At 39.6% G+C, this 270,449-nt stretch overlaps 16 protein-coding genes across 26 annotated transcripts; 10 read left to right on the top strand and 6 right to left on the bottom strand.

Annotated features, from left to right (window-relative positions):
* Positions 1-7,048: 7,048 nt before the first annotated feature.
* Positions 7,049-10,064, top strand: sp5a (Sp5 transcription factor a). The gene is made up of 2 exons (XM_015014143.2): positions 7,049-7,618; positions 8,071-10,064. The coding sequence occupies exons 1-2, from the start codon at positions 7,568-7,570 to the stop codon at positions 9,145-9,147; spliced, it is 1,128 nt and encodes a 375-aa protein (XP_014869629.1). The 5' UTR covers positions 7,049-7,567; the 3' UTR covers positions 9,148-10,064.
* Positions 10,065-20,399: 10,335 nt separating this feature from the next.
* gad1a (glutamate decarboxylase 1a) lies at positions 20,400-35,646 on the top strand. Its single transcript, XM_088000871.1, has 16 exons — positions 20,400-20,855; positions 22,327-22,389; positions 24,366-24,521; positions 25,673-25,915; positions 25,988-26,078; positions 29,495-29,607; positions 29,782-29,897; positions 30,002-30,081; positions 30,153-30,207; positions 30,531-30,647; positions 30,770-30,834; positions 31,764-31,842; positions 31,944-32,093; positions 32,186-32,293; positions 32,465-32,554; positions 33,004-35,646. The coding sequence occupies exons 1-16, from the start codon at positions 20,768-20,770 to the stop codon at positions 33,175-33,177; spliced, it is 1,788 nt and encodes a 595-aa protein (XP_087856997.1). The 5' UTR covers positions 20,400-20,767; the 3' UTR covers positions 33,178-35,646.
* Positions 35,647-41,387: 5,741 nt separating this feature from the next.
* On the top strand, positions 41,388-50,266 carry LOC106932930 (Golgi reassembly-stacking protein 2). 2 transcript variants are annotated; one of them, XM_015011894.2, is made up of 10 exons: positions 41,390-41,753; positions 45,226-45,306; positions 45,403-45,606; positions 45,689-45,775; positions 46,435-46,565; positions 47,526-47,649; positions 47,758-47,890; positions 48,036-48,119; positions 48,453-48,566; positions 49,648-50,266. In XM_015011894.2, exons 1-10 carry the CDS (start codon positions 41,691-41,693, stop codon positions 49,851-49,853), a joined length of 1,227 nt encoding a protein of 408 aa, XP_014867380.1. In that variant the 5' UTR covers positions 41,390-41,690; the 3' UTR covers positions 49,854-50,266. The 2 variants fall into 2 exon arrangements, with proteins under 2 accessions (XP_014867381.1, XP_014867380.1); XM_015011895.2 differs by lacking the exon at positions 48,453-48,566 and having other exon boundaries at positions 41,388-41,753.
* A 662-nt stretch (positions 50,267-50,928) lies between these two features.
* tlk1a (tousled-like kinase 1a) lies at positions 50,929-65,181 on the bottom strand. Of its 2 annotated transcripts, none has more exons than XM_088000877.1 (21): positions 65,053-65,181; positions 59,105-59,226; positions 58,924-58,995; positions 57,316-57,391; positions 57,172-57,215; positions 56,944-57,039; positions 56,762-56,848; positions 56,565-56,657; positions 56,336-56,446; positions 56,119-56,255; positions 55,805-55,993; positions 54,925-54,991; positions 54,500-54,597; positions 54,239-54,320; positions 54,055-54,146; positions 53,862-53,951; positions 53,608-53,777; positions 53,389-53,524; positions 53,122-53,233; positions 52,942-53,049; positions 50,929-51,981 (listed from the first exon to the last, which is right to left on the bottom strand). In XM_088000877.1, exons 2-21 carry the CDS (start codon positions 59,219-59,221, stop codon positions 51,811-51,813), a joined length of 2,148 nt encoding a protein of 715 aa, XP_087857003.1. In that variant the 5' UTR covers positions 59,222-59,226; positions 65,053-65,181; the 3' UTR covers positions 50,929-51,810. The 2 variants fall into 2 exon arrangements, with proteins under 2 accessions (XP_087857003.1, XP_014867379.2); XM_015011893.2 differs by having other exon boundaries at positions 64,779-65,181.
* Positions 65,182-66,773: 1,592 nt separating this feature from the next.
* On the bottom strand, positions 66,774-73,012 carry mettl8 (methyltransferase 8, methylcytidine). Its single transcript, XM_015011902.2, has 11 exons — positions 72,935-73,012; positions 71,401-71,557; positions 71,168-71,259; positions 70,907-71,064; positions 70,715-70,795; positions 70,557-70,606; positions 69,841-69,901; positions 69,099-69,238; positions 68,186-68,292; positions 67,481-67,546; positions 66,774-67,074 (listed from the first exon to the last, which is right to left on the bottom strand). The coding sequence occupies exons 2-11, from the start codon at positions 71,550-71,552 to the stop codon at positions 66,920-66,922; spliced, it is 1,062 nt and encodes a 353-aa protein (XP_014867388.2). The 5' UTR covers positions 71,553-71,557; positions 72,935-73,012; the 3' UTR covers positions 66,774-66,919.
* dcaf17 (ddb1 and cul4 associated factor 17) lies at positions 72,595-78,583 on the top strand. Its single transcript, XM_015011899.2, has 14 exons — positions 72,595-73,139; positions 73,224-73,327; positions 73,820-73,910; positions 74,075-74,211; positions 74,306-74,384; positions 74,642-74,731; positions 74,807-74,914; positions 75,014-75,116; positions 75,550-75,689; positions 76,587-76,696; positions 76,808-76,892; positions 76,982-77,065; positions 77,808-77,963; positions 78,280-78,583. Exons 1-14 carry the CDS (start codon positions 73,011-73,013, stop codon positions 78,385-78,387), a joined length of 1,524 nt encoding a protein of 507 aa, XP_014867385.2. The 5' UTR covers positions 72,595-73,010; the 3' UTR covers positions 78,388-78,583.
* A 322-nt stretch (positions 78,584-78,905) lies between these two features.
* cybrd1 (cytochrome b reductase 1) lies at positions 78,906-82,470 on the top strand. Its single transcript, XM_015011904.2, has 4 exons — positions 78,906-79,763; positions 80,866-81,074; positions 81,271-81,425; positions 81,509-82,470. Exons 1-4 carry the CDS (start codon positions 79,571-79,573, stop codon positions 81,768-81,770), a joined length of 819 nt encoding a protein of 272 aa, XP_014867390.2. The 5' UTR covers positions 78,906-79,570; the 3' UTR covers positions 81,771-82,470.
* Positions 82,471-84,167: 1,697 nt separating this feature from the next.
* On the top strand, positions 84,168-109,058 carry dync1i2a (dynein, cytoplasmic 1, intermediate chain 2a). Of its 2 annotated transcripts, XM_015011890.2 has the most exons (17): positions 84,168-84,280; positions 85,535-85,646; positions 86,019-86,136; positions 87,828-87,915; positions 88,835-88,924; positions 89,211-89,326; positions 97,262-97,354; positions 98,145-98,307; positions 98,390-98,489; positions 100,018-100,143; positions 103,379-103,525; positions 103,615-103,728; positions 104,129-104,262; positions 105,232-105,376; positions 106,410-106,550; positions 106,669-106,794; positions 107,280-109,058. In XM_015011890.2, the coding sequence occupies exons 2-17, from the start codon at positions 85,545-85,547 to the stop codon at positions 107,391-107,393; spliced, it is 1,917 nt and encodes a 638-aa protein (XP_014867376.1). In that variant the 5' UTR covers positions 84,168-84,280; positions 85,535-85,544; the 3' UTR covers positions 107,394-109,058. The 2 variants fall into 2 exon arrangements, with proteins under 2 accessions (XP_014867376.1, XP_014867378.1); XM_015011892.2 differs by lacking the exon at positions 88,835-88,924.
* On the bottom strand, positions 108,996-132,526 carry LOC106911800 (electrogenic aspartate/glutamate antiporter SLC25A12, mitochondrial-like). Of its 2 annotated transcripts, none has more exons than XM_088000904.1 (18): positions 132,279-132,526; positions 131,725-131,778; positions 128,953-129,095; positions 127,522-127,637; positions 126,540-126,679; positions 124,728-124,874; positions 124,511-124,649; positions 123,517-123,610; positions 122,020-122,104; positions 118,539-118,620; positions 116,462-116,620; positions 115,529-115,581; positions 115,253-115,333; positions 112,891-113,031; positions 110,902-111,040; positions 110,491-110,649; positions 110,318-110,408; positions 108,996-109,537 (listed from the first exon to the last, which is right to left on the bottom strand). In XM_088000904.1, the coding sequence occupies exons 1-18, from the start codon at positions 132,288-132,290 to the stop codon at positions 109,351-109,353; spliced, it is 2,022 nt and encodes a 673-aa protein (XP_087857030.1). In that variant the 5' UTR covers positions 132,291-132,526; the 3' UTR covers positions 108,996-109,350. The 2 variants fall into 2 exon arrangements, with proteins under 2 accessions (XP_087857030.1, XP_087857025.1); XM_088000899.1 differs by lacking the exon at positions 132,279-132,526 and adding an exon at positions 131,872-131,901.
* A 3,023-nt stretch (positions 132,527-135,549) lies between these two features.
* hat1 (histone acetyltransferase 1) lies at positions 135,550-152,270 on the top strand. The gene is made up of 11 exons (XM_015013329.2): positions 135,550-135,630; positions 137,481-137,552; positions 137,655-137,730; positions 139,916-140,036; positions 145,764-145,940; positions 146,021-146,142; positions 146,742-146,846; positions 147,195-147,301; positions 149,070-149,221; positions 149,452-149,568; positions 151,713-152,270. Exons 1-11 carry the CDS (start codon positions 135,561-135,563, stop codon positions 151,881-151,883), a joined length of 1,290 nt encoding a protein of 429 aa, XP_014868815.1. The 5' UTR covers positions 135,550-135,560; the 3' UTR covers positions 151,884-152,270.
* Positions 152,271-181,942: 29,672 nt separating this feature from the next.
* Positions 181,943-184,978, top strand: dlx1a (distal-less homeobox 1a). The gene is made up of 3 exons (XM_015013327.2): positions 181,943-182,886; positions 183,184-183,386; positions 183,606-184,978. Exons 1-3 carry the CDS (start codon positions 182,577-182,579, stop codon positions 183,855-183,857), a joined length of 765 nt encoding a protein of 254 aa, XP_014868813.1. The 5' UTR covers positions 181,943-182,576; the 3' UTR covers positions 183,858-184,978.
* Positions 184,979-191,232: 6,254 nt separating this feature from the next.
* Positions 191,233-193,624, bottom strand: dlx2a (distal-less homeobox 2a). The gene is made up of 3 exons (XM_015013326.2): positions 192,941-193,624; positions 192,417-192,601; positions 191,233-192,303 (listed from the first exon to the last, which is right to left on the bottom strand). Exons 1-3 carry the CDS (start codon positions 193,260-193,262, stop codon positions 191,974-191,976), a joined length of 837 nt encoding a protein of 278 aa, XP_014868812.1. The 5' UTR covers positions 193,263-193,624; the 3' UTR covers positions 191,233-191,973.
* Positions 193,625-208,354: 14,730 nt separating this feature from the next.
* On the top strand, positions 208,355-228,585 carry itga6a (integrin, alpha 6a). 2 transcript variants are annotated; one of them, XM_015013335.2, is made up of 26 exons: positions 208,356-208,648; positions 217,463-217,587; positions 217,687-217,766; positions 217,860-218,112; positions 218,218-218,337; positions 218,855-219,062; positions 219,721-219,914; positions 220,770-220,864; positions 221,543-221,670; positions 221,749-221,835; positions 221,918-221,973; positions 222,060-222,229; positions 222,408-222,551; positions 222,935-223,053; positions 223,320-223,470; positions 224,449-224,535; positions 224,624-224,709; positions 225,097-225,171; positions 225,264-225,366; positions 225,450-225,626; positions 225,720-225,815; positions 225,891-225,998; positions 226,108-226,206; positions 226,308-226,430; positions 227,249-227,383; positions 227,823-227,924. In XM_015013335.2, exons 1-25 carry the CDS (start codon positions 208,455-208,457, stop codon positions 227,354-227,356), a joined length of 3,186 nt encoding a protein of 1,061 aa, XP_014868821.2. In that variant the 5' UTR covers positions 208,356-208,454; the 3' UTR covers positions 227,357-227,383; positions 227,823-227,924. The 2 variants fall into 2 exon arrangements, with proteins under 2 accessions (XP_014868820.2, XP_014868821.2); XM_015013334.2 differs by lacking the exon at positions 227,249-227,383 and having other exon boundaries at positions 208,355-208,648; positions 227,823-228,585.
* Positions 228,586-230,047: 1,462 nt separating this feature from the next.
* Positions 230,048-232,617, bottom strand: nup62l (nucleoporin 62 like). Its single transcript, XM_015013323.2, has 2 exons — positions 230,845-232,617; positions 230,048-230,441 (listed from the first exon to the last, which is right to left on the bottom strand). Exons 1-2 carry the CDS (start codon positions 232,336-232,338, stop codon positions 230,283-230,285), a joined length of 1,653 nt encoding a protein of 550 aa, XP_014868809.2. The 5' UTR covers positions 232,339-232,617; the 3' UTR covers positions 230,048-230,282.
* A 381-nt stretch (positions 232,618-232,998) lies between these two features.
* Positions 232,999-237,805, top strand: pdk1 (pyruvate dehydrogenase kinase, isozyme 1). 2 transcript variants are annotated; one of them, XM_015013324.2, is made up of 11 exons: positions 232,999-233,794; positions 234,053-234,194; positions 234,288-234,359; positions 234,443-234,627; positions 235,374-235,469; positions 235,558-235,635; positions 235,724-235,800; positions 235,893-235,991; positions 236,094-236,204; positions 236,448-236,561; positions 236,658-237,805. In XM_015013324.2, exons 1-11 carry the CDS (start codon positions 233,671-233,673, stop codon positions 236,796-236,798), a joined length of 1,239 nt encoding a protein of 412 aa, XP_014868810.2. In that variant the 5' UTR covers positions 232,999-233,670; the 3' UTR covers positions 236,799-237,805. The 2 variants fall into 2 exon arrangements, with proteins under 2 accessions (XP_014868810.2, XP_014868811.2); XM_015013325.2 differs by having other exon boundaries at positions 233,000-233,779.
* A 1,109-nt stretch (positions 237,806-238,914) lies between these two features.
* On the bottom strand, positions 238,915-265,864 carry ppp1r9ala (protein phosphatase 1 regulatory subunit 9A-like A). 5 transcript variants are annotated; one of them, XM_088000932.1, is made up of 19 exons: positions 265,681-265,864; positions 262,103-264,124; positions 251,121-251,253; positions 250,334-250,454; positions 249,932-250,036; positions 249,460-249,586; positions 248,689-248,853; positions 248,527-248,580; positions 247,057-247,286; positions 246,837-246,933; positions 246,623-246,743; positions 246,374-246,525; positions 245,740-246,064; positions 245,609-245,666; positions 245,444-245,518; positions 244,438-244,675; positions 242,241-242,357; positions 240,357-240,545; positions 238,915-240,131 (listed from the first exon to the last, which is right to left on the bottom strand). In XM_088000932.1, exons 2-19 carry the CDS (start codon positions 263,972-263,974, stop codon positions 239,973-239,975), a joined length of 4,338 nt encoding a protein of 1,445 aa, XP_087857058.1. In that variant the 5' UTR covers positions 263,975-264,124; positions 265,681-265,864; the 3' UTR covers positions 238,915-239,972. The 5 variants fall into 5 exon arrangements, with proteins under 5 accessions (XP_087857058.1, XP_087857061.1, XP_087857054.1 ...); XM_088000935.1 differs by having other exon boundaries at positions 244,438-244,639; positions 250,334-250,457; XM_088000928.1 differs by having other exon boundaries at positions 250,334-250,457.
* Positions 265,865-270,449: the final 4,585 nt, after the last annotated feature.

The raw sequence follows: 270,449 nt of genomic DNA on the forward strand, positions 1-270,449 counted from the left end.
TTCTGTTTTCTTTGTTATTCGAAATGTTCCCTCCCAAAAAATAAACCCCAGAGAAACAATTAAAATCAGCAAAGGTCAAAAGAAATTTTTTTTTTATTTTATTTTATTTTTTGTACATTTGGAGCTTTTTTAAAGTTTTCCCGTGCATGGTGCAGGCAGAAAAAGATGAAAGTTGTTTTCCCGTAGTTCGCAAAAGTTGTGGACCTCAGCCGCCTGTGAGGGGCTAAAATCAGCAAATACTTGAAATACCCTTCAAAAGCTTAGAACTGATAATTTTAGTCATTTACATGCCAAATTTACCTAAACATGCATTAATACGCACATTGAAATTAGTCTTAGCTCTATGCCAGAAGTTAACATCTACAGTCTTTCTCCTCACTGTTCTTGGGGGTTCAGCCAATCAGTACCCAGGAAAATAAATGGCACTCCTGGATTGGCTGGTTTACAAAGGCCAACCAATAGTGTGTCAAGTAGCATTCCACCGAGGTATTTCAGTTTCCCAAGCTCCAATTTATTTAGAAATATAAGTCCTACTCAATCCAAACCTGACCTTTATTTGAAGACATAATCCTGGACATTTAATAGCCACAGTGAAACATGGTGGTGGCAGCATTATGCTGTGTGAATATCTTCAATATAAGCTGGGAAATTTGTCAGGCTTCGTAGAAAAAAAAAGATTTTAGTATGTACTTTGTTGAATATGAAAGCATTCCACACTTTTCAAATTTGTGCTTATAATAAATGTTTCGAAGCATTTATCACTTTCCTTTCCGCTTTGCAATCACGTCACTTGGTGTTGGCGTAGCTCATGAAATCTCAATGAAGCACACAGAATCGTGCGGCTGCAACGTGACAAAATGCGGAAAAGTTACATTTGCGAGGTGCTGTATAATAATATAACACAGCGTGAGTGAAAATGTGTTGTTGCTCCTAGCCACTGAGAGAAGTAAAACGTCAGAGGCTTGTTACGTCTGTGACATCTCAGTTTGAAGGTGATGTCTTTTTATTGTAATGTTTCCTGAGAGAGCACTGCAGGCAGGAACTTTGTACATCATCACAGAGGGGGCAGAGATTTCCTCTTTAATGCTGGATTAGCGCAGCCAGGGTGGGCTGAGAGGAGGTAAAATGACCTGTCCCGCCTTTACGTGACCCGGGGCCGGCGCTGCACATTGCCATGGCTTTGCTGTTTGCTCTTATGCAGCGAGATCCTGGGCTTCATAGGTTCAGCAGAGAGGGGCCGGGGCGGCAGAAGAGTAGTATCGTGTTGCAGGGAAAATTAGTGAGACCAAAGTTGGAGTTTCTGTGTGTTGGGGGCTGCGAACAATGGCAGCTTTCTGTCAGACAGCGACTTCAAAGGTCTGCTGAGTGACTGCTCTGAGTTATACTTTGTTGTAGATCACTGAGGAAATTCACAGATGTTTTCTCATACGAGACACCATTATAGCGGCTCAAGTACCCAGTAGCCTCGAGCATCTCTCTCCCTCTTCTCCCCCGTCTCTGTCTCTCCCACACACTCACTCTCACAGCCTCTGAAATCTCTTCCATGAGACAGATGTGGAACCTGTTTTTTTTTTTCTTCCCCCCCCTCCAACTGTCCAGAGAATATGGAAAGTTAGAAAAGGGTTCGTGTTGTGGCGTTGCCCAACAACTCTGTCAAATCTGAAGTCCTGGCTGTCAGTCTGCTCCGACTGTCAAGATCTTCGCACTTCCTCACTGGTCCTTTGTGGAACAGAAGTAGAAGTGTGAGCCATGCAGCTGCAGAATGGGAACAATAGTCACAAGTGGTATGATTTTCACGTGTTGTTTAACAGTAATATTGATGCTGCGCTCTTATCTTCTGTTTCTTTTAGGTTGCCTTGTTCTGGAGCAGAACCAAAACCCAACCCATCTGAAGAATACGCGACTCTTACTGTAAATTTTTATTTATTTCTAGATGTGCTGCTGTTTTTTTATGAGCCAAATAAATATTTTAAAAATCCTGTTGTTTTTAATGATTGTATTTATCATAATGCACTTTATTCCTCTCACACACATTTCAGGATACATTACACTATTAATACCCATCAAACTTTGCTGCATTTTGTCACTTTAACACATCAACTGCAATAGATTTTAGGGGATTTTTAAAAAAAAAAGATAGACAAACACAAAGTGGTACGTCAGTTTAAATTAAAAAAAATATCCATTGATCCATCGTCTACTCCCACTTATCCATGCATTGTCCAGCAGTCACTGGGCGAGAAGCGGGATAGGTCACCAGTTTATTTCAAGCCAACATGGAGACACACAGGATAGACAATACACACACCTGTCACTCTTAGGGCCAATTTAGAGAGAATCATTAACCTATGAGTGTTTATGGACTGGAGGAAGTCGGCATACCCAAAAAGATGAGAAAAAGCCCAGGCTGGGATTTGAATCTAGGACCTTCTTGCTGCAAGGCGAGAGCAGTGGCACAACACCAAAAACCACATGATGGTCAACATCTTTAAGAAATAAATATGGAAGGTTTGTGGTGCTACTCTGGTGGAATTTATTTACCAATTGACTTTTTGAAACCAGTTTGATCGCAGACTACTATATTTAAGGCTGAAAACAAATACATGCCACACTTTTTCAGATTTTTTTATTTGTAAAAAAAAAAAAAGTGTTGAAAACCATGCATTAATTCCTTCCACTACACAATTATTACAATCTTTATGTCCATATTGAAGTCTTGACTGCTCCAATCTGCTTTTAGCGTGCTTGCCTTGAGCCTAAGATTTCCTTCCTGCTGTGTGAAATACGAGGTGGCTCTGACTGATCCACATCTTTCAGTACACAAGCAGACAATCAATAGCTGTGGGACTTCCTTCATGATCATTTCATTAATAAATGTTATATATATAAAAAAAATCATAAAATAATTCATGTTATTTTATGTCCGAGAAATGGAAAATGCTCAAGCCTACAAAATAACAGTCTGGAGTGAGTAAATTCAGTGAATCAAGCATATGGTCATTTCTGACAAAGTCCTGCTCAATCAAATTCATCCCTTACCTGGAGTCCTTTTGAGGTGCATGAAAACCTTGGAGATTATATGAAGAGGTTATCAAACGTCTCCAAGAAAGATATTTATATTTATTAATCCTCATAGCTCACAGAAATCCCCTATGAGTGAAATTTGTCTTGCATGTCTGGACAGCCTGCATGTACAGCTGATTTTTTTTGGAGAAGTGCACCGGAAATCAAGAGCGTTTATGTGCATTTTAATGAATAACAAACAAAAAATGATTTTGTTTTCCAGTGGGCTCCCTCCCTCCGCTTTAACAGTTTGCTGCTTTGACATGAAAGAGCAGATTACTGCATAAGACATTTATCTGACATTTAAACCTCGAAGCAGAAAAACTGACAGCTTGTTGCGGCTCCTACACAAATTTCAGAGAAGATGGGAAAATATGTGATTCTGTTTTCTGAGGCTCTCTCTTATCTTTGTTGAGTCTCAGGACTTGCATACCAGTTTAGCATTGTTGACTGAAAAACAGTAAATGAAGTTGGAATCAATGCAAACCAGTGGGAAAAATATAGTAATCTCCGTTTAGAAGTTGCTGTCAATTTAGACAAGACACTGATGTCCATCCACCACCAGAAGACTCTAGACAATAATTTGCACAGGCCAAAGGAGACCCTCAAGTAAGAAATCTAACACATTGACATTAAAGCTCAAAAAGCTTCTGCAAACTCCGATTTTTGGAAATTATGTGTATTTAGTAAGTAATATGATAATATTAGTATTGTATAATACTTAAGCACAAACATCACATGACATCCTGAAAACACACCATGACAAGCCTGAAGCTTTGGGTTCAAATTGGGCAAATATGGTGTTTGGAGGTTTTCTCAGCTTAAATACACCAGAAATACTTCAATGATTTCCACCACGTTCTGCAGGACTCTGCTGATGCTCCATTCATCTAAATCTAACAAGTTCAAGCAGGGAAGTTTCTAATATGTACAGAAAAGCATCTCTCATGACCACGGACTGTTTTTTGATGAAACTTTTGTTTGTTTGTTTTTTACAGTACCTTTCAGAGACTACCAGGTTGTACATGTTTTAAATGAACAAATGTGTCATTACTTTAAAAATCTGTAGGACTTCACAAAATAAGTTGTTAAAATGTCAACTGAAGAGGAATATTCTGCCTTGTTTGTATTTAGGTTGATGACATCATGAAAGGTACACGAAATTATGGCTTTTTTTGAGTTGTAAACGATCCAACTTATTTAAAATATTAGGAACTCACATTTTTATAGATTACATTTCTGTCCATGTTTAAAATAGAGTAAGTAGAAGAACTTACTCCTACCCCACTTTTGATGGATTTCACCTAAATTTGGAGCAGCAGGGGGTTCAGCTTTTAGTGTCTCAGCCAGAGTTTGACTCCAAAGACCGACACAGTGATGCACGGACAACCTCAAGCGAACAGTGACGATGACTGTGATCATCTTTAAAACTTTTAACTTGTGGAAACCTGTTTTTCTTGCATATTTTAGTAACAAATAATGACAGGGCACCTTTTTTATTGTACAGTAATCCCCTCTTATCTAGTTAGATTTTTGAAATGCATTTAAAATTGATGATAAAGCTTAAAGCATTGTGCATCCTAACTTGGATAAACTTTAAAAAATAATGGTTGACTGTAAAAATCTGATTTATGTTTGATGAGAACTTCTGGTTTATTCTTATTAATTTTCACTTATAAGTCGATTCTTAAAAGGTTTACACTTCTTGATTTTAAGAAATTACCTATTAACTCATATGTGTATTGGGGCTTCCCTCAGCTTGCTCTTTTTTTAAATTTTGAAAGCAAAATGATAGAATAAATATGTGTGGCGCCAAAACAAGGACTTCCTTGTTTGCTGATTTTTATTTATTTTTATTTTTCAACACAAACGAGAAACTGCATCTGCCATAGCTTGATGTAAACAAGGCTGATCTTCTTGTTTTTCACGTCTTCTGCAACTAGCATTGTAGTTTAACAAGGCTCCAGTGCAGCCCAGCAGGACCCCCTCTCCCACCCCTTCTCCCTCATGACTGTGTGTAAAGCCGTGGGAGAGGACTGGGAACATTAATCCCTTCAAAGGAACAGATCTAATTCAAAATCTGCCGCTCCAAACTAGTTGAGAGGACAGTGATTGTTTCTGCAGGGAAGCTAGATAAAGATCAGAGAGCTAACTGCAAACTTCCAATTCTCCACTTCTGCCACAAAAGTTTTGGGGTGTTATCTTATGAAAGCTGCATAGTTGTACAGTCATATTATTTGAAACAAAACAACAGATATGATAAAATAAGCAACAAAAATGCACAAACTTAAGGGATAAAATGCAGTGCATTTACATTTACGTCTATCTAGTGGTTGTTGTGCTCCCCCTTTGAAATGCCGCCCTGGCCAACTGCCTGTTCCATATCAAAACCACCATTGCTTGCACCAAACCTATACAAGTAATTTACTTGGATCCATCATTTAATTTATTTCCTACCCTTATGAATCCCATATGTATACTAGTAAGTATTTGGATATGTGCCCTATATACATTTTGCTCAGGTTATTGAAGCTAAGTGGGCCTCACATCTACTTCCTGTATGGGACCCATTTAGATTGATTTAACACTGTAAACAAAGTATCATCAATACCAATTGAGTACCTTGTGTGGGCCTTAACTGGCTCTCAAATGGGTTAAGATTTTAGAAAACATCTAACACCAATGGGTCCCTTTTGTTTAAACCACAAATGTCCTGCATTAGACCTTTATGAGCAGTTAACGTCGGACCATTATGTAACCCTCGGAAGATTAAATCTTGGGTCCATCATGTAACTCATTTCTATGGACCGGAGCTTCAAGTTGAATTACCAGATGTTAGTTTTTTGTGTAGGTTTTTATTAGTATTGTAAATTGTATTGCTTAATAAACTTTGAGTATGATTCTGATCAAACAATTCATTCACATAAAACAAGTCCTCATCCCACAATGATGTAACACCCCAGAGTCTTGATGTTACAAACTCCTGCTCTATCATGGATTTAATTTGCTCCTTAGCTTGTGTTTCTATTGCTCTATAGCAAACTATGCCGTTTTTGTTCAAGGAAATTCAGCTCTTATCCTCAAGAGTGACAAAGAAATATAATTAAGAGATCTGAGTGAAGCCGTTTTGTTAAACCTGTGAAAGTTACTTTTCGTTAACTTACTTTCTTCCCTGTCATGTTGTAGGTCCCACATGAATTCTCCACAAACCGGACGGATAAGCGCGTCTCACAACGTGCTTCTTGAATGGGCCTCATATGGAAATACTGACTGGGAGGAAATCTGTTCTGGAATAGATCCCAGGTTAGATTGTGTATGGGGTCTGTAAAGGCTGAATTCAGGACAGTTCTGCGTAAAAAGTGGGACTCATGTGGACCTTAGTTGCATTGATCTCATTAGCCTACCAGCTAAGATATAAGATTGCCAAATGGTTTTGCTGATATAAGTTGTAGTTTGCAAACAGATCATTCTCGTAAAGGCCAAATTATAACCTACCTAGCCTAAGTAAAAAAAAAAACTTATGGGGCCCACATATGCTTTATATCTAGGCCCCTATTATGGGCCCCATTTATCAGTGTTGGCTGGGTAGGGATGTTAACTTGAATTACTGTTGTAGGCTCCTATTGTTAGTGCAAATTTCAATGTTTAATTAGGATAGAAAAAAATCCCTCTAAATTAGAATTAGCATGTGATAAAATAGATGACTGAAAAAAATAATAATTCAGAGAGGATATAATTAAGTGTTTAATGCCAAGCTACAGTTCAAAGGCACAACAAAAGGAAATCTGGATTGAAATTAAAAATGTAAAAGAGAGGCAGATTCTTCAGAGATGAGAACTTCATGTTGAGTCACTTGATTTTGGTCTTTTTCCCTCCATCAAACAACGCAGCCAAAACGCTCTTGGAGATCTCCAGAGATAACAATGTCACATTGTCACATAAGGTTCTGCTACAAATCCTTAATTACAAAAAGAGGATCAGATGACTACAGCATCCAATACCGGGGTCTCCAGGCGGCATGGAGGTCTTTGATCAAGAAAATCCAATTATTTGTGTATATACATTTCCCACATAGTGATTACTTCATTAATTGTCCCGCCTTTATCTCCTCCCTTCCCAGCCCCCCTAATAATCAGCTCCTTTATCCAGACCAACAAACACACCATAGGAGCTTTGTGGATTCAAAGGATTTGCTTTCCCCTCTCAAAGAGCCGCCATTCTTTGATGATTGGGCAGCGGCAAACTTCAAAGTAATAAATCTTATTTCTGACTGGCTGGCGGCCCACCAAAGTCCTTATCAAATTCTAAGAAGTGATCCCTCACTCTTCAGATAGACCGAGGATATATCGGCGAGAGGAGGCACTGGAGAGTGAAGACCTGCCCCGACCAGAATCTGTTTTTTTCCCCCCTTCCTTTTCTTCTTTTGCTCTGAATGCCACATATTCATCAAAATTAGCGCGTTTGTTTATTATTAGTTTGCATCGGGAGGAGGAGGACGCGCACCATGGCAGCGGTGGCTGTTCTGCGGAATGAAACACTGCAAGCTTTTCTCCAGGTTTGTGCGCAACTTTCTTTTTCACTTTAAGCTTTTAGGAAACATTTAAAGCGGGCACATTTTACACAGCGTCGATTTCAGTTTTTCTATCAAAATAAGTGCACAGTTTTCTTCTAAATATTAAGCGGAATGAAGGGCACGGTTCCGGACTTCTTAAAGTTGGAAACGATGCATTTGTCTGTGGATGTTTTTTTTGTTTGTTTTTTTTTTGCTTAATCGCATGTGTTGAAAATGTATGAAAGAATGAAATTTCTTGTTTTAATTCATCCAGTGTTCTCTTGCAAAAAAAAAAAGAAAAAGAAAGAAAAAAAGTTTATTATCCTAAATAATTTTTTTATTTATTTTTTCCCCTGTTAGTCCCAGATACATATTTGACAAAAGTTAGGCTTCGGTTTATTTTTGTGATTGTGACCAGTTTTATCCACGAGTTGATTGTCTTTCTTCTCCTCCAGGATCGCACTCCAAACTCCTCTCCAGAGAACTGTAAGCACTCTCCACTGGCGCTCCTGGCCGCTACTTGTAACCGGATCGGACACCACCACGGATCCAACCACCCAGACTTCCTCCAAGTCCCCTACGATCCCACTCTGGGCTCCCCCTCGCGACTATTTCACCCGTGGACTAACGAGGGGAGCCCCCAAAGCAGCCTGGCTGGCAACTCTACTTTCGGACTATCCTCCAAGCCGCAGCTGTCTGCGCACATCCAGAGCTCCTTCAGCACTCACCACGAACTGCCCCTCACCCCTCCGGCGGACCCCTCGTACCCTTATGACTTCTCCCCGGTTAAGATGTTACCTTGCTCCATGCAGTCCCTCCAGTCCACCTGTCCTCCCACCTACGTCCCTGCCGTCAGCTACGCAGCTCCGGCGCCCATCCCGCCCCAGATGCCGGGCTTCGTGACGGGACCGTCCGGCCTGGTCCACCAGCAGCAGAGACAGTTGTCCCCGAACCCGGGGGAGGACATCCCGTGGTGGAGCCTGCAGCAGGGCAACCACGTCGGCCACTCTTCCTCTCTAGGTCCCCACCGCTTCCAGCTGCAGAGAGGCTTGGTGCTGGGGCACACGGACTTTGCGCAATACCAGACGCAAATCGCCGCTCTGCTGCACACCAAGTCGCCCCTCGCGACCGCGCGGAGGTGCAGGCGGTGCAGGTGCCCCAACTGCCAGTCGTCCACCTCCAGCGACGAGCCCGGCAAGAAGAAGCAGCACATCTGCCACATACCGGGCTGCGGGAAGGTGTACGGGAAGACGTCGCACCTCAAGGCGCACCTGAGGTGGCACTCCGGGGAGCGGCCGTTCGTGTGCAACTGGCTGTTCTGCGGCAAGAGTTTCACCAGGTCGGATGAGCTGCAGAGACACCTGAGGACTCACACAGGGGAGAAGCGCTTTGTGTGCCCGGACTGCTGCAAGAGGTTCATGAGGAGCGACCATCTTGCCAAACACGTGAAAACGCACCAGAATAAGAGAAGCAAGTGCCACGAGAAGACGCTTGATCACGTCAAGAGAGAGGACACCAGGAATATGTTGTAACACGGTTCACCTCGCCCCGTTTCGTACCCAGGCGTTGCCATTTCGTACCTGCACACTGTAGCGCTGCTTATCCGCCTTTCCCCCCCCTGACATTACATTTTGTTACTCCCCAAAAATACAACGATAATGAATTAAGAGACTTATAATTTAATTCAAACTCATTTCCTTTTCTGAACAAACTCCAATTCAGTTGACTGCTGTGCTGATTGTGCAGAACAATCAACTCTTATGAAAACTAACCTTTTACGACCCCTGACATCAGTTCCTTCTAAAAAGATGACATATACGAGTAATAAAATTTACTTCCAGGCCAGGAGCGAACAAAGGGGAATTACTTGAAATATCAGCTGTCAGTTGCAGGGAAGAAACGACCAAAAGTACGAAATGGCAAGGCAGCGACCTGACCAGCACTCTGTAAGGCTCAACACACCTGCTAGTTATTTCAAGCAGCAGGCAAACAGTAACATAGTGCAATACAGTCAGTCATTAGGTAAAGTACAAATTAGGCTGCATTATTTTTTTTTTTACAGGATACTTGGACTTTTCAGGTTGATTTCTAACATCCTGACCGTAGTTTCTAAACTTTGCTGGTCTGTGGGACACATTTTTCTCTGTGTGTATAAAGTTTAATGAGTTCATTTGAGAAGTTCAATCACCTTTGGGATATTCACTGTTTATATAACATCAAAGAAAAGACAAGTTTTATGACTTGTGTTTTGATTCATTGTCTTCGGTGGAAGATTTCACTCCCCTGTAAATTCTATTTAATAGCTTTTGTTGAATGAAAGTGTCTGTTTTTTGCTCCATATGGGGGTGTTTTCTTTTTTATTATTATTAAAAAAGCATGCTCTTGAACAGATCTGCTATTGTTGCGATGACCCAAAGTACTGCGTGAGAATAAAAGTTATAAAAATTTCCCCCTCATCTAAGGAGAGTTCATTCAGTTTGCCTCTGATATCTCACTGAGGAGGCAACAAGACATTTTTAAAAATATATTTTACCTGTAGAAGATGAGTTGCAAAAGCTGTCGCCATTGTTGAAAATGTCCCAGTAGAAAAAGATGAATTTGATATATTTCCAATAATCAATTGTATGGGATTAAACTATAAACTCCTAATATTTTCTTCTTGATTTTGGAGTTTAGAGACTGAAGGAAATACAATTTTGATTAGTATTTTTTAAGTCTGTAAATGGTTTTGCTTTAGCAAAAATTGCTGACATTCTTGGTTATTTTTAAAGAAAAAATGAGAATATTTTGCCTAGAAAATGTTTAGAATAAGTAAAATATTTTTCTAAATTTAAAAGCATCAAATTCCAAGCTGATTAAGTCTGTATTTAAAAATATATATATTAAAACTATAGATTTTTATATCGATGTACAGATTTCAGAGGTGAAAATGTGAGCAAATGCTTTTTAATCGTATCTCCATGAGCGTTTCGGATATGCATGAAGTATACTTTATTTTTTTCTAATTCATATATATTTTTCCTGAAGTTCAAGATCCTCAGAATAAATGTTCCTTTTTGCAGATTTTACTTTTTTTTCTTCCTGTATCCTTTAATGTTGTATTAAATGATTAATTTGTTTAGTCTAGAACTGATATTATTTGCTAAGTGTAGACCAAGAATCACTGGATTTTGAAGAGTTGGACAAAGAAGTTACATAGACGATCCTTAAACTACAATTGGTACAATCTTTTTTAGTGTATTTTTTATTTATTAATTTTTAAGCGTACAGCTGTCTGTTTCTCAAAAGAAATTCAAGTGTTTCATCTTGACCTTCTTCACCCTCTTTCTCAGTTTTCTATTGCTAAAGTTCTTCAGTCCGTGATATTGATCAGCACAAATAAGAAGCGATAAACTTCTTTATATCTAACAGATCCAAAGCATCAGTCAGCGATTCATCCATCTGCTCCTGCTATTCAGTAAGTAAAGTCCTTCTGCTGTCATGTCTGTTTCATCTCAGATCAATAAAATTGTCAGGCTGAGAGCTGCCACTCAGGGAAGTTTCAGCTGATAGTTTTTTGGGAGGGATTTTTTTTTTTTTTTTGCCACAACAGCGCCCCCTTTTGTAAGTTGTGGTGGCTCAATGGAGCAAGAAAATAGTTTTGAAAAAAATCCCAGAAGTTTTCTCTAGTGCACATTATTGTAGAGAACTATGTTTTAAATGTTATAGCTATCTCCTGTGTTTTCATGCAAGTCAAGGAAACAGCTAATGCACCTTTGTCGATCAGAAAAATAACTGAAAAAGTTTTTAACAGTAAATTAGTGAAATACAAAGACTGGTCTTATATGCAAACCAATACATGCATACTGGATTTATTTCTCTACTAGACGCTATTTTCACAATTACCGGAGCTGGTTATGACCTTTTCTTGATCAGTAGTGCTTGTTAATTACTGCCTAAAAAATGCTAATTATGTAAATAATCCTTACTAACTAGCTCCTTAAATTAATTTAATTCGTAATTGTTTCATTGTTTGTTTAATTTGCTGCTGATTTACATTTTACATATTATTCTACTGTAGCCTGCAATGTACTGAAACACATACCAGAAAAGCTGTGAGTAATATCAAACGTGTTTTTTTTTTAAATAATCTCCGTAACAATGGCATTTTTTTTCCTCCACAGAAGTACGAGAAAAATGAAAGGAACCAAAACGTCACAGCAGGATGAGATTTTTCTGTACGAGCTATGAAGTCTTTATCCAGATTCTGATCCTATTATAAAACGACGCCTGCGCCATGCAGTGGATGGGGAAGTTGAGTGCAGTTAGATTGTTTCCTCACAAAGGTTTTGGTTTGAGTTCAGTGTTAAAGATAAAGATTTTGGAGGCCGAAGTTCTTAGCTGTTCATGGTGAGGCCACAATATGTTGTGGTTTAATATTATTTTCTAGAATTAAATGAAACAATTAGACGTTTCACATTTTTCTGTCATTGACCTGTTGTCTGAATGTAACTTAAATCTTCGTATTCAGCACATTATCTGTATGAACCAGATCAATTTAAAAAGCCTTTTCGATTTTACTGACACTTCAAACTTGTGAATTGACATTGAAAAAGGGGCAGTTTATACATCAAATTTAGGGGGAAAAATAACTTTTTTGTGCCTTATCTCAAGTCAAATAACTGTTATATCCTAATCACACAAAAATAAAAGATCAAAGCACAGTGCTCTGTTTATTTTATTAATATGGAAGCTTTTCTCATAAGTGAATTGAGGTGTATGCTATGTGTTAGCACAGAGAATGGAAAATTTGCCAAGGCACAAACACTAGAAAGGGTTACGAGGGTGTTTCTAAGGTTTTGGGACTCCACTGAACCACAGGAAGAGCCACTGTTCACAAATGGAGAAAACATGAAACCTGGTGAACCTTCTTAGGAGGAGCGGGTGACAAAAGAATAATATATGTAGACAGACCTGTGAAGACACTGCTGAAGTAATCAATGAGTCTTAGGATAAAAACGTGGATAAGTTTCTTGGTGGTACATTAGTCCTTTAATGCTAGAAATGTTCTTTAGGTGATAGAAGGCTGACTTTGCAATTGTCTTTATGTGTCTCTGAAGGTTCAGGTCCATCACTGCAGCTAGATTTTGGGCCCGATCACTTATTTCTAGCTGTAGTAGATGAAGCTATGAGCTGACTCTTGGGATCTTTTCAGATGTTTCAAATAATCAAACAGAATTTGTTTGATTACTTGAAACTTCTCAGTGTGACAAAGAAAAGCCAAAACATAACAATTCTGTAATAGAGATTGACTGATTGAATTTGATTTATGCAGATTGTTTAGGACATGAAAAGAGAGTTGTAGTATTTGAATCCAGAATAAATGGTGTTACCAGCAGCTTAAGTTGGTGCTGCTTAGGAAGTAATTTATTTCTACAATGACAATGAAAAATAAATTTAAAATTTAAGCTGTAGGCAATATATTTTGTAAGAGTGCTTTCACATAAATAACCTAACCCTAAATTCTAAATTCTCCTTCAGACCACCCATCTTCTCTGTTCAGAATGTAGACATGATAGACAGAGAGCTCATCTACCTGAGCTATCTGCCTAAATATCTGAAAAACTGATCTTAAACGCACTGGAGGTATTAAAAGGACATAACTTATAGAAGTTTTAATGCTGCTTTTCTCACTTCTTGCAGCAGATAGCTGTGCTGCAGTGCTGCTTTCACAGGAACCGCAAATCTAGATTCACTTTCAAAAGTGTTATATTAGGATTATTTCTCTCATCTTCAAAAGTCCACAGCTCCCAACATTGTGTGTGAAGTTCCTGCTAAATTGGTATTTCCATCAGACACCACAACAAATCTCTACATAATCTAAATAAACTGAGAAAAAAAGTTATTAGAATTACTCACACTTCCTCCTTTTTCTCTTTGGTTGAACTGATTTGATCATTCAGTGTAACCAGATTGCCTTCTGATCAGATATTTTGTTGTACTCTGTTGAGTGTTTCCCTTTTTATGTCTAAACCTGATCAGGACAAATTTTTGTCTAATTATTCATATTTAAGTCAGATTTCCTGATAGTCTGATTCGTCAGAGTTGGGTTAGCTGACTACTACCATACGAATTGTGACTGATTGTCTTGGAAGACGAGCTTCTTTGGAGTTTCAGAGGACAGACTTCCAGGAAGGACACTAAAATCTCCTAAATATGACTTAAATCAATTTTATTTTCAAAAGGTGAGAAACTGAAATTAGATTTTATTTCACGTCCAAATTGAGGCATTTTATTGAAACTACGAGTTTCACTTGAAGCAGGCAGCAAGGCAGAATAATTCTCAATGTCACTGCTGTCTGACGTCTCTGAGACGTCTGGGTTTATTTTTCTGGTGTTAAATAATTCCTCTGATTGTTCCCAGTCATTTTTATCTATTTACATTTTTATGGGAAAATTAAAGGATTGCTCTTTTGTCCGTATTAATTGGCTCTCAAGGAAAAGTGGTAATGGGTGTTTAAAGCATGAAAAATGGTTAAATTGGATTCTGATTCGACGTCGTGTATCTGGACGTATAAAAGTGTTGTGATAAAGAAGAAATTTCATGCCACTTCTGATTAAAATGGCGAGCCTTGAAAGGAAATTTGTGCGTAAGGGGTCAGAGAGAGAGAGAGAGCCGGGTCTCACGCTGGGCTTCATGTTTTATACATCAGTGCAGTGATTAAAATGTAATTAAAACATGTCAGTGTCCTTATACCAAGCCTTCCCTGTCTCTCACTCTCTGTCTTCATTGAATATATAAACATGTTTTGATGCAGATAAGCATTTACATTCCTGCTTGCTGTACCAACAACAAGCAAACAGAGCAACTACAGGGATCAGTGAGGATGTTGTTGTTCCAGAAGCAGTCAGGGTTCAAATGGGGTTTTTTTTATGCTTTGTCCTTTGTCTTTATTTTATCGAACAAAGATCATCTTTGTCTTTACGAGCTGGTATCAGTTTTACATGACAGCTGGAACAGTGTCATTTCATCAACACTGATGGGAAATGTTCAGTCTCCTGTTAGAAGCTAAAAACGATAATCAGCCCTAGGTTTTTTTTTTTTTTCATCTGTATATTCACAGATGTCTTCCAAAAAGTTGGACAAGAGTTTTGACTTTCAAACATTTGGTTCAAATTGAAGAGCACTATCATCACATGTCATTAAGATGTAATAAGTTAGCTTGAACTTGTTTGTTAACGCCTCAGGTTCTCCTAATATGAGCTCCCACCTAAGTTATTTAAAGAGATAAATTGTATTGTAGGCCCTTCTGTTCTTGCTGTTATTACCAGTAACCTGTACTTGAATGTTGTTTCAAATGACTGAAGACATGCAAATAGAGCAGCACCATCAATCCAAATGTACAGGCAAGTTTTAGTACAATCCGTAAGCTGTTTTCTTGTTTGAAAATTTTGCAGAAAACCATCTACAAGCAGCTGATTGACGTCTTATTAGCACATAACACTTTGGAGCTCGTTTGGCCGGCTTTAAGTCACATCACAACACAGAATCTGCACTGCTCACTGTTGTATAAACTGCGTGATCCTGATTTTATTGGATGAAACAATTTCATCATCAATACTGCAGATCACAACGTTTCATTGCCTTGTAAAGAGCGTTTTATTGTCTTTCCCTTGGCTGGTCCAGGTCTGACTTGACAGAAAAGACCTTCTGTGTCAGCCTGAGCAATTTTAAGTCATCCTCTGATTCCTTCTCCTGTGAGGTCCCACAAGGTTCAGTTCTTGAGACTCTAGTTTTTCATTGTTTCTGTTTCCCTTTCCCTTTAAGAAGCACAAATGTGCCTTTCATTTTTATGAAAATAAAACTAATAGGTTTATTTTCTTCTCAAACAAGACGTCTCCCGCTTCCAAGGAGTCATTGTTGGAGTCTCTTGAAGAAGTACGAGTATGGATGATTCTTTCTTAATTTTAATGACGGAAAGACAGAGGTTATGTTTTTTAGTCTTTGTGCTGTTTTCAAATCTTGCTGGGCATATCACTTGATACATTTTGAACTTTTTAATAAAGGTAATTTTGACTCAATCTGTGTAAGTTTTAAGCACCTTTATTTGTTTTGGACCTAAAATGTTGCATGGATTATTAAAATAAAGATGGTATGTGAACGAGTATCTGTAGTTTTCATTAAAATTGGCCACTTTCTAGGAATTAATTTAAAGCTGGATAACACTGCAGCTCTTTATTTTGCAGATCAACTGATTTTAGCTTCTTGTTAAGCGAATGTAGCGTCATCATTCCAAAATATGAAATGCTGCAACATTTTTACAGAAAGTTTCTGGGTGACTCCATTAAATAAGGCCGTCTGATAAATAATAAAGTAGATGCTATGTTTGTTTCAGCCAATAAAAACTCAGAAAATCTGTTGGTTTACCACTGTCAGCCCAACTCCTGACTTAAACTGAATAATAAGGGAGAAAATTAAGACAGAAGAAAGTGAAAGTGTTAAACTTGACTACAATAAGTCCTGTCAATTTGACACCACACTAATAAACTAAGTTTTAAGACCCTTTTTAAAAGTCATAAAATCAATAGTCAGTAGTCTCTGAGAGTATTTTAGAGTTTGAGGCCATATTAACTAAAAGCAGCCTCTTACGACCATTTAAGCATCATTTGTAGGGTTACTATTAGTTAACATTAATGCTAATTAATGTTAATCATTAATTAGCATTAATGTTAATTAATCATGTTAATCTGTTAATCATGTCATAAGGAGATGTTGTGAGTAAAAAAAAAAAGAGTACGAAATCTGAAAGATGAAAGTGACTGGAGGAATTTGAGTATCAGAGAAATTTTTCTTTTTAATGTGGTATAAAATAACGTCAAAATAACGAAAAAGATGCAGTGCTTTTAGACCTCAAATAAGGCAAAGAAAACAAGTTAATTTTAATTCAGAAACAACAATACTAATGTTTTAACTCGGGAAGAGTTCAGAAACCAACACTTGATGGAATAACCATGACATTTTCAATGGAGTGGTCTCATAATTTTTTCCAGAGCTGTATGTGTGTGTGTGTGTGTGTGTGTTTGTTCAGTCTTGTATATATATTATATTGTTATATTGTTTATTCGAGCTTTCATTTAAGCATTGATAACCTGTTTGCTACTGATTTATTTATTTTTTTCTCAAAAGCAAAGAACACTGATTTCACAAACGTTCTTTCTGTTTTGTGAGAGTTGAGCTAATAGGTGTGTTTTCACTTTTAGCTTCAGTTCTTTTAAAATTCTGGCTACGGCCCTCAGCATCCTATGATTGCTGCAGATGTTGTCATAGTTTCACCTGATTAAGTAAGATCAAACAGGGCTCCTCGCACGGTGCAGCAGTTCATCCCAAATCCTCCGCTCTGAGCTGCAGGTTTCTCACACGTGCGTCACAGCGCAGCTTCTCCCAGCAGGTGTTTAACTTTTACTTTTTTCAGGGAATTAATCTGCGACTCCTAAATTCTGCTTAAGATCTCATTCATCCGTAGGAGCAATTGTTACATTTTTGTATTTATTTCCACCCTGTCTTATGAAGTGTTAAAGTTAGGCCTAATAACACTAAAACTTTCAGTTGCATCACAGAGGCACAGAGGAGAATGTTAGATTTATTCATTTATTAAACTTTAAGTGGCATCTCTTTTAGTGGTCTTAATTTGAACACAAAGTAATTTCCATCATAAGCAGAATTGTCACAGCAGACTGGCAACCCGCACTTCTTTCATTCTCACCTTCTCCATTTGTGTGGTGCGCCCTCTTGTGGATGTTTTAACAAATCGTCAAGGAAAGAGTGAGTTAATATAGCTTTGGTCTGTATTGGTAGACACTAAGTCTTTGCAGTAGGTTGAATAGTTCAACAATAAATGTGGAGAAATTAAACATTAAGAATGCTGAACATATAAGGCAAAACCAGTTTCAGAGGGTAATTCATCTGAACAAGGTGTTCTCATTCCTGTCCCTTTCACAGAGTGATTTCTCACAGTACGCTCACTCTTATAGTTACCGTGCCTTGCAGACCTATTCATACCACATTAACTTGATGTTTTGTCACATTAAAAACCACTAATGTAATTAAATTGTATCGGGATTTTGTGCCATAAATCAACCCAAAATAGAACATAAATGCAAATTAGTAGAAAAATTATCCATAGTCTACAAATTTCTTTTTAAAAGGTTTAAATGTCCTGTTTAGCAGATGTTTGTCAATATTTTTTACAACCACATTTCACTCCAATCACAATTTTTTCATATTTACAGACTGAAATATCTGAACAGAAAACCTAAACCCACATCAGGTAGCTCTTGCCGCAACAGTCTGGCGAAGGCTCATAGTTCTGCTGAAAGGTAAACCTCAATCTGAAGTTTATTAGAAGCCTTGAACAGGTTTTCTTCCAGAACTGGCCTCTATTTAGCTTCATCCATCAGCCCATCAACTCTGACCAGCTTTCCTGTCCCTGATAAAGAAAAACTGTCACCCGAGCTTTAGATGTCTGCAGTTTACATCGGCCTCCAGCTGCTTCTCTACTTGAAGTGCGCTTTACTGTCTGTTGGTTGAGTGGACGACTGTGCGTTTCTAGGTTTCAGGTTGTGCCAAACTCTTTCCATTTTGAGAGTATGGATTGAACAATACTCTGTGGGACGTCTAAAACTTGGGATAATGTTTCATAACCTAACATTGACTAAATAATGCACAGTGGGACTCTGTTTATTAAAAGGTGTTTTGGTTCTGCTGGTTTTTATTTAGGGTTGGACTACATGCTAGACTAGTCCAACCCAAATCATAGTGATGAAAATCTCAACTGCAGTATAATGCTGCATAAGAAATGTTAAAACATTCAGTCCTTCACACATTCAGTGTTTAACAATGTGTTGAACACCCCCTCGTCTTTTCAAACAGAACAGTATTTCCTTATAAGGAACATAAAAACTAAAAGTTTCGGCAGTAACATCACAGGCAGCTTGAGGCCAAATCAGTCCTGGACAGGATGAGCAGTTCTCAGTAACAGTTCCAGTAAAAGAAAAATGTCGTTTTAGAGAAAAGAAAATGCTGATATTTTATGTAATAAATGTTCATTCATTGTCAGCTGAATTAGCTCTGACACAACAGAGGAACAGGGAACCAGAGCTCCGGACCTCCAGGACCAGACAGTGTTTTCGTGGAGCTGTCCAGTGCTGAAACCTAAACCATCCACTCCGGTTTTTAACCGCAGCCTGCTGCTCAACACGTGAATCGACCTTTTTAAATCGCCTTCCGCTCCATCCATCACCAACAGAGGCAACAAATCTTCGCTAAACTGCGGCTGTGTGATCTTTGCGTGCGGTCGGTTGTGTGTCCACTCGTGTCTCTGCCGTCACGCATGCCTGGCGCGGCGTCCCAGATTAATGCCTCTGTGTATAATTAGATCCGTGAAATGTTTTTTTTTTTTTTTTTAAATGGAGTGGCCCACTTGTGCTCCTGTAGGAATCATCTCTGGGTTCTCGCTGCCACCTTGTGGACAGATTGTGTCCTGCACTTTGGATGTGTCGCAGGTTACATCAACACCTGCCGGTCTGCACATAAAGAAGGACAATAAAATGTGACGAGGGGGAAAATAATAACATGTGTGACTGTGTATAAAAGGATTGTTGCTAAACCATTTTAGCAGCGCTAAAAAAAATTCCTCATCTTATCAGAGTGCTTCTTTTAAATTAAATGGCCCTAATTAAAGCCGTATTTGGGCGCTTTCTCTCTTGTCGCCCCCCGCCCTCTCCCCCTTTAGAACAAAACCAAATCTCCTCCTTTCTCCTCCCTCCTTCTTTTCTCCTATCCAGATCCCTCCTCACGTAGTGTGTTGTTCATAACACCAAGCATCATGTCCGTGACCAGGATCACAACCAGACCTGGATAGAAAACAATAACTACTTCGGGGGAAAGTCGCACTTTTGGGGGCCGAAAGCGGCGCCATTTGGAGCCAAACGCGCAGACAGTCTGCAGACAGCTGCTGCTGCTGCTGCTGCACCGGGGGAGCTGGAGGTGCTGCTGGAGCTCCACGCTGTGACTCACCGGTGCGCAGAGGTTCACACACACACAAGCAGATGCTTTTTCCGTCTTTAAAATAAGAGCAAATCAAAGCTGCATCTTCACCGGTAAGCGGGGTCACCTTGACTGGGATCTATGGGAAGACTGGAGCACAGGTTTTCTCCTCTTCCTCGTGTCGGTGGAGAGGAAGCGCAGCAGGCTCCCATTCAGGATTTATTCTTGTAATAAATTCACACTTTCCCAAAAAGAGAATATATATTTTTTGGGGGGTGGAGGTGGACTGAACCTGTTCACCTGGACGCTCTTCAGCTCGGTAAGTGGATGTGCGCATTTGTCCGTCTAGACATTGTAAACTGAAGAAGCTCATTTATACCTGAGCTGCTCTAACAGGTGTTTTTTTTTTTATAACTGATCACCGCTTCTTTTTCAGACAGCTTGGATTAAATTTGTACGTCTCTTTTTTTATTCTAAACAAATTACTTCTCTCTGAAAGAATGAAAACCCCTCCGGGTTATTTTCTGTTACCTGAAATCACCTTGACCCTGACATTTGTCATTCAGGAGCTAAAACGGATCGTTGATGAAGATGCTGATCGCACTATTAATTTATGAAGATAATAAAATCAAAATAAAGTTTTTATAAGCTTTATTTATTTATTTCTTCCATTGTCTTTTCCTTTTTTGGGGGGGCTTTATATTATTTTAGGATATTAAACATTTGCTGGTTATGATAATCGTAAATCTCCAACTGAGCATTGAGCCAAAAATGATTAGAATTAGTTATTATTAAATTGTAAAATCAAGGCTTCTGATGTGCAGATATTCTATTACATCTTGTAGATTTCAACCTAAACTTATAAGACAGACAGAGTCTTTGTCCAGATTGATTATCTCTTTTTAATTGTTGTTGTTGGAGGGGGGGCGGGGGGGGGTTAAAAATTCCTTTGGGATTTTCACCTACACTTCATCTTCTCCACTCTGATCGCCTCAAGTGATTTTTTTTATTTTTTATTTTTTATTTATTTATTTTTTTAGGGGGAGGGAGGAGGAGAAGAAACGAAAGAAATAAAGAAAGAAAAGTGACCAGGCTTTCTTGACTCTGGCTCAGGGTCTCTGGGAGAGATGGCGGCGTCTGCACCCTCCTCCTCCTCCTCTTCCTCCGGCGCCGGAGCGGATCCCAACTCGACAAATTTACGGCCGCCGGGCTCAGGTAGGTCCATCACAGATAAAATGCTATTTTCACTTGTGCTATTTACTTTGCGCCCATCGCCATTAATCATCGTCCATGGGGGGCTGTGGAGGTGGGAGGGGGGGGGGTTGAGGGAAGGAGGACGGAGGGGAGGGGGGGGGACAACATGCGGACCCCTCTGTTCCTGCTGACAGACAGCAAAACATAACCTACAGTCATTACATGTTTTGTTTTTTTAGAATGAGTTAAAAAAACTTTTTTTAAGAATATATATATATATATATATATATATATATATATATATATATATATATATATATATATATATATATATATATATATATATATATATATATATATATATAATTGTCGCGCTCTTGCATTGACTGCCCGCATGGAAGAAAACAATTGAGAATTGGCCCTGAAGTGCTCGCTAAGTCAGTCACATTAAATGGACTCTAATGGCTCTCATGATCATTGTAGTCGTCATTCTAGTAGGAACAGAGAGCGACCACTCAGCCGCGCCGGCCCGGCTTTTCACTGTCTGTCGCTTGGAGCCTTTCCAAAATAATAATTACATATTGAATAAAGGGAGCAATAAACTTATTTCTTGAATTATTTGATAGATATATATAAAAAAAGAGAATGTAATCTATTGTATGAATTTAAAAAAAGACTGATTTTTGTCTTTTTCCTTTTTCTTTTCTTTTGCTGTCAGCTGATATGTCTGATTAAAAGCGATAATTATACCTTATTAGGCCCGTGATTTCTCTGTTTTCTTTCCGTACTTCTGCAGCCTAAATGGTTTTTATGCTCTGAATCCTGTGGCCATTTGCACATCTGCTCATTTAGGTTGTCTCCTTCCTGATATGCCTCCAGCTTGAGAAAAAAAAATCTCTTCAAGTGCGCTGAGCAGTGGGGGCAATGATCTATCTAATGGTCCAAGGCAAGGGTTAAATTGGGATGCTGGAATTGGAATGATCCCCCCCCTCCCATCCCCCGCCCAAAATACCTCCCCTCTCTCCCATCCCCTTTCCTCTTCTCCCTGAAATCGCATGTTACTGAGAATTTCGCTTTTGCCTCCCCGCCAAGGTGCCCCATCCCCTCTGAGGCTGGAAGCCCTTGATAACGCAGTAATTCTCTATCTGTCACCAAGCAGCCGGCTGATGTCTGCAGAAGTACCGTTCGCCTTTTTTTTAACCAGCATCTTTTCACTCTATTAGACCAGCACGCTACAGCGGACTTAAACGTCTAATTAATGTGGAAGGCCCGTGGATGATGAATGGGTGACGCACGGTTAACCATGCAGAGAAATCCAGATATATATATATATATATATATATATATATATATATATATATATATATATATATATATATATATATATATATATATATATCATGCACGTCTCCATAAACAAAGCAAAACCAAAAACACTCAATATAGAGAATGATGATAATATTACAATAGTCTTTGTTTTTTGTTTTTTTAGGTTATGATGCGTGGTGTGGAGTAGCTCATGGATGTACAAGAAAATTAGGCATGAAGATCTGTGGTAAGTTTATATATGTATATTTATTTCTGAATGTTACACTGTAAATTGTTTGCCGTTGAAATAACAGCAATAAAGTGTGAATTTCACTGCAGCTCTTGTATTTTAAGTTTTGCAGGGCGCCACCAGTGCTGCTGTCAAACGACAGCACAAATCCAATAACAATAACTCTTACTGCTATCTAAAATACAACATAATTTTTTTTCAGTGCTCCAGAAGTTTATGCTAAGTCATGTTATAGCTGTACCTATGCATTAATTACAGGAACATCATTGGAACCGGTAAAAAAAATTATAGAATGATAATCAAAAATTTCCACTCTAGCCTGTTTTATATCAATGTGTAATGCTGCCCATTTTGAAATTACAGTAATCATTATAAATCCACACCATCAAGATAAAAAAAATTATTGTGCTGCTGGTTATGCAATAATTTTACTCTTAAAAACCACTTTCCCTGCAGGAATACGTATGTTCATTATTTTAACCTTCATTATACAACAATTTACTGTTAAAATGACACAAAAAAAGGTTAACAGTGCAAGGAGAGATTGCAATGCAGATGCAAATAATCACCCACCTCTGCATTTTAACATTACTGTTGAGTTAATATTAAACCATTTCAGTACAAAGCCTCAGTTCTGTACAACATGTTTATGGAAATAAACTACTAAATGTGATTGCTTCAAATCATGTTGTGCAGCTCAGTGCATTAATTACAGAAAAAAAATATGTAAAATATAAATATAAATATTAGCTCATGCAATAAAAAACTCCAATCAAATCAATTAAAAACAATGATTGATAAAACTAAAGTAATTCAAGAAACATGTTTCGTCCTTCAATATTACTGAAATTTTACTTCCAGTAAACAATACCTTGCAAATCTACAGCAGTGTGATGTTTGCTGATTATACAGCCCAAACCTGCTGAGAATAGTTTTACTGTGAAAATCTGCAACTTCACAGCTGCATATTGCTTCCATAGTAAGGAGTTGTTGTGAATGTACTAATTTACAGTCAAATCAACAAAACATGTGTTAGAGTGTAAGTAAACGACAAGACTTCAGTTTTTGTGTTTGACAAAATGCTTTAAAAAAAATGCTTTAATATATATATATATATATATATATATATTTTTTTTTTTTTTTCTCTCTCTCTCTCTCTCTCTCTCTCTCTCTCTTAAATTGCCACCTCATTTTCAATCCAACCGGCAGTGGAAAAGCGTCATCAGAGGTTATCATGTCCCCCTCCTCCTGTGCGGGAACAAATGAAAGAGGGAAATTATCTGGGATGGATTTTCCAATTTCCACTTGGAGAGTCTATTTTCAGTCTCACTCCGGCCAACCAAGGACGAGCTGACATCCACCATAATGTTGAATATCACGCATCAGTGCGCAGCGCAGCTTTCTGCTCTGTTCCGCTTTCTGCTGCTTTTCATTACGAGTATTTAATTATTGTAGGTTTAACCGCAACACAACGAAAGAAGCAAAAAGTAAACAATAATATCTTAGGTAAAAATGATGGCGGCCTTTGAAATTTCTCTTGTTATCCCGATAAGGCTCCCGTATCAGCGCGGCCTGCTGAAAGGCGCTCCTGTCGTTTATTCTGCCCACCGCTGTGAAAAATCTCACGCTTTCATGGGGATTTACAGCCTGTACATGACAGCGATTTGTTTTTGCTTGGCTGGAGTTCGGTGCTGATGTCATCGCCGGCTTCACCTTCCAGATCCCCCCGCATCCCCCCCTCTCTCTCTCTCCCCAACCTCAAGCATATAAATAGGGAACGGATGGCTCCCTTTACTCATGAAAAACAGACCGAGACGATACGGTGCATCCCCCGAGGGAACAGAGGAGATTAGATAATTAAAAAAGAAAACACTTACCACTGAGCTTTTTTTTTTTTTTTTTTTTTTTTTTTACAAACATGTTTGGGCAGTGTGGTCATCCTCTGGACCCGTCTCCTTCTTGTAAACGTTTAGGATTTCTGCAGAAGAACAACAGTCTGGAGGAGAGGAGCAGGATTGTGAGCTCCCTGAAGGAGCGCACGGCCCAGAACCTCATGGCCTGCGATAACGCCGGAGGAGACGCGCGTTTCAGGCGGACAGAGACAGACTTCTCCAACCTGTACGCCAGAGGTAGGCTTCGGAGAACGATAGGATTTTGAAATAAATTCAATTTTAAGACTTGTTGCAGTTGGTGGAGAAGTGGATTTGCGATGAAATACCGAAATAATAATAATAATAATAATAATAATAATAATAATAATAATAATAATAATAATAATAAATAAAGCACACGTAATGAAATTTGTGTTAAAGGCAATTCCTCATTGAATTTTGCAAGTGAAGTTGATTCATAGCACAAATTAAACACAGAGTAAATTTGAGCGTCCAGAGTGATGTTGCTGCTGACGACCTAGATTTGATTGAGATCAATTATCGTTAATAATGCTCTCAATTCATAGACCTTTGCTGAGGTATTGAAAATCCTTGGATTGTAACATTGCAATAGCAAAAAACTAAAAAGTGTGGCATGCATTTGAATTTGCATTTTATTATTATTATTATTATTATTATTATTATTATTATTATTATTATTATTATTATTATTATTATTATTATTATACTAATAAATAAATCCAGTTCAGCCTTCAGACTTCACATAATTAGTCAAAAATGTTCTGGAACAATCTGTCGACAGGAAAATATTTAATCATGACAAGACAAATTCAGCCTTTCTACAAAAGTGGCAAGAAACAACATTTGTTGAGAGAAAGTTATAAATCCTGTTTGCTTCGAAACATGAATAGGACACAACAAACGTGGAAGAAGGCGCTCCAATCGCACAAAAGTTGAACGTTTTGTTGCATAACTGAAACTATAGTCATGGCACAAAGTAACAATGAATGTCACTTCGAGAGCACTATCAACGTGGTGGTGGTGGCAGCATCGTGCTGTGGGGACTTTTTTTCTTTGTGAGTGGGGACCGGGAAGATGAGTCGGATGGAAAGATGGATGTAGCCTAATAAAGGTAGTCCTGGAAGAAATCAGGTTGAACAGCAAAAGACTGGGGTGAATGTTCTTAAAGGAGCCACGCATGGTTTAATATAGATTTTCAACTAAAAGACACAAATTCAGCAGAAATGTTGGGATGCAACTGGCTGGAGATCCTTTTACCGGATGGTGTAATGTATATGGCGGAATCTGAATTTGCCTGCATATTGAACTGATTAGGTATTTCCGTATAGATGATGATATTTATTGTGAACCCTTTCCCATTTTTGCAGATCTGTTGCCATCAAAGAACGGAGAGGAGGCGACCTTGCAGTTCCTGCTGGAGGTCATGGAAATCCTCACCAGCTATGTCAGGAAGACCTTTGACAGATCCACCAAGGTCCTGGACTTCCACCATCCTCACCAGCTGCTGGAGGGAATGGAGGGCTTCAACCTGGAGCTCTCCGACCAGCCCGAGTCTCTGGAGCAGATCCTGGTGGACTGCAGGGACACTCTGAAATATGGAGTGAGAACAGGTAGGAAGCCCGAGAACTGCAGCCGGGTCGATAGCTTGCATTAATTCACAGGCGCCGCTTTGTCACCCGCAGGCCACCCCAGGTTCTTTAACCAGCTGTCCACTGGATTAGACATCGTGGGCTTGGCAGGAGAGTGGCTCACCTCCACAGCCAACACTAATATGTGAGTACAGTTGGGATAAATCACACACTGTATTTGTTCCCATTTGCTTTCCCAATGGTCCATGAAGAGGGACCATTGGGAAAGCATTATCAGCTGGAGGAATAGTTGAAGTGACGGACAGTAATTACTGTCTCCCGCTGAAGAAAACCCCAGAACTCCCTAATGGACTGTCAGTCAAGCAAGGAGATAAAAGAACACAAACGAGGACATTAGTGCAGCTACGCCCCTGCACTGTTGTCGATACTGGCCTGTGCTTATAAGTGGTGGGCGCATAATTCAACCCTGCAGGCAAACTAAATTGCATATTGATTAGCGTTCACAGTTTACATGGTGTCTTTGTTTCATGTTATGCCAGTTCCTGTGACATAACAAAATGGAAAGAAACAACCTCGGCTCACTTTGAGCCGCGCGTACAGAGTGTGAGCAGCAGCATCCCCGGGTCTCTGTGGGAAGGTTCTGTCCTGCAATAAATCATTTTCACACTAACTAAGTCCCTTCCTTCGTTTTGTGCGACTGTCAGTCACAGAATCCTTGATTTAGCTATGCCGGCGGTCATAATGGTGGATGCATTTTGCAGCAGTGTACCTCATAAACAGTCGCAGGCCAGTGTATGACTGTGGAGATAACGCCAGCTCAGGGTTCTCAGAGTTCCTACAGCCTGAGATCAATACCATAAACCAGAGATTTATGCCTCTATTGTTCACCCTTTACAACTTTAGCACCCCGATCGCTAAATCAAACTATCAACTACTGTACGGTGTAAAACTGAAACAAAGGACTTGCGGAGGAAGTCAGAATTAAAAGCTTTATATTTTGCCCATAAAATGATAACAATAAAAAAAAGAAACAAAATACTAAAGTAGTTCTGCAGAAATTATTCTCATCCATTGGATCTTTTATTCATTAGGTGACTTTAGACAAAAAGAAGACTATAACGCATGGTTGACACAAAAAGAGACACTTAAGATACAACAATCTATTTTTGTCTTAAACAAAAGATCTTTAGTTAATCAGCTCCTTACTCTTGATTAAAGATTAGTTATAAACCATAAATAATGATAGATTAAGTGTCTTGAGATAGAAAATATGGATTTTCCTTTTTAGTAATTAACATTCTGTAAAACAAGACACCAAATCTTTATCAGTTTATCACAGTAAAGCCATAAATTACACTTTTTTCCCCACTTAAAAAAGGTGAATTGTAGGAGAGTTGTGCAACTAAGAGTACTAAGAATGATTTGCAGAGCTTCCCACAACACAAAGTATTTTACATTGTGAATGGTGTGTTCGCTGTAATATGCTTTCTTTTTCATCAACACATCATGTTTTGCATGTGAGCCAGAAAGTGCAGCTTAATTCTCACCAGAACTTCATGTCATGTTTGCTATATCCACTACATGGTCTGTGAAAAAAGTCTTACGTCTTTCAACAAAGTCTATCCTTCTGGAAATCTCAGAGTTGCGGTTTTGTCAACAGAAGTAAACAAAACTGCTGTGTTTTTACTGGGATTAAGTCAAACATAGATGAACTAATTACATGATTTCTAAACGTAGTTGGTTGCGCTGGATTTTATTTAGGAGTATCAGAGTAAAGTGGGCTAAACACAAATCACACGTCACAGATTTGTATCAGCAGGAAATCTTGAAAACCTCAAAACATTTTCTTTCCTTTATACAACCATGAACTTCTCTATTAGATGACATTTCTACGAGCGATATTTACGGATTGGTTACGATGTGAAAAGATGCAGAAAAGATATTAAATTTTTTAAGGCACTGCACCTCAGTAACCTATTACTGGCATTAAATCAGACTACCGAGTTTATAGTTTTAATGTGACAAGATGTGAATATTTTCAAACATAATGATCATTTTGCAGGATACTCTCTGCTTTTAGACTTGATAAGCTGAGATAAATATTATAAATCTCTTTCAACCTTAAAAACTGCCCCATCTTTTCTCAGTTGTAACATCCCGTCTATCCCGCCTGAGGTTTCCTATGCTCCAATTTATGTTTATTAATTACTCCATCACTTCTAATTATCCCAGATAAATATCGACTGACACTAATAGACTGACAATCACATTCTGCTCTTTCATAAGCAGAGTAACTGTGACCTGTCTGCAGGAATGAGTGTGGCCAAATTAACGCGTGACGTCTGTGACTTGTTTGCTTTTGGTCTGCACATTCACCTCGGCTGAAGATGATGAGCCACACTGCAGACATAATGCAATCTTCCTCAGATTCATTTTTACTTGCTTTGCATGAACGGACGGTACACTTATGTAATTAGAGTGTCACTGGTCTGGAAAAGATGGATTAGTCTGCCAGTACTGTAATTCCAAATTGACTGTGTCGCAGAGAGGCTTCACAATGCGTGGCTCGTTTGAACAAGCCCCATATGCTCTGAGGAGATAAAAGAAATTCATGGAAGTCTTTGGAGAACAAAGCACCACGTTATTGTTATCAGTTCTGCACAATTTTAACCAAATGGTGCATTTTAAAGAGAGAAGCGCAGCAATAAAACGGCTTCTTTTCGTCAGATTTTAAGTGTCTTAGAATACTCAGAATGTAGATACAATTAATTATTGTCATTTGCAACGTTTAGCTGAGTTTATTTAACCTGGATAAAAACAGCTTTTGTTAGTTACATTGTTTGTTATCAAATGAAGTCAATCTATTTGCATTATAACAGCATGTAACAACATAAGCATATATTTTTTGGTTTATTCAACTGTGTTTGGGGGGAGAAATAAGAGGTAAAAATGCTATTAAAAAAAGTGAAATTAGTTTAATAGTTGTTCTACAGTCTGTCTGGAGACAGAAACCTTGGGTTGATGTTAAAGTAAAAGTGTCATGGTTTTGGTTTTCATGGTGCAGTAGCCTTTCTCTGATGGCAGTTGTTTTTATCTTAATTAGTTTTAGCCTAATTATTCCTCTGAATGTGTTATTTTTTTCAGCAAATTACCTTTTTTAGTCTATCAATTAATCGATTACTAAAATATTTGGCAATTCTTTCAATAATCAGTTCATCACAATTAATTTGACCGATCATTTCAGCCCTGAAGCGTTCACGTAGAAGGTGTTAAGAGTCTCTGATGGTTTTCAGAGCAGCAGATCTCAAACAGGTCCTGATAAATGACAGCGACAACTTAAACTTCCCAGATCCCATCGCTATCTCCTGCAGGGCCAGCTCGTTTGCTGTTTTACAGCTGGAGCGCCATTTCAGTTCCAGTTTCCTCAGAAAATGGTCTCAGCCAAGAGCATTTCAGGAGAGGTTCATTCAGGAACTCAGCACTCATCCTGTGACCTCTGGAAGTCAGCTAAAACAGAGCTGTGTGTTATGCAGGAAAACTCTGGGTTGGGTTTTTATATCGCATACATACAAGTCAATGTGATCATTTTGTCTGCTTTAGGTTCACTTATGAGATTGCCCCTGTTTTTGTGCTGATGGAGCAGCTGACGCTCAAGAAGATGAGAGAGATAGTTGGCTGGCCAAACGGAGAGGGAGACGGAATATTTTCTCCAGGTAAAAGGACAACCAAGGAGCTTAAAAAGAACACAAATCTTGATAAGACAAAGCAAAATTCAGTCCAATGTGCTGCTTGTTGTTACAACATTTATCATTGTACCCATGTATACGGCCGTTTTGTCTTGGTTCATATTAAATAGCTGAAAATTTGCGCTCTTTTGGTCTCGATAGGCGGTGCCATCTCCAACATGTACAGCGTGATGATTGCCAGATACAAGTCCTTCCCTGAAGTCAAGACCAAAGGCATGGCAGCTGCACCCCGACTGGTGCTCTTCACTTCTGAGCATGTTAGTTCAACGCTTTTCCCTGGTCATCTCACCAATTTAAGCATGCTAACTTAAGCTTACAATAAGCTGGATCCGTTCATCTGACGGTGTTCTTGTTCCTGCAGAGCCACTATTCCATCAAGAAAGCAAGTGCGGCTCTGGGCTTTGGAACAGAGAACCTTATCCTACTAAAGACAGATGAGAGGTTTGCTTTGTTTAATATCGTTTAGCAAACTTTTATAATATATGGAATACTGATGCTGGTTTTACTTACAGAGGGAGAGTTATTCCTGCTGATCTGGAGGCAAAAATAATGGAGGTCAAGCAAAAGGTAAAAATAGACCTTTGACAACACCTCACCAATCAGCTTTTTCCCCTCCGTCCAGTACTTCCCGTAATCAGAAACACTCATACGAGCTTCAGCTTCGTGTGCCGGAGCAACTTTAATGCGACCACTGCTGCTCTCACTTCACATTTTGACGCTGCAGCCTTAAATTTTCTCTCCAGGAAGTAATTTCTGTAGAAGAAATAAAAGTAGAGTACCAAAAGAGGGATGCATAATCAGAGAATTTTCTTCTCTTCCCATCTCCTTGATGAATAATAACATGGAGCAAAAAAAAACAACCCAGTCCTCCGTTTTCTTCTGCTTTTCAGGGGTACGTTCCAATGTTTGTGAACGCCACTGCCGGCACCACTGTCTACGGAGCCTTTGACCCCATCAATGAGATTGCAGACATCTGTGAGAAGTACAACATATGGCTCCATGTAGATGTAAGGGAATAATACATCATTTCTACCTTTCGACTAGCTAAAGACTACAAGTCTGTCATCCGTTGTACAACTTGTATCAGTGTTTCCAGTGTTATTACAGTGCAGCATGTTGTGCTGTGCAGGGTGCATGGGGAGGAGGCTTGCTGATGTCCAGGAGACACAGACACAAGCTGAATGGAGTAGAAAGGTAAAAAAAAACAAAAAAAACATCCTGTTTAGGGAACGGCATGTTCAGTACAAAAAAACGGATTGTGTTTGTGGTCTTAAAAAAATACTGAACTGCTATAAATCTGTTTTCATTTTTTTGTGTGCCATGAAGGTTGGTGTTTCCAAAACACTTTATATAAGTCTAAACATAAAGAAATAAAGCACAATTTGTTCATTCTTTATAGCATGCCGTTGTTTTGTATGTTCCTTGAGCAATGCAATGGAAAAGGTGCAGTATTTACATTGTGCCACTGTGTGAAAACATTTATTATTGTCTCTTTTTCCATCCTTAGAAATGACCTGACCATCATGGGCATAGGCATTTGATGATTGCCACCTAGTGGTTAAACCACTATAGACTAAATAAATCAGAAAATAGGCAGAGTCCCCCTACAAACTCACAAGCTTTTATAATGCTGAGTTGAGCAAGAGAAGTGATATTATTATCATTTGGGAAACATTTATTTAGATTTTATAGCAGCTAGACCTATGTCCATTCTCTATTGCATCCAAAGTGAGATTCACCTGCCTTTGTTGTTTTGTTTTTCACATTACTACAGTATTAGATATGCTGAAAAGTGATGCTACTTGGTTTTTTTTTTTTTATTTATTTATTTATTCTGCTGATAATTACTTGACCACTCAGGGGCTCTCGCATAGGAATGAAAAATCTGCCTAGTATAGTATATCAAAAAATATTTTAAAAAGTACATAAAGTATTTTTTTTTTTTGGTTGTTTTTAAGTATGATGAATATGCTACTAAACTGAAACTTCATTTGACAAATATACCATCAGTCACTCTAGATGAAATGACATCTTTATATGTTTTCAGTTTGCTGCTTGTCTTTGCAGACTAGGCACACTCGATCCCTCGCAGACATTTGTTTACTGTTTCCATATCTGTGCAGGGCGAACTCAGTCACCTGGAACCCTCACAAGATGATGGGAGTGCCACTGCAGTGCTCCGCCATTCTGGTCAGGGAGAGGGTACGTCTGTGTCATCGGTGAAGACACTGTGATCGGTGAAGTTGAACACAGCACTCTTTCCTCCTGTTTATCCCTCATCCTCATTGTTGTTCCGACTGCAGGGACTTTTACAAGGCTGCAACTCTATGTGCGCGGGCTACCTGTTCCAGCCAGACAAGCAGTACGACGTCACATACGACACGGGGGATAAGGCCATTCAGTGCGGACGCCATGTTGATATCTTTAAGTTCTGGCTCATGTGGAAGGCAAAGGTGAGCAATTATCTGATTCAGCTCACTGTCAGACTCTGTCTGACATGTTAAAGAACTGACTGTAATTTCATTTTCTTTTATCCACAAAAAAGGGAACAGTAGGATTTGAGCAGCATATAGACAAGTGCTTGGATCTGTCGGCGTACCTCTACGACAAAATAAAAAACAGAGAGGGATTTGAGATGGTGTTCAAGTCAGAGGTAAGATCCAAACGGTTTTTATGTGTCTTTTTCCACAAGAGCTTTGTCAACCTGGGACATAATGAGGCAATATTCATAATTTACCCTGGTTTCAGCACTGTTTAGATCATTTTTACTTTGCTGAGACAGTAACAAGCTGCACCCGTTCCAAATGTTGTTTTGTCTTATCAGCCGCAGCACACTAATGTCTGCTTCTGGTACATTCCTCCGAGCCTTCGTGGCATGCCTGATGGGAAAGAGAAGCGCGAGAGACTGCACAAGGTAATGGCTCATTAATCTGCAAATTAAGTCTCTTTTCAAACTTCTCTCCTCACATGTGGCTCATTCATAAAGACACACAGGTAGCAAAGGGGGGAAAACAAACAGGCATAATGGTTTACAGTGCAATGCAAAAGAATTCACAGTCTTGTACCTCTCACCTTTAATCACATTACACTCACAGATTTTAGTACTGTGAAGCAGAAAGAAAAGAATATATGATTTTCAACTGTTTCAGCACAACATGACCAGAAAAACTTGAAATGCATTTGTATTTACTCCCCCTGTGTCAATACTTCCGATCTTTTTGCGGCACATTTCTGCTCTATGACGCTTCAGAACAAAACAACTTGATTCTGCAATATGTACGATGGGGGGCTTGTTTTGGTTTTTAAATTCCTCCAGAAGGCACTGCAGAGCAGATTTCTAACTGCACAATATTTTGCATCAAGGTGGCTCCCAAGATCAAGGCCATGATGATGGAGTCGGGTACCACTATGGTGAGTTACCAACCACAGGGAGACAAAGTCAACTTCTTTCGCATGGTCATCTCCAACCCTGCAGCCACCAGGTCAGACATCGACTTCCTGGTTGAGGAGATCGAGCGACTGGGCCATGAACTGTGAGAGTCTACTGCAGATTGTATTCTCCGACATTAACGAGTGCTGAGCTTTGCTTTATGTTCCCTTTGTCTTTTCAACAGAGTAACATTTTTTTTTGCCTACCAGTATTGTCTGGCAATGCACAATTAACAATAGTGTACCCAGTGTGTTTCTGTCGGTTTTGTCTTTAGCTACGTTGATGTATGTATTGAAAACATTTGCACATCTGACAAAAAAACAAAACAAAGCACAGTGGCATTCTCGTCTATTATGCAAAGTGGGAATAAACCACAATAAGGTGAATAAATTGAAATGGGGTCATTTTCTGTTTACAAAGAAAATGAAATATTGTTAGAAAAAGAGCATTCAGTAACACATTAAATGATTTTAAGACATGAAGTTAAGATAAGAATAAAAAGGAATGAAAATCTTTTGTTGTAATTTTTGGTAAGAAAATCATTGACAAGAAATCCAAGACAAGATTTAAAATCTAAACAGAAAGAAAGGAATCCATTAAAATGAGAGCAAGTACACAAACAATGATGTTATAAAGATTTGGGAGCAATAATCTCACTCGTTTTTTTAGAGCAGCATCAATGGTAAAAGTCTGGTTATAATCGTTTGAGCAGCTAAAAACTTTGCACATCTAGCATTTTCTCTGGATTTATGGGGAATTTTAGGGCAGGAACAACATTTTAATGGATTCATCAACTTGATTTTACATAAGCAAGGAACATTGTAAGTTTTCATAACTGAGGATTCCAATGAAAGTATTATTTGCAGTAGTATTGCTGTAGAGGGGGACAGGCGTTAAAAACAGAATTTCTCTCTGTTCTTGTTGATGTAAAAGTTGGTATTGGCACGGCACAGCTCGCTACTGCAGGCAGATAGAAAAGCAACATTTAACCATTTTGTGCTGATGAAATGCCCCTCAATGTTGGTGTTGTTGAGGATACTGGTCCAATGCTGGAGGTTCATAGCAACCAGCGTTTGTGCGTTTTCATCAGAAACCAGTACTGAGAGCTAAAAATATTACCCTGTTTTTTGCAATTTTAGTCAGGCACAAGCTTCTGTTGTAACTGTAGGGGGCACTGTTTCATACAGAATTATCACATTCAGTCCTGTGAAATTGTTTCCCCCATAAGAGATTATTTTCCTTTTTCTTATTGTTCCATTTTTTCTATATAAAGCATATACTTTGCAGGCCTCAAACGAGGTGTGGAAAGTTTTAGAATATGAATCTTGAAAAAATAATTATTTTTTGTGTTCAAAACAAAACAATTAATTTTTTTTTTCAACTGATGTACGATGAAGTAATAAAATAACCAAAAGCATGCACAAACGCCATGATAAAAGGGCCTCTTTTAATGTCTCATATACCGTATGCTACCAGTTTTTCTAGAATGGAAATGCTGAGAAAAGTTCAATTCATTAGCATTCAGATGTGGATATGTTTAGCAAATGAATTATACTGAGAAATACTGTAAAAGCCTATTAATTCGGAAAGTGCTTACATTAAAAAAAAAAAAAAGCTGCCTCCCTCCCCCTGTGCCTGTAAAGCCTCCACAAAGAATGTCCCTCAATGTGTTATCTGTGTTAAAAATGCAATATTCCAATATATTTTCAGACATAGTAGGTAAAATTATAACAGATCTTCACAACATAGACAAAAGCTTAAACAACAGAAATGTAGAACATGTAACAGTTATGATCTGTGTTGTATTTATCGAGCCAGTTGGGACGGCATAGCAGCTGCTGCAACCGACTGCAGTGACTTTTGTGTAGATTGTGTTTCATCGCCTCTGTGCCAAATATGTCCTGGAATCACAACGAACCATTTCTATATGTAAATCAAACATTCAGTATACTGTGTGACAGATTATTTGATTTATATAGAGAGACTTTTATTGTGAATAGTATCCTTTGTTTGAAAAAACTCTGCTGTGAAACATGTGTTGGTGTGTTTGTGAACCAAAGACAGATTGGGTTGCAGTCATGAATATCGTCACGGAAATGGATTTAACTTTGACGTTAGTGCAAACATGGAACCATGGCAGTGTCGTTGTGATTCACTGACTGAATGTCATCGAGGCTCCCGGCAGTCCGCCCGCTGCTGACAAAAAGCACATTACCGAATCATGTTAACAGAGCAGCTTTAAATTTAGAGACATATGATTGTCTGTACTATATAATGTGAAGTGGAGTATAACTATAATATGCAAAATTATGATGGGTACGTGCTTTCTGTAGGCATAATTTTATGTTTTAAAAAAAAAAAACTCTGCGGTTGTTTGTCATTAAGCATTTTTTGCTTGAACCAAGTAATGTATTTGCTACTGTACTATGACTGAGTGAACACCTGTACATTCCTGATTTTTGTGGGGATGAAACGTCCCTTGTAGTACTTAATGTAGGCACTTTAACATGACTAAATAACTACTGTATTCACAAAACTAATAAAGACATGAGCTGTAGATCATCTGCAGGCACAAATATCTGTGGTTTCTTTGAAAGACTTAAGGATCCGATGGGGGGGGGGGGCATTTAACCAGAAATGGACTGTGACAGTAAGAGCACAGCTGGTCAATGAAGTATGGAAGAATAGGATGAGGATGAAGAATTTCACAAAATGTAAAGTTTTCAAAAAGTGCCATGGAGAACCATTGATTCTGCTTTGTGTATATTTTGGCAGATGACATCACAGCAGGCAAAATAATGGTGCAATTAGTCCATATTATAGAAGATAAGAATTTTTTTTAATATTAGATATTTTTTGGATCCTTCTCAAACTGTGCTCTTTGTTTTTGTGGATATTTGCCTCTTGTAAAATGAGTAAACACATTATTCTGCTCGCATCGCCTTAAATAGTGTCACGATTAGGCAGTACAGCAGACTGCATGCGGTCTGAACTCACCGTTTGAGCTTACCAAGCCATTTGAGCTTCATGCGTCTTCGATCAGGTGCTATCTGGAATGATGGTGATGGTAACTATGTATACGGTGAATGCATGGACTTGGCTAATTATACAGTGAGCTTTTCTTTGAGGAAGATGCAGCTCGGATGGATCAGCAGCCTATCACAGGATGCTCACTTCCAAGGACCAGTTTGTCAGCTAAGGATTTGACCTGTGGATAGAAGCTGGAGCACTCATGCATGCGAGTGGAGAAAATGCAGAAAGATCCCAAAGCCGTGATTTGAATCCAGGACCTTTTAGCTGCGAAATGGAACAGCAAGCAGCTGCAGCTTGCACTGTTCAGTTCACGTCTGCTGTCGTTTGCTGAAATGGCAGGTTTTGCACCATATTATTCAAATATTGTCATTGCAAAATAAAGGCTGTGCATGTTAACCTTAACATGTTGAAAATATTATTTCATCTACAGCATCAAATCTTTGGGTTGCATAAAAGTTTGAGTTCTTTATTTAAACATTTTTGGGTCCGTTTTTTCTCTTTGCTTTCCAGAACCTCCTCTCAGTCCTGTTAGCACCATTAGTCAGATTAATCGCCCTTAAGAGACTTTTTTAAGTGATTGATAATCTTCCATCTGAAATTTCATGAGCCCCCACAGCCATTCTCCTCGATTCTCCCTTTCCTCACATATTTTTTGTCATAAAATGCATTCGACTGTGATCTCTTAACATTTACCCCCCCAAAACTCCCGCAGAGCCTATTTCAAGGATCTGCCTCGCTGTGTTTTATCTCGACACACTCACAAAAAGATCGACTGACTGTTTGAGCGGCTCTCCTCCCTTCCTCCACCGGGCCGTCGCTATTTCTTTGTTTCATGCTTCAGTGCAGCAATCATTACAGGACCCGATGTCAATGGAGGCTTTTGTGAAACTGCAGAAAACGGAGGGGTGGAGGGAGCGACCACTGAAAATCACCTCTGACTTCCTTCTACAGGAGGAGTCATTTCTGCTTTTTGTTTGGTGCTTTTTGAATGATTGTATCCGTGGAGGTTAAATGTTCCTAAAGCATAATAATGCAGCTAATTTGGAGGCAGCTGCAGGAGAATATTATGATTGAATGCAAATGGAAACAGGTTTTATAGCTCCTGCAGTCAGTCACAGTCTGGTGGGTTTTGGAGTAAATCAATGTTCCATATCAGAGTCAATTAACTCATAATATGTGCCATTAAATCTGTATAATGTTTAATCAAATGTTTAAAAAAAAAAAGCCACAATATGGAGTTAAAATGAAAAAGCTTTGAAAAAGGTTTAAACTGTTACTGATGAAAATGCAAATGTGACAATTTAAGAGACAAAAATATGACATTCTTCTGTCACTTTAAACCAAAATGTTTTTTTTTTTTACTTAAATCATCTAAATATAAATACAAAAATAAGAAGAAAAAAAAACAGGCGATGGATGCTTTCAAAACAGATTCTTCAAACTTTGCCCCCTCAACCTGCTGCTGTGTGCAGATTATTTTCCACATGTCCTGTCTCTGGGTTTCAGACTTACCATGTGAAGAAACTGGTTGCCAACATATATATATATATTTTTATTTGATGACTCCCACCTACCCTCTTCTATTGCTGCCCTGTGCAGCTGCCCATATCAAGCCCTCCATTGATAGCAGGGCATCTAGTTGTTGGAGCTATTTCTGGACGGCAGCCTGGCTGACTCAGACTGGAAACTTTCTAAAGTGTCTCTGCTCTCGTCTGGTCTGCACACAGATGATTCAGCCCTAATCAAAATAAGTCCAAGACAACGTTCTTTAGACGAGAATAAATGCTTATTTTTTTTTCCTTTAAAAGACATCAGTCTGGTGGAAACTTTGAGCAAGGTTTTCATGTTGACCATCTTCTCCTCTTCATTCTTATCTTCCCTTCTCTGTCGCTCCGTCTCTCTCTCTGTATCTCATGAATCCATGGATCTTGTCAGTCCTTCCCTGATGTGCTAAATATATCTCCCGCCTTTGGGAATCACTGCCACATTAGTTTCCTGATAGATACTGACGCTCCCATTGTGTGAGGGAAGTCTAATGAAAAGATGATATTGACTGCAGGCTGCCTGCCAGCCCTTCCCCCTCCTTCATCCTCACGCTGCTCACACACACAGCTCAGCAGACTAAATGCTTCTCTTTGAATTAGCTTTAGCCCTACATTATCATTATTGTTAGCTTTGATAGCAGCTTTGCTTGTGAGAGTGCCCTGTGCATGAAGAAGAATCAATCACTCATTAGTTAATTCGTCTTTAGGTACCAACGTAATTTGAGCATTTTTATGGTTAAACCAAACACTAACTGCACTTGACTAAATGCTGATAACCGGATCAATTATAACACCTTAAGGCCTCCATCTGCTGAGCTAATTATAATTGGTTACACTTATCTAAATGGCCTTCTCTTAATGATTATGTGTCCATAGACTGATCAATATTGGTGGAGACTGAATGTTGAGATGTAGATTAATAACTTGTCCATTTCCTTGCAAACCTAATGTGGCATTTCTTTTTTTTTTTTTTTTTTTTTTTTTTAAGGCTTCTAGTAAAACAACTGGGTGTTTTTTATTGGGGGGGGCGGGGGGAGAAAAGGATATGAGCCTCTGGGCAGAAATACTGCAGCTTACTGACTCTGAAAAACCAAGATTATGTTGGCAAGGGATTGTTATACAGGCTTGATAAAGAAAACAAGCTGTTTTCTGCAGGATCAGTAAGTCATTTCTTCTTCCTGTAAAAAAAAAAAAAAAAAAAAAAAAAAACAGAGCAGACTAGGAGGGAAAACATGTGATGTTGTTCAAATTACAATGCCAAAGTTTCCATACTCCTTGAACTTTTCCACTTTATTTTCTGAAGAAAATACTTTGAAGTGTGGTTTAATGTGATGGACCAACACAAAATAAAGCGTAATTACAAAGTGGAAGGAAAATGATACATGGTTTCAAGGTGAACAAATAAAATTGTGAAAAGTGTTTCCAGCAGCTGTGTTCAACCCCCTATTTTATGATCTCTCTAAAAATAAATAAACAATTTAAAAAAATCGAGCACAACCAGCTGCCTTCAGAAGTCAAGTAATTAGTAAATATAGTCCATCTGTGTCTTAACCGGACATTTGGTCTTATATGTTGGTCTTTCATATAAGAACCTAACAAAAAATGGTTAAACTATAAGGCAGCAATGTGAGAAAAAGTGGAAAAGTTTAAGTTTATACATAATGTTTATACATAGTTAGGCTTTTATTTAAATCGGATTTGCATTTTTTTTTTTTCTCTGTCTCCTTGTGGAGCAGAGAGCAAATACATCAGCATTTATATATTAGACAAAAATATCCTGGACCTCTAAAAGATGTACAGCATTGTCTCAGACATTAATGGCTCAGGATGTTTGTAGCTTTGGTTTTGTTTACAGCACAGAAGTCCACCCAGAGGATATTTTTCTTGCAGGCTGGATTTTTGTGGCTGCATTTTTCTTCTTTTTTTTCTTTTTTTTTGCAGCTTTAGTTGTAAAATCTTGAGGGAGTGCAGAATAGTAATTTTAGTGCAGCGACCCAGAGCAGTGGTCTTATTTTTTCAAGGCATCACCAAGCAGCTGCTCAACTCTGGAGTTTATTTATCTACAGCTTGAAAGGGTAAGTGTCTCCATGCAAAACACCACACCACCGCTCTGGAATAACAATAGAACTCCTCTTTGAAACTCTTGTTAAAAAAGGAAACTTAAAAATAATAGGAAATAGTTTAAAATCCAAACATTTCTATTTCAGTTGTAAGAAAACAATAAAAAAAAGTTGCAGTCGCTGAATCACTTCACTTGGGGGATGTTTAATTTATTTGAAAACACACATTGCTGGCAAGTCGGTGATCATTGTTTCTGAACATGAGCCTCAGTTGCTCAGCAGTTTTTGTTCTCATCAGTTAAAATTTAATTCAATTCAAAACGCTTTGTCGACTCCAAAGGGGAAATCAGTTTTGCTGTGTCTCATACAAGTTTATCCAAACTGTTCTAGATCCTGTGACTGCAATCTCCTGAAGAGGTTGCATGTTCAACTCTTTTACCCTCACAGATGTCTGACCTTTACAGATGTCTTCTATGGAAAAACTACTATTCTAGTTTGCTAATTATACCTGAAGCAAAGGGAGCAAATACCTGTTTGTTTGTTTTTGTTTTTTTTTACCTTTTTCTTTGTATGCCCATTTGTTTTTCTGAAATCTAATTTGTAAATAAGATATTTCTTTGACAGGGATACATGTCCAGCAATTGTTTTTATTTTTGTTTGTTTGTTTGGTTTTCTAGTTTATTTTAGTAAGTTATTGAAACACACACATTGACGCCCCTAACTTCTACAGAAACATATGAATTCGTGCAATAAGGAACGGGACACTTATTCAAAGTTGCTGTTCCAAGCAGCCTGCAGTTCATCTGATTTGTGGTAGGGGGCAGCATTGTGTTGATATTACTGCTTCAAGAATCGTTCCGCTAAAATTAAAGACGGGCATCAAAGGACGATTCAAAAGAAGTGGGAATATTTAAAAGTAGGAACATCTTTATATTGGGGAGAATATGTACCTCAAACTGTTTTTTGAAGCAGTCAATGATTGGAAATTTACTTTGAGGAGTTAATTCAGTAGATCTGGGTGTCAAAATTAGAGAAAGTACAAACAGGCTAGTGATTTTAGGGGAAAAAAGGAAAGAAAGAAAAGAAAACACATATGGAAATCTTGACATTGAGCAAATTGAAAAAAGAAATGGACTGAAATAGTGACGTTTAAAAAGCAAAACTATAAATCATATGAATGGTCCAACTTACAGGAAAAAGAATACAATAAATGTAACAAACCACTAATATGCTGCAAGTTGTTTGAGATTCTAACTATTTCAGAACCTTCAGCTTTTAAACAACTGGGAATTTTCAAACTCTTGAACTCGCTGTCAAAATGAAATGCAAAATTTACTTTTATCTGGAAGGTGTACCACTTGGTAAGAGGCTTCTGCTGATAAAATCTGACTGACAAGCAGCTGGAGAAGAAATGGCACTTCAAGCAGTAATATCCCCCAACCTGTTGACTCTGTTGAAATTCACAGTCTTCTTGAGATTGCAGTTATCTCGCACTTTTTCCTTCCGCGTTACTTTCCATTAATATGCATGGATACAACGCTTTGTGAACAATTAGCCTCTTTAGCAATGACCAATCCAGGTGTTACACCTGAAAGGTGTTAATGGCTGTCGTGTCATGGCATTGCCTTTTCTTTTTTTTTCTATCCGCTTTCATTTTTGACTGGGCTTATGTCAGCTGAATGTTCGGGGAGGGGGCGGGGGGTTATGTCAGTACGATCATGAAATTTAATTATGTTCGAACTTGCCTATTGTAATTCACTGAGATACACCTGCGTGTCGTATTTTTGGAGTCGGTGACATCACAGCTCGGGAGATGCTGTCATCACACAGCTGGCAGGGAGGAGGGAGGACTGCAGCACAGGAAGTGCAGCAGCAGGACACCACGAACGACAGGAATCACGACATGACTCTTCCCGACGGAGCTGCCTGTTAAACCAGCGCAAATATCCCACCGCGGCGGTCGGATTCAGGGGGGGGGGAGACATGGGGGGCTCCCAGAGCGTCCAGATCCCCGGTGGAGGATCCGAAGGTTACCACGTCCTTCGGGTAAGAGCAGCTGCAATGGTCGCCTGCCCGGCTAACATTAACGCTCCTCTAGGAAATTAAGACACACGTTCACACTGCGGTGCGCTGGTTTGTATCTAATGGGGGAACATGAGGAGGATTCACATACGGAGATATACGTCCGCCATAGGAAGCGTTTCTTCGTTGCTTCAGATGTGAGTCTAAGTGAAAACAGCTGCACGTCTTTAACGTGGAGCAGATTAGCGAGGCTGACGCGGAGGCGTCCGCTCCGGTTTCACTGGAGGGCGTCAGGAAATGAATGCATCTATGAATTGAAATGAAATGAAATGTTGGACGTGTTTAATGCCTGTTTGTGCCGTTCTCATCTTCGGCTCGCAGCTCTCAGGAGATTATTCTCCTGGATGCCAGAATAACCGGTGTGGCCACTACATGACTAATGGGGAAAGGTGTGTCCTGTCCCCACCTTTAGTCTGAATAGAGGTGATTCCTGGGATAGTTTTATCTGCACATCCAACTCTGGACTGAGGACCAAATATCATTTGGAGATCCTCACTCAGTGCAGAATTAGGTCAAGCTTTACTAAAACCAGCTGAGCTCAAAAACAAGAAAACTATATGGTCAGATAAAAATAATGTAAATGTAAACATGTCAATGACTCAGTTTCTCAATCATTTACCCCCATCAGGACCAGATGGGATCCTTTTTAAGATCTTTTAGCTTACTTCATGTTGTCAGTCTCTCTTCATTCATTTTTTTTTCTTTATGAAAATTACAAACAAAAAAATAGGGCTTTGCATCAAAGCGTATTGTCCCTAATCTGTTATTTTTCTTCTTTAGGAGCAATAAATGTATATTATTTCCAAACCTAAGGAGCGATAAAGGTCAACAGCTGTGATTTCAATATCCAATATTTCAACACCAAAATAATGTATTCTTATACTAAAGCTTCATACGAAGAAAGTTGAAACCAATTACAACCAAATAATGGTGCGACTTCTTTAAAATTAATCTCAACCCTTTCGTGCATGAAACATGATCCTTTGAGTCAGGATTTTTTTTCCAAAGTGTTTTTGATTTTGAGTTTAACGTATTTAAGCAAATCTGAGGTTAAGACATTAGTTAATATAACAAAAGAGAAATGTGTATTCATCAGACCAAAGTTATTATTTTCATATATTTTGGCATTGTTTTTGCAAAATATAACCTTTAAAAATTCAGGCATACTGCTGTGTGGAAAACAGGTCACCAAATGAAAGTCTGTGCATTTCGTTTGTATATTTCGTTAAAAAGTTTACATCTTTAAAATTAATTTTAAAAGTTGTTTTGCAAAATGTAATTTGAAAAAAATCTCAATTTCTGAGAAATAAAATTGGATACCCAGATATATATTCCCATTTATAATGGCTAGAGTCGCACTAGATGTGTCGTATGAGTTGCACACAATAGAAAAACTTTGTTGCTAAATATTTGGAAGGACATTTGCCTCGTTTCCAAAAATCTCGAGGCTCGTGAGGGATTTAAAGAGGCATGAGAAGAATCAGGAGACCTTTGCTTTCTAAGAAAAACCTGCTGGTCAGACTGAAGGTTGCCAGAGAGAACATAGACAAAGACTGGAGCGTTTATAAACGGCATTTAACAACTGGGCGGGTTTTTTTCTTTTTTTTCTTTGTTGTTTTTTTTTTTAAACTTGTAAGGCAGGTGTCTCCATGTAAAATCAACAGTCACTGGCGTAACGTATGACAAAGATGCCCTTTATTTACATTAATTCGTTTTAATATTTTTTAACAAGTTTGACCTGCTGGCTGGCGTTGCAGTGACCTTTCCCCTTCACGTAAAGATCTGCTGTTATAACTGATGAGGAAAATTGAAAAGTGACCCCAAAAAGCCTTAAAACTCTTAGGGTGCGGTTTGTTGACATAGTGCAGATTATCCACAATGGTAATCCCTTGATTGTAGTCAATTTATTCTCAGACATCTCAGTTCTGTAAGATAAAGAGTGGAAAATACTCTTGTTAACGTTAGGGTGATTTAAATCTGCCTCTGTACTTGCTCAGAGGCACGTGTCGCCGTCATTCATCACCACCTTATTTGTTCTTCAGACGAGTTAAACCTGAACCTGCTTCACCATAAAACGCGTTTAACCCAGAGGATTGTGTTTTCCTTCTGAGGTCACTAAGTTAGAGCTTCTCAGACTCAAAGAGGACAAAACTGTATTTGCTTCTTTAAAAAAACGTCTTAGAAAGTCCACATACCCAGGATGCTCAACTGACTTTTAAAAAAAAATACCAAGAAAGTAACTGTTTTCATTTCCTTTTTGCCTTTTTTACCTGAACTTACTAATAGGAACCATTTGGTAGAGAATCCAAAAATTGTGCTCAAGTCTTTACTGTATGTAACAACAGTATTATATAGTAATGTATTACTACCTTAGCCTGAATCCATAATACTTATATAGCAGCATATTTCATAGCAGTTCAAGCAGATCCTTGACATTTTAATATTGCATATAGTAAAATCAGGACGACAATAGGGTGTCTTGCATTGTTTGACTGAAACTTCTTGTCCTTTCTTCATCGATGTTTTTAGGGCCAGCTGAGAAACCAGCTGTCCAACAGTAAAGGCTGTAATAAGGAAGTTAGGCCAAACTATAAGACAAAGATAAATGTACTGTGGAGGCAAAACTCAAAAGCTATTCAGTGACAAGTCTGCAAAAAATGGAAAAACTGGATAATAGTCTTTATTATGCTGTGGCAGGTAAAAAATAATAAGAAACCATTTTCTATGGACATTTGTAGGAAACATTGGACATCATATTCAACAAATCACGACACTTCAAATGGAAGACAAGTTGGAAAATTTCCAAAAGGGCCAGATACTCAATTTCAGAAAATGTATTCATGGCCAAGCTGGACTGTGGGGCATAATTCACTAAATTCATTTTCAGCTTTCAAATTTATGAAAAAATAATGTATGAAACAGAACTAAATTTTTATCTATTTTATTTTTTTTAAATGACCCATCCCAAAGTCTGACCTGGGCCTCTTTAAAATTACATCACAGAAACTTTACATCAAATCCCCGCAGGCGTCGGTGAACTGAGCCAACGAGGCGAAGCGAAGTGAGCCGAGATCCCAGAGGCTGATGTGAAGAATTCAATTCATGCCAAAGATGGTTCTAAATATGGACAGTGTGTTTTTTTTGTTTTTTTTTTTTTCTATAATTGGCTGCCTATATTTATTTAGGTGCATAACAGCCTAGTTTTGCAGTGACTAATGCACATACCCATGCAATGTCAAATATTCTGTTTTCATCTTTCTCCGGTCTCTGTTGGTTTAAATTTTTTATCTTCTCTTTGCTGCTTTGGCACAAAACGTACATATCACACAGGATTTCATGTAGGGTCTGTTTGAAGGACCGGACGTACGTCTTCATTCCTAATTGTTCTGCTTTGGTGCGCTTGTCCTGAACTGAAAACCCCTGTGAACCTTTTCAGGTGCAGGAACATTCCCCAGGTTACCACGCACGACTGGAGCCATTCTTCGATTTTATCATCTCAGTTTGTGACACTAGACTGGTAGGTGTTCATGTGAAGCATCTCAATCCAGGGCTCGGACCGCCATCTTCCTGTTTGAGCGCTGATTTTTAAAGTATTAAAGTATGTTCGCAACAGAACAGGGACAACGACACCCTGAAAGAGCTGCTGAGAGTGAACGTGGAGAGGCCCGTCAAGATGCTGCTGTACAACAGCAGGACGCAAACTGTCCGGGAGACGACCATCACACCCAGCAACACGTGGGGCGGCCAGGGCCTTCTGGGGCTCAGCATTCGCTTCTGCAGCTTTGAAAGGGCCAATCAAAACGTTTGGCACGTCTTGGTGAGTGTGCAGGTCTCGTTGAAGCTCTGTTTGCCATCAGATCCACCGAGTTAATGCTTGCGTGTGTTGTTTCTTTATTGAGGAGGTGGAGCCAAACTCTCCTGCAGGCCTGGCTGATTTGAGGCCCTACGTTGACTACATAATCGGAGCGGACACGGCTATGCGTGAGGTATGCCCTCTGTGCTGATTGGAAGTCTTTTGTGTGGCGGCTTGCAAAACGATTTACTCTTCAACTGCAAACATCAGAATTTTTTTTTTTTTTTTTTTTTTTGGCAATTTCATGTCAGAGTGATGAAGAATTTTGAATTGAAATTAAAATTATACTTCGGTTTCTATGTGTTTTTTAAATAGAAGTACAAATCTGAAAAGTGTGGAGTGCATTTATATTCAGTGGTACTGAGTCGGTACTTTGTGGATTCACTGCAAATGCAGCTGCATCTCATTTTTTGCTCTGTCTCTACCAGCGCTTCATTGTTTGCCCATTCTTTTCTACAAAGAGGAATGTCAGATTGGACGAAGAGTATCTGAGAACAACCGTTTTCAAGTTGCAGGTTGTCATGACTTTGACTAGGCCATTTGAACACATGAATATGCTTTGATCTACAGCATTTCATTGTAGTTCTTGGCTTAATGTTTAGGGTTGACATCCTTCTGAAAGTGAAGCTCTGACAGCTTTTCTGTCAGGATTTGCTCCTGTATCTGCTGAACCAAAGCATCCAAACAACACGACGCTGCCACCGCTTTGTTTACTGTGTGGACTGACACTTTTACTAGGCACTTAAGATCCAATTTGCTGCATATCTATACCTGGCCTGTGTTTTTGTTCAGAGCGAAGACCTGTTCTCTCTCGTCGAAGCGCACGAAGGGAAGGAGCTGAAGCTCTACGTTTACAACACAGACGCAGACAACTGCCGCGAGGTGATCATCACCCCGAACTCCGACTGGGGCGGAGATGGCAGGTATGATGCGCGGAGAAAACGATCCACGTTGCCTTTTGACAATGGAAAATTCAGGTCATACTTTTTGAAAACACATTGGAGAGATTACCTTTGCTGATCATTTTACTGAGACATAAAAAAAAAAAAAAAGAGGCACAAAACCTAAGTGCCTCCGGTACAAATCTGCCTCCTCTCTACTTGAATCTTTATGGGCCAGATGCATGAATGAAACTTCACCTAATTCCAAAAAGCAGGTGCAGGATACATATGGTGCATCCTCTGAAAGTGATTGTGAAATCTGATTTTCTCTCCCATCTTTAGCCAAGAATAGAAAAAGACACTCCCCTGGCTAGTCATTTATCTTCAAGCAGGATTGTCAGCTTGGCATGACTGAAGGAAATACCAGAGTACACGATTGCATACTATTTGTCAACTGGTGCATCAGGCAAGACATACCTTAAATGCTCCCTCTTCTCCTCCAGCAGTAGGAACGGTAGTGATTTTACTGCATTGGAGGAAGATCTGGTCTTCAACTAGCCAGAGTTTTATATATCAGGCTCTTGCACGTCCCTTTGAAACTCGTCATGCAGGCCAGACGTTTGAAAACTCCTCCCACTTTACCGCGTCGTCATTTTGACCCAGTTCACCCGCCGGCTGACTGTCAAGGAATGCTTTCCATGTGCATGAGAAAAGCAGACTTTTCAGAGTAAAGATTGCATTAAAATGAACAAAAAACATAAATTACTTGATTATAAACAAAAGACTAAGGTGCTGACAAGTCAGGTGAATGTGTGACCCCTGACTTATCTGCTGTTCATAGACCCAGACAGCTATTAATGTGTTAAATCATTAAATGTTTTAGTTTTGCTTTCAGAGTTTCACTACGGGTTTGGTTTGGTTCAGCATCTTATTTCTGGAAAAAAAAACAACTTTCCTTTCTTGAGCCGTTCTGCTGTTTTGTCCGCATTTCTGTTTCCGCAGTCTCGGATGCAAGATTGGGTTTGGTTACCTGCACAGGATACCTACGCTTAAGGAGGAAAAGAACTCCCGTTTCCCTTCGCAGAATCATAAGGCGTCTCATATACCCAAAGACGGCTACACGGAGGTAAGGTGATGTGTCCGTGGCAACTCAATCCGGAAAAATTACATATTGCTTCATCTCTGTCGAGATCTTGTTGATGACATTTAGAGATAAAGAAATTCTGGTTACCAGGTCCAACTCTCTGCTGTCATTCCAACCGTTCCAGTTGTCGTCTCGTCTTCTGCTCCAACTGGATTAGAGCAGCCTCTCAGCAGCTTGTCGGTCAGCTCTGAGCCAACGGCTGTCCTCGTTAACACGCCGACAGGTAAAACACTGAATCTGATTTTTTTAATCAGATTCTTTCAAATTTTTACTGGCAAATCCTGGATCTACCAGTCGTATTAAATTGACCTTTCGTCCCTGCCCACCCCCATCGTTGACATGTTTCTACTACCATCCTGCTGTTTCAGGATTTCCCATCATCCCACCGCCCAACCATGTAATTCCCAAACAAACGCTCCCTGTGACTGTAAATGGTGCTGCAACACAACCAGGTTTGTGAGCTTGTTTTTTTTACATCGCAAGTATCCAAATGTTGCACAAAAGAATAAACGGCTAAAGAAAATGAACCAAGGGTTTCGTTAGGTACGTCATATAGTTATCTCGAATACCAGAGCTATTGACGGCGTCACACTACATGTTAAAAGTTCTGCAACAAGTTTAGAAACGAGATCATTGAAACTGCGGTTAGTTTGGATACTTTGCCAATTAACTTAAATTGTGTGTGTTTAGTTGGGGGGGGGGGGGGGGAAGGGGATTGCTGCTGTTTTTATAAACACCTGGACTCCAGTCTGAGTCTAAAGTTGCTTTGATTTCTTGTCGCTCAGGCTTGATTCCCCTTTCTGGAGCTATTCCAGCCTTTCCTAATCTCCCGAACTTAAACGCTGCTTTGCCTGAAGTGGGTCATGTTCTGCCGCCTGGACTTGGGACACAGCATGACGGTATCCTGCGCTTCACCTCTCTGTGCTTAGATTCTTAATAATTGTGAATGCTGTTTGAAGTTTTGTATTTCACAAAAATACAGTGAAAATAGCTGCTTGTATCGCACACATCCTCTTGTTTAAAGATTTTCATTTGCTGAAAATGGTTGATGGCGTGCAATATTTCAAAATTCTTTTAAGCCATCTTGTGTTTGTATGTTTTCAATTTATTGACAGAGAAAGGCCATCCACAGCAACATGCGCATATGTGAAAAATTCCCCCCTAAACTCCATGATAAACTGATCAGAGTCAGGATTTTCTGATAGATGGCAGAATTTACGACTTAAGTCATTCTGGTCCTGAAGCAGCAGTGCCTCACATTATTGCATGTTTGAGTCAGTATGAGGTTGTTTTATTTTTTTCCCCGAGTCAGATGCACACACTTGTTTTCTCAACAGTCCACAGAATATTTTCTGAAGTCTTGGGCAGCATGAGGATGTTTGTTTTTTTTTTTGTTTTTTTTTTGTGGAAATGTGGGACAGGTCTTTGTTTTCTTTTTGGTCAGTAGAGGTTTCTCTCCAACGGATGCCGCGTTTGCTTCGTTTGTGTGAGATTGATTCATGAGTACTGAGTGAGGCCTCCAGAGCTCTAGATGCTGCGTTGCTAGGTGACTTCCTGAATGAATTGCAGATGCACTCTTCCAGTAATTTTGCCTCCGGGCAGGGTTCATTACCATAAACATTTTTCTCCATTTATGGGAAATGGCTGTCACTGTGGTTTCCTGCAATCCCAAAGCTTTAGAATCGGCTTTGTAACCTTTTCCATACTGATCTCCATGTCTTTGAACATAATTTGTTTGTTTCCTTTTGGAGTTGTTTCGCCTACTTCATGTTGTCAGACAGGTTCCATTTGAGTCTTTTATTGATATTACAGGTCTTGCAATTAATCATAGTAAACCCCTGACTTAGCAAGCAGGATGATTACCTTTTTAACTAAGGGTTTGTCTAATAAATACAGTCAGGATTTGAAAGATGCATTTTATGTTTACTCAAAGATAAAATAAATCTTCTAATGCAGCTTTATTTCTGTTGCTCTCTGCAGGTCTTCCTCCTCTCAACCTTCCAGCCGCAGTTTCCAGTGTTACTCCTTCCGACTTCATTTATCCACCCGTTGCTGTTAATTCACACACCACCATCTATCCCTCTTCCACCATCCACATGAACAGTTCACTGACCAAAGCCCCCAACCATTCATCAGTGCCCAACTCCGGAGCAATTAATTTCACTGTAACTGTGGACTCATCTTAGCACGAGGGAACTCATAAAGACGACACCTCGCCCTCAAGTCCTTTCACAGCATAAGCGGTCAGTCGCTGACAAATGGGTCGTTTAAACCATGTTTGCATACGAGCTCCTGGAGGACGCTGAAGATACATGCGAGGAGTTTCAGCTGAATTTAGACATGATTCAAGGCTGGTACTATGCATTTTCACTTGTCCTCAGAAGCCGATCATAAAATGTGGGAAAACTTGAATGCGGTTGTCGGCATCATTTCATTTTAGTGGTTAGATTACTGAAAAGTATCAAGAGGAACATTTAAAAAAAAAAAAAAAAATTAAGACTTTGAACTGCTGAGGATTTTTTTTTCCAGGTTTGTTTGCACTGTTGTAAAACCGTCTTTGAAAAAGAAAAACTCATAGTAAAGTTTGTTATAATCTTGACTCCAGTTATTCTGTTCTGGTTTTACCTGATTCTTTAAGGAAAAACATGCAGTTCTACACTCAACCAGAAGATGGTGGTATAGCCTGGACTACACGTGGTGATTAAGTATTTGAGAAACTTTTTTAAAATCGAAACTTTGAGCGCTCTGTTAATTTCAAGAAGTTAAGATAATGAAAACCCAACATTACGTTTCTCAGACAAATTGTGGTCAGGAAACCTGCCATCAAACTACCAACAACGCTGATCTGACTGTTCAGTCACTGAATCTCTACAAGGTATGAAATCAATTGAAAAGTTACGTGGAAGGAAAATGCAAACCTTCCAGCATCAACTGATGTTAAATTTTGTACTTTGTTAGCCTATATTTTAGCACATTTGTGACATTTGTATTAATCAGTTTAATGGTCTGCACAATATAGGATGCCAAAGTGAGTTTTTATGAGTTGTAAGTCTTGACCAAAAAAAAAACCCTACTGTTTTTCAGCATCTGATTTTCACTGAAGTTAGTTTTGGATCTAACCAATCATCCAGTTAATCCATTGTCAGAGGGCTGAGCCCCTCCTGTGCAATTTAGTTTTGATTATTCTACACTGAAAGGCACCAGTAAATAGACAGGAATTGGGTATCAGATCAATAACATTCACTGAGGGAGGAAAAAAAAAACATTTCCTGGAATTTATTATTCACTCTAAGCAGAACTGTACAACTTGTACCCAAAGTGGAACATACAGCCCTTGAAAAAGTAAGAGCAGCAAAGCAGCAAAATGAAAACACTCCGGGAAACTCATTTTATGTCAGGAAAACTTTTAACTCCTTTAACACATCAATGCTGCAGCTCAAAATTTGAAAATTCACCTATACAGCATATACAGTTTCCAATTTATATGTTAATATTCCTGCATAGGGTTTTACACATTTTTCTACATTTGGTTACTTTGTGCATTTAATGTATGTAAGTATGCTGCTCCAGCCTACATGACACTAGATGCCACTTATATGCTACACATTACATTCCCATGGCTAAGTTACTCAAATTAAAGCCTAACATTTGTGGGGGGGGGAACAAAAAAACAGAACAATTATCCAAATCAATAGTGAAATTTCTTTAATTCTACATAACGATGACTGACTTCTCCTCACAGTAAATTAACTTCTAGCAGCTGAATCATTTGCATCCTGGCAGGACAGTCTTATTAAATCAAATGGCACACAGCCGAATCTCCATTCAGCCACTGAATGCTCCATCCATCTGGAACTTCTCTACAGGGTGTCCAGTCACATTTTCTTCAAAATACATAGTTTCAGTGCTTTTGTTGGACGCCCATCCCAACACACGTTCTGTAAAACACGACTTCTCCATCCTTCCGCTGATAAAAGTCCTGATAAAGGAGAAGAATCCAGGCGCAGGTCGGAGGCGGCCAACAAACATCCCCCCGCTCCGGTCCTGTTCTTTCTGCTGCCCCGGTCACAAGTCCAGGCCTCCCAATGAGCCTCATAGTTGCAACTTCAGTTCTTGCTTGGCCTCTCTTAAAGTTCAAAACTGTCAGTATGAGATGAGACTGGATGAGGCTGAGCCAGCGCTAGCAGCGCTCATCTGTAGATTTCCAGAGGAGCTCGATCTTCGCATTTGAGGGAGCAGGTAGGGGTCGCTTCCCAGCTGGAGAACGTCGACTCGATCCTCCTTCCTGTAGGCCAGGCAGCGTCTTATGAAGGCCTGAAGGGAGGAAAAAGGAAAACCTGTTCATTGTTGTCCAGTCTGGGTTCTTGCAGTTTAGACTGCAAAGTTGATTTGAGCCATTTCTAATAAACACCTCCGGGTTCTGATATATTGTTACGTTGATCAAGTCTTGATGAGAATTTACTCCATTTTCTCACCGGCAGTAGTGAACAATTTAAAATCTATTTCATTGAAGGTTGAGAGAAACAACAAGCTTTAGACAACTTATACTGCTATGAATGAATAAATGCGTTGATAAAAACTTGAATGAGTTTAAAGAACTTTGATGTCTTCCTCTACAAAACTCTATCCTAATATCCCTAGTAAAATTTTTTTTAAAATGCATCACCAAGCACCTTTTCTGGAGTAAATTTTTACCCATGTAATTTATTTCTAATAAATGCAGTAATAAGCCTCAAAACAAGCCAAGCTCCTGGAAATGTGATAATAGATCATGCATTAAATGTTCCCAGACTCTCAAACGTAAAAGGCATGAATAAAAATGGTTCTGATAAGAAGTCTAATAAATTAGAGGAATTTTCATAAAACATAATAAAATTTGTGCTGTTCCCTAAATGTACTTTAATTAGGTTTTTTTGTTTTGTGTGTACTGCTGTATTAAAAGATATCAAATTAAAGGCTTACTATACCTTAACATGCTGAATAATATAGAATTGCCGTAAATCAACATGTGACGGCCTAGAATATGACATCTAAAAACCAGTGTGAGTTCAAATAATTGAAACGAGAAAAGGTCAAATGTTACAACCAAACATAAGATATAATCAAGTTATTTTTATATAATCAGATCTTTCTAGTTTAGAACCGCTACGCTGTACCGAGGCTGCTTAGAGCTGGAAACATATTCATTTTTGAAACTTTCCAATACAGGTGATATATAACAAACGTATAAAGACACACCTTCGTAAAACAATCCAAAACAAGCAAGTCTCCTACCTTAGCTTCATTACTGACGACTGGCTTTACAGGAAACTGGACCTCAGTAGCTTTGAGAATAGTGTTCTCCTGCAGAATGTCCTGCTGCGACTGGTTGTGGCCAAACGGCTGGAAAACAGGGAAAACTTGGTTGAGGCTCAAGTTACCACAAGACAAATATTATCAAAATATCGGTCTCACCTTTCTTCCATACAAACACTGGAAAAAGATGACACCGACTGACCACACATCCACCTTATTGGAGATCTTTGGCGGTTCTTTACCAACCACAAAACATTCAGGAGGAAGGTACCTTTGAACCAGATCAATACGGTTTAAGGTCTTTGGAGGAATATTTAGACACATTGAATACAACTTGATTTAACCAGGAGCATTGGTAAGTTTATTTTTGTAAATCCTTTAAACAGCTCTCTATAAATATGATGCCTTCATGCATGTTTCCCTCACCAGTAGGTTCCTGCCCCCTGCGACGTCAGGTCCATCCCATCAACGCCGTAGTTGTCGTCATCCATTATTTTGGAAAGACCAAAGTCAGTGATTTTTATTTCCCCGCAGGCTGTGCCGTCCACCAGCAAGATGTTACCTGCATGTCAAAGTACAGTGAGGTCAACACTGAACCTGTGGTCAAACGTTAAGAGGCGGTAAGCGCTCAGACGGTGCGTTTACCTGGTTTAAGGTCATAATGGATGATGGGAGGTTTGATCTCGTTTAGATATTTTAGTGCGTTCACGATCTGCATGACGATAGACCGCGCCTCTTTTTCAGACATTAGCTTATGCTGCTTCAAGTAGAAATCCAAGTCGTTGCCCTCGCAGTACTCCATGACGGTACAAAACCTGTTCAATGAATCAATGTCAATGGTTATAGCAGACATCGAACAAGAGACCACGGAAAGAACAAGAATCCAGGCAGATACTGACGTGTCTGTATCCAGTGAGAAGTAGTCGTAAAGTTTTACGATCCTGGGATGGTCCAGCTCCTTGTGTATTCTGTACTCTCGACATGCATGCCTGGCAAAAACGAGGTGGTTTTACATCATTAAACCAAAAAAAAAAAAAAAAGGTCAAGACACAGTAGATTATGAACTACTGGTTTCCCATTAGACCCACATACTTGTGATAGTTCTCCTTTTTCTCTTCTCTCCAGTTCTTATTAAGTTGGTGAATCTTCACAGCAGCATATCGTTGTTCAATCAAGTCAAAAGCCTGAAGGGCACATGTAGTAATGTTATTTAAACAACCCAGCACCAGGTGACCTTTAAGTCTTTAATCTGAGACAGCAACACTTTCAAGCCTACCTTGTAAACTTCACTAAAGCCTCCCCGACCCAAGAGGTGTAGGAGCAGATACCGTTCATTTAGCGTGGGGTGATCTTTAAATCTTAAGGTGGAGAACGGGAGAAAAACATCATTTATTATTTCAGCTCATTCTCCACACAGCTTTTAGTCAAGCAATAACAGACTTTAAAGCAAGTTTAGTGGCTGTTGATGGTATCCGTGTGTGCGCATTACATTCCAATGCCAATGCAGCATCTGTCAAAGGATTATATATAGACTCACTGGGAGCTGTCTTCATTATTTATTCTCTTCAGCTCCCTAATGTGAAGGTTGCGGACTCTCTCCAGGCGCTCCAGCTCAGCCTGGATCTCAGCTTCTTCCTATAAATGATTCAAGCACGTAAACACACAAATGCAAAGAGGCAACTTTAGAGAACCGACAGCGAGGAGAGCAGGAGATCATCACAACCTGCCAAAGTAAAACTGCTGGATTGGTCTTAAACAAGGTGGGAAATCAAAGCATTTAATTAATTTCTAATAGTTGAGTTTTAGGCTTCACACCAAGTAATGACACTAGATTGTTGCACGTTTTAAACAATGACAGAAGCCAATTGCTGCAAAAACCAACCAAAACAAAAAAAAACAAAAAAAAAAGAGTACTGTATTCAATATGCAGTGATTATGAAAAATATGTGATCACAAACAAACCTTCTTCAGATGTCCAAGTCGGAGTTTGAAGATCTCTTCCTGTTCATGGTACTCTGCTAGAGTCAGCCTAATCAGGATGAGAGGCAAAGAGGAGGAGATTACTCACAGTACAGCTGTGAAGGAAAAAGGAAACAAAAAGATGAGAGGAAGGAGAAAAGGAAAGTAGGAAGCATAACAGGAAAATCGTAATAAAATAGCAAGGATGAGAAATTCATTGGAAAAGAATAAATGCTGAAAGTATGAAACCAGAATTAAGTGAATTAACTGCAGATCTATTGATCAGAAGAAAGCAAGAATAAAAAGGAAGTAGATGAAACAGGGAAAGGAAACAAAACGAAAAGAAGGAATTGAGGATAAAAAAAGTGGGAAAATTGGAAAGGATGGAAAAATACAGGAGAAAACTGAAATTAATAATTAAAAAGCAAATGTAAGAAAAGCAGGAAAAATTAGAAAGAAAGCACAAAAGCAAACAAGGAGGTGAATAAGAAAGGAATGAAAGCAGCAAGGATAAAATTAAGGAAAAAGGAAACGAACAAAAAGATAAGAGGAAGCAGAAAGGGAAAGTAGGAAGCATAACAGGAAAATCGTAATAAAATAGCAAGGATGAGAAAAAAAGTGAAAAGGAAAAAACTAAGAAGGAAAAAGTGCAGGAAGTAACAGGTAGAAAGGAAGACATAGAAAATTAAATAATACATTCTGGCATTGTACTTTAACAAACTTATCCAGAAAACACCAATATTACACTCCAGCCTCATCCAGGCTCCAGAGGAAACTCTGACCTTTACATAGTACAGAGCAAAACCCACATTTCTACAACAACATAGACATAAAATCTTCACCCAGGCTACAACTTTTAAAAATAACACATGCAAAGTCTTACAGTTGAGGTAGGCTGGGTTTTAGAAAGGGATCGCTCTCTGCTCCGTTCACTGCCTTGGTTTTGCGTTGCTTTGGCTCCGAGTTTGTGGTTGGTGCTTGGGAGTTGCTGGAGGACGGAGGCTTCCTCTTGGCAAGAAGTTTCCTCTGCCTCTCGATGTCTTCTCTTTGCTGATTTATCCACTCCTGCTGCCTGTTGATGCAAATATGGGATTTGCATTTTTAAAACCCCACAAGTCAAAATGTTCTCCAGCATTAAAAGACATTTGTTTTAGTCGAGCGATTAAGGTGAAACTAGAAGGGAATAAAGGTTTTTACTTGACGAGGTTCTGGAAGGCGTAGCCGTCTGTCCACTGCTCCGTGAAGGAGGCGCCGTGTCTCACGGTGGTGAAATGGCCCAGACGTAGCCTATCCTGCATGCTCTTCTCCCGACAGGCCTGCTTCTCCTGTGTGCTCTGAACAATCATATCAAACAATGATTTGCATTGTATTTCACAAATGATCTCAACCGTAAAAAGAAAGAAGCCTGATGTACCTTTTCTATAAGCAACTTTTTGCTCATAGTGATGCATTTATTCAAGCGTTCCTTATACTTTTCAAGTAATTTTTGCTGCTCGTCTATCTGCCTCCTGAGATCACAGTTTACCTAAGAAGCAGGATCAGGAAATACATCAGCTACATAATATACAAAAAAAAAAAAGGAAGGCTTTATTTAATTTGTTGGGCACTAATGTGATCAGAAACCTGTCCTGTTTGTCTCTTACCCTTAGCAAGTCATCTATTCTACCCTCCTTCTTCTCAAGGTCTAGGTTCTTTGTACTTTCAAGGGCCGCCAACTTCAAAACTGTAAGGTCAGTCTAGAGTAAAACAAACAAAACAGAAATGTTAGTGGAGGATTCTCAAACTAATGCAAGCCACTAAAAATAACATCTTGATGCAAGAGTTCAGCCATCCACCTCACCTGAACAAATTTGACCGATAGTTGCTTTGGATTTGGCATCTGGTCCCCAAAAGACATATTAATAGGAGATGAGCTATTTTGTCTAACCTGAAACAGAAAAAGATTTTTTTTTTTTTAAGACTGACTTCCATTAAATGGAGCAACCAAAGACGATCTGGATCTGAGGATGTGGGATGACTTACAGCAACGCCCTGAGCCGACTGGGAATGTGAGTTCTGGGGTGAGCGGAGCACTGGGGGGAGGCCTCTCACAGGACTGGACCCATTCCCTCCCTGAAACTACGAGGCGATAAAGAGGACTGTTCAAGTTTCACATCTAGAAACTGCAGAGGTCTCTTCTCGTTAACAGAAGATTATAACAAGCCATGAAAGGTAAAGAAATGTACAAGGAATATAAAACTGCAACCTTACATCAAAGTAATCACTTATTTTGGGTCCTCGCACAGCTGATTTTCCTTCAAAGAGAAAAGGAGGAAGTTTTTAGGTTAAAAAGAAATGTTTTTTCAGATATTTTGGACTTATTTAATAAAAGTCCAAAAATAAAAAGAATTAAACCTTGGCTGCTCTCTGACTGGATCTCAGGCTTCCTTTTTCTGCCTCTGGTTGTTTCCGACTGTTTCTTCTCTGGAGTCTGAAATACGACATTCAGGAAAAAAAAAAAAAAAAAAAAAAAAAAAAAAGATTATTACAACACAACTTCCAACCTGTTATCCATCTGGACAGAGCCTTTAGTGAGCATGCAGCTGATCCCAAACTCTTTAATCTGGGTTTGATTTTTCTGTATGTAATCTTATTAGTTCAATATTTCCATAAACCAGGATCACTTCTGTTGAACAAGTCCATAACTGCCAAAGTGAAATCTTCAAACCGTAACAGCTGTTATAAAATATGTTTTATACTGGGTATGTTTAATATGCCCACCAAATATGCAGTAGAACTGCCTCTTTTTACACCAGACCCCAATTAAATGAGGAAAAACAGGACAGTTTTAGCAGAAACCAAAGATTTACTGGAATATTTTTTAGACCACAAGCATAATCCCCAAATATACTCAATAAAAACAGCCTGGAGGTGTTTATTTAACTTTAAAGAGGAAACTAAAAAACTGAAAATTGCATTTGCAGAGCAGAAAAATTGATCCATTTATTGCAAAACATGACACATATTGCAGTATTTTAACATGTGGTCTCAATCACTTCATCATAACCCTGTAATACAAACTGTGACTGACTGCTTCCAAATGCCGGATGAACAAAAAACAAAGTTTACAGCTATCCATCTACACAATCTAAAATAGAAGTGATTTAATCACAAAAGCAGAAGCTATCTGCTTTTGTGATTAAAAGCACAAAAGCAGATAGCTTTTGTGCTTTTAATCACAAAATTAAAAGCACAATTAATTGCTTTTAATTAATTAATTAAAAGCAATTTAATTAATTAATTAATTAATTAATTAATATTTATTTGTTCATGCATCCAAAATACAACCAGTTGACATTTGGGAGGAACACAAACCCTTCAACAAAACACCAACTAAAACCATTGCATGGTGATACACATACAAGCTCAACATTAACACAGACCAGTGTTCAGCTGCCAATGATTAGAAGAGCAGCTTTTTAAAGACATGCAGCATTAAGAACACTTTGTCCATTCATAATTTTTTCGCTATGAAAACTAAGAAATTCTGCATTGTTTATTTTAGCGACGTAGCTGGGGAATTTTCAAAGGTGCCTTGATGTCTCCGAGTCCGGCAGCCTCTGAGGCCTCCAGAGTTTTCTAACTTTTCCTCCTCCAATTGCAAGCTTGCCAACCAAACTGCAGCTTCACAAAACAGCTGCTTTGTTGAGTCGACATCTTTCCTCCAGGATGGCTCAACAAAAGAAGTTCAGTTCGTGTAACAATTGTTTTTTCCTTTTGCAAAGAGGTTGTTTGCCACTGAAACTTATAGGACAGAAAGACTCTATTCAACTGGTCATATATTTCTGAGATATACATGGCCCATACGATTTGACATTTATTGTAACAACTACTGCAGTTCAATTTAGTGTGTGGCTCTAAATGCAGAATCTGATCATTACGTTGGGGATTGTAGTTTAGTCAATCTGACTGTAATGAGTGTAAAAAGGTTCTAAAGTCATACTTGAAATGTTTCTGCCTTACCTCTGACTCCTTGTCACTTAAGGATCCCAAACTTCCAAAGCTATGATTTGAACATTCATTGTTGGTCAGTCCCTGCAGGAAACAGAAAACATTTAGCTTGGAATCAGTTTGAGAGACCCCCCAAAAAGTATTAAAAACAAACCCTTCACCATTTTAACCAACTTAACACACTGAGACTCACTTTGGTTCCTCCACTTGTGCTGCACGTGCTTCCCCCTGTGCTGCCACTGACCCCACCCATAAAACGAGCCTCCAGCAGTTCCTGTCTGCGGGGGTCCAGGCTGTGCAGCTCCTCCATGGTGCCTGGGTGGATAAACACCTGTTATTTAGGATTCTACTTAATTGAAGTTTTTCATTGCTCCATAAAGAGCAGATGGTACAGCATCAGTAGTAAGAACATTAACACAAAGAACTAATTTATATCCATTCTCAAGGGGCACTGACAAAAAATCCACACCAGCGAAAAACAAACTGTATATATTTTTTTTCAAATACAGTTTACTCTTGCCCAGACTTAAACAATCCTATATTGTTAAGAATGCTGCAGGTATCAAATCTGTTTTATAACAGAGCGGAGGCTACAGCCTTTTCTGGGCTACAAAGCGCTGCCATTCTGAGAGTTCAACAGGAATCTTTCGATTGCTAGGCGATGCTGAATGCTGCGCTCCGGTGGGAATGATACAGGAGCTCCTTGGGATTCTGTGTTGCTGCAGACTCAGAGGTGCCGGCACACTAAACCTGTGCTTTAATGAGACAACCATTTTGAAAAGCTACCGGGGCCTTAGCAAAGCACACAGCATTTCAAGAGGTTGAAATGTTCAAGACCCGTTTAAAAGGGGGGGGGGGAATAAAGATGTGTGAAAATAATAAAAGGAATTCAGCGACCAGTCAGGAACTAGCTGGGCAGAAACTCAAATCTTAATTCTGACCAGTGAACATATCAAGTGAAAACTGTTTTAGCTGGACAAAGACTTAAAGCTGTGAGGTGCATAAAATTAACTGTGAGAAAACACAAAAGCTGAACAAAGCTCCTAGAGAGGAAACTGTATTTTCTACTGAGGCGTGTTGGGTTTGTTCTAATGCTGCTATGATTGGAGTCAGTAAATAACTGAGTTTTCCCTGTTATAGTTTGTTAAAAGATGCCGGATCAGGAAACATCGACATAAGAACCTACTTATTCCACACTAGTCAGACTAACCCTTTTAAGCTAATCATGGTTGGACTAACACAACATGCTACACAGGTTAAATTATCAACTCACTAATCATTTTTGCCTTTTTCTGAAATAAAACAAATATCCTGTTTAACTGCTGTACCATCGAACATGGCTGTTCTCTCTGCAACAAGGTGAGATTGTCTCTCCTCTTAATATGAATAATTAATCAATCATGGCCAAAATGCTGCTTAAGCCTCATTTTTTTAGTAACAATAAATTAATTAGGAGTGCACTTATATAGGAACATTTGGGCTGATATTGATACCCAATAATATTTTTGATATTATACATTATAATACCATTTCAAGACCGTGAAACACCTCCCAAACCACTAACATTACTTCTCTGCTTCTGTTAAACGTCTCCCAATCCTGCACTACATCACTGTCATGTCACATGACCAAGCAAATACCACATGGCCAACCTCGTCCCTCTCCTGAAACATAAAAAGCAATCATCGGTTATTGGGTCAGTTTAGCTATCGAATGATACTGATATGTTCAAATTTGACAAACATTAGTCAATACCAATATTTTTGCCAGTGTATCATGCATCCCTAAAATTTGACAATGTAGCAAATTTTGTTTGTGGAAAGAAGTTGTGAACTATTACCCGTCCTGTAAAGGACTAAATGCTGCAATTGGTTTGGTTCTGTTTTATTTGTATGGATATACCTGTTTCACAACATGGAGCTTTTTGCTAACTTTGTAAAACATTTTGTGACTGAAAGTTGCTTTTGAGAAACAATTGTTTCGTTTGTTTGAACTATGAACACTTTATTACCAAGTTAAATTTTCAGTAGAAAACAACTTTAAAATATGAATCAGCTAAAACTGGCAGAGGAAGGTTTGAGATTTACCAGCAAATCTGCTGTAAAATGTCCAGATGGTAAATTATAGCCATTTACCTACAGAACACAGATACTGCAGTGAACCCACTTATAGAAACAACAGTAATCAAAATATGTTTGATGTAAAATGCCAATTAATCTAGTTCATATAAGATACGTTTTCCAAGCTGATATTGTAATATGTCCACACAAAACACCACTTCTGCAACAGATTTATATAATCTGGGACACGATTCATAAAATTTCCCACAATACCTGAAATAAAAACTGGATTCTCTGCATGTAATCCACAAAGGAAGCTTATTTCCGCAAGAAACAAACGACCATGAAAACTGCTTATAATGATAATAGTACAAGATGTAACACATAAAAATGACATGCCACCATTTTTAAATAGAGCACAAAAATACATGAAATGCACTTCCAACTGTTAAATGTATTATTTTCCTTTAAGTTCATCCACAGAACCGCCTATTATAGATTCAATTTCTAACTAATTATTTTGTTCATTAATTTATAAATGAACTCAAACCAGTTTGTTAAGTACAGAAAACTTAACATGTTTTAAGAAGTCAGGACTTAAATTGCTACATTGTTAAGTCATGAATTCTCTTTTGAAGCTACATAAGCATTATTACTCTGTAAATACTGAAGTACTACACTTATTAGGTGATTGAATTAAAGTAATACGAAGCCAAAGAAAGACTAATAGTATTCAGAACTTGCACAACTAAAATAATACCAAAATCTACAAAATAAAAACAGAAAGAAAGACAATTGGGCCTTCATGTAACAACTATAATTTAAATGTACTGAAAGCGAAATTGCAGAAGACTTGAGACCAGGACATATTTGGCATCACTTTTTCTTCTTCAAATGCATCTATAATTCAACATTTTAGGGAGTTTCCTCCGTAAACCTCAAATCTCTTCGCTGGAAATGTTCCTGATGAATGCAATAGAAATTCTACCTCCTGTGCAATAAGAAAAATGTTGGAAACAATTTGGCAGCCGTTCAATTTCCTCCTCCCCTTCCCAAGAACCCAACAAACTATTCTTGTTGCGTTTCTCCACAATAGGTCTTTGACTTCCAATCAAATCTGCAGCAGCACATTTTATTGTCGAAATCATCCATCTAACCACAGGAATACCGTCTGCATTTGCTTCATATTCAAGGAGCCAAAAGTAGAAAACAAATCAAAAAGCTGCCGTCAATTACTTAAGATTATTTTGTAACGAGAGCATACACCTGAATAAAATAAGTGCATCAGTAAATCAGATACCTCATTTCCAGTTCGTTGCTTTCACCTTTAACCTCCACCAGCTTGTCGGGGCAAATATAAATCATGCTGGTAATAAATGACTGGTATGTTCACTGTTGCTAATGATGATCTCCAAAATAAGAACTGCAAAATCCACAGGAAGCAGCTGTTGTAGGCATTCAAGCAACCCTCAAGGGAAGTGCTACTTCTAAAACTCTTCCCTTTGCCGCTTTTCACTGCAATCTTTATGTCTGATTTGGACCCATATCAACGGCAGGTTCCAGTGATTTCAGAAGTCCAGATTGTGCGGACTACATCGCAAATGTCTCACTTAAAACAGGTTGAATATTTTGGAGTTTCAGATTGTTTGATGTGGATTTTCCAATGCACGGTGTGTGTTCTCCATTTGTCAGAAACCGTGGTGATTGTTTCTGCAGCATTTGGACACGTGAGATCTGTGTCATGTGAGATCTGCTAAACAGAGATCAGCCGAGATCGAGACGTCAGCATTTGATGCAAAGTGCTATATTTAAAACACATCTTGACTGCTTCATTTTGCAAAATGACTGTTTCTTCTAACTAATAAAATACTTTAATAACTCATTACAAAAGCAACTGAGAAATGTCTTACTGAACAGCTGCTCTTTCAATCCCCCTAATTAGGTATGTGTCTGTGATCTGCACCACAACATAAATTGAGTTATTACATTTTTTTTCCTTTTAAACTTTCAAAATTGGTCAAGCTGTCTGCACCACTCCTTAATGCTAAACATCTTTTTTAATTAGGTAGAAGAAAATGTGCCAGAATGACCCAAGTTATTGTTATTTTTCTAGGGCATTGGGTGAAGTAGTACTGCCCCTCCTAGACTTGCTGCTCCTGACTTGTCCACTGGCTGAAAGAAGGAAAACAAGTTGCACTCATCTATTTAGAAGCAAACTCCAGGATGGCTATCTGACTCGATAGCCTGACCAATTAACCATGTAATAATATCAGCTCATTGTACTTGTTTAGACTGTGAAGGACAGTGCAGCAAAAAGGGAGAACGCTCAACACAATTAGCACATTATAGTTACTATTAAATTGAGTGAGAGTTCATATTAGATGTTGAGCATTTATCACAATACCAAAAACTTGTAAAAACATAACTGTGAAATAGATGATGTTCTACGTTTCAGTATTTAATTTTTGTGTAAATATTCTTTTACTTTGCGAGTAACGCATACCGGCTCACGTCTACTTATTATGACTGGACACTTTAGATTAACAAATGTGGTTTATTGGGAAAAAAATGTGACAACATCAGACTTGTGTGGCAATCACAACAGGCTTAAGGAGCCCTACAGTACCCCCCAATGTTAGACAGAACATGCATACCAATTTCACACACACATTGTGCTTTTTTATCAAGGATTTCCTTCTGTCTCAAAAACACAAGGCCTCAGTGTATGACTGTTATCTATTTTCAAGCCCCTGCAGGAGCCTGCGGTTGAACCCTTACAGCCCTTGTTGTGGATGTCATTTTAACTCCATGCTGTTCAGCAGACTGACCACCTGTTTATGGACGACTCATTCAGAGTCAGAAATAAAGCCCAGCCATGATAGGAGTGTAGAGTTTACACCTGAGCTAACTCACTGACAACTACAACTTCAGAGCAGGAGAAACACATTTTTAACAATGACAAGTGGCATTGTGATGTAGGCAGCCATCATTGTTGTCAATCACTGTGTGGTATAGTGATAATACAAGGAGCAGAGGAGAAGCCAACAGAGCTCACTCCTCCATCACCGCAATATCTGGTGAAAAATGCTGACCCTAAAGTAGGCACAAGAGCCACATAATAGTGAGTTACAACAGCTTTCATCCCCCTTGGCTGTTTTGCAAACTCAAATAAAGAGATGAGGTCAAACAGGGATACCATGCGTCCAGTATGTTAGCATCCATAGCAAGGGGACATCTTCAAACAGCCCAATTTATCTGAATTACTAGCCGATTCAATGCACTCCTGTCCCGTTAAGTACATCCAATCATTAGATATAACATAATCCAAATTTCTGTATGTAAAGACTACAATCAGGACACAAAGGATTGCACACCTTTACCTTGCTTGTTAGGACTCCATCGATATAACATTAACACTTCCAGAAACTGCTTGGTTGTTCTACTTGCATCAACTGACTCGTTTTCAAGAGTTAGCCTTCCCAGCGACGTGATGTTTTTGTCAAACATGCGTCGATTACAACGTCTAAATGTGTCCTCCACAGAGATTTTTCTGCACCAGGCAGGTTATTTGTCTAAAAGGTTACAACACTGGCCTGGGCACTAAGCTACGGTCCTGTCTTCGGTGCTACAAGCTAGCCCAAACAGCCTCAATGGACTTTGAAGCTGACGCTTCACTGTAAACGTTAGCTAGTGCCGAGCAGCTTTCGCGAACAGAATTTGTTCCGTAGTTTTAGAAGAACTGCTTTAATCCTCTGTCAAAGGACGAAATGGGGAATATGTAGAGACTTTAAAGACGTTTAACGATACCTTCCGAGGCCTTCACCCCTGCCGTGGTATGCTGCTGAAAACACAGTCCGTGTTGGGGACGTGGAGAGCTGGGACCAAAGATGGCGTCCCCTCCAAACTTCCACTACTTTGGATTCTCATCAAGCTACTTTTTTATCTGTAGGTGCCGCAGCGCAGGTCGCTCACACAGACTGGGAAGCTAGCCGTGCGGTGGACCGCATGTTGCTTTTCACACAGGTACACAGACCACCAGGGACAGAAAACGGGAAAATTGGTGTTCTTTTAGGGCACAAACCTCTTAACACCTAAGCAGAGCGTCCGGGCTCCAGTGCCACCTCTCTCCGTCTTCGAGTGGTTGTCTGTGAAACGTCACGCAGCGTGTGCAAAAATTCTTCTCGTGGAGGTGATGCGATCTGTCTGAGCGTGCGTGGCGATGTCCACAATCATGGCTGATAATTACATGTAGAAAATAAACAAACTTTGGACATTGATAAAGAAACCTCACAAGACAAGGTTATTATTAATTATTATTATTATTATTATAAGCCAATTGATACAATTTAAAAATAACGGTCAATATTAAAATGCTGTTGATGTAGAATTATTCTAAATATGTAAGTACAACATATTGAACAGAATGATAAAAAAGACTCCGGATTTATTTTTGTTATATAGTCTAAAGCAAAACTTGTCGTCGAGGGTGTATTGTGAAAGACATAAAAAATATAAAAATAATACAGTAATAATAATTAAAAAAAATAATTAGTGAAATACATTTAAAATGGCAAACAAACAAGAAGCACATTTCAACAAAGTAAAAGAAAACTCAACAGTCCACAGCTTTCAAGTTTCGACTTATAAAATGTGCCTGCTCTTCATTTGTAACAAAAAGAATAAAGCGAGGCCATCAGTTTTATTCTATTAAATGGCATGTGCAGTGCCTTGCAAAAGTATTCACACCCTTTTAACGTTTTCACATTTTGCCATACTGCTGTAATCTTCAATGCATTTTATTATGTATTTGTGCAAATTTTTAAAATGAATCATGAGTTAACTTTTTCTAATAAATGAAAATCTAAAACATATTTCATAAATTTGTGCTTAGCCATGTTTACTTACACACTCTAAAAATAATACTGCAACCAAATACCAACAGGTCAAGGATAAAGTTATGAAGTTTTAAATATTGCTACATTTTAAAGCAATATCACAAACTTTAGACATAATATGGAGCAGTTTTATCGCCAAAACATGAAAAAAGCAGTACACAACTGATTGGGCTGTACAACTAAGCTGACAGAGAAGACATTAAAGGCATTAATCAGAGAAGCAGCCAAGAGGATAGTTAACTCTGGAGGAGATCCACAACTCAGCTAGGAGAATCTGTCAGCAGAACTGTCAATGTGAACTCTATCTGCAGTAAGAGCTGAGACAGCACGGTCAGAACAAAGCATATTCATTAGAATGGCACAAAGTCCAGAACAAGTCCTTAGCAAGATTTGGAAAGTACTATTCCCAAATGCTTTCCAATAAATCTGACAGAACTTGAGCTATTTTGCAAAGAATGGGCAACGGCTTCAGTAGATGTGCAAGCAATAGAGATAAATCCTAAAAGATTTGCAGCTGCGTGTGCAGCAAAAGGTGATTCTACATCCAAAGATTTTAATTTGGAAAATACTTTTCAAACCATGTATTCTTTTCATTCCACTTCACAACTATGCTCAGTTTTCTCTTATACTGTCACAAAAATGCATAATAAAACACACTGGAGATTGTGGTTGTAGTGTGGGCATGAATGCATAACAATGTTATTATTATTAAAGAGTAAAATTTGGCAATGTTAAATAGTAGGCTGACAGTAAAATTAGTCAGTTCTTCCAATCTGATTAGGTTACTTAAACCTAAATTTTCTAACTTCTTTTGTATTGTATATTAGGTGAACAGAAATCCAATGACTCTAACTAAGCTGTCTTACGAGAGTCATGCTATTAATACAGTAAGATGAAAAGACAACAGTATGTTTAATTAGTTTATTTTACTTATTTTGCTGCAGCTGAAATTTTACATTAAAAAATTAAAACATTTTATAACGGAAAAGAGATTTAAATAGTACAAAACCCATATAAAAAACACACAAACACACAGCTGTGCTATTGGGGCTTCTAGGATGGTGATGGTAGAGGTGGTTTCCTGTACTTGCTCTGCATCCACACCCGACGCATTGCGACTTTCTTCCCACGGTTCACTTGTAGTCGTTTGTCTTCAAGATTCTGAATTTCTTCAAGTCCAGCTTTGGAAAATAAATCATGGACCTCTTCTGTAAATGTTGCATAAAGCATAATCAGTGACCAGAGCTTGTTTTTTTTCTTTTCTACAAAAATAATTTCCAAATTCTAGGTTAATAGTCATCCAGAAATAATGTGCAATTATAATTCAGATTTTCTTAAATACATTTTTCAAATTCTCTCTAAACTAGAGAAAAATTTTGATTTTTTTTTGTGTGTGTAAAATAAGTTTTTTTTTGTGTGTGTGATAAATTAAAAATATATAAAGTCAGAAAATATTGGGTTGGGATTTACATTATTCACCAGGGCAAAAAGTACACAACTGTTTGGTTCAGTAAACACCAAGGTGAGCTCAGCGACAAATCCTGGACACTGTCACCATCACTGTACTGTATTATGCATGAAGTCACGCATACATCTTTAGGTCATTACCAATACCTTTAGTAAAAAAGTAAACGCAGGTTCCATCGCCACGTGTGTAGAAATTGTCTGATAAGCATCGACCTAAATATTAGAAAAAATAAAAAAATAATTACAGGAATGCATATGTATTTGGAAAAATATACTTCTAGGGTTCCTACACAGTCTAGAAAATCTGCAAAAGTATAAAAATTAGTTTCAGTATTTTCAAGGTATGGATAAAAATAATAAAATAAATACATTTAAAAACCTATGCTAGCCTAGTGAGGTGTCTATCCTTCTTTCTTACTTCCTCGTATACTTCCTTGTGCGCTTCTTTCCTCTCTCCTATTCTTCTTTACCACCTTGTCCTTTCATCTACTCTCATTTTCTTCCATCTTTAATTCCTTACTTCCTTTTACCCTTACTTCTTTCTGTTGTTTCTCCTTTCCCCCTTGCCTTGTATTTTTCCTCCTTTCCTTCCTCACTGGTGTCTTTCTCATCATTCGTTAATTAATTAATTCATTCATTCACTCACTCACCTTCCTTAAAATTAGCTATTGGAAAATTGGCAATTTCATGGTGAACTTATATATTTTTTTCTTTTTTTAAGAAGAACATTAAATGAGAAATCAGGAAACTAAGTCAGGAAAACCCTGGCATTTTTTAAATGCATAGTGTGTAATAATCCTGGCATTCATATTTGCATAAATATTTTGTTTTATTGTCAATGAGGAGCCTCACCCTTCTTAAACCGTAGCTGTGAAAGATCATATCTCCCATAATCACGGAAGAGGAAAACTCCTCCATGCTTCAAATATGTTGAAAGTTGGTTCACAACTCTCTGCACTCTGTAAAAGGAATAGAAAACAAATAATCAAATACTGTTGATTTGTAAGTGAACAGCAAATGAAAGTGAATGGAAGTGTGATCCATCAAGCAGAAAGCAAGAAGTGGAAACATTGAAATATACTTCTATTCAGAAACATCTGCTGCACAGCTCTTAAATTTTATTTAATTGACCTGACACACAAATTATGTATAAATATTCCTTGAACCTCTTCACATTTTGTCAAATCACAACCATAAAATAGTATTTTATTATGGTAGATTTTATATGACAGAATCACACCAAGTACTCCTGAAGTTGAAGGGAAACAATATGCAGGTTTTTGATTTAACAAATACATCTGATTTGTGTGACTTATACTTTTATCCATCCTGTGTAAGACAGAACTTATACTGTATTTTATTACAACTTTTAGGTGATGGTCTAACACAAAGTTGGCACAATTTTTAAGTGGAATAAAAAAATGCATAGCATGAAAATATTTTCTAACTAGAAGTCTCAAAAGTATTTCTTGCATTTGTAGTCCATAATATGTAGACCGCCTTTTGCTGCAGCTATAACTGAAAGTGTTTTGGGGTATTTTTCTACCAGACTGAAATATTCTATTCTTCTTTGTAAAACAGGTCAAGATCAGTCAAATCGGAGAGAATGAAGCATCTGAGAACATCAATTTTAAAGTCTTCCTACAGATTCTCATTTGTATTTAGGTCTGGACTTTAACTGGACATGAAGGTGAGTTGGAGGGTTGTGAAAGGGGAATGAGCAGTTCGCTGATAAATAACTCTTTATACTTTAATCTTCACCTACCGCTGAGGATGGATGGAGGAGAGCACAAAGACTGCGAGGATGACATCCAGGCTCTGAGGAGGGAAAGGAAAAGAGCCCGCCTCCTCACAAATGTCGTGGACAAAGGCATGACACATAGAATCATCATAGTCCAGATGGTCCTGTTAGAGGGAAATAAACTGGGTCACCTTCACCAAGTTGTCTCTATTCCCATATTAATGTGGCAGTGTGTAAAATAAGTTTTGAACAAATTAATGTTTTCTAAGTTTAAATATGCCTGCAACAACCCAAATAATCTTCAAATACAAATAAATCAATGCAAAGTAATCAACAAATTAAGTTATGAGTAAAAAAAAAAGAAAGTTATTCTTGTGTATGGCTCAGGTGTGATTTGGCTACATTATTCCATGCAAACTGTCTTCAAATCTTGAAGGTTCTGGGGGTGTTTTTCATGCCTTCTTGTCTTCAGTTCTCATCATAGACTTAATATGATACAAAACAGATCATTGACTAGGGATAGGAATACATTGAAATTTGTAGCTCCAATGTGTCAAATAAGTTCACATAATATGAATACTTTTGAAGTCCTGTTTAACAAATTCAGTATAACAGGACTCTTTGAAACATAAGTTAATCTTGGTTGATATAAACATCTCCCTCAAACATTTAATGATGAAGTAGAAATGCATAATTGTCTGTTCATTTAGGATTCAACATTAAGTTATTATTATTACTTCGTTTTTTTTACACTAATAATTATTACCTTAACCAGCTGAATGGCACGAGGGGAGAAGTCACAGCAGTATAAAAAGGAGTGTGTGTTCCTGAGAAACAAAAGAACCAGCTCTGAAAATATCAAATAACCATAAGTGGATATGTACTGCAGCTTTGGATAATTTTGTTCCTTTGAATCAAGACTCCTTCATCACTTCAAAAAAAACATAGACCTTGAAAGTTTCAGGTGTTACCTGCTTAATGTCAAAATAAAACAGGTGGACCATCCAAACATCAAAATTGGCCAAGTAACTACTGATCAGTACAGATATTTTTTTTTTCCTTTTTTATAAAATATTCCAAACTGAAAACTTCCACTTTTTCTGCCAGGAAACTCATCAACAAACAGCTCATTTTTTTGATGCACTTTGTTTCGAGTTTAATTAAAATCAGATAAACCTGATGAACATATGATTTGATTCATGAATCAATGATATCCTTGTAACTTCTTTCAACATTGGACCTAATGCTACTACCTCAGTCATGGAACATGAGGTGAATCTGTTCTCTTTCATGGTCAAAGTTTGATGATTTTAATTGAATTAAAACAAAGTTTTCACAAACAACATTTCGCATGTTAAAAGAAGAAAGAAAACATGAATCCAATCAGTACATCTGCAGATAAAACATTACAGTGATCAAATATCAAACATATAAATCTTTATATGAGTAACTATGTGTAAATCAGTTACATATATGACCTACTTTATGGTATTAACAATGGGAAATACACTGTTACCAACTCCACATCCAACCTGCGAAGAGATAAAGTGAAAGGTCAAGTTAAAGCAGTTAAACAACACTCTATAAAACTAAGGAAAGGGATGTGCATCAACATGAAGAAAGTGAACATTTTTTAAAACCTCCAAAATCCGGAAAGACGCATGCTGTCCAGGAAAAGAAGAGATTTGTCTGATGGTTTCATTTGGTTCTGCTGCAGCTTCCTGGAAATAAAAAGGTATCTGTTTTTGGCGGCGCTGAATGGGATCATTGTGTCAACAGTGTCCAGTTTCCCCATTAGTCCGGGAGCTACTGCTAGCTGGCTCTGCTGCTACCTGATGACTGCGGCACGCATTTGTCCTCTTTTCTTCAGCAGATGAAGGAAGTAATTCTGGAAACTCTAAAAACAGCCACCTGCGATCTTTGAAGAATTTATCCTGATGCGCCTCGTAAAACTGGTCCCAGTACTGGCAAGCGTCTGTGCTAAATTTACCTGAAGAAAGGAAATTGGATTAATGTTTAACTTTTTTTTTTTTCCACATTACGTAAATAGTAATGTGATGAGATAAATTATCATGTGGCAACATGTTCGTTACCTTGCTCTTTTAAAGGAAGTCGTATACTTGAATTTTCTTCTGCCTTCTGCCGAGCAGCTTCTTGGTCCTCCTTTGTCCACTGCACATGGTCCCTAATTGTGAAAACATTAAAAAACTAAAAGAACTGTTGTCTTGACTTAAGTGGAGGATAAACTAGATTTTCCTATTTTAGTGTTTGATTCATAAAGATAAACAAGAGGCTTTAGGAAGGGAAAAAACAGATGATTTCTGACCACATGTTGTGTTTAAAGATGTCATCAGGGTTTGTCAAAATTCGTGAACCCAAAGGAGCCGTAGGTCTTGCCTTAGTGCTCTTTAATCTCACGTAAAACCGGATGAAAGCAGAAGCTTGTGTGAAAACAGGGCAGCTCCATTGTTTATGCATTTACTCTGCAAAAGACCAAGGAGTTCAATTATAACATTTATTCTATAGTTAGAGACTGAAACAACAAAGTAATTGTTAATCTTAACACACACTTTTAAATTAAGGCCAGCATACTTTTTGGGTCCTTGAAATGGTGTGCAAAGAAAAACACCCTAAAATAAATGAATCTTTAACTGAGGCAGCACAGCCTCACACTGAAAAATTCAACCTTTAATCTGAACACATTTATACAGTTAAGAAAAAATAATATAATTCCACCTTAAATAATATTTTTTTTTCACAAAAGCTCAGCTGCCACACATGTAGGCACAATTCCTTTAAAATAAACATCACAGAAGCAATTTTTTTATTCATACTTTACTTTTTAAATAGACTAAGTTTGAGATTTTCAGCTACAAACACTCCAGGTAGGTTTGTGGGGGGAAAATGGATAAGTACGTGTAAAAGCACTTCAAGGCCAGTGTTAAATATGGTGGATCTGTAACAATATATTAATATTTTGCTATTTGTGAAAATGCAATTTTGTACTTGTAAATCTATAATCCATATTTCAGGAATTGTAAATGAATCTCATGGCTTATCCATAATTATTTAAAAACTGTTCAGCTTGCATTGAAAAGGATGACAGATTATAAACTGTATCATGATCATTCTCAAAAGTAAAAAAAAAAAAGAAACACAAATTAATGCATGGATTGTTGAGAACAATTTTTTAAAACTAGCTAGTTTTAAATTTATTTTCTCAACAGGATGAATTGATGTAAACGCCCTAAAGGAAACAAAATACTGGACAAAATATGAAAACAAGGTAACCAAAACAAAAAATCAATATATTACAAAATGAGCAGAATGTGAATGGAAAATAACTTTTGTGGTGATTTGAAAGTGCACAAGAGTGTCTGACTTGTTTGTATTTTTGGCTATATTTTAACACGTTTACTACAGGAAATAAGTGGATCTAATACTACTACATCGACAAACTAAAGCTAACGAACGTTGGCGCTGTGGTTTCAGTCGGAAATGTTTCCTTATTTTGCCCGTAGAAGAAGACGCTTGGGAAACATGCAGCTGAACAGGCTAACGGCCAGCTAACTTCAGCACCAACCGAAAAGCGACATGAATTTCCTCAGATTAAACCGATTACATGTAAATTATACCAAACTTTTTCTAACTTTGGGACAGTTCCCTCTGACTGTGTAGATATACTGTAGATATACAAATCGCTTTTTGCAAAAAATATCCATAATCGAGGTTTTTAGCTAAAATAAAAGCTATTTCTGATGGCTTCCATGCTAACTTACTTACGCTGAGAACTACTGCGATCTGGGAAAGATAAAATGTGGTAAATAGCTCTTCGGGTTGGAGAACATCCCCATCCTTACCTGGTGGTTCTGGATGTCGTGTGCCGTTTGAAAGAACCTTTGGAGGCTTTGGTTTGTTGAGGAGCTCCGCCTGCAGATGGCGCCACCCCGCAGAAAGATGACTTTTAACACTGCTGATCTGCTGAACCAGAGGAGCAGAGGGATCTTGGATACTGGGACTTTACACAGATTCTGCTTGAAAATCCTCAGAAACATCACTCTCCCTGTAACATAAAGCAACACTTTAAAATTGTATCAATTCCTGCTTTCAATACATGTTTTACTATACATAATTGTTGCCTCACTGTAGGAAAACAGGAGCTTCATTAAAGTTTGGAGTAATACTTCAAAAACAGCAATAATGTATGAGAGTGGTAGAATCTACTGTGATAATTACCAGAACTGCTACAGTTGGTGAGTACGGATTATTCACTTCAATTATTTACAGAATAATCTAATTTATTAAGTTCAGTGTTCAGACTTCAGCAATTTGATCACAGCTGTGTCTCAAAAACATGTCAAGGAATCTGAATTTAAAAATGGACAGTCTTTTACAGACAAAGGTATACCATACTTTAGTGCAGTTTTAGCTAGCAAAATTAATTACTGTTGTAAAGTAAAGCATATACCAGTAGTTACTATAGGATAAATGTGTAAATTGGTCACATGTGGAAGTGGCAAGCAGATTATTTCTTTCCATTGTTTGGGGCTATCAGCAACAGAATTGAAATAATTTAAGCTTCAGAGTTCAGACACTCCATTTAGATTTTATCTGTAAGACTTTTTGCCAGAGTCTGTATTTTTATGCTAAGATTTCTCCTCAGAAAGATCAAAGCTCACTTGTCTGCTAGAATATTACTTTACATTATATTGTTCTAGTATGTAACTTAAATCTTCTGATTTTAGTGTCTACGATCAGCCCCAGAATTTATACAAGTTCCCAAAGAAGTCCAAACAGCAGAAGATTGAAGATGCTCTGCTTTGTCAGAGCCCTCTTGTGAGTAAAATTTAGACATATTTGTGTACTTCATTTGTGAAATGTAGCTGATTTTGCAAAGATAAAGTACCTTCTATTACAACAATTTACAAGTCAACTTTAGAATTATATTTAATCAATAAAGTATATCCTAATTTTGTTAAAAAATGTTTTGTTTGTTTCAGGACAAAACTTTATCTTCTCCCTCTGAACATAAACCCTGCCTCTTAGCTCTGACAGCAGATAACTGGCTCTGCCGCATTTCAGCTGAAACGGGGAAAGAGCTGCAGAGAATTTATCTCTCTCCTAAATACAAATACAGGTATATTTAGCACTCAGCTCTTTGTCCTTTGATGGGTTATAGTTAATTTTATTTTATAAACGTGTATTTGAAACCTTTCATTTCTGTTTTGTAGATATCTTGCCTGGAATGTTTCACAAGAAACATTTTACATTAAATCTGTTCAGAACAAAGAAACACCCATGTCGAGACAGGTACAAATCTATTATTTTAAGCTAACTTAAAATATGTTGCACTTTTACACAGACATTGAAAGCCTATATGCCTAATATAATGAGCATTTAAGCATTCTTGAGTTGTTGTTCTGAAATAAATTAATCAATAAATCAAGGAACAATAGTTTTTATGTGGTAAAGGGGTCTACTTTAAGAATTAAACATTTTTGTTTCCTTTTAATAACATATTTAACAAAGATCTATGTAGTTTTTATGTTTGTTTTTTTCTCCCGTAGGCAGGTATGTCGCAGAATGCAGTCATGCACGTGGCCATTTTTCGTGTTTTCCCCTTGCAAATTGTGGGGATTTTGGAGATAAATAAAAAGGTATAGTTCATTTAATCATATAGGTGTACCTGATTTTAGGATTTATGTTATAAAACGGAAATTATTTCATTTCAGGGATTTGGAAGGGGTGTTACAGATGTGGTTTTGTCCCAGGGTGTCCTTGCTGTGTCTTACAGTAACAAGTCAGTGAAGCTGTACAGCCTTGAACACATTGTCCAAAGAGTATGTATGTGTTTAGCTGGAACGATCTCCCTTAACATGCTATCTGTGAAATGTATTTATAGATCACCTTAGATGAAAAATAACTGTCTTTGTTGTTAGTGTCTAACAGAAGAGTTGACACTGGGACAGCAGAGTCCCCTGCTGGGACACAGAACCGTTGGGGACGTTCCATTTGGTATCCCAGTTAACATCCAGATCACTGGTGAGTCACTTTAACCCTCATTTAGTTCTCCATCTATTAAGCCTTTATAGACTTCAGTCCTCATTACCATAGCAAATATTCAGAACATTTTCTTAACTTAAACACCGGTGTTAGCCATATTGTTTTTATTTTTTATGAATAAATACAAGACGTGGATTTTTCTCCAGCCTCCAGCCAAGAAAAAAAATAAAATAAAGAATCCGTCTCTTCTTATAACAAGAACCCTTCTTGTTATAATGAAATGTAAATTAAAAATGTAATATTTAAACATAAATTGTTGGGTGCTGGTGTGGCGCAGAGTAAAGCACATTATCCACTTTCCTGTCTAACCACTTTCAAATAAAGGGCAATAGAACCAATAAAATAAAAAAGCAGGCACACACAAATTGTTACTGGAAATATGTTTTTTTTTCATTTTTATTTTATTTCACAGAACCACCACCACTTCTTTTTGAGGCTTTCTCTCACAATGGTATCCAGATCGGCGGCTTCCCTTGGCACTGCATTTACACTCCACCACACAAGAAACACAGAGGGACTCACTACATCTGTTCACTCAAGGACAGCACTTTGGTAAATTTAGAGAGTTTTCTTTATCATCGCAGGACAACATCTGTTTTTTGGCTGATGAGCTAATGATTTGTTCATCAGTATTTGGGACAAATTATAAACATGGACCTGATTAGTGCTCTTTAAAGTACAAATTTGTAAGCTTTGAATGGTGTATCATTAGACTTTGACTAGACATAATATTTGAAAATCTTGCAATATAAAAATACTGGCTAAGTATTGCAATGGCAACATCAGTTGCAACCCATTCATTCTTATGAATGCTCCCAATACTCTTCTGTTGATGAACTGAACAGAGCTCCGTGAGACGTTTAATACTTCAGAGTATTTTGTGACTTAATTCTGCTTTGAACTTTACAACCTCCTCTCAGACTTGTCTGTTGCTTTCCTTGTTTTTCATGATGATGTTTAATTTCTGATGCTCTCATAGAGCATCTGGATTTATATTGAGGGGAAACACGGACGGATTGGATTTACTAATTAGGTGATGTCTGAAGGCAAATGATTGATCTGAATTTTATTCAGGAATATCAGAATACAGTGGACTGAATGCAAAAGCACAACACACTTTTCAGTTTTTAGACAATTTATGAAACTCTAATTTTTCTTTCATGAAGCATTTGTTCACCACTTTGTGTTGGTTTTTCACATAAAATCCAAACAAATTATATTAATGTTTGTCGCTGTAGTGCGACAAAATGTGACTACGTTCAAGGGGTGTGAATTAGTTTTGCAAGCGACTGATGGTAGCAAAATATTGCTGATAGTGAAAAAAGTCACAGCATGTCACACATTGTCCAATTTAAGTGTGCAAGATGTTGATGCTGTGTTGGTTGAGCTTTGCCCAGCTATGAGGTGGGTTTGCACCATGCCTTTAACTACACATCTTTGTGAAATCAGGCAAAAAATGGAATCCAGAACATGAACTGTTGCTCTCTTGAGAGTGACGTCATCTTCTTCCATCCGGCCGGTTCAGGGAGAGTCATCCACATTGGACCGAACACTATAAAGTGAGTGATCCGGTCAAGGTTAACAATATAAATGGTATTGCAAAACGGCATTATCTCCTCTGTCGCTCACACGTACTGTATGATCATGTATGCCTTTCCTTTCTTTTGAAGTGTGCTGAAAATCATTAGTGAACTAAACAGTCCTGTGCCGTCAGAGGTGCTAGAGGATTACTCTCTGACCACACATCGAAGCAACGTAGGTGTAACATTTAACATCTTTACTGTATATCAGATGTTTTATTAATACTCACGGTCTTGAGCGTTGCTGGTGACGATGTTCTGCAGCTGCGCCCCCGTGTCACCGTCACGTCTTCAGGCCGGGCGGTGAGATCGAGATTTCAACAGCTGGACGATGATCCAACGCAGGAGGTACCACAAGACTGTTCTGAGCCTTGACATAAACAAAATCGCACAGACATAGTACTTGTTATACTCTTGATATAACTGCCCCTGAGAGCCTTAGTTTAATTTATGCGAAAACAAAAAACATACATGTTTTTGCCCTTGGTCTCGTTTAAATCTGCTTGTGCATCTTAATGCTGTTGCCATGAATCTAGAAATATATAACAGACAGCAGGCAGATTTAGCAGGCAGATATTTTACTCTGAATCAATCCCATGTGCACAAAATCTGTTTAGAGAAGAGCGAACATCCTCTGAAAACACTCACAAGTTGATGAAGGATCATCTCTAAATTAAACATAGTCTAGCAGGCTGTCTGAGCCAAAAAGGTTTCCAGTCATACGAGCTTTATTTGTTCCAAAGCATCACATGATAAATCTGTACTTGGATGTGGATTAGACCTGGTCTGTGGTCACAGCTTTACGTCTCGTAAAATGTACTGCAGAATTTTATTTTGAAATATTGAGAATTTAGAGATTCTTCATAACAAAACTGTAAATTAAAACATGATGTTATGGAAAATGTGTTAGGAGGCTCTGTCTATAAAAATGTGTACTGCATGGCTCCTACAACAGAGCTGATACTTACATATTTTTTTTATACGTCATTGGTAACTTTCTGTTCTTGGCTTAAACATATTAACAATATGCATAGTTTATTTGGAGCAGGTGTAAATTTGTTCAACTCAGAGCAGTCTTTTGATATTTCAGACCTTTCGGTTGCTGGAATACGAGGATGAACTCGACCTTCTGGCCATAGCGGTAACTAACGGGGAGGGCGAGGAGGGCAGAGCTCATGTCCAACTGCATGACAACCAAACAGGGCGGTTACAGCGAAAGATTGACCTGGATGAGCCTTGGGATGAGGTTTGTAATATAAAGAAGCTGATTAATTTGACATATTTTGTGTTAATTAATCACCCTCTCTTGTCTGTAGGAAAAGGGTCATATAAAACCTTTAAAAATAAAATACACTCAATATAAATTGTTCTGTGTTTGAATAGTTTTATTACTATTATGTCCATACTTCAACAAAAGAAACTAACTACTTGGTACCACATGGCAGTAGATTGGGGGAAAAAGTGGCTATGAGTGGTACAAAATGAGAACGTAGTTGGTTCCAAAGTAAAGAAATAAACATCAGGTTGTGTGTGAGTTAATGCGTTTCTGTCCTCTGTTTCAGACTTATCCACATGAGCTGTTCTTTGACAGAGACACCATTGTTCACATTGAGCAAAAGGGCAGCCAGTTCTGCTGCCATGTTTATAAACTCAGGACCATCACTAAATGACAAAATTGACCAAATGATATTGTGATTTGTTTTTTCCAATGTTGTAAAGTTGTTGGAAGTAGTAGCAAACTTGTGGATACTTGTATAGTTTATTTTGTCTGAATATCTGTTTTCTTTATTGTAAATTTCTGTAATCACCAACAACCACAAAAATATAACTGCTTTTTGATAATATTAAAATGATATACTTTTCAAAGCTGTTTCTCTCTCTTGCTCTTCTTCATGGACGTACATACACATTTTATTTTGATTTTCAAAGTAAATTTAGAAATGTTCAATTTTAATTCAAACATAAGTGCAAACAATTTCAAACAGTATTTTGCCGACTTTTTAAAAAGTTGATCAAAGTTACAGTTTAATAAACAATCGAGAGGATTCTCTTCACTTGACAGTGATAAAACAAAGTCCTTAGTCACAGGATTCTTTAGATCCACTTCCATTATCATCTATTACATCTATTAGAAGAAACGTGTGAAGTTTAAGTTTCTGCAAAATTTAATCTCCCTTTCAGATGAATAAATATGGAGAGCCATTTAAGCCAAAATTACATCAATAAATAAGCATACGATTATTTGACTTCTTTCTTTAATTAATTTAGCAATAGTTAGATTATTTATATTTATTTAATTAATTAATTTTGGCTGTATTTTTAATTGAATTGAATAAATATATTACTTGCCAGCTGTTACACAGTGCGACACTAGTTGGCGCCAGTACCCATTGCTTTATAATGAACAACTGAAACATTTTTTTTTTAATTAATACTGATGTAACAGTTTTCATAAGATCGAATGACGCTCTGGGCAGACAGCCATCTCTCCCCTCATAATACTAGCCTGTAACGGCTTTTTTTTTTTTTTTTTTTTAAAGTTGTGTCATTCAGACTTGACTCTGTGTCTGTGGTCGGCCTTACAGAGAGAAAAACATTTAACGGCTAAGTGTTCGGCTGAGGTCAGAGGATGACACAGCACAAATAGCTGCTTTTTACGGGTCCTGACTCCTCTGTAAGTACACAAGTTACAAAACGTCGCTCCTCCAAACAGTTGCGTGCCTCCCTGTCACGTGACCGCGTTTCTTGTCGAGCAGCCGCTTGAAATAGTTTTTGGATGCTTGAAAACAGCTGCTGCAGTTCAGACGCGTCCTCCTCACCCTGGCTGCTGATTTTTTTTTTTCTCGCTCACTGATGGCGATGGAGAATTTGAAGCAGTTCCTGTTCGCTCTCTCCGCTGCCGGAGCTGTCGGGTTTGTCGCCATAATATTCGTGCTGAGGTGGGTTCTCCACTTTAAGGAAGGCTTGGACTGGGACGGAGGACTGGCTGAATTCAACTGGCATCCGGTGCTGGTCGTCACAGGCTTCATTTTCCTGCAGGGCACAGGTGAGATGGATGACTACTGTCATTCCAAGAAGTCTGAAAACAGAATGTGGCTGTTTAGGCGCCCAGAGAGGAAGTTAGTGGGAGAAACCATGTTGAACGCGACTGTTTATCCTCCAGAATCTTGGGGGAGGGCGGTGTTGGAAATGAAATGAAAGGTAAAAAATGTCCATGCCAGCTTAACCTTTTCATACTTTGTCATGATTCAGCTCTAAGCTTTATTTTGGAATTTTAACACAAAGTAGACTAATTGTGAAGTGGGAGGAAAATGATACAGTTTTTTCACCAATAGAAGTGTTGCTGAAAATAAAGGAACTCTGCAGTTAGGTCTAGGATAAAGTAGTTGAGAAGTTCAAAGCTGACCTAGTTTAAAAAAAAAACGTCTTAAGATGTGAACATCTCACATAGCACTTTTCAATTCATAGTTGTGTACTTAGCAAATTCAGCCTTTATGAAAAAGTGGCAAGTTTGCTACAATACACAGCAAACATGTGGAAGAAAGTTCAGTGGACAGCTGATCAGTTTGAACTTAAGTTTTGAAGGTCTTTAGATCCAGGGAACTAACACCACATGTTATGCTGAACACACTAACCTCATTGTGAAGTCAGTCTGGTAGTGGCAGCATCATGCTGTGGGCAGGAATGGAATGCTGACTTGAGTTTGTGTGAAAATGGATAAAGTTAAATTTACAAAACTCCTTGAAGAAAATCTCTTCAAAGCTGCAAAGGATTTGACAACAACCTGAAACATACAACTAAGGCTACAATGCAATTGTTTAGGTGAAAGCATATTTATGTGCTGGAATGGCCCAGTTAAAGACCTGTTATTATTTAAGAGTAAATCTGTAGGAATGTGCTTCTTTGTGTTTGTCTATCACATAAAAATCCCAATAAAATATATTGAAGTTTGTGGTTTTAATGATACAAAATGAAAATAAAAAAATCCCTAAATGGGCATTAATAATTTTGTAAGGTAGTGTAGATCAGCAGTAGGAAGCAAGAACGATTTCACATTGTGTAGTAATCTGTATTTTTTCTAAGTCTTAATGACTCAGCAGTTTCTATGTGGTTCAAGCACTGATGGAGCCACTGATCCTCTCTTGCAGCCATAATTGTCTACAGGCTTCCCTGGACCTGGCAGTGCAGCAAACTCATGATGAAGTTCATCCATGCAGGCTTGAACTTGACAGCCTTCATTTTCGCTATTATTGCCATGGTGGCCGTTTTTGACTTTCACAACTCTGCCAAGATCCCCAACATGTACAGTCTGCACAGCTGGCTGGGCCTGATGGCCGTTATACTGTACGGTCTGCAGGTAAATGGACCTATTTTCATTCACAGCCTACTCAACAAAATTGATTACGACACTTTGGTTGTTTTTTTTTCTCAGTGTTTAAGTTGCTTTTTCATGCTTATGTTTTCCACATGAAGACACAAGGATTAAAAGTTGCATGACTGAAGCATCTGATAAGCTTTTTTTATTTTTTCTTCCCTTGTTCTTGAATGGGCAGCTTGTTCTCGGAGTCGGCCTATACCTGATACCAGTTACACCTGTGTCCTGGAGAGCAGCTTGTATGCCCATCCATGTCTACAGCGGTCTTTTTCTTTTTACCAGTATCATAGCAGTTGCTCTCATGGGAATCACAGAAAAACTTATCTTTGGCCTGTAAGTATTTGAGCAATTCAGATGTTTATACGTAAATGTTTGCTACAAATGAGTGTAACATTATTTATTTCTCTAACATACAGGGCCAACCCGAAGTATAAAGACTCTCCCCCAGAGGCAATCTTTGTGAATGTCTTGGGACTCCTCCTGGTGGTTTTTGGGGCCCTTATCCTCTGGATTGCCACTCGAGCGTCTTGGAAACGCCCCAGTGACCAGATTGCGCATTCTCTGCATACCAACAGGGGAGGTGAGGACAACAGCAAAGCTGGTCCGGCAATGTCTGAACTGGAAGATGGAGCCAGTTGTGAGACGGATGGAGATGTCAGGAAGAGGAATAGTAAATAAATCAGAGAGCTAGGCTGACAGTTTGTATCAGGAATAAAACATTCTGTGCAAAAATCTTAAAATAACCTCTAAAGTTTCCCAGAAAATATCTGTTGAATATTTTTACATTTTAGTCTTTCAACTTTCAAACTGCAAAATAATTGTCAAATATCCTTTGACAAATTGTGCATGGTAACAATAAACAAATCTAAGTTGCTATTTGCATTTAGTGAAATGACACTAAAAATCTGATGTGTTGAAAGCCAAGACCAATAAGATAAGGGATGTTTCAAGATTTTTGCACTGTATTTGGCCCTGATGCGTCCCTGGACAACATGCGAGTCCCTGTAAATGTTTGCAACACCACAAAAAGGGACCAACTGGTAACCCCAAGCAGTGACGCAAACTGAAACTATGAAGATGGTTGTATTGTTAAACCAGCATACACTGTTTAGAAAATACAAAAAAAAAAAACTTAAAATACTACTAAACTTTAAATTGTAACTTTTTTGCACACCAAAATATTATTTTAGCTTATATTTCACCAACATTTATCGATGAGCTGTGTGGGAACAGGATGTAGATGCTCACATTGGAATAGATATGCACTGTAGATCATAATCCCACAGTAATTTTTTTTTTTGCTACTATAGATGTTTTGTTTATTACTTATTTGCCAACAACTGAGTTTTTAATAAATTTTGTACTGTTTTTTGCTTAACATGTTTTGCTTTGTATTTATTTTGTCTCTGCTGTGGAATACAGTGGCTAACAAAGTACTCGCTTCATTGGATGTTTTCCTCTTTACAGATGAATCATGGCTTTAAAAATTGATTTTTGACAATTGTGACAAAAAGCACATTTAATTTCAAAGTAAAAACTGATTTCCACAATATTATGACAAATAAAAATGTGTAACACAAAATAAGTGCTAAAATTTTCACCCCCTTTTAAAGCGACTGACCCAATTCACCAGAGGTCCAGCCAACTGGTGCTGCTCGTCTCACAAGGTGTGAAATGGAGACCACCTGATTGTAGTATCACCTGCCAGACAAAATGCTGCACATCACCAAAAGCACACCATCCCTGCTGTAGAGCATGGTGGTGGCAGCAGCAGCATCATGCTGAGGTGACGCTTCTCACCAGCAACTCCTGGAAAGTTTGTAGAGGAAGAAGGTAAAATAAATGCTGCAAAATATGAAGAAATGGAGGACAATTTGTTTCCACCTGCTACAGAACTTCAGAAAACATTTATTTTCCATCAAGACGATGACACCATCGGTGAGCTAAAGCTACACGGAAACGATTTGAAGACAAGGTAAATGTTCTGTAGTGGCCCAGTCAAAGCCCAGGCCTCGATCCAATAGAGAATTTGTGGGAGAACTTGAAAATGGCAGGTCACAGCTGATCCCCAGCAACAGGACAGAGCTGGAACGGTTCTGAGAGGAAGAATGGAGTGAAATTGCAGTGTCCAAATGTGCAAGTCTTAATGGGACCTATCCACACATTCTCCATACTCTGACTTCAGCCAAAGTTGCAACTACTGAATACTGACTTGAAGGAGGTAAATATTTATAAAATCACTTATTTTGCATTAATATTTTTGCACTATTTTGTAGAAATCAGTTATTACTCTGATATTAAAGATTTTTATGTCCAAAAAACCCAACTATGTTGCTCATGATTGATTTGTATAAATATTAAAAGGGTCAGACATCCAAAGAGGCGAATGCTTTTTATAGACATGTATAATAGTGACATGCAAATAGATAGAAAATTAACAATAAGTTAACGTTAGCATCAGCTTCAGTTTTTAGATTTGTGATGATTCCACTGTTGAAAGTTGCCCAAGTCAATAATTTCAATGCACATGTCAAATAAGCACTGTTATGAGCCAGATGTGACATATGTTCTACAAATACTTTTTTCTCTCTAAAACATCAAAGAGGCTAAGATAAACTAAGTAAATATAGTCTTTACTTTTATTGCAAGAGGAGTGCATTAGGAGGTTCATAACCCATTATCGATGTGGAGTTCCTAGCCATAAAATCACTGTAGCAACACGAATGAATGAACCTTTAAAGCATGTGCGCACACATTTTTCACAGCAATTAGGCACACAACCCACTTCAGAACTGCCCTGGATTATCCTTGAGCTGAGAAATTCAATTTAACAGCTTCCAGATGCAACAGAATCTGGTCATTGAGTTTGACTAAATCTAGACTTAAAATCTATCAATGTTGCTGTTATTATGACAGTATTGTTAGAAAAGAAGAAATAAAGATAACGATAATGGTCATTTTTTTCAAAGTTGTCAACAAGTTGGTTTATAATGTTGAACAAATTACTATTCTATTTTTTAATTATTTAGAATACCATACAAAACAATAATTATTAATGTTTTCTTTCTCTGCACCTGTTGTGAATCGCTTGACCGTTTATTTTCCCTTTTGAACCTTCTCGGCACCTGTAGTTGAGCTGGCAGCTCAATTGTTTTGTTTTGGTGGTCAAGTTGGAAGTCTACTTCGAGGTTTGTTATCCACGGTTTATTATTAAGATGATTATAAGATAAATCATTTACCAGTTCACTTTTTTGTAGTGGTGTTGGGATCTGAATTAGCCTTTTAGTCAGCACCGTTTCTACCGGTTGCCTAGCAGCTAAGCTAACTCAGTCGCTTCAGGTTTGCGTTGGTTAAACTGTCACATTTTCCGTTGCATGAACTATATTAATACATACCATAAAAAGTTACATGTAATCTGAAATACGAAAGCTTGCTGATTTTAAAAAAGGACGGCATTATGTAGCTACAAGGCAAATTCTGAAAAACAAGGAAGGCTAATGCTAGCAGCAGAGAGGCCAGCGGCTGAATGTTGGCGTTTATTCATTCGATTTCGACGCTTAATGAATTGGCTTTAAGTTTAAAAGTTGTACAAGTTTTAGATTATATCCTTTAACGTTTATACAGATAAGTGAAATCAGTCAAAAAATGTTTTGAACTAAGAAGTTATGGAAACCTGGTATTAGCTTTAGGGTGGGGCTCATTTAACCTAATCTAACGACAGTGAGTGGACAGTGACCAAAAAGTATCTTGTTGAAAGATGTGTTTAATGCTTTGCTTTTATATATACTTTTTCATACAAATCTTTGAAAACATTTTATTGGCTTAGTATTTACAACATTTCTTTTATCCCACTCACATATTATTTTATGTGGCTATGAAAGCGCTGCCTCTCAAGCGATCAGTGTCCTCTAAAAAAGTTTTGTTGTGCATGAATGGCATCTACTCTTTTCTTCTTCTTGAGTTGCATTAGTAAGATGAGCTTGATTTGCATTATTTTCTGGTCACACTCAAACATATTTGCTTTTTTTGTTTATTATATTTGTAAATAATTTAGTGCAAAGGTGATGGAAAGCATTATTAAGCTAAGGGCTGTACTAAGATTGTTGGGTAGTTGTGTATATTTCTAGACCTAGATGAAGTTTGATTAAAAATATATGCACGGCAATGAATGCAAACTAAAATTTCCATTTTGTTTTGAGAACGCTATCAGAAATATTTAACTGGTTTGGCCGCAGAAGAAACAGAAAACCATTAAGTATAGGTGAGTTTCCAGGAAATTCTTAAGTAGAAGGCTTATCATGAGGGAGAGGCATGGCTTTGAAAGACGATACTAACTGTTTAGGACACCCAGGATGCTTGTCTTGTTGACTTATCCCTCTTGGAAATTTAGCACAAAAAAAAAAAAATATATATATATATATATATTTTTTTTTTTTTCACAGCTGTGACATCATGTCTGACAAAAGTGAGCTGAAAGCAGAACTCGAAAGGAAGAAGCTGCGTTTGGCACAAATCCGGGAGGAGAAAAGAAGGAAGGAGGAGGAGCGAAAGAAGGTATGAATTTTCTGACTTAAGGATTTGCATAGTCCGACATTGGATCTACATAAGTGAAATGGAAAATATATTTGGCCAAGTTCAATGTACACGACATAAATGAAAAGCAATTATGGAAATGTTCAAATCTTCTAAAACGATTCTTCCTCCAGGCTTTCTGCTGTAACTCAGTCTTTTTGCATTTGCCATTTTCTGCGACGGCTGAGTTTCTTGCCTTGTTAGTTTAAATTAGGCAGGTAATCATGGTCTTCCTTCAGAGCAGGGTCTGAACAAGACATGAAGCTCTTTGTGCATCGTTTTTGTCTAGGAGTATCTGAATGTAATGTTGATTCCTGAAATAGTCCTGAATGCTTGATGTTTCTCTGTTCGCAGGCGGACCAACAGCAGAAAGAAGCTTCACAACAGCAGGATGACTCCGACCTGGAGAAAAAAAGGCGAGAAGCCGACGCTCTTCTGCAAAGCATGGGGATAACACCTGATGCTGCACTTGGTATGTTTATATTTATCTGATGCTGCATTACTTCTGTATGCTGACCTGGTCATTAGGGAACTGCATCGATCAAAACTAATTCAGTCACAACTGTTCAGCTGCATAATTTTTACATTCTTTTAGATTTAGCACTGTCAATCAACCTCATGTACTTGCTGCTACATGTGCTGATAGAGGAGAAACAAGTTACTTTTCCAGGAAAACTGTTTATTTGCCATCATTGGTAGCCATGCTTAGTAGCCTGATTATTCACAACAGTCTCTGCTAGCTGCAGCATAGCAGAGAGCAAATGGGGAAAGAGAAGGGGGATGAGCAGCTCCACATAAGATTGTGATTTACAGCGGTAATACCCTCCTTCTGGCTCTGATTTGTTATATCTTGTTACCATTAGATGAAGGCAGATGTTTTTATTCACAGATTGTGTGTCCTACATTATATGAGACAGATACTGTCAAGACATAGTGACAGTTTCAACAAATATGTCAAAATGCACATTTGATCACGTTTCTTCTGTAGTTTGAGTCGCGAAAGTTAAATTTAGGCAACATTGAGACAGATGCACATATTGTTCATTTGCAACATATGTGCTTTTATCTTTGTATTGCCCAAAATTTGCAGAATAAAATTTTACAGTAAGGCATGTTGGTGTATACAAGTTGTAGAGAATTTATAAAGTTTCTAAAAGATAAAGATGGCTGGTGATAGCAGTGAATATCGACTATGTTACCAATGCTAAATAACTGAATATTTCTTTAACTTGGGTTATTGTTTGTACAACCTTAGACCCACTGATTCTTAAAGCAAACTGCATTTTAATATGGTGGTATTTTGTTTTTGTGTAAGTTTATGTCAGCCTTGTTCTCCTAATAGTATGAAGTCTAAGTTATGCAAATGTAGTCAATTTTATGGTTAGGAAATGCACAATTCCTATAGACAGCAACCATCAGAACTGAAGAAAACCTTTACTTAGTATAAAAATGAAATAAAATGGGCTTTCTTTCCAACTGAGTTGTCTCATATTTATGAAAAATAAAGCAAAGGTAAGGGACTTAAACAAATAAAGCGCATAGATTTGAGCAGAATTTCATAGAGGGACACAACAATCAATCAAATTTTTACTGGATTCGTAGTGGGAACTGCATGTGACGTTTCAGAAACCACATAAAGGAACTACTGAAAATACCCTCTTCCTTTGCTTTTACATTTAAAATCCACAGGCTTCAGACGTTTGATCTAGGAGAAAATCCTTATACAAAAAGTATTTCTAAAAGAAAGTGTGTGTGTGTAAAAGTTTCCCACACCTGTGTGCAAAACGTCTAAGCAATGTCTCTATTTAAACAGCAGGTGGCAGAAGAGATCCATTAAAAACTCAATGGAGAAGCCGTTTGGAACATAAATGAGGCAGCGGTGCCATGGTTGTGTTTTTAAAGCAGTTTAAGTTTGCTTAGATGTACGTAGGTTTTTATTGGCTGAATTTTTCTAAAAGTATTAAAATGTTTTCTTTAATTCAGATACAATTTTTGCAAATTGATGCATTATGCTTTGCCTAATTCACTGTTTCCCACACATGAAATGCAGTCTTCCAAGATTTAAGTGGTAAAACATATCCAGCAACACGTTGATGTGTTCCCGCTGTTGAGTTCTGAACCGTTCAGCTTACCGACCGTATTCTGCCTCTGTCTCTAACGTAGCCCCTCCTCTCACGACTCCTGCTCCCAAATCAGCGGAAACTCCTAGTGAAACCGGCAGCCAGGACTCTGATGGAGCCGTGGGACCCAGGTACACAAACACACCGAAGAATCCCTCAGCAAGAGTCCAAACCGCAGCGCAGGAATTTACAAGTGTGGAGAGCCTCCAGGCTTCCCTGTTTCAGAAGATATTTCCTACCTAAAGCAAATTCTAGATATTTATTGCTTCATTGCGTCTCTTATAAAAGATAATTCTCCTTTTTTTTTTTTCTCCTGCTTTGACATGTGATCAGCCTTTTTGCAGATTGCAGATGTGTTATGCTGTAAATATTGCTGTAAATGTGCTGAGATGCATTGTCAGCTTGTGTGTTTTGCTTTTATGTGCCTGTTGCTGCGTTTTACTGTGACATAAAGGTTACAGACGCCAGTAAATCCTGCAGCTTAGCTTAAACTCAGATTAGCTCTGCCATTGCTGCAGTGAGTGATGACAAATTTATGCCAACCGAGGACATGTTTATTTCATTTATGTGCCACTGAATTAGAACTCTCCCAAATTAACAATGAAACAGCGGGCTGCTGTGACGCCTGGGGGACTTCTTAACCCCTAATTAGAGCCCCCTTCCCTGGGCTGAAATTCAAGCTCCCCCAGTGCCCCATCAGGCCCGGTGAGCTGTTCCCACTACGTGTTGACTCATTTCCCTCACCAGCTTGGCCATTTCCTACACACATGGAGGTCATGTTTTCTCCCAGAGGGCTCCCCTCTCCACCGCCACCATTCTGGCTACACAACGCTCAAAGCCTTTGGTGTGACAAAGTTTGGACAGATCCATTGTTCAATTTCTGGGTTTTTTTTTTTTTTGCTGGGAAATTAAATCTGCATTGGTATAAATTGAACAGACTTTCGATCGTTCCAGTCAGCATGTTCTGATGCTAACATTATCTGGTCTCTTCATATGTGCTTGCTTGTCTGTCTGTCACTAATGCTACCTTGTTGCTGTGACACTAATCAGGACTCTGCACTGGGACTCTGACCCGTCCACTCTTCAACTTCACTCTGATTCTGAGCTGGGGTACTGGACACTCTCTTCTCTCCTTTCCTGGTCATTTTCCTTTCTCTCAATCTATAGCATGGTTACTTTAGCTTTCAGGGTCATTGTTAAGTTGATTCAGTCCAGGAGAAACGGTGACGTCATGCATGTTGAAAAGATCGGATTATATAGCGCTAATAAATTGTGAACTAATCAATTTCTTTCATGGTACCGAGAAAGACGAATTATTTTAGATAAGCTAAAGAGTTTCTCTGAGTGAGGTGAGGATTGTTGCAAAATATATTAAGGATGGTTAATGTTATGTGGTGCAGAGTTTGAGTTGTTCTGTGTTTTATAGGCGTGTGACTCCAAAACTGGGAATGGCCAAAGTCACGCAGGTGGACTTCCCACCACGTGAGACGGTGTCCTACACCAAGGAGACTCAGACACCAGCCCCCGTCCAGGCGAAAGAAGGTGATTTATGTTTTGTTTTTGTTTTGTTTTAGATGTTTTCCTTCAAAAAATCAGAAATCTGTGGAGTTTTTTTTTTAATGCAGATTTGCCCTGTCTCTACTGATTTTGTCTCTCTAAACTTAATTCATATATACATATATATATAATTTTTTTTAAGTTGTCCTCAGGTGATCATTAAATATCTTGCTAGCAGCGAGAGCTGCACAATATATCAAATCAGTCGACATCGCAATTTCCGAGTGTGCAATTTAAAAGGACTTCTTGGATGCGACGTCGGCAGGACTGCATGGTCACAGCGAGATATTTAATTGCAACACTATGTTTGAAAATTGCGATGACTATATTAATTACAATTAACCCACATTTGCTGACACTTTTCCTTCTTTACCTGCCACTCAGTGAGCTCTAATGTCTCAGCAGTTAAAGATGCACATCAGCTGTGGGCATTAAGGGTAGTTGGAGTCCATTCAACAGGCCAATGTTATTGCATATAGCGTAATATATAAGCTATTGCCTGCAATGCGTATCAGTACAGTCAGTATATACTGATACAGAGCGTGTAAAAGCCTTACTCAGAACATATATTATCCTACCAAATGTTGCACCCAAACAATCATTTGTGTGTTTGATTTTGGAAAAAGTAATATTAAAATGATTGTTTCATACTCTCTTCAAATATACCAACTATGAGGGTGTAAATGAAATAGTATAGCCTTCCAAATGTAGCTGCAAAGTTGAGCGAAGTGCAAACTGCCTTTTATACCCACACCTGTTATGTAGTTCATGGCGATTCGATTAAGATGCTAAATCTCAGGGGGAGTGGTGCGTTCACGGTGGAAAGGAAAGAAGAGTGAGAGGAATGTGAGTTAAATCTAATATTCAATAATATTAAAGCTATTTTACTTTCTTTTAACTCATGTGACTCTATTAGGAGCAGAGGTGATGTAAGAGAACTCAGATATTGAAAAGCCACATTTTACCATTATGTTGAAAGTAAGAAAATGATTACACAGTTGATGTGAAAATAATGCTACTTTTAGCATCTCAAATGCTAAAAACTGAAATGTTCTTTGCTTTTTAAGCTTTCTGTTATCTGCTGAAAATCTTGCTTTCTCTCTCGCAGCTTGAATTAAACAGACATTTTGTCTTTTAAATAGCTTCCTGGATCCCACTGCTTCTCTGATTTCACAACAACTTCCACACTGAAGGGTGTTGTTGTTACCATGACCTAGCCGCTCTTAGATACAGGTCGAGCTAAAAATCATCATCTAGTTCTGGTCACGAGCTGATTTCTCTGTTCATCTCCACTCATTCACTACGTTCGGACTAACAAGGTTTCAGAATTTTGTTTCTTTAAGATATGTATTATTTCTTGAGGGTGCGCTAACAGGAACATTTGGGGAAAAGAGGGAAATGAATGACGTGTGGCAAAGCTTTACAAAGCCCTGAGATGAAAGTGATGGCAAAATGAGATGTAGGAAACACAAGAAGTCAGAGCAGAGACTCAGTTCAGACGGGCTCGGCTCCTCTGAACCCCACCAGCAGCTCAGCTTTGGTGTAATTAGTGAGCAGGATGAGAAACCAGTGACAGGAAGGAGAAATGCGATTGGAGCGGAAGATATGAAGCGCTGCGTGTTCAGCTGCTTATTGCCTCTGAAGCGTGTTGATATGTATGTAATTGCTGCTCCGAAGCTTTCATGTGGGTGGACAAACTGAATATTTGTGCCGAAATCCACATGTTGAACACATGTTGTATTAAATATTCAATATTCCCAGTTGAGCTGCTTGTTCTTGGATGATTTTTTTTGTTGTTGTTTGTCTTTAAATGGTGAATAACGGGCTTGTCTGACATCCTGATGAGGATTTCGGTTTTGAACCTTCACGTTAAGCTACTGGATGAATTTGTCTTTTAACTCATCTCAGTTTGCACCAGTTAACACTCGTCTTCCGCGTCCATGAAAGCTTGGTTTGGATTTTAAACAGTGTACTGATGTGTAGAAAATTCAGAGAGGACATGCAGAGTGCGTAAGGTCAGATTTCTCTCTTGTTTTGGAAAGGGGATCGTGGGGGTACACTACAAACCAAACTAGTGAAGGATGAAGAGCATCTTTTTTTTTTTTTTTTGCTCCTCATTTCTCCGGCCTCCACTGGATATAGTAAAACTGTGTTAAACAACGACGCTCTCTGCCAGCTGTTCAACACAGAGCCCCCCTTCCCCTCTCTGCCACTATGTAATCATTTCATCAACTCCTTCGCTTCCCCTGTCTTCTCCCTTCACCGAACAGGCACATAACAAAACGCACTCAGTGACATTGTGCATTTTCACACCATCACTTCTGGCGCCCGATGAGACGGCGATGCCTCCCCATCTTGCTCCCGTTTGCCACATTTGTGATGCGTGGGGTGGCGTCTGGCCTGCTTTCTGATTGAGTGATTTATCGTGTTGTGGAAAGGAGGCAGCGGCGCCGCACTCTCAAGGTCAGCAGGCGGTGGCATTAGAGGGAGCGGCTCTCGCGCCCTGGCTGCTGCAGGTTGAGGGTTCCCACTGTGTGTTCCTGACATCCCAGAAAAACGAGTTGAAGATTTGAGATCACCAGCTTATGTTCACGCCTATAAGAGAAAACGACAATGAACAATCAGGGAGAATGCTATCTAATTTTTTTTTTGTTTGTTTGTTTTATTCCTGAAAAGCTTTTGCTGATGCAGCGAAATGGAGTTACTAAGCAACCCTTGAAGTCCTAGTGTTGTCTTTATCTTATTTTTATGTGTAGAAGAAAGTATTTGTAGCCATAATACAAAAAAGTTATACTTTTAGGGACCTAAATTATTCTGATGCTCCATTATTTGATATTACAAACCAGAAGGCATCTGATTGTTTTTATAGTCACCACAGTCATCAAGAATAATTAACAAAATATTTGAATAATCTAAAAAAAAAAAAGACTAAAAACTGTTTTACTTAAATTTGAATATGAAATTTAAATATTAAGCAAAAAAAATATGATTGTAATTATATCAAGCAAAGACATTTCCACAATTAATTTTTTTTTTTTGCAATTTGGTGATGAAGCACCAAGTCTTTGAGATTGGAAGGCCTCCCTTCCATCACCCTCATCTTTAAATCCCTCCACAGACTCAAGTCTGGACTCTGTCCAGGCCATTCCAAAATGTCATTACCTCTGCTCAGAAGAAGTATGCTGGTAAAATTGAACGACCAGTGTTAAACCTGATTCTACCAGTGTTCATAAATAATTTTTGTCCTAATTATATTAAGAAAATAATAAAACCAATACATTATCTCTCTTTATTGTATCCTTTTTTTGTTTTCCTAGACCCGATGTTAAATAATCTGCAGCCGTTTTCAATATAATTTGGGGAAAAAATAGTTTTTACATTTACAATATCATGATTTGGATTAAATTGTCATCTTACTGTTAATAAAGTCATATCAAGTAACATCATGATGAAAAAACATTCAAGTAACCTTTTGTGCTTCTTGTAATATTTATATAAAACACCTTATCGGCATAATGATATTATTTGCTGCTAAGATGTGCTGAAAGTAGCACAAAATATTCACTTGGCTGTTAAAAAAATCAAAATCACATTTTTTGTGGTTCATCATCTCGTCACTGGTCAAGAAAGTCGGTCAGACTGAAAATTGGCGGATCAACAGAGGATAACTGGTGCATCTGTACTTTGTCAGGCTTCAGTTCTTTGGATATTTTCCACAGTGCTATTTGTGAGACATCTGATTAGTTTTACTAGTACGCAGAGGTGGTACAAGACCATATGACTAACTCCTATCATAAAAGTTTATTGAGTTTAAAAAAAAAAACAAGTGTGTGGAAGAATATTTTGCTTTCAGAGCGTTAAAGCTGACATTTAAACTCACAAAACGACACTAAAAAGAGAAAACCATTAGTATTAAACAATGAATTTAAAAGAATCGGCTTATTAAATGTGAGCAATACAAATCCTGACTGCAAAGTTAACTGAATAAACACTTTTCATTGCAGCAATGTAAACGGCACGCTTTCAGTTAGCATTGCACAGCATACCAGCTCATGATTGTCCTTTGTCGTCGTCGCAAATTGCTTTGATGCAATATTTTGTCAGCTAATATATATTCAAACGTCATGCATTCACGCTCTGCATATTGGCTACACTTCGATTGCCCTTGATGCTTACTTCTGATATATTTAGTGTCTGAAACACTGAAACTTGTGAAGAGTTGTGATGGCAAAAAAGGAAAGAGTCAGGTGGGATTTTCAACGTGGGATTCGTTTTCCTGATTTCTATTTTCAATCCGTTGACGTCTCTCCATATGTGTGGAGTTTGCAGTAAAGGAAGTGTCGCCTTAATCTACTAAACTGGTGAACGTGTCAGTGCTGCAGTATTCCCAGACTGCATCAATATGCTCTCTTCAATAAAAGGCTGTAATTATGGAGTAAGATATTGTTGGACGCTGTGGGGAGGGTGGGGGGTGGATTGGTTGGTTCAGCACCGCATTTCAAAAGACTCGTCAGGAACACAAGTACGCCAAGCGGTTCAGTAGATCTCATATTTAATTGAATGTGATTGTTTTAATCACTTTGAATTTAGAGGTAGGTCAAAACTTTTAATCATAAAGTCCTTAAAGGCCTGCTTGCTTCAAGTGCCACTTGGAATTGTGGTCAGCTTTTATGCACTTGATGATTAGTAGCGCTTGAATATCTGTCGTAGAGTGGCTGATCATTTCAAGGAGGAAATTTTATGTTTTCCTTTTTTAAATTTCCTCATTGTATGATTTTTATTAATGTGCGCCCTTTTTGATTTTGATGTGCGAGTCTCCCGGAGGTTTACTTTGTTCCTTCAACCAATACTGGCGTTTGCTATTTGCAAGATTTAGATAATACTCTTATGTTAGAACCACTTTATTTTTAAGATGAACGACGGTAGTACTATTATATGTCTGTAGAATTAGAGTACTGGTTTTCTATGGGTTTGTAAGTGGTGTTTAACAGAGAAATATCAGCTAGTGCCTGGAAACGGAGGATTTTCAGCTTGATCGTTTCAGACCAGTGATATGCTGGCTGGTTGAAAACTCAAAAATCAGATCTTGTTTTTAATCCTTGATCACATGATGCTAAGCTCTACCAAGTTGCGGTAGCAACACAACTCTTCGCTTAACTTTAGATGAAGGTAAAGGTATTGCAGCTATTTAGAAAGAAGCTGTATTTGAACAACATATGGAGACTTATTGTACTGAATTCAGGCTGCAAGAGAAAGCTGGACTTTCATCAGATAACAGACATTCAGTCTGTTATCTGATGAATGATTGGTATTTGAGGAGAAATCTGTCCACAGATTTTCTAGACCGTGACTCTAAATTATTTGTAGAAAATTCACCTATTTGTGGAATTTTTCAGGAAATCATATGCAAAATATTTGGTTGGGGAAAAAAATGCAGTGCTGACTGCTAAAATACCTAGATGCAATGCTACTTGACATATGCTACTGGCTAGCATTTGCAATCCAGGAGGGCCATTTATTTTCCTTAGCTCTGATTTGCTGCACCCCCAACAGCGAAACTAAAGAAGACTGTAGACATTATCTTCTGTGGTAGTGCCAACTATGCGAATTTAGGTGTATTTGGGTTTCATTTAGTAATACAGGAAGTTTAAGGCATTTTTGTGTGGATCTCAAAAATTTGCAGATTTTGGCTATGTGTTGCCGACTGTTGTTTATAACCCCTTGCGCTTTTTTTTTCTTATCTTTCAACAAATGTTATGAAGCCTGGTGGATTTAAAACTGATCTTTGGACATCCTAAAGCAAAGGTTGAGGTTTGGTTTCTCGAGGAATGCACGCAGTCTACTGTTTTAGAATGCTAGCTACAGTAGCTTCACTGAATGTTAACATCAGTTATCGATGTCACATTAGAAATAGTCGTATCTTTCCTACATTTGCCCTGACTTGGCCTCTGCTCCTAATATGAATAAAATCATGACTAAATAAAGACTTCAAGACTGGACTAGAGAAAATCCATTAAGTGCCATTCCTATAGCTGCTGATATTCTAAAATCTGTATCAGCAAATCAAAGCTTTAAAAAAGCCAAAGACGTTTTAAAGTCTATTCAACCTCAAAATTTCGATCTGTGCGTCTCTGACCTTCGAGTTCTTGCGGTGCGACACTGAAGACGAAGCCTGGCTGACTTTCCAGCTGTGTACAACAGTTGTTTAATACTTGTTCGTCCTTTGCCATGTTTACATTAATGTATTGTCTGTCGTCTTGGACTTGCTGTTGCTCTTTCCACCCCTCCACTCCCTGTCCTATCCTGCCCCCCCTCACCCCCCCAGCCTCCATCCCAAAAAAAGCTTTTATTTCTTAAGTGGTACAAAAGCCATAATTGGACTTGCTTTGAAAGAGGTGTCAGTGTATGGGACATTGGTGATCCGGGTGAATTCTGTTAAATGCAACCCACCCACCCTTGCTGCTTCTATCCCCCACCCGCACGCGCGCACAGCCCCCCAGCGGGGTCACCAGGATCACTAGCTTTTCTCCAAATGGCCATTTTGGCTGGCAGGTGCATTATACCCTTTATTTTCAGATTGTCTGTCCGCTCCTAATGCCTGGCAGGTTGATTGCTCCGGCTGCCTCACCAGGGAAAGGGCTGACGAGCGCGGCCGGGACTAGCTGAAAGACAGTGATTACTGTTTTCCTTTAAGCCTGATTGAGGCCCTTGAAAGGAAAGATTTTAACCTTCTCCTGTTGGGAGTAGGGTATGGCTGCACATTGAAATGGCTCGTGTCATCAACCCGATTCTGTAAACTCATCAGCGCTCCCAATAACCTTCGTCCCTCAACCCTCCGTCTGAGGAAAGGGATAAATCACTTTATGGACAAAGTGACGGATGACATTATCATTTAGATTATCTCACTGGGAGAGAAACTCTTGCTTGTGGTGTGGTGATCTTAGATTAACTGCAAACGCTTTTTGGAAACAAAGCAAGAACGTCCGCCTGCCCAGTCCGAATCGCGTCTTTTCTCCTTTCGTTTTACGTTTAATACCATCTCGAGAAGATGTCCTGGGAAGAATCACGTTAGTCTTCTTTGAGGTGAAACCTGTGTGCAGTTTGCCAGCTGGTGTGGCCTGTATTTTGTTGTACACTCTCGGAGCCTGAATAGGAGCTGCAGGACCTCCTGCTAGGACGGTAATTGCGCAGGCTTGCCGTTCAGAGGGAGGCTTGTCTGGAGGCGGCCAGGCGGAAAACCTCTGTGCCATCCCCATGCCACCTCTGAAGTGCACAAGACAATCCCTGCATCACCATCTGCTTTTGCACCATGCCGTCATCTGGTCAAGTCCAAAAGGATGGGCCGAGGCAGCTGCTCCTCACCCTCTGCCCCGTGGCCTAGAAGGGGGCAACCTGCAACTGGGACACAGAGGAAACAGCTACACTGACAGCCAGACTCCCTTTGAATGGATTGTGTCTCATTAACAGTTGGGGAAAGACAGGGGTCCCTATGACAACAAGACACCCGCTGCGCCGTGTCCCTTTAATACAAACTTCCCTGCTATAAAGGAGCAGGTTCCTCTTTGAAAAGCAACATAGTGCTGACAAACCAAACAAATGCAAGGCAGAGATACAAAATCACTCTATAGCTGCGCCCGTAATCGCTGGGTGGAGCTTTTATTGAAAGCGAAAAATAATGAAGGTGTGAAATAAAGCGGCCAAGCTGCATGAAGCATCCGTTTGGAGACGTAATCGTTCCTCTTGATAAAGTTTTCCACTTTATTTTGATTTTTTTAAATGCTATTGTAATATAGAAATCGGACAAAAACGGGTAATCACAAGGATATGACCTTTTAGGATTTGTTTCACACATCAGGAGATAAAGTTTGTAGAGCCTCGTTTAATCTGTGACCTGAGTTTTTATGACTTTTTGATCGACAGAGGAAGAAGAGGAGGAAGAAATTGCTCCAGCTCAACCAGTAGTCGAGGATCAAACTGAGAAACTGGTCCAGAAAGAAGAAGAGGAAGAAGAAGGTAATTCACTACTACTAATCCTAACTGTACTAAAATTTCAATTGGAGTTGTTGGGATTTTTACAGAGCATCACACTGATGCCTCCCAAAGACGTTCATACACCTTTAGATTGACGATTATAAAGTGCTTTTGAATCCAGCGCCCTTTACCTTAAATGAAATCGACTCCCTTTAGAACTGTAATTCTGACCTCAGAGGTTTGGTAGAGAACATTAGAAAACAACCAGCATCTCAAGGCCAGGCAGGCAGAACATTAATTAGAGAAGCAGCAAAGAGGACCTACTGTTAATCTGGATCTGCAGAGATCTACAACTCAGATGAGAATATCTGGCAACAGAGTAACTATTATCCAAGTGTGAAATTGTCATCCTTATAATAACACCATAAAAAGTCCGTTTTGCCTTAAGCCATGTGGTTACCCTGGTCAGATGAGACAAAAATGTTGCTTTTCGACCCATTTGGAGAAAAACACCCAAAAGTGTATGTAGTAATCCATACAGTGACGCATAGTGGTGGCAGCATCACGGTGTGATTCACACAGTGTGATTGAAATCAAAGAGAACTTTGCTAGTAAGTCTTGCAACTGCAACTCATCTGAAACTTTTCAGGAATTTCACTTGTAGAAGCAAAATAAAAGTTGTTATTGTCCTTCCTCTTTGTACTGGTCTGCCACATAGAATCCCAATAAAATCCATTAACCTTTGTGGTTTTGGCTTAACAGAAAAATGGAAAAGTTTTAGTTCTTTATCCTCCACATCTCCCCAACAGTAAGTTTCTGTTTCTTTGTCAAGCCCCGCCGCACGAGCTGACCGAGGAGGAAAAACTCCAGATCCTCCACTCCGAGGAGTTTGCTAAATTCTTCGACCAGAGCACTCGCATCATCGAGCGAGCGCTCTACGAGCACGTGGACATCTTCTTTGACTACAGCGGTCGTGACCTGGAGGACAAGGAAGGGTAAATGGCGCTTAATTCAAAAGCCGTAATTGTTTATTTTGAAGCATTACTTTTCATTGATTGATGTCATTTCCCTCTCCAGGGAAATTCAGGCGGGAGCGAAGCTTTCACTGAACAGGCAGTTCATGGACGAGAGCTGGTCCAAACATCGGGTCGTCACATGTCTGGACTGGTCTCCGCAGGTGATTTTCTCTGACAGTTGCATCATTTTAACACGTCCCTCAAAGCGCCATTAAGCAATTGTTTAATCACTTCTTTTTCTAAAAAAAAAAAAAAAAAAAAAAAGAAAATCAAATTGAAGGAAAAAGTGAATGTAATGGTTTCTAATTGGCTTTTTAAAGGGCTTTGATCTTGTTTTATGGTTACCTTGCTTCAGTTTGACAACATTTCCCTTTCAGCCAAAACTCCCTCTGGAAAACCAAGTTTGGTCCCGTACACATTGTAGCCGGATCCGCTGGCTGTAATGATTTATTTCCTTTGGTGTTTAAGGTCATTTCACTCCTGATTCTGCAATGGTTTTTGACAGTGACTGAGCACCTAACCTCTTTGTTCACTGTATTTCTGGCCCAGAGCAACATTAACACCTGAAAAAACTCAGCAGCATCCTGCAAACATCCACAACGTGTTTGTATATCTAGATGTTGTTTCCTTTTTGATTTTTGATGTAGTTTTATCACCGTTTTGGAACAATTTTTTTTTTTTTAAACTGCTCCTGAAGTAGTCGTGTTTTAATGAAATAATAAAAGGAATAAAGGATATTATTGAGGATCTGAAATGGTTGAGCTGCATGAAACGAGCCACAAATATGTACGGAAAGAGTCACTTTTTCAGCATAGACGTTTTGGCTTTTGAAAATTTTATTTGTTGGGAGAAAGAAATAATATCCATCATTCCACTCATTTTATTTCCATAGCTCAGAGTGATGTCAACTCGCCATCTTGTCTGACAAGCAGGTTTTACAGATTTTATTATTTGGATCTTGAATTCAGGCCAATGCTACGATAGAATATTAGGGCCAGGCTGCAATGTTTTTTCAATAAAATCATGCCTTAAATTTGAATAAAGACATTATATTAGGAGACTTCAGTTGTAGTTTTATGAAATCCCCTTCACAAAAAATAGCAACAAACTAAAATTAGGAATTTTAACATCTTGTGAAGCTATACTTTGCTATCACTTGATCTTTTAACAAGTCAGCATCAAATCATTATCGGGAGTAGTACTTTGAATTGATTGAGCAAACGACTGGGTCTATTTTGGAGAAAAAAGCCACACAACTAAACTGGTCATGTCATAGGTCGATAACTAGAAGCTTTTTTTTTTCTATTTTCATTAAAACAACTTTTTTTTTCTTAATTTTGAGGTGTTCTGGTAAAATAGAATAGACGGTCTGCTAATATTATGACTTTATTCTCATAATTAAACAAAAATTCTTGTAGCCTGGCTCTAATACTCCATCGTACAAATTCACAGAAGAGGAGTTTGAAATAAAAACCACGTTTTGAAAGTGGTGATGTTTTTTTTTTTTTTTTTAGAAGAGAAAGATAGAAAAAATTTTACTAAAATTGTATCTGACATGACAAAAATCAGAGATTTTATTTTTAAGCCATATTGCCCAGGCCAATACTGGCAGCTGTTGCGTTTCCACATACAACTAGATGTGAGGAGTGTGTCTATTTTATCCATTTGTTTTCTTTTTTCTCTCACTAGTATCCTGAGCTCCTGGTCGCCTCCTACAACAACAACGAGGAGGCTCCACACGAACCAGACGGCGTGGCTTTAGTCTGGAACATGAAGTACAAGAAAGCCACGCCAGAATACGTCTTCCACTGTCAGGTACCAAAACCAACATCCCTCACTTTTCCTTCTTGAACTCTCTTCTGTGTGATTTTATTTTTTTTTCTGCCCCACCCCCACAAATATACCTCGCTCCACAAGTGTGGAGCAGCGCCAACCCTTTCGCTCCCCCCTTCCTGCCTCCATTCACATGGTGAGTTCACCATGCTGGCATTCACCTCCACCACATCTTTCCACAAACACATGTTCTGGAGAAGACCCGTGGCGCAAGACCCGAACGGACTCCAAGAGCTGCAGCAGGATTAAGTGTGGGTGGGTTTTGGTGGGGGGTGTGGAGCAGGAGTTGGGGGGGCGCAGGGCTGGTTATCATGTGCATCTAAACAAGGGCTCTGTGTTCAGACAGAGCGAGCTGGGAGAGCAGTTGAGCGCCATGGCTCTGCTCAGCTTTATATTAATGCTGCCCCGAGGCTCCTTCACCAGGACGAGTTGAGTAGAACCACATGTTGCCTTCAGAGCGGATGTCATCGAAGACTCGCTGCTGAGTTGAATAAAACTGAACAGAAGTGTGAATGCAGTTTGCTTTGTGCTTCCAAGTTGGCTCAAAAGCTGATTTTTTTTATTTTTTTATTCTTTCTTTTTCTCTACTTTTTTGTCGCATTATTTCCCTCTCGATGATTACTTGATTAAAAGGTGGTTGTAGCTGAAGCAGTCAGAGTGTTTATAACACCTTCGCTGCAGTAAAAACAAACATCGATTCTATTAGATAGTTAGTTTGTCAACACTGGTGGATATACAAATCTGGTTTCGTTTTTGTTTTCTCGGACAAAAATGGAACTTTCTCATTTTAATATGAAGCATAACTGGAAAAGAACACACTGGGTATTAATAGTCTGGGAGAATATGAGGCAGGTGATGAGTTACCCGTCTCTAATCATGGGGTCAGTAAGATAAACTTGAAGTAAAATGCCGCAGCAATTTAAATTTGACACACAAATTCAAAAATGGAAATTTAAAACATGATTAGCTTTAAATTAGAAAAGAAAAGCAATAATTATTCCTTCTGCTGTTAAAGTAATGTTACTACATTCAAAATTATGATGCCTTTCACGTTCATTTGCTTTTCATACGTAGCAGCAAATATACAGATTCTTTAAATTCAGGGTGGTTTTTAATAATACAGAATATTTCCCCCCCCACTCTTCTCTGTGCTTGATAACTCTAGCTTATTTTTAGCAGCTTAATCAGTTAGGCTATCTGCTCCCGAAACTAGCCTAAAGGCCATCAAATCTGTTCAAAATTTATTTGAATTGCACAGTCATAAACAGCTTTTACTTCACTAAGATAATTTTCAAAGATAAGATAAATAAAAGTAATAACGTTCTGATAAATTGTAACTAATAAAATAAAGTAACAAATTAAAAAATCAAGAGGTCCCAGAATTAAAAGCAGGTTTTAGGCAGGGACTCTGTCTCTTCAGATTGCAGTTCGGATCTGGGAAGGTTCAGCAGTAGTTTGTTTGTGAGCCTTGCAACCCCAGCTGGAGTGTGATGACGTAAAACATGCTGCTTGGCGCTCGACTGCTGTACTTTTAACAGTTTTATCTTGATGGGAGCGTTGGGCGTTGCTCCTTGAGTTTCCACTCAAGTTGAAAAAAATGAAATGGAAAAAGTCACTTAAATAGATATTTTGACAACATGAAGTAGGATAGACCATGTCAAAAAGCAACACTTCATGAAAGAAATTCAAGAACAGATGAGAAATAAAATGATTTCAAAGGATTTGGGAGGTTAGCAAACCATTTGTGAGTCAGTAAAGAGACTGATTATGGACTTGCTGTAACATTAGTTGCCCATTTGGGACCTGAATAAATCTGAACTGAACTGAAAGGTGACGTCCATCAAGGTCAAAACCACCGTGGATCAAAATGAACACAAGCATTTCTTTATGATCCCCAAAACTTTTGGGAAAATATTTTGTGTACAGAGACAAAAAAAAAAAAAAAAACATTTGTGGAAGGTTAAACCAACCATTAAACCAACACAGCATTTCAGAAAAAGAACACGGTGTGATTATCTGCAGCTGCTTTGCTGTTTCAAGACCTGGGCGACTGGCTGGAAACAAAGGAAACATGAACTCTACTTTCTAGCATTGAATGTTTGACCTCTGAGTGACTCGAGAAGCAAAGTTGAGTTCAGACTTGAAATGGATTTGGATGCTGCAAAGGGGGGGGGGGGGTGTCTTCAACCTCCGTCCTCAAGAAGTGCTGTCCTGCGACTTTTAACTGCATCTCTGCTTCGAGATGTAGCCTTAACTGCACACTCAGAAGGTAATTTAGTCATTTAACTCAGGTGTGTTGGACCAGGGGCACAACTAAAAGTTGCAGGACACCGGCCCTTTAAGAACTGGAGGTGTTGACCCCTGCTGTGGAGTGACCTTAAACAAGTTGTTTATGCTCATGTCCACTCCACTGTGGCTGATTTTAAAACAACAGAGGACTCTGTGAGCCACAGTTCCTCCATAGCTACTGCTTGACCAGTTATTGGGATTAGGGAGCAATTACTTTGTAAATATGGCCAAGTTGGTTTGGATGGATTTCTCTCTCCCCTTTAATAAATGCATTTTTGACTTCACTCAGTTTGGTGATCTGAAACATTTTAAAATATTGAGGATAATTGGGCCTGTCACAATAACAATTTTTACCGCAATTGTCAGAGAAGTAACTGCGATAAATGATGATATTGTTGTTTTGAGATCGTTTTAAAGTCATGTATTGGAAATGGCATAATAATGGTGGTTTGTGCAGTCTGGTAGTCGTCTGCAGCACTCGGCCCGTCTTACAGTGATGTTTGAAGAAATAGGAAAAAATAGGTGGCTCATTAGAATTGGTTTAATAAAATACAGTGTGACCAAAATGAGTGAAAAAGAAGCCAGAATATGAAGAACAGCCTAAAGAAATAACACTCGTGAAGTTTCACAGAACGTTTGGCTCCTGGAAGCCAAACGTACACAAACCAGTTCTGTGACGCATCGGTTCGGTTCTCGGAGGCGGTTTCTGGCGACCTTTTCTCAGCTCGAAGCATCAGCTTCAGGAATGTTGCAATACAACACACAAAAAAAATATGAATCACCTCATTTTCTAGTCTGTTTCTCCCACAGTTAACGAAATGCAAACCATGAGTCAAGTTTTCCCTCAAAAGTTCACTTGAAACGTTTCATTTGTTTGACAAGCATCAGAGATCTAACCGTTTGACCTTTTTGTCTTTGGTCTGTGCAGTCGGCCGTGATGTCTGCGGCGTTTGCCAAGTTTCACCCGAACGTCGTGGTTGGAGGGACGTACTCTGGGCAGATCGTTCTGTGGGACAACAGGAGCAATAAGAGGACCCCCGTGCAGAGGACCCCGCTCTCGGCGGCAGCGCACACGGTACTGCGGACGCCCCACGCGGGCGAATGAACTTGATTTACCTTCAGCATGGCAGCAGAAAAATAAATTCACCTTCACTGCGTTCGCAGCACCCGGTGTATTGTGTGAACGTAGTCGGCACGCAGAACGCCCACAACCTGATTAGCATCTCGACGGACGGCAAGATCTGCTCCTGGAGTCTGGATATGCTCTCCCAGCCGCAGGTGAGGGAAAACTCAGAGAAGCGCTGATCCGAGCGAGGCGGCTGTTAAACGGCTTCCTTCACTTCCTCCGCTGCCATTGCTAAAACTACAGGCTACAATTCTGATACAGTGCAGAAAATCGACGTCACCTTCCACAACTTCTCTTTCTGTTCGCCGGAGACTAAAACATGTTACTCCGAGTCTCATTCATGCTGAATGTCACTTCCGATTTATTTCAACATACAGATTCACTCGTTCCTTCACTTTGAAGGAGGTAGTTTTGGACCACTTGTCCTGCCAGGATCCCGATGTCAAAGTACTGGGTTTGCACGATTGAACTGTGCTTTGAGTTTGACAGGTTGCTCTTGGCAACAAACGCGACATGCGTAACGAACGTCGTTCCATGTTTTTCCCTCCACAGGACAGCATGGAGCTCGTCTTCAAGCAGTCCAAAGCCGTCGCCGTCACCTCCATGTCCTTCCCTCTCGGAGACGTCAACAACTTTGTGGTGGGCAGCGAGGATGGCTCCGTCTACATGTCGTGTCGTCACGGAAGGTGCGATCGCAGCCCTTTTTCTTCTTCTTCTTCTTCTTCTTTTTTTTTTTTCTTCCTCAAAACTCCTGCAGGAAGCTGAGGCAACCTGTTAAGCCCACCTAGGACCGGGTGTCAAATAAATAAAGCCCACTCGCTTCCCAGCACAGCCCAAATCCAGCACTTGATCTCCTGCTGTTTGAGGTTTCACTCCTGCCCAGTCATCCTGTTTTTCTTTTCCGCTTGTCAGTTTATGTTTGCAAAGGTCATTCAATATAAACAGGGCACACATGCAGGGGAAACAAATCATTTTTTCCCCTCTCGGCGTGTTTCTGCGCTCCAGACAGTTTGTTTACAGGCCGTTGTCCCAGAGAGAATAAAAACTGCAGTTCATCCCACAATGTTCCCGTCTGTGAGGCCGGGGCCTGCCCTCCCCGAGTGCCGAAATGTGGCTTGAATCAGCGCAGCCGCTCGGCGGCGTGTCAGCCACCTCCGCAGCGCATCCAGAGAGGGCATCGCTGCGAGGTTCTGCGCAGCAGAATCACCTCTGTAATTGGGGGGAATAATTTTCCACCTCATTTACAATGGTGTGATACTCTCATCGCAGTTAATAATGCATAAGCATCACTCATGCTGAGTATTTACCCCTCTACATTAATTATCAGAGCCTCAGTTGGATAACAGCTCTGCAACATGTGGTTGAAGGGACGCGGGCACTTTCTGCCTCCCTGCTGCTAATTACATGATCTAAGTAAATGATTACTGTGAGCGTGTCCAGGAGAGGTCCGTCTGCGCCCGTCGAGTCCCTTCATGCTCAATGAAACGCTTAAATAGTCGCCGCCAGCAGCAGCAGCAGAGCCGACTGTTAACCTTTTTAGGGTTTTGTTGCTCTGAAAGCTTCGGCGTAGCGTGAGCACGCGTATCTAATCCGAGGGTCAGTTCCTCACATCTGTGGCTCGTTATCGCGCTCATTCGGATCTGTGCGCTCCACAGCAAAGCGGGGATCAGCGAGATGTTTGAGGGCCACCACGGCCCCGTCACCGGGATCCACTGCCACACAGCTGCAGGGCCCCTGGACTTCTCCCACCTGTTTGTCACGTCATCCTTCGACTGGACCGTCAAACTGTGGAGCACCAAGGTAAGACTGCTATAAGGGAACGGAGGAGATATGAGGGGGTTTGTTAAACTGCAGTGGTTGTGACTTTTGGTGCAGCTTCTTTCTCTAATTTTGTCAACTTCAATGTGTTTTATTGGGATTTTATTCTGCATATTTGTAGAAAACAAGCCAGTTTCACTTAATCTCCCTTTCACCATGTTAGCAGTGCAACCAGTTCCCTAAACAGGAAATACATTCCACCTGGGTGAATTTTTTATTCTCAATACAATGCCACCTTTTGTGTCAAACTCATTTTCATTTTGAGCCACATCAAGATCATGGATGTCCTTAAAGGGCCGGTTGCACCAGAATGTACTGATGAAACCCATTAAACTGTTAAAAATGTGACTAATAGCTGCCTTTGCATTTAATGAGTACTAACTAAAGTTAAATAATATTGAGCATTTCTTCACATTGATGTAATCAGGCAGAGTACAGAAAAAAATAGATGTAATTTGATCACTAAAATAATACTTGGAGACACAATTTATGTTGGAGTTGAGGGTGCCAAAGGAAAACGTTATGGCGCGCAGGATTTGGACCTTTGGGCATTAAGGTTTTACACATGCGGCGTAGAAGTTCATTCCCACAGTGAAATATGGCGATGACAGTCTAAATAAATATAATCTGTAAAACAATATGTTAAACAACACAGTGTTGTTTTGTCATTTCTAGAAGCTCAGGTTTAATTACCGGTTTAAACAAATGTAATAAAGAGAAAATATAGACAGAAACCGTTTCTTTTTTGTAACTTTTTAAGCCTGCTTGCATTATTTTGAAGTTTTCAAGAAATTATCCAGGCAAAAGAGAGAGAGAGCAGTGTGTGACGTTTAAGTGAATGTTGTGTAATTTCTAACTTTCTGCTTAAGTGTCGTAGTTGTGAGTAAAGCTGTAGTGACAGTCGGATCAAAATAAGATTTATTTTCAAGTTTCTGAGCAGCCGGCATGTGAAAAAAACTCACATTCTGTTTTACTTTCATCAGAATGAGTGCTCCCATGTGTTTCTCCTGTGCAGAATAACAAGCCGCTCTACTCGTTTGAAGACAACTCCGACTACGTGTATGACGTCATGTGGTCTCCCACTCACCCGGCTCTGTTCGCATGCGTGGACGGCATCGGCCACCTGGACCTGTGGAACCTGAACAACGACACCGAGGTCCGGTTCCTTCTCCGACACCTTCCTCTGCTGGCTCCCACATGCAGCAGCAGCAGAGTTGTCTGCAGAGAACCGTTCCTCCTCTGATTGATATTCTGCGCCGCTTTTGTTGTTTCAGGTCCCCACTGCTAGCGTTGTGGTGGAAGGGAGCCCGGCCCTCAACAGGGTCAGATGGGCTCATACCGGGAGAGAGATCGCAGTGGGAGACTCCGATGGACGCATTCTTGTTTATGAGGTTGGAGAGGTGAGCAAACATGACTGTTCATCCAGCGTGAGCTGCGCTCTTGCTTTCCTGCGCTGCATGAAATTAGCTTTTAATATTTTCCAGGTCATGATTGGTATGAAAACTTAAAAAAAAAAAGGGGGGGATGAAAATGATTCCATATCCCATTTGTTTTTGTCCTCATTTTCATCCATTCATCTTCCTTTTTTTTTTTTTTTTTTTTTTTAAGTTTACCTTTCAAAAGAAACCAGAAATAATGACAACTCCGGACATTTCACTCTGGAGAAGTAAGAGATTTGACATGCAAACTGTGTAGCAGCCCCTAGCTTTGTTGCACAAATGAGCGATTAATTATTTAAAATATTCACTTCAGCCTAATGAGACGTATTTAAAGGATCGTTTAATGAACCGCTCTGAGCAGTTCGGGTCTGTGTTATTTAACCATTATCTGCGTAAATGGCCGTCGCCCGCAGCCTGGAGTAACTCTTCTGTGCCCCTCCTTCCAGCAAATTGCGGTTCCGCGAAACGACGAGTGGACGCGCTTCGTCTGCACGCTGGCAGAGATCAACGAGAACAGAGACGACGCGGAGGAGCTGGCCGCTCAGCATCTGGCTGCGTGAGCTCGTCCCTGCGGCTCGCTGCGGCGTTTAAGGGACCAGCTGGGCGCTCGTTACTGTCGGCCCTGTTTTCTGACCACATGACTGTAGGATGAAAGTGTAAACATTTTCTGATTTCCATCACCGGTCTTCCTCAAATAGAGATCCAAGCAGCAGGGTTATCAAACAGCGACACTAACACGAAGCCATTTTAAAAAAAAGAAAAAAATGAAATAAAATGTTTGTCTTCTCTTCAACCAGATGCCTTAATGATTATCTGTAAAATCTTTACCTGTCAGTATGTTGGTGCATGTCTACAAGAGCCTTAACTTTTGTGTTTTGTTTTGTTTTTTCAAGCCAAATAGATGCACCACTGCACAAACTCAGAAATGTCAGTCATGCTGTAGTTGTTCTGTTTCTATTAAAGTTATGAACCAGCCAGGTCTAAAATGACCCAGTGGTGTGATCATCTCAGAGGTTTTCTTTCATTCACCTTGTCATATTAACTACAGGCTTTTAATGATAAACTGAACCACTCAGTTTCAGCATAGAATGATTACTAAACTTGCATGCATACGGGTACATAAACACGCAGAAAACCACTTTTTTTTATGGACACCTGCAAGCTGCTTTCTTATAGATGGATATTTTTATCTACTACTAATTTCAATTAGTTGATTTCTCAGCATGAACATTTTGAATTTGGGTTAGGTTTTCAGAAGTTTGATGTCGGCCCGGTTTATCTGTTCCAAAGCCAGTTCTGATGTGTTTTTGTCCAAGTTTGAGTTTTCTGTTGATTTCAGGTTAATTAAAGAATCTGGACACATGCCTCTTCCCTGTTTATTTTCACCAAGCAGGTTCATCAGTACCACTGTAAGCTCATGATGCCCATATCATGATGTTGCCACTACCATGCAAGGGCTACTCCACTGTTCAGTTTAAAAGCCTCGCCTTGACTCCTCCAAACAGATTTCTTGTCATTGGTGCTTAACAGATTCTTCATTTTCTGCTCTCAACATGGACACATTTTTTTTTCTAGAAGACTTTTGAGGTCCTCTGTGCAGTTCATTGTGTTGATTTTTCTTTGTTGATCAACAAATCACCTACCAGCTTTGTGGTATGTTTAAAATTCCTGGCTTTTTTTTTTTTTTTACATGCTGACCAATTTTCCGTCTTTGAGTTTTGACGACTCCAACTAGAGTGGTTTCACTTCTATCCACGTGTTTTATACTTGCATGCAGAATTTCGGCTCATGTGGATAAAAAAAAAGTGCATTAAATTCAAATTATTTTCAAAATAGGTTAAGGTTGAAACAATATTCCAGATTAACTATAGATCGGTTCAGATAGTTAAAATCATTAAATGTTAAAATGGAAGACGTTTCACGAAGATGTGTGTGTGTGTGAGTTTCTGCCTGTGGCTGCAGCTCAGGTTGTCATTTCTGCTCATTTAGACATGACTAATTTCTACTTTGATGCTGTTTTGTACTAATCCTCCTGGCTGAAGTCATGAATCCTGTATCTGCACAGCCAATTTCGTAGCTGACATGTAAAGTGAAGGGATCCGACTAGATTCTTCGTTTTGAGACAAAACTTTGGGGGGGAGGGGGGGAACAGAGAATGTACGTTTCACAGTAGAAACACTTTGAGTGATTTATTTCAATAAAATACAATAAATACACTTAAATTATTTCCCGCGTCCCTGGTCATAATTTCAAAATAAATATTTTGAAAATATCTGTACATCTTTGTTAAATATAACCCATGCACACCAAAGCTGTCACACACCAAGAAATAAAAGGAGCAGTGATTCTTCGCTGAGCCATAATGTCCCTCTGTTGAGAAGTACAATATGTACAGTAAAGTTGTGCAAGCGATGCAAAGAAAATAAAAGCCACACCCATGCAGCGTTTGAAGAAAGACGGCTTCTCGGATTAACTTGAAATCGGAGGAGCGTGCGGGCCTCCCCGCCGCGGCTTTGTTTAGGACGGCTGAGGTTCAGATTTGGACTCTCCAGAGGACTTGAACTTTGGCAGGTGCAAACCAAACTTCCTCTCCACGCCGGCAAAGGTCGCAGCAGCCAGACGGTAACCGCCCACATGGTCGGCGGTCACAGAGGGAAAATCCTTCACCACGGGTTTGGGAATGGGCTCGGAGCCAGCGGGACGACTGGAGAAAGAGAGATGGGTAGTGAGTGAACGGCTCCATCATTGATGCTTGGTTCAGATCCAGCGAAACTGATCTCTCCCAAGGGAGATTATTCTCTCTCATGCACACGGAAAAGTTGATATCATAATGATAATCTTCATTAAAACACTGCATGTCCAAACCAGACTTTGTCAAACGTGTTTTAAACCGTTGTAATCGGGGAAGAAGTTCAGTTCATGAACAGACTGCTGGTTCCAGCTGTATATTCTCTCATTCCCATCAAGCTTCTCCTCATGTCATGTTACAACCACATTAACCTTAATGAGAGTTTTCATGAGTGAACAGCAGACAGTGTTGTATAAGAGTGATTGAAACTTTCTCTGGGATTGCAATTGCATGCCACCGTTTCCGTTTTCAGAGGAAATGTATGTTGTTTCAGAAATCCTTTAATCTCCCATGGCAACCGTTTGGGGGTGCCCGAGTGTCTGCTCTCACCAAGCACCGCCTTTTCCATACAGTTCCTCTTCAGAGCTGCAGTTTTCAAGCATAGCTTGAAAACAGAGCGCCTCTCCCCAAGACTACCCTGCTCAGCTCCTTCAGACTAACCAGCAACAATTAGCAAATATCTGGTGGAATTGCAACTATGCTAATCAGGCCTCTCAAACCTCCACCAAAATTAGGTAAATCCTGAAGCTGATGGAAAATGTCATAAATATTCCCCCTCTCCGCCCAAGACATTGTTGAGATGTGCATGAAACAGAGCAGGTGTTTGTTCTCATTTTCTACACCCAAAGTACTTACTGTCCCCCAAAGTCAACGTAGAAGAATCTCTGCAGCAGCTCGTAGGTCACCAGGGTCACACCAAACTGCGGCGACGATCTGAAGACACGAGCTAACGGAAGGCAGAAGTGCACCCGAGGTCAGTTTCTCTCGTCTGCAGTCGATAAGGAACGATGGATGCAGGAGTGCCTTACCTCCCGCGCCCTTCCAAAATGCACTGAACCCCTCCTCTCGGAGAATCTTCCTGAAGCAGTCGATGACTCCGTCGTACGTCGTCTGGCCCGCTCGAGCTGCCACCTGCAGCCTGGTTTTGATGACATCGGCAGGGGTCACCAGCGACGCCGCCGGTACGCCTTGTTTGCCACACAAAGACATAATGAAGCAGTTTGGGTATGCACAGGTGGAGTCACACAGAGACCAAAATGGCTACACCTTCACGGTGTGATGGGAAGAAAACTATCACAACATAGTCGGTCTATTGATGGGGGAAACAACAGGAAGGAAACCAACGTGCTTTCTTTTTTATTTTTTTTTTATTCCGAGCAGATAATCTGACGCGTTCATTTATGACACAACACGGCACCGTCCTCCCAGATGTTTGTTACCTGCTATAGCTCCGGCAGTAAGCAGCTGCAGCGGACCCAGCCTTCCGTCTTCGTCCGCCAACGCTTCCTTGGTGTGTGCATAAACCGGGAAGTAGATGGCAGAGAAGGGGATGTCACGCAGGAAGCAAGCCTTGGCTCCCTATCAAGAATTAAAAAAAAAAAAAAAAAAAAAAAAAAGAGAACATTTTATAAACAAATACATCAGCTCAGAGACTGATGAATGAGCAGAGAGGTAAAGCTGGTTCGTCTGCAGGGATTAAAAGGCTGGGGGAGCTGATTTATTCAGCCTGCAAAGGGGCTTTAGTAATGATGATGGGGCTGAAGGGCTCCAGGGAGAGCTGAAGCACCGGGCCTCCGGAGACAGATCCATCACGGACCGCAGTGTGCTCTCTTACCAAGAGGGAGCCAACTCAAAAAAAAAAAAGTCGTAAGCAGTAAGTAAAGCCACACGGATCTGGAGGGGAGCAGGAGTGAAGCGCAATACCTAACCAATTTGTTGGCTGCAGCAACCGTCTGCGTGTTTAACACTATTTTGGAAAATTGAAAACACTCAACAACACAACATCTGATGTTCAGGTTTCTGTTTCTCATCAAAAAACAAACGGCTGCTACTTCAAATGCAGAAGTGTTTCATCTGCAGAAACTTAAAGATGAAAATTATTTGACTGTTTAAGATGTTTTTGTTTCTTTCATTTGATGAACATTGAGAAGTAATGCATTTTCAATCATCATATTCTTAATCTATCTTCAAGTGAGGTTTGAACTTATTTTAATAAATTAAGCATCAAACTTTTCTAGCTGTTGTCAAATACATGAGCTTTTCCCATAGAGGATGAGCAGAACCGACTGAGGCAATCACATCATCATATAATAAATCATATAATAAATGTTGTTTTATTGTGTTACAGACCTACACAAAGTGGGGGCACAATTGTGAAATGGAAAGAAAATAATAGATGGTTTTTAATGTCCTTTTATATATTGAAAAAATATTTAGATGTTTCAGGAAGAGACATGGCCGCCCACCTTCACCAGCCCACTGGGTAAGAAGAACATCAAGAGTGACTCTGGAGGAGCTGCTGAGAGCCACGACTGAGAAGAGAATCAGTCAACATCAAAATGTTGACGCACTCTTATGCTAAGAGTGCGTCAACACTCTGGTGAAACATGGTGGTGGTGGCAGCATTGTGCTCAGGGTCATTCTCATCAGCACGCATGGAAAAATGGAGGGAGCTGAAAACAAGGTCACTCTGGACAACGACTTTAAAGATACAGCTAGAGCTAGCATGTTGATATGTTAGAACAGCCTAGGAAAAGTTCAGACTTAAATGATGGCTAGAATTGAAACTCAATGTTCACAGAAGCTCTGCGTTCAATCTGAACAATGACAAGCTATGGAACAGTCGTCAGGAAAGTCAGCGTTTGTGTGTCGACTCAGGTGGACTGAATGAACGTCTACAAATGTGCATAAACCCTTTTACAGATTTAATCAAGTTCTTTCTATTTCATAGATAAGTCTGACTTGGTGTTGATATGATTTATAAAATCCATTAAAGTTTAGACGGCAGACTGCTTCTGCTATGTCTTGACAAGTTTAGTATTTTTAGTATTTTAGCATGTTAATGTTTTCAGAATGTTTCCCATTTTATATTTTACAATAATAATAATAATAATAGTAATAATAATAATAATATGAGTGACACATAAAAAAAATGGACACACTCATGTCTCCCCTTGATTCCTGGTGTGTTGGCTGGTCATTAGTCTTTTACGGTTCAAGTGGAGAGATAATAATGTTCAACAACATCAAGAACATTAATGAGAATTGTTTGAAGGAAACCAGATATGGCCCCAAAAACTGGGTGAAACATTTAGAAATTTAAGCAAGAACATGTACAGAAACCCTGTTTTAGGCAGTAAAGTAAATAGAAAGCGCATATTGTTGTTCAGGCATTCCTCTGTGCTGTGGATCCTGTGGAGCTGGCCCACCTTGTAGAGGCCGAGGAAGCCGAGGTCCCTGACGACGTTCAGAGCGCTGACCCGGGGGCCCGTGGTGATCTCTCCAGCCACCTGCAGGCGGATCTTCACGATCTCCAGTGGGTTGGTGAAAATCACCTGTGAGGCTCCAGCCTACAGAGTGCAGCACACATACAAATACGAAAAGCTGTTTACACGCGGATATTCCCTGAGTGGATTTTGTCCCTCCAACCCCTGTGGGGTGAACTCTGGGTGAGAACGGAGATGGTGGTGTAAGCATTTTCCCCCTCCTTATGGGAATTTTTAAATCATCTCGGTAAACTTAAGCACAAAAGTTGCTTTATTTTCGCCCTGTTTTCCAAACGGCCTTGACAGGAGGAGGAAAAAGCCGGCATTGATGGAGGAACAACCGGGGTCAGAGCGGAGCAGGAGAAGCCACTGGCTCATGGTTGGGAGGCTGTGACCCTGGCAGCAGCCCTCTGCCCCAGCCGCCTCCCCTCCAGGCGCCTCCTGTGGCAGGGTGAGCGGCCCGGCCCGGCCTCGCCCCGCACACTTCCCCAATTCAACCCCTATTCCCAGGGGAGAGCGCTGAATCACCAGGACAGTCCAGGAAAGCGGTGCCCTGGAGGCATGGCACCCTCTGACTCTGGCACATTTATCACCCTCCCCAAATCTAATCAGGCCCCAGGATGGCTGCCGCTGACATTCAGGGCAGGGGTCTTATCTGTAAACATCCGAGCTAAAAAAAGCTCGTTTTCAAAGCGGAGAGGGGGGGAATATCCGCTGCTCTGAAGATTGATGCACTCATCTCCTGTCTTTCATCTTCTGCAGTGATAATTCAGGGAGTTATCAGATTAAACTGAATTTAAACTTTTATGAGTGTGTGTGTGGTGTGTGTGCGTGTGTGTCTGCGTGTGTATGTGCGACAATTAACAGGAACCCCTCAGAGCCGATTAGAGAAACTCAAACTTCTGGTTCTGAACAGCTGGGACATGGGACATCCTGGTTGTCCTCCGTGAAGACCTGCTCCGGGACCTGCGCCACAGGTTTGGACCCCATTGTCAAACTCAATCACGCTGAGCTAGACCCTGCTTCATCCAGAACCCTCCAGGGCCTCTTCCTCCAATTACACTCTGACAGGGGTCGCAACCTCAAAGACCCCGCTCCTCCGAGTCCAACCTGCAGGCCTTCATTCTTTCAGCCTCTCTCATATCTGCTCTGAGTGAAGGAATTACATCTTTAATCCAACGCTGCTCTCAGAACACGGTACAGAGCTGCTTGTGTAGGATTTGTGGTCTAAGATTCAAAGGAGTCAGAGAACAAAACAGGCTGGTAATTGCAGATGGATGAACACAAAAACTCTAAATAAATAACATTTTATTCAGTCTATTTTCTCACGGTTGCACATCCAAAATGAACAAAGCTCCCGATGATGAGGAAATATTTGGATTGGAAATTGGAAATATTTATATGATCTTTTGCACATTTTAAGGAGTCAAAATGAGGCTTTCAAACTTAACACTACACAAATTGTTAAGCATGCTGGTGGCAGTATCATGATGTGGGACAGCTTGGTATGAATAAGTAGGCCCACCTAAATTATTTTAAATGCTTAAACAAGTATGGTTGTTGCTGCAGGATAACTTTTTCCCCAAAACATCACAAATGTTTTTCTGAATTAATAAATCAGGCAGATATCGTCCTTCTAGAACGGACCAGAGGGCCTTGGAGAGTCTGTGGTTAAATCTGCCTCAGCAGCAGAGAAACCAGCCAGTTTAAATGCACAATATTGCCAGTAATATCTGATTGGATATTCAACCAGAGTCTTGATGATGTCTACAGAAAGTGTGTGAAAGCGACTAAACTTGATGGTAATAAACAAAATACAAGTTAGGCTGTTTAGAAATGTTGAACCTGATGTTTATTCTATATTGATAAGCTAAAAATTTTCAGCTCATTGCCTTCAAATTCATAAGTTTATGAGCGGTGTGTAAAGTATGTATTCTTGTCCAGTTTCCAGTTCAAACATCTTAGTGCACTTGAAATAAGACAAAACTAAATCAAAAGTAACTTTTCAGCAAGTCATGGGAGCTTGGTTTAAGTCAATAACTCTTAAATATTGATTTAAAACGTTTTGGTTCCACAGACAGATTCTTTCACTTACAACACGAGAAAATCGTCTTTTCTATACTTTTTTTTTTAAACACTCTTCGTGGTTCATCATGGTTTCATTGTTTACATGACAAAAGCTCGTCATCTTAACAGGGATGTGCAGACCTGTGGGAGCAACTGTAAAAGGATCTGATGCTACATAAATGAAATAAACTCCGCTCTTTAGTTTTTGGTTCATTTAAGGACATAATTTAACACTTACAGATGCACCAGCAAGAATCTCTGCCAGAAGAGGGATGGTATTATCTTGTGTGGTGAACTTGTCTCTGACGAAATCATTCACCTGGAAAAAACAAAAACAAAAAGGGAAAATATTCAGGAAAAAAAAAAGAGCCAAATGAGAGTCAATCTTTAAAGCAAGACAGTAAATTTTACATGAGCTGCAGCCACATCTCAGATTGCTCAGATTCTTTCATTCAGAGACTCGTTCGTATCAACTTTTTTTTTTTTTCTCCAGCTACGTGGTGGAATGACTTACCGTGAGTTTGATAGCTTTCTCCGGGGCGACGCCGATGAGCTGCGGGAGGAGACCTGCAAAAATATTATTCATAGATAGCATCTGAGACTCAAAGTTTGCCTTGAGATGAGTGCTCATTTTTATCTTGGCTGTATGAATACATCCGCTGACAACCAGAACAATGCGAGCAGCAGGGTTCTTGGGAGCCTAAAACAAACCTGTAAATATTTACAGATAGTCGCTGATACATGTGAGACATGCGAGACACAAAAGATCCCATTGAAACTGGACAAAAGTCCAGAAATGACTGCTCCTGAATATAGGATCCGTTGATCCAGCTATTGGTGGGGAACAGAGAGAGCTGTGTGGCCATGCACAAGATTAAGAGGGGGGGGAGCGTGGGGATCTGGGTGCTACAGTGGCGATAGCCACCATACTGCTTCAGCGCCCGTCCTTCATCAAACCAGATAAACTTCTGAAGGAGCTGCTGAGTGACCGCTGCTGGTATGCGGCCAGAAAACAGCCGAGCGTGTCTGTCTCCCGAGTCGATCGGCCTCTTATCGTGAACAAGAGGGAGAAATAAGACGCTGCAGCGATGGAGGCAGCTGTAGATGGCAGTCTTGACTTCCCTCGTGAGCAGCAGAGCCCCGGGGGTGAAGGGCTTGTATATCAGAAGCCTTCAGCGCTATTATCAGCACTCCAACAGAGGCAGATCAGACGGTACATGAATACCGCTGGTCATTTTCGCTCAGGGAACTCTCCCAGGTACAGAGATAATGAAAACCCCGGGCTGCTGCTGAACACACAGGGCAAAGGATTCTGGGATCAATTAGAAAACCATGCTCCTGACATTAGCTCCCTGATACTTGCCCATCATGCGGGCCGCGTTGCACCATCCACATGCACGTGTTGTTAAAAAAATTAAAAAAAAAGTATATATGGAAATGTAATGACCTCTGTAAAATCCAAAGAAGCCCTCATAGCGCAGCACTTTCTTCGCACAGTCGAAGCTGTTCTTGTACATCAGCTCTCCTACGAAGGAACCCGTGGAGCGCTGGTTCTGCATCCGAGTCTTCACCAGGTCGATGGGGTACACGGCAGTGGCGCCGGTGGCTGCGGAGCAAACAAGTCAGTGCTGATGCCAAAAACAGTAGAGAATTGCATAGGTTAAAAGAGAACTGCAGTATTTAAGGAGATTTATATTTTATCTTTGAACTGCAGGATGATGAATCCATTTTTTTTTGGCTAATTTAATGAAGAAAAGTAGAAAATCTGGACTTTTGAAGGAGTGTAACTTGTCAAGACGAGTTAAAAATCAGACGAAACTTCTCCTTTTTGGGTCATTTGGATTGACCGCTTTTTTTTCTAATTGCTAAATGTCGCAGAAATGAAAGAAAGAACGCCAAAGATTTGCTTATCCAATTATTAAAAATCAGAGGTTTGTATTCATTCCTCCATATTTGGTAGCACTGCCTTTGAACTGTATGATTTGTGTCAAACATTTTGGGTTTCTTTCCATGCCCCCCCCAATAGTTTAATAGAGTTCTGACCCATTCCTCCTGACAGAACTGGTGGAACTGGGTCAGGTTTGTAGGCCGCCTCACTCACACAGTCCTTTTCAGATGAGTCCATAAATTGTCTACAGGACTGAGATCAGGGTTTTGTGATGGCCACTCCAAACACTCACTTTGCAAATCTTACTTTTTCATGTTTCTTTTAGAGAACTGACTTCCTCCCCACAAAATTATTCATACCACGACTAGACTTAGGTTTAAATGTATCTTTTAATTTGAACAATAGGTTTATTTCTGACAGGAAAGAATATTAATATCTTGAAGTGGCCCAAGCAGAGATTTGACATGAATCTTTATCTAGAGTGTAAACATTTGCCGAAATTGTGTTTTTTGAATTCTCAAAGAAAAACAGGATTCAAGTCGAGAGGTGACAGAGCTTCTGAATGCCGTGGTTGTTTCCACTGGTGGGGGGCAACGTAGACTTGAAATGTTATCACAATATATGTTGCATTTATCATGACAATAAAAAAGTCCATAAGAACTCATTTATGTGTTTAGATCGGCTGTTATAAAAACCCCACAAATGCAAATACTAGCCATAAAAATAAACAGTGGAGAAAATGAGTAAAAGCAACAATCCCAGCCATGCTGTCGGTTTCTACCATCAATAATTCAGATTTATCACATACAATAATTGCCCATTATGTATTTATTTGTTTATTTTAATGTTGCTCTTCAGCACTTTGGTCAACCTTGGTCGTCTTTTCAGGGTATTTTATTAATAAAATGTGACGTTAAAGTGTCATCCACACAGAGTTGCAGAGATGCAACCTGCTAAAATACATCCAACAATGCATTTTTGTTATTTTTTAAGTTGTTGTCTCCATCTTCTCACAGCTTGAACAACATGAGCAGCTCAAATGCATCTTTAAGAACCTGAAATGACTGGTTTCTGCAACCTAGAGTGATGCTGAGGTAAGGTGCACTAAATCCCTGCTCTCAGCTGCACATGCTGCATCTTGTCTGACATCGGTTGTTGGTGTACTGATTGTTCTCAACCATTCAAAGAGCCTAAAAAGTGAGAAAAAACTCATTGCAACAAAGAAATTGCAGTTTCACCGTTACATCTCGCGACAGACGTCTCACTCGGGCCCCGTCTTGAATCGGCCACTGCCGAGTGACGACGACGTGGACCCGCACACTCACAGGGTCGGAGCGAGCTCCTGTCTGTGGGCTGGTTATGTCAGTGGTTCCTTGTTTCTGCTCCCTCCAGTGTAATTAGAGAGGGAGATTCCAGGGAGTGCGGTTCCGGAAGATTTGTGTCATTCCAAAGCTCCGTCTCCAAAGACAGCCTGGAGCCACCGGTGGCACGGCAGCACAATGCCGGAGCCTCACATCACAACCCCTCTCCCCTGAAAACACAATGGCCGGCCCCGGGGCCTCAGTTGCGCCAGTCGGGGCGGCTAAGGTTACCCCTCGGGCGGGCCGGGGGCCTCTGCTGTAGACATGTCACTCACCTCCGGCGATTGAGCCCAGGGTAAACCTGTAGGCGGACTCTGCAGCCTGGAGCCAGACGGGCCGAGACGTTTCGTGAGTGTGCTGTATGGGAGGAAAGAGACACCGGCGGTCAAATGGATCTGGAGAAAGATGGAGGCTGGATCACAGCGCTAATCATGAACCGGCGGGCTATCAAGCCACAGTGAAACGGATACATTGTGGAAAGAAAAATGTTATGGAGATGGAATGTGGACATTTCATGTACAGTCTGATTCACCGGCAGTCGGTATTAAATGTCAGAGACAGATTAGCTCCGGGTGACTGCGTGGACCTGTGGCGGAGTTTTCCACATATGTTTTCATCTTGGAGGTTGTGATCCAAACATTTGGTTTTTATTTTAAAAGTATGATTTCTCTCCTATCTCCATCATCTCTGCACTGGTGTTTGAAGTTCTCTGTTTCCGCTGGAGTGCAGGGGAACAGATTAGCCCAACAACCCGTTCCCATGTTCAGATAATAATCTACACAAGACGCAGTTCCTTGCGAGAACTTTCATATTCCTTCAGCCTTTCCACATTTTGTCACTTTCACAAACTGTAATGCGTTTTGTTTTGAGTTTGTGAGTTACAGAGAGACATAATCTGGGACAGAATAGTGAAGATGAAACAGTTCTGGTTCTGCTGCAATTGGTGAGCCCCAAACACACCCACCGACTCATCATTCTAGCAAAAAAACACCACCTACCCCGTCTCTTACCACACATTAAGAACTGAAGAAGCAAAAAAATAGACAGATTGCCTGATTTTATTTTGTGTCATATTCGTCTCAATCTGAGATGGCACTGATGGTGAAAAAGCATTGAAAATCTCCATTCTGTGGAGAAAATAGAAAATAGAAAATAGAAAAAAAAGAAGCTTTCATGAATCTCAAATCGAGTTCTAAGAAAGTGTTTGAACAGCATTTTAAGCGTTGTAGTAGAGATGATAAATGATTAAAAAAGTGAAATAGCCCTTTAATTCAGTAAAGGCTTGAAAGGTTTATATCAGCCACCAACTTTAGCCAGCTTTATAACAATCTTACATTGCTTGGACATTGGAAAACACTAGGGGGCGACAATACTTGGTGACTGGGCATGCTACTATGAAGAAGTCATGGAAAATTAGTTTGGGGTTTAGTTGAAAGATACGTCAAACCTTTTTTTTTTGTAAGAATGGCGCCCACCTGATCATGACGCCCTGGACATAAACTACGCTTCATGACTTTCAAATATAAATAAGAAGGTGTGCTGTGCATTTGTATTCAGCCACCTTTACTCTAATACCCCTAAATAAAACCCAGTGAAACAAGTCGATTTCAGGAGTAACCAAATTACTACATAAAGATCTCTGGTGTGTAATTTAATCTGAGTATAAATCCAGCTGTTCTGTGAATAGTTCACAGGTTTGGCAGGGATCTTTTGAAGAAGCTGAAGCCGGATGAAGACATAAATCGATATAATGTTCTACAGAGATCTGCATCATCCAAACATGCAAAGAGTGTGGCATTACTACATATCCACTAAGATGTTGAATTTGCATCTTGCTGTATATATCTAAGATAGTTGATTGATCAAAGTCTTTCTTTTAAATGACATATAATTAATATAATACATCTCAGCTTGAAATCTGGGTTATTTTCTATCAAAACAAATCACAACTTTCATTTAAACAAGAACATTTACATAAAGACATTTATATGAATGCTCCTGTTAGCTCTTTACAGATGTTGGATGTTTATTTATCACAGTTTAAGCTTCTGAGGAGGTGAAACTCTTTCCCACCATTGCACTTTATACACTTTGGTTAACTGGTCCTCACGCTCCACATGGAGACAACCGGATTGGTATATTTTAATTTGGAAAGAGCAACCACGGCCTCCACACAGGCTTTTATTACATCAGCATTCCTTCTTTACGTGCAGAACTTGGAAAAACTGCATTTTCTTACAAGGCTCCTTCTGCTTGGAACAAACTGCAACAAGCTGTGCAGCTTCACTGAACTGAAGGATTTTTAATGTACTTTAGTGCATGAATGGTTGTCCCTGTGCTTCTTGCTTTATTTCTACAGTCTTATTTTCCTTCGTTATTCTTTTTCAGCTAACCGATATGAGCTGAAATAACTCTAGTGTGTTTTAGTTTGTATGCATGTACAAACAGTGACCATGTACAAACAGGTCGCTCTTGAAAATAAAACCTTGTGTCTCACCAAGATATACCAGTATATAAATAAAGGTGAAATAAAAAAAATAATCAGAGACGTAGCCAAGACAGGAACATAGTAACTCTGGAGGAGCTGCAGAGATCCACAGCTCAGGAGGGACTGGACATCTATTCGTCGTTTGCTCTACAAATTTGGCGTTTGGCAAAGAAAGTCATAAAGTCACTGTGTAGGATTTTCTTGTTATGTAGGGGAGGGAGTAAAAATGTGAATGAAACTGAACTTTTTGGCCTACATGCAATACACCCTGTATTGAATATCACCCTGAATATCATATATCGTGGATATCACCCTGAAGATACCGTCTCCACTGTGTAATACGGTGGTAGTAGCATTATGCTGTGGGTATGCTTCTCTTCACAATGGATAGGGAGGCTGGCCAAAGTTGACACACAAGTCACATTTATTCTCAGCAAAGTACACTAGAGTTTGTGGTTGTAACTTAAAATCATGTGGAAAAACTTCAAGAGGTGTTCATGCTCTTTAAACTACCAGCGTGCGCAGTTTGGGGGTGTGCGAGTAATTTCCCCCAGACAAGACGTTAAGGGAGCAAAGCAGATCGCTCTTTTCCTCTTCCTAGATGCTTCCAGTGAAGGCCGCATGCTAACAAGATCGAGGTCTTGATCAAAGGCTTTAAACAATTAGTCTACTTCCACTGAAGAGCAGGCTTGAGAATCACAGCTACCCCCACAACCCGCCGCCCGCCCGCCTCCCCAGAAGGAGTCAAATTCCAGACCTCTGAGCGCGAGACTCTGGAGCACGAGTGGTCTGAAAGCTCTGACACAGAGCCGTGTTATCCGGTGGAGGCAGGAACTATTTTGTTCTCCCACATCCACCTTGCCTCCCACTCCCCTCCTGCCATTAGCAGACTTCGCTAAAGGCTTCTAAAACTTCTCAAGCCCCACGGTGATAAAAGCCTCTTATTAGCGCCTCAGATGTGTGATTGCAGCTGATGCGTATGTGCAGCCGCACTGAATAAAATAGGAAGAGCCTTTCATGGAGAGCCGCAACGCAACAATCCATTCCTCTTCTGTGACTATAATTGGTGTACTTTTATCTGGGAGTTTAAGAAATGCACTTCACAAGAGAAGAAAAACACGGGCTCTCTGCTAATTCAGAGCCTGAACATGCTGCCTTTCTTCGCTCCCTTTTCTGAGAGGGAAGCGGAGATAGAGAAGAGGAAAAGGCTTTGATGAAAGCCAGTTGGAGGAGGATGCGAGGAGTATTAGAGAAGTCACTCAGGATACCTGTCTCTGAGTCTCAGCTAGGTGGTACGGCATGGCTCCTTCCTCCAGCGGCGCGACTCGCTCGATGTCTGCGTTGTTCAGCCGCCTTAAAGAAGCAAAAGTGGGACTTAGGCCAGGAAAAAATAAAAAATAAAAACTGCTTCTCCACCGAGCTGCAGCAGCCAGTGATGTAAGATTTTCCAGTCGTTTTTTTACTGCCAAATAACTTCAAGTTATTGCATCTTTAATTCAAACTCGCATAGACAACACACAAACAAAGCTGGATAAACGCCCGAGGCGCGGCAGGTAAATGAAAGTGTTTCGCTGCAGAATATCTGAGACAGAAATGTTCCCCACTGGGCTGACGCATCATAAAGTCTGCATCCATGTTTTATGTTTGTCTTGTAAAAATAAGCCAGTGGAGCCACTGTTACTAAGCTAAATGGGCATCAACTTCATCTTTACAGCCAATAAACAAGATCTGTAACATGTTTATTCTATTTAAGCAAGAATTTAAAAAAAAGCAAAAAGTAAATTTGAAGTTGCTCCAGGAAAAAAAACTGAAGTTTTAAGAATCACCATATTTATACAAAAAAAAAACCCAAATACATGTAACAGTTTAACCATTTTTATTTGAAACACAAAAGCATCAATTAATCCTGCTCTTCCTTTTAACAAACTAACACAAAAAATGTAATAAAACGCCTGCTTAATATAGTGTTAGTTTAAGGGATTGTTGTGTAGAAAATAACTTTATGCTGTTCTGCTCTTTATAGACAAGGTCAAAAAAGTGCAAAAACATACAAAGAGCTTTACCTTTTGTCTTCATTCGACTATATCCTCTATGGCTAGCCTAAAGGTTCAGTCAGAAACTTTAAATGTGTTCCAGCTTGCGTTTTCTTCAGCAGTGGAGTCTTGTGTAGTGAGCATACATAGAGGGCGTTTGGATTTAGAGCAATATGCATCTTTTTACAGAAAAATGTATCAGTAATTTTTTTTTAAATAACTCTGGATTCTTTATTTAAGAAGAACCTGGTAGTCTGAGGTCAGATTATGTTCTGTCCACCTCCAGGTTATGTCCCAAACTGCGATCACTGGAACATTTACACATTTAGAAAATAGGTCTGTAACCAATAGCATCATTGGGTTTTGCAGCCGGGAGGTCTTAAGCGAGCTTGTTTCATTTTAATCCACTGTGATGAGCTTTTTGTGTGACACAAAACCATTTCACAGACCATCAGTTACAAATAAAACATAAGATATTAATTCTAGCATAAAGTGAGCAGAATTACTTTCTAAATACGCACGGGTAGTTTCCTTGGTTGCTTGGCTATCAAATATTCAAATTGGTAAATGATACACGGCTGGAAGTCAGCTACTGGACTGTAGCTGCACCTACCCTGATAGAAGCAAACTCTACTCCTTGGGTTGTTCTACTTTTGTAGACAAATTAATTAATAGAAAACATTGGTTTGCTTCGAATCAACACTGTTGCATGCTGGTGATGTAGCATCTTACCCAGAGTGAGAGTGGAGGCCGACGAGCTGGAACAGGATGTCTATCTCCATAGGAGTGATTTGACCAAACTTATTCGCAGCGTGAACAAACTCTTCTGCGGTTCAAAGAAAAGGAAGGAAAAAAGGAAGTCATCAAAAAGCCAAGCTAGAGGCCAAGAGGTGGAAATAATAATAATAATAATTTTAAAAAAAGGTATTTTCTACAGTAGGCTTTAATTACAATAGTATTTGCAAATACTGATCTTTGTGTGTTTAGGTCGTTATCTTGGTTTATGTGTTTGCTGATGAAAAGGCATGCAATGGAAAGTATAAACCTTTAAACTACTTTTCATGTGCTCAAGTTCCTTCTCTGAAAGTACTCGCCGCATGAACATCCACTCTCTAAGCATCGCTCTATTATTTGAGCTTCAAATTTAGTTCTTTGCTGCTGCCTGCTAGGTAACAAAGTGGCCATCGGGTGGTCTTTCTAAAAGGAAACCTAATGGTAGTTGTTGAGGAAAGGAAAAGAGTTAGTTATTCGCTTCTCCTGAAAAAGACCTTTCCGTCAGCTCTACAGATGCAACCTGCAAGCTGGCTGGACATAGAGAATTGCGTGGACATGCCTTGCATGACAGAAAAAATGAAAAGTGAGTGTTTGTCTAAGCCTGGACGAAATGTTGCTACTATTTGCAAATAGTAAATTTGCAAAGTCTTCTCTAAATGGAGGAAAAACTATGGAGAGAGAGAGAGAAGTCTGATGTTTGGGTCTCAATGGACAACACAGTTGGGAGCAGATGTGACTGACAGGATCAGCTACTCATGTAGAGGAGGGGTCATCGGATTACCACATTAAAAACATTCATTTACCTGTGTAATTTAGTGCTACAGTTAATGTTCCCTGTGTGTTCACTCACACCACTCTGTCGAGAAAGTTAAACATAGGATCGAACAGCCAGGTGTCATAGCACACGTCAAATTCAGGAGATTGCCGAATTTCAGGAGGTGATTAGAAGCACCTTTCGTGACGAGGGTTTCTTTGTGCGAGCCGGCGAGGGTGCTGTAAATCTTGCGGATCAGCTCCATGCTGTTGAGGAGGGCGTTGAAGGCAGTGAAGTAGGAGAAGCTCACCATGTGGGAGGTGCTGCCTCCTGCAGCCTGAACAAACAGTCAGCTCAAGTCAGAGTAGCAGGATTTTTATTTTAAATAGCGTCACCCGTGCGTAGTACGACTCACTGAAACCAAGTTTTCTTCTACGAAAGGAGTCAGCATGTGGTGCCTGATGGTGGACATGATGTCGCTGAAGTCCAAGGCAGTGATGGTGCCACTTTTCTTCTTGTCCTTCTGTGCGAACGCCTGGCGAGCGTGCTCCAGCTGCAGCTCCTGCAAAAACAGGTGGATGCAAACGGCAAAAGATGAACCGAATCACTGCTAATATCTAGTGCAATAAACTCCAAAGCGAGTGCTTTTCTCGGGCCAAATTTCCAGAACTGTGAAATCTTTTTGGATAAATTGTAAAGCACGAAACGTTTGCTACGAATTGATGGCAGATTCTTGCTTACTGAGTGAGCATGGATGGATGGATACTTTGCTTTCTCTCTTTCATCTCCACAGATATAGAAGCCGTCAGATGCTAAAGTGTCACATGGGCTATTGTCTCTCTCCAGAGACTTATGAAGTTCAGAACCCTGAGAAGCCTGGTCTGAGAGCTGAACGGCTGCCCAGTGGCTGGCAGATGTGTGTTTGAAGAGACATGATTTAATATGACAACCATGCAATCAGGAGAGGATGCTGGGGAACCTGAACCCTGCTGTCGGAGCTCATTGCCTAGAACCAGAGGAGAGCGGAGCACCGTCACTGAAACACTTGGCTAATTGTTGGATTGGCTCTCAAATTGAGTTCTTCTTCCACTGCTTTTCTTCTGTCTCTTGTTGAAAGCACGTGATGAGTTTTCGTCAGCTGACAAAGCTAATACTCACCAGTGCTGCAGTTTCAGTCAAATGCACATTGTGGCAGCGCTGCAGCTCTGAACAACAGCTACATAGACACACTTGTAATTACTTAGATTTATTGCATCGCTAACTGACTATTCCTGGCCATGACAGGAGACAACAATAATGACATCAGTGTATGACGTCCTGTACACAAGAGGATCATTTGTGCAGTTGTGGGAAACTAGAGTCAGTTATAATAAACCATAGAGAGCTGTGAGGGATCCCGCAGTGAAGCAGAGAAGAAGCCCACCCAGCTTCTTCCTGAGACCACAGCCCTCAATCCCGGACCAGGTTCCTCCGCACATACACCGATGCCGTTTGCCCACCGCAAAACCATCACTCAGATTCAGGTCAAGTCCCACAAAAGAACAAGCTTTGGATTCTTTACAGGCACATTACTCAACGCTGGTAAACCTAAGGAGGTGAGGTCATGTGCAAGGCTGTAGTCATCTATGTCGCTTTTATTCTAAAGCATTATTTTCTGTCTCCATCTTCATCACGTTACTACATTTTCACAGTGTCAAGCAGTGACCTCCATGTCTCATGTAAGCGGGAGTTAAATCAACATTTGACATGTTCTAGAGCTCATCGTTGTGGCATTTAGCAAACAAAAATCGTTTCGGTCATTCTAATTAAACTAAAACAAGAGAAGTTCGATTATTTTCAATTTCAGATAGTAAGAAAAAAAAAGTGCATTGGTCTTTTTACTCAACATCAGGTTTCAACTGCATATTTTCAATATGCAGAGAGAAGACTGGAGATATATAAAATCAGAAAAAATATCACATCGAAGCAATCCTCTGTCATTGCTAACTTGTAATTCCTGATAAGGTGACACTGACTGTGATTTAACAAATTGTGTAGCTCTAACTCAAAGGTATGTTTTAGCAAAACTTCTCAAAATGTCAGATGTTAAAAATTATGAAGGCTTATATTTTGTGGCCATCTTGTGGGTGAGAAACCCAGACATTAGTCTCTGCAGTGACACTGCAGATAAATCCTGGGAGTCCTGATGTATACATGGTTGGTAAAACTCTTGACACGAAATATTTACCTGCAGAAACTGAGTGAACTCTGCGTAGCTGAGATTCTTGTTCCTCTCGTGGCCGAAGTGCAGCCGGATGAACTCGCAGTCCCAGTTGAAGGGGATGTGGTGATGGACTGTCGTCTGGCTGAAGATGTCTCTGACATTCTCTGGAAAAGTGTTAAGAAGTGGTTATAAAACAGCACAGGGTCAAACATCCAGCATCCAGTTGTATTATCACACCATTCAATTGTCTTTATCTCATAAATGCTTTAAATAAATGCCTGAGACTTCCCTAGAAGGCCTTTGGTTGCTGAAGTCAATGTAGTGCTCTAACACCTCTGATCTGGCAGTGGATGTAGTCACAGAGTCGAGTTAGTGAGTAGGTGTAGAGAGCAGAGGCTTAAAACAACCTTCTCACAACTCGGTTGATTCAAAAAATAGAGACACTTTTAGGCTGTATGGTCCTTTCACAAGCCAGTCGAGTCAGCCATGTCAACTTCAGCTGAAACATGCAAACTATGTCCTTACAAAAGGTCAAACAGAAGAGGCAAGAAGGAGTCTTGTGACCTTTGATGACACACTTCTTGTGCCGTATCGTGTAACCCTCACTGCTAGATAAGAATGGCAGGGAAGAAAAGGTAAAGGTAAGATGAAAAGAAACGAGGCAAAAGGGAAAACCAGAAGGTAGGATAGAAGAAAAGAAGTAAGGATAAAAAGAAGGATGCAAGGATGGAAGGAAGCACACCAAAGAAAATAAGGAAGGAAGGAAAAAAAAGAAAAGACAAGGTAGGGCAGGCGAAAACATTTAGAGATGGGATGAATTTCTTATGTTTTTTTTTTTATTCTTTTGAAAAACATATTTCGTTGTTGTGTCGAAACACCGATCGATACTCTCACCTGTCCTGCTCTGAAGCTCTACAAAGCGCTTATTTAACTCTTGGAGAACATAGAAAATTAAGAGCTAAAAAGTGTCTTGCTGTTCTCAGCATGTTTCATACCATGTACGTACCAAAAGAGATGTTTCCTGTGCCAGTCTTGTCAAACAACTGAAAGGCCACTATGAAGAGGGCATCAGGGGCACACAGAACCGATTCAAAGGCCAGAAACTCCTGGAAAGAGATCAGTCTGTTTGGATGAGAAAGAAAAGATGTAATCTCAATGAAAAGAGCAGATTTTTTTCAGTAAAATTACAAATTTGCAGCCATGCCAGCTTGAATAATCAACTAAATAAACCTAATAAGATCAAACAAGCTATTGGCATTAAGGGCATGAAGCCATTAGATAAGCTTAGCATTAAGGTAGTTTTAACACCAGTTAAAACAAAAAACTTCAGGGTAGTTCCAATTAGTGCATTTTAGATTTTGTTGGCATCATTTCTTCCAATTTGATGCATTAAAGTTATATTTATATTAACTTGGACAGTAGGACACATTTAGTCTCACTCACAACACATATCTTTTCTATGTAGAAAAAAATTAACTTGAGGGATTAAAACAGAATAATAAAAGTCAAATATTTAGAGAAATGATCAGCCACTGTCTTTTTTTTACAAGGGGAATATCTTCTGCTGTAAATATGTGAAAACGTTATTATTAAAATCTAAAACAAAGGAAGACACAGATCAAGTGAAAAGCAAATGATTTACTTTGAAACTCAAGGTCACTATCATTTAAATCTGAAATATGAAACCAACTTAATTTAAATATTTAGACCTGTCGAAGGGCGAGAGATAAGACAACAGATGTTTAAATTCGACTTTGAGAGAACACTGAAGACAAAATATACAGAGAATATGAATTTACAATAATCAGTGTTGAAGCAGGAGGCAGCTTCTGCTCAAACTATCGGGTAGATGAAAGGCTCTGAATGCAGAATTAAAAAACAAAAATGAGCTTTGCCTAAGATAAACAAAAATTTAATTGAAAAGAAAAATATGTGGAACAGATCAAGACAGCCGAGATAAAAAAAAAACCTTCTAAATAAAGCATAGTCAGACATGACACAATGGATGCTACAAAGAAACAGGAGATGGGAACTTGGGCCGTGGGATGGATGAAATGACAACTGAAAGCAGAGCAATAGAAAGACAATGGAACAATCAAGTAATGGAGAACAGGCAATGCAGGAAACAGGCAGACAGAACAAACACTGACAAATGGGTAAAATTTTCTTTTTGAATCAAAACAGGAATTTAACTAGAGACTGAAACCAGGAAACACTGATCGGTGCTTCGCAGCTTTAGTTTGAATTTTCACAGATCTCTGCCGATAGCAAGTTTGATAAAGAAAACAATAGTTTTGGAGCACAAAATGAAAACTGAAACACTTCTCAAACGTGTGTGTGGATGAAAAGTGTAGAAGAAAAAAAAAAAAAACATTTAATGTTAATAATAAGGAGCGTGTTTTGAAACATTTCAGTCTAAGACAAGATCTCTACTCACCCGTCCTTGGTGGTGTCGGCCACTCCGGCTATCAGCTCCACAGTTTTGGGGTTGTGTTGCGGCTGCGTGTGCAGACCCAAGTAATTCTGCACAAAGTCTCCGGGGGTCATGTAATGCTCCCCATCCTCCACCACGCTGGCATACTGCAGAGGACACATGTACAGAGCTGTAAACAGCGGTAAGCGTGGATTGACATGTCGTTTTAGACAGAGAAATTGTAAGGTAGAAACTCCATTGTGCGCACAGAAAGATGAGGAGCTCTTCCCTCTCTATAGGGATCCCTTTTCTGTGTCACAATATGGTTTTGTGTTTTACAAGAACAAAGGAATCTCAGTTCATTCCAGCTACAGCGCATTTAAAATCTATACAATGCTGTGCTTTGGGCTATAATGACACGTAGAACCGAACTGTTCACATTCTTTCACATCAGCGTTCTCTCTTAAAGCTACTTGCCAGGCTGCTCTGTAAAAAACCCCATCAAAAAAAATATTTCAAGACATAAGTTTTATAAGTGTTGTTGTTGGATTCTATTTGTTTGTTCACAATTAAAAGCAACACTCCCAAAAACAAGCTTCAAATCCCACATGCCTCTGGTGACATCACAAAAGGTAAAAGGCAACTAATTTAGATTTAAATTGTCTTTGTCTTGTTTTTCCTATTTATTTGCATGTTTTCAGCCACATTCACATTTTGCAGGAGTAATCTGTATTCTACACAGTGGTACCATAATCTTTAAGATCGATTCTACTCTTATACCTCTTGTGATGTCACCAACCCAAATGCACATGGAGCATTGAAGCTGGCTTTTTTTAGCACATTTTTTAAAACTTTATAGTCTGTTAAATCCTGCTCTTCATAACCAAAGGCTATCCAACAGATGTGAGTTTATTTTGTTAGATGTTATTGAAAACAAATGATTAGTCTTTAAATCATTCATATTGCAACAATTTTCAAACAAAAAGACACAATTTTAAAAATACCATTTTATCTAAACATATCATCCTTATAGCACAAATTATTAAATATTAAAAACATAATTTAGGTCCTTCTAAAGCATTTATAGTGATATATAATCTCTGCTTTTCCATAATGTGCTTTAGATGGATGCAACATAAATAAAAGCATCAACCTTTAAGCTTTGAAAATATGCTACTCTGCATGACTGAAGTAAAACCTGATCTTAGTGTCAGGGCTTCAAGATGAACAGTCATTTATAGAGACTGGGTAGGGTTTCATGTTTGGCACCAAGATAGCTCTGGAAGCAGAAGGGGAGCATGAACCGGCAGCAGAAAGGCCATGCTCATGGGCCTGAGCCAAACTCAAAGAGAGAAAGCAAGGGCGTGGGAGGAGACCCCTCCAACCATAAGTGTTTTCACAGCTACAATTCAACGTGCTCTGCTGAATTAACATTTTAGACGGAAAATATTAATTTCAAGCAACCCATTGCTGTGCTTCTCCGTCACAATTGTGTATCTATTCACCCTCGCAGTAGGCCTCAAGTAGTTCTTAATCAAATTATACAGGCAGTCAGAGTGAATAATTAACCCTTCCACCTGAATATGCATTGAAATTAAACAGCGCTGTTACAGCTGAGTGAAGGGATGTTGAGGGCAATACGAGGAGACCGGCATTTCAAACTGAGTCACTTCTTTCAGGGACACGTTTACACTCCAAACAAGACGCTCTCAGAGGGTAAGGAAAGCTAAAGACAAGACGAAGAACAGTGGAAGTTCTTGGCTAAATTCAACCCTGGGAAAGCCCCTTAGCTCTGCACACCAACAACATCTGATGTCATTGAATGGCCTTTGAAATGACTTGTTTTGTAAATCCCAAACAGTGTTTAAAATAATCTTTGTGTCATTTAGAATAACTGAGTTAAAGGTTTGACCAGACAGAGCATTGTAGTTGTTGTACTAGAAGTGAAAAAAATGCAGCCCGTATCCCTCAAAAATCCATAAAATAGCCCTTTAGAAAATGACCCGATGAGAAACTGATAGCAACTCTAGCCTCCTGTCTTTCAGGAACATGTTTTTACTCCAAACATCATGCATAGCTACAGTAAACGAATTTACAGGTTTGTGACAACAGCAGTAGCACTACTTGCTTGACAGGCTCCTCCTTCTGTGCTACAACAAATCTAAGGTGGTACTAATGCCATAAAAAAAGACAGTGAAGTGGGTTTTTGTGTTTTCACAAATAGAATAAATGCTTTACTTTAGAGAATATCTGTTTCAAGTTTGACCAACCCAGATTATTAAGTGCAGCTCTAATTCTTTATATATACAAAATAAGTTAAATAGCCCTTTTCTGAATGACACACTCAAAAACTATAAATCAGATAGCAACTTTAGCCAGCAACCATTTAAAGTTTTTACACTGTGAACAACTCTGAGGGGCACTTTTCGTCCTAACATGGGGAAATGCAAATAAGTGGTAGAAAACTTAGTTATGGTGCCCCCAGGGCTATTTTACCCTGGGAAAAGAGCCACATCGTCCATATCAAAAACTTCCACTAGACAGGAATGTGAGTTTTATTCAAGGCTTTTAAAAGAGGATGAAACAAAATTCTGTAAAAAGCTTAAATTTCAAAATGTACACAGTAATTATAGATTACTGCTGATCCGACGCTAATCAAAACCTTTTATATAACCTTTGATGGAGTTACACCAGGCACTGCAAAAGCAGAACTGACAGATAAAGTAACAAACCATGCATGCAAAGTGTTTTTCTATTCATCTGTGCTTTTTGTGAGACACAAAAATTGTAACCTACCTTCAGAAAAATAGTCTTCAACTCATTAGGGTCAGCTCTTCTTGTGGCTTGCACCTGTAACACACAAGTTTGAAATCTCCATGAAAAAAAAAAAAGTTCTCAGAAGAACATAATGTTGTCTGAAAATCTGAAAATTAAGATTCGCACAGAAATCTCTGTCATCAACAAAACTGGACTTCAGTTTGTCACTTTTCAGCTTTGATTTTTTTTTTTTCTCAACGCAGGCAGCTCAGCAGGATCGATCACAGGACTCGAGCAAAAATAACTAGTTCCAGCGTCTTTTTAACAGCTTTGAAACAAATCTCTCACATGCACAAAAGCAACAGAGCACAGAAATAACAGTTGTCTCTTTGAGGCCAGGGAGATGCGCCTATATGTTAGGAGGCAGAGCAATAATACAATAAAAGGGAGGAGGGGACCCCGCTGCGTTGAAGCTCTAACCCCAACACTTCCGCGCAGATTAGACGTCCTCCGCACCCCAAAGCGCAAAGCCCGCGGCCGCTTTTACCGCATTTTTAAACACATTTCTGATAAAGAAATATTGACGGAGTCACCTTGACGGCCATGCTGGATGTGACGTCAGCTGCAGTGGACTGTACTAGCGCACGCGCTGGGGTTCGGGATGACAGCACGCGGACATGTCAGCAGCAATGTGGATGTCTGGGACCCTGAGCTAAATTTATCCAAGTATTGTCCCCTCTCTCTGCGGCCAGGCCGGTGTTGTGATGGGAGAAACTACTGCAGCTGAGGTGCTGCAGCTTGTTCCTGATCTGCTCTGGTGGGAAGATGACACTCCTGCTGCCTGTAGCCCATAAACACTAGTCAGGATACAAGAAACAAACTAAACAGTCACATGGCTGGATTTAGTAAAGGTGACTGAAGTCCTGTGGAATAAAACCGGTCAAGGGCAAGCATATTCTTCCGTTACACTGTAAAAAAAACCTTTTGAAGATATTAAATGAAAGTAAAGATAATAGATTTTGCTACAGTAATATAATTCAAAGTAAAACACTGATATAACATTCACACTACGCCATATTTCTATTCATTTTAATTTCAATTCAGTAACACTCTTCACTAGAGAGTCAGCCACAAAATATTATTGTTAACCGACCAGGCTGTTCTGAGACTGCTGTGTCCACGCACATGTGTGGAAAGTTTAGTGGAAGGAAAAAAATGTAGAAAAATTTCCTCCCACTCTAAGGGGAGCAAAAGATGCAGCAAATAGATTGAATAATTTGGTTGTGTCATGATCCTTAGGTCTCCGCTTTGTATTTTTATGATTTTGTTCTGCACCGTCTTTGATTGCTTAAATTTTGTAGTCTCAGTTTGTTCCTGTTTTATTTTTGCTCCTGTCTTCCCTTGTGCACTGTGGTGCAGATAGTTCCTGTTTTCCTGACAGCCCTGTGTATGACTTTCATTGTCAATTTTTTGTTTTCTTTTTGTTCTTGTATTATCTAGTTATTTGGTCATTCTTGCACCCAAATTGACATTGTGGACGTCTTACAACGTGAACTAAGGAGAGAAAACCAAGGAGCCCAAAGAATGAACCTCGCTTTCCTGTTCATCCTGTCTGCCTGACATTGTCTTCTATTTGTTCTATAGTAATTTATGATTTGAGGACATTTGCTTGTCTAGATCTACTGTGTTTAATAAAGCCCAAAGTCAACACCATCATCTGCCAGGAAGTACAGCATGCTGCTAACAAGCTTTTTGTTTTTAGCAGGAGTTAGTACCTCATCATACTGCCAAAAGTACCAATACCTTCTTTAATGGCCATGCTTACACTGTGTTGGATTGCCCAGAGAAAGCACTGTGTTGATCTAAACCCCATAGAGAGTGAATGAAATACTATGAGGAGGATGAAAGACATCAGAAAAAGCAATGTACAAAAGCTAAAGACAGCTATAAAAGAAAACTGTGTTTCCTTAACTCAGTGGAGTCAGGCTGTGTAGATCTTGGAGATCATTTTCACCATGCAGATATATAGAGTGGTAATTAGAGTCTTGGACAAAAGCACAAGCTGAATAAAGTACTAAAATGTGATGCCCACAACAATAAATATGTTGAATCAGATTGACTGCAGTAAAAAAAACTTAATGTATTACCTACTAACTCAAATCAAAATTCTAACATGTAAGATAAAAAAGAATATGGTTTAAAGAGATGTAATTGGGACATTATTAGCCATTAATTGGGAGAATTGGGTCTTATAAAAATACTAATTCAACGAGAGCAGTTGTGTTGCTAATCACCACTAACGCCCAAACCCTCTACCCTTAACTTTCATCCATCCATTTTCTTACACCCTTGTCCTGTTAGGGTTACGAGGGATGCGGTTACCATTAACTTTTTGTTAGATTATTATTATTATTATTATTATTATTATTATTATTATTATTATTATTATTATTATTATTATTATTATTATTATAAGCCATAATTCAATTACTTAAACTGGCATTTAAAGGGTTAAAATGTTAAAAATAATTAAAGTTTTGATAGTTTTTTTCGCACAACTGAATAAAAGAAAGTGATGAATGTTTTCTATTTTTGTTATTAAAAATGATATTTAACGATGCTCGAATATTTCCAAAATATTACTTTAGTAGTAGCTTTATTTATATTGCTTTAAATTCTATTTGCCTAAATATTTTAGGCTAAACAGGCTAAATTTGAACTACAGCCCTCAAAACTGTAATTGCTGAATAATATATTGTCAATACAGCTAACTATGGGTCAACTATCATTGTTGAGTTATATAATTCTTCCTAATGTCTCAGCCTGGAGCTCTTTCTTTTGAGTCATGCTTCTCATCAGTTATCCAGGTGCATCTTGTTGTGAGTGATTCCATAATTGTTTCCTCTTCTTGATCAGAGAAGATGCCATTAATTAGAAGAAAACAATTTCATTTAAACTTTGAGGGTTTGTTTTGCGAAGCAGGATTCTTCAGCTGTGTAAGGGAATTGTTCAGATGTTTTTTTTTCCCCTCACAAAATAATACAACTAAGCTTGAATGTTTCAACATGATGACTATTTTATATTTACTGTGTGTAAAGTTTAAAATAATAATAATAATTTCATTTGGCATTCAAGAAAAAAAAGCTAATGAGTGGCTCACTTGTAGAGGGGTCATCCATCTATCTGTCCATATCACTCACAGTCTCCTGATGAGGTGTTTCCAAGTCACAAATGTGTCATGGTGAAATGTTTGTATACCTTTGTTGGGAAAAAAGATCCAATTTATTTTTAGGTTTTAACTATTTCTTTATTTGAAACATCTTTTCACATCAGAGAAATAACGATGACATAACAGAAAACAAAAACAAAACAAAAAACGTCTTTGCATGATTAGAGCAAGTATGAATTAATAGTATAAACTATAATGTATGTATATATGTATGTATGTGTAAAGTCAATAAAAACAAGAACATTCTACATAGCAATATACTGCTTTTAATAAAATAAAAACTTTAAATGAATAAAAGCATTTATATTTAATTTATATGTATAACAGCCAATAATACTAAAATACAGATCAAAATATTGAAATAAAAAAATAGGCGTATTATTTTAAGAAATATATTTTTAAAACAGTCTTTGCGAAAATAAAATAAAACCACCTAGAGTCTGGGGGACAGACAGTCCGTTGTTTTTGTGTAATATATGTATATATATTTTTAAATCAAAGCCGAGTCAATTCCAAAGCTAATTTAACTCTTATCTGGTTGTAAACCAATATGATATTTCTGTACAATATCTCAGTTTTTGACGAATAATTGGTTTGAAATGAAAAGTAAAATAGCTGACTACGTATATCCTGTTTCCACGGAAACATGTTCACCCGGAAGTACTCCATTTTCCGCGGGTCTTTTGGGACAATAACACAGTGTGCAGAAATGGCGGGTAAGGGGCTAAATGCTTACGTTTTATAGTCATTCAACATTCATTTACGTATATTTCGGTCCTCAATAGATGTAAGGACTCCTCTTCGCCTCCTCGAAGCGCATACCTGACCTGTAATGTCTTCAAAACACCGCAAAAAACGAGCTAACGTCACCTAGCAAATGAAGCACAGGGGTGCCTGTAAGCTAACGTTGCTTTCAGACTGTCATGGCATCACATTTTCGGTTTTAGAAACACTTATATTCAAATCTAAGCTGGGTGTAGCTGTATTAATAAATACGGAGTTCTCGCTGTGTTGGAATGATGCTGTTTAGTCGGCTGACAGCTCTCCTGCTGCATCTTCTCTAATGAAAAATAGTACTTTGTAATCTGATTTACAAACTATATTATGGATCCATGGAGTTTCAACCCAGCTTATCTGCGGTTACATGTCTTTGTAGACCTTCTGTAAACACATAAGCTTAGCATTTTATTGACAATCAGGTGTAAAGACGCTTAGAGGACGATATAAATATGATTTAAGGTAGTACTGATTTGAGAAAGCTAGTAAGCTAGTTAGTAATGTTAACATAGAATAATAGTTTTAATTCCCAATGTATTTTTGGGTATAAAGAGCTACTGACAATACATTGCTGTGAAAAAGTATTTGCTCAGTTCGATGACTCTATTTATTATTTATTCTTTTCACACTTTAAGGTTTCAAGTCACTAACAAAATTCTAAGATCAGAAAATAATCAAATTGAATGCAATAAGGGATTTTAAATGAGTCTTCACATTGAAATTCTAGAAAAATATATCTATACTAACCTCAGGGAAAATTTATATTATCAACAAACTTCATTACAAAGGCCTGATTATGTACCTGTAGAATCATTACATCCTTTAAATAGAACCTGTTAGACAAAATGAAGTAGGTTAAAGTATCTGTCAAAGAATCATGTTTCTGTCAAAAAGATTCAATACAAATGTAGAAAGTTTTGGAACGCCATACTCACAGTAAGATATGACTGAATATGGTGTGTTTGATTGATGGTTGTCAGAACCTTGACAACTTGAGCTAACTGATAAAACCATAATTTCTGTTTTTTACTAAAAAAAATCTCAGGGAGAAGGTCGATCTTAAGGTGTGTTTGAGGACAGTATCCAAAAGAGCCTTAAGCACAGAAATAAGGGCACTTCTCAATGTTTAAAAAATGAAATAAAGACTTTAGATTGGTCTAGTTAAAGTTCAGACTTAAATCTGATTGAGATGCTGTGTGATAATCTTAGACAGACCATTTTTGCTTGAATCCTTCCAATGTGGTTAAATTAAAAACAATTCCTCTATGGCAATGCACAAAGTAACTGCATGCGACATTCCAGTGTTACGAGTGGCACAACTTGTTTTTAGGTTCATGGTGTGATTATTTATTCACTTAGGGCCAGATTAGGTTGGATATTTTTTCCCGTTTGTTAATTGCATCATTTGAAAACTTCATATTTTTATTTTCTCAGGTTTCTAAAATCTGTTTGATCTGAAACATTCAAATTTAGACAAAAAGTTGCTTTTCATTTGTTTGTTAATTTGGCCTCATGTGCACATTCAGAAGATAATGATAGTTATTTCTGGATATTTCATTACATGCCTATACATCTTGCTGTATTTATTCATGTGATCTCCAGACATCAATGTTATTTGAACTACAAAATTTGACATATGGAGCTCAGGAACCAGTCAATGTGGGCTTTAATTCAGTAAAAAAATATAAAGCACAACCATATATGCATAAGAAGAAAATTACTGCATTTCTGTCAAAATAAAACGTGGAGCATTTCCTTAGCAACAGTTGTGTTTTATGGACACCCACAGATGTAAATGCGATGGAGAAGAAACTGGCTGAATACAAGTGTGACACAAATGAAGCGACCTGCCTGAAGTTAGGTAGGTGTTTTAATTTTTGATGACATATGCTCATTTATTTATTAAACATTTTTATTTGACTCTCTGAAGCTCTCATACTAATCAGTGATCTGTTGCTGTTAGTGCGATTTCCTGAAGACGTTGAGGATGATGGCACCACATTCCACCCAGAGTACAGCCACCAACTATTTGGAGATGAGTGAGTTTTGTTCCCCCAGTATTATGTACATGAAGTTGAATTAGTAAGCCAAACCTGACACAAGGAAGTATTTACCTCTGCTGCTCTGTCTGCAGTCTCTGTGCATTTCCTTAATTGAAGCTGAGAGTATGAGTCAAAATGATGTTTGTGCAGCTGTGATAAACCCATTCTGTGTCTTTATCAAAAAACAAATATGATATTATTTGCTTAAGGATTTTACACGGAGATCAAACTTATCACTTTCCTGTGTAACGTTTTATAATTTTTCTATTTTTCATTGAGTACTAAAAGGAGCTATCTGGCTTTGAGACGTTTGACCCAATTGGGAACAATCAATACCAGTAGTTGTACCAGCCCTCCCCCAGCACCTCTCCTCTCAGCTCCTCCAGACTAGCGGCACCAGCAATCAGCCAACAGCTGATTTTAACTGCACATCTACTGAGCTTATCATATAAACTAAATCTCAGTGCAATGCTCCAAAGAAAGTTGTTAGAAGCTTAATGGAGAAATGAGTGTCGGAAAGAGCAGGAGCTTCTTAAAGAGACAGAGACACGATTTCAAGGCATTAAATTGCAAAGTCAAATTTCCTTTAATTCATGTTTAATATTTTTATAACAACTCAAGGTAACATAGTTACTTGATTGTACTATAAATGTCTGGAAAATACACAATGCTGCCCCTTTAACAAGACTGGGGGAATAAAAAAAAAGTGCTGCAACTGTTCCTACACGCCTTCGTTTTTTGTTTTTTTTTGTTTGTTTTCTTACTTATGCTCTTTCAGATGTGCATCATATTTATAAGCGCTTGCAGTCCTCATAAACTGTCTTGACTTGGCTCGTGCAAGTGCCTAACAACCCGAGCTCTTGGAGAAAGCTGGAAAGCCTCACACATCCCAGGCCTGGGGACAGCATGTAAACTCCTCACAGAGAGGATCCAGTCAGCCGGCATGTTGGATTTGTGAAACATCTTGCTGGGAGGCGATAGTAACACAGAAATTCCCTCATTAGGACGGTTCTTGCTGCTTTATGACCATACATAACATCCTGTCTTGTATATGATTTTGTTTACATGCTGCATGGCCGCAGATACTCAGAATATGGCTTGAACAAACTTTCTCACAAGCTTCTTTTAATATTTTGTTTGACATCTGCTAGTGATAAAAATGGTACATTGTGATCCTTTTTTAATGTGTTTTTCCACCTACATTTGCACTTTTATTTCAGGTAATTAGAAGCTGGTTTAATAATTAGAGATGATGACATGCACGTTTATGTTTTTTATTAGGATTAAGTAAATTATTTGTAATTGAAACAAAGAGCTTTAGGATAGTTTAAGCCTTTCATTTAGATTAAATTGTGTATTTAAAGAGATTTTAAAGCAGTTTCACGTCTCATTGCACGATATCAGAACAAGTTTTCCATTAAGTGACGATGAACCTAACCAAATGTAGATAGCTTTTCAGTAAGCTCATCATTGTTTTCAGATTTTTTTTATTGTTTTTTTTTTTTTTTTTTACATCTGGGGCTGTAAAGATCACACATTCTGTCAGAACATGTGATTTTCCTTTTTTTCATGTTAGATAAACAAAGAGGAGCCAGATGCAGACACATCAGCACAGATTTACTTCCAGTATTTGTGGGATCTTACAAAACATTGCAGAGTTGCAGGATTCCAATAATTTGCTCCACTAAAGAGATGTTGAACTCGAGCAGCTCTGCGTTGTTGGCGGTGACACCTGTCTCTGGGCACGGACATACAGTAGCGTGCCGCTCTGCTCTAAATTGCGCTTCCAAATTAGTCAAAACTAGGATCGGTTATTTTTGCGCTCGCTGCAATCAACTCAAAAGGAACTCTGTAATTGGGGCATTAATTATTTCAGCAAGCGTTAATTGCTGGTAAACCTTAATCACACAGTTGCATAATGATGAATCTGTTTTGCCAAAATGTATTTGTTTCTTTCATTATCATATCACAATGCAGCACAGTGAAACTGGTGACCCTAGCAAGCATTCACTATATCCAGCCAGGTGTATATTTAATGATGGCGGATGCAAAAAGAATAATCAGATGCTTTAATGAGTCTATCCATGAAGCAGCGAGTTTTATAATACCGTGTTTGTGAGTCTCTTATATAGATGCAAACTCACTTGGACTTGTAATCTAACTGGAGTTGCTCTCTCCACAGTGAGGTCGCTTTTGGGTACAAAGGTCTTCAGATTCAGCTCTTCTACACCGCCGGAAACCTGAGCACACTCTTCAAAGTGAAATACTCATCAAAAGTTACAGACACATTTGATTGTGTCGAGGTAAGAAAATTGTTTTATTGAAATTTGACTCCTTTACATGTGGAGTTTTTCAGAGTTTTATTCTAGGCCCTGTCTTATTTTTGGATATATATAGCTATACTTTGGATAGCAATTTCTGATATTTATTTTGTAACATGTCCAAAACCGTTTGTAATAATTTTGTTATATTTTACCAAATTAAATTGAACAAACCCTGACTTTAGAAAAATGGTGGTAGGGCTTCCTTTAGAGGGTGTTTCCACACTTGGTTAATTTCCTTTGGTTGTAACTTTTTCAGATTTTTCTTTTTTTCACTCAGAGAAAACTCCAAACCTCCTAAAAGTCAATCATTTCAACAACATTCAGTCGGTTTATTGGTCAGACGGGAGCACCGAGAGTAAATCCAGGAAGTAGATTCTATGTTCTGAGACTGCAGAAAACACAGAGAATATATTCATATAGGTGTTGTGTGTGTGTTTCTAGTTACAATTTCAAGCAAAATCATCTGAGAAGTATACTGAATGATTGATAGTTACATTAGGTTGTATGCAAACACTCACTAATATCTTTATATTAGTGAGTTTGTTTACTCTACTGGCATCCCACAATGCAACGGAAACCTGGCTATGGGAAGGTGTTTGGCTCACGCTTGCAGCTTACTTCTGGTATCTGTGTCGAATCGAGGTTGGATTACATCATGTGCGAACCAGTGAAGCAAGACGGTGGAAGCACTGTGCTGTCAGGATAGAGGGAAAGATGAATGCAGTAAAGTACAGACACATTCTGGATGAAAACCTGCTGCAGAACGCTCTTGACCTCAGACAGAGGCAACAGTTCATGTTTCAGGGGGACAGTGACACCAAACACACAGCCAAGATATCTAAGGAGTGGCTTCAGGACAACTCTGTTGTTGGCCTTGAGTGGCTTAACCAGAGGCCAGACTTGAACATCCATGGACAGATGTGAAAATGGATGTGAACCAACATTTCCCATCCAACCTGATGGAGCTGAAGAGATTCTGCAATTAGAAACAGGTGAATCTGCCCAAAAACAGCAGCTGTACCAGGCTGGTGGCAGCATGTTTAAAGAGACTGGAGGCTGTGATGACTGCCACAGGTCTGTTAAGAATACTTGTGTACATCTGGTCTAAAAATATATAATAATAAAAATGTATAAAAACATTTTGTGTAATGGGAATTTGCATGTGAAGTTTTGAGAAATTGATTTAATCCATTTTGGAATAAAACGGCAGTGTAGCAAAATGTTGAAGAAGTGAAGGTCTGTGAATAGAAATATATATAAATAATCTCCAGGGTTGAGCTTTTGGTCAAGAACTTATCCCTGAAGATGCTTGAATAGAATTGATTTATGTTTCTCTGACAGCTGAATTGGTTTTTATGCTAAATTTAATTAAAAGAATCAGGCAGCTTAAATACATAATTTGACTCTAAAGTGAAATTTTGCACCCTGCTCTTTTATTACTTGATAACATTAATCAGGTAAGGAGGAAATACCAGCATTAATCAGTCAAGTAAAACCTGTGGCATCCCACTTCTCCTTACATCTTGTGCTATTTTGAAAGAAATGGCAAAGTTGTAAATGAAACAGAAGACGATCTTTACTCTTTGTCCTTATGGTCTCATCTAGGGCTGCATTATTAAAGGAACATGGGGCATTTTGTGATTAACCCAGCCTTTCCTTACTTCTATCTCTCTTTTCCATCATCATGGTCTCCTTCCCGGAGCGTTAGCATCTCTGTCACCAAGCTGTAGCTCAGGTGTGGACAGTCAATGCCCTCCCAAGGGGATACGTATATCGCTGACAAGCACGGTTTGAATGCATGGCGCCCAAATTGTTTGAGCCTACCAAAAAATAGCACAATTTTATGTAAAGTGCAGCTCCAGCATTAACCAATTAAAGATTCGCGTCATTATTAGACGTGTTGGTGAGCAGAGTTTGGAGCCGTCATGCAAACTGGAAAGCGCTCCGACTTCAGCGCTGACCCCGGCGCGTTGGTTCACCTTGTCAAGGGTTTGAGTGCAGCTGCAGGGAGCGAGGGGAGCTGCACGGTTCAGGCTGCGTCTGAAGAGTGTTTGTCTCTGAGTGTGTGTGGAGACGGTCGGGGTGCGGTGCAGCTGGCGAAAGATGAGGGGGTTGATGCAGCTGCTTGTTACATTGATTCAAAACTCTGACCAGAACTCACCTTCTAACATTTAAAAAAAAAAAAAGACATCCTCACTGCTGGAAATCTTCCAGAAAACTAATTTAAAGCCACGTCATTATGTCGGTCCAAACATCTTTTAAATGTTTGTTTTTAATCCACATTAATGTCTTAAACCGTGACTTCTGATCAGATGAATATAATTATTCAACGCTGCACCGGCCCTCTGAATGGAATTACCAGATAAAATTACAACAATACGACAAATTAGATACTTTGTACTTGCCTTTGTGCTTATTGTTAGAAATAAAAGACATCAACAAACTGCTGCAAAGGAACATTGTTGAGTTACATTCAGGACAAAACGAGGCGCCTATTCTTGGAGGCTGTGCAATTTAGTGTCTAGTAGGTAGGAGAGTGGGCCGGACAAAGCAACTTGTTTGTCCATGGTCTTTTAAGTGTGGTCCTCGTCCCCCCAGAAATGTGGCTGAACAATCACAATAGTTAAGAGGCATTCAGCTGCAGGTGCATTACTTCCAGTTAGATATTAGCTGATGTCTGAAAGGGGGGAGAATTAGCAGAATGTTGCATTAGCCTTTTGTGGCGCATTTTGCTCAGACCTTCTTCATTTCCCGGTTTTCAATGCTGAGCAGCGAGGGTCTCTGTGCTCCAATAATGCCCATCACACATGTAAATGGTGTGAAAGGGCTTCTTAGCAAAGTGTTCTCATGTCAATCCTTGTGGAAATGGATACAATGCAAACATCACAGCTGAACTAACCACACGTTGTACTGAGTAAAAAGTCCGTGGGTAGGGGCCCTTTGTCTCTGGGGCTCTTTGAAAACGCGGGGGCAAATTCGTTTGATTGGGTTCACTTGGCAGGATTAGAGGAGAGGGCTCCATTATGGATGCCCAAAGGTTTGTTAAGCTGAGATCAATTCATGGGGTTTTCTTCCTCAGTGAGAAGCAGAAATGTGTTTATTGTGGCAACTTCATCACATATTCATGGTTTAACATAAGTAGTAAATGTACGGATTTAAGTGGCCTTGTTACCATTGGGGAGTCGGGGGGGTGGGGGGGGGTGCCTCTGCTCAGCTGACAGTTTTAATTGCCTAATGGGTTTCTGTTCAGCCGCTCTAAAAATGTACACTTGCAGATTTATTTTTGCAGCCTTAACTTAATAAAGAGAGAAAACACTTTCTAGTTTCTTCTGCATTTTATTCAGCTTTTTCACGTTTTTCTCATTTTACATGCTTAATCAATAATTATAGATATTTAGCGTGATAGCACAACAAAAAGTTTTCTAAATAAAAACCATGAGAAATGCGTTGTGCGTTTGAGTCAATGCTTTGCAGACCCGCTGCAGGGTGTAATTACTGCTTTAGCATCATGTGCCTACCAGCTTTGCACGTTTAGCTATGTTTACGCACATTCTTTGCAGAATCACTGAACCAGATTGGATACAGAGTTTGTGTAACAGAAAAACAATTTTCGCTGAGTCTAAATCGGATTCAGGCCTGGGCTTTGACTGGGCCGCTCCAACACATGAAAACGCTTTGACCTAAACCAGTTGAGCAAAGAACTGCTTGTACTGCAATAAATGTTAACTACATAAATGTCATTGATTTAGACTCACCATACCAGTAACGCATTTCGTGATAATTACGGTTTAATGCAGCAGAAAGTCTTTTAGGAAGAACCTCTTTACCAGAATTAAGTTGTTCTCACCAACAGCAGATGGAGCTGGATGCAACTTTTTAAGATTAGACTTTGGTCCTAAGATGGAAAAAAGACGTTTTTTGTTGTTGTTGTTGTTGTTGTTGTTTTTCCCCAGTAGCTGGATGTAGTGACCTCTGTGTGGCGGTCTATGTTTGAAATGAATTCAAAGAAGAAAGACATTACCACCATTAAATAGTATTTTATTTAAATGTTAGTATAATAGATATTACTGCATTCACCAACATCGCTGCAGATTGTGTGCTTTACTGATAGCTCTAGAGCCAAAAATAATTGGAAATACATTGTAATATTAAGCTTGTAGGTAAAAATGTGCAGTAAAACATGAGATTTGAGCTTTTTTTTTTAATCTCTGTAATTCATAAAAAAAATACTTGATTATAATATAAATTACTATATTTAGGGGCTGCTTAAAGACACAAAAGAGAAGTAGGAAAGGATGAAAAGCCTGTCACAGGTTGGGGTCTCGTATGAGACACGAGGACCTTCCTCCACATGTTTGCTGTGCTCCTATTAAGGCTTACAGCAGCTTTCTTCTTGTCACTTTTCTACAACCAATGGTTGCAGACAAATTCTCCCACCTGAGCTCTTGATCTTTGCAGCTCCTCCAGAGTCATCCTGGGCCTGTCTGCTTCTCTTATTAATGCTCTCCTGACCAGACCTATCAGTCTGTTTACTACTCAGGTGATGCCTGAAGGTAATTGCTTGTCCTGGATTTTATTTTGGGGTGTCAGAATGAATGGCTCTGAATTTAAATGTGCTTTTCTTTCATTGCCACTGTTTCTTGGTGTTGGTTTGTCACAAATTGGCCGGTAGCAATAACAAATGTTGCTGGATGATAAGGTTGATACATTTATTACAATAAACGATAATATTGTTGTTTTAAGACCATTTTCAAATCACATAATAGTGATAACATTGTATTGTAAGTACAGCCTCTCAAAGATCACCAAACATTTCACTTTGGAACTGGGAGACATTTTAAATATCAAAAATAAATAAACAAATAGTGACTAGTTACATTGACTTGTACTTTGTCCTGTTTACTTTGACTCGAATAATTTTATTATGAATTATTGCTACTGTTATTTGAGTAAAATTTCTTGATACTCTACCGACTGAGTAACTTGAATTAAGAACAAGCTTGTTTTGGACCAAAATTCACCAGACACAGACTCACACCTTTAGGTTTTAATAAAGTTTCTTAAGTTTTGTGTTGAAAGAAATTGATTCAGAACTTTTTTTTTTCTTTTTTTTTTCCTTTCCCTGATTTTGTTATTTAGTAATTATGTCATAAATTGTTCTCATTTTGGTCCTTAAAATACCAAAATTTCCACGTAACTTTATATTTTAAACCATCTGATGGTGGGACGTTCTAAGATTGTCGTAAGGGGAAAATCGGGACAAAACAAAAACTGAGCTTAAAGTCTTCTCTGTCTAAATCTAATGATTACTGAAGGGCAATATAGAATACAGACTTCATAATCTGTAGTCTTTTTGGTTGAATGTAGTTTTGATTTTATGTTGTCTTCAGTTTTTATTCAAGTGCATTTTTTGTTAACGGAGACTTGAGAGTCTTTTTTGTTTTTGGCTGTTTTGTTTATTTTGTTTACCAGTTCCAGTGTTAAGTGTCCTTTTGAAAATAAAGCGTATCTATTTTTGGCAGGATATCGCACCCATAATTATGTCGTTACCATTACATCAGTTTAAAATGGTCTTCAAACAATATTGTTGTTTGTCGCAATGATTTTTGAGACAATTAATCGCCCGTGACAGGCGTAGGTGCTAGTTGCTTTGCTAGGCCCAGTATGTGTTTCTTCACTAAGCTGGGTTTTGGTTGCGGTATCCAGGCCGACGACGTCGAAGGGAAGATCCGGGAGATAATTCCCGCTGGTTTCACCTCCAACACCGACGACTTCATCTCTCTGCTGGAGAAGGAGGCCAACTTCAAGCCGTTCGGCACCATGCTCCACTCATACACAGTCCACAACGAGGAGGCAGAGCAACTCACCTACCAGATTCACAAGGTACAGACGCCTCGCGCTCCCCTCCTTGCCTGTTGAGCCAGTTTTGAAACTTTTTTTTTTTTCTTGATGTTTTGCTCCAGGCTGACATCAGCTGCCCCGGATTCCAGGAGTACCACGAGCGCCTGCAGACCTTCCTCATGTGGTTCATCGAGACCGCCAGTTTCCTCGACATAGACGACGATCGTTGGGACTTCTTTCTTGTGTGAGTGCCCTCCTTAATTGACACCAATTCCCCCCCCTACCCCCATCCCCTGCCTGCCCACCCCCAATGCTTTACCCTAAAGCTTATATTGTGTCATTGAAAAACAAAGCCCCCCTTTGAGGCGCTTGTGACCAATTACCAGGCCAGTTTGATTATATTTCCCCCTGTTGGAGAATTGTTGATCAGCCAAGAGCTTCCTTTGTACCCAAAGCCCTTTTCAGATTTTTCGGGGGCAAAGAGCTGAATTGAATACTGTTGTCTTTTGAAACACTGAACAATGTCTTAACAGTAAAAAGAGCCTCTGCCAGTGTTTTCTTTACCCTGGCACCTATTAGAAGCGACAATGGGCAAAAAGGACTGAAGTGATCTGGAGGAGCTCAAACCCTCCTCCAACCCCTTCTCTTCCTCTAAGTTGCAGCACTCCAATTAAGTGCATAATGTATTCAGGTTGCAGCAGGTGTACCAATCGGGGCTCGAACGCGCCGACGTGAGGTGGGGGGCGGGGGGGAGTGTGGATGTGGGAACAGAGAGGCTAAAACGGACACTGCTCCGGGAGTGTGCCTGTAATTGACCTGTTTGCCTTTGTGTTTTATCTGCAGATTTGAAAAGTACAATAAAGACGGGGAGACTCTCTACGCCACTGTTGGCTACATGACAGTTTATAATTACTACGTATACCCAGACAAAACCCGACCACGTGTAAGGTAATTGCTGGGGCAGCGCGTGCCTTCCCATTCTATTGTATTAAAAAAAGGAGTGGAAAATTATACATTTCTTTATCCTCTTCCCAAAGAGCCCAAATTACTGGCTTCTATAGCCAGCCATTCATCCAGATTTTGTTTCAGAACCAAACCAGGGGGATTTGTATCTGAAAACAACTGTATAGATGAGCTTTTTATGTGATTTGATTTGTTGCATTGACGAATCAGTATAAAAGTCTATTATTTGCTGCTTTCAATCAAGGAATTTCTCTTTCTCAGAAAAACAACAACTTACATCACTCACACATTTCTTCTATTTTTTTTCCTCCTCGTTTCCCTTTAACTGAGCAGCCAAATGCTGATCCTGCCTCCTTTCCAAGGAGAGGGCCATGGCGCTCAGCTCCTGGAGGCCGTGCACAGGTTTTACTGCAGCCTGCCAAAAGTGCAGGACATCACAGGTGAGCATCACTTGTCTTTGAAGACTGGATGGACTCATTTATATTTAAACATTTGTGCTTAAACTATCTTTTTTTTTCTGCTGTATTACTAGTTGGTTAAAAAGGCAAGCTTTGATCCGAAAGCTTTTCCTAGGAGTAACTTAACGCTGAAAGTGTAAATAAACACAAGTTTGATTACAATTGATTTTCACGTTTTTTGGGGGGGGGTTTTGCAGACAGGAGGAAAAATTTCTACATAGTTTATGTGCAAAAACATGAAAAATAATTTGGGAAATGCAAAAAAAAAAAAAAAAAACATATTAAAGCATTTTCAGATAAAAATGACAGGGTTGTGTTGTAGAGAGCCTCTTCATTTGCATCCAGAAGCTTTTGTTGCTGTGAGCGATGCCCCCCCAAAAACCCATCTGAACTTACTGCTGACGTTTCAGACCTTGTGTGTCCAAGTCCAGAACTTGACATCTACTATCCTCCAACTTGTAGATGAATCCCTTCCTGAATCAAATGAATGACTTGTTGCTGGGCTAAAAGATGCCGATGAGCCAATTGATTCAGGCTTGTTGGTGAAGGAAGGGATGTAAAACTTGCAGGATGGTAGATGTGGAGGACTGTTCTTGAGCAGCTCTGTTTTAGGCTGTTATCAGTCTGTTAAAGACTTGCTGGAAAAACACTTAAACTGTGGTGTATTGAGACTTGGGAGGCTCAAAGGTGCAGCTTTGTCCATTCTTTCTTATTACATTTTCATTTTTTTCATATTTATTCAGCAGGTGCTGGCAAGTTTTGGTGATTTTCTCGGTATTTCCATGTGCAACACTGCAATCTCAAAGGACTGCATAGACATGATTTTCAATAGGATACTATTATTAAGGGATCATACTTGTGCATTCTAGCTGCAGTGCACGAACGCTTCTAATTAAAATCTTAAGTAAGTAAAAAAATAATTAACTGTTATAACTCATATCATCCAAGTATCTAAAGAGTCGTTGATGGGCATTCTCTGGGAAGGAAAGATCTCCAGTAGCAGATCTTTCTTAAGATCTGGGGCAAAAAGTTACTATTTTTTTCTGTTTTGTGTTTCTGGATAATGTATCAGATTTAGAGTTCAGCTTCAAAATGCTAAAAAAAAAATTGGAAAAGGTGAATTATTGAAAACTTGATCAATTCAAACCCAATACAAGGTTTACAGTAACAAGGAAATAACTTGCTTCGGTAAGTGGGAACGTAGCTCCACGTGTTAAAGATGGATTCATGCTCTGGAAACCACATGAGTTTTTCTAAACCTGAATATCTTCAGTAGATTTTACATCAGGAGAACATACAGGACTGTCCAGAGTACTGTTATCCTCCTGATGAAGCCCTTTGTCAGGTAGCCTTCATGAAGTGCAGCATCCTGATGAAAGGCCCAGTGATCATCGCTCTGATGAAGACACTCAGTCAAGAAGGATGCCTGCTTCGACATCTGACGACAGCCGGCTGCAGTTTGCCCAAAGCTCTGTTGTTCCATTAAATTCAGATTATATATTTAAGTTTATTTTATCCTTTTATCTTAACTAGAAAAGCCAACAGATGTAGAGCAGGATGATGATAACACCTAATAACCTTCTTGTCAATCTTAGAGTTGTTGGATTTCTACGAGTTATTCCAATTCTTCCAAGTTATCCCAGCTCTTTACTGCACTGTCAAAGTTTCTGCCCACATAGGAGGGGAATGAATCGAAAACCTGACCAGTCACATCGACTCATGTTAATGGTCTGATTCTGTGTCTTTGCAGCTGAAGATCCCTCAGAGAATTATGTGAAGCTGAGAGACTACGTTCTGACCAAGCTCTGCCAGAACCTGCCGTCCTTCGATGCGGACAAGCTGCACCTCGGCTTCTCCGCCGACATGATCAGAGAGGCCCAAGAAAAGTTGAAAATCAACAAGGTGCTGCAAAAAGACTTAACAAAAAATATTAATAAAAAATTAATTGATCATTTTTATAAAAAAAAAAAAAAAATCGCATCAAAACCATGAAATCTGTCTAATTTTATTCAATGTTATCACACCACAGCAGTCTAAAACTGACACATGCGAGTTGAGTCATAATAGGCTGAATTAAAATCTAATAAAACAAAAGACATCATGCCAACCGTTCTGTTTTTTGTTCCCTGCAGAAACATGCAAGGCGAGTTTACGAAATCCTGCGTCTAAGAGCAACAGACATGAGCGACGAGGAGAAAGCCAGAGCGTACCGGTTAGAGGTGAAGAAGAGGCTCTTTGGGCCCTATAGGGTGAGGTTATAATTACGTCGGCATGGAGTCGGCTTTCAGAGCGCCACTCTGAGCGATTTCCATATGTATTCAAATATATGTGAATGTCAGATTGTCTCTGCTGTCAAACATGGATCCAGTGTGTATTCCTCCACCTCTTTTTAGCATAACATTACAGCTGATTGATTGTGAGAAGACGAATGGTGCATTCGCAGCGCTCGCTTGATCGGCTCACAGTCTTGTATTGTCACTATTTATTATGTTACCTTTTTAAAACAGCAGAAAAATTGATCTACAGGCCTGTGAAAATTGATAGATTACCAGTGGCGCATTGTTAGAGCCACAATGGGGCGCACCAGGCGTCTGTGGTTTTGCCGCGGCTCAGGCTTTTTTCTATTCAGGCATGTCATTAGCCGGGATTTGCATTTCTTTGGGAGAAATCATTTCATGATCGTGCATTTGAAGCACTTTGTCGTGGGGGAGGGTGGGGGGGAGGAAAAAAAACCCTGCAACTATTCAGAATTTGGCTCTTTTGAAAGCCAGCGCACTTTTATCTCATGTTTTTGTTGTTGTTTTTTGTGCTCTGGGTGAGTTCCACAGAAAATACAGAAACTCCTCTGAGTCCGTGTTTCAGACTTGACATGGGAAACACTGAGTTGATGTGTGCACCAGAATAACTCCCTACATCCTGTTTGCCTGTGACATTTTCTGTTTGAGCTGCTCAGTGAAACTTTGCATACCATCCATTAGAGAATTTGCTGTCAGCGGGGAAACCGCACGTCTCGGGCAAAAGGCAGAGACTGACACTGAAAAGACCTATGTGGCGAAGCGGGACGGAGGAATTCCTTGGGAGAGTGGCAGCGAGGGATCTGGTGGCCAGATGCAGAGGGATTTTTTTTTTTTTTTTTGCTTCACTCAGGAGATTTTAGCTTGTAGTCAGTTGAATGACAGAGGCCACAGCCCTGCGAATGTAAGAGGGGTTGTTCATTTCTGCTCTGAGCTCCAGTTCCCTGGTGAACGTGTCGGCCAGCATGGGTGAGCAGGTTTCTCCACACGCAGCACATCGTTCAGCTCTCACTGCGTCTGCGTTTTCTCTTGCAACCTGCTGAAACCCTGGGAAATTAACAACACTGTCGCAAATTTTCTTTCATTGTCCCTTAAGTATTCATTTATCTTACCTAATGACTTTGCTGCCTGCTGGTTCAGATGCAGCGTTTGTAGTTGAGGACCAGGGTTTTCCAGGTTGAGATCATTTCAAAAATGACAATAGTTTGGAAAAATATTTATATTTCTAGACTTTGTTTCCTGTAGCATCCATTTATCTGTTCACCTGAGCATCAATCATCAATGAATTTATTCATTTATTAATCTGTCCATCATCCAATAATTTACCCATCCGCCACTCCAACCATCCTTTTGCCTATCTGCCCGTCCATACATGAAACCTGTCGCAATAAGCAATTTATCAAATAATCACAGTATAAATTAAAGTGAACTCAATAATTTCCGTTGTGATTATTAATATTTTTCATGACAATTTTGTTTAGAGACATCATAATTCATTTTATTTATGGTTTCGATTATGTGTGTTTTTTATTTCAGTTGTATTTATTGCTTTTGGTTGTCATGTTTATTTTTCAATATTTGAGTTCTTTGCTAAATGAAAGTTTATCGTTCTGTAGGAACATAAACTTGGTTGTTGTGAGACTTGAAAATGATTTCAAAACAACAATATTAACATTTATCGCAGTAATTACTGGGAAACTATCATCAAATTTATTATCGTGACAGCTCTATTACCCATTCATTCTAATGTAAAAGTATCTGTTACAAATTCTGAATCATTTTCTCATTTGTTTGTATTAACAGTTGTCCAAAAACATACCAAAAATATTGAAAATTTGAGTCTTGAGGGGGAAATAAAATGGTATATTTTGATACTAAAAATCTCTTGGAGAACGCTGGATTCTGCTCCGACTCCTCTGGTCAGTTACCGGTCCCGATCAGGTTCTTGTAGTTATTGGGTCGCCTTTGTGATATTTGTTTTACGGAGGTGCCACATAAATGTTGAGGAGTGTGAAAGCTCTAGATTCCTCACCGCTGGTTTACAGTTTGGCGGTAGAAATGACGAGGCTAATCTGGGACGTTTGTCTCTGCCGGTGCAGAAAAACCAGAGGGAGCTGGCGAAGATGAGGAAGTGCTTACGGCCAGAGGAGCTGGTGTCCCACATGGGCCAGCTGGACACGCAGACGCAGCACGAGGAGCTGGAGAAAAGCTACCAGCTCGCCCTGGAAGACTACAGGAGAGTCATCGAAAGGCTAGCGTCGCAGGCCTGATCCCGCTGGGCCAGAGTCCGGTCTGTACAGAAGCCCTCGTCGCCGCAGCACTCGAGCTGCAGCCGACATGACGCTGGTCGAGTCCTGCCTGATTCCCAGCTGATGTTTCTACACCAGAGGAAGTAATTCATTCAGGTTGAGTGGGGGGGGCTTCCTGTTTCTTCCATGTGTTTGATCACATTGTGCGATATGATATGATGTGTAATATTTTCACATGGAACCACAAGTTCACTATCCTTCGATTTATTCTCCATTGTTTTCTAAACCTCTGCCATCTGCAGTTTCAGGTGTTTTTTGAAGGACTTCATTGTAAAAATTAAATAGTGTTTTGTATGTTGTTCAAATGGGGGTCATTCTTAAGAAAACAAATAAAACGGAGTAACCAAATTTGACTTTTTTTTTTTTACTTCTCATTTACGAGGTTGCCAGTTTATGTTTTTTTTTTCAGATATGATGTTCTGATGCGGAAACATCGTTCTGTTGAACATAATTAATTGGGATTGCATGCAATAAGTTAATTACAGGGAAAACAAATACATGGTCGACACTTAGAAGGTCCGGGGAGTTTGACATTTTTATTCAGCCTCTAACCGGTGATACCCCAAAATGAAACCCAGATATGTTGTGAAGAACTGTTTTTAGAGAACAGCATCGTAAACACCAAGGAACAAAGCAGACAAATAGAGATAGAGTTGAGATGCTTAAAGAATGGTTGGATTATGAATTAATACCCTAAAGTTTGGAGATCACCGAGAGCTCTTAACCCATCTGAAAAAAAGATCAAAACATATTCATGTACAAAGAGCCTAGTCAAAGGCCTTAATCCAACTGAGAATCTTTGGGAAGATTTGAATACTGATGTTTTCCCTCAAAACTGACTGAGATTAAGTTACATATATATACGTGTACATATTTTTCTTTTGATGTGAAAAGTTCGTAGAAAGAAACCCCAAAAGTAAATACAGTTGAAAAGTCTGGCTTCTTTAACGTGAGTAGAGAGATGACTTCAAAATTTTGGACAATAATCAAACGAGTAAAAATTAAAAATAAATTTCAGACATTTTTTTGTAAATGATTTTGCTCTGATATCTTGTTTTTCTTTCTTAAGCAGGAGAAAATTAGCTGTTCCTTCTTTTTTCCTCATTGTTTTTTTTTTTTCCTCTATTCGCAGCTATTTTTAGCTTCTTGTCTAAAATAGCTGAATGTAATTTCTGCAGGATCTGTGGGTTTTCCCTCATCCCCAGTCATCATGCTCTTTTCAGACGAATAATGATGTGAAATTGCGAGGATGGAAATCTCCATCCTGTCGAGGCTGCAGCCGTCGCCGTGAATGATGATGCCAGAATAAAAACGAAGTGTGGGACATACGGATAAATCCCTGTAAAATCGGACATGTAGAAAAGCCTTGTTGTAGAACACAATAGGCTGATTAATTCACTTTCCAGTGTGTTGAGGGATTTTTTTATTTTTTTTTTAGTGGTGTAATTTGTCCGGGAGACCCTCTCAGAGCTAATGTAACTTCTGATTGGTGCTGGTGTTGAGTGTTGAGACTAATGAGCGTTATAGTTTCCAATTGGAAACCCTTTGTGCTGCTGTGTTGCCCCTGCTTGTGCAGATCACTGTGATGAATACCCATCATACTTTATATTACTTTAGCACATTGTCACTAAATGAAGGCTGCGGGTCAATTTTCAATTTTTCTCCCCCTCTCCACTTGAAACAAGACCAAACCTTGGAACCCTTCACATCTCTAATTCAGACTGATTGAATCCACTCATGGTCACCAAGGGCCTCCTCTCACTTTAGTTTTATCTGCTTTTTCTACACTGAGTGAACATTTTGCATCGCGCTGTACATGCTTAGCACACCGACCTGCTAATGGGAAGTGGGATTATCGTTTAGTGGGTGAACAAGTTTAGTTGCTGTGTCATTATTCTCAGGTTTGCTTGTGGGATATGCGAGGCTCTGCTTAGTTCGTAGGGGACGTGAAACCTACTCTGCCTTGCAAAAATATTCATAACTCCTTCAGCTTTTCCATATTTTGTCACGTTTCAGCCACAAACTCAGACGTGAACATGTTTTTTGTTTTTATTATGTGGTCAAATTATATGCATAAAAATGGCCTAGTCAAAGACCAGACATGAATCTGATCAAAAATAATACAACACTTGAGCTCTAATGTCTCAGCCACTAAAAATATACATCAGGTTTTCATTAAAGGCAGTTGGACTCCATCAGACAGGCCACTATATTCAATAAGCAGAACGTGAATTCATGGCGTAATATATAGTTTTTATCACCAGGCATTGCCTCATTGCATACCTCTGCAGGTGGGATATTCCACCTGCATGTCAGCAAAGGACAGGAAGTCGCATCATCTCGTCATATTATGATGAAGATTATTTGATTATTTAGCACTAATGTTCACTGACCCTCTCCAATCAATATTACAGAGTAAAAATGTTAGTCTGTGGATACACTCCACTCTTTTCTGACTTTATTTGATTAAAAATGTTTTACTTTATGATTGGGTGATGGAAATTAAAGGGGTATGAACACTTTTGCATGGCGCTTTTGATAGAGTGACAACTCTACACATGGGAACTTCTAATAAACCAGGCACAGTTTGATCCTGACGTCTGTATTTTCCAACACGATGGATCAGAATAACATGAGTCAGTGTCAAACCTGATCCAATTAAACTGGAAATAAAAACTTCCCTGTGTTCAGGGTGGAGCTGTGGCAGGATTCATCTTCAGTTTCAGTCTCCCTGCGTTTCACGTGCCAGAAAAGGACAGGAAGTCGCATCATTCATCGCTGCCTCTTCCAGATCGTGTTTGTGGATGTTTAATCACTCCAGTAATTGCCCGTCACTCGGACTGAACCAGACAGGAAGGCCGAACGCCACTTCTCCCGTGGAATCACAACAACAGTATCGGGCTCGACTTGAAGATTTGGTTTCGCCTGTTGGCATTTCTGCTTCTGTTCTGTTACTTCGTGGCGCCTCGGCATTTCTGCGGTGAGGCAGATAGTCGGGGGGTTTGGACCGGAGCCCGGCTGCACCGAAGGACCTGCTGAACTTGATACCTGTGTGGAGGAGTTCCTCCGTCCTGGCCTCCAGGTTCCCAGGAGAGAGTCCTCCCTCCCCTTTACCAGCCTCCTCCCACCACCCTCACCGTGTATCCATTTCTTTTGTCCTCCCCAGATACCCCCGGGCTACTGAACCTGCCCATCACAGTCAGCGAACCTGGACGGTTCCTTTTCTTCCCTAAATGAGTCCCCTTTAAGATAATGTTTGATGCGCTGACAGCCGGGACCAAAACAGAGTAAGAGAAACCAGGTTTGACATCTTTTAATTGTGCGTCAGAAAGCGCAGATTGTGCTTTCTTAGGGCTGCATTCAGATCCTGATGCTGATATGGTAATTTGCTCCTGTGAAGGACGCGGCAAAAGTGCTGCTGTCGAGCGTCTGAAGGCAGGAGTCGCAGGAGTCTTATCGGACAGTTCCTCTCACAACAAACGTGACATGACTTGTGAAACTGCAGATTTAGACTCTGGGTGTCTCAGTTGGTCAGGTCTGCAAAGATCTTTAATCTCCTGTAACAAGAGGTCTCCAAGAGCAATTATCCTCCAACTTCTACGTGCATCACTTCTCTAATTCACCTGAAGCAGAGAAATAGCTCGTTACCAGACTTGTGTAACGTGACTGATGTGCTGAAGAGGAAATTCAAGTGTGTTGGAGCAGGGATGCATCTAAAAGTTGCAAGATGGTAGCATCACACATTTCTGCATATTTTCTGATCTTACAGTGTGTTCTGCTTCATTTTTTTACTTATTTTTTTTGCTTTTGTTACTTTCCTCTCAAATTTACTCCAGCACTCGACCAACACTCTGAGAAGTGTCATGCGATTTGCTGCTTATTATTGTAAGGTTTGATCTCAGTTTGCATGCAGATGTTCTGTGAAGATTACTGAAAATTAAAAAGTGAAAACTGTACAAGGTGAACACACCTTACCATTGAGGACACACGGTGGTGGCAGGGTCATGCCACCACCGTGTTGATGGGATGAGTTGATGGGAAGATGGATGTAACTAGCTAAAGGGCAATCCTGGAAGAAAATATGTTAGAGGCTGCAAAATACTTGATACTGGAGGGTTGAAGGATATTTCTATTGGACATCCAGAACCTGAGTGAAGCTGCCACCTTGCCCCCCCCCCCCACCCCATTAAATTTCTTCCAATCAAACGAAATTGGTGTCAAACATTTGTGCTGATTTGTGCAGCAAAAATGTCCATTTTGTTCCATTAATATCTAATAATATTAATAAATGTTTCCAGAGGTCATCAAAGGTCAACCAGCATGCCCGCATTTACAAAATCAAACAAAATGTGGTGTAAATCAAATCCACTGTTCTACGTTTGTGACGGTTTGTTGGACAAAAAATATTTGTTTGAGTCATTACATATTATATTAAGATAATAAAAAAAAGTTGAAATATTTCAGAGGGCATCAGAGATCGATGTGTCTCTGTTCCTCTTTAATCAAATCAAACCAAACGGATATAAACTAAATGTGCTGGTTTAGTTCAGCTAAAATGGTTGGAACACAGTTGATTCACACCACATTTGTTTGATTTTTGTAAACATGCTCCGTCTGGTTGACCTTTGATGACCTCTGGAAACATTTTTTTATACTATCTTTAAAATCATAGATGCGCAAACCAGCACAAATTTTTGACACAATTTCGCCGATCTGAAGAAAGCGGGAGAGCCGACTTAACTCAGGTGTGTCGAGACTTTCCAGTCCGAACGACTTTTGCATGTTTTGCAAAGAAGGGAGAAAATCTTCAGTCAGGTTGACGTGGAAAGTGAGTGGAAACATGTTAAGTTTGCATTTTGCAAGGAGGCAAATTCTGTTTGAAAAAAAAAAAAAAAACATACTCTCATCACCTCTTTCCCAATGACCGCTGGAGATCGGCGCACCAGCCACCTGCCACGCAGACGAGGAGGAATGTTTCTGCTCCAACACTGGTCTGAAAATGAGAGAAAAAGCAGCAGAAGTCAAATGAAAGGCCTTCAGATATTCAGGATAACTATTGATGAAAACCACTTTAAAAGAACAGAGGGACGTCTGGATCCTTGAAAGCGACGCATAAAGAAACCTCTGCAGAGTTTTCTGTACGTGAAAAGTGTGTTTGTTGTGATTGATTTCTGTGCGGTTTTGTTTCCCCAATTGGGGTCATGCTTTTCTTTCAAATCAAGACCGCGTTAAGCCGGATTTCTATTCAGATGACATGAAAATAGATCAGTTGTGCACATAATGCGCCGCATTTTGTTAGTCTGATTGACAGCGAGCATGAGCAGACTTGTTATTTTTGCCACAAGTGATGCATGCTTGCAGAATAATCTTTTCCTTCCTCACAGCTCGTTAAATACGACGAAGCTTATTGAAAAGGCCTAATTTCCTAAACCGTTTTTTTTTTTTTTTTTTTGTGCTCCTCTCCTTCTGTTGTGCCGTTTTAATTGACTTGAACAAATGCAAACGACCCCTAGCTTTTCAAGTCATCGTGCTTCGTGTAATCACTCTGACTGGAACCTGCTGTGGCATTTGGTTTTCATTTGCTCCATGTGCAGCATGAAATATGACATTAACAGCATCCACCAGGAAGTTGGTTTTAAAAAAAAAATCCACAGAGGACTCGTTTTCTTTGTGTGTTTAACTAAAAATTACTTGTGAGTAATTATGAGGTGGAGGAAACATTCACGTGTCAGCCTCTTTGCCCAGCGTGGAGGATTTTTAATTGTATCTGTGGAAAAAGAGCATTAACAGTGGGCTTTATGTTGCGATCTGCACATGAATGGCCTCCCAAATGAGCCAAAATGTGAGGTTTCTCGTGCTGCTGGGCCTCGTCGGATAAAAATCTCTTAAATGAGCCGTGCCGCTGGAGCTGGACGAACACGTTGGGGTTTTCTAATTCAGACTGTCCCATTAGGCTGTAATTGTTGTTATCTGAAGGTCGGGACCAAGCGGTGAGGGAGGGCAGGGGGGGGGGGAGCCAGAAGTCAGACTCAGATGGTATCAGGCCCAGGAGACAGGAAGCCTCTCTGAGTAATCATGTCAGCTCGGAGATCTGGGACGAGATCGAGCCGACTGGACTGAACTCTGCTCGTCTTCTGCGGTGCAAATACTAGCTTTTATTTTAGCTGAGTGTTCTGAGAGAGCGCAGATTTAGAGACTTAAGTAATATACAAAAGGCATCATAAAAATCCCCAATGAAATTTTCGCATTTCGACACGTTGCAGCCACAAATTTTGATGCTTTTTATTGAGCTTTTATGTACTAGAGCAACACAAAGTTTGAGAGTAGCAGTTAAGAATAAGAAAAATATGGTTTTTAAATGTGTTTACAAGTAAAAATCACATTAGCTTGGCATGCGTCAGTATCTGTTCTCCTACCGTTGAAGATGTGGGCGATCACAGTCGCAAGTCTTCCATCTTTGCACGTCTTTGACAGATTTTCTTTACTCAAACTCATTCAAAACATGTATGAACAGTGATTCTAAAGTTATACCACACATTCTCAATTTGACTGAGGTCAGGACTTTGACTAGGCCCTACAAACACATAATAATACATTGCAGTTCAGGCTTTATGCTTAGGGTTGTTGTTTTTTCCAGCACAGAGATAAGAAAGATCCATGTAGGTTTCATCTAACCAGCTCAGAGCGGCTTCTTCCTCATGACCCTTCATGGCCTGGAGGTAATTGCAAACTGGATATTTCTAGCTTTCTTTCTTTCATTCATTTGTTCCGTAAAGGCCTGTTGTGTGGAGTTATAAACTAATGGTTGCTCTGTCGACAGATTCTCCAACCTGAGTGTTTCTCTTTTATCTCTGCAGCTCCTCTATGCTTACCATGGATCTCTGGGCTGCTTCTCTGATTAATGCCAGTTTAGGTGAACAGCCATGTTTCAGCAGGTTTGCAGTTCAGTCATGCGTCTTCTGTTCTCCGATGTCAGATTGCTCCCTGAGCAAGTATGCAAATATTTCAGCACGCTAAAAATAAGACGAAAGTTACTTAAAGTAACTTTTCATCAAGATATAAAACCTTGTTTTAAGCCAATGACTCCTAAACATCGATGAAAAAAGGACTAGTTCCACTGGTAGATCTTTTTCATTTACAAGGCATTTTTCCCATGTTACAAATGAAATATTCATCCAGCAACTTTTTTATACAGATATTGAGGAATGATTGACTTAAAACGAGTTCTTATATCTTGCTGAGAAGCTATTTTTTTAAGTTAGTTTTGTCTTATAAATGTACTAAGATATTTGCACCAGAAAGTAGACAAAAATACTTAAGATTATGTATTTTCGCAGTGTGGAGGAAAACACTCCCAACAGGAAGCGCTTACAACGGGAACAGCTTGGTTTTGTTGTGAGTCACCAGCCAGACTCCACCTGCCTGCACTAAAAAAAAATCAACACAGGCATTTAAAGAGATCTTATCCTCAATACCAGTTTGAACTCAATCAAAATCATTCACAAAAATCCTCTGTGAAACTTTTACAAATCCACATCAGGAGTATTTTTGCTTCACTAACAGAGTAATGGACATGTTTGTGTGGGCGTGAAGGACCCTCCAGTGGCACCGGGAAACGCTCGGTAAGCTCCAAAGAGTGGCTGGATAATGACACGGCTGCTGTAACACTACACATACTGTATGTCACTCTCCCAGGACGCCTGTTTGGAACGCTGCAAAGCTCTCTGCCGCGTTTGTTGCAGCTCAAAGCGAGGCTTACTGAGCAAATAAGAAGTTCTGCACGCCGAGACGTGCTGACATTTGCCAGATGCTGGGCGATAATTAGGGCCAAGTATTCCCCAAACGGATGGAGCGTGTGAGAAACCGGGAATGCACCGCTGGCCGACCTGTTGGACCCGAATGGGTTGGAGCCGTTTGGGCACACGAACATAAACTGTTTGGTTCTTTGGAAAGGTGTGAATACAAGCTTTATACTGGTTTCAGTTTCTTTCTTTTTTTTTTTTTTTTTTTTTGTTGTGGAGAATAATAATGAATTCAATGTGTCGTCTAGATTTAGTTTCTATTTGTGTAGCCACTGCAACAAAACCCGTTCACCCTATTGTTAGTTTTTCACCATTTTCCAACTCCATGGGACACATTTTAGTATTTGCATCCATAATTTAACATTTCCCACGTCTATAAGTCTGTCGCCCCCCCTCCCTTCCTGGGCTCTCTGACTGGTGGTAGTGGTGGTGCATTAAGCAGGAAGTGAAAGGAGACCTAAAAAGGCCCAGCCACCCACCCTGTGGATCTCCTCACCCTCCTCTCCCAGGCAGCGTTGTGACTCTGTGTTCTGGCTCCTGTCCAGGTTTCTGGGAAAGGGGTCACGATTTTTCGCCTGACCCCAGGTCTGCATGTTAGATGTTGTTATTATCACAGCCCCTTGCCCCCCAACTCACCCATCCCCCCCACCCCCTGAGGCAAAAGGAACTGGCTTGCTCTGTAGACCTGGAGAACAGCTGTGCAGGGTTAGAGGCTGCTCTGATCCCCAGAGAGGCTGAGCTGGTGGAGGACTTTGCACCGACTTTCTGCACAATCTCATGGTGCATGACCGACTGAGCGGTGCAGCGGGCAGAGAGTGTAACGTAAAACGAGACGGTACTGTAACTGGAAGCGCTGACCTCACAAAGAAATCAGATTTTACAGAGCACTGTGAGACATTAGAAATTTGTGAACCATCAAATATATCCCGTTTTTACTTTGCTCTGCAGTTCTGGGGGGGGGGGGGGGCGCTTTGGAGCATCTCATCTGTGGTTTTATTTTTTCTTCCATGATTTGGCAAATGATAAAAGAGAGCATTATTTCCTTTTCATTTTTTTTTCATTTGGAAACCTGGTAACGTCATAGATTTCTGTAGACTTCAAAAGGAAAAGCTTAATTACAAAAAAAACTCATGATTAATATGATATTATTGTTTTTTGTCCCTCGAGCTCTTGAATGTTAGAAGTTATGAAAGTACAATTTTAGAGCATGCTACTCCAGCAGCACGGATGCACAAGAGATGTGAAGGAAGAGATGAAGGCAAACGAAGGGAGTTGAAATGTCTAAAATAAGTCTGAAGAGCAAAGAAAGGAGTCACAAAATAATCACATAGAGGATATCCATATCCCTTTACTTCTGAGACATTTTGCCTAGATACAACCACAGACTTTAATGCACTTCCTTTGGATTTTATTGAAATATCAACATAAAGTAGAACATCATTTTGAAGTGGAAAGAAGAGACTAAATCTAAGGTTTAGGGGACAGAACAATGTGGAAGACGACACTCTGGTCAGATGAGATCTAAATTTACTTTTTTTTTTTTTTTTACCACGTCGCAGAAAGCTAATGCGAAATTTAGTCCAAAACACACAGTTCCCACTGTTAAAAGTGGCAGCGATATGCTGTGGGTGTGCTTTTCTTCAGTAGGGACAGAGGAGCTGAAAAAGACGTAAGTCGTGCCAACAACAGAACTACCAAAGAGTGTTTTTGATCAAAGAGTCTGTAAGAATGGTCTAGTCAAAGTCTGGAACAAAAATGCTATTTTTTTTTTGTGTGTGTGTCATGTAAAATCTTAAAAAAATATTTTAGAAGTCAAATTCAGAATGATTACTTCTACAGAACTGAATATAATTTTTTTTTAAATTAGACCCAGAAAAAGGGCCAAAATCAAAAGAAAGGTAATATCAAGCACCATGATATCATTAACAACTGAATATTTAGTGAAATCAGGACATAATTACCACAAAGGAATAAAAACTACCCAATACAATCAGGGTGTGAGGTCAGATATTAATAGGAAAAACAGTTAAAAATCCAAATCTCTGATCTTTGTTGAATGATGAGGAAAATCTGGGGACAGTTTCTGAAGAAGATGCCCGTTGTGTCCAGTTTGGATCAACTGGTCACGAAGAACGCAGCCCTTTAAGATATATTTTCCCCTATACTGTTAGTGAACAGGTGATTTTTATGAATGCATTTGCAGATTTATCCAGTGTATTATACATGCTGCATGGCTGCTGCACTTCAAACATGCAGCCTTCAGCTGCTTTGTGAATGGATTAGAGCCACAAGAGGCCAAAAGGTATTTAAGGAGTGCCCTCCCTCTCTCTCTGCCATCTTAATTCTGTCTATTCTTGGCAGGTCTGGAAGGAAGAAGGAGTGGGGGGCGGGTGAAGGTGTGGGGGGGGGGCTTCTAACTGTGTAAATAGCTCTGGAAATTGCGTGTGGCCTTTGACTGTCTCTGTAATTGCGAGCCTCTTGCCGTATTTTGCTTGGCAGTCTGAGAGGTTAACCCCCGAGGGCTGGAGGCCCGGAGCTCTCCGTCTGACTGGCAGAGGGCTCCTCAAAAGCCTCACTTGTTCACCTCCCAGCCCCGGCAGCTCTGAGCCGCCGCTGATCCTCTTCAGGGTGAGAGGCAGAGTGGGAGGCAGGCTGCAGCATTCAGCCCGGCGGCTGAGACTCCGCAGGTTGAAGCCTGAAAGTCCGCTGGCTCACGCAGACGGAGCCATTTCAGGCCGTCTGCCTGCACCTGGACGATGAGCGGCGCTTCCAGCTTCATCACCTCTGCTGCAGAGCATCACTGAGCCGAGGTTTCCGTAACATTATCCAGAGTGGGCCCAAGATTTTCTCTACCCAGAGAGAGTTTGGATTTGGGTTCCAGTCACTCACCAGTCACCACTAATGTCGTTTTGTTGAGGAAATTAACATTCCTACTTTAATAGTTTGCCAATAGGTCAACAGTTTGTTTGATTATATTGCAAAGCTTTGTCTTTATGCTTGTAGGACTATAAATTCAACCAAAGCAGAATACCATCAACAAAGGTGGAACCCCTGGAGTCCACACTTTCTGCTGGCTTGTTTCTATGCAGTTTTCATCTGGACGCCTGACAGCACATGATAAGAACCCATACTGGTAATTCAGTGTTAGGATATTTACTGAAGGCTCCGAGCCTTAAAGCCATATCAGGCTGTACTGATGAATGCAAACGTGAACTCCAGTTAATTACGTGCGGATGGGTGCACTTAGTGTGAGGATTCTGAGTGAGAGCGCTTTGCCGTTTTGAAATGCAATTGATCAATTTCATAAACTGCACTGTTAATTTATAGAAATTGCCTCTTTCACAAGCCACACGGCGAGTTTGCAAGCAGTGAAAACAGAGAGCGGAGAGTCGGGTTGGGGGAAAATAAACATCAAGTGAACTGACTAAAGCCAAAAATAACGTCACGTTGAATAGATATCATCCTGACTCTCCTCATTAATCCCGGTATTTTTGAAGCAGTTTTGCATCCACAGTCCTGAGTTCCTGTTGAAGGTGCACTCCGAGTAACCTGTCTGCTGTGATGGATGGTGTTGCCGTATGAAATGATCTGTGAAGATGCAGCCGAAACTCTACAGAGAAAAGATAACACATGCCGCTTGATTCCCACATTGTTCTCTGCAGAACTGTTCTCTCTCTCCCCCCCTTTCCACCCCCACCCCCTCCGGGCATGCAGAGCGACTCGCTGCACCCCAGACAAAAGTACGGCAGCAGAAAAGAAATATCAAGACACAAAGGCTCTTTATGTAATGCTGTCATGTTGCATTGATTTTTTTCCCCCCCTGTATATTTGACAGACAACATAAAATCGTTGCTTCGTGTCGTGTCGAGCAGGGCTTCAGAGAGATCTTTCCTGGACTCCCCGGCTTTATGGAGATGTTCTTCGTGGTGTTTATTTGTGGCTGTTTAAGCAGCGACACAAACTCCACTCACGGTCAAAATCAGACTCAATTCTGATATCAGACTCGGGTGCGCACCAGACCAACGTCAGCAGCTCCATCTGGTTTGTCACTGGATGAATGGATTTAGAGGTCAGGAAGTAGGAACGAGGCGCTGCTTTGCCTCCGAGTCTTAAAGCAGGACCGGCAGCTGTGCAATCAGGACCCAGCTCTGACCCCACCTGTCCGGACGTTCCTCCATGCCCTCCATCACCGCGGAGTGTCACGCACACGCTGATGAACCGCTCTGGACGCGTGCTGCCTGATTTAGTGGGGATAAGCCCCGGCAGCCAGCTCTGCAGAGACCAACAGGGAATCACAGTGAACGGTTATTTCCCTTTAACATTCATCAGGGCTTTATTTAAACTCGCTCTGATTTATTCTGTACCCACTCAAGCCGAGCAGGAAAGAACATCATTAGTAGTTCTCCTCGGCACAATTTGAGGCACTTCAAGTTTACGTTTTAATGACCAATATGGATTAAGTAAACCAACGTGTTCCAGCTTCGTCTGTGTCGTTACGGAGTTGAGCACTCAGACTTGGACTCGAGTCAGTTTCAAGTAATTTATTCATTTAATACCTCACTTCTCAAGTTGATGAAAAAAGAAGAAAAGAACTGACCGCCCAGGGTGACATTTTGTTGGTTCAGTTGGCTCAGAATAAGTTTTACTTCCGGTATTTGCGTCTATGTTTTTTTATATTATCACTTAATATTATTTGAATGCCTAATTTGTAAGTTGTGGTCTCCTGGATTTGTTGAGCACATTGCAAGCACCGAATAAGAAGGCCCTTTTCGTCATAATGATGCTAAAGTTGGTGTCTGATTCACATTTAACTTATTAGGCGCTTAATTAAGGGCAAATTTCATTGTTTTTTTTTTGCTAAATCTGGACTGTATTTTCTCATTTCTAGTTCAAAACCTTAAATAGTTAGACTTGTGAATCATGACAAAGTTTGCTATTTGTGAAAACACAAACAGGGCCTTTTGATGCCTTTGCATTAGCGCTGCCATCTGTGGCGATGTACACTATCTACTAGTAAAAACTGTACTTATTGAATTACTTTAAAATAATATGTGAATTTTACTATTGTTTGTTAAAATGACAGTAAAGAAGGAACTCACTCTGAATAGCATTCATACAAAAAGCTCCACAGTGTAGTTTCTAATATGGCTGAGGCCAACACAGTCTAAACACAATCTACAAGCACTTGGACAGAAATTATTCTCCTTGTTGTACCATCAACTATTTTCTATTTCTCATTTACAAGTGCAGTAAATGAGGATAGGTTGTTCTCCTAAGTTGTGGTCATAGTTGGAGAACCACTATATAAGTATTTGCTCATCGGCTTTCATTCATACACACATAAACGAGAAGTCTAGTCTAAATCCATAAGGTTTAATATGTTGCTGACCCATCCTGTACAGCTACAATAGATTCAGCTGTTCTGGGAACGACAGCTTGGGATTGCGTCTGTGCTGATTTCTTACTTTTCTTCCAGAATTGCATTTGTGAGGTCAGACATTGGTGGTGGGCGAGAAGGCCTGGCTCAGAGTTTCATCTCTAACTCATTACAAAGAGTTTTTTCTATCAGGTTCAGGTCAGTCAAGTTTCTTAGTTTGTGTATGTTTCTATGGACCGTACGTCCTTGTGTTGGTGTGCGGTCATGTTGGAACAGGACGGGTTTCATTCCCAAACTACTGCTGCTTTCGAGTCCAGTGGTTGTGCGTTTCACACCGCTGCTGTGCATTGCAGCATCGGTGATGTAAGGCATGGCTGCAGCTGCTCAGCGATGGAAATCTATTCCACAAAGCTCTCTACACACTGTTCCTGATCTAATCTGGAGGCCACATAAAGTTAGTAGCTATTACCTTGGCGACCTCTGGGCATTACACATCCAACCCTGCTTTGTAATTTTACGTGGCCTGCTACTTTATGGCCTTGTTTCTGTCATTCTCAATCTCGTTCACCTTGTTATAAGACCACTAACAGCTGAATGTGGAATATTTATAAGTGAGGAAATTTCACGACTGGATTTACTGCACATGTGGCACCACTGATCCAACCACGGTTTCACGATAGTGTTCACTGAGGGTGACCCAGTCTTTGCAGAAGCAGTCTGCAAGCCCTGCTGCTGGATTTTATACACTTTTATACCTGTGAAAAGGATTAAAAGTCCTGAATGGTTTGGGTTGGTGAGTGAATACTTCTGTAATACAATCCAGGTAAGGTTCAACAAAACATTAATATAAATTCTTATGTTGTTCTACTGGGTAAAATGTAGCATGAGTCTTTGAAGTTTCAAAGACTCATGCTCATTCATTTTCTCTTCCTGATTGCTTTGTATGAATGAAGTCACATTTATTTATTTATTCATTTATTTATTTATTTATTTATTTATTTATTTACCTCACTTCTGTGTTTTGATGCAGACCTTATCTCAGGACTCGATTAAAAACTGAGAGTTTTGACCTTGATCTATTTATTGGCTAAGTTAGATGCGGATAAGATTTTGGGATTTATTATGAGCTAGAAAATTCAGGTTTGTCTGACAGAAGTCTGATGTCAAAAACGCTTGACTTCTTGATAAACTAGGCAAGATTCAATGCCAACATTTTGCCAACCTGAATCTGTGGAGGAAGCAGATTGGTTGGGATATTTCTGGTGCAAACCTTTAGTCGTTCCACCTACCTGAAGACTGAAGGTGGCCAATGCTCCGATACGGGACGTAGGAAGTGTCTTAGGAAGTTATCCAGTTTCCTCTTTCCAGCTGGAGTAAAGGTTTGGAAATCAGAGTCTGGAGGAAGATTGGAGCTGCCTAAAGTCTTCCATGGTGTTTTGAGCCATTTCTTCTGTCTGCACAATCATCTACCAGCAAATTATAAAGCACTTCCTGCTTCGTTCTGCTGACAAGCTTTATGGAGATGCTGACTTAACTTTGCCGCAGAACTTTGGACCTGTCCACACAGCTGAAGGTACCAAAATATAGTTTAACGATTGCGGTGTTACTCTGCTTGATTGGCCAGCAAATTGGCCCAAACCCAACAGAAGAAGGTCAGAGACACCGGACCCAACAATGTAGGCGAGGTGAAGGTCGCTCTTAAAGCTACCTGAGCTTCCTGGAACCATCTGAGCCTCAGCAGAACCATCTGATCCTCTCAATTCAGTAATTCCTGAAAAAGGAGCCCTGAATCTCCATCAGCTGTCGGCTGTGATCATCAAACTGATCAGAAAATAATGTCCGAATTATATCACTCAGTTTGTAATTGATATTTAAATATGTAGTACTACTTTCACATTTTAATCTGAATTACTAAAACAAAATAGCTTTGTAACTACACAGTCAGCTGATGATCTGCACCTGTAATTACTTGAAATAAAGAAGTTAATCAGTGAGATTTAGCTTTAAATGTAGCTGATTTAAGCTTGTTCGTGTTGTCAAGAACAAACTTGCTGTCGAGTTTGTTCTTGACAACATGTACTTTTACTTTGATAAAAATCATGAATAAATGAGTTGAAAATAGTTTTATAACTTGGGTAAAAGGTCCAGCCTCTCTGGATAAAGAGGCAGTTTTTGTGCAGATGTTGTTTATCTGAATACGACACAATAGAGGAAGCCTTCGGTGTCGGACACCCGGGCTCTCTGCGGTCCCCGTCGAGAACACTAAGCTCTGTATTTGCTCTGCTCTTGCTGAGTACAACAGCCTCTCCAGCCCAGGTTAGGAGTGGGGCTCCCTGCAGCTGCTGTCTCTGAGGCTGATTAGTGCAGTGATGAGCGAATGAGAGCCCAGGGAGCCGCTTACACACACACACACGCACACACACGCACACACACGCACATTTACACACTGTGAAAGGGTTAAGCAGCCGGTTAGGGAGGAGACCTGCTCTGTGTCCAGGATGTAGAGAGCTGCAGTACGATGGTGTGCTGTTACACTGCGTGAGGCCTCAGCTCCACATTGGGCTCTGATTGGGCCTGTAAGATCACAGTCACCCCCGCTTTCACCCTCCCCTTCCTCCTCCTCCTCCTCCCTCAGGGTTTCTCTCCCCACATCCTCCCTGTTGATTATCACTGCTGCCAGAGCTGACTCTTGCACTCCAGCTGCTGTCCACACTCTGGCTCTGGGGCTAATTTATCCAGGCTGCATGGAGGGAGCAAACTTTCTCACACCGCGCTAAGAAGCCAAGCTGCTGCTCAGCAAACAGCCAGAAAAGGTTGATGCAGAATCTGCCACCACTGCCGCTTTTCTCTCTGCTCCCGAGGAGTTTCAAGCGGCATCCAGAGCTGCAAACGCTCCCCACGGGGTCACGGCCGTCTGCAGTTGCAGCCGTTCGTGGGCGCAGACCGACATGTGTTGCCCTCTGCAGGTGTTTCCGGAGCAGATTGTTACGTCTGGCTGTCCTAAGGGCAACTCTCAATGTGAAACCCAACTCTTAACATCTTAACATAAAACACACATTGAATATCTCAATAGCTACTGTATATGAACACACTTTTTTTTTTTTTTTACTCTTTGAACGAAGAGGCAAAAAAAGATGTTTTTCTTTTCTCTTTATTGAAAAAGTAAAAAGTGCTGGAATATCTTGAAATCACTCATATTTCTGCATTAGCCTATTTCAAGTTCTCGTTATTTGATAAAAGCAGACTCTGAATAATTCCCTCAAGCACTGACATAAGACAGAGCTGTGAAAACATCAATTTGACTTTGTGCGGCTGTGGAGGGGGGTGGGGGGGCATAGCAATTGACCAGTCAAACAAGTGACTTTGGAGCGTTACAAAGGAGGTGGATCTCAAAGGAGACGGGAGGGAAAATAAAATGCAGCCCACGGCGCGGGTTCATCTCATCGAGAGCGACTTTTCACATCCACAATAAATCCCAAGTGACATATTTTGACTTTCAAAATATAGTTTATGCTCATCATGTAAAAATATTTTAGGTTACATTTGGATTTAATTCCATGTGACAACCTACAATTCAAACAATATGCAGTCTATAAACATTAGGTCTGCCCTCTGCTCTGCTGCATATCCATGAGCCACTGGGATGTGGAGGTGAGGGAGTCTCAGAGAAAAGCCCTGTTTTTCTTTCTTTTTTTTTTTTGGAGTCTTTAGCAAAGCAGCAGTATATCAGTGTTGACGGGAGGAGTCCTCTGTCAGCCTCATGTGTCTTTCTCCCGGGCTGTCCTGAGTCGCACGTTTGGACAGAGAAGACAAGACAAAAGCCTCGCCTCGGGTCATCAGGCTGTAAAACAGCGCCTTCTTATCTTCATCGTACGGACTGTGTGGTAACAGGAACTGTACGAGCTGCAGGTGTCTTTCTACTGTGTTGCTGCACCTCCTATGTGTAAAATTAGTATGAATGTGCATTAACATCTCCCTACATGTGTTAAGTGTTCGTGTGCGATGCCTCGCCTGGTGTCTTAAACAGTGCAGCAGGAGGCAACAATTGATTAAATCAAATTTCTGCTCAGAGGAAGAGCTCAATTATGGCATTAAGCTATAATCCCACGCAGTCATGAACTGAGGATGTTACAATGTTACACGAAAAGAGAACCAAGCCACAGTTCAGTCCTTTATCTTCTTCAGTGCAGGTGGGATGCTCCTGACGTCTGTTTCAGGCTGAAATGCAGCAGCTGCAGCTCAGGTGTTGGATTCTGCTGTGTGTGGTGATTCTTGAAGTCCCGACTCCAGCTGCTCTTTGCTTTGTGATTCTCCCCCAAACTCTTGAGTTGGTCCTCAGAATCCTTTCAGTGAGACTTTTTCCTTCCACTTAACTTCTCATTAATGAACAGTATTTTCTTTTTTCTTTTCTTTTTTTTTTGCTATTATGTTTAACTGCTGGGCAACTGTAATTCAGCAGTATTCCCATTGACTATTATGAAAAAATAGATCCATGTTAAAAATCTGTTTTTTATTGCCTTTATGTCTAAGAGATGCAAAATATATGGTTTTATTAGCTAGAAGACAAACTGAACATAAATTAATGCTTTAAATGTTTCATTTTGAAAATAATAAATCTATGAAGTGTGAAGATTTATTAGTTTAATTTGATTATTAAAACTAATAAACTTTGCAGTCATATTCCATAGTCAAGTTTCCTTCATGGTGAACAGTAGCCATGGAGGCATAGATATGAGTGAGACCTAAAAAAAACAGACAGGAAGTTCACAGTAAGTAACTTACAAACCAAAACAGTGATAGCAAACACACCCAGCTTAATAATAATAATAATAATAATAATAATAATAATAATAATAATGAATAAAGAAACACATAAATAAAGTACTAGAAGCAAACTCAGAAACACTGGCAACAAAAGCTTTTTGGTTTTTGTTTGCAAATGAAAGATACTTGTAAAATGTTTCATATGTCGCTTTTGTTCAACTTTCAAGTACAATTTAAATATTAGCAGTGTTGGCACTCCAAGTATTCAGACTTTACTCTACGTACATAAACATGAAGAGGCCTGGATTGTCAGTTTTCAAGCCTTACAGTAACTGTGAAGAAACTAATTATTGATGCTATGTACGTGTAGAAGCAGCACCAGTTAAGCGCAATACATTCTACATTATGCTTTGTTTTTATTTGTTTATCCAGACTACTTTTATTTCCTGTATCATTTATAACACAAACATAAACGCAAAAAAAAAATTCTTCCTTAAAATGTTTACAGAGCCATTTTGGTGGAATAAATGTTTTTCTCTGACCACAAACATGCACACAAGCATTTTTTGGAGAAATATGGACAGATAAGAAAAACATCTGAGTTCAACATGTATCATTTTTAATCATGTTGAATAATTGATCTCATTCTGACATACATGCCTCTCATCTGGTTACATTTGAGAATACAGCTCTCTAACAAACATCTACTGCATGAATCACACTTTTCACTGGAGCCATCTGAGGCTATTCTGCACGCAGAGAGATACCATCTTGGTCTCAGAAGGCAATTAAAAAGAAATTAAGTCAAATTACGTCTAATTTTGTGTCGTCTGCTGCATTCTGTGTTTATTTTGAGCAAGGTTCCTCGGAAACTCCCAGGTTTTAATTGCGCCGAATGCTTATTTTAGCCCGCCTTTCCATGCGCTTTACGAGAGTGCATGCACGCTGGCAACAACGATGCCAGTGTGGCTATTTCTGCCTGCACGTCCACTGATCTGTCGCACGAATAAATAATTCCGCTCAGGTCAAGCCTCGATGCTCTGATACGGCCTCTCAGGATGACCGGCCGCAGCAGGAAAACCAGTAGATTGAAAATGAGGAATGCATCCAGGGGTGTGCTGTTTACTTGCAGCATGGGCAGCTGATTAGCCGGCCCCTCTGCTGGCTCCAGCCCCCTCCCTCTGCTTTTCAATTCCAGCCAGGCCCCAGGCTCGGCTGCTAACCGAGGGCTGGAATATTGTGCACTGGGGATCAATGCGGCCCTGAGTGAAATGTCAACTACGGCCCTGCAAAGTGTCAGGCTGTGAGGGAGTTGTAATGGCTATTGATCCACTGTGCGCTTAATGCAGAGCTGCCCCGCCACGGCGTGAGCCAGCTGCAGCGGGGAGATATGTATGAGATGAGCTAAAACTGAGAAAATGGAAAAGAAAGAGCCCACAGTTTCATCCCCCCCTCCTCCGTCCCTCGCTCCATCCCTCCCTCTCTGGCTGCAGATTGATCTTCCTCTTCCTGCTGATTCTAACTGGGGTCTGTCATTATTTTACTCTGTCATTAGGGGCTCCATTGACAGCCTTGGCCTGTCTGTGCCACTCTATTGAGACAGCAACACTTTTCCCATGCGGCGTTCCCTACATTTATTAAAGTCCCTGACAGCCTTGTCTCTATAGATGGCTGGGCTTCAGGTCGCGCTGCAGCGATGTAATTGGAAGACGAGTCCCTCTCTCTCTCTCTCTCTCTCTCTCTCTCTCTCTCTCTCCCCCCGTCCCTAGCTTGTAATATCTGGGAGGTACAGCTGTAGGTCAGACTGGTTTACATCAGACTGCCGGTTAAGAAGAGAAAAATCAGACCACCTCTGTCTGAGGGTCAGTGTCTGTGCTGCCAGAGGCAAAGATGTGGACCCTGCAGTTACGCCTCCATCTAGGAATCCCGCTCATAACTTTTAAACTTTTACTTTTTCTTTAACTAGAATACGCTTTGTGGTTATTTTAGAATAAAACATAGTCTTTTATGTGCATGTGTCGGCTCGGGTGTCTTTGTATTAAGACTTTTTTTTCTCCCCCCTCTCTGCTGTTGCAGCTAAAAGCCACATCTGAGAGATGTTAAATTCATTGCGTTGCTGCACAATAACACGAGGCAGACACCAAAAGTGGTAAAATACCTGCATGTAAAACTTATTTCAGCACACATTATATCATTTAATGCTGACAAGTGATGATGTGTTACTAAAGAAAACAGTAAATTTTGCACATTTATTGGGAAACAGAGGGATCTGAGAGGGCAGGCTAGTTCTATAAAATAATTGATTTAACTATTAAATTATCTTTTTTCTCCTCGTATGTTTATACTAAAGTTATTACACTTAAAGGATACTCTAAGGAGGGACTATTTATCATTTTTATTATTATTATTATTATTATTATTATTATTATTATTATTATTATTATTATTATTGGTTTTCGGGCTCTGGAGGAGCTTCTATATGAGAAAGTTTCTGATTATTACAATGTGTTTGAATGACGAAGGCTGTATTATAAATTTTGCCTGTTTGACAGCCCATGTACATGAACATTAACTTTCTATTTTATTCAGTTAAAGTTGTATTTTTGCCAGATTTATCTGTAGACAGACAAATAAACGCAACACTTGTAGACACAAGTTTTTTTTTAAATCTAATCCTTTTTCTTATTTTGAAGTCTTAAGCAATCTCTGAATAAAACTAAAGGGGTTTCACACCACTTACGAGGTACAAGGTGGCCAGCTGGGTTTTTCATTCCTTTTGGTGTCAAAGTCCTTTTCTGCATATGTATTGGTCGATTTGCTTAGTTTAATTATACTTCCCTTCACTACTTTAAGCAAGGAATTATGCAGATTTGTTTGTTTGCAGGGACAGAATCTGATTTATTTTCCTAATCAGTTGCACGGATTTATTCAGTGACTCCGTACCTCAACATAAAAACATGAAGCTGGAAGAGGAGCTGCAGGTCACACTTTTAAAAAGCATATAACATGCTTTTAAAATGTTAAATTGTTAAAATATCAATAAATGGCTGTTTGTGTCAGTATTCCATAAGCACTTCATAAAATTAAATGATATTGAACGTCTTTTCACAGTAGTTAGTCCATTCAGGATTTTGTGAATGTTTGTGGGGTTTTTTGTTTTGTTTTGTTGCAGTCAAAATCACAGATTTTGTTGTGCTAATTTAGAAATGTTTGTAAGGAATTTCTATGATACTTTTGCTAATGTATGATACAAAATGTGACTTTTATTACTCACCATATCGGTCACGGACTACAATTTGACATCAAGTAAGGCTGAGGCAGCAGTCACTTAAACTTTTTGGACAATTTTAAGAAACATTTTCAGTAAAAATCAGGAAAAGAATGTGGGGATCGGTTGATTTTGTATGGATTTTCCATGAATTTTGGAGATTTGTGAAAAACTGGAGGGACTAATTGGTATAATTTGGAGTCTAAAGGGCCACATAAAGAGCTATGGTGGGCCAGATTTTGCCCCCGGCCCTTGAGTTAGACACATGTGCTCTGGATCACATAATACAGAAAAACAGGGTTTTAATCTGTGTACTGAATATTTGCACACAACATTTGAATGAAAAGGACCACGTGAGGTGCAGAATTGTGCTCTACTGTAATCCTATATTTATTTCAAAGTCGTAAATTTTATTGCTGGCAGACAAGGGTACAAAATTGTACTTTTAATGATGGTAAATTGGAAAACTTAATTTTTGTTTTGGCTGACTGAGGAGCTGGGGAGATTTTATTTTTAATCCCATTTTAAAGGTTAATTCATGTTTCATGGTGAATTAAATTTGATTTTATTGCATGTTACGCTGTTACAAAATACAATAACTCAGCAAATACAATCCCAGTTGCAGCTTGAACTGTTCTCGGCTTAATTGTGTTGCTTTTACGGTCTGGAAAAATGAATCCAGTATTGCCTGGATAAATCCCGATTTGGCAGAAGTGTAAAAAAATAAATATTAAATTCAGTGTTAGGATTAAATGAACCGTGAACTGAGATGGTTTGAAGCTTGTTGTCACATCTTCACCTCGTTTGAACCCAGTCCTCATGAGCCCATCGAGGTTCACAACAATGTTCTGCTTAAAGGCTGAAATGTAAAAAGGGACCTCATGGTCAGCTGATGAAAAACCTCCACCTCTGATTTAACGCTGACCTTTAAAAGCAGAGGTTCTGTTTGACCTTTATGCTGAAAACAGAATACATTTCTGTCAGTGTTGGGAAAACAGAGAGTTGAGCTCTCTCTTGTCATCGCCTCAGGAAAAAAAAAAGAAGAAGAAAATAACTTTCTTCATCTTCTTTTCATCCTCCTAATAATTTTCCAGCTCGCTGCTGTCAGTATAAATAAACCTGTTTGCAAAAACTTGTTGGTGCTCAAAAGTCTCAGCGGCTGCTGCTGCTGCTGCAATTGACAAACACCTCAGAGCCTGTTTGCTTCTGTGACAAGGTGGCCAAACAGTTTAGATATTACTCCCTGGTTTTCTGTGTGAACAACTAAGAGAGAGCAGCAGCTGAAAGGGGCTGATAGATGCAGCCCAAACAGCCTTTACATGGCCTCCATTTCTGATCACATGATTATTGTTTTGCTGTGTTCTCTGCACCCCGGAGTACGACTGTGGGGATCTGACAAGTTGAAAACATTTCAGGAGGCTGTCAGGAAGTTCACAGTGGGGTGCGCTGATTTCAGATTGGAGGTTTTAGAGGGGCTTTGTGTGCGTGCACGCCTGTTTGTGTGCGACGCAGAGTTCAGGCTGTTGGTGGGACCGAGCTGCTCCTCCGTGTCACAAGAGCCACAATCAAGCAGGACCGGGGGGTCTCGCGCTGTCTTGGCGCCGTAACACAGAAGGCGGCTCAATGGGACGGAAGTTATTGGGGTGGGAGGGTGAAACCGATGACACGGTTCGTGACGTTGGCTCGTCATTTCGGTGTGATACGAGTGTTTTGAGCTGAAAGGCTGCAATGTAGCTCAGCTTGACTGGGACGATTTGCTCCAGGCGGACGTGTGTGAGGGGCCAGCGGCGTCACACGTGGGAGGAAGGAAAACTGGTGGGTTGGAGAGGCGGGGTAAACGTGAGAAAAAAAAAAAAAAAAGATGCAGCAGGTTCTTCTTGTGTTAATGTTTTGTCTCCCAAATCTGGAAATCTTCAAAACAGAAGGATGTAATCGCTGCTGAATTACGATGGCTACTGGATCTCTTGAAGTTTTTCCCACATATCATCACATTAAAACCAGTGAGTTTCTGTTTATGTTCATGGTTGTGATGGACCCACACAATGCAGCACATCACTCTGAAGTGGAGAGAAACGGCCATTCTCATGTGACCCAAGTCCCTCCTAATATGGGTTTTCTTCCTAGATCATCCTGCATTTAGCTCCATCCACTGAAGATTTCTCATTTCTGCACGAGAAAAGCGTCCCCACACCACGATGCTTCCATCACCATGTTGAGCTCAAGTTGATTTGTATCGACAGTTTCCCCTCACATACACGCTTCAATTTGGTTTCAACTGGGCAGAGCATCTCCTTAAATGAGCCTTGATGTCTTTCTTTCCATCAAGCTTTTCTTCTCACCAGTCTGCCATAACAAAACTGATTTGTGGAGTGCACAGTTTATATGTATCTGAGCAAAGGAGTCTCCTGTGTTTTCTGTAGGTCCTCCATGTTTACTGTGGGCCTTTAAGCTAATTCTGCTTTAAATTTCTCAAATTTTCTGCTTCTACGGTGGACTTCTTATGGCAATTGGGCGTAGTGGGTTTCATTCGGTGCTCTGTGAGTAACAGGGAGCAGAAGACAAACAATTGTCGCAAGTACGAAGTATTCTCATCAAAAATATTAAAAACCATGCATCATTTTTCTTTCACTTCACAGTTATTCTTTGTGTGGTTGTGTCACTTAAAGTCCCAGCAAAATGCATTTAAGTGCGCTATGCACCTCTCTTCTACTTTTTTTGTTAACAAAAAACAACAACAATGTTTCACTTGCATTTAAAAGAAACATATGCATCTCTCTGTCCCGTATCCCTTACGCTGGAACAGAATTGACATTTTAAAGTATTTTCAAGTTCTTTTTTTTGTTTTCCGCCCAAAAAAAATGTAGACGTTGACAGATGGAGCGATGCCTTATTTACAGAAAGAATCCAAATGGTTTAATGCACTCCACAGTCCTGTCATCTCCATGTTCTTTGGAATAAAACATGCTCTTGAAGATGAAGGAAAAGCACAAGAACAAAATTATTCCTCAAGCTTTCCATCAAGCCTCTGCATTCATGGCAAAGTCTAAAGGGCATGTCAGTCTCGCTGCCTCTGAGAGAGATAATTATCCTTTTCCTGTCAGAGAACAACAAATGATAGCCAACTATGGGGGTGCATTTTCAGGAGCTGAAATTCGTCAATAGGAAGAAGAAGAAGGAGGTTTAATTTTTTTGGCAGCTGCACATCTACCTTCTTCCTTTTTTGTGGTCATTTGTTGCTTCCCCTCCCCTCACCCCTCTCCCCCATCCCTTCTCTCTCTTCTTGTGGACTAGCTCAGTGGCGTGCTGTTTGTTTATGTCTGCGAGCTTCTGAGGGTGTATTTATGTGGCCCTGCATTAACATACCTATTTATAGTCCTTCACTTTCTTACAGTCATCTTTTTTTTTTCTGTTGTGACCATTTCACAGATTATATATTGTCCAAGTAATTTCCCTTTCAGCATCTGTGTTTTTTACCTTTCAGGGAACGCAGTGAATGGAGGGAAAATTATCACAATTACTCATATAATTGAGCCGTCTTTGTAGCAAGTGCGGCTCCAGTAGCCCCCTTTTTTCCATCAGCCCAAAATGGTTTCATTATATGGGTTTTTCATATTCCCTGACACGGGGCTCCGCTGAGGGCCTGGCGCGTGGATGAGATGCAGGATGAACAGAGCGAATCATTAAGGTCACAGTAGGAATAATTATCCCAGCTATGGAAAGAGCATCTACAGCCCCCATTTTTCTCCCGCGGCACAAATGCAATGTCCACGGCTTTTAGTCACAAAGAACTTTGTTACAAATGGAGCTTCCACCTTCTACTTATACAAAGAAGAGAGGGGGAGAGCAAGACTTGTATCAACATGACAATTTTCCATCATTAAGACTAATGACAGGCACAGACTGTGGGGATCAAGGGGAGCACAAAAAAGAGAGCTGCATTCAGGTGTTGGCTGAGTGCTGACCTCCTTCCTGTCTTTGTTGGAGACTTAACTCTTAACAGGAAAAAAAAAAAAAAAAAAACTAAAAAGGGTTTCAGACTAAAGGCGCAGTGGCAGCTGAACGTCAAGCAGCCGCTCTCTCCATGGGCAAATGACTTAATTGCCGAATTTGCATGTTTTCCATTTGCTGGGGAATTAATTCAATAAGACCTACATGTAAAGATGTTTAATCAATCATTGTTTTGGTGTAATAATTCCCCCGGCTCACATTATTCCAGCAGTTACGTCACTCCGCCAAGCGTTATCCCCGCTTCTCACTTATCTATAAATGCATTTCCTGCCTGAGGCGCAGATCTTCCCTCCTAACAGGTGGGATGCTGCGACATGCAGCAAGTATGAGGCATCGCCGTGACACTAGTTTCTTTTACAGTTTAGCTGAATTAAGTAAAAGCCATATTTTTCCAAGTCCTTTCTCCTCAGCCTTCACTCAGGTAATTGGTCATTTTGCAGCCAATTTTGGGCAGCTTGGATGCTTGCTGCCATGGCCTGACCCCTGCTGCTGCTGTAATGGGGACAGCATTTCCACCAGTTCACCGGGGGCTTTTTCCACACCGCGACCCCCTTGCCTTCTGGAGAGGAGAGCGCCTCTGAACGCTGAAATGGAAAGAGAGAGAGAGAGAGAGAGAGAAAGACAGAGAGAGAGAGAGAGAGAAAGACAGAGAGAGAGAGAGAGAGAGAGAGAGAGAGAGAAAAGCTGAAAAGTGGCTTTGAAGTTTCACCATGGTGTCTGTCACTGTGTAGTGGGTTAATCAGGAGGGTTAATCGAGATTATTTGTGTTTGCAAAAGAGGATTTTGCTGTTAGGGATATTAGATGTGAACAGGACTTTAAATATTATTTGCATAAAAACAATCTGAAAATATAAGTTAACATGCGGGCAAAAAAAAAAAAAAAAAAAAAGATGCTTCTGCTTGATCTTTCATCAAATAGGTACAACTCTGAAGTAATTGGTTGTGAGAACAACAAGCACAAATGATGTGAAGCGGGATCCTGGTGTCACCAGTGCCTAAAAACAAACAAAAATAGCATTAATATTCATCAAATATAAATCTTATGCTTCAATAAAGTTTAAAAGTTTTTTTTTTTTTTTAACAACAGGAGAAGAAATTGTTGAACAATATTCCCGCTAGTCTTCTTTAGACAACTTTATACCAAGTGGCGTTTTTTAAGATCAGCTGATGTTGCTATTAGAATCAAATTACACCATTTCTAATTGGATCTGAATGTGACTATGTGCCTGGATTGTTCTGAATTAATCTGAGCAGAAGCTTTCATATGTCTGCATATGAATTGGACAATGTTTATAAAGTGTCTTGAGATGACAGCTGCTGTAAAATAATTTGTGTAGAAATGAATTGAAGAGAATTTAAATTCATTTTGGCTGCTAGAAGGAAGGTGATATTTCCCCATGTCTTATGTTTTTATGTGAAATGAGATTTTCCTTTATTTCCATTTGGATATAAATTCCAGTACAGTAAGAAGAAAAATGATAGAGAATACACTTGAAATAAATGTAATATATAACTTTACATTTGTACAAATAGAAATAGCTGATTGCACCATTACATTGCAATATATTACAATTAAAGAGGATTTATAATTATAAATAGAAAATTAGTAAACCTTCAAAAATACAAATGACTATGCATAACATCACATAACATTATTATTACTATTATTATGTAAAATATAATTTCTGTATTTTCACAAAAGCATTTTAACCAATGTAACAATCTTATTCCTCAGTTTCTATATTCATTTTTTCTTCCTGTTTACGTATAACCCATCAAACGAAATCAATCCACATTTTGACGCCGCACTGAACGTGAAAATAGACCCAGAATCGAGTTAATTGTGCTGCATCTAGTTTGCGCTAACTGACGGCCGCAAATTACAGGATGGCACGGAGAAGCAGCGGCGGAGACGGCGCAGAACAAAAGACAATTTTTCACTTGTTTGATCGGCTGCTTTAAAAAAAATAAAAAATAAAATAAAAAATAATAATAAACCTGAAACGCGACCTTCACGGTTTTGACATTTTCTGCTGGTACATGCTCACCAAATGACGCTTGGATATGTGGCTGAGCTGATGTCCGTAATTCCATAAATCATTTTATTTGGTGGGATTTTTTATTTTATTTATGTTTGTTATTTAAGGACGTTATGCTGCTTGGCATTTCTGAGGCGAATTAAACCTATGATGGTGTGAATAGCAATTAAATAATAAAAAACGTAAATTTGATCATAAGTTCGAATTAAAATTTTATTTTCTTATTTACAAAAAATAAAATAAAAATAAACATCTAATTTTGTTGCCCTTCACCTGCAGTGACAGTAATTAATTGTCGCTCAGACTCAGACGCTGCAGGGTGCGTAAAAGGTTGCGCCTTTACGCACCAGTTTGGCACGGTCCTCCATCCGGGATAACATTTGGGGGATAAGTGGGGAAGCTGAGGTGAGCCTGCTATCACCGGACTGAAATAAAGTCGGTGACATGTTGGCCGTTTAGCCCCGCCACCCCCCGTCCTGCACCACCTCTCCCCGTCTGTCTCTCCACCTCTGCACTAACCCCTCAGGTGAAGAGCAGCAGGTGTTAAAACACCCTCAGCCACAGAGCTACTCACTCCTAATGAGTCCTGCCTCCGCGCTCCATCCATCCGTGCATGAAGGACTTTATTTTTAGTGCGGCTAGTTAAGAGTCCCGCTGCAGGAAGCGCTGCTGTGGCCTGCGCTGCCCTCCTGCCGGCGAGTCAAATTATTAATGACAGTGCGGTAATATTATCACATGTCTGCCTCATCCTAATGGCGCTTTAGGAGGCTTGAGAAAATTCATCTAGTATTAGATTATTACTTTGGGTTACTGGAAACCTTTTTGCAAAAAAAAAAAAAAAAAAAAAATGAAATAAGTGTTTTCTAGCTCCAAATTGCATCACATAAACATCTCTCATTTAGGAGTACACTTGTGCTATTATTTTACATGTTTCCTCCAAATTCTGCCTCAATTCTGCTAATGGTTTTGCTCACAGTCGTCTGTAGATACTATAATCGTGGGAAAAATAATGACAGTTATCAGTCGCACCCACCAAGTACCCATAAAAAATCTGTCCTCTGTTCTGGAAGATGATAATTATCGGTTGTACCACCATTATCATTGTCGTTGTTGATGGAGGAAATCTTGAGGCATTTTTCGAAAGTAATTCCAGGAGAAATCACTTCAAATTGGCCTATTTTAAGAGAGAGGGGAGTTTGGGGGACAACAGGACCAAGCCTTTGGTTATAGCCTAATATTTCACAGAAATCTTTAAATCCCAAGCATCCGCAGGCATTCTGGCACATTGTGGCGCGCACACACACACGCGCGTGTTGTGATGTCAGCCGCCTGCATTTTTTGACAACACATTCTGCAACTTACTCGTTCTGTTTGCAGTTCAATTATGCAATTACGCTGATAATCGCAGTGAGGGAATTTAACTGCCTTTAATTTGTTATTCAGGTGGAGATGATGGAGGGACCGCGGATGGAGGAGCGGGGCTGCGCCTCTGCTCTGCGCAGACTGCGGCGGCGGAGGAGCTGCGATCTGCAGATGAATCCCGGGGAAATGAAGATCTGCTGGAGACTTTGCTCCGCTTTCATCCTGAGGAGGATCTCTGACCTCGGGTGGCGCACATCTGGTTGTTTTTTTTTTTTTCTGCGTCACGTGATTTTTTTTCTTTTTTTCTTTTTTCTTTTTTTTTTTTTTACAAAGTAAGTGGACATTCTTTGACTTTATCAGCTGATTAATACCAGGGGCGTTGATAGAAATCAAATCGAGGGGCAGACCCAGTTTTATGTATACAGTCTTTCGGACTGGGGGAAACGATCCCATTTTGCAGTGGCTCAGCCAGAGGTTTGACCTGAATCCGACAGGGAATCTGTGGATGGAGTTAAAGATTAGGGCGATGGCAGGGAGGCCTTCCAACCTCTGGTCAGCAATTATAACAAGGGTTTGATTGCTGCAGTCTGAAAATGAAGATTTGTCTTTTTCACTGATTACTTAGAAGGGAGTAAATAACTTCCAATGTTTTTTTAATGAAATGTAAATATGCTTTTTTAAATTTTATTTTAGAAAAATGTTTTTATTATATTTATCCATTTTCTAGCTTAAAAAAATATTAGTTGAATGAAAAATAAATTTAAATGCATATCTGACGTGGGCATGAATACTTTTGAGCTTCGCTGCATTAAAATTTGACGTGGATCTGAAATTTATTTACATCAGATCTTGTAACTTAGGAAACTTTACGTCCAGTATCCTTTTCCTTCCAAGCAGCTAGACCTCCCATGTTTTGAAATAAATCTTTAAGCACTTTTTTTCTTTTTTAATGTTCTGTTTTTTCTTTGTTGTTGTTGTTGTTGAAATTTAATAGAGGAAATAAGATAGAAGATTTAACATCAAACCTGTGACCAGATCGCATGACTGCCAGTGTATCAACATTAAATTATGTAAATTTGCTGCTTCGTTTATTTATTTATGTTTTTTAAATGTAATGGGTAAAACGAGACAAACAGAAAGTGAGAGATGCTAACTTGAAAATGAACCTCTTAGAAAACATTTGCATGCATCAAAAAATTAACCTAGATCACATAAAGTATGCATAGAGAGAGAGAGAGATAAATAAAAATAAAAGCTGCTTTAAAATATTGGATTAGTTTAATTGCATGTGGCAGATTATTTCAAACTGTTGTGATATTTTTTTGCAAACGTTTTATGTGTCATGCACCATCACTAGGCCCATACCTGAGCCTGTAAATCCTCGTCCTTCTGCTGCAGGTGTAACTGACACCTCAGGTTGCTCTCCGTGTTAAATACATGACTAATTACAGACCTACTTATGAAAATTGAACGCCAGTGTTATGCTAATATACGCCGTCCTCCTGATGGCACATTAGGAGCTTTAATCAAAATGTGCTTTAATCAGACTGGCCAGCAGACAAAGCAGCTGTGACTGGGAGGAAAATGTTGTTTAACTCCACTGTAGATGCCACCTTTAATACTTGTATTACCATCATAAAATAGGCGCGCTGTTTGTTAAAAAAGAAAATCACATCTTTATATATGTCTATTAAAAAAAAAGATCTAAGGTTTTGTGGTTTTTCCTTGACTTTGTCAGGTTCCTCGGACCCCAGCCCCAGCCTCACCAATCGGCTTCTCGCTCGCACAGAGTGGACCAATCAGCGACAGCCTTTGATGAATATTCATGAGTCCGAGATTCAAACCTTTGAGCGAGTTTGTCTCGGTCCACAGCATCACTCCCAGGACTTTTTCACAGGCGCAAACTGCATTTTCTTATGAATGGAAGGAGAAAAAATCAGGCCGGCTTAAATTGGGACCCGTCCTTTCGCTGAGATCACAGAAGGAGGAAAACAACAAAAGCGCAGAGGAGACAGGAGGGAACCGCCAGAAGAGATGACAATGACCACGATTCCAGAAGGTCTTAATAGCCCTGCATCAGGAAAAGCCGTTTTCATGGAGTTTGGACCCCCGAGTCAACAAATGTCTCCTTCCTCCATGTCTCACGGACACTATCCCATGCACTGTTTACATTCTGCAGGTCACACGCAGCACGACAGCTACAGCCCAGCCTCGTCGTTCCCCAGATCTCTGGGTTATCCGTACGTAAACTCCGTCGGCAGCCATCCCACAAGTCCATACCTGAGTACAGTACAGACTTACCAGAACAGCTCGGGGCTCACACAGACGCGACTGGAGGACCCAGGTAAGCGTGCAGCGGCATCTCTTCCCCCACCCCCCACCTCATTTAATGGCGCCTTTCTCTGCTTGTTGGATTTTTCTGCACTGACAGCGCGGAACAGATACCCCAGATGTGGAATTAGACTCTCCAATTATTTATTGCGTAACGCTATAAACAATGTATGCAATTAAGGGTAATTATACCTAAAGTACAGCCTGTAAAACTTGTGCTTCAAGTGTTCGCTGTTGCATAGCGGTGCTGGTCGCAGCTGCCTCCTCATCTTGTTTCTCCCCGACACGTCTCCCTTTGTTTTTCCACCAGCGGCACCAGAAGCGGAGAAGAACACAGTAGTGGAAGGCGGGGAGGTGCGATTTAACGGCAAGGGGAAAAAGATTAGAAAACCAAGGACTATATACTCCAGTTTACAGCTCCAAGCGCTCAACAGGAGATTTCAACAAACGCAATACTTGGCGTTGCCGGAGAGGGCTGAGCTGGCGGCGTCGCTGGGTCTCACTCAGACACAGGCAAGTAAAAAAAAACCAATTTATCAAATACCTACACACTGTCATTATTATTATTATTATTATTATTATTATTATTATTATTATTATTATTATTATTATTATTATTATTATTATTATTATTATTAATGTTTTAACTGCATGTGTAAATTGTGCGTAAAACTCCTTTTTTTTTTTTTTTTTTTTGCTTTCTAATCTTGACATGTCCTTTGTCCCCCCCAGGTAAAAATTTGGTTTCAGAATAAACGTTCCAAATTCAAGAAGCTAATGAAGCAAGGCGGCAGCACAATCGACACCAACGTTTTAGCCACCGGTCGTGGACTTTCCACCGGCTCGCCCACCGTGGCACCGGTCTGGACGTCGCCGACCACCGTGAAGACGTCGGTGGGCACGACCGGCTCTTACATCCCCAGCTACACCTCGTGGTACCCGACCACACACCAAGAGTCTATGCAACAGTCGCAGCTCATGTGAGCCGATGCTCCAGCGTCAAGGACGGTGACGGACCCCGCAGCCGCCCGAGCGCGGCCTCGGCATTGATGATTAAAAAAAAAGAAAATCAAAACAAAAATCAAAACAAAACAAAAAATAGCTGCCGCATCCCGCGAGCTGACACGGAGGCCTTCTCGTGCCAGCTAGCAGAGAAGAGGGAGGGAGAAGCAAAAAGAGAGGGGTGGGACGCTGAGAGAGCGAAAAGGCGCACAATGCACCCACGCAGGGCAGCAAGTCCGTGGCAGCGGGAATCAAAACGACAAAAAAAAGGATAAACATTTTTCTTTATTTTTTCCTTTGGCTGCTGTTGTTTACGTTTCTTTTATTTTTCTTAAACTCGAATTGGTGTGAAGAATTCTGTTGTTGAGCTGTATGTTTATGAGAAAAGCCTCTTTTTTTTTTTTTTGTTTACGCCAGATGACGACCTAAAACCATGCATTAACACCTGAGGGCCAATCAGGCCTCAGCAGTGAAGGCTTTAAACCAAATAACCGATCCCAGACTCCACCGGTCAGGCCGCCCAGCTTACAGCATAACACAACCACAGTAAATCCTCACGTCGCTGTGTTGTTTTCTCTGTGTTTGTTATTTAAGTTAAATTATTCAGACTTGTCTGTGTTCATTCTGTGTGCGTGTTTGAGATGACAACACTGTGTTGTTGAAATGCTGCACTAACGCAAGCAGAGCTTTTTTTTTTTGTTTGTTTTTTTGTGGGTTATTTTTTTTCTATGCCGTGCCCCGATGTTATGTGAAGAAAATGTAAAAGGACAGCCGATTCGCTGCTTTTGAGAGAGAGAGAAAAAATATCCTGAGGATGAGCAGCTATAACTTGTCACTGTATTTTGTGTATAATTTTCAGACACTTTTTTTTTTTTTTTTTTTTTTATTTTAATTATTATTTGTGCTGTTACTGGATACGCTGTGAAACAGGGTTTTAGGCTTTTTTTTGTGTATATTACTCGTCGACATGTGTTTTAGTCACCATAGAGGATATTTAGTTTTGTATTGATCACTTAATTTATTTATCTGTTTCTGGAGTTTTTTATGTACATAAAAGTGAAAAAGTTTCAAAAGCAGTAAAATATGATTTAAATTATGTTTAAGCACGGTGTCTGATTCAACCCCTCTCTTCCTGTGCACCACCTCTTCTTCCTCCCCCTCCTCTTCCTCCTCCTCTTTTTTACAGCGCCGTGCAGCTTTAATGCGAGCTGACACAAAGCAGGATCATGTTGGCTGTTGTAGCAGACACCATGTGAGCCGCAAAAAAAGGCGCCCCGTTTAGATTATGGCCATGTTTAACAATCGGCCCTACATGCCTTTGTCCAGCTTCTGCTCAGTGAATGCAGATGTGATAAAACATTTGGAAAGAACTACAAATTAGAAATGCAGATTCACTTCTAAAAATTATTGCGTCCATTCGTGACCACTGAAACATATTTACTTACACATTAATCTGTAATCTGTGAATTTAAAACCAGAGCTATATATATTTTTAGGTTTTGCCACGATAGAGATTATTTATGTTACAGATCTGTAAAGGGTTCAAACAGTGTGAAAATGCTATTTGGTAAAAGTACAACAACTTAAACAGTAAGTAATAAAGATCGACACAACGGGCTTCTTGACTGGACATATGGCATACAAATATTTGAACTACGGTTCAAGTTTGCATGCATTTATTTTTTTTGTGTGTGTGATGCCACAAAAATACCTGCACTCTATCTTAAAATTAAAAAGGAAAACAAACAAGCAAACAACATTCTAGTGAAATTAAATGTTATGGTTTTATAAAACAGGAAAAAGCTTTAAACAAAAACAAAACAAAAAACCACACACTTAAGCATCGCATGAAATGCATTGATGTAAAAGAGCAATGCATATTAAAATAATACAAAACAATTTACTCGGAGGGCAGAATGGAAAGAAAAAGGAAATGCAATGCTCGTTTTCGTGTTTTCATATTTGCAAGAGAAACATTGATCAACTGAAGCTTTTAAATCGTCTCCTTTTCATATTTATATAATTAGAAATAATTTGTTGGAGAGATGCTCTACTAAAAAGACGCAATTTACTATTATTATTATTATTATTATTATTATTATTATTATTATTATTATTATTATTATTATTATTATTATTATTATCATCAGCAGCTTTAGAGAAATAATTTTTAAGACGCTCTGGCCTTGTTTATTACTCCTTATATTCTGCTTTCTTTGTTATTTTAAGAACTTGAGGCACATATAGTCCTTTGTGAACAGCACATCACGTCTACAGGCCTATTGAAGATATACCACTAAGGAAGCAGGAGCACTGTGGCATAAAATATGCCTACCTACTCCCAGAAAAAGGCGCAGCTGCACACCCAAGAGGGTCAGTGTTATTTCGCTGTATTCTCCCCTTGATTATACGAGTTGAGCCCATCAAACCCGGTATAATTACAGTAATTTCGCCCTTATTTATTCTAATGCAGTTTCCTATCTCTGAGGTAATTATGAGCAATTTTTTTCGCACCGAGGATCTTTCTGCCTTAACAAAAGAGAATGTGCTCTGAAGGAAATTTTCTGCTGCTAAAGAAAAAAGAAAAAAAGCGAAATAGGTGAGCTGCCATTTTGTCACTGTTCCCTTAGACTAAGCCCAATGTGTAGCTATAAGACTGACAAATTGCTTGCAGGTGTACATCACCGAGTTGTCAATGCGGAGAGGCTTCAGAAATTAGCTAGGCACAATGTCAGAGTAACGAGTTTACTTCGCTTTGCTTGCCTCGGTTTTTAAAGAGTTGCGGGGAAAAAAAACAACATATGAAGATTTTATTTTTACTAGGAGTTTACCAAACTGAAGAAGTGAATTAATATTCTTTTTTTTTTTTAAATTAAGTTGTATACTCACTTCAGAAAATTAGACGAAAAAAAAAAAATAAATCCAGTTTGTTTTCTTAATTTTTTTTATTTTTTATTTTATTTTTATTAGTAAAATGCAATCTGACTTTTAAGGTTAAAGCTTAACGATTAAACATCAAGCACCCACCTTTCGGTTTGAATCTAATCTTGAACTCCCTTCCCTGGAGCTTCAGGAATCAGCCTGGATGCAGATGAGCGAAAAGCTTCCCCGCAGCACAGGCTCCACATCAGCGCTCTAAATCCCCACAAAATGCCTTCCATGTGTCGGTCCAATGCTATAGCTGCAGAGTTCAGAAAATGACTGAAAATCTCTGCTTTATTTCCCCTTTTTATAGGCGACGAGGGGGGAAAAAATTGTAGATTATTAGCATAAATGTTTACTCCTCATTACGCTGATGACATTGTGCACTCGAGATCTTGGTAATCTTTGGGGGAAATTATGAGTAATTTTTTTAAAATTTAAAGCAGCAGTTACCATGCAATTCAGGCTAATTCCGCGTAGGCTCCACACGGATATAATTATCGTTGAGTCAAGATGTTAGGCTAAAAACTATGCATTGATATTCCCATTTATTATGTACATACAACTTTGACAATGTTGATGCTTGAAATAGCGGGAAATTGTCTTGTGTAAAAAATTACACCCCATATTAGGACATCTAAAATTGCGAAGAATTATATAGTAATTGCAGGCTTTCAGATTTGAAAGCCGGAATGCTCCAACCAGAGCAAATGTGGATGAAATTACAGATCAGGGTTTAAATGGGGATAGGGGGGTTTGTGGCATTTACAAGTTTCCCAGAGAAACGCAAAACTATGAACCACAACAGCTTTAAATGGCACTGAGAAACAGGGGGAAAAAAGTGTCGTTTCACGCTGCAAATAAACTGATCATGAAAATCTGTCATACGTCTGGGCTACATACATCAGCTGACAGTTTACAGAATAAATTAAAGATATAGAATGTATTCAGCATGTTCATACATGTGTTAGGACACAACACAGGCTGGCTGCACGCCTGGAGGCCTGTCAGATACTGTCAGCTCCCCAGGAGGTGGAGGGCAGGGATGGAGGGTGGGGGTCTCCATCAGATATAACAACTGACATGCTGCAGTCCTCATTATGTACAATGAAAATATCCCACTTCGTGGCCTCCAGTCGGCTAAAGGTAATAATTTGATCATTTTAATCCCACCTGACTAACACATACTCCACTGAGAAGTGAAAAATCAATGACATTGACTGCAATTTGCATACATTTTACTTAAATAGATTTAAATGATCTAAATGATCTAACTGGAAAAATATAAATGAATTAAATATTTACATTTACTAAACCAAATTAGTTAAACTGCAATAATTTTTGCTCATCTGGAATAAGAACTGGTTTGTGATTATGGCTGAAATAGCAGAAAGTCAAAAACAGAACCAAAAAAAAAAATTTAATTTCTTTTTAAACAGGTAGAATGCTAAACTTCTTCCTGAACACAACTGCAGGTGTTCATTAGCAATTTTTTAGCTCAACGGGGAAACCATAGCCATAGCAATAACACTTCAAAATTAGCTTACGCTGGATACACAGTTTTAAAATCAAAGTCTAATGAAGTGACATGGAAACATTTGTGTCTTTCACTGACAACTTTACCTCAAGGTTAACAAGCTCAGCTTGCTTGGAGGACTGATTGTAGCATTAGCGCTGTTGTCAAACAAATAAATGCATAGTTTTTTTAAAAAAAAAATGCATTTCTGAAATCTATTCTAATAAAATGTCATGTAGCCTTTTTCTCTGATAATTATGTCAGGATTAATAAGTGAAGTTTGCTAGCAAGTGTGACTTTAGCATTAGCACAGTTGCAAAGCCAAAGCTGAAATTACACTTACATATCTGCTTCTCTGCTTCAGCACAGAAACTTTCTCAAGGACAGGTTTTATCACAGTTCTCAACTTTTAGTAACCAGATATAGTAATCCTGTTAAAAATCCATCAAATGCTAGCTGTTAGCATTACAGTTTTCTGCTGGAAACCACATTGACTGACTGAATGCCTTCAGTTAATTTTTGTTGCCGCCCCAAAATTTAGCAGTCTAAATATTAGGATTACTTCATTTTCAAACTTGATAAGTTTCAAATGATTTTAATGAATATTACTCAATGCTAATTCTTTTTACAGTGCACCGCACCAGCTGGAGTTACAGCAGCTCATTTAATAGTCTCAAAAATCAAAATAATATGTTCAATATATAAAATATCTTTGGTGCGTGTTGCTTCAGTTCCAAGACGTGTGTCTGTGTTCTCTTCAATCTACATGAATAATGTGGGTCAACTTGCTCGTCCTCAGAGATCAGAGGCTTGTTGTGAGACGTGAGAAGTGTTTGCCTGATGGTCTAGTTAAGCTCCAGGCTGTCTTGGATCTTGTTCCTGTCTCCTTTTCTCTTGCAAGGCTGAGTTCATAAAATGTCTGGGGGGAGAGAAAAAAAAAAGTCTCCCTGACTCCACAGAGTCTGAGGAACTTGTCTTCTTTTTTTGCCCTCCCTCATCTTTCCCCTCTGGCATGCCAGAAGCTTGCTGTACTACTCATGCTTCTGCTTTCTGCTCTTCTAAACAACTGGTAATGGAAAATACCAAGCACATACATTTCAAGAATCCCCATAAATTCTGCCAACAAGGGTGGTATTTTTTTGATAAGGGACATATTGCTATCTGCCCTGGGCAGCATTACCCGGGGGGAAACCAGACAGAAAAAAATTTCTGTCTGTTAATCCGCAAAGTAACTTTGTATTGCTTGTTGCAAACAATCAAGTGGGGGATTTTTTGCTGTACAGGCAATGTAAGTACACTGCGGCTAGCTGACGACACTGAAGTTGGTGACGGATTTGCAGCTTACAAGCCAGCATTTATTTATTTACTTATTTTAAAACTCTCCGACTGCTCAAACCTTTCCTTAAGAGGAACTTGAGATTAATGGAACCTTTATTCTGTTTGAGAAATGCAAAAAAGAATATTTTGAAAGGTTTTGGGCACAACGACCACAAAATGTGGTCAGCCAAGTCAAGGTCAATGCTAATTAACCGATAAAAAAAATTGTTACATTTCTGACAAGTTACAGAATAAATAAATATAAGAACATAAACGTTTTTGAAGAAGGTTTTTTGGTCTTTGTAGTTGTGGGTGTGTTGACAGCAGAATGGGGGTAGTTTACAGAGGATTGGGACTTACTAAGAGCAACTTTCAAGGAAGACTCACCTCTGCCTACCAGTGCCATAAAGGTCAAATATGTACAAATAATTACAAAAACAATCCAACAGAATTGCTTAACACATAATGGATAACTGCTATGTTAGCTACTTCAAAGGTTTGCTAACTTAACCCCAACCACCCAAGCTAATCAATCGTCATAGTTGGTTAGCAATCCAAGTTAATTAATCCTGCAGAGCTTATATAAGGTGGCTATTTGCATGAAAGCTAGTGGTAGCATGATGGCATAACTACTAAGTTTCTAACATTGTTGACTAACCAAGAAGTTTCCACATTTCTTGTAGTAATGTGAAATAAATTGACCTTTTAGCTTTAATATTGTTTAAAAAGCATAGCACGTGTTAAAGAAAAAACAGGTTTAATTTTGCTTTCTAATTTATAGAATATAAGCTATATAAACCATTGTTTTTGTATTAAATGCCACCAGTACATATAATCGGCATTATATTAATTATCCTTAACGTTTTATCGCTTATGCCAAATTGCCCAAGACAACCAATAGTTACTGTTGCTTAGCAACCTAAGCTCTACAACGGAGAGGAAGAGCAACCACTTAGCACCAAGATACATTTTGCAAGTACCTAGATGTGTTTGTATCTGTCTGGTTAAGGAGTTTCTACATTTTGTAGGTATTCTAGTTAAATATTGTTATATAAATAACAATTTTGCGCTTGAAACTCTTTGGAAAGGTGAACAAAGGTTGAATAATGACAGTCGACTGTCAGCTATGAGGTAGAAATAGTCCTAAGCTATTAATTATGTCAGCATCTGCAGATGTGTTTGCAGCTGTCTTGAAAAGGATTTTTAGCATTTTATGCTAATTATATAATTATTACTGCTAAAATAATTAAGGCGTTTCCTTTTAATTTGACTTTTAATGAGGATGTAAGTTGATATTTGAGAGTACTTTGATGATGTATCAAACTATTAGTATGTTTCTTGTGATATATCCAACTAAATCTCTCCACAAAGAGTATTAATGTTTTTCTACATGTTTCTGAACATTAAAATGCCACTAAATGAAGGATCTAATTTTTCATATTTAAAAATATATATATATATTTGAATTCCATTTTTTACAATAAAAAATAACGAAATAGAGTTTTTTTCTTTCTTTTTTTTTTTAAACAGACACCTTGAAAAAAATGAATTATTAAATGAACCAACATAGTCTATGGCTAAGTAAAAAGCTGAATGCATGAGCACAGGAAACATTTTATTTAAATAACATCTGACCATATATGAAACACTGCTAAAATAAATAAGACCAAACCACAATAAAAATGGAATACAAGTAAATCAGGGGTGGAACAATCAGTAGCTTGTACGGTGATTAATGAATTTGCACCAACATCCTAAGGAGAAGAGTCAGAGCAACAGAGACTGTAAAAAAAAAAGATGTGATAAAATAAGCTATTTACAAAGACCTTTACCATTCTTGTATATTTATATCACCTAAGCTATCTGAGGAGTGAATATGCTATTTTTCCCGCAGAACAAATTGAGGTCATATTGCAAAAGGCACAATACAGTTAGGATATAATTTTCGCTACATCTGTGACAGCCAGGTTGTCCTGATGTCAAAGTTTTCAGGTTTCTTTTTCCAGAAAATGTAAAAAAAAAAAAAAAAAAAAAAAGAAAAAAAAGTGACGTCCGCGTAAAAGTAGGCTCGTAGCTTTGCTGTAAATGCTTTGGGTAATAGTGGTTCATTCATCCCTCACACAAAGAAAATAAATAAATACAAAAATAAGTGTAGAAATCTGTGTCCATCACATCACAAGCATCAAAATTAGTCTTGCTGCGTTAATTTCTGCTAGCTTCTGCGCGTAACGACGCACACGAGGTCTGTGAAATCAAGGTAATGGCATTTGTTTATTGTCCGATTTAGAACCGATGCTTTTTGTTGTTGTTGTTGTTGTTGTTGTTGTTGTTGTTATTTTTATTTCAGAATATCGTCCCGGCGCTTATAGCTGAGTTGTGGTGATGCTGGACCAAAGGAGGCTGCAGATGCGTCGTAGAGTTCGTAGTTGAATACCAAGAGTAGTTTGCCAAAAACGACGAAGGCGCAGTCGTGTTGGGAGGGCTGCCGTTGCTCTGAGGTAAAACCGAGCTGACACCGTTCATTCTTTGAGTCTGTGGAAAGTCCCAGGCAGTAGTCGACGGAGACGTGCACGGAGGAGATTCGCTGGAAGCAACATGTTGCTCTGGGGGGATCTCGCCACTTTTCCACAGCTTCTTGAACTTGGAGCGGCGGTTCTGGAACCAGATTTTGACCTGAGCCGGACACAGATAGCAACACCGATTAACCACGTTTAAGTCTCCATTCGTCAGTTTAATTAGGAAAGTTGACATGTGTCAGCACAAAGCCTCGCCTCAAATGCACCCACCTGTGTTTGCGTAAGGCCCAGCGAAGCTGCCAGCTCGGCCCGTTCTGGCAGAGCCAAATACTGGGTCTTTTGAAACCTCCGCTGAAGAGCAGCCAGTTGGAAGCTGGAGTAAATGGTTCGAGGTTTCCTGACCTTCTTTGGTTTTCCATTAACCATCCGAATTTCTGGCTCGCTTTCTTCTTTCTCTAATGGGAAAATCAGAAGCAATTTAAGTTAAGAATTTAGCTACTTCTTTTTAGTCAAAACTTTTTCTTTGTGCACATTTGCAGCTGTTCGTTTGCTTGAAATAATCAACTACATTTAGATGCATCAAATTGAAATTTTGGGTACAAATAAGTAATGTATGAAAAACTGAGAACGGGACTTGTTTTGAAACAAACTTGGTTTCTAATCACACTGCACAAAATTTTTTGGAACGAATTGTTTAATTTGTGTCCCAGCAAATGGTCAACCATCAGTCAGCATCGCAAACAAAATGCGTAAAAGTCGATAAAATGCGTGCACGTTCCAGGAAGAAAGATTACCTGTCTCGGCTGGAGTAGGAGACGAGTTGGAGCCGTAAGAGCCATATGCAACATACGAAGAATTAAAACCCAGATCGTATGACTTTGCATTAGGATATGGCACAGAGCCCGTGGCGCTGCCGTGGTACTGGTAGGAGCCGAGCTGGCCAAAGGGAGACCCGGCGCAGTGCCCCGGCTGCTGGTTGTTGTAAAAACTGCTGTCCGTCGCCGTGGAGACCGGCAGAGTAGGGGACTCCTGCGATTTGTGCAAGCTGTGGTAATTGTTCGAGGTAATCTGGTTCGAATGCATATCTGTGTTCAGGTTCTCAAAAACCCCCGTCATCGTGGGTTGGGAACGCCGCAGCCTCGGAGACGATGCGTGCGCAAGAAATGGCAAAATTGCTTGGCAAAAAGCACGAGTCAGATCTTGAACCTTTTTGTGAGTCAAAACGCATCCCCGTGCAAACTGTGACAAAATCAGCGGAAGGTGTGTCCTCCTCTTCTCTGTGGCCTGTGATTATCTGCCACGGTTGGCGGTGGGAGCGCATTTATGTGAGAGTGAGAGGGAGAGCTCCTGTGTCTGAGGCAACCAATGAGTATAGGGCTCCACGGCTGACTACTCCCCACGCCAGTTTCTATTATTTGCTTAGGTCTGTGTTTCCTGGTTGTCTGAAGACATTAGAAAGAATTAGAAAGAAAAGAAACACCAAAGTCACACAATATCAGGATCTTTGTTTATCTATTCTCCCTATTTCGACAGATTAACAAGAAGCAGTGAAAATAGACATTATGCACACAAATGCAGTAAATTGTTTTAACTGGATTTTATTTTAGTTTATTTATTTATTTATTTTTTTAATCTTCAGATTGTGCTTACAGTGCGTTATGTAGGAGTTTGGTTGTGTTTATTGAACACAACCATACGACCAGTATGTGTCCAAAAGAACATCTGACTTACCTTATATAAGAAGTAAAGGGCAATGGCCAACCGGGATGCAGAATGAACTTAAACTGTGCGATTCACACTGGATGTTATAATATGATTTCCACAGTGTTACTACAGCGCACCCAAGTGTTGAAACAAGCAAAATTTCTTTCTTTCTTCCTTTTTTTCTTTCTTTTTTTCGTTCATTTTCCACACTTCCTGCAAGTGGACAGCAGACACCCCCTATTGATTTCGCTGGTATATTACCGGTCTATATTTAGATGAATCCTATCTAGTTTTGCTGTCGGACAAATGTAAATAAATTAATGACTAAATAAATAAATGGTCGCGTGTAATTCGATTATTATACAGGTGCGTTCGTCCTTTGCCACCAGATGGCAGTATAGTTCCGTCTACTTAAAGACCTTTTTTTTTTCTTTGTTTTTTTATGAAATGCCAGTGGTTGATAAAGTTAACATTCATCCATCAGAAGATCCAAGAAAGAGGGTTAGAGCTCTTAAGAAGATTAATTGAGCTGAACAACTCTGTGGAAGTTTATGCCAGAGTTTTAGTGATACCTTATTTTTGTTGATTAAATTTATGACAAGACATACACACAGCCATCTTCTTTGCACCCTTGTCCCTTAGTGGGGTTGGGAGGGTTGCTGGTGCCTATCTCCAGCTAACGTTCCGGGCAAGAGGCAGGGTTCACCCTGGACAGGTCGCCAGTCTGTCACAGGGCAACACAGAGACATACAATCATGCACACACACACCTAGGGGCAATTTGGAGGCCAATTAACCTGATAGTCATGTTTTTGGACTGTGGGAGGAAACCCAAACATGCACAGGGAGAACATGCAAACTCCATGCAGAAAGACCAGGGCTGGGAATTGAACCCAGAACCTTCTTGCTGCAAGGCAACAGCTCTACCAACTGCACCACTGTGCAGCCCAAAAGATACACAAGTTTAGCTTTTTGTGCACTGTACAGTATTAAAGCGCAACAAATTTACCCATTTAAAGGTCTGAATTTTCACAAGCTTTTCACAATGGGTTAGAAAACTGGTGTAACTGATTCAGATTTGCTCCCACACCTTTTCAGTTCTGACCACATTTTTATGGACTTTCTTATGGCTTCTCTAAAACACAGACTTTGTTGTCCTTTAAAGATTGTCACTAATTCATAGCGATGCTTATGTCCATTTTGCCTACATTTTAGCATCCTGGCTGATGGGTTGGGATGTTTCAGTATTTCCACATAACGCTTTTTATTTTATGAAGTGAGCCACTTCCTCCTCACAAACACCCCTACAGCACAATGCTGCCACCTCCATGCTTCACAGGTAGGATGGTGTTTTCAAGCTTGAAAAGCTTTTTCTCTTCTTTTCTCCAAATGTAATCATGGTTACTGAGGTTATTCAGAACAACCCTTCAAAATCTGTGTAATTTCTGAGTCTTTTTTTAGTCTTTCAAATATTCAAAGGCACATCAACATGAATTTATCAGATCCCAGTGAAGAGTGACATCCACTGAGTATATTTTACTTCCATGAAGTTATTGCAGTGGATAAAAGCAGCTTCTGAATAGTAATATTCTGAACTTAATGGAGAGGTTCGGTAAAATGTGGGATAACATTTTATCTGTGATCATTCAGTGTTATTCTGACACAGCAGTTCTCCAGCTCCAAAGGTTTGTTACTCATTGTGCTGCACGTGCATCTTGTTATGAATGTTTTCATTCCAACCCCAGGCTGAGAAATGCTGACAGCATCACGTGTGCTCATTTTCTTAGCCTAATTAAAACCTCTCTGCAGCCGCTGAATACAGGAACTTGTTGCAGCAGATTATTTTTCTATTGTGTTCTGTAAAACGTTCTACAAAATAAGTAAAATATTGTTTTATTTTCAATTTGTATTAATTTTAAGCTCTTGGTGTTGTAGTAGAATGATTGTTAATATGAAATTTAATCTTGTGGCTTGCTGATAAAAACTCAAACTGCTGTAGGACAGACAAATTTTTTATTATTTTTTGGTATAAGGGCCTATTATGTATTATATTTTTGCTCTATTCAACTGAAAACATATTTAAAACCATCTTCTTCTACATAAAACGATGAAGTTATCAATATTTCAGACCATCTTTTAAAATTAGTACCAGAAGGTGCTGTAAGCTAAAACAACACAGACTCTAAGATATTGTGACAGGGAAACCATTTTAGAAAAAATATTATTAGACATTTTCCACCCCTCTTCTTGCTTGGTAAGCTGAATAATTAATTGGAATGTCAGCCAGAGCTGGTAAATTGATCCTAAATGTTATTTTTCCTGTTCTGTCTCAGAACAGCTGGTCTAATGAACCTTCCAGGGTTGAGCGGCTTACGGGAAATGAAGGCAAGTGACCATACAAGAATATGATTTATTAAGAATATATTTATTTTCTCCAGGACTTTCAGATAAAACAGTTTTTCTTGAACCAAAACTATAAGCATATTTAGCACTACATGTTAAAAAAGAAGCAGAAATTTAACTTATAGCCACTTTTCCCCTGCAATCAATAATTTAGCCTCAAGCCTCACCCTTGTGTCACCATTCATTATTAAAATACAATAAAAGCATCGAACATGGCATGATCACACTTAATATGTTAAGTTAAATATTTTTCGAACACCAACTCAACTCACCCTCCTACTTTTGAACTGTTTGGGTGATTTGATTATTTTCACTTTCTTTCTAATTCCAGTATTTTTATTATTATTATTATTTTGATTTGTGGACAGTTGCAACATTAACTTTCCTCTCTTGAGCTACATTGACCTTAAACCTTTCCATCTTTTATATCTTTTAATGATTCAGTTGTTGCTGTTATTGAATTGTTTGACTGTCTTTTTGCAGCGGTGTTTGGGGTGGGAGGTTCATGTTTACATTTCCTTGTGTTGAATGGAGGCAGATTCCTGTTTCTGCATTGATTTGGTTGTCGGCTCTTTTTCCAGATTTCCTGCTGAGTTAGCTAGGGCACTGAGTTCATCGCCTTGGCAACTCCCCCCTTTAACTCAAATCACATTATTAGGAGTTTTTCAGCCTTGGCATAAAAATGCTTTTACACTAACCAAGGTAGCAGCAGGGGCTCGGTGTGTTTCTCCAACGATTTTTAAGCCGACAATTCAGAGTCAGCATGGAAAACGTCTTTGGGACTCACCTCATGTGTTTCTTACATACATGGAAATGATCTACCGAGTGTTTCTTGATCTCTCTGCTTCAAAGGTTGAGCTTGCTTAACTCCGGACACGAGCAGAGTTTAAGTTGGAAGTCTGTGGCGGAGTGTTCTCGACTGGGCATGCGTTTCCTCACAATCAGACACAGTGGCTTTTCCCCCCCAGTGAGAAACTATTTTTATCAACAAAAGCCTTAATGACGAGTGCAGGCCGGCGCTAACAATGGTAAGGAAGTGTCCAGTGCTGAGCTCATAACAGATGCAGAAGTTGATGTTCGATGAGTCATTCATAGAAGATGTTTGTTTAAAAAAAAAAAAAAAAAAAGTTCCTGCTGTTTCTTATTCTGCAAACTGGACAAAAAGGTGAAATGCCAGATCTAGTCACTGTTAATACTGAAAGAAAAGACCATTACTTTTAACTTTTTATAGTTTTGAATGATTCTATGAAATATATTCTTTCACAGATGTTAAAACTTTACAAGCAAAGCCTTGCAAAAGTATTCATACCCATCAGTTCTTTGTCCCCCCCGCCCCCCCCGCCCCCAGGTAATAACCTCTAACTTTCACCTCAAATTGATTATTTTAAGATATATTACTTTACAATTTTGAAGTAGAAGGAAAAAACTGTTTTCTTTTTGTTTGTTTTTGTTTTTTTCCAAACAGGTAAGTATCTTTTAAGTGTTAAATGTTTGTATTTAACCCTCCTGCTGTTCCTTGGATTTTAAGGAGGAGTCTATATATAGACTACATTGACTCCTTTTTGTTGTTTTTTTTTACTAATTAGGTGACTTCTGAAGGCAATTGGTTGCACTAGATTTTAGGGGTATCAGACTGAATGGGGATGAATACATTATCCTTTCGTATTTTTCAGAATATGTGCTGCTTCTTGTAGGGCTCTTAAAAAAAAGCCCAACAAAATAAAACAGTTTGTACTTTGTAATGTGACAAAATTTGAAAAAGTTTAAAGGGTGTCAAAACTTTTGCAAAAAAATTCTGCTACTGAAACTAGCCCGTTACATCTGTAGGTTCCTCTTTGAGGACCGAAGCCTCACCTAATAATTATTAAAAGTTCAGAGTCTAACATGACAAAAGCAAAAATGGTTTCCTATATTTGCTGGGCCAACAAAGGAATCCCCCAGAGTTCCCAGTGTCGTCTGCATGGGCCCGGTCAGAGGAGGAATAATGAGAGGTCTGAGAGGTTCTGCTCCCCTCTTTGTTGACCCTGTGGCACGCCCACTCCCTCACCACCCCCACCCTTTGTGCGAGTGGAGCGGAGCAGATTTACTGCGGATGGCCTCCTCACAAAGGATCAGCGCCCTGTCACAACACGACCAGGATGAGCCGCTCCAACTTTCACACAATGTGTGTTTAATGAACAGCCACTGATGCAGACACAACTTTTGTTTTCATATCTCCTTCCACATAACAGGGGGTAAATATTCCACCCTATCTGTTGAGGTAGTCACAGCTGAGATTATCTAATTCCTGCTGACCTTGGTTTACATTATGCTTGCTGAATTGCAAATAATTCGCCGCTTATCTCAAGGACAAACTCAAGACAAGTCAAATACTTGCAATGACAGTTTGTTTTATTAATATTGTGCCTGGTAGCCCATCGCACTCCAGTTCTTTCTTAACAATGAATAAATCTATTCGCATCTGTTTTGTCATGCATTCCTTGATGTCTCTCGTTGTGCATCACCCGGTCTTTGGAGCGTCCCGTACAAATACATAACTCTCAAAATATAAAAATCCGAGCTGTACTGTGATTTTTCAACTCAGTCCCAGAAAACTTTATTCTCTTACTTTGACCTATTTGCGATTCTAGACTTTTTGTTCAACATCAGATACGATAAAAAGAAATTTGAAACATTCCAGTTTCTTTGTGCTTCATAAATTGACGCTTCCAACACAATTAGGTATCAGTTACAGTATGGATAAGTTATTCTTCTGCCAAACAATACAGTCCTTTTCCCCTCTTTGACTGTGGCCCTTAGCATGATTTAGCTTCTTGCATCACCAGCTGGTAACTGGGAGTTTTCTTGGCTCTCTGTGACGCAGGGCTTCAGTTTCTTCTCTCTGCCCCGTGCGACATGGACCCAGTTTTGAAATCCAAGTATCCAGTAATACTGTCTTACAAATAGTGCTGCTGTTTGAGCTTCAAGAACCCACAACGGTCATCGTGTTAGACGCCAAATGAATATAAACAGAATTCACTTAGGTTCTTAAATAAATAGGTTCATCAAATAGCTGAACATTTTCTACATTTAATTAATTTGCTGTGAACAAAACATGTTCTTAATGTAGATGCAACATGAGTTTTGTGTTTAAAGCTGTATCATATGCTTCATGGTATCAGTGGTGCTCTATGTGTTGGTACACAGCAAGCTGCTTGTAAACAGCTGGTCATTTTGGAAACGCTTGCTCACCCACACCTCAGTAACTTTTGGGCTTGAATTCCTCCATCTCTCTGATATTTTGTCCCTCAGGACATTGAAACTTTAGCAGCATGCCCTTCTGGCCCATCAGGGTTTGGATTTCAGAGCCTTGAAGACCAAAAGTGTTCAACATGAAAGGAGGTAATCAGAGTAATCCATCGGAGAAATATACGTTTAGGTAATTGTTTTTGTTCGCTAAACCGTATTGAGAGGAACTATTGTTGAAACTGATGATTGTCCTTTCTTTCTGTCGGGACCACTTTACAACAGTGTGATATTCTATTTGGGAGAGGTAAATAGAAATTAGTATGTTTTCCATTAAAGCTTGAATAAAGACTGAGTCCCGTTTTTTTTTTTTTTTTTTTTTTATAAAATAGAGCAGAAAATTATCTGACATATAAATATTACTTTAGGTATCAAAACAAATCCTATTCACAAAAACTAATAAAATAAATATTGTCACAAGTTGTGGTGAAAAAAAGCCCTTCTGGCACTTTTGTGTTTTTATTATGAAACTGGTGAATCTTGTTCAATTTAAATTAGGGATATCATTAAACATTCTCTGAACTTCAAGAATCTAAACATTAATAGCATGAAAAAGGAGTCATCGGTGAATCCTAAAATGCAGTTCTGTGATTTGACATTTTTGGGGGCGTGGGGGTAGCAGACCTTCCTCGTGTGAGTTTTCATTTTGTTTGTACAAAACCGCAACTAATCTTGAAAGAAAGGCGCTGTCACCTGCAGGGCTTCACCTGTTGGACTTGCTTCTGCTCTCTGGTTTCTCTCTGATCCCACCGGCCTCAGACTATTCGAGGCCAGGCAGCTTCACCTCCTCTCACGGATCCTGTTACATCTCCACTCAGGGCAATAATGGAAGTACTGTAACCTCAAAGAAAAGGCAGTTAAAACACCTTCACTCTGCCAAACAGAATGCACCCATTACATTAAGTCTGGTACTAAACCTGCTGAAAGTTACAAACCTACGTACATCACTTGGATTAAATCTGACTTTGTGAAGGACTTTTTTTATATGTATAAAACTTCAATAAAGCACAGTAAAGCACACTCAGTACTTGATTGGAAAAAAAAAGTTTTATTTAACCTACTTTCTCTTAAAGAAGTTCACCTCACCCCAAGGTCAAAGGGACCTAAGATGGGTTGTTGTTTTCAAAAACATTATATTCACACCCCACCGGTTTCAGAAATGTTTTAATCGACATGGAAAAACAGAGGTTACTTTTATTCTCCCAGACTGGAACGTAGAGCAAAGCATGAAGTATGGCACATTTGCATAAAGCCTATACATGAGGCTAGTGGTAAACGCAACAAAAAAACAAACAAAAACAATAAGCACTGCAAACTACGAAGCATGACTGGAATCTTTGGTAGGACCTTTTGCAGCTGTTGCAGAAGTTTTAGCCTTAGTGAGGTTTTGCAGCAGCTGCAGCACCTGCATGAATCCACCATTGTTGTTTCAAACTTTCAAACTCCAATCCTCATGTGCGACTGGTCCAGAGTTGCAAACCCCTGATTTAAGATAACAGAATGTGAAAAGGTTGAAGGGCATAAATACTTCTGTTTGGGAGCATACATGAAAGCTGTTACTCAGTTTTAGTTTCCAGGTTTACTTTTAACACACCTTAATTTGATTCATACCTGGAAAATGGGACTATCTTACATTCATTTATCCGTGCCCGATGGATGCTTATCTCCGGCATTCATGGGATCAGGGGTGATATACCTTGGACAGGTCGCCAATCTATCGCAGTGCAAACAACCATGGACACAAACACAACCTCCTAAGGGCAATTTAGGGAGGATAATTAGCCCAGCATGCATGTTTTTTGACTGTGGGAGGACCTTGGACAGAACCCACGCATGCATGTTGGAAAACATGCAGGCGCCATGTATTAACAGGCCTGGATTCAAACCCATTACCTTTTGCTATCACAGTGGAGTTTTTTCTATAAATTCTTTCCCAAAAACACTATCATCAGGACACTGGTGTCCTCAAAACTTCTAACTTAAACGTGAAATGAGATCTGAGAGTTGCATTAACACTAAAGATGTATCCGTCACTAGATGATGTTGAGTTAACCCTGCACTGAAACTGGTGGGTCCAATGAAAAGGCCTGTGATGTGTTCAATACGCAGCAACAGGAATGCCTTTCACCTATTTTACTCTAGTATTATTTGCAATTAGGAATGTGACGAAGACCCTGCTGCACCCCTCCACACAGGCACGCACACATGCCAGCACACACTCACTCATACTGCTACAAACAGAGGGCTTTCGAACTTCAACAATATCCGCATTGTGTGTTCTGCTGTGTGATCTTGGCCCTTTCCAGTTCAGGCTTCACACCCCCATCCAACACCAGCAGAACCGCCGGGATGACTGGGCGTGAAATATGAAGGAGCAGCTTTGAAATCCTGGCAGGTTTTGAAAGATGACACATAATGCCCCGTATCACTGCAGATCGCGATGGGAAAACTTCAAGCATCTCAAGTGCCTCTTTCTTAAGAACCAGGATCTATATGGTTCTTTGTGAAAGTGTGATTTAAACATTTAGGATTTCACTCTCTATGATTTTTTTTTTAAATACTTCCAAATGATTAAAGGCTAATCAATAAAAATTCAACATTTGATTTAAATCCAGTGTGACAAGCTCAGAAGAGGATCCGACCTTTTACTTGAAGCCAAGAAGCTCTGAGTTGATTGGCACTTTAGACCCAAATGATCTCAGGCAGTAATTATTTATTAATGAGCATCAGCAGGTGTTCTCAATAATGGAAACATAAATATTGTATTTAGAGTCTTGTATTAAGAGGTTGATAAACCTCAGATTACCAGTAGATATGCCCTTTGATCAAAGAGCATTTGTTTTAAAAGCTCAGGGGTTTTATTTGCAGTAAATCTTGTTGCTATGGGTGTGTAAACGCTAGAGGAACGGTTTACTGGCCCTGCAGCCGATCGTCTCCTGGTTTGTCTAAAATTAGGAGGTTTATTTGCCCAGCTGAGGTAAACACCTACTGTTCACAACAGCAGAATAATCTTTCAATGCTGCCACCACAGGTTACAGTAAAATGCCTCACCAAGCTTATAGTGTTGTGATTTTTCTTTATCTTCTGTTTTGACTGTTTTGACAAACTTAAATATTTCAGATCATCAAAGTAAATAGAAAAAACTAAATAAAAATTATTACTTGATTTATTAAATACCGCACAAAACCAGATCCGAAATAAAGCCATTGACATCTATCATTCAATAAAGGGTTACAAAGCAAATTCTGAAGCATTGAGACTCCAGTGGATCACAAGAGCTGTAAACCGCAAATGGGGAAAACACAAAACAGTGGTGAACCTTCTCAAAAAAAATACTCCAAAAGAACATTGAGGACCCATTCAGGAAGTCACAAAAGACCCAGTTTAAAGCATGTATACCTCACTTGAACGATATGCAGAGACAGTTAGTGGTTCACCATTAAGAAAGCAACTGGGCAATAATTGGAGAGTTCCCACGCCGAGCATGTTGGTAGAGCTATGGTCCAGGATTCTTACTCTGCTTCGGGACCTGGAAGAGTTGTTGCAACCGGTGACAGAACCTCGGATTCTGATTCCTACCAGAAAATCCTGAAGGATTTAAACGTCCAGCAATTAGTTTATTACCTGAAGTTGAGGAGCTCTTGAGTTATGCAGCAGGACAATAATCCAAAATATGCCAGAAAGTCTTCCTCTGAATGGCTCAACAAAACATAATACATGTTTTTGAGTGGTCTAGTCAAAGTTCAGATTCAGTTCTGACTTGAGATACTAACTTTAAACAGGCTTTTCTTGCAGCTGACTTAGAACAATTTTGCAGTGAAGAGGAGCGGCCTAGATTCTTTCAGCGCGATGTAAAAAAAACTAATTTCCATTTGACTGCAGTTACTTGGGAGCCAAGGAGCTGCTGTTAGTTTTAGGGGTCGTTACTTTTTCTTACAAGTTGGCTTAGAAAGTTTCTTTTCCTTAAGAGATAAAAAATAATAATAATAATTTGAAAAATTTTGTTGTTGACTGTTGTCTTTGTCTGAAGTTGGAACTGAAACATTGTAAAACTACTAAAATATTTTCAGGCAAGGTCTCGATACATTTATCTGGAATCTCCTATAATCATCAAAAATGTTTGTCTGACTACATGACGACATCATATTGGAATGAACATGATCAATATGAACAGATTTTGGACCCAAATGAACTTGGTGAACCGGACATGACTTGAACTGAGTAATTTATTGGAAACAAGTTGCAGCTGATTAAGAAACTATTACAAATAGAACTGTGAATAGGACATGTAGTAAAGAGGCCTATATAATTTCACACATCACATATCCTTAACATATCAATGGTTTATTGAATAGTAATAATAATATTAAAATATATTGTTATACTTATCTTGCTGACATGAACTGTGGTTTTGAAACATGAAGTTGAACTGAGATAGCGAAACAGCAACAGTGATGCAGATGCAGGACGGATAGAGTCATGCTCTGACCTTTAAAACCTTCAGGGGCTGCAAGTCATGAGATTCATCTTTGCTCAGAGCACAGATTAAAATAATGGCCGGTTCTGTTTCAAAGTAACCCCTGTTACTGGTTAATCGTGTTAAAAGGATCAGAACTGAGTTAACACAAGTAGAGAGAAGTAGATTTCCTATCATTAAAGATGACAGTAGCAACGTATCTCCAACCAGGTCTTCATTTCATAGCAGTTTTGATTTGATAGTTTTAGTTTCAGCTGCATTTAATATTACAAAAAAAATATCAATCAAAGCTAATTGTTTAATACATAGAGTACAAAATGGTTTAACTACTAAGTTGTAATGGCAACTCTTTGTAAAAAAAAAAAAAAAAAAAAAAAAAATCAAGATCAAGAGACCAGATAAGAAAAGTATTGGAGGTGAAGGAGAAATTAGTTGCTTCATTAGTTAATGTTTTAGTCAGAAAATATTTCTTTGCCATCAATTGACTGAGCCACTGTAATCAGTCATTTCTCTGGTGGTAACTGGTGCATCTTTTACACTGTTTCGTAGTTTATAGAAAGTGAACGTCCATCATATAAATCCCTCGGTGTATTTTTAGCTCCTGTTTTTAAGAACTGCTTTACAGAATGAGTCAGCAGCTGAGGATTGGGCGGGACTGGATGAACACATTTCTTGAATCCCATTCAGGGAAATACAGTCATAGCTGAAGTCATGAGCTTCTTTTTCTTGACAATTCCAAAGTATTTCTTAGAAAAAACACGGATGAGATAAAGTGCCTAAATGACTTTATCTCATTTAGGCAGAATGGAGAGTTTGGGTTCCTTAGCCACATGTATGAAAAGGATTATTTAGCTGTACTATTTAACATCGGTTACCTGGTGGTTGTCGTCATGTTTAGGGTGTGGTTTTCAACTCCAATGCAAGAGCCAGACTCTGAGCAGAAAGTTTAACTGATTGAATTGGACAATATATACATACATACATATAAAAAAAAAAAAAAAAAAATTCCCCTCTCACCCTCCGTGGGTGGTCTCTTTCATCCTCTGAGCTCGGGTCCTCTACCAGAGGCCTGGGAGCTTGAGGGTTCTGCGCAGTATCTTGGCTGTGCCTAGAACTGCACATTTCTGGACTGAGATGTCTGATGTTGTTCCTGGGATCTGTTTGAGCCACTGCTCCAGTTTGGGGGTGACTGCCCCGAGGGCCCCGATGACCACAGGCACCACTGTGGTCTTCACCTTCCAGGCCTTCTCCAGTTCCTCTCTGAGGCCCTGGTATTTCTCCAGTTTCTCATGCTCCTTTTTCCTGATGTTGTGGTCACTTGGTATTGCTACATCCACCACAACGGCTTTCCTCTGTTCTTTATCCACCACCACAATGTCCGGTTGGTTCGACATTACCATCTTGTCTGTCTGGATCTGGAAGTCCCACAGGATCTTAGCTCGGTCATTCTCCACCACCTTTGGGGGTGTCCCCCATTTTGACCTCGGGGCTTCCAGTCCATATTCTGCACAGATGTTCCTGTACACTATGCCCGCCACTTGGTTATGTCGTTCCATGTACGCTTTCCCTGCCAGCATCTTGCACCCTGCTGTTATGTGCTGGACTGTCTCAGAGGCCTCCTTGCACAACCTACACCTTGGGTCTTGTCTGGTGTGGTAGATCTGAGCTTCTATTGCTCTGGTGTTTAGGGCCTGTTCCTGGGCGGCCAGGATGAGGGCCTCCGTGCTGTCCTTGAGTCCAGCTTTCTCCAGCCATTGGTAGGATTTCCTGATATCAGCCACTTCAGTTATTTGTCGGTGGTACATCCCATGTAGGGGCTTGTCTTCCCATGATGGTTCCTCCAGCACCTCGTCCTCTGTTCCCCATTGCCTGAGACATTCGCTGAGCACATCGTCCGTTGAGGCTTTGTCCTTGATGTATTTATGGATCTTAGATGTTTCATCCTGGACAGTGGCTCTCACACTCACTAGTCCTCTGCCTCCTTCCTTACGGCTCGTGTACAGTCTCAGGGTGCTGGATTTGGGGTGGAACCCTCCATGCATGGTTAGTAGCTTCCGAGTCTTAACATCCGTGGCCTTCATCTCTTCCATTGGCCAGCTAATTATTCCGGCAGGGTATCTGATTACTGGTAAGGCATAGCTGTTTATTGCACGGATCTTGTTCTTGCCATTGAGCTGGCTTCTCAGGACTTGCCTTATTCGTTGGAGGTATTTGGCTGTGGCTCCTTTCCTTGTGACCTCATCGAGGTTGCCATTTGCTTGTGGTATTCCCAGGTACTTGTAGCTGTGCTCTATGTCTGCTATCGTTCCCTCTGGGAGTGAGACCCCTTCTGTGCGGACGACCTTCCCTCTCTTTGTAACCATCCGGCCACACTTCTCTAGTCCGAATGACATCCCAATGTCAGTGCTGTAGATCCTGGTGGTGTGGATCAGTGAGTCGATGTCTCGCTCGCTCTTGGCGTACAGCTTGATGTCATCCATGTAGAGGAGGTGACTGATTGTGGCCCCATTCTTAAGTTGGTATCCGTAGCCAGTCTTGTTGATGATTTGGCTAAGGGGGTTCAGGCCTATGCAGAACAGCAGTGGGGACAGAGCATCTCCTTGGTATATGCCACATTTGATGGACACTTGTGCAAGCGGTTTGCAGTTGGCTTCAAGGGTGGTTTTCCACAGCCCCATCGAGTTTGCAATGAAGGCTCTTAGAGTCCTATTGATGTTGTACATCTCTAAGCATTCAATGATCCAGGTGTGTGGCATTGAGTCATAGGCTTTCTTGTAATCAATCCAAGCGGTGCACAGGTTGGTGTGTCGGGTTTTGCAGTCTCGGGCGACTGTGTGGTCTACAAGGAGTTGGTGTTTGGCTCCTCTACTATTTATGCCGATGCCCTTCTGTGCCGTGCTCATGTATTTATCCATGTGTCCGCTTATCTTAGCCGCTATGATGCCTGACATGAGCTTCCATGTTGTAGAGAGACAGGTTATTGGCCGATAGTTGGATGGGACTGAACCCTTTGAGGGATCCTTCTGGATCAGGATTGTGCGCCCTTCAGTTAACCATTCAGGGTGAGTCCCATTCTGTAGCAGCTGGTTCAGTTGAGCTGCCAGTCGCTCATGGAGGGCAGTGAGTTTCTTTAGCCAGTAGGCATGGATCATGTCAGGCCCTGGTGCTGTCCAGTTTTTCATACCCGAGACTCTTTCTTGGACATCTGCCACAGTGATGGTTACCGGGGCTTGTTCAGGGAGGTTGCTGTGGTCCTCTCGTAGAGAGGTTAGCCACTGTGCCTTGCTGTTGTGGGACGCCTCCCTTTCCCATATGCCTTTCCAGTATTGTTCAGTCTCCAGCCTTGGTGGGTCTGCTCTGTTGTTAGTACCCTGCCATTGAGAGTACACTTTAGCTGGTTGGGTGGAGAAGAGCCGGTTGATCCTCCTGGCTTCATTCTCTCTTGTGTATCTCTTTAGGCGGCTGGCCAAGGCTTGGAGCCTTTGTTTGGCAGTTTCGAGTGCTTCAGGTATGGGCATCTGGCTGTACTTCTTGGGTACTGATCTTTTCATTGCACCCCTTAGGAGCTCTGACAGCTGGCTCACTTCCCTCCTTGTTATCTTGATCTTAGCCTCTAACCGTCTTTTCCATGATGGATATTGGGTCTCATGGTTGCTCTTATAGCCGAGCATTTCAAGGATCACTGATGCTGAGTTGTATATCAGCTCATTGGTTTCTGTTATGGTGTTGGTAGGGATTGTTCTCAATGCTGCATTCACATCTTCAATGAGACTTTCTGATGGTACTTCACTCAGCCGTTGTAATTGGCGTCGGGGTTGCCTGGTGTTCATTCGGGCCACGATTCTCTCTCTCAGGTCAGTTGCTGTCTCGTTCAGCTTTGATAGTTCGTTCATTACTGGGGCTGCATATATATATATATATATATATATATATATATATATATATATATATATATATATATATATATATATATATATATATATATATATATATATATATATATAGCTTTTATTTTCTTTTTGATCAGAATTTAACAATCCAATAACCAAAAATATGCAAATGATCCTTATTGAAAGATTTAAAAAATAATTTCATAGTTCAATAGCACTCAAACCATTTAAAGTACCGCCTGGAAAATAACAATAAAATAATTTAGCTCATTACAGGCCCACGTCACTTTGTCATTAATCTGAGTAACTTTTAGAATAAGGTTACTTTTATGTGCTCATTTGTCTTATTGCTTAAAGGCACCTGTGGTTCCAATGTTACGGGGTTATTACTGGCTCGGAATCCGTTTTGACGGCCGAAGGGGGCGCTGTGGAGCAACCAGTTAAACAGTCGGCCGCTGTCCTCATTAACAAAGTGAGTGAGGGTGGAAGAGCAGCGGGACCCGCGGGCTCTTACCTTCTGGACCGCTGGACTCGTGTGGACCTCGCTGCCATGGCGCTGCTGCAGCAGAGAGGACGCTTTGCCGTCCGCGCTGCGCTTTTCCTTCTCTGTCATCTGCTGGAGCCGAGCGGGCTGCGCGCCTTCAACCTGGACACCCGTCATGTCATCAGGAAAGGCGGGGAGCCGGGGTCTCTCTTCGGCTTGTCCCTCGCCTTGCACCAGCAAGTCAGTCCGAATAAAGTCCTGTAAGTGTTCACTCTGCTTTTATTTAATTGCTCATTGAAAAGCGCAGCTCTGGTGTGTGAGGGAGAGAGAGAGAGACCACCAGTGGGGATAAACGAATTTTAACAATATATAAAAATCACTTTAATTTACACGGATAAGTATTTGGTTTATATTTACAAATGTTAAAACGTGAGAGATCCTCTGCAGCAGGAGATAATAAAAACCTTTTAAGTTTTTTTTTTTTTGTCTAATCCTCTTTCCTTCCTGAAGTTAAACCCACATCAAAGATTTAGTCGATTATGGGCTGTTTGGTTTGGAGGATCTCTGACTTACATCCATCCAACATTTATACTTTTAGACTGAGCTGCAACACATTCATTACAGCTACAGGAAAAGGTCCCCAATCTCTCAGAGCTTCTTGGTACTTTTGTTTCTACGTTTAGCAGTGATGCGTGAAATGTGAAATGGAAAGCAGGAACAAGAACAAACAAGTGGTTTTACAGTGGCTCTAACTATCATGCAAATGTGTCTGTGAAAGGTTCTAATCAGGGAGCACAGCCAGAGGTGGAACATCTGCTTCTCTTCAGTTTTACACCTATTTTGCAGCTTTTTCTCTTTTTTTTTATTGTGTGTATCCACCTCAGAGTTTGGATCAAACAGAACAGTTTACTACCAAATTGCTCCCTGGCAAGTAAATCTGACAGCTACACTAGTAAACTTTTTTTTTTTTTCAATAAGTTGCAGCACTTTAACGTTCTGATTTTCTATTAACTGAATGTAGGGATTTCAAAAAGGTTAACTTCAAAATGATCCAATTTTGGCAATTCTCAGGTGTTAGAGGAGAGGAAACATCACTTGTTGGTCGGTGTAATCTTGTTGGCTGATCTTGCTGCCTGTGGGCGATAAGACTCACTGCCCTGTGGACTTTTATCTGACTACTGATTTCACCGATGCAGGAAAGAACAGGCTGAAGATTGCTCTAAGGTGTTTTCTTAGAACAATCTTCAGCCTGGACAAAAAAAATATATATATTTTCAAGATTTTTAAGTGAACATAAAAAGAAGCAGTGTGAAGTCTTCCAGGTTTGACAGCATGAAGTGATTTAGGGCTGTGGAAGTGATGTTATATTTGTCAGGCAAACAGAGGCCAGAAACATGACACTGGCTTGATAGTTTGCTTTCTGCAGGTAGGAGCAGAGAGCAGAACTGTCTCTTCACAGACTCCTTCAGGAGGAGGCTGCCTCTGCTTTCTGCTAAAATGCATCTATGTACTGGTTCTATGCATAGGCCAGATGTGTCCAAGTGTGTGCAATTTCACAAAAATAGTAAATAATAAAGAACTTTAATGTTCCACTTTGTGTCTCGTCAGTCCACAGAATATTTCCTTTAAAGTGTTGAGAGTCATTAAGATGTTTTTTTTGTTTGTTTTTTTTTGGCAATGCAAAACTCATTTTCTCTTTGGAACTTTTCCATGGATGCCATTTTTGTCCAGTCTCTTCATTACTCATGAACTCTGACCTTAACTGAGTCAAGTGGGATCTGTAATGCTTTAGATGATTTTATACGTTCATTTTGACCGATATGAGTAATTTTAGTGAGTTAGCCACTCCCTGGAAGGTTTTCTCTCTGTGGTTTAATCGAGTATTAAAGCATTAGGAATGTCTTTGTTACCTATGAAGACCAACAGTGCTAGGTTCATTCTTCAAATAAACTCTGAAATGAACACAAGGAAACAAAAACTTGTCTTTTGCAAAAGGGGAGACCCGTGTCAGACTTAGCTGCGTCAGACGAGTTAACTCCAACAGGCCAACTCCAACGGGGGCTTGCAGCCCTTCGATATTTATTTACTTCTAGGCGCGTCGTCATAGTGATAATTCAACAGCACAGGCAAGTACAGGAAAAGGCATTCAATATATGGTGACTCTTAAAGACAGCGACGTTTACACAGGATGCTACCTCTCTTTGTAGAGAGCAGTGAAAGCATCTGCACATTGTCTGGGAACTTTTTTAAACAGGAAATCACATCCTGCAGAAGTAAAAAAAAAACAGCAGATACATCAGTAGATAAGTAGTAAAAAGTATCAATTCCCTATCAGACAGCTTGTCATTTTCTTCAGTTTCTTTTGAGAACTTTCAGCCTACTTCATGTTGTCAGACAGGTTCTATTTAAGCCATTTAAAAAAAAATCTACAGGTCTAGCAGTAATCATGTCTGAGTGTGGCTCTTGAAACTGGCCTTTTGCTTTTCAAAATGAAGTGATAATTAGGGCTTGATTATCAGCATAATGTGAAAAAACATCCTGCCAAGCAGCAGACGTCATTATGACTAATGGGAAGTGTAATACATCTTTGTAACACACAGGATATATGTTAAATAATGTAAAGACTTTCTTTAATGAAAAACAATGCAAGCACAGCATAGTAAAGGTGGAAACAAGAAGCTGTTATTGTTTTGACATAAATCTTCTTTGACTACATTGACTGCTGACAACTCACTTAAACACACAGACACACACACACACACTAGAGCACGTTTATTTGTTAGCATTATGGAGCTGAGAGCTAAGGAAATGTCATGGTGCTCTTGGATTGACTGCTTTGCAAACACCAGCCAATAGCTGGTGCCTAAAAGCCAAAGTCAGGGTTCAAAGGTTTATGCCTGTTGCAAATAAGTGGTTATGTGGAAGTCCTTTACCTGACTGAATGCAGCCTGATATTGGAAGATTAGAAAATAAAGGAAGAAGTTGCTTTTCTTCCTTTATGCATAACAAATATTAATTATTTACAGTTTTGGGCCATGCTATTCATTTTAATACCTGGCGATTTTACATTATCCAACTAGAAAACAGCTGTCTGCTCAAATGAGACTGAGACAGATAACCATAGCTTAGTCAGAATATAGAGAAGTCAGTGGTTATTTTCTGCCCAAATTATTGCTAAATATTATATCACTGTAACATTTATGTATGTTACTTTTACATAGCACATGGGGCATTTTCAGAAATTTCTGTTTGCAAGTGTATATGAATTCCTCAACATCTTAGCATAAAACAACAATGTTCGTTGTCCATTTTCTTGCTTCTTAATCTCAAATTAAAAATGTCAGAGTTTTATGTTTGGAAATGCCCTTCTCAAGTAGTTTAGTCATTTATTCTTACAGCCTTTCTCAAAGAGGGGAACTTTATTACCTCCACTGGAGTCTCTTTTCAGTATGAGTCACATTTTTAGTCTGTTGTCCATTAACAGGTAAGAAGTATGACAAACGTGACTTTCCTAAGAAATCAGTGTTGCTCCTTAGTCAGCGATGTCTGTCCACTGGCCTTTGTTGAGACTCCATGGCGACCAGCCGCATCCTCACCTTGGCCATCTGTTAGACAACCTGTATCAGCAGATACATACATATCAAGTTGTATCTGCAAGTTGTCTGTACAAATTGCAAATACAAGTCTGTACAAGCAGATACAGGTTGTCTATTATTGTCCACATCATTGTGTTCAACATCATCCACCTTTGTGTTATCTCTGTTACTCTTATTTTGTACTGCCCACTTCTTCCTGTTGTGACAGCTTAACTTTTCCACTCACGGGATTAAAAAAAGGAGTGTCTTATCTTATTTTGTCTTTCTAAATTTTCACCTGATCCATGGACTAATGAGCCAAAAACATACAGAAGGTCAGCGGAGCGAACGGACAAGGGTAATGACTAACTCTGCTGTAAAACTTTAAGAAACACTAACGTTATGAAAACCACGTCACAGCAAAGTACCACGCTCGCCCCATCTGTCTTCTCTCAGCTCGTGTGAACCAAATGTTTGATAATGATTGCTGGCAGCTGCAAATTTCTGCCAGTTTTCACTTCTAGCATTGATGGGATTATTCTAAATCCTTTATGTGAGGCGAGGAAGGAGACTTTACACAATCCTGCATGCACGCTTTTTTTTTCCCGTAGGAAGGAGACGTGAACATGTGGACAGCATTCCTCTTATCTTATCAGATAACCCACACAGACTGTTTAGCTGTTGTACAAAACTCTTAGACACTAAATCTGATAAGGATTTTATGAGTTTAAATAAAAATCTCTCACGTTTTTTTTTTTAGGTTGTGTTAGGCTGAGTGAAAGAGGATTACTGATTTACCACAGGAGAAGCAGTCAGATACCTCCTGGATGAACAAGGCGTTGAGTAAATGATCTGGATTCTCTCGGCGAAACCAGAGAAAAAGGCCATTAGACTGGACACGCATGACCATCTGTGAGCATGTAACCCGATAGATTCAAGGCATCGGTGAATCATCAACTGAGATTCCAGTCAAACTTTCCTAGCGATAAGGAAGTTTGACTCAAGGCAGAGAATATAGAAACTTGTGGACTTTATTGCTCAGTTGATGTGATGCTGAATATTTGCACCTTCTTCTGTGATGCGTGCCAGCTGTCAGCAGCAGCCAGAGTATTTTGTGTAAAGTGAAATCAGTGAGAACAGCTGTGGAGGCTCCTCTGGCTAAGAGGGTACAGCTGCGGGAGTCTTGGTGTGCCGAGACGTCCTGTGAGGTAACTTTGTGAACCCATACTGGCCTCTCTCTACCCGTTCCCATTTACCCTTCAGTGAGAGACGTAATGTTTTGATGAGGATTTTAGCTGAAAATGACTTCTGGATGTTAAAACCTGATCAATGTGATTGCTACCCCATATTATAAAATATTATCAAAAACAACGTTATCGTAAGTGCATAATTTGAACATCTTATATCTTAATTTCATCCGGTTGAAAAGGTCTGACTCAAAATGACAGCCTGTGAACAATCATGAAGCTTCTTCTGGTTTCTTCTCCAACCCAACAAAACTGGGCCACAATATTTGACCCAATATTTGGTAAAAACGACCCAAGCCATGTCCCAACAGCAGAAAGTAAAAACTTAGAGGAAATGCCAAGGAGGTTTTTGTGTGCAGAAATTGCAGTACTGTTATGAAAATTGTGATGATGCTGTTGGTTAGGATGAACATGTACAATATATAACTCAACATTCTCTGAATTAGAGAGAAAATGAATGAACAAAGTCTAAAGAGTAACTTTTAAAAATCCTCCAGGAAGCAATAGAAAATGTTCATCAAGATTAAAAGAAATGTTTGACTCTAAACCAGTCTAACTGCCTTCTATTTCTTATCGACGGCGTATTTTGTCATCACTGCTGCATCTCCGGGTTTTAATGTTTTCTCACAAGGTGGTGGTGCAGTGAAAGGGTTAATAATGCTGCTTCGTTTTAATTAACTACACTCTCCAAAGTTGCACGAATTAGTAGTGAAAAAGTTATTTGAAAGTACTGAAGTTCCACCTCTTTGTCACGCGGAAAAGTACTTGAATGTTTTCTCTTGCACGCTGCGTTGTTAGTTCTCAGGTCCACTTTAAACGTTTGTGTTGTGTTGCACATATTTCACTACATTTAAAATGCCTCTCTGGAGGCATGTAGAAAACTCCATGAGTTTTAAATTCATGGAGACTTGCATCTTTAAGCTTTGAGGAGTCTGTTTGGACACATCATTTTTCTCAGTATCACACAATGTGATATATTGTTTGTATCTACTATTATTTATTTTTATTTTTTTTATTTTTTTTTGAAGAATGTGACCTTTTTTTTATTGTGGAACAATCAGATTGTGATACCAGATTATGATATTGTCTCTTTAATCAGACTCTGATGCAGAATGGTGCAAATGTGAAATAGGAGCTGGCTGTAAAGTGTCCTGTGGTGTGTTTGCAAACCTCTGGTCTTTGCTGATCTGACGAGGAGCCACAGCACTGCATCGCAGATCAATAGATGGGTTTGAGAGGAAACAGCAGGGTCGCGGGGAGGAGAACAGGGCGGGCAGGGTTTCCTCTCCCACCTTTGAAGAAATAAACTATTGTGAGTTTCAGAATGGTGAGTTTGGTAGCGCTCACATGACTCTGTAGCTTCTCATTTTTAGGATATTTAATATTTTTTTGTGAACTAATTAGATAAGAACAACAACCTGACCTCACTGCTGTTTAATCTTTCAATGTGACAACCTCTATCTTAAAGCTCTTGAAGCTCATGTCGTGGTTTTATGACATTTACATAGATGTAGTTTTGAGCAGTGGATATGAGACTTTACAAGAAAACTTATAAATATACAATCCACCTTACAGTCAGGTTTAACTCCAATTACAAACAGCCCAACAGTCTGTTTTTTAATGTATTATACTGTCATATTTACAAGGTTTGTGCAGCAGATTGTATGAAATATCCGATGATTGAGAGAAACGACTCCCTTTAATCAATCATCTGCTTCAGTCAGATGCAGGCTGAGAGATCCAAAAGGGAGATGCAAACACAGAACCATTGGGTCAGAGGTACTTTCTATTGAAAAGAAAATAAATGGTACTAATAATTAGAGGTAGATGTTTTGTCTGCCTCATGGATTGAAACTGAGAGCTGGTTCAGCAGCTGAGTAGCCTTTTAGTTGGTCTAGAAATGACGGGTAAACTTTTAGTCTGATACTGAAGTTCTCTGAGAGAAAAAAAATACTGAACTTTAAGTTCCTCAATATTAGAAGAGGCCCTGTCATCAGGAGCTTCTGTACATGTTGTAGCTGATTGCTTCATGAACTTTGACAGGAAACATGAGCTAGACTGTGGTTTTACTTTCCACATTTTCACAACTTTGACAGTGTCAGTCAGAGGTTTGCTTGACAGCTGCCGTCTCAACTCCATCGTGTGAAAGTACGTCCACATAAGTAGAACTTTACAAGTATGTTTCATTTGGCCATAAATGTCTACCGAGAGACTCCTAAAACCTTTCAAAGTTCTGATCCAAAGTCCAGATGATGTATAACTCCTTGATGTCAAACACCTTTTGAAGAGAAACGAATCCTAAAGAACCATCTATTAAGTCCTTTTGATAAGTTCAAAATTGTGCTGATTATCATCTACCCCTCGACCAGTGGCATGAGTCAGCCATGAGACACAGTGTCCTCCTTGTTGGCGCTCTGTGGCAGCTTGAGTTCAGCCTGAGGTTGGACATAATAACTGCATTGTTGAGAAAGCACCGAAATGCATTGTCTACTTCTGACCCACTTTGGGCCGAGCTTCAGCTGACAGATGGCCTCACATTTGGCTCTGAAATACTTTGACACACAGAGGAGTTCATGTGTGTCAAACCGCGGCTACCAAACCATCACCCCTCCACCATCGTGCTTAGCAGATGAAATCCTGAGTTCAGTGGGTCTTTTTCTCATCGTATCCGTTCAGAATTTTAGTAAGATTAAAGTGATAACTGAGGTCAGTAAAGGCCAGAATATGAAACTTTTTGGCTTTTAAGTTTGACTTTGGGTTGCACAGAAGTTGTCTCTAAGGTTGTTGCTGATGTCTTTCCTTCCTGGCATTGTGTTCACACATACACCTGTAAGCTCCAGACTTGTCACAGGATGAAAATCCAGATTTTGGGGGCATGTGAGCACCCGCAAACTTCATAAATTCTCAGCAATTACCAGCTGTTTATAGGCTGCAGTGTTAGGTTTTCTTTTTACTAGAAGATGCTGTTTATCATGCACTGCAAAAACTCAAAATCTTAGCAACAATTTTTTTTCTAGTTTTTTGAGGAAATATCTTAGTAAACTTAAAATAAGACAAAGCTAGCTCATAAGTAACTTTTCAGCAAGATATAGGAGCTTGAATGGAGTCAATAATCCTTTAACACTGTTGAAAAAATACTTGATGCAGATTATTTCACTTATGGGAAAAATATCTTGTTATAAGATAAATAATCTGCCAGTGGAATTAGTACTAGAAACTAGACCAAAATTACTTGCTAAGATTTTGTGTTTTTGCAGTGTGGGGGAACAACTCATATGCTGATACTGTTTGAATTGTGCGACGCAAAGCCAAACCTTGCCATTATTCAGGCGATAACACTGAATGATGATTCAGTCGGCAGCCTTTGATTGGCTGCTACTGCCTAAGATGCAGCTGAAGCAACAAAGGTGTACTTAGTTTTTTTTTCTGTAACTGTACTATTTATGCAAATAAAAAGGTTTTGATGTGTCAAAATTTATGGACAAAAATAGAATAAAAACTCTTGCATGTAATAATTTTTTTGTGTTCCTCTCAAATGGGCTTGAATCATTTATAGTTATTGCTGATCAGAATATCAGGAAAATGTTTTAGTCTTAATTGTCCTTTTGTTAATTTGACTGATATTTTTGGGAAGCCTGGGCTTTTGCTGTATATTGTTCCTTTTTATTGTAATATTTGTGTTGAAGATAATAGTTTTTGACTATTATCTTCTTTATGAACAGTTCTATATTAGTTATGTCTTTGTGAATCTCTTTTCTTCTGATGTGCTTTGAACAAATGAACTTGATTTTGAGACTGCTGAGAGGAAACTGCGTCAGTGAGGTATGCAACACAGTTCGCTTCATGGAAATGAAAAGGGATGTTGTGGCTTTAAGTACGTGTGTGTGAAACAGTATCCTGACAGGATGCCGCTGTTGTTTCATTTTTGACAGTCGCAGTTGTGGACAAGGGTGACTTAACACCCAGACAAATGAGTGTGAGAGATTGGTTTGTTGATCATTTTCTTTTAATTTGGTAAATGGTGTTAGGACGGACAAAAGTAAATTAAAATTCTAATTATATCCTGTTTGCTGGGCATGCTTGCTGTCATTGTTACTGTAAATATGAACAAAATACAACAATACGCTTCGGTGTAGGCTTTCTGAGAAGTGTGTATTTGATTGTGTTCGAATCTCAAGTGCAGCGTTGTGATGGTGGAAGCTACCATGCAATCTTTGAAGTAAAATGTTTTTTTGTGTTTTCGTTTTCTCAGGTTACTGATTGGTGCCCCGAGAGCCAAGGCTTTAAAAAACCAAAAATCCAGCGTGACTGGGGGCCTTTTTAAGTGTGAAATCTCTGAGTCTGATAATTGTGAGCGCGTTGAATTTGATAATGACGGTGAGAAACCATTCGACCTGCCTACGTACCTACTATCCCACCTGCCTGTTTGAATAACACAAGTCTTGTTTCTTTCTCTTGGGTTGCCTCAACTGAAAGAGGATCCAAGTAAGGAGATTAAGGAGGACCAGTGGATGGGTGTGTCTGTGCAGAGTCAGGGACCCGGGGGAAAGGTTGTGGTACGTCACAACACATTTTTGCATTTTCGTACCATTGCTCTCTGTGTCTTCTTATTGCTCTGCGTAGCTGAACTCTGGATGATGCCATTTCAGACGTGTGCGCATCGATATCAAAAGATTCGCTCAGGATCCCAGTCTGTCCTCGGGCGCTGTTACGTCTTCAGTCAGGATTTGACAATCAACTTGTCGGATGATATGGACGGAGGCAACTGGAAATTTTGTGAAGGCAGAGACGGAGACACAGACCATGTACGGTATGGAGTCTGTCAACAAGGTCTGGGGGTCACCTTCACCAAGGACTACCATTATGTGGTGTTTGGAGCCCCAGGAGCAAGAAACTGGAAAGGTCATTATCATTATAAATTCCTCAGAGTTTTTTTTTTTTATCTTAATCATTTTTCTGCACCCAGTGTTGCTGCATAAAAATGTTGTACTCTGAAATTCTCTCCAGGGATGGTGCGAGTAGAACAAAATAACATCACGTTGGTAGAAAAGAATATATTTCACGATGGACCGTATGAGTTTCAAGACGATAAACACCCCAGCTCTGTGTCCGCCCACAGCTACCTTGGTGAGTTATTTACCAACAAAACAGACTGTACATAATGTTTGTGTATCACTTGGGCTACTTTGCAATTACAGTTTCCGACTGTTTTGCTGCAAAACATGAAGTGTTAACATCATACCAAGGCTTTTTTTACATAAGATGCACAATAATGTGCTTCCTCTCAAACAACTTACAAGATCACAAGTCATAGCAGCAGCCAACGTGTGTGTGTGGACCCCATGTATATTTTACTAAATCTGGATGGAGACTGGCTTATGGATTGACTAATATTGGGAAAACCCGCCTCCAAAATGCATAAATTTAGGAGATTTTATGGTAGCCTGTGTGATTGTGTAACATGTCTGGGCTTAGACTAGAAAGAGGAAGAGGTAGAATAGAAAAAACTGAGGTCTGTGTCAAACTGTGGGTTGAAATGATGTCACTTTCAATGAGATAAAACTAATGTGTAATTACCATCTTTTTTTTCCATTCTCCTTGTAAGCTAATGTTTTTTTGCTCTATATTGCCCTTTCAACTAAAGGGTTCTCACTGGACACCGGGCACCACATCATGAAAAGCCGTAACCTGACCGTGGTGGCTGGAGCACCGAGAGCCAATCACAAGGGACTTGTAGTCCTGCTGAAGAAAGAGTCTGTCGAGCAACTCGTAGTGGAGCAACTTCTGCACGGGCAGGGACTGGCATCCTCATTTGGATACGACGTGGCTGTGGTCGACCTGAATGGTGATGGGTAGGGAAAGTTTGTCTGAGGAGAAAAACTTTTTTGTCAGTATAGCTTATACCAGTTACAAAACACGAAATTAAGTTAAGTTGTTAAGTTGTTGGATTCATTTGTGACCTTCAGCTGACGCCTTAGTTTCCAAATCGGATACAAAGGATATATGATCATTGTATATGACAACTGGTAAGATTCCCCAAACCAGAAATTTCTCAAAAATTTAAGAAGCTGAAATTAGTCAGGGAGGCTGTAAAGACAGCAGCACTAGAGGAGCTGCAGGAATTTCCAACAAGTGCTGGTGGTGTGCCTGCATAGAGCCTGCAAGACGGAATTATTTTCTTCCAATTAAAACATTCAGACCTGGATAAAATCCTCCAAAATCTTTCATTGCTGAATGCGTTATGGTCTGATGAATCCAAATTGGATCTTTTGGTTTAAAATTTCAAATTTGCCACAGAAGGAGCCTTGTTCCTACAGTGAACTACGGTGGAGGCACCGTCATGCTCTGGGGTTCCTTTTACTCAGAAAGAACTGAGGTCATAAACAGGCCCAAGTTTTGGCCTAAAACCTTTCATCACCTAAGAATTACATCAGATGAGGAAAATTCTCCTGTAATCGTTGACGGTGCTGCAAGCTAACAGTGTCCCTATATTTTCTGTACATGATTTAGATGGCAAGACATTGTTGTGGGAGCCCCTTACTTCTACATGAAGGACACAGACATCGGTGGAGCCGTTTATGTTTATATCAACAAAGCAGGACAGTGGGATAATGTAACTCTGATCCGCCTGAACGGGACCAAAGATTCAATGTTCGGACTGGCAGTGGAAAACATTGGGGACGTCAATCAGGACTCATTTAATGGTAATTTATCCGCTTTGAAACATAAATCTTGTTTTCAGGCATTTCGCACCTGCTTTAACTGATTTTTCAAACCTACCAAGAAGAGAGTAAAAACACAATTAATTAGGAAAATCTGTTGGCCTGACAATGATCAGTCATGCACTTAAGAAATCTGGTCTTTATAGAAGAGAGACTGAAAGAAGCTGCATTTAAAATTTTTGACGCTTAAGACAGGCTAATTGACAGCTAATGACAAGAGCCAGCTCCCCCACTACTACGGAAGGATGAATCTGACACTGCACATCATCCTAAATGTGCAGCCCGACCCTTGAAACATGGTGGTGGCAGCATCATGCTGTGGATATGCTTTTCTTTTGCAACAAGATTCTTTGGGATTCTTAGAGCCAAATACAGGACAATCATGAAAAACTTAGCAAAACTTGAAAACTGGTCTTATCAACTCTCTCCATTCAGTCAGAGATTGAGAAGCTTTAAAAAGAAAAATGGACGAATATTTTAATCTATATGTGCAAAGCTGGCAGAGACATACCCCAGTAGATTTGGTGAACAAAAGGTTCTTCTGTAAAATATTGATTCAGGGGTGGAATACAGTAAAGCAGGACACTTTAATTTATACCATCATTGTTTTTTCCACTTTGAAATGCTGTGCTTTAATGGGTTAATCCCTGTTAAATACACAGAAGTTGTTTTTAAAATGTTACAAAATGTCAAGGCCCAGTTTAGAAGTGAAAGCTGGACAAATGGCAACATGTTAGTAGGGAATAGGGACATGAATCTGCAAAGGAGTGAACAAACCTTTGCAGTCTCAGCAGCTAGAGTGTATAAATAATCAGCAATGCTTTTATGCCTGTGCAGATATTGCAGTTGGAGCTCCACAGGACGATGAGGGGGCAGGAAGAGTCTACATTTATCATGGATCTGCACAAGGGATAAAAACAACTCCTGCCCAGGTCGGTTCTAATGACATTTTGTTTTAGGATCTTTCTTTTTGTGTTGTGGATTACATGTGCACCTCTGTTGAAAGCTGAACAAGTTGGATGTGACCGCTCAAGGCCCTTGAATGCAACTTTTAGCTTGTTATTTTAAACTTAAAGACGAGTTTGGATTCATGTGAACAGATACTCTCTATTTTGGACTGTGGCTGCCAATGAATGTATCATTTCAGTGACATTGCTGTTAGATATGCATAGGTTGTTTGTCACTGTGGTTTCTCAGTTCTCTGTTTTTTCTCTTTCTGCAAGCGTAAAGCAGACTCAGGTTTTGTATTCTCTTTATTCTTCTTTCTTTCCTCTACTCTTATCTTCTTTCCCTTTTAACATTTTGTCCCACCTTCTCTCTTTTTCTTTATATCTATCAACTATATATCAAGTGGAGCATTATAGATTTTGCTGTAATGCTCCACTTGTGAACGTAAGCATGTTGGGATTCTTCTCGACACTCAGACAACAATTCTGAATCCAGATATTAATTCTTTACGTCACCATAAGCACATTTTAATTGTAACTATAAATTATATATTTTACTCCCAGCAGATAAACTAATCCTGATGCGACAAGTATTACTGCTGTACGGGTTCTGGTTCATTTTTCATCTCATTATTCTCTAAAATCTCTTCTTCTTAATTTCAGATCCTTTCAGGCAAAGAGCACAGCCTTCGATATTTTGGATATTCCCTGGCAGGAAACATGGACCTGGATGGTAACTCTTATCCAGACCTGGCTGTAGGATCTCTGTCAGATGCAGCTTTCATTTACAGGTAAACATGGAGGAAGAGGAGAGTAAATGACGATTTTACTGTTGTCTTTAGTTCTTTAATTTAACAACCTTCTTCCAGGGCAAGACCAGTCGTTAACATCAGGAAAAACGTTACGGTTTCTCCTGAGGAAATTGACCTTGGTGTTGGCTGTGATTCCAGTTTTTGGTGGGTCTTCAGATGCTCTTGCACTCAAACAGACTCTGCACACAGGATGTTCCGTTTGTTAATTTTCCCTTTTTACCATTAGCTTCACTGTGACAGCATGCTTCAACTACACAGCCAGGTCCTACAACAAGAGGCTCAGTGAGTACAAAAAAAACCCAAAAAACTTTAATGCTGCACAGATGTTTACTAGTTTTAATAACATCTGATTAAATTTTATCCTGCAGCAATCAGCTACTCCATAGAGGCAGATGGAGAACGCAGGAAACAAGGACTGAACTCCAGAGTGATTTTTCTGACTAAGACTCATCCTGAATCAGACATCCAGTTTAATGGCACCTTGGAGCTCCAGAACCAAAACGCAGGACAGTGTGTCAGCATAAACGTCGGGCTTAAGGTAAATCCCAATTGTCACCTTTAAATTGGCTTGAACCTGAAAGGTATTATCAGTAAAAATATGTAGGTCTGAATACCAAAAGATCGTTGTCAGTTTGACTTTTTTTGTTACTGGCTAATGTGTTTAAACAGGAAAATGTTCAACTTATTCAACTTTTAACTGTGCTGCATTTGCACAGGACAACATTAAGGACAAGATGCGCAGCGTTGTTATTGAAGTTTCTGCAGAAATCATCAAAGCAAAACCCCAAAGAGCAGGAAATGCTCTGTCTCAGCTAATGCCAGTTGTAGACGCCACCCAGCCAAGACAAGCCGTCGCAGAGGTAAAAAGTCACATCAGTTATTTATATTTTATAATTTTACATCCATCAAGTTCAGTTAATTGTATTGGGATTGTATGTGATAGACGAACACAAAGTGGTAACTTTTCGAAGTACTGTAAATAGAGTCCAACAGTGTCTCCGGTTCTCCAACGTCATACAGCGCGAGAACGTGCAAACAAGAAAACTATTAGACATCCAGTGTAAAGTCTGACTTTTATGGAAGAGCTGCAAGAAGAAAATCATTGTGCAAAGACAGAAGAATAACATGCAAGACATGTGTTATGTTATGCGACAAATGTGAAAAAGTACTTTTTCATGCCAGGTTGTGGAAGCTGACATTTTTATTTTGTGAGTGACATCTTGTTTTTGGTTTATTGTTGCAGGTAAACTTTGTAAAGGAGGGATGCAAAAATAAAAAGATTTGTTTCAGCAATTTAAAAATGGACAACAGTCTGCACTACAAACCAACCAGCAAGGATGAATTCACCCCGTTAAACAAAAGGTTCACATAAAAATGTTGTATTGTTAAAAAACATAATAATGTCAAGTTATTTCATGGTAATTGTTTGTAAATCCAATTAGAATTTAAGACAAAGCTCTGAGCTTGAGTTTATTTACTGCAGTAAAAAAAAAAACTTATTTTCTTTTAGCTACTATAAGTAAATCTGCTTTGTCTACATTGGATAAGATCTTGAGCTGCTAAATGTGAATTTATGTTAGAAATGTTGTTTCCTCAAAGCTGATTCTTAGGTTTGTGTATCTCTACAGTGCACTTAATATCCCAGAGTTCAGGCTGACTTACGAGACGAAGGCCTTGGCTGTGAAGGTGACTGTGACCAATGAAAATGGTGATGATGCCTTCGAAGCAAAGCTTGTGGGGAAATTCCCAGAAATCCTGTCGTATTCTGGAGTTCGATCTGTGAGTACGAGTCCAGAGTGAGAACTTTACAGCACAGCGCCACAGGCATGACGAGCAGTAGTACGTTTTTGAATGTGATCTCACTATATGTGGTCACGTTTTCACATAATGTCGTGAATTTTGAATAGGGGTAGGAGACGTGTAATCTGCATGTATGCGCAGTAAATCAAATTTTAAACACTCCTTCAGAGCTATTGTGTATCTGCTTTTTGTGTCAATGCCATAGAAAGACATGACAATAATGAACAATCATGCTCCAGCATCACTTTGATGTCTTTTGACACTATTGCATGCAGAACTTGATCACAAGATATGTTTAAAAATGTGGTAAATTTCACAGTCATCAAAGCCAGTGTATGTCACTCATTATTTGGTTGTCAACGCAACTGCAATTCAAATATTGCACCATTGACGCAAAACCTTTATCAATTAATCTCACTCCAAGTTATGCAGGTTCTTTGTGTGGTGTGTGGTGAGGATTTTACTCACCTCAGCATGTCTGTTGCTTGAAACTAAAAGTGAAACAAACGACCATACCCACCATTTTGATAAATTTGACTAACACTTTTCTAACCACTTGGGGGATTCTCATAGAGCAAAGACAATGTGCCCCTGTCCTTATGCAGCAGAACACTGCTTGACCTAAAACATGATAAGCAAAGTCATGAGCTAACTTGATGTTCTACTAAATTCATTCCACATGTTTAGACGTGTGTTATGCGGTTTCCTCTATGCCAGCATGGATGCAAAATATGTAAAACGAGTCGATGCAGGAGCCGTATTTAAGCCTTTAAGATAAAGGGCAGATAGTATGTAATGTGAAGAGGATGTAGTGCTTTGAGATCTCCAACTTTATAGTGAAACAGAACTATTTTTATCTTGGGAATTTTAATTGAATAGAATTTGTTTGGTCAAAACCTGCTTGGACGTGAGTGTTGTTGAAAAATAGCTTTTTTTATTTTCCTTCTTCTCTTTTAGCCAAACAATCAGATCCTCTGTACTGCCAACCATAACGGATCTGAAGCAGAGTGTGAGCTGGGAAACCCATTTAAGAGCAACTCAAAGGTAAACATATGAACTTTTAAGAGTTACTTGACAAGTTAAAGCTACTTTAAGGTGAGATGTGTTTTTTTTTGTTTGTTTTTTACACAAGGTCATGTTTCACATTATTCTGAGCGCTGCGCACAACGCTGTAAAACTCGACACCACTGAGTTTGAGATTGATCTGCATCTCCAAACGTAAGTGATCTGTTCATTTCAGTAGATGAACTTTTAAGTATTGCAGTGATAAACTGTATGATGTTACCTGGAAAACAGGATGTTATAGATGACTATTCGCGCCACTTTAATATTCAGAAATGGAGTAAAAAGTGATTCCTTTTGAATAGCTTCTTACATCTGTATTACTTTTTATTTAGCTTTTAAATATCTCACTAATAGTAAAAAAAAAAGATATGGTATACGTTCATGTTTAAGCTTCCAGTTCTAATTGAGCTGAAAATGGACTGATTTCTTTGTAAATCTCTATAATTAACTATTTATGTGTTTGTTTTTAACTGTACTTTTTAACCAGACATATTGTTACTTATAGCTGTCTTTTGATAAAATTGTATTCTTCTTGTTTAGGACAAGTTCTCAAAATATTTCCGCTGTGAAAATAAAGAGCAAAGTGATAACTGAAGTCCCTTTGATATTGAGTGGGTAGGTACATTGATGCAGATTGTCTGTCTGTCTGTCTGTCTGTCTGTCTGTCTGTCTGTCTATAATTTAGTATTTTTCTATTGCCCCATCAGTGAAGCCAAACCCAGACAGGTTTCCTTTGGAGGTGTTGTGAGAGCAGAAACTGCAATGAAAACAGAAGAGGACGCTGGAAGTTTGATTAATTTTACATTTAGGGTGAGTTTAAACTTATGTAAGAACATTAATTCTTGTTCTAAGTGTTCTATTCAGGAGCTGGGCCATCTGAATTTCTCCTCCAGATAAGTAACTTGTGGACGCCTTCGATCGCTCCTCTTCCCCTCACTCTACACATTCATTGGCCCAGAGACAATAAAAACGGGAAATGGCTTCTGTACTTGGTGAAGGTCACATCTCACGGACCTGAGAAAATCGCCTGTTCTCCTCAATCTGAAATTCACTCTCTCAAAAACATTTGGGTTGGTATTTCTGAGAATTTGGTGTCAAAACAACGTTATTTTCAGCTCCAGCTTTGTTCTGTGCTGGTTTAACATGAATAAATGTGATTTCAGGAGAGATCTCCTTCCCTGACTAAACAGGAAATTGTCAAAAAAGAAAGAAAACTTGGTGGCAAAATTGTTTTTCATTCAAGCAGTAATAAAGTTTTGGTGAGTTGATTTAAATATGCTTTGTTTTAAACATGCAGATGTGCAGCGCTTACAGGTTTGTCTCCTGTTTTGCAGTCCTGTGAGAAGGAAAGCAAATGTGTGGTGCTGAAGTGCCCCCTGCAGGGGATTAATGGTACTACAGTAGAGCTGAGATCTCGTTTGTGGAACTCCACCTTCATCGAGGTAACAAATTGTAGTTTTTATCGCCTCTTTTTTTCCCATCGAGAGTGAGTCAGTGTAATGATGGCGGCCCAGGTTGATTATTAAAGCTCTTGATTCTGTTTTTACACAGGAATACGCTTCCTTTCCAACCACAACTTTAGTTGTGAAGGCGTCACTTGTACTTGAGTCTCAGACTCCGAACATTATCCTGAAATCTCCTGACTTTACTGTAAGCACTTCATCAGCTGAATGGAAATATTAACCTCAGCAGTCTTGATCTAAATCTCCTGGGGTCATCTGGCGTTTTTTTGTCATGACGTTGTGTTTTAGGTGACGGTGCCCGTGTCCCCGGACAGCGACGTGGCTCAGTTCGGAGTTCCCTGGTGGATCATTCTGATAGCGGTTCTGGCAGGAATCTTGATTTTGGCATTGATGGTGTTTCTGTTGTGGAAGGTGAGCGAAAAGCAGAAATTAGATGCAAATAAGGCATTAACATCAACTAATTGTCTTTAATATTTGATTGATTTCACACATTACGTTGAATTGCCTAAGCAGATGATTGTATGGGTTGTGTCTGATGAGTAATGTGTCTAATAAAGAAAGATTTAATTTATTGAAAACTGACGAAAAATGCATACGCTGACATAAAATATTGGTTGGGTTCACTTTTTCTTAATGTTGGATGTCAAATATCAGCATTTAGTGATAGTGATAGTGTTTTGATGTAGTGTTAAAGGTTCAGGCATGAAGCAACGCTGTATTTCTTTGTGACACAAAATCCTGATAAAAAAACAAAAAAAAAAACACTGAAGTTTTTATTTGAAATGTTATAAAATATGAAAAACGCAGAAGTGGTATCAATAGTTTTTCAAGGCAAAGCAACCAAACAGGGCATACCTGATAAATCTATGTGCTGTAAATAAAGAGATGTTTATTACTTATCAAGCGTTATGCAAAGTGTCAGGAAAAGCAGTAGTAGTAGTTGGTACCTCATGAGCATCTTATAGAAAGAACTCTCTCAACTGTTCTCTAACAGTTTTGAGCTCCAACACTCATTCGCATTGTTGTAGTTTGACTAACATTCTCTCTCAATTAATACGTAATGCAATCCTTTTTTTTTTTTTTTTTTTAAAGAACCTAAAATAAACTGAGCTTAATAATGAAAAACTGAAATCTGGAAGAAAAGAGATGCGAGTTTAGATTGAAAAAGTCGTAAAACATTCAGTGGATGATGACGCGCCTAACCTTTGCCCACCCTTGTCCCTCTTCAGTGCGGTTTCTTCAAGAGACCGACTAGAGAACAATACAATGCTGCGTATCACAAGGCAGAGATCCACGTTCAGCCCTCTGACAAAGACAAACTCTCTGATGAAGCCTGATTCCCTCTCTCTCTCGCTGATCAGGGGGTAAAGTCGGCATGAAGTGTGATTATTACAGCAGCTGCTAACAAGCTTCGCTTTCCCAGCCAAACCCGCTGACCTAATGCAGAAACTCTCAATCAGACACATATTGTACTGAGCCTGAAGATGAGAGTCATTTGGCGGCTTTTGCTTAGAGGAACTTTCTACCTAACGTCAGCAGAAAAGAGACATCTTTTTCTTCTGTGTGAGAGTAGCAGCTTGTGCTCAGTAATTAGATCGTTCTTTTTCTTTCAGAATGTGTGTCTGTGTTCTGCCAAGAAACGCTTGAGTGTATGTCGGTGTGCAGCGCTGTTCTCTGCAGGCCGCTTTCCCTGACCTTTTCTGCAAAGCAAAAGCTGCGAAGCACGTTTAACCATCTTGCACTCGCCTCCTTTATTTATCACCTTTGAAGAACGTCTTGTTTAAATCTCGTCTCTCCCACCAGTGCGGCTTCTTCAGACGCTCCAAGCAAGACGACAGCATACCTCGCTACCACGCAGTGCGGATAAAAAAGGAAACTCCGGGCTACGTCGACGGAAAAATGAAACCTGGTGCTTTAGAAAAGAAGCAGTGGATGACGACGTGGATCGACGACGACGATTATTCATGAATGTTTATTTCTTTGTACAAACTGGTTGGATTTAGAGCCACTGAACTTTAACGTTCCTTGAGTGTGTGAATAGAGTGCGTTTATTTTAAATTGAAATTGAATTTACACGCTGTATAAAGGATTTATTTTTTTTCTTATGCTGTATATATTGAAATATTTCTGCACATTTTGTATTTATTTTTTTTATATGAAAATAGCCATACAACCAAAAGCTTTTTGGTTTACTGCTGTTTCTGGAGCTGTACTGTCTTTTTTTTTTTTTTTTTAAACCTCAAACTATGAAAAGAAGGTACAACTAGCTCACTTTCTGTAACATGAATTTAAACCCCTAGATTTCTACTTTGACAACTTTATTACAAACCTTCCTTTTTGACGCATCTTAGGTACATCAGGTGAAAAAATTAAATGAAAGCATAATTTGTAACGAGCTCAGGATAATCCTCCTCACCTTATGTTCAGGTAGCAATCACTGGACTGTAGATCATCACTGAGGAATCCAAAGGGAAGATGTTAAAAAAGCAACAACTGTACTTTTTTTTGAGTGATGTCTGTTATAAGTTGAATGGAGTAAAAAAAAAATAAAAACACTTGAAGACAATTTTATTTTGTGAAGATGCGGACACTTTACCATTCCTAAGCTACACTTTATAAATTTTAGTTTTATTTCAATTTAACATCTATCAAAACCTGATGCTGCACCTTTTTTTTTTTATCATGTTCTTTCACAAAAGTGTATGAATATATAGAAATTTGTAAATTTAGTACAGAAGTGCAGTACATTCACCCTCACTAATGTTTGCATTGATGTCTTAGGAAGTAGCAGAGAAACCAGTCGGCCGAGTTCTTTCAAACTACTTAACTATTCTGGTCTGAACCCGACCTTGAAGTCCACAGTGAGGCCAGAAGCCTGGTGTTGGCCAAACCCTTTTCCTGTTGGACCATCTGTCCATGTACAAGTTTCAACCACCTAGCTGTTCGAATGAAGAATTAGTTTTAATTCTTTTACTTTTGCATCAGTACTGCTGATGTACATGCGCTATCGCATGTGCACACTGTCCGTAAGCTAGAAAGCCTCACCTCAGCTCCAGAATGAGCCGTTTGTCATTCTAGACAAACAGCTAAATTTATCTGATCACAAAATCCTTTTTTTCCAGAAGGAACTTGGCTCACCCGTGTCAGTGGCAAATTTCAGCTGTTTGGAGCAAGGCCTATATTTGTTGTTGTTTTCCCTCATTGTTAATGTTAAACGGTTAATGTTAAATGCTGCTGTTCCTACATGTCGCCGTTTATGAATCGCGGCAACCTCAGCGGTTCTTGGGTTGTTGCCTAAGTAAGTTCTGTACTAATAGGATAAAAAAACAAAAACAAAGACGGATCAAAACTGGAGTAATAAGCTAATATTAAAAATCAACCTTTTTTAATGAGCTCTTATGATTCTACCAAGCAAAACTGTCAATTGTGCTGCCAGATTTATGGTAGGAACTTGTTGATGTTTAATCAAACTTTTAACTGGCATGACTCGACAACCTCAGCTCATCTTAAAACCCCCAAAATGTTCAAAACGCAAACATACACAAAACGTTGACTCAACATCTCCTTCTAGCTTTGAAAGTTAAGAGCACAGATTTATCAGCCAACTTTTGGGGAGGGGATCAGCAGGTCCAATCTTGAACTTGCAATCTTTTCATTATTTCGTTAGTCCGTTTTTCATTGAAATAGGAGTCAGCACCGTTTTTCATTGAAATAGGAGTCAGCAAGCACCAAGTGTGCATATTTCTCTTAGCTTAACAAATACAGATCAAAAAGATGTGCTTTGATGCTCATCAGGGGTGAACTGCTCCACATATTATTGTGTTAAGAATCAAAACATATTTCTAAATCAGAACTGGTCAATCAGCTTAAAAAAGTAAAATCATTACCAGCCAGGATGAATCAAATGAGTTCATTTCAATAGGAATGTAAATAAACCCTTTCACTGCATGTGTGTTGTAGTTTATGTTATGCATACCAAATAAGAAGAATGTGCCAACAAATGACAGCTTTCTGCAAAGGACACCTACTTTGAGAAATATCCATTTTATTTATCTACCAATTCAAAAGACATTAGAAACATTTTTCCTCAAATCCAGAAGAATTCACATGTTTATAAAGCTTATGGAATCAAAAATATTAATATTTATGCAAACCAACAAAACTGTAGGGGAAAGGGTAAACAGGAGTAATGTAGAGCCAAAGGAGAAATAAGGAGTTCCCAAAAAGTAGCATTACGTCGATGCACATTCAGATCTATTTATTTCAGTCAAAGGTTAAACGAAAGGTTTTCTCCTGCTCCTTGCGCTGCGTGTCACACAGTTTGGACACTTCCTCCACCCTCCGCTGTAGCAGAACCGAGTTCTGGTCGATCCACTGCAGAGAATCCATGTGGGCGTTGAGGATTTTACAAATCTGCTGAAGCTGCGGGGAACAAACAAGACAGAGAGGTTAATCAAAGCAGTAAATCATCTTCAGAGCAGGTTTAATGATGACAGATTTTTAAACCCATGCTAGCTTAGATTTTAATTCATTTTAGCCATGCTAATGAGCCTTAGCACTCCTGACAGGATGTGCTAGCTGCAGAGAGAAAGGGGGAGAGGGGATGATTGACAGCGCCAAGAACCGCCTCCTGGCTCTGATTGGTTGTTTCTAGAGGACTGGAAGAAGGCAGAGGAACTTGATTTTTCAAAAAATTATGTCTCATATACCATTAAATATATATACAATTAAAAAAAAAAAAAGTTATATACTGCAGCTTTAAAAACATCAATCAATTAATCGATCTAATCCATTTATGGCCCAGTTCTAGGGTCTCTTATCTCACCGGATCGCTGGTGTCTGCCGGTCCACTGGATGTGTTCAGGTGATCAATGATCTCCTTCAGGTCCTGTGACATCCTCTTCAACTGCGCGTCCACGTTCTCGGCCAGCTTGTACGTCCTCTCTCGCTCCTCGTCGGCGTTCTGCATGTAGATGGTGCCGCTCTGCTCCTTCACCGACTCCTCCAGCGGGCAGAGCAGGTCCTCCAGCTCCTTCTGCTGCGACAGGATGAAGTCCAGCTCCTGGTTGAGCCGCCGCTGGTCCAGCTTCACCTTCTCCAGCTCCTTGTGCAGGGACGTGATCTTCTCTCCGTTCTCCACCAGCATGCGGTCCCAGGCGTTCACCTGCGTCGCCTGCTGCAGGAAGTGTCTCTCCTGGTCCTCCAGCTCCAGGCTCCACTTGTTTATGAGGCTCTCCAGCTGGGCGTAGCTCATCACCGGAGGATTCGTAGTGGTGGCGGCGGTGGTAGTGGTGAGGCTTGCGGCTGTTGTGATGGCCGTCATGGCGGTGCTGGACAGAGGTTTGACTCCCAGGCTGAAGCCGACAGCGGTGCCAGTCGTGGCGGCTGGAGCTGTGGTGGTGGTGGAGGCAGCAGCCGTGGTAGCGGCTGACCCCAGAGGCTTGAGGGTGAAGTTCAGTCCCCCGCCCGTAGCTGACGGTGTTGCGGTGCTCGCTATTGATGCCGGAGCTGTCATCCCCAGCAAGAACCCTGTGGTTGCTGCAGGAGCTGCTGTCGCCGTGGTGAGGGGTGAAGCAAACAGAGATGGACCTGAAGGAGCCGCAGAGGCAGCTTGGGTGTAGGCAGGCGGAGCCGGGGTTGACGATGGTTTCACCCCAAAGCTGAATCCTCCACCTCCGCTCTGGGTTGTCGCAGCTGCTGAGGTGGAGAGGGCAGTGGTGCCGAAGCTGAACCCTCCTCCACCTCCTGCTCCTGCTGGTGCTGGTGCAGCTGGAGCAGGAGATGCTGCAGCTGTGGTCACCAGGACTTTGGACCCCCCGAAGCTGAAGCCTCCAAACGGAGCGCCGCCTGCTGCTGCTGTCGTAGCTGCAGGTGTAGCTGTTGATGCAGCTGGAGCCTGAGCGGCACTTCCGAAGGTGAAGCCTCCACCTGCAGGAGCTGCAGCGGTGGTCTGAGAGGACAACCCCCCGCCCAGAGTGAACCCAGTCCCCGTGGAGGGAGCCAACATGGAGCCTAGAGTGAGCCCTGGGGCCGCCGCTGTGGTTTGAGGGGCCGTGCCCAGGCCAAATGTGGTGGTGGGGGTCCCAAAGGAGAAACCCGTACCGGGTGCGGAGCTCTTCGCCGGGTTGCCGAAGCTGAAGGAGCCGGTGGGGATGGGGTTGGCGTTGGTCTGACTGGTGGGAGTCCCGAAGCTGAAGCCGCCTCCGGTGGCTGCAGGAGCGGAGTTTGTTAAAGTGAAACCTGCGGCGGGAGCAGTAGCGGTGGTCTTCTGGGCTGGGAAGAAGCCCGAAGGCTGACTGAAGTTGAATCCACCACTCATGGTTTCACTCTCTGGACAAAATGGTCACTTCCTCGGTGAATCTCCGCGGCTTTTGGCGGGTCGGGATCGGGAGTTGTTTTAAGTTACCCCGGCGAAGAAACTCCGCGTCTCTTAGCAAGGTTTTCCAGGACAAGGCGGTAAATAAACTCACTCTCGTGTGCTTTAAAATAGTTTCCGCATAATTAACAAGAACTAAAAGCTAAAAACATACCTTTCTTCAAAACGTGGCCCTACGAACCGACATTTCTGTTGCTATCTGGCGGAAATGACGGCAGTTAGAAGATCACATCCTGTTGTTTGCCAGAAGGAGGTCCCACCCCTTTCTACTCGATAGACACATTTTCTGTCCAATCATAATTTTGAACATGTTTGAGCTGAAATTTGATTGGTTCTACTCGCCGCCTTGCAAACAAAGTAGGGAGATATAAAAAAGTTTTGACAGTTTCAAAGAATGATAAAAGTAAAGAGTGTGATCCTCCTTCGCTAGTGTTGTGCGTATAAAAGGATACAAGATAGATAGATAGATAGATAGATAGATAGATAGATAGATAGATAGATAGATAGATAGATAGATAGATAGATAGATAGATAGATAGATAGATAGATAGATAGATAGATAGATAGATAGATACTGTGAAAACTTTCATTTTCATTTCTGTGTCTCATGATTACAGTATGTTTGTTACTAGCAGTGGGTGGAGCACACAAAGGTAACATATAAAATAAGACTACAGAGTAAGGACAATTTTACAACATAAAATAAATAATACTTTCTACTAATTAGAAATAACCTAAACATTCAGGAAAAATATTCAGGTGTGTAGGAATAAAAACAACATAGAAACAAGTGAAAAAACTGTACAAGCAGTTTAACAGTTAAATATATAAAAAATAAAAAAATAAAAAAAGTATAAGGATTAGAATCCAGGGTTTTTAGATTTATTTTTTAAATCAACTGTTCTACACTCCAGTCCTGCAGATGACGCTACTTTACGCCAATCACAGAAATGACGCAACACGGAGACGCGAAGGGAGGTAATTCTCTTGGCTTTGTACTGGCTCTTTGGATTAGCTTGTTGACTTATCTGCCTGTACGGATTTAGCCGCGACCACCTGAATTAAAGGACGATGCCGAAATATAGCAGTGTATGTGGGACTGTGGACATAGAAGCAAAATTAAAAAGTCAAGTACGCCACCGATAATTAAAACAACAGCACATCTGCGATTTCCCGGCTGTAAATAATCCTCCAAACGGCGAGGCAGTAACAAGAAGTCTTCGCCTTGGACGCCGCTCTTCTTCTTGACTCCAGCTGGTTCAGGAAGGTGTCATCATGAGGCTTTTGAGGTTTCTGAGGAGCAGCGTGTCCATTGGGAAGGACATTGACTTTTACTCCAGGTTCTCTCCTTCCCCGCTGTCAATGAAGCAGTTTTTGGACTTCGGTAAGAGCTGCACAGGTTGGTGGAACCAAATGAAACAGCATTATAAAGCCACATAACCTGTTGAATTCATATTGAACTGAATACAGCCAGAAACGTTAACGTACTTTATTCAGAATTTATATGATAAAGTTGAAGGGGAGTGATGCAGTACTTTTGCATTTTTCTCTCCTATCCAAAAGTAAATACAATTTCTGAATAATATGTTCTAAATAATAATATGGTCTAAGTAAGGGAAGTTACACACCCACAGAAATCTCTCAATTTCTCTCACAGGCTCAGAAAATGCGTGTGAGAAAACCTCCTTCGCCTTCCTCAGGCAGGAGCTGCCTGTGAGGCTGGCCAATATCATGAAGGAGATCAACTTGTTGCCAGACAACCTGCTGAGGACTCCATCAGTACAGCTGGTCCAGAGCTGGTAGGCAGGTTTTGCTGCTTTTTTTTTTTTTTTTTTTTTTTCCATTCACATGTCTCCCAAACCAGCAGAGAGACATTTTATTTTCTTTCCCAGGTACATGCAGAGCTTTCAGGATATTCTGGATTTCAAAGATAAAAACGCAGACGACGAGAAAGTCACATGCGAGTGAGTTTCTCTGCGCTTCACTCATGTAAATAGCGACTCTGTCCTTGCAGTTCAGATTTGTTAATCGTTTCCCCTCTGCTTAGTTTCACAGACGCTGTGATAAAAATCAGAAATCGCCACAACGATGTCATTCCCACCATGGCTCAGGGGCTGGTGGAGTACAAGGAGACGTACGGCACGGACCCGGTCATCAGCCAGAACGTCCAGTACTTTCTGGATCGTTTCTACATGAGCAGGATATCCATCAGGATGCTGCTCAACCAGCACAGTGAGACGTTCTCTTCATTTCATTATTTAGCCGCTATCAGTGGTCAAAGCCAAAACGTTTCAGGAGTCTTTTCAGTAAACCTCCTGCAGCCATTTTTGAAAATTTTCCCTCCTATAAAGCCATGAACAAAACAATAATAAACGCTCCACTCCCACTCCTCCATGCTCAATAACAAACCTGATGCAATATGTTGCTTATCTGCCTCTACAAGTAAAAACATAACTCACTCAAGCATGTATTGAAGAGATACAAAAGCAGTGTCAAATTACATAAATTACATATTTAGCTATGTAAACATAGCTAAATAGTTTTTTTGCGCATGGGTTGGTTTGAAAGCCCTCCAACTAAATATTTTACTCCAACAGAGTTCAAGTCTGTAGCTGCTGTAATTACCGTTCTCACATAAGATTCCTGCCATCTAACCTGCCCAAAAACACAGGATAGCTATAGTTCAGGTCATTAATTTAATGCATAAACATTTTAAATGTCAGATACAGTTAAACATGTAAAAAAAAAAAATGTTATGAACTGTTGTGAATTATTTAGAAATTTGTAGATTTATACCATTTACTCGACCACATATATGAACACGTTTAGCTCATGTTAATGTCTAGTATCGAACAGGAAGTGTTTTTATTTTTTTTGACTCTGGTGTTTTTATATCGTCATCGTGAACTCCTGCTGCTCGTCGTTTCTCATTTAATGCGTGGAGTTATTCACTCTCACTCTCTGCCTGTTGTTTGCAGCTCTCCTGTTTGGCGGGAAGGTCAAGGTGAATCCTGCACACCCCAACCAGATCGGCAGCATCGATCCACACTGTGGTGTCAGTGAGGTTATCAGAGGTACCTGTTGTTTACATTATTATTGTTGTTTTTTTTAAAGATTCAGTTCTAATAAAAAAAATAAAAAAAAACTTCCACTTTCTTGCAGATGCCTTTGAAAATGCTAGAAACCTTTGTGACCGTTTCTACATGAACTCTCCTGAGCTCATTCTGGAGGAATTTAATGGTAATTTATTCAGAAAGAAGTTATGTTTTTTTCCTGTTTAACAGCGGAGAGGTTTCAGCTGAACCAGTTTTCTTGTTTATCCCGACAGCCAAAGACGAGGGGAAACCCGTCACTGTTGTCTATGTTCCGTCTCATCTGTACCACATGGTGTTTGAGCTTTTTAAGGTGAGCCTTTTGTTTTTTAGCTCTTGTTCTGGTTTCTCAGTTTCTAAATCACGGTGTGCCGTGGTCAAAGCTTTCTGTCACGCTCGTTGCAGAACGCCATGCGGGCCACGATGGAGTTATACGGCGACGCGATGGAGTATCCTCCCGTTCATGCACAGGTTGCTCTTGGCTCTGAGGATCTCACTGTCAAGGTAAAATGGAAACTGAACTCCAGTCCGGTTTAATCTTTACAAGCAAAGCTTCAAACTTAGGTTTGCACATTCGTCGGATTAATCAGTGGTTTTTTTGATCAGGTGAGTGACCGTGGAGGTGGCGTGCCTCTGCGTAAGATCGACCGGCTGTTCACCTACACGTACTCCACAGCTCCGCGGCCCAGCATCGACGGCTCCCGAGCCGCTCCTCTGGTCAGTGTGAACGGTGGAAACGCACAAAGCCTTCATGCTCAAAGCCTTTTTAGAAATTTGATTTGCACCACATTAAATTTAAGTTTATAAGCAGGAAGTTTACCCCAAACAGAAAGGGGTAAAAAAAAATTTTTGAATAAAATTCAAAATTTTATTGAATTTTGGAGGTTAAAGAAAACATCTCCTTAATTGAGAAATATTGAAAAAAAAAATAAAATAAATTACGTCCAAGCTTTTCCACAGGCTGGCTACGGCTACGGCCTGCCCATCTCTCGCCTGTACGCTCGCTACTTTCAGGGAGACCTGAAGCTCTACTCTCTGGAGGGATATGGGACGGATGCAGTGATCTACATACGGGTAACTGAGTTTCGCCGCAAGCATTTAAAGGCTCCTTCGGCTGAACGAGAGGAAAAAAAAGAAAAATAGCAGAATTTCCTCTCGGTCTTGTTCCAGGCACTGTCCACGGAGTCGATCGAGAGGCTCCCGGTGTACAACAAGTCGGCCTGGAAGCACTACAAGACGATGCACGAGGCCGACGACTGGTGCGTCCCCAGCAAGGAGCCCAAAGACCTGACCACATTTCGCAGTTTCTGAACCCAAAGAGTGAATTACTTTGTAGCAGTGCGTTTAAAAAAAAAAAAAAAAAGAAAAAACAAATAGAAAAGCTTCTTGTTGATGACTGCGGTGGTGATTTGTTCAAAGAAAGAAGAAAAAAAGTATAACGGGAAGAAAGTTTTGTGCCATATATTTTACCAGATGTGGTGATTAGGACCTGGTTTCCTGGGAAACATGGAGAGTTAAGCACAACCAGCTCTGGATTCGTTTCCAAGCTCGCACTCCTGTCAACTGAATAATGAATTGGTGTCATATGTTTTTTTTTGTTTTGTTTGTTTGTTTTAAGTATAGCTGCTGCATTGAGAATAAGAGCATAATTTTACAGCAGCCTGGTAGAAGAATTTATTTTCGCTTCAAAACGGCATCAGTAGTTTCAGTTTGTAGCTGTGCTTATTGAAATGTGGTCATTTGTCTTAAGAGGAACAAATAAGAGGCATTGATGTAAATTAGCTGCTTTTTTTTTGGGTTGTTGTACAGTTTTGTTTGGTTTTGAGATATTTTCTTTTAAGGATAGTTAGAAGCTTTAAAACAAACCTGCACCTTTTTTTCCTTTGTTTTGATGAAAATATTCAACAGGACTCTGTTACAACTGTATTAAAAATATGTACATTAGAGATTTTATTGTAATATTTTGGATTTTCTGTTTCAACCGAGATTCAGCACCTTTCAAATGAGATCGTATGTCATCTAGAAGTTAATGCGCTGCAGTAATAGAGACCTGTTTGTGTTAGCTTTAGTTCACTGTTTATATGTTGCACTAGAAGCACTTATCTGTAAGATTTAGCAGAATATTTTGTATTAAAAGCTCTATGCAAACAGAGTAGAGGGAGGGAGATGATGGTTCAGTCTTCAGATGTCGGTTCAGCTGTGCAGCAGCACTCCACGTTGCCGGATTGTTGAGGACAATCGGTGTCTCTGTGCGTTTCTCAGAATATGATATATCCTGCTCTGTTGGGACAAAGGCTTGAATAAATTATTTAAATGACTGTTGTTAAAAGTCTGTTTTGTTGTAAAGTAACACTCACTACAGCAAAACTGAGCACAAAACTAAATTTATTTCACTAAATTTAAAATGACATTGTAGGTGCCGTGTTAGTAGCTGAAGTGCTAAACTGGTATCTTTGGGATTCTGTAAAAATGTAACTAAAAGCCATATTTTGAATTTAAGACGATGTTTCAGACTAAGGAAGATTGAACATTTGGCAGAGAACTGAACTGGAAATCATAAAAGAAGCTAACACTCTCAAGGGTGGGGGGAGGAGGAGGAATATAAGAAATTGAAAACACTTTTAAACCTTTGCTTTATTGAAATTATAAAGCTTAACCCATTTAATAATTGAACCCTGACAATGGATTTTTATTTGAAGTATCTTGGAAAGGTTGAAACATTTGTGGAAGATTGTGTGAGATTTATTTTTCAAAAATTAACAATTTCATCCACATCACTGGTATTAGTGCTCTTCATACCATCAAGGTTATAACTTATCTGAAAGAGTTTGATTTTAGTTACTGTTTTGAGCATATCAAATATGAAACCTACGTTGGTCTTTATTTTAAAGCCCTGCTCTGTTGTATTAAGAATTCTCTTATTTTGAAGAGAATATCTTAAATTTACGTTACTGCTCATGTTGCCATGGTGACTCCCGCCTTTTCTGAGCAATCATTTTCTCCCTTCATGCCACCTCTTTTGCAGTGGCGAAACCTCAAACAGCTGCTGCGCAAGTTACCCGAAAGTCTGTTGCTAGGTAACGAAAGAGCGACTTGATACCACCCGCCGTCAGAGATTGAGCAGCTAAGCCTTTCCTCTGCCTACATCCCCCAGAATTATGTGCGGTTCTGGATTGGAGTGCACTTTTGAGATGTTGCTAATTGACTTGCTGCCCAGCCCTACACCAGATGTGATCACATTTAACCTGTCACTATTCGTTTCTATGAGATTTATATTTTACATCTCCATGGTAACTCAAAACCATTCGCCACCTGAAGAGGACACGTGTTGCTTTAACTGGGGATAGCTAACGTTTGTAGTACGCTATGTAGCTGTGACTTAAGCTACAGTGTGAAACGAAGACAAGAAAACACAATAGAAGCCATGAGAAATGATTATTAGTTTATTCATGCTGTATGTACCAAGATTAGCATCTCAGAGTTCAGAAAACATCGTTTTCTTCTGGTCCAACATTTAATATTTTGTACAAACATCATGGAACTAGGCTTGAGAATAAAGGAAGCACTTCGGTTTCATGGAGAACATTCATCGTCCAGCCTTGCATTCACACGTGACACGGCTCTGGATCCACACCAGTCGTTGCCACAGGCTCATCCTTTGAGTATTTACAGAGCATCATGGTACCTTTCAAGCCAAACAGTCCGAGTCAGGCACACAGCAGCAGCATTCACCTGGTCCCTACGTGATAAGGTTCTCATTTCTTTTCCTTTTTGACAAGAAAAAAAAAAAGTCTGGCTATTCTACTTAGTAGAAAAATGTAGATAGTATAAAATAAGGAATTTAAGTAAAAATGCAGTTAACAGGCACATGTATAAAACTCATTTATACATTTAAAACTTTGCTGCCTTGAAGCTTAAAAGATTGATAGTGCTTTTATCTGGACTGTACAATATAATTGGAAACAGATCTCAATAATTATAGTTTCAAGATTTTTTTTTTTTTAGTGGTAAAAGTGTTAGAATATCTGTTTTGGTCTCTTACCAAACTTGACATACCCCATCATTTAATTAAAATGGTTTTTAGCTGTAGTTAATGGAAACCGATAGAAAACAATAATAAAAAAACATTCTGAATATAAACCACCACCTCAGGTCCTGCAAGGAGGTTTCTGGCACATCACGGTCTCAGCATGAGAAGCTAGGCAGACTCTCTCCAAATATCATGTAGAGTCACAAAAGGACGGTGGTCCATTCAAAACGAATGAACAACTTCACACTATGAATGTCTCTGGACTGCAAGGAAGAAAAGCTGCACAGGTAGAAAATGATAGAAAACTCCTCACAGCTGGCCAAATGATTTAAGCCAACTGTGTTAACCACTGTGATCTCCTGAAAGGAACATCATGGAATCAGAAATACAGATTTTTTTTTTTTTTTTCTGAACAGGGACGAAAGTCAAGGAAAGACTTTTCTGAACAGCTCTGATCAGCAGATGGAGTCGCCCTGGACCGGCAGCCTCCCACTGCGTCGGCCCTCTTTCTCTTTTTTCTCCCGCTGTTTCTCCAGCTTCTCCTGGGCTTTCCGCATGTCCTTCAGCTTCTTTTTAATAGTGGAGCGGTCACTTTGACTTGTCACACCGAGTGCCTTAGGGTAAAAAAAAAAAAAATCTAATCACAACACTGAGACAAACTATACAAATTTATTACCTGCATTAATTTACAGCAGGTTTAATCCTGTCAGCTAATTTTCTGTTCCAATAACTCAGAGAAGTTTTACTTTGGCCACAAGGGGGCAGCAACTATGAGACCAGAGTTAAGTGATGCTGTATCTTGGTTTTACTGGAATATTTTGAAAGTGCATTTGTTCTACCTTCAGTTTGTCGCTGTCTAAGTGCAGCAGCTGCTGGCCATCGATTCCCTTTGCGGTGAATTCAGATGTGTACTGATCCATGTTCATGCCCATTAGCCAGTGACAGACCTGCTGATTGGTCCAGTCGGAGATGGGCCGATTCTGCCACTGATACTCTTTCCCAGCTGGGACTGGTTCATCATCCAACGTCTGTAAAGAAAACAGATATTATAGATGGAAGTAAAAATATAAGTACTGCTGCTTTTAATCCATTGTTTATTTGCATCCAGGCAAAATGTTTTCATTAATTTAAATGAATTTGAAAACCAAATCTAAAAGTTGGGCACCTGGAGGCTGTCAGCACTATTTTTGTTTCCTCCTACAGATTATACTATTTCCATTGCATAAAAATTTTGTTTTTTATGTTTGCATATACTCATCATAGTCCCTGATTTCTCAGCATTTTTTTCCCAGGGTGGGATATTAACAACAAACAACTACAGTGAAGTTTAAAAACATGATCTGGGTGTGCAAGTTTAAACTGTGAATTTTTTCTAATCCAAAAACCGGATTAAAATGATATGAAACAGGCTCCAGTGTAAGTTTTGATTTGATGTGCATTTAGGATCATTGTGCTGTTGGAAAAAAACGACTGTGTTCATGTTTTGCACATAGGAGCAATAAGCATGGTGGACAAAACTGGTTGTTCCAACATGAAAATGAACAAATTGAAATGACTTCAATTTCTTTTGGTGAGGTTACATTTTCAGTCAAACTTAAACCAGTTTATTGATGGTTAAATTAAAATGTTGTACTTTCTCTGTAACTATGTGTAGACAATTTCAGTCTGCATGCATAATTTTCTCTTCATGTTTATCAGAGTAATTTAAAAATTTCACAGTAAATTCACATCATCCCAAATTCCTGTTTTTAAAGTTCAAGGACATGCCCTTGAACTTTAAAGAACACTTCCTTGAACTCTAAATGTCATATCAAAAAAGGTCCAAATCAACGTATTTTTCAACGTGACTGAGTTTATTTAAATTTCTGACCAAAACTTGGAATTGATTTATAGGAGTGCATCGATTGCAGATTTTTTTGGCCGATCCCCGATTTTTAAAATTGTTTTTAGCTGCAAACGTGTAGAAATGACCTGGTGGGCCGGTCTATCAGTCAAATCTATCTCACTGCAGAGGAAAAAAGACTGTGCTTGATTTTTAGACCTTTGCTTGATTTTTAGACCTTTGCTGTAGTAGATGACATCAGTGTTTAAGATTCAAATCAGTGCACCCCTACTGATTTCCCCCCAACTTGGTTCAGCAGCCACATGATATGGCACTATAACTATTTCTGTGAGAGTGCTGATCAATATTAACTTTACCTTTCTACTGAAGGGTCAGAAATGCTGCAAAGCAAATTTTAACTTTCCTAAAATCTCTAAAAACGAGTAAACTACAACATGTAAAAGCTGATAAACATTCCCCAAGCTAGTACACAGAAAAACAAGCGTGCATTCCTAGAAAAACACCCCCCAAACTCTGCAGCGTGTACTGACGGTTTCACACTGAGCTGCAGAGACGAACTGTATCAGATTAGAAGGTGAAAGAAACATCACTAAGCAAACAGGAAAAAACAGGACACAGCCGCGATAAAGCATAAGTATGCACCATCCAAATCATAGCCAACTTAAGAAAAAGCTAAGCCACGTGACTTGCGGCAACACAAAACAAACCGGCTTTAACACACAGACATGCAGCGCTCATATTGTCTCTGTCCATTCACGGTTTAATCTGTGCTATGAAAGGGGGCGAGGCTCAAAGGGCATGCTTGAGAATGTCCCCTTTCAGTTGCATCAGGGCGTCCCCACACAGCTTTTGTGACCACAACAACAAGGAGAGCACTCACCTCGCTGGAAGAGAAGATTAAAGTGTGTGAGCGCCCAGACAGATTGGGTTCAGCGACTAACCCAGAGATGTCTGAACTGGGGCTGGCAGGGCTAGAATCATCTATGACTGAAAAACTCTGGAACAATGGGAAAGAAGGAACGCATTTACTAAAGCAACATCAACCAAAACACCAGTTTCTGTTCAGGACGACAGCTGAGGGAAGGGATGTTTTCATGGGGATTAAAAGTAATTACAGTGGTGGCAGTTAATACTGATTACACAGCAGAGTCATGACTGTGACCTTAAACATGTGAGGGGAAGAAAGGTCAGATCCTACAAACTACAAACAATCCACCACCCAAACTACATGATGACACGCTAAACTACAAGGAGGCCATTTCTACTGAGAAACTGTCCCCGCCCCCACCAAAAAAAAAAAAACACGACAAAAACAAACACTAACTCCAGGTATGAGGTAATGTTTTCTCTGAAGGTATTTCATAAATGTTTATACGTTTGACTTGTTACATTGAGGCTTGCAGAAGTATTCACACCCCTTTAACGTCTCCACATTTTACCCTGTTGCCACCACAAATGTTTATGCATTTCATTAGCATTTTATTTGAGAAGCTAACAGAACAGCCCGTTATTGTAAAATAGCAAAGTAATATATATGGCTCTCAATTTTTTTTTTTTTTTACAAATATTAACCTAAAATGTGCGGACAGCTTCAAGTCTTTTGGGACCTCTCATCTAGAGACTAAATGGTTAGCCTACTATTTGTTATATAGATCAAGTGGAGAGATCTGTTGTAGAGCATAATTATTAAGTCTAAAGATTTAGGATTGAACTTTGACTAGGACATTCTAACGTAGGAACATACTTTGCTCTAAACTATTCTACTGGCACTGTGTTTGGGCTGCTGAGGGTGAACTTTCACCCAAACACTGCCTTGTATTAATCTCCATCCGTCATCACAAACTCCACCCAGCTGTCCTGCAGCTTGCCCACAGTATATTACTGCCACCACCATGTTTCACTGTGGGTAAGGCGTGGTCAGTGTGAAGTGTGTTCGATTTTCAGCACAGTGTGTATGTAGCCTCAAAAAAACAGTCCAAGTTTATGACTCCAACATGAAGAAAGAAAAAGATTAAAGGGTGTGAATACTTTTACAAGGAGACTGCTGCTGAGCTTGGAGGAAAGAAAACAGCATCTAAACTGGCAGGCTGTGATTTAATCAAAGTGACTCATTAAAATAATAAACGCATAAACTCAAATGACACACACCAAGTTAGGCAGAAGTCAAACGCTTTATATTTATTTACACATAAAACTCTTAAGAGCATTTTCCAATTAGCCGTAAAGTCTAGAAAATTACCCATGGGTTGTTTGTTCTCCAACCAGCCTGAATTCTTTCTTAAAGTAAATGTAAAAGGGGGAAAAAAACGGGTAAAATTAGAAGTTAAAACTTTACCACATACCCACTACAAAACAAGTAGTGAATTATTCCAGGGATGTAGGACTGGAACGGTTAGTAATACACTACTGACTGTGATCTAGAGTCAAAGGAATAATAAAACGTGTATACTGTACCAAATCTAAAGAGCGACTGAATAAAGAGGACCAGGAGAGGTTTGTCTGTTTAAAGAAACATGGTCAATGGAGACTTGTCAGAAAGCAAAGCAGTAAAGTAAGAAAACAGCCACAAAATCAGTCATTTCTTCGAAAAGTGAAGCCAAAGCTTCAGCTCGTGTCTTGAACTCATTAAAAGGGAATTGTGGGAACAGCAGCCCACTAAAGCCTGGGTGACAGTCAGGCTTTCCATTTGCAGCATCACTGCAGATTCAGGCTGTAATATTTCTAATACGAACAGCTGGATGCTGTAACCACTTTCCCCGCAGTGACCAAGTAAAACGAGTTGAAACATCTAAATTACCGAATACACAAAATGTTATGCCTAACTATTGATGAGGAGCTGCAGAGTACCACGTGATGGAAAAACACCACAGGACCCAACCAGAACAGAGTTACCACATTCTCTACAGATCCAAACATTTTGCCTAAGGAAGTCAAGAAGGAAGTTCATCCTGGCTATTTGGAATAGTTTTCCACACAATATTTAGAGACTGAGTGACAGGACGAGACATTAAAGACAATTTAAATAAAAATGAGGTGCCTACAATTTATCTAAATAAATTCACAAAACAGTTGTCTACCTTAGTTTTACAATCCTGGCTTTGCTCACTGCTGGTTTCGTTTGCAGCGTATGGCAGGCTGCTGTTGGACGAGGACGGCTCTCTGTCTCTGTCCCTGTCTTTGTCTCCAAACCAGGAGAAAGGCATACAAGTGGGGACAGAGGTCATGGACTCTGCAGGAGACAGGTTCCCTCCAGATTCCTCTAGTAGCTCTGCAGACCCCCTGGACATCAGATCAGCAGTGAGATGCAGAGTTCTGCTACTCCGACATCAAAAAAGACAAAAGCTACAATATTTCTCTGCTTCAAAGCCTCAGCTATTCAGCTGCTATGGCAACAAGCCTAAAATAAATCACCCTCAAGTTTGTACCAAGGTTATCACTGAAAATGTAGAAATTGCAACAGAGTGATACACTTCAAGTGTTTATGTTTGAAACTAATAGCAAAATTAATAAAAGGTTTTGCCTACTGAAAGTGCTTTTTTTTTTTTTTGCATGGATCCATCTATCAATGCAGTGAATGCATAAAGATGATCAGACTGTTGCTGAGGCATTAAGGAAGCCCAGTTTCCCAGCTTCTGGGAGAATAACCAGGTAGGAGATGAACTCAGCATCTCCAACAAACTTGGACTTGATAAAACACAGAACCAAGAGCAGGACCAGGACCGGATACTTCAGAACCTCTCCTGCAAACTCTTGAATGGACTTGGCGTCTTATATTGCATATTGTGCATCTCAAAGACTAGAATGTAGCATTTCTTAAAATACTGTTTTATTACTCTTATCTAATATTTTAATTTGATGAAAAACATTTAAGGTTTTTACTAACTTAGACCTTCTAAATCAACAGAAATGTGTTTGTGCTTATTCTAAATAATACATTACTTTCACTTTTGGAACAGAATTGCTGAAACAAGTAGAAGTTGACTTTTCATTGACATTTTATCAATTTGAAAGAATTTGGATGCTAGGCGTAAATTAGAAAACATCTTAACATTAAGAAAATATAGAATATTAGCAGAGTAATACCTGCTGTCCAAAGAAGCTCTCAGGGCCTCTTTCTCTTTGTCTTTTTTCCCTTTGCCGCCTGACTTCCGAAGGCCTCTGTTTTGATCATTAGGGATATTTGTTTAATTTTTTTTTAGAAGGTGAGATCTTGGCTGCAAATGATCAGTGAATAATTCGGATACTTGCCCAAAATCTGGAAATCGCCTTTTAGGTTTTACTGCTGTAGAAGACTCACTCAACTCCTCTGTAACAAAGCAGAGATTAGCGAGAAGAAAAAGCCTTTGCTGTTGCAGACATCAAATCAGGTTCCTGCGTACCTTTGAGTTCTTTCCCTTTGCCTTTGGACTCTCTCTTCTTCACGTTGCGCATCAAACCCGGAGGAGAGTGTGGTGAGGACGTGTGTTTTGGAGAAGACAATGAAGGATTGCTACAGCGTTCAGCACTGTCCCCCAGTGACGGGGACAAAGATGGACTGCTGGACATCTCCAATTTGCTTTTGGAAGTATCTCCGGTCTCGCCCGGATCGTCTTTCTGTCCATTTCCAGGGTGGCAGATGTCGACAGGGAGCGCTGGGCTTTCCTGGGTGGACTGCCGCCTCCCGGCAGATTCCTGCTCCTCCTGCTCGTCCTCTTCTTCAGTTTCCTGCAGGGACCGAGTTAATTATTTACAAGGACAATGCAAGGAAGGGAGAATAAAAGCTATTTATGCAGAAGAAACCTCTGGTTAGCTGTGTTTCAATGTTATGCTATCGTCTTCAAACTGAGTTAGGAAAGGATTCTACTGTCTTTCAGAACACATCTGTACATTTAGAGAATGATGACAAACTCAAATATCACAACAGTTGATCAAATCTGCAGTCCATCCTGCCGGTTATGACACATAACCCTACCTCCATAGTGAGCATGCTGGCCGTACACTAAAGCAGAACAGAGGGGCTTCAGAGTTTCAGACCTGAGAATGATGAGCGGGTTCAGCCAGGCCTTCCTTTAGTTTGCTTCGAGTTGGAGCCTGGCGCCGGCTCATCTGAGCCAACCGGCACTTGGCCTTCTGAGCGCTGGTGTCCAGGCGCGTTGTTTCAGGGACCACTTCGGTCCAGTCTTGATCTTCAACAGAAAAATAAGCGGTGCTTGCTAAAGACGGGGGTTCACCTTCACAAATTTATGTTTTTTTGGGATTTTAATCATAGCGTGCACTATATACCTAAGAGAGAGTCAATGGATTGTGAGTTGTTGACCGAGTCTTGGCTGCCGAGTCTGTCCTCAGAGTCCAGACCGCTCTGACTCTCCACAGCTGAAGCCCCTCTGGACTCCAGGGCAGCAATCTGTGGACAGAAAACGTCATGGCCATGTTTATTTCAGTGACAGCAGCAGGTTAGCAGGTGTAGAAGCTTTCACTGTCTGACCCGGATTCTTACCCTGTTCTGCAGGCTCTCCAGCTGCTCCTTGTACCATTTGTCTTTTTCGTCCAGAGTCTTTTTCAGCTCCTCCTCTTTCTTCACAAAATCTATCTCTCTGTTGGGGATATGAAAAATGTTGCTTTTTTTTTGGTAATGACATAATGCTTTCAGTTGATTGTTACTAAAAACACTTTTTAAAAAAAACACAATCTTAGCTGAAAAAAGAAATTAAACTCACTTTTGTTGGTAGTCTTTGATCAGTTTCTTGGCCTTGTTGTACTTCTTGTCCAGGGCCTCATACTGAGCCTGATTCTCGGCTAATTGTTCATTCACACTCTTGCACACAGCCTGGGCTTCCAGCCAGTAATTCTCCAGCTTTAGGATTTTGTCGTTGCTCTCCTCAATTTTTTGCTCCAGTGCAGATTGCCTTTCTTCCCACAAAGATTTGTCCTCCTCTGATTTGCTTAGCTGCAACAAAAACACAATCTTGTACCACACGTTCACAGAAATGTTGGTTTTCTTCTAGCTATGGCGCCAAACTGTGCGTTTTAATTTATAGCTAAATACTAACATAGGGGAAACAATTCAATTATAGGTGAAACAATTATTTAAAAATACAAAGACTGTTCTATATACATGCACAGTCTAATTACTGTCTACAGCCACTACATTCACCACCTGGTAAATATATTCATATTCCTTGAACCTGGATACATTTAGTCATTTTATAACCAAAAACTTCGATTTATTTTACTGGGATTTTATGTGATGGATTGACGCAAAGTAATGAAGTTGCATGAAATATAAACACCCAGCATGACGAGGCTAATAAGGAATAACCAGAGAAGTAGCTCAGAGGTCCATGGTAACGCTGGAGGAGCTGCAGAGATCCACGAAGAATCAGTCAACAGAAAAAAATCATAAGAAAACCTGTGAGCATTTTTCCACAAGTCATGCAGAAGAACAAACATTGGGAAAAGGTCGTCTGGCCAAAAGTGACCAAAGTTAAACTATTTGTGATGGAAGGTTACACCGCATATCTCCCTGACCACACCGTCCTCACAATGAAATAAGAGTGTGGAAGCATCATGCTACCGTTTACCAGTCAGACTTGATTGCAAGACGGATGTAACACGGGGAAATCCCACATAATCTGCTAGAGCCTGCTACAGACTTGAGAATAAAGCAGAGCTTCAGCAGGACAAAGAAACTAAACATACAGCCGGAGCAACAGTGAAATGGCTTCAAATAAACATGTTACAATAGTCCAGACAAAGTTCATCCTAACAAATGAAAATCTGTAGTAAGACCTGAAAACCAATGTTCACAGGTACTCTTCATAAAATCTCATTGACAATGAACTATTTTGCAAAACTGACAATAACAGTGGTATAAGTAAAGCCAGGAGGAGTACAATATCAAAAATATGCAGCTTTAATTGCAGCAAAATGTGCTTCTACAAAGTATTGACTTATTTTTCAAGGAAATGTTAGAAATCATGAACCGTTGTCCTTCCACTTCACAACTATGTTCTTCTTTGTGCTGGTCCATCACATAAAACCCGAATCACGTATCCTGAAGTTTGTGGTTGCCACAGAATTTACAAGGTTTCAGAGTGTGACTACTTTTGCAGGGGATTGCAGTTTTTCTAATATTTGTCATGTGTATAATTTTAAACAAGATATGTACATTTTTTTTCTCATCCTACCTTTTCCTTCAGTTGATGTATTTCATCTGTAGCAGCGCTGTGCTTCAGTTGCAGCTATTAGATATGATTAAAATTAGATAGTTTGTTCCATCTAATAAATCAGATACTGTATCAGCAAGAAGGAGTTTAAACATTTATGAACAGAGAAGACATTTGGTGTACCTCTTTGAACTTGAAGGCCATCTGAGAGCTGTTCATGTCCGTCGGCATGAACAAGGCCTCTGAGTCCGGCAGCTCCAACACCTCCACGTTTCTCCCTGGAGAGAAATTGGACCCAAGGATTCTTTCTTCTATGACGTCGTCGTCCTCGTCCTCATACCTCTCCTCCTGAAAGATATCGCTCACTGTGAGCTCAAACACACCTTGATGATCTCATACACATTGAACATTGGTACAGCAATACTCCCAGGGTTTACCCCTTGCCTGGAGGAAACAACATTGGATTAGTCCGCAGGAGTCACTTCAGGGGCTTGGCTGAGCATGTTCATGACAATAAAGGCAAACATGAGCAACCCACTCAGTAGATAAGACTATGACCACACTCTTTGCACAGCCACACACCTTAGTAAGTTTGTCTTTCTCTGCTCTAAAAAAGCCCGTTTAATCTCTGGATAGTCTCAATGTTGCAAAATTAGGCTCCTGTGGTGGCTTGAACTTCAGAAAACAAACATTTCCCAACTCTGATGGACAGATGGCAGCTGAATGAACATTTTCCAACAGCAGAGTTGTGACACATGGCTTACTCATAGGCAGCTGCTAATTTCCTGGATGATCCAGGGGGGATTGGTGTGGGAGCGGTAAAATGGCTAATGCTGCGCAAATGTCATTACTGCATTATTATGATTACAGGATTTACTGTTGTAAACATTTTGGGGGTTTTTTCATACAAAGCACTAAACGACCAGCTTAAGGGTCACTGTGAAGCTGACTTACCTCCTCTGTAGAGTGGTCGTAAGGGTCATCCAGGTGTTGCTGCTGGTTCCTCTCCTGCTCCAGTGTCTCACTAATGAGGCGGGCCACCTCGCTCTGAGTTCCCGGCTTCTCTCGACCAATCAGAAACCTGTTTTTTTTTTGTTTTTTTTTATAGAAACAAGCATACTATACAATGTAGTATTGTACATGTTGCTTTGGATACCCTACAACACAACGTTTTGTGTCTTTGACACTAAAGTATGCAAACTAGAAATGTGTTTTTGAACTCACTTTGTAATGCAGGGGAGTTAAATTTGCCTATAAATCATTACCATAATACAACTGAACCTTGGCCTCCCGTCTAAACTCTCACGAAAGAAAAGTTTCTCAACCAGCTTATTTAATTATAGTGGGATAACAGCAACACAGTTTGGCAGCCAGCTGGATATTTAGATTGAGGTTGTTCTGAGGGCAGAGGAGGAGTTAAACTGACCTCACTGTGCCTTTGGTGTTCTTCAGGACAGTTGCAGCAAACAGCTGGGTGACTCCCACCAGGCTGGTCCCATCCACCTCTACTATCTGGTCATTCACCTGTATCCTACAGCAAGAGGAAGTTAAATCTGTGAGGAGGACTTTAAAGCACGCCGCTCTTGTAGGGTTTTGCACAGACCTTCAACATGAAACAGAATATATTAAATGTGCTTCAAAAGACAGGATTAAACAACTATTTTCTCTTACTTTCTTTTGAGACAGCTTCTAATAATGGGATCGTTTCTTTTCCATGTCTCTTACGTTAAACATGGAAACGTTTTTCACCGTGTTATAATTCAGATAATAGAAAAAAAAAAGGGAAGAACGTATTGTGACGGGTCTAACTACCGCAGAATTGACTTACCGTCCATCTTTCTCAGTTGCTCCATTCTCAGTTACAGTTTTCACAAAAATACCGAGTTTCTCCAAACCCTGGTCAGCTCCTACTCCCATTCCTATGATACTGATCCCAAGCCCATTGTCTCCTGCTGGCAGACAAAAATATTGATGTAAAAGGACAGACAGGAAGAACGGACAAATAAGCTGAATTACACAGTTTGATTAAAAATTGAAAATGCCTAACATTTGGCTTAAGGTAAAAATAAACCTGATGTTTTAACTCTTGGTGAGTAAAGCATGCTAAAAATTACATAAATAAATTACATAAATCAGATGGAGGGATGAAGACTTAATGATGGATGTTTGTGTTTAAAACAGAGTCACAGAAAAGAGAGATAAGAAGCTAATAAAAAGGAAAACATTTTTTCCCGTCATGTGGAGATACGTTTGTGGTTAATTCATGCTGCAAATCGAAGCTCTATTGTTTCCTTTTGGCTTTTCAACCTCTCCGTTATGGGACATTTAAAAAATACTGGGAGGCTTTAATTGAGGTTCAAAGTTACTGGTGTTTTAGTAATGTTATCCAAACAGTTGGTACCAGATGCTAAGGTCTGCTTAAACTCTCTATTAATTGTACGGTCTTGTTTTTAAAATACTTGTAAATCCAGGTTCTACCGTAGCTGCTCTCCTCTGCGGTGAGAGTGACGTTGCCGTAGGTGGAAGGTTGGAGAACAATCTGAATGTCACTTTCCTTACACGTTCCTCTTGAATTAACTTGCTTAATACACTAAAAACTTCCTTTTGTGACTCACCCTTTTGAATTTCCACAGGAAACACGTCCATTTTCTCCACTCTCTTTTCCAGCTCATATTCTGCAGATGCTGCAATAGGGTCCACATCATCATTGCGCCGATCGTAATCCTCATTGGAGAAGGTGCTGAAGACCTGGGCAAAATATTAAAAATAGGTTATTTGGATGGCTTCAATTTTTAAGCATTCCTTTTTCAGTGAAGCAAGGAGGATGCATTGGGGTTTTTTTTTGTTGTTGTTTTTTGCTTTTCTTAAGAATGGTGTGATGACACTCACAATTTAAGCTCTTATAGAAAAATGAGCTACTTTGCTTTAATGCTGATAGATGGATAATGATTTTGGACCACCAACACTGAAATCCCCTCTCTTTTTTTTTTGAATATATATATAAAGATGCCTAATTTTTACTCATCTGTCTGTTGAGACGGCCGCTTCACATATTTGGCAGATGTAATGACACTAAAGCATGAAAAGAATTCCCTAACGATATGCTGCAGAGATGTCAGGAGTTGTGAAATTTGCAGGCGGGTCTGTCAAAGCGCTGGATGCATCTCAGAAAGACTTTTCTGGTTGCAATTACAAAGAACAGACATGCAGTAGTGATGATCATGAGGTACTGCGGAAAGTGGGACACAGCTGTGGAGAGGTAATCAAGCAAAGATGTATGACAAATATTCCTCTCAGTGAAAATAAACTGGATATATGTAAAAGAAAAAATATACATTTTGATGATAATTAGATTTCTAAGGATTGTTTATTATAAACAAAACATTTATCCAAGTCACAATGATTGACATAAGACCAAGCTGTTCCTGCATTCAAAGTCTCAGAAGTCTGTCTGCTGAGTATGCTCTCATCACAGGCCCAATCCTGCAGGATCACATTGTTTCTGCACATGTTCTATGCACTTGGAGGGCCAAGGGGCTTGCAAAGGGAAAAACACACAGTCTTTAACATAAACATATTTGGCATTGTTGATTTTTCAGAGTGCTACAGAAGCCATAGCTTACACATATAATCCTTTTGCAGTTTAAGATTCATTCCTGAGACACCCAACAGGAAAGGAGCTAAATAATTTATCTAATCCTTCCTGGACTTCAGACCACAATGAAAACACAAACAATCGTGAAATGGCCTTCAAACAAAAGAACGATCACAAGCATGTTTCCAGGTCCACAAAGGCCTGGTTTCAGAAGATGTCCTGGAACCAACTAGAGTGGCCATCACAGTCATCCAAAATCTCTGGTAGGATTTGAAAAACACACATGCAGCACTCGGGCGAGATGCTGGCATCTGACCGATTAATCATGTTTGCAACAGGTCGTGAAAGCAAAGGGATTGTACTAAGTACTTTGAGTTATTTTAGGAAAGCAATGCTTTAAAATGTCAGCTTGTGTTTAATTTGAACATTTTACTAATCAAATTAGTTGCTATAAGTCATTTAAAAATTATCCTTGCTTGAGTTGCTCCTTGCAAACATCTGTTAGTTTGGATACATTGCCAAAAGACCTGATTTCCGATGATGGATTAAGCAAATTTAGCTACTAATGTATAAAATAAAATACAAAAATTAATGTGGACAACAAATATACACCATTATACAATAATGGTTTGGAACTATCCAAGTTATTCATTGATAGCTAAAAATAACTATAAAATGAATGTAGGAATAAACAATGTGATCCAGTAGAGCAAGCAAGTTGAAGCGCATAAGTATTGATGGTTAAACCTTATTGTCCTTATAATCTACTTTACCTATAGAAAATAACGTGTTTTTTTTTTTTATCATTTCCATTGTTGATTATAATAAATAAAGAAAAGGTATAAAACCACCAGATTAGAATTTCTAAAAAAAAAAAATAATTCAGTTTAATTTGTGCCAATTAAAAATAGCGTCACATTTCTGTTCAATAAATTACAGAGGAATTATCTAATGACCAAAAATGCCAAAAACAGAAACCCATTCAGCATGTTGCAGTTGAACTTTGGAGTGTAAAAAACATTTTTTTTATTAGAAACAAGACAGGAGTTAATTAAATCATGAACAGAGCCTGTGAACTGTTGATAAGAAAGTAGATTAGCTTAGCAGACTCCATGAGGAGCTTATGCCTCATTATAAGGATGAACCAACAAAGGACCGTCAACAAAACCCTTCTGTTTAGAACATTGCTATTACTTATCTGGGTGAAGTCATGATGATTCGGTCACAAAAACATCGCAAGCATGTTGATAATTTGGCTGCAATATTTGTACAGGAGAATGACAGTTCTCAGTAAACAGACGACTTAAAAACAAACGGAGCAGCTTAATCTTTTGAATTTTTTAGAGTTAATTTTAAAATCTAAATGATCTGAAAGTAAATAAAGTATAGAAATGTTCATACTGACTTAACCTGCTTATGTTTTAGTTCTTAAGATGTTACGCAATAGATTTGCTCAGAGAACGCAACTGTAAACTAGAAATGTTTCCTAACAAAGAGATCAGATTTCCATAACGCAGATTTAGTTTTCAAATGCATGCAGGTTACATTTGTTTGGATTAGATTAGCAACACCCAAATGTGCACACAAAAACATTACATTATAGAATAAACCGCTAATCATCTTCAGCATCTGGTTGACGACCGACACTCCGAGGAGCAGAGCCCAGGGATCTTTTCTGAACCGGTTCTATACAGAAGCCCCAGCACTTCTGGTGACACCAACCATAGCTGGATTCCAGTAATCTGTTCTGTCTTAATGGACTTTTTCACGTGTTTCAAAGGTGACACTGGTTTGCAATCATTGAGAAGATGCACAGCGCTGAATTGAAATGAACGGAGGGCCCCAATAATACCTGCTGGCTTTGTACAAAAAAATCTGAACTAGTGGGATCTTCTAACAATGTTCTTGTTCTTTGCTTTGATTTGAAAAACTAAAAAAAAAAAAAAAAAAACATTCAAAAATCAACATTTAATTAATCAGTCTATGTAACTCGTGTCTTTTTCCTTGCTAATGCAAATAAACTTTCTAATATGTTCTACAAAAAAAAGTTTTTGCCTCTTCACAAATTTCTTCTGTTTTTTGAGTTGTCATTGTTAAATTCCTCAGATAAAAGAGATTTGAATATCTAAGATAGACTTAAATACAAATCATTTTTAGGATGTCATTATTAGATTATGATGACAGAATAAAAACAGCTGAGGAATCTGCCACAAAGTTAAAAACTACTTTACTGTGGGAAAAAAGGCTGCAGCAGTTGAGAAATTAATGAACAAAAAACAATCGTCCTCCTTCAGTCTCCCTACTATGTAGACATTGGATGCAGCCCAAAGCAGTGCAGACAGTAAATTTCCAGAATAACTCACCAAGAGCTATATTTTAATTGGCAAAGAAAGCCACTGTAACAATTTTATACTGAATAGTAGACACAGGCATGAAGACATAAATGTTCGTTTACAACACTGCATGTGCTGGATGATTTTTGCACTTATTTCAAAAGATTAAAACGTACACACCAGCCCCCAGTCTGTAATTTAGGCTGATGCCATTTGTTGGATTCCATGTTTAGCTGAGATTTCACAAGCAAATTTATAGCATTGATTTTTAATTGGTTTAAAAGCAACTGACAAAGAGCAGAACACATTTGTTTCATCTGATTTTCACTGTATTTAAGTTATTTACGTTGACCTTCGAAACTTAATGACAAAAGTTGTAAAATTTCACTTTAGCATCCTAAGAACTAGATCAGGCAGAAATATAAGATTTAGTTTAGACTTTGTAATTACGAGCTGAAAATGTAAAAGATTATAATGCTGATAACACCAGTGGATCTAGTCATGAGCGTTAGCTTGTAGCATCTTGACTTTCACCCCTCATCTTCTCTTGATTAGTTAGCTCTGGCTTTCCTGCTGCCATAAAATCCTAAAACTTCTTTTTGAAAAAGAAAAAAAAAAAGTTCTTTGCTGAAACCTGATCACACAATCACATCCTTGTTGGTAAGAAAGACAGAAAAATCAATCACAAGTTCACTAGCTTGTTCCAGCTAAAAATGTCCTTAAACAAAGGTCAGTGTCCCCTCTGATCACTCTAGCCAAATTTTCCAATCTCCAGTTCAGAACATGCACAGTCTGGATCAAATTAAAACCACCCAATATGTCTTTTTCTGCAGAGAAAACAAACACCATATTTAAAAGCCAACTGTTTCCATTAGAACCATTGATCATACCGAACAGCATCATTTACATTCTAAACGAAACCTTTACACTAGGCTTTTAATAAGTTACTTGCTGATGGTTTCAGCCTTTTTTATATTTCATGTTCTACAGTCTTAATAGCCTGTGCCGACTCTGTTATGTTTTAACGCACAGACACGTCCATGCCCACACCCAAAATGAAACGTTTTCCATCTTTCCTCCAATTACCCCTCATACTACAGAACACCAGAATGGGAAATGAGTCAGCAGCTGTGAGGAAAGGCAAACCAGAGAAAACTTATTGCCAGTGCAAAAAAAAAAACAAAGGCTGTCCACTGGATTGGGGAGCATGTAATGTAAACGGAACCACCAAAAGACAACAAATTAAAACCTGCTGTGAGGGTAAGCTGGAGCAGGAGTGGCAGCCAGGAGGGATCACAGCATACTCAGGGGAAGAAAAAAAAAAGGAACTGGAGCCTGGTTGAGATCCTGGATAAACACCAGGAAAAAGAGCATATTATATCTCTAGTACTTCCTGTGCACATGCCTCTAAAATGATAAACACTTGACTGAGTTCACAATGATTTACTGACAAAGTCGGAGATTGTTTCAGGAAGCAGGTATACAAACAAAAGATAATTGTGAAAGGCTTTCCATTTGCGTGTGAACTTTGTTTTTAGAAACAGAAAGACTTCTTTTGCAACAACTAAGACTTGCTCTGTCTGCTGCACTTCAATTTGATCCATGGACCCCATTCAACATGATTGCAAGTGAATCTAAATATAAATAAACTGTGCGAGGAAATCCCAGGCATCTCAAATGACCAAATTGTTAGTGAAGACATTGTTGTTGGTTCTGAATAATGCCGTGGTTGACAGGTGCAAACGCGTAGCAAATGACGAAACATATAGGTGAAACACGCTACAAACTTCAAAAAAAAATAATAATAATAATAATAAAAAGAATTGCAACAGAAACACACTGCAAACAAATGCTGCAATCACAGAAAATAGCAGTGAAACCTACAATGCAGCCCAACTCTAGCCGATGTTGGGCTAGAAGCTGGATTCGTCCTTGACAGGTTGCCAGTCCATCACTGGGCAACACAAAGACACACAGGACAGATAACACGCACACGCACGCGCGCACGCACATACACACACACACACACACACACACATCTGAGTATCAATTAACCTAAAAATCATGTTTATGTATACCAGAAGGAAGCCAGAGTACCCATAGAGAACCAACATTCACGGGTCTTTCTGCAAACTCTATGCAGACAGACTTCTGACTCGGATTTGAAAATAGAAGGTATGTTTTCCAAAATGCCTAATTAATAACTCTGTCTTCTCTGTATCAATTTTGCAAAGCTTGTGCATCGTAGTTTTCTACAACTGTACCTGTTCAATAACGCCAACGAAGACTTTTTATGGATGTAATGACATAGCACCGATTCTTTGTTACTGCACTGCATACATGTGCCGACTGTAGCAATATTTCCTCATCTCAACAGGTTCAACGAATGCAGCAGATAAAGAAAAAACAACAAGGGAAGAGCAGTAAAAGAAAAACAATGACACTGCATGCAATAAAGAGCGTATGTGTGCGTCTGTAGAAGGGTTAAATTCAGCCAGTGACAAATCTTTCAGTTATATAAATTAGGCTTTTTTTTTAACTGTCAAGTGAAACAAAACCAGAGTTCACATTTGCAGATAGGATCAAATTTCCAAAGTACCGGAGCACACGAACAGGTTTAACAGGTTTGTCCAAACATGGCCGACAAAAGGCTATTTTTGTCCTTGCAAAAGCTCCTAAAACTCTCAACAGTTAATCTGTTGTTTCAGTAGAAAGTGGCAAGAGGTTAATAATCAGAGACATTTTCGAAGTGTTTACCATAAGCTCTAACTTCACGACATACAGGGTTAATGAACAGCGTTGGTCTGCCTGTATTAGTATTCTGCCCTCTCTTGTCACCCACTAGCCCAGGTGGCTGAAGGGAAGTCAGATCTTCTTTGAGACATTTTGGCAACGAAAACAAAACCATGACAGCAAAGCGGTCATTTAGCTGCAGATGGAAGCCGTTATTTTTGTGTGGTTTTAATACAGATTGGCTTTGATAGCGTTAGAACAAAGATTTAAAGCACATTTGAAAATGACTCACTCGCCAAAATATTAATCAGAGCATTTTGCAAAGACAACAAAGTAAAACATGTCTTAAAACTTTGTTCTTTTTGAAACAGGTGAAGCATCCACAAATCAGTTTAAAGACGAAAATGCAGGTGCACAGGAAGTTTATCGGATTATAGAAGGTGCACGCTTCCTGCATGAGCAAAACAAGCATTGAAATAAGTAAAATATAAACAAATAATGCAATGAACTAAATTCCTGAACCACACCTGCTTCCAGTGAACACAGAAGGTGGTTGCTTGACTGAACCACAGTTGGGACTTCCTGTTCTTTTGTAGGGGGTGGGGCAAAGACAGCAGGTGCAAATATTAGTTTTGATCTTTATTCTTGACTACCATTTTAAGTGTCTTTCTGTTCAATATGAAACAAATACTATGACAACCTGTTTAGATATACAACATAGCGCGCTCTAAAAAGCACTGCGCTCTAAAAAGCACTGCGCTCTCTGTCCTCCAAACAGGACACACCTACAGCACGGCACACTTCACATTTTATTACTTCTGACTTTTTCCAGTACTGGAACATACAGAGAAACACTCAGCTCCAGATTACAACCATTCAAGCTCATTTCAATTTTAATACGGCCATATAGATTTCATGCATTCCTGAAATGTTTTGAGGTGGGGGGTGACATGACAGAAGTAAATGTCCAAAACATTTGCTGTGGCCCTGGTGGTATTCTTTCAAATGAATGACTTAGAAGACATTGCTTTCTCAACTTCACAACTTCTTGTGGAGCTGTTAAGTGCTGCAACTGCTTAAGAAAAAAAATCCCCCGAAGAAATAGGTCTGATCATGAACATCATCAATCAATCTCCAGAAGTAAATATTGCATTTGCCCTTTAGCATTGTGTTTTATATAAGCCTGTTACATTATTCCACCTTGTTACGTTTGTTTCTGCAGATTAAACCAGATTAATTAAAAGGTCTAAGACCCTTAGCTCCCCTGCTGCACTCATCCCTTTAAGACTGGGATATTAAATGATTTAAGATACCACAGTCATAAAGTTAAAGATGAACTGGGGAAGTAAGGGACCATTGTTGGCAAATGTGACAGATATGCTCTTTAATGATCTTTTTTCCCCATTAGGTTTTGGTTAATGTGTAATCATTAACACTTAAAATTAACCAAGAAACCTGAAGCTTCTGTTGCTTTAAATAATGCTCTGGGTTCTTCAGTGACCTTCTAGATTAATCATATTAAAGAAATTAAAGGTCATTTTCACCAATGCCTTTGTGGATAGCAGTCACTGTGGTTTGCTGGAGTACCAACATTTTACAAAATGGCTTTGTAACCCTATCCAGACTGATAAAGGCAAATAACTGTTTCTAATAGGTTGGGTACGACATTTTTCTTCGCCTAATAAAAACTGGTGATGCCCATATTGTATTTACATTGGTCATCTCTGTCTGACATTAACATTTGTTGATAATCTGAAACATTTAAGTGTGACAAAAAAAAAAAAAACAACTTTTTTTTATGGCAGTGGTTACTTTCTGCTTTTCTGTGATCTGCTTACACGGGGAGCAGCAGATGCTAACTTCATCTGGCAGTAGTTACTCTGTTTCTGTCCTTGAAACTGTCTTCATCCAAGCTTTCCTTTGTAGCCCAGATACGGCTGTTGCATGTTGAAAGTGACTCCCTCCTTTCCTTCACAAAGAGGATCTTTCTTCCACACAGGACATCTCATCTGTCAGGAAGACCTAGGATACTAAGGGATCCAATTCTGATGTGAACAACAAGCACAAAGCACTTCTTCTCTCCTGGTCAGCTAAAGCTCCAATGAATCCAATTCCAGTGCCAACTTATCTAGTAGAATGTACTGTTAGTGGAAAGCTAGTCAGGCTACAGGTAGAGATGTAAACAGAGCAAATACCCTTGACACAGACCTTTTGCCACCTCCTCTTGAGCCAAACCTGGTGCATATTTAGGACTAAAGTTTGGATTTAAACTCTTCACAAGGTCTCCTCTCTTACAAGCTACCAAAGGAGCAATATTTCACATCATTTTAAATTATGTACTTCCTCTTTATTGCTTAATCTCTCACTCTGCATTATACGTTTACCACTGCCACTCGAGCAAATTATGATTTCTTAAAGCAATTAGATTTGGTATCAACATATTTATTGCAGTACCAAAGATACTACTGCAATGGCAGAAAATGCATGAGCTCAATAGGAGTTTCCAGATTTATGCGCAAATGTCATAGAGACAAATGTCTGAAAACCATCTGTGTCTTTATCAGTCTCCTACCTTACTTTACCATCATTAAGATTTTCCCATCATTTTCTGTGAGCTTTAGCATCTCAGCCACCAACAAACATATAAGGTGTTTACCAAGGGCAGTTAGAGACCATACAATTGGATAAATATATTGTTGGCAGGCAGATCCTAAATCTCTGGCACTTGAAAGAGGATGTCCAACCAAGTCATGCTTCCAATTCATCTTTTGCAAAACAGAAAACATTGAAATTGCAAAGACCTTCATGTTTCAATTTATTAAGCAGCTTTAGCAGCCAAAATTAAAAAAGGGCAACTGCCTGGCTTATTGCACTGATGTGAGACTGGAAGGATAGGTTTTTAAATGTCCCAGTTTAATTTTAGTCACATACAGCAGTCTGTTTTTGTCTTCACTCTGGGTCATCTTCTGGTTCCCTCTCCCAGGACCCCCTGATGGTTGGGATGGAAATTGGGAGGGGGATCCACACCCTGTGATAACAACACATTTTGAAGGCCTGAATAAACATGTCAAACCGTGCTGGGGTACAAGGGAGTGTTATTTTGTTTGCGTCTGTTATCTTAATGTTGGTTAGATATTGCAGTATCTAAAAAAATATAAATATATATAAATTTAAACTTGATGTTTGTATCCATCCAAAGCGTTTATCACACCCATTTCCAAAACACAAGGCATTTCTTGTTGTTACTCCATCAGTGGAACGAACATATCTTCTTTAAACACAAAGCAACCTTCTATAGAGCAGTCATGCAGGTTATCAGATGTAATTAAAGTCTTTGAGGGGTGAATAGTGTGATTAAGGTCAATTCAGTTCCACATAATTCAACTACAATCAGTATGCTTCACTTTCACTCATTTAATTTAACCTTAAGGTAACCTTAAGTGTTGCATGCTCTACTGTCACATATGAAACTGTCATTCTCTGATATGGCTTAGGTCAGGAATGTTAGAGACTAGAGACTCTTCTTTTGTTACCGGTTGTTAAAAACAGTCCGATTTTATCTGCAGCTCCATCTACTGAGCTGTAGTGAAAGTCACATACTTCTAGCAAGGCTATAGAAGGGATATGATTCACTTCCAAACACCCAAGACAGCTGTGGCACAAAAACATAACCAGCAGCCAAAGGGGGCATCATTTTTGAAAAACATGTAATTAAAGAATCATTGTTGAACAGTGTGAAAAAGATGTTTGTTGCAGTAAATCCACACAACTTCAATCCTGGACTTTTCCTTTCCCTCAAAATAAAGTTTCTATCACCTGAAAGCTTTGCCATCTGTCTCTAATCTGAATCAGGTTTAGGAACCAAAGGTAGGAATCTATCCAACTGGTCAAATATTTATCAGGATGCAGAGTGTGACACCTGGCACTTAAAATATAACTGGCTACCAGGCACTGCAGCCAAGTAGTTCTTTGTGCCTGCAAACACTGATTTTGCAATTGAATATTTGCTCCATCTCTAATGGGGTCACAGGTAATATTTCTCTTCTATGTGAATAAGTCCCACCGTATGTGGGAGAAATTTTCAAAAATACAGTGAAGTAGTCCTTAAGCATTTCACGAAAGAGGCCAGATAATTACAGCACACCATTTACAGCAGATTGTGAAGATGGACAGCTTATTAACAGACTTTTTTTCTGTCATCAATACTACACAAATTCAAACCAGCAGCACCAACAAATGAAAACAAGGCAACGTAAATTCAGACAGAAAGCAATTTGTGCTACAAACATGCACAGATTCCTTGTAACCCCCTGAACAATTACAATTTTTCTGTCACGTCATACGAAATTTTTCCTTAAACAACTACGAAGTCAGAAACACACACTAAAAATGTTTCAATAAAATCTTCAAGACAATCTTGCATGTTTGGAAAAACATCCACTCGGGGCACTCGCGCAGAAGCGGCCGAGATTTTCTACAATACAGCATAACGCTTCACACGAAACCCTGACTGCAACTTTTGCAGGTTATAGTCCTGATTTCACAGGAACTTTGCAAAGTCAACACTATTTCCAAAAATACTGTTACTACTACATTGGCCTAGTCTCCAAACTCCTCTCACAGCTCTCATGAGATTAAGGAGGTAGGCTGTCAAACCACCCGCCTTCCTGTTCAACAAGAATAAATAAACCTTTTTTTTTTTCTTTCTTAACAGTCACAGATCTTATCTGATGATAGATTTCTGTGGAGTGACGCGAGCATAGCAGACAAAAGCATTCATTCTCAGCCTCTGCTAATTTGTTCTGTGTCTACAGGGAACACCAGGTCAGACACCATTGCTGAGTCAGTGAGACAGTGGTTTATGATGAAAATACTGCACAACATATTTTACATTTGAGTTGAATAACAATGCTTTACACGTAAACAACACACTTACCAAAATGGGATCTGTGGAGAACCTAATTTTCCTTTTTGGGGGAGGTTCATCCTCATCCGAGAGACCAATAACTTCATAACACTCATCATAATTCTCATAGATTTGATCATCCTCCTCCTCATCATCTTCCTCTTTCTCCTCCTCCTCCTCCTCGTCTTCTTCCCTGATGACCTGGTCTACATCTCTATCATCCACAAATGCTGCGTTCTCTATCCCATATACCACTGGAGAGACTCTATCCAGAATGTTCTCCTCTACTTGCTTCTCTAGTGAATCCTCCTCCTCTTCCTCCTCCTCCTCCGCTGCTGCTTCATCCTCTTCATTAGTGTCCTGACTCACAGCTAAGTTATCCTCCTTTTTCTCTAAACCAAATCTCTTGTCATCTGCTGGGACTCTACCTTCATATACAGTGTCTGCCCCCCTTTGTGCTTCTTCTATAGTCTCTTGTGATGAGATTTGATAAGGAGAGTTGAGGTTTTGTCCTGATGGAAAGCTTCTTTGTAGGTCTTCACAGAATTCGTCTTTCTGCTTATCTTCAGTGATTTCATCGTCCTCACTGTCCGAGGACTCATTCTGTACCACCACCAGTTCAGCTCGCACTGTGCTTCCCCCTTTGGAGTCAGGTGATGAAGCCTTGCTTTGTGGGTTGGGCCCTGTAGGGCTGAGAGCTGGGCCATCGTTACTCTTGGGTTTTTCCGGGTGTTTATTCCGATCTACGTTCAGAAATCCGCCAGCTGACGGCAAGGGCTGTTTCCCATCCCTTGGGGGTGAACTCGATGGTTTACCACCCTCACCAACAGATGTCCTACTAAATCTATCAACTGCTGGTGAGGGGCACTTGTAGCTGTGGTTAAGTGAGGTTGTTTGCTCTGATGAGCGAAGTTTCGGAGTGGCATCTGCTGCCGAAGATACATCACCACTAGCCAGTAATGTCGGTTTAGTTCCCAAAGATCCAGATTTGCTATCTTTATTTTTGATGAGGACATTATTAACAATTGAAGAGTCGGTGACTTCTTTGACAGGACAAGTAGCTTTGTGTGAGACGTCCTTGGACACAACGGTAGGCTGTATGTGTTGAGTGGTGCTGTGTTGTTTAGGAGACACCACTCCTTCTTTCCCAGCAGATGTGTTGTTGTCGTCTGAGTCATTCTCAACTATATAATTTTCCAACCTCTTTGACAAAGGCCCTGCATTCAGCGACACTCTAGACACATGCCTTTTTTCACCGTCAGCTATCTCATCTGAGCAACTTTTAGCTGCCGATGTGGGTGTTTGCTCCAATTTGCCAGGACTCTCTTTGCATCCCGACGCTCTCCTTGCGTTTTTCTCTTCATCCGAGGCACTTCCGAGGGACAGACGATTAACCACTCTATTTGGAGACTGTTTTTCAGCTGCTGGCTGCTCCTTGACGCCTCTTTCAAAGAGTTTTCTGGTCACAGAAAACTTCTCCGCCAGAGCCACTTTGTCGATCTCAACATCTTCCCCCTTGGGTGTTTTATCTAAACTGTGGGATTCGGGGCTTGAAGCGCTGTTTAAATTAACTCTGTGAGTGCTGACTGGAAACTGCAACTTTGTTGGGGAACCATGGGGGGCGTCAGACTTTAAAGTTTGTTTGACTTCTTGAGACTCTGGTTGCTGTCCATCCATTTGTAGAAATATGTTCTTGATCTTATTCACTCTGGTTCCAAAAGGCCTTCCCCTAGACTCATCCCGACTTTCACTTGATCCGTTTGCAAATGTTTTTGAGGCATCCTCGGACTTTGGCCCATCAAAGGAGCACTTGATGGCGTGGAAGTCAGACTTGTAAGCATTTCTGTGAGGGGACGCGCTTCTAAGGCTCCTCTCCCCTCCTTTGTTTTCTGTTTTGATCATCTTGGTTGTTTATCGCTGCAACTTCACTCCAAAACAAATCAGCTTTGCAAATGTTTTGATGGAGAACTACAATCTGAGTTTAGGCAACCATTTCCATGGGTCCGGCAGAGATTTTCTGGAGCACTGTCCTCTCAATTCAAGCGAAGTCATCTAAAGAAAAGAAAATTAACGTTTTAATTTATTAACAGACATGACACGGAATTAAACAACAATTTCAAAAATGACAATAATTTAACTCAGACACAACTAGGGCTGCTAACTGTCCATTAATATTTTGAATAGCTAAGGTAATGAGAGGAGCTGTCAAGCATGAAGTTGATACAGAATGGATCTTCTGTATTCTGTTTTTTAAGAGTCAAAAAAGGATTCAGAGGACCATTACTGATGACAAGAAATTTGAAACAGAGGTTAGATTGATAAGAGAAAAACAATAGTTTTTTCAACAAAATCAGATACCAAAATATGAGTCAATTTTTAATTTTAGCTCTTAACATCTATTTTCACAACAAAGGAAATGAGTTTTATTTAGTAAAACAAAATTTGTTTGTAACTAAATTTATGATGTATAAAAATGAAAATTCAAGCATATTAGAATGATAAATATAATTGTTAAGCTCAAATGTCTAAAAAAGGGTGTACAACTGAAAATGCTGCTCATTTTGTCGACATATAGTTCTGATTAACTTGTGATGAACTGCAATAAATTACATACCCTGCAATTAACCCAATTAAAAATTTTAAATAGAGTCCCATACTACTTTTAGAAAATGGAATGAGATATGAAGTTTGGAAACTCAAGCTTTTCACATGGATCAAAATATCTCATTCAGGTTCTTTGGAAGTGTTTATTTTAGGAGATGAAAACAAATAGAGCAAAGTAGTTAATTAATTACTTCTTATTTCATCTGAGAATAAACAAAAAAATTACTTAAAGAAACATCTAAATGTCAACTGGCTTGGTGGTAAGGTTTGCTTGTGGCTTGCACCTCTGCTGCTAAGAGAGTGACGTCAGTGTATTTTGATCCATATTCAGTTTTCGCTTTTGCTATACTTACCCAGACCTGGAAAACTATAAAATCAAATTTAATGTTCAGAGCTCAGAAGAAATACTGTAAAGTCGTAATCCAACTAAATTCATATGTCTTTTTAAATCCTTGTGCTCTGTTTATCTTCAAAAAAAAAAAAAAAAAGTTACGTTAGACTAGTTGTGCTTTTCTTAAAAGAACTTTTTGTTAACCGCGAAAAGTGGTGGAAGGTCGTTCCTTAGTACAACCTTGTGAACACTAGTCATGACATAAAAACACATTTTAGACGAAAATCAGAAAGGTTCAGGTGCAACTTAACACTGATTTTAAGGTTAGCTCGCGTGCACAACCGTTTGAGTGGATCTGAATAGTTGTTTGACTCCTAGCTTGAGCTAAACTTAAGCCAAACTACTCGGGCTCGAAAGTAAAAAGAACCATTTGCGGTACTTAAATCGGTAGGTTAACCTGTGTCGGTATCACTGGCAACTCCACCCACAGATAAAGAACGACACAAAGTTCAACTCAGTCTAGCAACACTTCAATAAAGCCCGAACGTTAGTACCTCAGCTTCAAACAATTCATTGTTGCGTTTCAAGTACGAGTCGTTGAAGTAGTTCGCACCGGCCAAACACGGTCTGCTGTGAAAACAAAACGTAAACAACAACTTTCCCGGCCTCTCACCTAGTTGCGTTACAGAGTTAGAAGCCGAAGAGCTCGTCCGAGATTCCAGTTTTGCTCCGGTATCAAACTTGTTCCTTCTCGATCTCCGCCATCATTCCCCGCTCCAGCGGCGTTTCCCTGCCTCCTCTCTTTGCACTTCCAGATCTGTGTGTGCCGCGAGCTGCGCGCGCAGTCAGCCACTTCCAGTCGGGAACGCAGAGATCGGGAGCGCGCGCACATTCCAGGACTGTAACCCACTACTCCTTTTCTTTTCCCCCGACCAACAGTTTCACCACAGCACAGCTTGCATTGAAGAGAAATGCTAAAAGAAACGCGTGGGAACTAGAGCTCACGTTGAACTACTTAAAGAAAAAAATGACTCATCTTGAGTACGAAGATGGAAATGTTGTTGGACTATAACAGTAAATTGTTCAGATTAACATAGACTTTCTTTCTTTCAAGATTCTTTGAGCAGTGACCTCACTCTCCTGCTATGATAGCTTACCTTTTGTCACTGAAGCAGTAGTTCTAAAAACATGAGCAATAAAAAGAGCAAACTCAAGTAGTTAATGCATTACTTTATTTCATGTTTGAAATAACATGTTTTATCTGCAAATCCTTTTGCAAAAGAATTCATGGCCCATGAACTTATTTTCATTTAACACGTGTCTATTGATCTAAGCTATTCCATTATAGCGCTGCCTCAACATTTTGAGTTTTGTCTTGCTGCAAGATTAACCTCAATCTCTAATAACCTCTGGCAGGTTCTCCTTCAGGACTGACCTACACCTTTTCATTAACTCTGACCAACCTCCTTTTCCCTTTTAATGACAACCTTCCCCACAGCACGATACTGCCACCACCACCTTACACTAAAGTAATGACTTTGTATGACACAGCATTTTGCATGTGTTGAGTTTTACTCAAAACTATGCGGACCACATTATTTCATATTCTTGCTGTATCACCTGCATTGGCATTGGCCTGAACACATGAGATCTTAATACCTTCTTTTAATGGCTTTCTTCTTTCCATTTTCTCTTGACAGATTCTTTCTCCTGAGCTGTGTAACTCTGCAGCTCCTCCAGTGTTACAATGGACCTGTTGGACCTGTTGGATTACTGCTCTCCATGCCCATTCCATCTGTGTTAGTGTACTAGTAGATGTTGTGTTTGTGCTTTTTCCATTTTCAGATGATGACTTGAAGAAATGTGTTAACAAGTTGGGATATTGTTTTATAGCCTATCACTGCTTTGAACTTCTCTTCTACTTTCTCCCTGATCTTGTTGGTGTGTTTCTTGTTTTTCCATGATGTTGATTGTTCACTAAAACGTCAGACATAGCCTTTTACTGATTTATGAAGGCAATTGATTGCATAAAGTTAAAGCTTATGGGAGTAAAAAATGGGAAATATTTGCCACATACACTTTTCAAGATGTTATTTGTAAAATAATGTAAAATGATGCATCATTTTCCCTCCATTTCAAAACGATGCACAACTTTTTGTTGTTCTATCACATATAGCAAAACTTCACATTTGTGCCAAAACAACCATTAAAAACAGAAAAACATTCCCAGACAATCCCTGTTTTGTTTGCATGACAGTTCAAGATGTTTGAAGAAGGCCTCTTGCTCACAGCAGATGAGGAATCACAGCTGCTTGAAAGGTGCAGCCTGTTATGAGACATGCCTGTGAGCTCAATTAGCTGTTGTTTTATGTCAGCGACATTTATTAGAATATAAACATGCAGAAACACTAGGATAAACAAAATGGAGCATTAAAAACAAAGAAACAAGAAAAACACCTGAGCACAATGCAGTGTGGTTTAAAGTTCTGAGCTTCAGATGGTGAGTACATGCCACATCACTGATGTTTCTCCATGCCTTGTCTCTCCTCTAAAGTTAGCGTCACGTGACTTTGTGGTTCCTTTTGGTATTCCTTAGAACAATACAAGAAAAGCCAGATAATCCACCAAATGTATATGTGACCTCGATAAAAATAGGCCACAATCAGACATTTGTACATGAAGTTTTTGCTCAATTAAAAGAACTTAAATCAGCATATTTTTCTGGATTCATTCATTTAATTTCTGAACTTTCAGTTTTTGTTTTGGGTTTTCGCCTTCTTTAAATGTCCCCAGAGAACAGTTTTCTTCTCTTTTTTGCTGGTATCTGGGATTTTCTGTACTGCTGACATCTAATATTGTGCAGTTTTATTTCTGCGGTTCCACTCAGAAATAAAGATTTTCTGTTTCCTGTGATCGTCTACCAAGACACTGCCATTCAGCGTCTTGTAGTTTGATTTCCTCGGTGGCAAAGAACCTACATTACAAAAATATCACCCAGCCAACTGACCCAGGAAACACATACTGAACAAAGCAGTTTAGTGGATCTGGAGGACAATATATCTCACCTCCACTTTGATTGATACCTGCTAAGCGTGAGATTTGAACACAATTATGAATTTTTCATTGCTCCAATACAATGTATAAATTATTATCAGGAACTTTGAACACCCGGCCTTATTTAACGCAGCATTATGCAACAAAATGCAAAGAGCATAGTAATTATTGATAAAAACAAACCAGACTGCAGCATAAGCTTTGGACAGATGGTGATCTAGTTATCGGGCGCTTTCTGAGAGCGCTGTCATCTTTTTATGTAGCCTAAGGAGATATCCCACTTACAGTTTCAACTGGATGCAACTCAAAATACTGACTTTCTATATTATTTTGTTATAATGCTCCCTCACTGGTCTAAATAATTTTAAGAATGTATTAAAAGCATATTGCCTGCTTTTGTACATACACTGGTGTCCTAAAGCATCTAATGAGACGTCTTTGAAAAAGTTTCAGTCCTCAGGCATTTCCTCTAGAGTTATCTGCATTCACATTCCATCTGAGACGTCATTATCTGATATGTGGAGCTTTTTCTAAGTTTTCTCATGTTCATAGGTTATGCAAGCTCTTTGTTGTTAGTGTAAAACATGGCTTTCCCCCCCTCATTTGTTTCATGTAAATCCATGGAGTCAGACTCAGTTATGGAGCACTCTGTTTTTAACCTCAATTTCATTACTCTAATTTTGCTGCTTAAGGAAATACTTCTGCATATGCAGCAAAAGTGACATCTCAAATTTGCTTTATTCTCTAAAGGCGTACATTCAAAATACCAGTGGTCTATTTCCAAATGCTCAGACGCATTAAAGATTTATGCTGCATGTGCACATGAGGGCTCCATGTGTCTCTGTGTTTTACTTTTGGAGCTTGCAGGAATATTTCCTAGCAACTGTAGGTCTGAAATGCCCCACAGTCTCCAGGCTTGGGGTAACGTCCAAGCAACAGTGGTCGCTGTGGCAACATGTCAAACAACATGGAATGAAAAAGAAAAGGAAAATGTAAAGAGAAATTAGCAGGTGATCTGGTCAGAGGAACAAGTGGAGATTTGCAGGAAATGTTTTATTTTCTTTGCAGCTAGGGACAAAGCAACTCTCATAGTTGCATCTCTTGTTACTTTAGAGAAATGCTTTTGAGCTTATTTACTCACAGCAAATAAAACCAGCCACATTTAATAGCAGTATGTTATCAAACTTTGCGATATTGTTTTGTCACTCAACTTTGGTTTTATACATCTCCAGAAATTTGTCTTTGTGATGCCGTTGGTTCTCTAAAGTTCTCTAACACCGTCACAGAACAGCTCTATTTATACTCATGTTAAGTTACTCTATTCTTTTGTTAAGGGTTTTCAGAAGGTAATTTTATTTATTGTGTGTTATTTAGAGGAATCAGAGTAAAGGGTGTTGAATAAAGAGGCTCCCAACTCTTTCCTGATTTTTTGTATGAAATCACAAGATGTAACAACAGTTACCAGCAGAATATTATCTGTGACCAATAAGCTTTAGGTGATGGTAACAAACAGCAGTGCTTAACCTCTTCAATGTTTTTGATGTGAGGCAGCTGGATGAAGATGGTATGCTGCATTACAGGAATGTGTGTTTTGTGTTGTTCATGTCCTAACTTGAACCCAGTCCTGTATCCCAGATATTTACTTTAACAAGATTTACTTTAGCAAGCAAGGGCAAGACTAAAACAGCAAGTATGGTAATGGTGGGGCACTGGCAAAACGATCCTAATCTAAGGTCCAACAACCAAAAGATTAAGCAGGTGATTTCAGGCCATCAGACAAAAGTTCACTTTTTTGTTACTTTGGATACAGGAGAAATAATCCTCTGTTGTCTTTGTAACATGATTTTAATAATTTCATGTCTCATAATCCCATCAGTATACCTACACAGACACAATGCTGCCCTCTTGTGCAGAGAAGACGAGTCTGTCTTAGAAATGGTTTCAAAAGTAGAAATTATTAAAACTTTGTGTGGTAACTCATTTAAGATGAATTTACACTTTATGTTTGGAGAAGGGGGTTTTATTCTGTGATGGCTTCTCTGGTATGTACTGACCCAAACAAATTGACATTTTATTCTTTATTTCAAAAGCATGATATTAAATAAACTGTTGAAAAAAATAGTAAACTTTGAGTACATAGGATACCAGGAAGAAAAGAAAACCTGTGTTAAGATTTTTATTTTTTTATTGTCAAAAATAATTGACAATTTTTTTTCAGCACATCAGTGTTTCTAGGAACTTCTAATTAATTATCAATGAATTTCTGTTTCCCTGGGCTACATCTGTGACATGACACAGAGGTCAATTTCTGTCAGCCTAAGGCCTCTGGTGACATATTTTGGGACATTTGAGGAAGACCCACGTTGCAGCACGACATTAACAGATGCA

This window comes from Poecilia mexicana, unplaced genomic scaffold (genome assembly GCF_051168715.1).
Source record: "Poecilia mexicana isolate PSO_F unplaced genomic scaffold, ASM5116871v1 scaffold_2, whole genome shotgun sequence".
Taxonomy (NCBI): Eukaryota; Metazoa; Chordata; class Actinopteri; order Cyprinodontiformes; family Poeciliidae; genus Poecilia; species Poecilia mexicana.

Bases quoted from the DNA above. Each gene is read 5' to 3' on its own strand.
- sp5a (XM_015014143.2), top strand. From the start codon at position 7,568: ATGGCAGCGGTGGCTGTTCTGCGGAATGAAACACTGCAAGCTTTTCTC. The intron at 7,619-8,070 runs GTTTGTGCGCAA...CTTCTCCTCCAG, and splicing joins CACTGCAAGCTTTTCTCCAG to GATCGCACTCCAAACTCCTC.
- gad1a (XM_088000871.1), top strand. From the start codon at position 20,768: ATGGCGGCGTCTGCACCCTCCTCCTCCTCCTCTTCCTCCGGCGCCGGA. The intron at 31,843-31,943 runs GTACGTCTGTGT...TTCCGACTGCAG, and splicing joins CCATTCTGGTCAGGGAGAGG to GGACTTTTACAAGGCTGCAA. The intron at 32,555-33,003 runs GTAATGGCTCAT...TTTTGCATCAAG, and splicing joins AGCGCGAGAGACTGCACAAG to GTGGCTCCCAAGATCAAGGC.
- LOC106932930 (XM_015011894.2), top strand. From the start codon at position 41,691: ATGGGGGGCTCCCAGAGCGTCCAGATCCCCGGTGGAGGATCCGAAGGT. The intron at 45,307-45,402 runs GTAGGTGTTCAT...TGTTCGCAACAG, and splicing joins CAGTTTGTGACACTAGACTG to AACAGGGACAACGACACCCT. The intron at 45,776-46,434 runs GTATGCCCTCTG...GTTTTTGTTCAG, and splicing joins CGGACACGGCTATGCGTGAG to AGCGAAGACCTGTTCTCTCT.
- tlk1a (XM_088000877.1), bottom strand. From the start codon at position 59,221: ATGGAGGAGCTGCACAGCCTGGACCCCCGCAGACAGGAACTGCTGGAG. The intron at 57,216-57,315 runs GTTTAATTCTTT...TTCTCTTTGAAG, and splicing joins CCAGTCAGAGAGCAGCCAAG to GAAAATCAGCTGTGCGAGGA. The intron at 53,778-53,861 runs GTCAGTATCTGC...TTCATTGAACAG, and splicing joins TTCTCACTGGATACAGACAC to GTTTTGTACCGTCATGGAGT.
- mettl8 (XM_015011902.2), bottom strand. From the start codon at position 71,552: ATGCATAAACAATGGAGCTGCCCTGTTTTCACACAAGCTTCTGCTTTC. The intron at 71,065-71,167 runs GTAACGAACATG...TCCTTTCTTCAG, and splicing joins ACTTCCTTTAAAAGAGCAAG to GTAAATTTAGCACAGACGCT. The intron at 70,607-70,714 runs GTTTTAAAAAAT...ATCTCTTCGCAG, and splicing joins CGTCTTTCCGGATTTTGGAG to GTTGGATGTGGAGTTGGTAA.
- dcaf17 (XM_015011899.2), top strand. From the start codon at position 73,011: ATGGCGCCACCCCGCAGAAAGATGACTTTTAACACTGCTGATCTGCTG. The intron at 75,690-76,586 runs GTAAATTTAGAG...TTGTGAAATCAG, and splicing joins CACTCAAGGACAGCACTTTG to GCAAAAAATGGAATCCAGAA. The intron at 77,964-78,279 runs GTTTGTAATATA...CCTCTGTTTCAG, and splicing joins TGGATGAGCCTTGGGATGAG to ACTTATCCACATGAGCTGTT.
- cybrd1 (XM_015011904.2), top strand. From the start codon at position 79,571: ATGGCGATGGAGAATTTGAAGCAGTTCCTGTTCGCTCTCTCCGCTGCC. The intron at 81,075-81,270 runs GTAAATGGACCT...TTGAATGGGCAG, and splicing joins TTATACTGTACGGTCTGCAG to CTTGTTCTCGGAGTCGGCCT. The intron at 81,426-81,508 runs GTAAGTATTTGA...TCTAACATACAG, and splicing joins GAAAAACTTATCTTTGGCCT to GGCCAACCCGAAGTATAAAG.
- dync1i2a (XM_015011890.2), top strand. From the start codon at position 85,545: ATGTCTGACAAAAGTGAGCTGAAAGCAGAACTCGAAAGGAAGAAGCTG. The intron at 85,647-86,018 runs GTATGAATTTTC...CTCTGTTCGCAG, and splicing joins AGGAGGAGGAGCGAAAGAAG to GCGGACCAACAGCAGAAAGA. The intron at 88,925-89,210 runs GTCATTTTCCTT...TGTGTTTTATAG, and splicing joins CTCTCTTCTCTCCTTTCCTG to GCGTGTGACTCCAAAACTGG.
- LOC106911800 (XM_088000899.1), bottom strand. The intron at 127,638-128,952 runs GTGAGTAGAGAT...TCATCCAAACAG, and splicing joins GCCGACACCACCAAGGACGG to ACTGATCTCTTTCCAGGAGT. The intron at 116,621-118,538 runs GTGAGTGACATG...TTTGCTCCGCAG, and splicing joins CCTGGGCTCAATCGCCGGAG to CCACCGGCGCCACTGCCGTG.
- hat1 (XM_015013329.2), top strand. From the start codon at position 135,561: ATGTTCACCCGGAAGTACTCCATTTTCCGCGGGTCTTTTGGGACAATA. The intron at 137,553-137,654 runs GTAGGTGTTTTA...TGTTGCTGTTAG, and splicing joins AGCGACCTGCCTGAAGTTAG to TGCGATTTCCTGAAGACGTT. The intron at 140,037-145,763 runs GTAAGAAAATTG...TGCGGTATCCAG, and splicing joins ACACATTTGATTGTGTCGAG to GCCGACGACGTCGAAGGGAA.
- dlx1a (XM_015013327.2), top strand. From the start codon at position 182,577: ATGACAATGACCACGATTCCAGAAGGTCTTAATAGCCCTGCATCAGGA. The intron at 182,887-183,183 runs GTAAGCGTGCAG...TTTTTCCACCAG, and splicing joins GACGCGACTGGAGGACCCAG to CGGCACCAGAAGCGGAGAAG. The intron at 183,387-183,605 runs GCAAGTAAAAAA...TGTCCCCCCCAG, and splicing joins TGGGTCTCACTCAGACACAG to GTAAAAATTTGGTTTCAGAA.
- dlx2a (XM_015013326.2), bottom strand. From the start codon at position 193,262: ATGACGGGGGTTTTTGAGAACCTGAACACAGATATGCATTCGAACCAG. The intron at 192,602-192,940 runs GTAATCTTTCTT...TTTTCCCATTAG, and splicing joins TCCTACTCCAGCCGAGACAG to AGAAAGAAGAAAGCGAGCCA. The intron at 192,304-192,416 runs GTGGGTGCATTT...TGTCCGGCTCAG, and splicing joins TGGGCCTTACGCAAACACAG to GTCAAAATCTGGTTCCAGAA.
- itga6a (XM_015013334.2), top strand. From the start codon at position 208,455: ATGGCGCTGCTGCAGCAGAGAGGACGCTTTGCCGTCCGCGCTGCGCTT. The intron at 223,054-223,319 runs GTTCACATAAAA...GTATCTCTACAG, and splicing joins TTCACCCCGTTAAACAAAAG to TGCACTTAATATCCCAGAGT. The intron at 226,207-226,307 runs GTAAGCACTTCA...GTTGTGTTTTAG, and splicing joins TGAAATCTCCTGACTTTACT to GTGACGGTGCCCGTGTCCCC.
- nup62l (XM_015013323.2), bottom strand. From the start codon at position 232,338: ATGAGTGGTGGATTCAACTTCAGTCAGCCTTCGGGCTTCTTCCCAGCC. The intron at 230,442-230,844 runs GTGAGATAAGAG...TGTTCCCCGCAG, and splicing joins CGGCAGACACCAGCGATCCG to CTTCAGCAGATTTGTAAAAT.
- pdk1 (XM_015013324.2), top strand. From the start codon at position 233,671: ATGAGGCTTTTGAGGTTTCTGAGGAGCAGCGTGTCCATTGGGAAGGAC. The intron at 234,628-235,373 runs GTGAGACGTTCT...TGTTGTTTGCAG, and splicing joins GATGCTGCTCAACCAGCACA to CTCTCCTGTTTGGCGGGAAG. The intron at 236,205-236,447 runs GTCAGTGTGAAC...GCTTTTCCACAG, and splicing joins GCTCCCGAGCCGCTCCTCTG to GCTGGCTACGGCTACGGCCT.
- ppp1r9ala (XM_088000928.1), bottom strand. From the start codon at position 263,974: ATGATCAAAACAGAAAACAAAGGAGGGGAGAGGAGCCTTAGAAGCGCG. The intron at 244,676-245,443 runs GTATTACTCTGC...ATGTCGGAGTAG, and splicing joins AGAGCTTCTTTGGACAGCAG to CAGAACTCTGCATCTCACTG. The intron at 240,132-240,356 runs GTAGAACAAATG...TTTTACCCTAAG, and splicing joins TAGACAGCGACAAACTGAAG to GCACTCGGTGTGACAAGTCA.